Source organism: Meles meles, chromosome 9, assembly GCF_922984935.1.
Source record: "Meles meles chromosome 9, mMelMel3.1 paternal haplotype, whole genome shotgun sequence".
In the NCBI taxonomy this organism is placed as follows: domain Eukaryota; kingdom Metazoa; phylum Chordata; class Mammalia; order Carnivora; family Mustelidae; genus Meles; species Meles meles.
The window spans coordinates 15,099,968-15,388,325 of NC_060074.1; the positions used below are offsets into that span (position 1 = coordinate 15,099,968).

At 39.1% G+C, this 288,358-nt stretch overlaps 2 protein-coding genes, 1 long non-coding RNA gene and 2 pseudogenes across 45 annotated transcripts; 1 reads left to right on the forward strand and 4 right to left on the reverse strand.

Moving 5' to 3' along the window:
• The first annotated feature begins 8,129 nt into the window (after positions 1–8,129).
• On the forward strand, positions 8,130–125,622 carry ABI2 (abl interactor 2). 36 transcript variants are annotated; one of them, XM_046018409.1, is made up of 12 exons: positions 8,130–8,467; positions 73,641–73,808; positions 85,257–85,433; positions 86,883–86,900; positions 94,016–94,113; positions 97,160–97,306; positions 98,070–98,194; positions 99,201–99,383; positions 103,997–104,155; positions 110,477–110,563; positions 114,207–114,380; positions 121,056–125,622. In XM_046018409.1, the coding sequence occupies exons 1-12, from the start codon at positions 8,351–8,353 to the stop codon at positions 121,229–121,231; spliced, it is 1,629 nt and encodes a 542-aa protein (XP_045874365.1). In that variant the 5' UTR covers positions 8,130–8,350; the 3' UTR covers positions 121,232–125,622. The 36 variants fall into 36 exon arrangements, with proteins under 36 accessions (XP_045874365.1, XP_045874366.1, XP_045874369.1 ...); XM_046018410.1 differs by having other exon boundaries at positions 98,073–98,194; XM_046018413.1 differs by lacking the exon at positions 110,477–110,563.
• Positions 108,152–114,212, reverse strand: LOC123950535. Of its 2 annotated transcripts, XR_006820248.1 has the most exons (4): positions 114,088–114,212; positions 113,060–113,219; positions 110,461–111,887; positions 108,152–108,402 (listed from the first exon to the last, which is right to left on the reverse strand). It is a non-coding gene; the product is annotated as an uncharacterized LOC123950535 (long non-coding RNA). The 2 variants fall into 2 exon arrangements; XR_006820247.1 differs by lacking the exon at positions 114,088–114,212 and having other exon boundaries at positions 113,060–114,062.
• Positions 125,069–219,387, reverse strand: RAPH1 (Ras association (RalGDS/AF-6) and pleckstrin homology domains 1). Of its 7 annotated transcripts, none has more exons than XM_046018402.1 (17): positions 219,227–219,387; positions 218,506–218,586; positions 184,523–184,642; positions 179,981–180,086; positions 178,660–179,165; positions 168,780–168,860; positions 163,032–163,106; positions 154,342–154,419; positions 153,739–153,898; positions 151,975–152,096; positions 150,529–150,594; positions 148,786–148,929; positions 147,670–147,780; positions 140,971–141,069; positions 139,774–139,894; positions 135,415–135,557; positions 125,069–132,857 (listed from the first exon to the last, which is right to left on the reverse strand). In XM_046018402.1, the coding sequence occupies exons 3-17, from the start codon at positions 184,640–184,642 to the stop codon at positions 130,824–130,826; spliced, it is 3,966 nt and encodes a 1,321-aa protein (XP_045874358.1). In that variant the 5' UTR covers positions 218,506–218,586; positions 219,227–219,387; the 3' UTR covers positions 125,069–130,823. The 7 variants fall into 7 exon arrangements, with proteins under 7 accessions (XP_045874358.1, XP_045874361.1, XP_045874360.1 ...); XM_046018408.1 differs by having other exon boundaries at positions 132,841–133,516; XM_046018405.1 differs by lacking the exon at positions 168,780–168,860.
• LOC123951311 lies at positions 206,874–206,960 on the reverse strand (annotated as a pseudogene).
• On the reverse strand, positions 214,433–214,925 carry LOC123950382 (annotated as a pseudogene).
• Positions 219,388–288,358: the final 68,971 nt, after the last annotated feature.

A 288,358-nucleotide genomic window follows, 5' to 3' on the forward strand; every position in this document is an offset into this window, starting at 1 on the left:
CCCATTTACAATTGTCCCAAAACAATAAGATACCCAGGAACAAACCTAACCAAAGAGATGAAAGCCCTGTACTCTGAAAAGTATAAAACACTGATTAAAGAAATTGAAGATGACACAAAGAAATGGAAAGACATTCCATGCTTATGGATCAGAAGAACAAACATTTTTGAAATGTCCGTACTCCCCTAACCAATCCACACATTTAATCATGTAATGCTCTCCCTCGCTAAATACCAATAGCATTTTTCACAGAGCCAGAACAAATAGTCCTAAAAGGTATACAGAACTGCAAAACACTCTGAGTAGCCAAAGCTATTTTCTTTCTTTCTAATCTCTCTCTCTTTTTAAAGATCTTATTTATTTGAGAGAGCAGGAGGGGGTGGCGAAAGAGAATGTAGAGCTCCATCCTGGGACCCTGCAAGCATGACTTGAGCTGAAGGCAGATGCTGACCCGTCTGAGCCACCTAGGCGCCCCGCCAAAGCTATTTTCAAACTTTGAAAGTAAAAACAAAGCTGGAGGCATCACAATTCTGGACTTCAAGTTATATTACAAAGCTGTAGTAAAAAGAATATGGTGCTTGTAACAAAAATAGACACGGATGAATGGAACAGAATACCACACACACACACACACACACACACACACTCGCACACTCTCTCTCAAAAAACAAATCGATAGGGACCCTTGGGTGGCTCAGTTAAGTGTTTGCCTTTGGCTCAGGTCATGATCTCAGGTGCTGGGATCAAGCCCCAAATTAGGCTTCCTGCTCAGTGGTGAGTCTGCTTGTCCTCCTCCCTCTGTCCCTCATCCCTGCTTATGCACTCTCTCTCTCTCTTTCGTTCTCTCTCTCTCAAGTAAATAAAATCTTTTAAAAAATAATAAATCAATAAATAACGACACCCCCAAAATGAATAATCCAATTAAAAAATGGGTAGAAGACATGAATAGACATTTTTCCAAAGCACACAGATGGCCAACAGACACATGAAAAGATGCTCACCATCCCTTATCAGGGAAATACAAAACAAAACTACAAAGAGATACCACCTCACACTTGTCAGAATGACTAATAGCAATACGAGAAACAACAGGTGTTGGTAAAGTTGCGAAGAAAAAGGAGCCCTTTGGCACTGTTGGTGGGAATGCAAACTGGTGCAGCCACTCTGGAAAGTATGGAGGTTCCTCCAAAAGTGAAAAATGAAAACTAAAATGATCCAGCAATTGCACTACTGGGTATTTATCCCAAAACGCTTGTTTAAAGAGATACATGTGCCCTGATATTTATAGCAGCATTACTATAATAGCCAAACTAGGGAAACAGCTCAAGTGTCCATCAACTGATGAATGGATAAAAAGATGGTGTGTGTGTGTAATGGAATATATAATGGAATACTACTGTGATTCAATATATGTGGAATATTACTCAGCCATAGAAAAGAATAATATCTTGATATTTGCAATGACATGGATGGAGCCGGAGATAGTATGCTAAGTGAAATAAGTCAGTCTGAGAAGGACAAATACTATACGATTTCACTCCTATGTGGAATTTAAGACACAAAACAAATGAGCAAAGGGAGGAAAAAAGAGGCAAACCAAGAAACAGGCTCTTTTTTTTTTTTAAGATTTTATTTATTTATTGGACAGAGATCACAAGTAAGCAGAGAGGCAGGCAGAGAGAGAGGAGGAAACAGGCTCCCTGCTGAGCAGAGAGCCCAATGCGGGGCTCGATCCCAGAACCCTGGGATCATGACCTGAGCCGAAGGCAGAAGCTTTAACCCACTGAGTCACCCAGGCGCCCCAAGAAACAGACTCTTAACTATAGAGAACAAATTGGTGGTTACCAGAAGTAAGGTGTGTGGGGGGATGGGTGAGATAGGTGATGGGGATTAGAGGGCACTCGATGTGGTGAGCACTGGGTAAGGTATGAAAGTGTGAATCACTATATTGTACACCTGAAATATTACACTGTATGTTAACTAATGAATTTAAATAAAAGCTTTATAAAACCCTCTTCTTGCATTTCTAAGTATTGTGTAAAATCTCTAACAGGAAACATAATTGCACAAAAAGTTATTTTAAATTCCATTGAAATATATATTCCTTCATTGAAATATATATGTGTATATATATACATATATATAGAAAAATATATGTATACATATATACATACATATATATGTACACAATATATCCAACTTGGTATTGTCTGATAAAATAACAGCCAGAAAACTAGTTTTGAAATTTTCAAGGTAAAAAAGTTAAACAACACAAAGTATCCTCATGAAGAAGGAAGACATTAATATTTAATAGTTTTTAAGCATTTAACATAAAATGAGGAAAAGGGATCATATTTCAGGAAATACAGATATGAAACAGCTGGTTTTTATTCTTTAGGTGCCGTGGATGCTACTCTTTAATAGATTTTAAGAATGTATGAGAAAATGCAGTTGCACTACACACTGATTGACACTCTTAATAATGTTAAGGATACTACAGCTGATAGATCGATGCCATTTCAAAGAGAAAATTTGGGGACAAAGAGTTAATAGTGAAAACAATGATTATGGTTAATTAGCATGTCAACGGTGTGCAGAAAGAATCTGAGTGGAAAGTCTGGAGTGAATGGGCATGTCTTTTTTTTTTTTTTTTAAGATTTTATTTATTTGACAGAGAGCGAGCACGAACGGGGGGTGGGGGGAGTGGTGGCAGGCAGTGGGAGAAGGAGAAGCAGGCTTCTCACTGAGTAGGGAGCCTGACTTCAGGCTTGATCCCTGGACCCCGGGATCATGACCTGAGCCAAAGGCAGGCGCTTGATGGACTGAGCCACCCAGGTGTCCCTGAATGGGTATGTCTTATAAGATGCTGTAAGACGTGTGATATAAACAGTTCTGTTAAACAAAATTAATTTCTTTGGAGCCAACAATCAGGCACTGTATTGTGAACTTTTCCTTAATTTATTCACTTAAGGATATAGTTAGTAGAGGGTGCCTGGGTGGCTTTGACTCAGGTCATGATCTTGGGGTCCTGGAATGGAGCCCCATATCAGGCTCTCTGCTCAGCGGCAGGTCTGCTTCTCCTTCTCCCTCTCCCTCGACCCCCTGCTTATGCTCTGTCTCTGTCTCTGTCTCATTCTCAAATAAATAAAATCTTAAAACAAAACAGTGCCTACCTTACACACTTAATAGGTGTCATCTCACATCATCATAAGAAGGATGAGTACAGTAAAATAAAATACATTTTTTAAAAGATTTTATTTATTTATTTGACACAGAGAGAGAGAGAGCAGAGAGCCCGGTGCGGGGCTCGATCCCAGGACCCTGGGATCATGACCTGAGCCGAAGGCAGAGGCTTAACCCACTGAGCCACCCAGGTGCCCCAAAATAATATATTTTAAGAGAGACCACATTCATATAACTTTTATTACAGTATAATTTTTCTGTTGTTTTCTTGTTTAATCTCTTACTGTGCCTAATTTGTAAAGTAAACTTTGTCCTAGTTATGTATGTATAGGAGAAAACAGTACATGTAGGGCTCATTACTAGCCAAGGTTTAAGGCAGCCACTGGGGGTCCTGGAATACATTCCCCAAGGGGAAGGTGGGAGCTACCATATATTGGTAGTGGTCTGAACAACTAAGTGAGATTTAGAAGGGCAAGCCAAGAGGCTCTCTTCTTTGCCTTGACTTATTCAACATAAGACTATGATGAACCCCAAAATCTTGCTTATCAGATCTATAGATTATGTGAAACAAGATTATTTATTTCAAGAGATGGTTATGAGGATTGAAATTTGGGATAAAGCCAAGGTATAACTTATTGGCTATAAAGAATTGCAATTAGGTTTTTATTTTTTTTATTTTATTTATTTTTTTTTTTAAAGATTTTATTTATTTATTTGACAGAGAGAGATCACAAGTAGGCAGAGAGGCAGGCAGAGAGAGAGGAGGAAGCAGGCTCCCTGTGGAGCAGAGAGCCCGACGCGGGGCTCGATCCCAGGACCCCGAGATCACGACCCGAGCCGAAGGCAGCGGCCCAATCCACTGAGCCACCCAGGCGCCCCAAGAATTGCAATTAGGTTTTTAAAAGAGTCAGCTGGGGGTGCCTGGGTGGCTCAGTGGGTGCTTCGGGTCTGGTCATGATACCAGGGTCCTGGGATCGAGCCCCGCATCAGGATCTCCGCTCCACGGGGAGCCTGCTTCCTCCTCTCTCTCTGCCTGCCTCTCTGCCTAGTTGTGATTTCTCTCTGTCAAATAAATAAAATATTAAAAAAAAATGTTACCTTGGGCAGTATTAATATAAAACATTTGCTCTGATTTTGGGAGATAATAGTTTCACTGGACTCTTAGAAAAATCATCCATGTTCGGGGCACCTGGGTGGCTCAGTCGGTTAAGCGTCCAACTTTTGGTTTTGGCTCAGGTCATGACCTCAGGGTCTTGGGATCAAACCCCGCGTAGGGCTTTTCACTCAGCTGGTAGTCTGCTTGAGATTCTCTCCTTCTCCCTCTGTCCCGCCCTCGCTCACATGCACACCCTCTCTCTCTAATTTATCAAGATTTATTTATTTATTTGGGGGATCAAGGGAGTAAGAAACTTAAGCAGACTCTGCTGTGATCCCAAAGCCCAACATGTGGCTCAATCCCACGACCCTGAGATCACCAACCGAAGCTAAAACCAAGAGCTGGATCCCAACTGGCTGCACCACCCAGGTGTCCCAATAAATAAATCTTAAAAAAAAAAAAAAAAAGAAAAAGAAAAAGAATCCACATTCATTTTTGGAAAAAGATGATCAAAACCAAAAAAAAACCCCCCCAACTCCACCGCTCAGATAATATATACACACACATGGTACACGTACTTTTATAGAACTTGTGGTTGTTTTCCTTTTTGCTTAAATTATCTTTGTGGCAGCAGATGCATATCTAAATCCTTGGATCCTGAAATTCTGCTGAGTGGGGTTTTTTTGTTGTTTGTTTGTTTTTTAAGTTTTTATTTTAATTCCAGTTAGTTAACATACAGTGTTATATTAGTTTCAGGTGTAAAATACAGTGACTCAACACTTCCATACAACACGGGGTGCTCATCGCATGTGCCCTCCTTAATCCCCGTCACCTGTTTCACCCATCTACCGCCCCCCGCCCCCCCCCTTACCGCCCACTTCCCCTCTGGTAACCATTGGTTTGTTCTCTATAATTTAAAGAGTCTGTTTCTCGGTTTGTCTCTCTCTCTTTTTTCCCCCCTTTGCTCGTTTGTTTTGTTTCTTAAATTCCACACATGAGTGAAATCATATGGTTCTTGTCTTTCTCTGACTGACTTATTTCACTTAGCCTTATACTCTTAAGATCTATGTCTTTGCAAATGGCAAGATTTCGTTCTTTTTTAAAGGTTTTTTTTTTAAAGATTTTATTTATTTATTTGGCAGAGAGAGATCACAAGTTGGCAGAGAGGCAGGCAGAGAGAGAGAGAGAGAGAGAGAGGGAGAAGCAGACTCCCTGCTGAGCAGAGAGCCCGATGCGGGACTCAATCCCAGGACCCTGAGATCATGACTTGAGCTGAAGGCAGCGGCTTAACCCACTGAGCCACCCAGGCGCCCAAGACTTCGTTCTTTTTTATGGCTGAATAATACCACATTATATATGTATCGTATATATTACATCTTTATCCATTCATCAATTGATAGACACCCGAGCTGCTTCCATACCTTGGCCGTTGCAAGTAATACTGTTATAAACATCAGGGGCCATGTGTCCCCTCAAATCAGTATTTTTGTGTTCTTTGGAGAAATACCCAGTAGTGCTATTGCTGAATCGTGGGGTAGTTCTATTTTTAACTTTTTGAGAAACTTCCATGTTTTCTAGAATGGCTGCATCAGCTTGTATGGCCATTCTCCACAACTTCAACACCTGTTGTTTCTTGTATTGCTGATTTTTGCCATCTAACAAGTGTGAGGCGGTATTTCCTTCTACCTCCCCTGTGTTAAAAGCTCCTTGCTTAGTGGTGATTCTCAGCTGCCAGAAATTATAATCAAAGACCTTCAGAGCCAGAGGCCCAGTTTCATCAGCATTATGTGGGAACTTGGTAGAGCTATAAATTGGGAAAGATCAACCGAATCAGAAGCTGTCGGGGTGGGACCTAGCAATTTTGTGTTTTAATAAGCCCTCCAGGTGACTCCACTCCACACTGAAATTTAAGAACAACTGACCTAGTTAAACCCTTTGTGTCTTTCAGATAGAGAAGCTAAGATCCAAAGAGGTTGTCACAAGTCAATTTAAGAAGGCACCAAAATCGGGGCGCCTGGGTGGCTCAGTGGGTTAAAACTTCTGCCTTAGGCTTCAGAGTCCTGGGATCGAGCCCCTCATTGGGCTCTCTGCTCAGCTGGGAGCCTGCTTCCCCCTTTCTCTCTGCCTGCCTCTCTGCCTGCCTGTGTGAGATCTCTGTCTGTCAAATAAATAAATACAATCTTAAAAAAAAAAAAGAAAGCACCAGAATCTTCAGGCTGTGATTCACTGGATGACCATCATGCCTCAGGGAGATCTGTTTATGGGCTAATTGCTAAAAAGTATTTGAAAGAATGCTAGGTAGAAAAAAGTGTAATGGGGGAAGTCTGTTTACCACTTTACTCACCTGGTGGGCTCGTTACAGTTCGACAGTAGCCTTTTGATTCACTGAAGTTTAGTCTGAAAGAAGAGTTTTATCTAGTTTGTTTTAGTCCCTTGATTATTCATATGCATCTTATTCCCCAAAGTTAAGTTTATATATCCTTGAAACAACTGCCCCATTCTGTCACTACTGCCCTCTAATTACTCCCTACTGTGATCCTACAGCTTTCATTTTTAACAAGCTCCTTAGGCTTAAGTTTGAGGACCACTAATACAGAAGATGTTGGAAGTTGTTAAGGAAAAAAACTACATGGGCTGGACCAACATTTTCAGTATTCTTTAATTTGGGTTTCACACTGAAAATTCCAAATAATTCTCTAATGTGTTTATCATACAGCCAATATAACAACACCAGAGTTTGCTCCAGAAATTTGTAAAGGCATAGATAGCATTCAAATGGTTTTTTTGAAAAAGTGTCATATAGTTTTCTCATTATTTGGGGAAGAAAAAGGTGGAGGGGAGGATCCCTGTAGGAGGGCCAAGACATCACAAAAGCAAGAACAAGAGTTGCAATAATGGATCCTGTTCTGAACTACACATGTAGTCAGTCCTGACTTTGTGCGGCATAAATTAAGGTCACGGACAACTCAGCAGTTGTCTGGAATTTTAGTTAAAGATTACGTTGTGTGGAGCACTCAAGATTGAGGAAAACATGCGTTATCTGGGAACAAGAACAGAGTAACTGCAAGATCAAAATGGTCTACCTTGAATTTTTGCAGCATTTTAACGTTTTTCAAGGTACTTCCACATAAACTTTTACTTTATCCATGTCACAAACCTGGAAGGAAGGAAATTCGCATCAGCAGAACCGGTTCTCGAAACTTTAAATACTGGATCTACGAAGAAAAAAGGCGAGGAAGTTGACAGAAGCAGGGAAATGACAGACAAGGATGTCAGTGAGGAAGCGAGTCACAGACAGGGCCAGTACAAAAGCTGAGGTCCGGCGGAGGGGGCACTGAGAGGACAGAGACGAACCTGGCGCGGCATCGGAGGGCAACAGCTTTCGGGGCCAATAAGTGCAAAAAAGCCTGGATGCAGGACATTTGGGACTAGGAAACTGGAATTTATTTATCCGTACCAAAGAGAATGGATGAGGTCAAAGGAAAAAATGGAAAGCAGGCAGGCACTTAAAGCTGCACGGAAGTTTTGTGGGCTCCGGTGACCACGGGGTTCGGCCTCAGGGTGGGAATAACGCGGGAGGGGCGTCGCGCAGGGCGCGGGCGGGAAGACGGCGGAGCCGGGGAGCGCTTTCCCTGGACCGACAAAGGCGGCCGGGGACACTTCCCGAGTCACGCAACTTGCGGGGGCCGAAGGGTTAACTGCGCGCACGACTCCCGCGCGCTTCCCGGCCCCCACTCCCACCGTCGCTAGGAAACGCCGGGAGTGGGGGAGGGGCAGGCGGCGCTGCCGAGGGTGGGAATCTTTTTCGGGCGCCCGGGGGCGGAGGGAGGGGAGCGCGCGTGCGCGCGCCCGCCGTCCGTCGCCGCGGTGACCGTCCTCAGAGTCCGTCGGCTCGCGCCCCGCCCCCGTTCTGCGGCCCCCTCCCCTCTGGCGCGCGGGGGGTGTTTCTCGCTCCTCCCGAGTTGCCGCGGCCGCCGCCGTCGCCGCGGCTCCTCCTCTCTCAGTCTTGGGTTTCCCAGGCGTTGCTGCCGCCGCTACCTCTGCGGTCTGTATGAGGAGGAGGATGTGAAGATGGCGGAGCTGCAGATGCTGCTGGAGGAGGAAATCCCGGGGGGCCGCCGGGCCCTCTTCGACAGTTACACGAACCTGGAACGGGTGGCAGATTACTGCGAGAACAACTACATCCAGGTGCGAAGCAGGTCCCGGCCTGGGCGCATTGGGCCTCTGGCTGGTGGACGCCGCGTGGGGGATCCCCGGGCCGGGGGCCGCGCGCGCCGGGGGCGTAGGGCGCGCGGGGCCGAGGCCGCGGCGGGGACCCGGCCCAGCCAGGCCCCCGAGGGCGAAGGATTGGGAGAGTCGGGTGGGAGCTGGGGCTGGTGAATTGGTGAGAAACCTGCGACTGGAGGAAACTGAAGCTTTAATACATTTTAAAAAACGGTGAATCAGTCCGCGGTGCGGTGTGTGTGTGTGTGTGTGTGTGTGTGTGTGTGTGTGTTGTGTCCCAGCCTCTTCGCTGCTTCTCCCCTCGGCCGCCCCCGCTCTCGGTACCCGTCAGTGTTCGGGATGGCGGAGGAGGCGGAGAGTGGCTTTTTCTATTTGACAGAATCCTGCTCCCCCATATGGCAGGGGTGTGGGGGGATTGATGGATCACCCCCCTCCCCCAAGCCCTGGAGGATTTTTAAGGGGCTGTGTTGCTGCGAAGTAAAGTGCCTTAGTTTTATATTCATATAAATGTCTCCAGAGACTGGTAATTTTGCTTATTTTCTTAGTTGCTAGCCGGGGATACAGTAGAAGAGCAGTTGTCTCTTGTTGGAAGTTACTGCCATTTTCCTCCCTATGGAGAATGAGAAACTGCACGATAATGAACACCCCCCCCCCCATTCCCGTTAGAATAGTTCATTTTCCTGTGGGAAAAAGAATTGTGTTTTTCAGCAAGGATTAGAAAAGGATCCTCATGGTTTAATTTTTTCCGGAGATGGTTGGTTTGGCACGGAGACTCATAGTGGTAACGTTGTGTGTATGTATGTGGAGGTGGGGTATATTGGGTGAGATGGGATCCAGCTGCGCCCGGACGAAGCCACAGATGCTGTGGATTAAAAAAAAAAAAAATCCTTCTTTAAAAATTATTTGAAAGGATAGGTTAAAACACAGTTTGCAAATTCAGCATCTTTTGTTTTCTCTATGGCTTATCCTGAATCACAGGTTCTACCTCCATTTTTTTCCCCCTTCCCATTTAAATTCTCTTGGGATAAAGGTGGAAATGGAAGAAGTATGTTAAATTGCTCTTTCACTACGGTCTCCCCCCCCCTTTTTTTTTTCTTTCTCCCACTTCCATCTCTCCAGGCATCCTTCTTCTTATCAGCTATGTTGGGAAGCATTCTCCAGTCTTAGTATAAACTAAAAATTAAAAGAAAAAAGGTGTTAGAATTTATAGGTTCATAAATTTTGTAAGGATCGCATAGTTAATCAAGGGTGGTGTTGTGAGATTTTACTTGATTGGCTATATACTGAATTCTCTATTATCTTGTAGGGACTATTTGTATTGGGGAAGGAATATAATCCTTCCAGACATAATCCAAGGCTTTTCCCTCCAAAGGGGCACTTGAAAGTATGGCTAGTAGGAACAGAAAATAAATGTGTCTTAGGTCAGAGTTCATACAAAATATACAGTGGTCCATATTTGGAGGGCGCTTTGCTAATACTGAGCGGGATAGGAAAGAGTCAAATGATTAGTTGCTCAGTTTTCAGCTGAATATTATTCAAAAGTCTTCTGCAGCCTGGCACCGTGTAAAGGGTTGATGATACACACCTAGTGTTTATGGAATTTTGTAGTGTAGTTAATAGGAGAGGCTGATCTGTGAACAGATGAATAATGTAGTGTGTCAGTTTATACTCTGTAAGGGGCAGAAGGACTGGAGGAAGCTATACTATTCTCAGGGAATTCACAGTCTCTTAGGAGTGGCAAATCCAAAGGACTGAAGTGGTAATTCCATTGCCTCCTGCAACATATTATGGGATTATAGGTCTGAAGAGACACTGGGAGTGGAAAAGTGGTTTGGTTTGGTAGCAGTGATTACCAGTAGCAAAAAATAAGAAACAGATTTGTCTCCCTTTGGAAAATAATTTTTATTTTTGAAGGCATAGTTTTTCTTAGATTATAGTTGATACAGAAAGGTAAAGTATACCGGTTAATAAAGCTGAGAGGTTAAAGGGATTAGGGATTGTCCTCTTTTTAAAAATTTTATACATTTCTTCTAGTTGAGAGGAGAAGAATATTTCTGCCACCGTTATGTTTTAGCAGTAGGATTAAAAATTGAGTGGGGTGGTATTTTAAATTCATAGTATAGATATTAATAGAAATGGATTTGAAAATATTTTTTTCAATTTAGCATCGAAAATAGCTTTTACACTTTAGATTTTCCTCCTAGGTTATCATCTGTTTCATGACCCAGTGGGTGTATTATTGGTGTTTTTCTCTTCCCAGCTGACAGCTCTTTGGATGATTTGTTTGTAGTAAAGTTGATAATAGAACATGCTGATTGTATGTTTGTGCTGACCCAGCTGTACATTTGACCCATGTGGCTCTCTTTGTGACCAGAGAACTGACCAGCAGGGGTTTTGATGCTGCCTCTTACCCTGCAAAGTTAATTGGTTATGTATATGATCACGTAGTCAGTTTAGCCTTGTTATAGCAACGTGCCCTAACCACTAGCTCAGGTTAACTAACCTGACACTCATTTTATTTTGTGGAAATAATTTTTGCTGTAAAAGTACAGTAAAGTAGAAAAAGATAAATCTGTTGATTATATATAACAAAGGGTAAGGTTCTTTGTTGCCTATTTTTAAATAGCTGGTTTTAAGCATAGGAATATCCAAACAATTAGGTTAAATAAGAATATCCTAAATGTGGATTGTATTTAGTATGGATATTGAGCAAAGAAAGGAAAAATGATTGTGCTGTCTTTCTGGAAACAACTATACTGTGTTTAAATTGTTGCTAATAAAAACATCCTTCATATATATTACGAGCATTAAGAATGACTAGGTATTGCCTGTGTTAACACACACACGTACACAAAATCTACAGGTACAGCAGTGTTGTAAATAGTAGTTTTTCAGGTTACTAATGCAGCTAATGTTAAAAATTTAAAAATCATCCTTAGTAAAAATTTAGATGGCTTTCTTTTATTATTTCAACCTCTAGAAAAAGTGATAGTAAACATATTTTTTCTAGAATGTGATGATAAAAAGTTGTAACTAACATTTGCTGCTGTTTACCTGATTGATTTTATTTCTTCTCTGTAAAAAAGGGTTTAGTAATTATTTAGGATTTTTTAAGATACATGTAAGACCTGTGTTTCCTTTTTTCATTTATTAATATAAACACTGATACCTAAACTAAGAAGTGTCCAGAAATTTTAAACAGCATTTTGATTCACTTGGAATCTACATTTTTACAAATAGAAGAATTTTATAATAATATGAGTTGTTTTAATGTTTGGGCAGATGAAATAAATTTCTAGTTCCTAGAGTAAATCTGAAAAACTTTTTTTTTTTTTTTTTTTTTCAGATTTTACTTATTTATTTGTCAGAGAGAGAGAACACAAGCAGGGGGATCAGCAGGCAGAGCAGGCAGGTGAAGAAGCAGGCCCCCTGCTGAGCAAGGAGCCAGATGCAGGATCTGATCCCACGGACCCTAGGATCATGACCGGAGCCAAAGGCAGATGCTTAACCGACTAAGCCACCCAGTCATCCTAAAACTAACTTATTCCTAGTTACATTTTAGCTTTTTTTAAAAACGATTTATTTGAGAGAGAGAGAGAGAGAGAGAGAGAGAGAGAGGAGAGAGAGCATACAGGCATGCATATGTGAGTGGTGGGAGGCAGGGAGAAAGGGAGATGTGCAGATTCCTCCCTGAGTGGAGAGCCCCACTTGGGGCTGGATCCTAAGATCCTGAGATTATGACCTGATCTGAGAAGGAGAGTCAGACACTTAACTGACTGAGCCACTGAGGCACCCCTACCTTTTTCCCATTTGTTAGATAAAATAGTTAGTGCCTTTTGTGAGTATTAATTCACATTAGATAAACAGTAAAATCCCATTGTCCATCGTTTGGAGTAAGAGCAAAATCACCCAGTAACATGGATTTGCTTAGAAGAACAGAAATTAAAAATGTTTCTTAAGGGGAGCCTGGCTGCCTCAGTCTGTAAAGCATGCAGCTCTTGATCCCAAGGTCATGAGTTAGAGCCCCATTTGGGCACAGAGCTTCCTTAAAAAATAAGAAAATATACTTTATAAAAATTTTTCAAAAAATAAACCTTAAATTTTAGTAGAAAAAAATATATATTTCTGATATTTATGTAAAATATATTTTTGTATTTTGCTTTTGAATAATAGGAGAGATGTCATTAGTGGCTTCCCTTTTTCGTCTTTATTAACAACTATACTCCCAGAATTCATTAAAAATTGTGTGAAAAGTTTATTATAGGGAGCTAATAGAATCATGACTTGTTACCAGATTCATAAAAAAGCCATTACTGAAACAGTGTAAAGATTTAAAATTCTTATTTAATAAAAGCTATTTGAATACATGCTCTCTGTTAAAAAATTACTAGGAAAAATTACTAAGGAAGAAACTTAAAATTGCCCAGTCATTTTGAATATACATCTGGTATTTATACTTTTAAATCTTTCGCTATACATAACTATATATCAAAAATGGGTTCATGTTGTTTATTACCTCTGTACCTTGCCTTAAGAAGAAACTTTATTACTATTACTTTTATTTTATTTTTAATTTTATTTTTAAAATGTTTCATGTATTCATTTGACACAGAGAGAGAGACTGCGAGAGAGAGAAAACAAGCAGGGGGAATGAGAGGGAGAAGCAAGTCTCCTGCTGAGCAGGGAACCTGATGGGGGCTCCATTCCAGGACCTTGGATCATGACCCGAGCCAAGGGCAGCTGCCTAACGACAGCCGCCCAAGTGCCCCTGCTTTACTATTTTTTTAAAGATTTTATTTTTAAGTAATTTAAGTAATAAATTAAGTAATTTATTTTTAAGTAAACCAGCATGGGTCTCCAATTCACAGCCTGGAGATTAAGAGTCCACTGAGCCAGCCATGTGCCCCTAAAAAGAATCTTTTAATGGTGGTTTGTTTGACTTTGTTTTTTTAGTAGATGTCACAGAGTATACCAAAGAGGTTTGTCTTTATGTGTTTGAGTTCTTTCGTTCTCATAAATAGAGGAATCTTAAAGTACCTGGTGTGAAGAAGGACAAAGCCATTTGAGAGTAGATTCTTGAAGACCAATATTTACATCCTTCTCTGTGACTTTTATCTTTTACCTCCACAGAGAGGAGCGGACTGCCTAAGTGCATATCAGACTGGGAGACTGAATTTCCCTAGATAGAGGTGACTTAATTCATCAGGATTTGACTACGGTTTATTATCTCAGAGAGACTAGTCTTGACTTTCTAGCAGATATTTGGTAATTGGATTTTTAGTGATAACCCAGTCATTATCAAGACCTTTGATAAAAGTGCAAATACAGACTAAATTGTATTCTGAGACCCTTATTCTTTTTTCTAATTAAAATTTTTAAATTTAAATTTTATTTATTTATTCATTTATTTTATTTTATTTTAAAAGATTTTATTTATTTACGTGAGAGAGCGCACAGAGGGAGAGGGAAAGATCACAGAGGGAGAGGAAGAAGCAGACTCATTGCTGAGTGGGGAGCCCAATGCGGGGCTGAATCCCAAGACCCTAAGATCGTGACCTGAGCTGAAGGCAGATGCTTAACCGGCTGGGCCACCAAGACACCCCTAAATTTAATTTTTAAATAACTTTTTAAAATTTTGTCATCTGTGCACTTTCTTCCTCTTCCTCTCCAATGTACTTAATTGGCCTTTTAATTCCCTTTATTGCTCCAAGGACTGAGATTGCATTTAATTTTGCCCTATCCTGAAGAGCTTGTTGGTATGAAATGACCCTTTACTCAAACAATTCATAAACTCTCCTTTACTTCCTCTTCTTACTGTGGGATTATTAGTGTTTGAACATGTGATAGGTTTGCTTTATTCAGGGTCATCTCTCTTCTCCTGGAGAATAGTTAATCACCACATTGATTTACTTACGTGTAGAATATACTGTGGAGATATTTTTGAGCATGGGATCCTTTTGGTGTTATATTCCTTTTAAACTGGGAAGAATTTAAATAGCATGCAATGGCAGTATGTCTAAAGGTAATCTCAGTGGATGAATGGAAATATCCTGAAAATTAGACTATTTGTGGACTTTGACAACTCACAGTTGAATTTTTATGGGACTTTGGGTAGACTGGCTTCATGAAGTAGCATGTGGGAGAACACCTGCTTTGAATTTTTCATTTACTTCGTGTTCCTTCTCCACATAGAAAGCTTCTAGAGGATAGGGTCGTATCTAAAACAATTTTGGCACTTTTAGCCAAAGATCAGTTGAGTATATAGATGTGGGTCAGTTTTGGATTCTGTTTTGTTCCTTTGATCTGTGTACGTATTCTTTGTTCATATCAGGCTATAGCCTTATACTCAGTGTTGAAGTCAAGTAGTGTGACTCTTCTACTTTGTTCTTTGTCAGAATTGTTTTGGCTCTTCTAGGGCACTTGCTTTTTAAAAAATTATTTTAGGGGCGCCTGGGTGGCTCAGTGGATTAAGCCGCTGCCTTCGGCTCGGGTCGTGATCTCAGGGTCCTGGGATCGAGCCCCGCATCGGGCTCTCTGCTCTGCGGGGAGACTGCTTCCTCCTCTCTCTCTGCCTGCCTCTTTGCCTACTTGTGATCTCTCTCTCTGTCAAATAAATAAATAAAATCTTTAAAAAAAAATTATTTTAATTAACATATAATGTATTATTGGGCCCTTGCTTTTTAAATATATGTTTTAGAATTAGCTTTTTAATTTCTGCCACCCTACTTAAGATTTTGAAAGGAATTGCTCTGAATCTGTAGATCATTTTGGGACAAATTGACGTTTTGACATTATATATTGGTCTTTCACAACTGGGAGTGTATGTGCTATGGTGAGTGCTGTGAAGTGTGTAAGCCTAACGATTCACAAACCTGCACACCTGGGGCAAATGATACATTGTTAATAAAAAAAAATTGGGTCTTCCAATCTATGGATTTGGTATTTCTACTTATTTAGGTCATCTTTGATTTCTCTTGTCATTATAGGCCTTAGAATACAAATTTTGCACAGGTAGTATTACATTTATTCCTAGTTCTTTGATGATTTTTGGTGCTATAGTAAATAGTACTGTTTCTAAAAATTTCAGTTTCTGTTCATTCCTAATGTAGAGAAATAGGAGTGGTTTTGTATATGGATCTTTTATCCTATGACCTTGCTAAATTTATATATTAAGCATAGTAGCTTTTGTTGAAGATTTTTTTTTTTTTTATGTAGGCAGTCATGTCATCAGCAAATAAAGGTGATTTTAATTATTCTTTCCTAACCTTTTTTCCTTTTATTTCCCTTTTTTGCCTTACGTTATTGGCTAGGACTTCCAGTATGATGTTGAATAGGAATGGTGAGAGCCCGTGTTCTTCACTTGTTCTCAGACTTTGAGGGAAAACAGCTAATCTTTCACTATTACATGTGAAATTAGCTATAGGTTTTTTTGTGGATACCCTATGTCGGATCTGGGAAGTTCTTTTTATTCTTAGTTAGTGAAAAGATTTTCTTAAAAACCATGAATGGATGTTATATTTTGTCATATGCCTTTTTCCACATCTATTAAGATGTTCATTTTACTTTTAGTCTGTTGATAAGGTGACTCATTTGATTGTGAAATATATTAAAAAATAAGTACAGAAGGTTTGATCAGTGAATAGGCATTTTGAGTTACAGAACATCTTTCTTTTACAAGAAATCGATTTATATTAATGTATAGAAATTTGCTACAATAAACAATATAGTTAAATGGGTGTACATTGTATATTGGCTGCTATGTATGAACTCTGCTAGATGTTATATTTGTGTGTGCAAAAGGACTGTTTATAAAAGCTTACAACTTTATTAAAAAACCTTTTGTTTTCATGTTGAGATCACTAAAATAGTTATGAAAATTTGAGAATATGATATGGGTTAAATAAGTAATTTTATAATTAAATACTCTCATGTGTTAAAGATAATTTTAATTTATTTTAAGATTTTATTTGACTATTTGACAGAGAGGGAGAAGGCACAAGCAGGGGAAGGGGTAGAAGAAGAGGGAGAAGCAGGCTCCTGCCCTGCAGGAGCCCCATGTGGGACTTTATCCCAGGACCCTGAGCCACTCCTCTCCCTGACAATTTTAATTTTAGCAGATGCATGACTCCGAAGCTCTTTAACCCCTCTGTCTCAGTTTTCTTATCTGTAAGAATGGTAGAGTTACAGCAGCTACTTTATAGGGTAGTTTTGAAGATTGAGTTAATATAGCTAAAACAGTGTATGTTTAATCAAAGCTAGGACTATCAATTTTAAGATATGCAGTTATTTTATATGCTACTGAATTGATGAACACTGCCTCTTAAACACTTAAAATACTACCACTTACCTGACACAGTGCATTTTGATTTCAGTTATGTTAAAATAGGAAAAAATGTTCATCGTGCAATCAGTGAAATATGATGTGTGAGAGTTTGCTTTTACTATAATCATTATTAATGATACTGAAAGACTTAGGTATTTTATTTTGTTATCTTTTTACCCTGTTCTTTTGTGGTATGTCTTTGGTTACTTTTTTAATTTCAAGGATTTTGATAGGATGAGATCTGATTGTTTGAGATTCAAAAATGCTAGGTGGTGCTAGTTTCACATGTCCTGTTTATTTATTTTTAACCTTTAAAATTTTCCGGGGTTTTTTTGCTATTTTTTTTTTTTTAAAGATTTTATTTATTTATTTGACAGAAATCACAAGAGAGGCAGGCAGAGAGAGAGGAAGGGAAGCAGGCTCTCCGCTGAGCGGAGAGCCCGATGTGGGACTCGATCCCAGGATCCTGAGATCATGACCTGAGCCAAAGGCAGCGGCCTAACCCACTGAGCCACCCAGGCGCCCTTTTATGCTATTTTTAAAAAGGGATCTCTACATTCAGTGTGAGGCTCAAACTCGTGCCCCCGAGATCAAGAGTTGCACGCTCCACTGACTGAGCCAGTACGGTGTGTCTCACACGTCCTGTTTAACTACAACTGTATGATGGCAGTATTTTTTTAGTTAAACAGAATTTCACAGCTTTTTGCAACTAAAATGTATTCTGTAAAGTTGTAGTTCACATTCATAGACCCACAAAGAGTTGTATTTTAATTTTCAAGATATGGTGATACACTAACTAGGTATGACCTGGGTTCAACAACTTTATCCCAAAACTGAATTGTTTTAGAGTGATATTTCTTTTTATCATGTCCTCGTGTCCTCTTTTGATAAATATACAAATCAACCTACCTTCTTTTATATCCATTTTATGTTTATATACCGACTGAAGGCATAACCATTATAACTCGTAGCTTCTCCAGCATTTTGCCAAGATGGAGGGAGTTAGATGGCCTTCTAGAGGTTACATCAGGGTGACAGATTTGGCAAAGTTCAGAGGTTCAGAGAGGAGTCTTCAGATCATATGTGACCAAATTTTATATTATCATTTAGTTTATGACTATTGTAACTCCCAATTTTGAACTTACATGTATGAGGACATTTATTTAAAATGCTAAGGCATTTATTTAACTTGGCACAGTATCTTTTGAGTATACAACCATATAGGCCTATAGTATTACTTCCAAATTTTGAAGGAGATTTTGTTATAATACAGAAAATCTAATACTACATATAGTTCTTAATTTGTAAATATCTGAACTGTTGTATTTATATTAATTTTCTATTGCTATTACAACAAATTACCACAAATTCAGCAGTTTAAAACAACACACATTTACCATTTTATCATTCTGGAGGTCAGAAGTCTGCAGTGGGCCACAGAATTGCGTTCTTTCTGGAGGCTCTAGGGGAGAATCCATTTCCTTGCCTTTTCCAGATTCTAAAGGATGCCCACGTTCCTTAGCTCATGACTGTCGTTCAAATTCCGAGCCAGAAGTGGCATCACTCCAGCCTCAACTTGTGTTTTCACATCTTTCTGTCTCTGCTTCCATCATCACATCGCCTTTCTCTCTCCCTCCTTCTGTTGTCACATTGCCTTCTCTGACTCTGATTCTCTGCCTTTCTTTATAAAGACTCACCTTGGAACCGCTCTGATAATCTTTCTTTCTCATGGCAGGTACCGTATTCACAGGTTCCAGAGGATTAGGATGTGTTCATCCTGGCGGAGGGGGAGGCACAATTCAGTCACAATATCTGAACATAGCTTTTCCTTCCTTTATCAGTAAATGGCAATTCTAACCCCCTTGATACCTGAGCCCAAAACCTTGGTACCGCCCTTGACCCTTCTCTTTTGCATTGGATGACAGATGACTCTATCTTCACATAGCCATCTCCCCTGCTACCAACCTGGTCCAAGCCACCATTATTCCTCAGATTATAGCAATAGCTAGAGTGAGCTTTTAAAAATCTTTTTTTTTTTTTTTAAAGATTTCATTTATTTATTTGACAGAGAAATAGAGCAGGAACACAAGCAGGGGGAGTAGGAGAGGGAGAAGCAGGCTTCCCGCAAGCAGGGAGCCCAATACAGGGCTTGATTCCAGGACCCTGAGATCATGACCTGAGCTGACGGCAGATGCCCAACCACTGAGCAACGCAGGTGCCTTGTCTTTTAAAAATCTTAGTCAGATCTTGCTCTGTTCAAAACACTCAAGAGACTTCCCTTCTTAGTATAGGAATTAGAATCCTTAACATTGCCTACAAGCCAAATGATCTAGTTTTCTAGTCTTGAATCCTCTCCTAATTTAATTGTTCTTCTCTCCTTTGTTTACTCTATTCAAGCCACTTTGCCTCTTTTTCTTGAACATAACAGGCATACTTCTGCCTCAAGACTTTTTTTTTTTTTTGGAGAGAGAGTGAGCAGGATTGTGCAATTGTGTGCACTTAAATGGGTGGGGAGGGGCAGCAGGAGCGGCAGGGAGAGAGAATCCCAAGAAGGTTCCACGACCAGCACAGATCCCTTTGTAGGGCTCCATCTCACGATCCCAAGATAGAGACCAATGCCAGAATCAAGAGTTAGTCAGTTAACTGACTGAGCCACCCAGTCCCCACCCCACCCCCAATTTTAAAAAAAATAAGTTCTGACCACTTGTAGAAAAAAATTTTGCATGAATTACTTTCACTAGTCTCTTCTGGCATGTTTCTAATGATATCAGAATCACAATGATAGCCAGTATACGTACCCTGTAGTATTTACCACATGCTGTGTCCTACTTATTATTATTATTATTATTATTATTATTAGAAGATGATATGATACTTTATGTGGAAAACCCAAAAGACTCCACTCCAAAACTGCTAGAACTCATACACGAACCACAATGAGATACCACCTCATGCCAGTCAGAATGGCTAAAATTAACAAGTCAGGAAACAACAGGTGTTGGTGAGGATGCGGAGAAAGGGGAACTCTTGTATGCTGTTGGTGGGAATGCAAGCTGGTGCAGTCACTCTGAAAACTATGGAGGTTCCTCAGAAAATTGAAAATAGAGCTACCTTATGACCCAGCAATCACATTACTGGGTATTTACCCTAAAGATACAAATGTAGAGATCCAAAGATGCGCATGCACCCAAATGTTTATAGCAGCAATGTCCACAATAGCCAAACTATGGAAAGAATCTAGCTGTCCATCAACAGATGAATGGATAAAGAAGATGTGGTATACATACAGACAGACACACACACACACACACACACACACACAATGGAATACGATACAGCCATCAAAAGAAACAAAACCTTGCCATTTGCAACAGTATGGGTGGAACTAGAGGGTATTATGCTGAGTGAAATAAGTCAACCAGAGAAAGATTAATTATCATGTGATCTCACTGATGTGAGGAATTTAAGAAACAAGACAGAGGATCATAGGTTAAGAGAGGGAAAAGTGAAACAAGAGGAAACCAGAGAGGGAGACAAATCATAAGAGACTCTTAATCTCAGGAAACAAACTGAGGGTTGCTGGAGGGGAGGGAGGTCCGAGGGATGGGGTGGCTGGGTGATGGACACAGGGGAGGGTATGTGCTATGGGGGGTGCTGTGAATTGTGTACGACTGATGAATCACAGACCTGTACCCCTGAAACAAATAATACATTATATGTTAATAAAAAATAAATATAAAAATATTATTTTTAAAATCTTATGTATTTTAATTTTAAAATCTTATGTATTTATTTGACAGAGAGAGAGACAGTGTGAGAGATAACACAAGCAGGGAGAGGGGGAGAAGCAGGCTTCCCACTGAGCAGGGAACCTGATGTAGGGGTTGATCCCAGGACCCTGGGATTGTGACCTGATCCAAAGGCAGATGCTTAACCACTGAGCGACCCAGGCACACCCCAATTTAATATTGCCACTGTAGTGATTGACAGATTTTGGCCAGCATAGTGTAGTGTTCTATTTCAGATTTCCTCAAGACTGGGCAGTTGTTAGGGAGGATGACCAGTTTACTTTGCCATGTCTGATCATTTTCAGAGTTTGCTTCTACCGCAAATATGCTTTCTATTTTTCATAAGGAATTGGAGCCTAGAATTGATCAATTCCAGCAGAGTTTTCATCTTCTTTGTGGCCACCCTCTTCCTCCCTTAGGTGCAGGATGGTCCCAACCAAGAGCAGCTGCCAAAGTAGCTAGATGTGAGAAAGCTGCCTCAAGATTTTTTACTTTGCATTTACCATGCCCTCCACCGGGAGTACTCATTCCCCAGATAACTGTATCACTGGCTCTTTTACCTTTTTCATGCTTTTGACCAAATGTCAACTTTTTTTTTTTTTTAACTTAAAAAAAAAAAAAAAAACTAGAGGTGCCTGGGTGGCTCAGTTGGTTAAGCAGCTGCCTTCGGCTCAGATCATGATCCCAGCATTCTGGTATCGAGTCCCATATTGGGCTCCTTGCTTGGCTGGGAGCCTGCTTCTCCCCGTGGCTCTGCCTGTCTCTCTGCCTGCCTGTGCATGCTCTCTCCCTCTCTCTATCTGACCTCCCGTACCCCCCGCCCCCTGGCCAATAAATAAATAAATAAATAAAAACTTCTTAAAAGTTAATTTTTAATCTCAGTGTAACATACAGTGTTATATCAGTTTCAGATGTATAATAGTGTTTCAACAATTCTCTATGTTACCTACAGGGATAAGCATCCCAGTAGGTGTTCTTAATCCTCTTCACCTATTTCATGCATCTCCCTACCTACCTCAGCTCTGGTAATGATCAGTTTGTTTTCTGTATTTTTGAGTCTCTTTGTGTCTTTTTTTTCCCCCCTTTCTTCATTTGTTTTGTTTCTTAAATTCAGTTTTAAGGAGTGAACTTCACATACAAGTGAAATCATATATTTGTCTTTCTCTGCCTTATTTTACTTAGTGTTACACCATTTAGCTCCATCCATGTTGCAAATAGCAAGATTTCGTTCTTTTGTTATGGCTGAGTAAAATTCTATTTTGTGTGTATGTGTGTTTACATATATATACACACACAGTTATATATATATATGTATACAGACATATACACACACATATATAATTATATGTATATTTATATAGAAAACATCTTTTTTGTGTGGGGGCTCCAGTATGGGGCTTGAACTCATGACCGTGGGATCAAGTCACATGCTCTACTGACTGAGCCAGCCAGGCTCGCCATACTACATCTTCTTTATCCATTCATCTATCAGTGGACATTTGTGTTGCTTCCATAATTTGGCGATTGTAAATAATGCTGCAATAGATATACAGGTATATATATCTTTCTGCCTTAGTGTTTTCATAGTCTTCGGGTAAATACCCAGTAGTGGAATTACTATATCATATGGTAATTCTATTTTTAATTTTTTGAAGAATCTCCATAGTGTTTTCCACAGTGGCTAGACCAGTGTACAGTTTACAGTCCTACCTAAAATCTACAGGGTTCCCTTTTCTCCACATCCTTGCAACAAACACTTGTTTCTTGTGTTACTGATTTTAGTGTTCTGACAGGTGTGAGGTGATATTTCAGTGTGGTTTTGATTTGCATTTCCCTAATGATTAGTGATGTTGAGCATCTCTTCATGTGTCTGTTGGCCATCTCTATGTTATCTTTGGAGAAATGTCTGGTCACATCAACTGCCCATTTTTCAATTGGATTATTTGGGTTTTTTTGGTGTTTATTTGTAGATGTTCTGTATATATTTTGGATAGTAATCTGTTATTGGATATATCATTTGCAAATATCTTTTCCCTTTTGGTAGGCTTTTAGTTTAGTTGATTGTTTCCTTTGCTGTGCAAAAAGCTTTTTATTTTTATGTAGTCCCAGTAGTTTTTTTGTTTTTTTGTTTGTTTGTTTATTATTGTTGTTTGCTTTTGTTTCCCTTACCTTAGGAGACATATCTAGAAAAATGTTGCTATGGCCAGTGTCAGAGAAATTACTGCTATTTGCTAGGATTTTTATGGTTTCAGGTCCTAGATTTAGGTCTTTAACCCATTTTGAGCTTTTTTTTGGTGTATGGTGTAAGAAAGTGGTCCAGTTTCATTCTTTTGCATGTGGCTGTCCAGTTTCCCCAACACCATTTGTTGGAGATAGTGTCTTTTTCCCATTGCATGTTCTTTCCTCCTTTGTCAAATATTGACTACACAGTTGTGGGTTTATTTTGGGGTTTTCTGTTCTTTCTAAACATTTTTAAAGCTTTATTTATTTTAGAGGAAGAACGCACATGTGCAGGGGGTGGGGAGAGGATGGCAGGGGGAGAGAGAATCTCAGGCAGATTCACTGCTGAGGGTAGAGCCTCACCATGGGCTGCATCTCAAGACCCTGAGATCATGACCTGAGCCAAAAGAGTCAGAAGCCCAAATGACTGAGCCACCCAGGCATCCCTGGGTTTTTTGTTCTGTTGATCTGTGTGTCTGTTTTTGTGCCGATCTCTATTGTTTTGATTACTACAGCTTTGTGTATATCTTGAAATCTGAGATTGTGATACATCCAGTTTTGTTTTTCTTTTTCAAGATTGCTTTGGGTATTTGGGATCTTTTGTGGCACCTAAAATTTAGGATTGTTTGCTCTACTTCTGTGAAAAATGGTATTTTAATAGGGATTGCATTAAATCTGTAGATTGCTTTGGGTAGTATGGACATTTTAACAATATGTTCTCCCAATCTATTCATTTGTGTCATCTTCAGTTTCTTTCATCAGTGTTTTATAGTTTTCAAGTACAGGTGTTTCACCTCCTTGGTTAAGTTTATTTGTAGGTATTTTATTATTTTTGGTGTGACTGTATATGGGATTGTTTTCTTAATTTCTCTTTCTGCTTTATTGGTATATAGTTATACAACAGATTTCTGTATACGAATAAATCATGCAACTTGACTGAATTCATTTATTCTATAGTTATTTGGTGGAGTCTTTAGGGTTTTTTACATATAGTATCAGATGACAAATAGTGAAATCATCTGCAAACAATGAAAGCTTTTACTACTTCTTTACCAATTTGGATGCCTTTTATTTCTTTTTGTTGTCTGGTTCCTGAGGCTAAGACTTTTGGTACTATGTTGAATAAAAGGGGTAAGAGTGGACATCCTTGTCTTGTTCCTGGAAACCTGTCAGTGTTTCACAGTTGAGGATGATTTTAGCTGTGAGTTTTTCATTTAAGGACTTTATCATGTTGAGGTATATTCCCTCAAAACCTACTTTGTTGAGGGTTTTTATTATGATTGGATGTTGTTGTACTTTGTCAACTGCTTTTTTCTGTGTCTATTGTAACTATCATATAGTTTTTATCCTTTCTCTTTTTAAGTGATGTATTTCATTGATTTATTTGCAAATACTGAACCACTCTTACATTACAGGAATTAATCCTTCTTGATTATGGTGAATAATTTTTTAAATGGAATGTTGGATTTGGTTTGCTAATATTTTATTGAGGATTTTTCCATCTCTGCTCTTCAGAGATACTGGCGTAATTCTCTTTTTTTGTTGATGTCTTTATCTGGTTTTGTTATCAGGGTAATGCTGGTTTCATAGAATGAATTTGGAAGTTTTCGTTGATTTTCTGTTTGTTTTTTTTTAACTTGTTTGAAAAGAGTAAGTATTAGGTCTTTTTTTTTTTTTAAGATTTTATTTTTTTATTGGACAAACAGAGATCACAAGTAGGCAGAGAGGCAGGCAGAGAGAGAGGAGGAAGCTGGCTCCCCTCCAAGCAGAGAGCCTTATTTGGGCTTAATTAACCCAAGCTTAAGGCAGAGGCTTTAGCCCACTGAGCCACCCAGGTGCCCCTAAGTCTTCTTTAATTCTTTTTAAGTAGATGGTGTGTCCCAAGTGGGGGTCAAACTCAAAACCCCCAAGATTAAGAATTGGATGCTCCACTGACTGAGCCAGCCAGGTGCTCTGATATCAATTCTTCTTAGCATGTTTGGTGGAATTCACCTTTGGAACCATCTAGTCCAGATGTCACCTTCCTTGATGACCTTTCCTGGTCTATATAAAGTTATAACATACTTTGTTTACTCTCCTTTTTGCTGGTACTCCCCTCCCCCCATGCTTTATTTTTCTTTGTTTTACTTAGCATTTAACATACAATGTATCTTATTTATTTGCTTCTGTCTTCTCTGGCTGGTGAGTTCCATGAGGGAACGGGGTCTCCCGCACCCCCCACCCCCCACCCACCTGAGAGAGGAAGGGGATGGAGAGGGAGAGGGAGAGAGAATCTTAAGCGCTTTCCACCCCAGTGTGGAGCTTGATGCAGGTCTCATGACATTATGACCTGAACTGAAATCAAGAGTTGGGTGCTTAACTGACTGAACCACCCAGGCACCCCAAAGGAAGTGTTTTGCATTGTCAATACCTGGAACAGTGCCTGGGACAAAATAAGCATTCAATAAATATTTGCTAAAAGAATAAATTAGTTTTTTTTTTTCGTGAAAGCAGTAGAAAGCTGAGTAGTGAAAATAGATTAGTTTTCCAAAATGGAAGAGTTTGTATTTATAGGTAAATGAAGTTGGTGAATACTTTTAATTTGTTTAGGATATTTAATAGAGATGTGACCAACAGAATTGCAAGTGGTATTTCACATGTGACTAGTGCTTTGGAGTTAATTCTGTAGTTGGTTTGCTTTCATTTAGTGCATGGCTTATTCAGTAGGGAAACTGAAATGTATGAGTGGCTCTCTCACTTTTTGGGTCGTGATCAAGGGAGATATTCCTATTTTTATTTATTTTTAAAAAGATTTATTTTAGAGAGAGAAAATGAATGGGAGGGGCGGGGTGAGGGCAGAAACCCAAGCCGACTTAGTGCTGAGTATGGACCCCAATGCAGTGCTCGATCCCATGACCCTGAGATCATGTCCTGAGCCAAAACCAAGAGTTGGATGCTCAACTGACTGCCATCCGGGTGCCCCGGGATATTCCTATTTTAAAAAATCAGTTAAGTAAACTCAAGCTTAGTTGTGGCTCTGCTAAACTAAAATTCTGTAAGGATAAAAAGTGTGTTCGTTTTTGGGCTTTTTGCCGTGTCCCTTGTGCTCTGTTGAGTAAAATGATTGAAATCATGACTCGTACCATTTAAAATTTTTATTTATGAGTGTTTTTTTCTTCTTTATTCAAGAAATGCTTATTGAGTATCTGTTCATGCTGGGAAATCATTGGTAACTCATGGAGCTAACAGTCTAATTCTGTTACCATTTTGATGGCTATGAAGAGCCTCTGTTCAGTAAATTCTGAATTAGTGGGGTTTGGACTAAATATAATATGGCACTGCTTTTCGTTTTCTTGCTGTTATTTGGCTTTATCTATTTATCTATTGAAGACTTTGAATAGAGCAAGGAGATGCATTGTTAGGAACTTCCAGAACCTACAAAACAAGATTGAATAGAGGAAGCAACAAGGGATGCCAGCCTTTTTCATTATGTAGTACAAGTCTTCTGGGAGATTACATTTGAATAATGATCCCTTCTCTTCTCCCTTAAAACCATTTATTGTAGAAGAGCAGACCAGGTTCAGAAAAAGAATTTGAATAGCTTAGCTTAATATATAGTACTGTTTTTGAGAGAAGAAATGAAAATTTATTGACATTAAATTCATATTTGGGGGGTTTATCATCTACATGTTTGCTTATAATGTATAATTACATAATATGTATAATTATGAATTTTATTTATGTGCAAATAACAAAACCTCATGTAACATAAATTTAATGTCAGCAGTTTGGTTTGTGGTGTGGATGTACATGTAATGACAGGGCACTGTATCTCACTTTTTTCTTCTTTGAAGTGAATAAAGACTGGATCTCTTGTATTAGTATTATTTTTTGATCTCTTATATTATTAACATAACATTTAAAAAAATTAAAGTCTGATTAATTCAGATAGGTTTAATATTATTTGATGTTATACGTAGACTCTTTTGACACAAGATGTGTAAATTAGATCAGGTCATTTTGGCTGCTGCTTTAATCCTGCCTCTCTGTCTTTCCAAATGTTAACAGTGGTCATCAGTTTGTTAAAAACCCTGTTTAATTGATTTTTTTTTGTTTTACTTTAAACAACATTGACACAACATAAAGCTCACCATTTTAACCATTTTAAAGTGTAAAGTTCAGTGGTTTTTAATGTTTTTGCAGAATTGTGCAACCATTACCAAATCTAATTTCAGAACATTTTCATTGTCCCAGAGAGAAATTGTGCCCATTAAATAGCCACTCCATGTCCCCGTACTCCCTGGCAACTGCAGATCTACTTTCTGTCTCTGTTGATTTGCCTGTTGTGGACATTTCATATAAATAGAAACGTAATATGTGGCCTTTTCTGGGTGACTTTTTTCAGTTAGCATAATAATATTTTCACATTCATCCATGTTGTAACATGTTTCAGTATAGACCTGCCCCAGAGATACTGGAGTTTGGTTCCAGGGCGCTGCAATAAAGCCAATACTGCAATAAAGCAAATCAAATGAATATTTTGGTTTTCTACTACATGTAAAAGTTCTTTTTACACTATAGTCTATTAAATGTATAGTAGCATTATGTCTAAAAAAACATTGTATATACTTTTTGTTTAAAAATGCTTTAATGCTGGAGTGCCTGCCTGGCTCAGTTGGTAGAGCACGTGACTCTTGATCTTAGGGTTGTGAGTTTGGGCCCCACAGACCTAGAGATCACTTTAAATAAAGTACTTCATTGCTGGGAACGTCTGTGTGACTCAGTTGGTTTAGTGCCTGTCCTTAGCTCAGGTCATGATCCGAGGGTCCTGGGGTTGAGTTCTGTGTCAGGCTTCTTCCTTAGCAGGGAGCCTGCTTCTCCCTCTGCCTGCAGCTCCCCCTGCTTGTGCTCTCTTTGTCTCGGTCTTGGTCTCTCTCTGACGAATAAATAAAATCTTAAAAAAAAAATTCCCTGCTAAAAAATGTTAACCATCATCTGAGTTTTCCAGGAGCCATAATCATTGGTCACACGTTATCATAACAAATATAATAAGGAAAAGCTTGAAATTGTGAGAATTACCAAAATGGAGAGAGACATGACGTGACCAGATGCTGTTGGAAAAATGGCACCTATAGACGTGTTAGAAGCAGGGTTGTTACAAAATGTTAGTTTGTAAAAAACAGCATCTGGGAAGCACAGTAGAATGAGGCATGCCTGTACTTCATTCCTTTCTTTCTTTCTTTCTTTCTTTCTTTTTTTTTAATTTTTAAAAAGATTTTACTTATTTATTTGACAGAGAGAGATCATAAGTAGGCAGAGAGTCAGGCACGGGGAGCGGGGAAGCAGGCTCTATGCTGAGCAGAGAGCTGGATGCCGGGCTCGATCCCAGGACCCTGAGACCGTGACCTGCACCGAAGGCAGAGGCTTAATCCAGTGAGCCACCCAGGTGCCCACTTCATTCCTTTCTTTCTATGGGCAAATATTTGATTATATGGATATACCATATTTTATTTATCCATTCATCAGTTAATGGATATTTGGGTTGTTTCCACCTTTTGGTTATTATGAATAATGTTGCTATGAACATTTGCTTATAAGCTTTTGTCTGAACATTATATTTTAAATCCTCCAGGGTATACATAGGAGTGGAATTCCTGGGTTGCACTGTTTACATTTCTACCAGTAGTGTATGAGAGTTCCAGTTTCTCTACATCTTTGACAATATTTGTTATTTTCTGCTTAAAGTTGTAGCCATTGAAGTTGGTGTGAAGTGGTATGCCTTGTGGTTTTGATTTATATTTTTCTTTTTTTTTTTTAAGATTATTTATTTATTTGACAGAGAGAGATCATAAGTAGGCAGAGAGGCAGGCAGAGACAGTGAGAGGGAAGCAGGCTCCCTGCAGAGCAGAGAGCCAGACGCGGGACTCGATCCCAGGACCCTGAGATCATGACCTGAGCCGAAGGCAGCAGCTTAAACCACTGAGCCACCCAGGCGCCCCTTGATTTATATTTTTCTAATCACTGATAATGTTCAGCATCTTTCCGTGTGCTTATTGACCATTTGGGGAGAAATGTCTACTCAAGTTCTTTTCTTTGTTCACTTTTTAGCTACGTTGTTTACTTTTTGTTTCAGTTGTGAGAATTCTTTATGTATTTTGGATAGCATATCCTTATTAGATATACAATTTGCAAATATTTGTTTCTAGTTTGTCAGTTGTCATTGCACTTTCTTGATAATGTCCTTTGATGCACAGAAGTTTTTAGTTTTTGTGAAGTCCAAATTATTTTTTTTGTGTGTGTGCTTTTGATGTAATATTTAAGAAACATTGCTTGAACCAGGGCCATGAAAATTTATACCTCTGTTTGCTTTTAAGAGTTTTTTTTTTTTTTTTAAGATTTTATTTATTTATTTGACAGAGAGAGATCACAAGTAGACAGAGAGGCGGGCAGAGAGAGAGAGAGAGGGAAGCAGGCTCCCCGCCAAGCGGAGAGCCCGACACGGGACTCGATCCCAGGACCCTGAGATCATGACCTGAGCCGAAGGCAGCGGCTTAACCCACTGAGCCACCCAGGTGCCCCGCTTTTAAGAGTTTTATAGTTTTAGCTACAAATAATATGTGGTTTATTGTATCTGACTTCTTTCACTTAGCATACTACTTTCAGAGTTCATCCATGTGGTCTAGCATATATCAGTACTTTATTTTATGGTTGAATAATATTCCATTGTATATAATATTTTAGTGTGTTTTATTTAGATCTCTGATCGATTTTGACTTAATTTTTGTATATTTTTTATAAGGTAAGAATTCAGATTGCCTGAGCCAACCAGGAGCCCCACTGAAGCATCTTTTCATATGTCTGTTGGCCATCTGCATGTCTTTGGAGAGATGTCTATTCATGTTCTCTGCCCATTTTTAAATTGGATTATTTGTTTTTTGGGTGTTGAATTGTCACCTTCTGAGGTTTTGTTTTTTTTTTTAAAGATTTTATTTATTTATTTGACAGAGAGCACAAGCAGAGGGAACAGCAGAGGCAGAGGGAGAAGCTGGCTCTCTGCTGAGCAGGGAGCCCCTTGTGGAACTCTATCCCAGGGATCATGACCTGAGCCGAAGGCAGATGCTTGACAGACTGAGCTACCCAGCCGCCCCTTTTTGAGTTCTTGATACAGATTATTTGTGTATTCTCTCTCTCTCCTTTTTTTCCTGATTAGTTCTGGCTAAAAGTTTGTCATTTGTATTCATCTCAGAGAACTAACTTTTGGTATCATGATTTTCTTAAGTAACTTTCTGTTTCTTTTTATTGACTGTGCTCTCAGGTGTTATTTCCTTCCCTTTGCTTTTCTTTGGTTGGGGGTTACTTTGTACTGTATTTTCTTCTTCTTCTTTTTTTTTTTAAAGATTTGTTTATTTATTTGACAGACAGAGATCACAAGTAGGCAGAGAGGCAGGCAGAGAGAGAGAGGAGGAAGCAGGCTGTCCGCAGAGCAGAGAGCCCGATGCGGGGCTTGATCCCAGAACCCTGGGATCATGACCTGAGCCGAAGGCAGAGGCGTTAACCCACTGAGCCACCCAGGCGCCCCTACTGTATTTTCTTCTTAAAGTATAAACTGATGTCATTGGTTTTCTTCTTTTCTAATATAGACATTTTAGGGCTATACATTTTCCTCTTAAGTACTGCTTTAGTGGCATCCCACAAATCTTAAATCTTAAATCTTAAATTCTACCCCCACTCTCATTTTTCTTTTAATGGCTTTTGTTGAGCAGTAAGTTATTTGGAAGTGTTATTTAATTTCCAAAGATTTGGGAATTTTCCATAGATCTTTCTGATAATTTCTCTCTTTTTTTTCTTAAGATTTTTATTTACTTGAGAGAGAGAAAGAGAGGGAGGGAGAGAGAGAGAGAGAGAGAGCACATGTACACAAGTGGGGAGGAGAGGGAGATGCGGGACTCAATCCCAGGGCCCTGAGATCATGACCTGAGATGAAGGCAGATGCTTAACTGACTGAGCCATCCAGGCGCCTCTCTGATAATGATTTCTTTTCTTTTCTTTTTTTTTTTTTAATATTTTATTTATTTGACAGAGAGAAATCACAACTAGGCAGAGAGGCAGGCAGAGAGAGAGGAGGAAGCAGGCTCCCCGCAGAGCAGAGAGCCGGATGTGGGGCTCGATCCCAGGACTCTGGGATCATGACCTGAGCCGAAGGCAGAGACTTTAACCCACTGAGCCACCCAGGTGCCCCTCTGATAATGATTTCTTTCTTTTTTTTTTTTTTTTTTAAGATTTTATTTATTTATTACACAGAGATCACAAGTAGACAGAGAGGCAGGCAGAGAGACAGAGAGAGAGAGAGAGAGAGAGAGAGGGAAGCAGTCTCCCCGCTGAGCAGAGAGCCTGATGCGGGACTCGATCCCAGGACCCTGAGATCATGACCCGAGCCGAAGGCAGTGGCCTAACCCACTGAGCCACCCAGGCGCCCCTGAGGATTTCTAATATAATTCTTCTATGGTCAAAAAACACTTTGTTTGACTTGAATTCTTTTAAATCGTTCTGAGACTTTTTACTGGCCTATAAAATATGGTTTAATTTGGTTAATGTTTTGTGTGCATTTGAAAAAAATGTGTATTCTGCTCTTGCTTGGAATGTTCCCTAAATGTTAATTAGATTGAAGTGGTTAATGGTTAATGGTGGTATTCAAGTCTGTTATGTTTACTTTCTGTGTATTTTGTCAATTTGAGAGAGGGTTATTGTGATCTTTGACTATACCTATGGATTTGTCTGTTGCAAGGCTATCAAGTTTTGCTTCATGTGTTTTGAAGCTCTGTTATTATAAATAAAAATGTTAATATTTCTTTTCCCTTTATGAGTTGGCATTTTTATCAGAAATTTTAAAAAAATCTGTGGTAGTATTTTTTTCCTTCAGCAATCTACTTTGTACTTATGTAGCTACTCCCATGTTCTTTTGGGTTGCATTGGTATAGTATATCTTTTCTCATTCTTTTTGTTTCTATGTTATCTGTGTCTTTGAAGTGTATTTTTAAAAAAGATTTAATTTGTTCGAGAGAGAGTGCATGTCCTGGTGAGAGAGAGCAGAGGGAGAGGGAAAAGACTCCCTATGGAGCGGGGAACCCGAAATGGGCTTCTATCCCAGGACCCTGAGTTCATGACCTGAGACACCCAAGAACCCCTAAAATGTATTTTTCTAAAGGAGCATATAGATGGGTTGTGCTGTTTTATTTCCTCTGACAATGTCTTTTAGTTGGCATGTTTAGATGTTTAGATTATTTACTTTTTGTGTGATTATAGATATGTTTAGGTTTAACTATATCACCTGTTTATTTTGTTTGTTTCATCCTTTGTTCCCCTTTTTATGGCTTTGTTTGGTTAGAGTAATTCTCATAATTCTAGTGTATCTCCTTTGTTGACTTATTAGATCTCTTTGCTTTCCGATTTTAATTGTTTACTTTTAATTGTTACTTTGTAGTTCTTATCTCAGTCTCCCTTCAGGTGATGTTAGAGCACTTTTTGCACTGCTTGAAAAATATTACTTTTTATACTTCTTTTTCTCCCTTCCCACCTTTTATACTGTTGTCATCATACATTTTACGTTCACATTTGTTATAAACCTTGTAATACATTTTTCTTAATTTTTGTTTAAATCATTACCTTTAAAAAATTTAACTTTAAAAAGTCTTATATTTACCAATGTAATTACAGTTTCTGGTACTTGTTATTCTTTTGTGTAGATCTGTATTTGTTATCTGTTGTTTTTTTTTTCCATCTCTGTCTATCCTATATGACTTCCTTTAACAATTCTTGTGCAGGTCTCTTGGTGGTTATTATTACTACTTTTTTACTTTCGTATGTTTGAAAACATTTTTCCTTTTTATTTTTGAAAGGTAATTTTGTTGGGTATAGGATTCTGTGAGAGAGTGTTTTAAAGATTTTATTTATTTTATAGAGAGGGTGCATGAGTCAGGGGAGGGGCAGAGAGAAAGGGAGGGAGTGAGAGGGAGAGAATCTGAAGCAGATTCTGTTCTGAGCATGGATCCTGATGCAAGGCTCAATCCCATGACCCGTGATCACGACCTGAGCAGAGCCAGAACCAAGAGTTGGACACTTAACCAGTTGGGCTGTGTGGTCAGTATTGTAAAGATGGTACCCACTATGCTCTGGTTTACATTGTTTGAAATGAAAAATTTGCTGTTGTGGTTTGTTCATTTGTAGGGTTATGTCTAATTTTCCCTTGCTGCTTGGAAGATTTGCTCTCTCACTTTTTTAGCAATTTGATTTTGATATGCCTTGGTGTAGTTTTCTTTCTGCTTCTTGTAGTCAAGATTCATTGCACTTCTTTGATCTGTGAATGTAGAAGTTCCATCAGATTTTTAAAATCTTCATGCATATTTTCTGTCAGATATTTTTTTTTCTGTCTACTGCCTTTCCTGGGAACCTTGATAACATATATATTATGCTATTTGAGGTTGTTCCACAGCTCACTGATTCTCTTTTCATTAAGTTTTTTTTTTTTCCCCCTTTGTGCTTTTCTTTTTTCATTTTGGAGAAATTCTTTTTTTATGTCTTCAAGTTCATTAATCTTTTTTTTTTTGTCTTGTTTTTGTTGTAATGTCTTTTGTTATTATTAGATGTATTCTTTATCTTGGACATTATAGTTTTTAATTTCTGTGGGTTCAGTTTGGTTCATTTTATATTGGTCAGGCCTTTGGTTAACTTTTTAAATGCATAGAATACAGCTATAATGATTGTTTTAATATCTTTGTTGTTAATTTTAGCATTTGTGTCCATTCTAGATTGGCTTTAATTGATTTTTCTCCTCATTATCAATATACCAATATACCAATATATATTTTCCTCATTTTTTACGTTTGGTAAACTTTGATTGTCACTCGTAGTGATTATTAATTTACTGGGTGCTTGATCTTTGTTTATCTTCCTATAAATGTTCTTAAGCTTTAGTCTTTTTTTATTTTTTTAAGATTTTATTTATTTATTTTACAGCGAGAGACAGATCACAAGTAGACAGAGCAGCAGGCAAAGAGAGAGGGGGAGACAGGCTCCCTGCTGAGCAGAGAGCCCGATGTGGGACTCGATCCCAGGACCCTGAGATCATGACCCAAGCCGAAGGCAGAGGCTTAACCCCCCCTAAGCCACCCAGGTGCCCTTAAGCTTTATTCTTGAATGCAGTTAAGTTACTTGGAAACTATTTGATCCTTTTGTCCCTTTCATGATTTGTTTGGTGTGAACCGTGGAGTTTTTTAGTCTGGCTAATTATTCCCTGCTACTCTGTGTAGTGTAATCAGTGAATTGGGAGCTTTTCCATTTTGGCTGGTAGGACCATTCACTATTTCCTAAGTTTGGCTATTTTAGATTCCACATTTAAGTGAGATCATAGAGTATTTATCTCTCTCTGTCTAACTTATTTCACTAAGCACAGTGTCCTCCAGGTCCACCCGTATTGTTGCTAATGGTGGAAATTCCTTCTTTCTCATGGCCAAATAGTATTCCTGTGTGTGTATGTATGTCTGTTTGTGTGTATAACATTTTCTTTATTCATCTGTATATTAACATTTAGATTGTTTCCTTATCTTCGCTTCTGTGAATAATGTTTCAGTAAACATGTGAGTGCTGCAGATACTTCTCTGAGATAGTGATTTCATTTTCTTTGGTTATGTATACAGAAGTGGGAATGCTGGATCATTTGGTAGTTCTATTTTGAACTTTTTGAGGAACCTCCATCCTCATTTCCATAGTGGGTGTATTGATTTACATTCCCAGTAACAGTCTGCAAGGGGTCCCTTTCTCCACATCTTTGCCAACACTTGTTATGTATTTTCTTTTTGATAGTAGCCATTCTAGCAGGTGTGAGGTGATCTGTGATTGTGATTTCGATTTGCATTTCCCTGGTGATTAGTGATGTGTTGAGCACTGTTTCTTATGCTCTTTGGTCATTTGTTTCTCTTCTTTGGACAAATGTATATTCAATTTCTCTGCACATTTTTTGTCCAGTTGTATGTTTTTTTTGCTCTTGATTTGTTTGAGTTGCTTTTATACTTTGAATATTAACCCATTATTGGAGGTATGATTTGTAGATGTTTTCTCTCATTTCTCTCATTCTGTCAGTTGCCTTTTCATTTTGTTGGGTTTTTTTTTTTTCTGTCTGTAGAAGCTTGTATATTGATGTAGCCACACCTTTCTTTTTGTTTATTTGTTTTTGTTTTTTGCTTTTGTTGCTCAGCTTTTAGTGTCACATCCAAAAAATAGTTGTGAAGATGCACATCAAGGAACTTTTTCCCTGTGTCTTCTTCTAGGAGTTTTATGGTTTTAGGTCTTATATTTAAATCTTTAATCCATGTTGAGTTTATTTTTGTGAGTGTTATAAGATGGGGGTCTATATGTGATTATCAATATGTGATTATCCAGTTTTCCCAGCACTATTTTTTAAAGAGTATCCTTTAGCCACTGACTATTCTTGGCTTATTTGTCAAAATATTGATTGATTGTAGATGTGAAGATTTATTTCTGGCTCTTGATTCTGCTCCATTGGTGTGTCTATTTTTACATCACTATCATAATGCTTTGATCACTATAGCTTTATAATGTAGTTTATTTTCTTTCTTTCTTTTTTTTTTTTTAAAGATTTTATTTATTTATTTGATAGACAAAGGTCACAAGTAGGCAGAGAGGCAGGCAGAGAGAGAGGAGGAAACAGGATCTCTGCTGAGCAGAGAGCCTGATGCAGGGCTCCATTCCAGGATCCTGGGATCATGACCTGAGCTGAAGGCAGAGACTTTAACCCACTGAGGCATCCAGGCACCCCTATAATGTAGTTTAAAGTAAGAAAGTATGATGTCTTCAGTTTTGATTCTTCTTTCTTAGGTTTGCTTTGAGTATTTGGGTTCTTTCATGATTTCACATGAATTTCAGGGTTGTTTTTTCTATTTCTGTGAAAAATGTGGCACTGTTTCTTATAGCTGAAACCGAGTGCTATATCTCCTACTCCCCAAGGCCTTGCATAATGGTCACTATTTAATTGAATTGTCATCGTGCTTTTTATTTCCCTTGCCTTTGGAAACATTGTCATACTTGGTAGATTAGTATTAAGACATTTGTCAGTAGTCTCTGGGTGTGGAAAGAAACTGTGATGTATTTAAGTTTGTTCTGTGCTACTGCTTATTATTTTTGTTATTGAGGTGTAACTAGCATACAATAGTATATTAGTTTCGGGTGTACAGCATAATCACTTGATATTTGTATATACTGGAAAATTATTACCATAGTAAGTCTAGTTAACATTCATCACCATATGTACTTACAGAATTTTTTTTCTTGTGATGAGAAGTTTTAAGAGCTATCTTAGCAACTTTTAAGTGTATAATACAGTATTATTAACTATGGTTACTATGCTGTACATTCCATTCTTAGGAGTTATTTATGTGCTACTGATTATTGAATGTCTAATCTCCCTCTTGCCTTTGAATTAGAGCAGAGTAGCATCATTTTTTTTTTCTATTTATAAGGTAGAGGTGGAGGATCATGGTTGAAAGGTCTTTGATGACTCACCTAACCTGTTGCGCCTTTCATCTTGAAATTTTTAAGATTTTATCTGTTAGAGCACAGGTTGGGGAGGGGGGTTGGAGAGAGCAGCAGAGGGTGAGGAACAAGCAAATCCCGGCTGAGCAGGGAGCCTGATGTGGGACTCTATCTGAGGACCCCAAGATAATGACCTGAGCCAAAGTCAGATGCTTAACTGACTGAGCCACCCAGGTGTCCCTTCTGTCTTTAATTTTTATTTACATTTATAACCATCTATGCTTTAGTATTTTTCCTTATTATGGACAACTTTTTTTTTGTAGGTAGAAAAGCGTAAATATGAAAAGGGAAATCAATCTGTAAATAATGGCTTCAGTGTTTGTAATTGTAGTTATAAGTTATTCCAGAAATGTGAAGAAAATACACAGATTCTCAAATGGCTTCATTTTGTTAGATTTGAGTTTAGTATTTTTAGGTTTTTGTTAATCCAAGTATAAATAAAGCCAATTAAGAATTTAGATGTATTTGGGGACCCCTGGGTGGCTCAGTCAATTGTGTCTGACTCTTGATTTCTGCTCTCGTCCTGATCTTAGCATTGTGGGATCAAGTTCTGCATCAGGTTCCATGCTGGGTGTGGAATCTGCTTAAGATACTCTCTCTTCCTCTCCACCTGCCCCTCCCCCCTCTAAAACAATAATTTAGATGTATATCTATTTTCCTATGACTTGAAATGCTAAGTGTTACCCTTGATTTGTTATTTTTCACATTCTTTATGTTAATAATAAAGCTTTGTGTTTAATCTTTGTTTAGAAAGAATCTTACCAAGTAGTGTAATGTTACCATCTTGCAATTGGAAGTAGAAGAATGACATTGATATTGCTGCTTGTAGAAAGGGAAGTTAATCTTTAATGATAATTCGAAAAAATTCCAACTGAGCCAACAATTGCTTGCAAGTAGCGACAACATGTTGTGATGAAAATCTGAAGAACCATGTAATTTTTTGTAAATAAGTATTTTCTTTTTTTTAAGCATTGTTACTTATTTTTAAAAGTTTTGTTTTATGGGCGCCTGGGTGGCTCAATGGGTTAAAGCCTCTGCCTTCGGCTCAGGTCATGATCTCGGGGTCCTGGGATCGAGCCCTGCATCGGGCTCTCTGCTTGGCAGGGAGACTGCTTCCTCCTCTTTCTCTGCCTCTCTGCCTGCTTGTGATCTCTGACTGTCAAAAAAAAAAAAAAAAAAAAAGTTTTGTTTTATTTTCATTTTTACTCTTTATACCCAACCTGGGACTCAAACTCATGACCGCAAGATCAAGAGTCACATGCTCTACCAATTGAACCAGTCAGGTGTCCCTATGTATTTTCTTTTTTTATGAGATGAGATTGCTTGCGATAAAAGTTTGCTTATAATGTAACTCTCTGTGGACTTTTTCCCACAGAATAATTCTTTCCCAACTACTTCTATCTTTGAGAAATTTAGTCTTGCAGACACGCACAAACCAGAGAAGTCTGTCAAATGCTTATTTTTTAAATTTTTTTTAAAGATTTATTTATTTATTTATTTATTTGACAGAGAGAGAGAGATCACAAGTAGGAAGAGAGGCAAGCAGAGAGAGGAAGGGAAGCAGGCTCCCTGCTGAGCAGAGAGCCCGATCCTGGGCTTGATCCCAGGTCCCAGGGATCACGACTCAGACCAAAGGCAGACACTTAATGACTGAGCCACCTAGGCGCCCCATAGTATTAGCTTTTAAAATTGACCCTGTTTACTCTGTACCCGGAGCCCTTCCTTGGTTTTGCTACCCACTCATATGCTAGAGTAGCTTTTAAATTAATTCAGCCATTTATTATTTAACTAAACTTCAGTTTGTTTTAATTTTGCTTAGTACTCCTTCACTTAGGTAGCATTTTTTTTCTCGAGTATGAACTGGAGTTTTGCTCTTTAAATTGTAATTGAGAATAGTGATTGCCACAAGGCGTGCATTAGGTACTTTTATTGTTGGTAGTTTGTTTAGAGGCCTTGCAAGTCCCTCAGAGAGTAATGAGTCATCCTGTAAACAGTAAGAAAGTGATGGTTATGTTATGTGGCCAAACCGTGGAGGTGAACTGAGTGAAAAACTTTTTTAGTATGAATATCATGAGATCTAAACTTTAGTTCTACAGTCCTACATTTAATAATTCTTTTTTTCATCTGTAAATGGGAAGGATGATATCCTCTTATTTTTTTAAAGTATTTTAAAAATATTTTTAAAAGTATTTTAAAGTATTTATTTAAAGAGATCACAAGTAGGCAGAGAGGCAGGCGGGGGGTGGGGGGAGCAGACTCCCTGCTGGGCAGGGAGCCCGATGCGGGGCTCCATCCCAGGACCCTGCGATCATGACCTGAGCGGAAGGCAGAGGCTTTACCCCACTGAGCCACCCAGGTATCCCGATATCCTCTTATTTTATTCAAATTTTGTCCGCAGATCAAAGGTGCACTGGTTTTCTTTTTTTTTTTTTTAATATTTTATTTATTTATTTGACAGAGAGAGAGAGGGAACACAAGCAGAGGGAGTGGAAGAGGGAGAAGCAGGCGCCCCGCTGAGTAGGCAGCCCGATGCGGGGCTCGATCCCAGGACCCTGGGATCACGACCCGAGCCGAAGGCAGATGCTTACGACTGAGCCACCCAGGCGCCCCAAGGTGCACTGGTTTTCAACTAATATTCTTTCATGTGAGATTCTGATGGCATAGGGAATTAAAAAGAAATGATTAATAAACAGTGATTCTTGTTCTCAAGATACACTAGTCTAGTCTTGAAATGCCGTAATGGAAATAGGATCCGGTGCATAACCATAGCATTCCTAAGTGGCATGATGAAATTACTTCCCAGGGAAAAGTACAGTGGGAAGTTGGAAGATAGTTCAATCCAGCAGAAATTTATAGACCTCCACCATGTTCTAGCCTTACTGGTCAGCAAAACAAACGTAAGACAGTAGTCCCTGTGTTAGAGCTAAGAATAGAAATTAGATAAGGATTGAAACTGTACTTTTGAAATACTTTAGATTTATTCTGAATGAACTGTATTATATAACATCTACCACTCTTTGGTTTCAAACTGGGTGTTTTAGTTGCTTTTAGTTATTATATGTTGGTAATGAATTTTTGGTTTGGCAGTTTAAGGCCTGATAGTTGTGACAGGAACATTCACATGCAAGAGTTAACATTTCGTAATGTTTTCAGAATTCTACAACTTGGATGCTTTTTAGATACCTAGAATTTGGTATTAACCAGGTGATTATATATTAACATGCAGGAGAAATGATTTGAAAGAGGAAAGGCTAATAACTCCATCCTAAGTAAAAATAATGTCATTAAGGTTCAGTCTAGTACTTTCATGTTTATTCATTCCTGGTGAGTAATAGTCTCCACGTTAAACATGAAAAGTTCTTTAAAACTCAATCATTATTTTAATTGGTCCGAAGCATGCAGGGGATAATTAGTTTAAGACCTAGTGGTAAAAAAATATGCATAATTTAGACTCATGCCTTTTATAGGCTTTAGCGACTATGGAAGATTTTTTTTTTAACATGTTTAATTACAAGCTGTGTGTTGACAGGATAATTAAAAGTTGTGTGTTAGATTTATGAGGCAAAATTTAATGGTGGTGAAACTTTAAGTTACTGGAAAATTTTTCTCAATTTTTTTTAGCTCAACAGTAATTTAATATTATTCCATCAGTTGAAGTAAGGAATTTCTTTTACTTTCAAATTTTTTTTTTAAAGATTTTATTTATTTATTTATTTGAGAGAGAGAGACAGAGACAGAAATAGCGACAGACAGCATGAGTGGGGAGGAGAGGGAGACAGGCTCTCTGCTGAGCAAGGAGCCCGAGGACATGGGGCTCAATTCTAGGACCCTGAGATCATGACCTGAGCCGAAGGCAGATGCTTAGCCCACTAAGCCACCCAGGAGCCCCTTTTAGTTTTAATTTAAAAAGTTAAAATTAGGGCATCTGGGTGGCTTAGTTGTTTGAGTGTCCCACTCTTGATTTTCAGCTCATGTTGTGATCTCTGGGTTGTGAGATCAGGCCTCACGTTAGACTCTGCTCGGTAAGGAGTCTGCTGAGATTCTCTCTCCCCCTCTGGCCCTCCCCACCATGTGTATATTCTCTCTCTCTCTCTTTAAATAAATCTTTTTTAAAAGAAAAGTTTAAATTAAAGAACTTTTTGTTTTCTGGACCATTTGGAAATAACTTACTGACCCAATGTCCTATCACTGCTAAACACTTGAGTGTGTTTTTCCTAGAAACAAGAATATTTTTAAATTTAGTCACAAAATAACCATCAAAATCAGGAAATATGATCTTTTTTCAATATTCTAGTTGAGATTGTTTATTTCTCTATAGTCTTAACTAAAATGTTAAGAACTTAGAGAAATATATCACTTTATGTAGAAGTAACTTTTTTTTTACAAATTACTAATTTACCTTTATGACTAACCAAATTAAAAAACAAAAAATGAAGTCAAAACTTCTTAAGAACCATAGAGCCTTGAAATTGACAGCATCATTGTGCTTGTGTAGTCTAGTATTTCCCAAACCAGCACTGCATAATATGTAAAAATACTTGCATTGTAAATTGGATACTGCAAAATGTGCCTCCTATTGAACCAACAAGGCATAATGTAATTTAAAATTTTCTGGGATGTCTTGTAGTAAAGAAACCTGTTTAACTTACCTAAATGTAGTATTTCATAAAATCTATTAGTCCTTAAAACTATTTTTGCAAGCCCAGCAGCTATGAGTAAATACTATAGCATGGTCTTAGAAATGCTGTCATAATTCTTTTTCTTTTTTTTAATAAATCTTGAAGCTTACGTCCATAGAATTTGAACTTTTTTTTTTTTTAAAGATTTTTCACTATTTTTGAGAGAGAGAGAGCCAGAGAGCGTGTTCATGCATGAGCAGCAGCATCAGAGAGGAGCAGAGGGAGAGGGAGAAACAGACTCCCTGCGAGCTGGAAGCTCCAAGTGGGGCTTAATCCCAGGACCCTGAGATGGTGACTTGAGTCTAAGGCAGACACTCAACCAGCTGTGCCACCATCATTTGTCCTTGGACCACAGTTTTTGGGCTTTCTTCTGTGTTTCCATTCAGAAATTTTAAGCATGGGTGCCTTGGTGGGTGTCTTGGTGGCTCAATTAGCATCTGACTGATGTTATCTTGGGTCAGGATCTCAGGGTATGGATTGAGCCCTGTCTCAGGCTTTGCACTCTGCAGGTAGTTTGCTTGCGATTCTCAGCCTCTTTCTCCCTCAGCCCCTCCCCCTGCTTACACACACTCTTACTCTCTCCAAACTTTAAAAAGTTTTAAACAGAGATGTCTGGGTGGCTCAGTTGTTAAGCGTCTGCCTTCGGTTTGGGTCATGATCCCAGGGTCCTATGTTTGAGCCCTGCATCGGGCTCCCTGGTTGTCAGGAAGCCTGCTTCTCCCTCTTCTTCTCCCCTGCTTGTGTTCCCTCTCTTGCTGTGTCTCTCTCTGTCAAATAAATAAAATCTTAGAAAAAGAAATGTTTTAAACAATGACAGCCCATATGTTTAACCCTTCTCTGCTGCCATAAGTTTGTTTTCCCTCCCTGCCCAGCCCATACTTCCCCATGTTTTAAAACAGAAGTCCATTTCTTGCTCTTAGATGGCCTGCTCTGAATTTCGGCACCTTCTGTGGCTCTCCTGTCCAGTATTGTGGTCACGGGTCATTGTGGCTATCTGACTTTTTTGAATTATGATCTATTTTACATTCCATAAAATCCACCCACTTAACTACAGTTTGGTGGGCTTTAGTATACTCAGAAGATTGCGCAGCCATCACCACTATCTGATCTAGAACATTTTCATCACTCTAAAAAGAAACCCTTTGTTAGTTACTTTCCCACCCCCCCTTCCTCTGTGCCCTGGCAACCTCTAATTTTTCTGTCTCTGTGGGTTTGCTTATTCTAGGCATTTCCTATGAATGGAATCCTACAACATGTGAGCTTTTGTGTCTGGGTTCTTCCATTTAACGTGTTTTTAAGTGTCACCATGTTGTAGTATGTCAGTACATCATTTTGTCTTGTCTTTTTAAATAGCTTTATAGAGGGGCGCCCGGGTGGCTCGGTCATTAAGCATCCGCCTTTGACTCAGGTCATGATCCCAGGACCCTGGCATGGAGCCCCACATTGGGCTCCCTGCTTAGTGGAGAGCCTGCTTCTCCCTCTCCCACTCCCCCTGCTTGTGTTCCCTCTCTCACTGTATCTCTCTGTCAAATAAATAAAGTCTTTTAAAAAAATAGCTTTTTAGATATATAATTCACATACTGTGCTATTACTCATTCAACATATAAAATTCAGGGGCTCTTGGTGTCTTTAAAGATCTATGCAGCCATAACTGTTAATTTTACAGCATTTTTATTACCTCAGAAAGAAACCCTGTACTCTTTAGCTTTCATGTCTTATTCCCTGAGCTGTTCATTCGGGTCTAAGCAACCATTAATATGCTTTTTGTGTTTTTTTTGTTTGCTCTGGACTTCTCGTATAAATGGAATCATATACCATGTAGCTTTTTGTGTTTTTTCATTTAGGATGTTTTCAAGGTTCATCCATGGTATATTATTATGTGTCAGTGCTTCCATTCCTTTCGATGACAGAATGGATATACTATACTTTATTTAGCCATTCATCAGTTGATGGATTTTTGGGTTGTTTTCACATTTTGGCTATTACAAATAAGGCTACCACACATAGAGAACATATAACATTACACATATTCATATATAAGTTTTCCTATGGGCATATGTTTTTATTTCTCTGGAAATGAGAATGGAATTGCCAGATCATATAGCTCTATGTTTAACTATTTGTGGAACTGTCAGGGTAGTTGTATACTATTGTATGAGCGCCATAGTTTGTCCATATCCTCACTGACACCTGTTACTGACAGTCTTGTTGAGGATAGCCATTTTTATGGACGTGAAGTGACCTTTTTGTAGCTTTGGTGTTCATTTCCTTAACAACTAATGATGTTGAGCATCTTTTCATGTGCTTATTGACCATTGGCATATTTTCTTTGGAGAAATGGCTTTTCAAACCTATTGCACATTAAAAATGGGATTATTTGTCTTTTAAAAAGTTTTTTTTAATTGCAGAAGTTTTTCAAATATTTAGGATACAAGTCTTAGGAGGTACATGATTTGCAAATACTGTCTCCCATTCTGTGCATTTTCCTTCTTTCTTTTTCTTTTTTTTTTAAGGTTTTATTTACTTATTTGACAGAGATCACAAGTATGCAGAGAGGCAGGCGGTGGGCGGCGGGCAGGGGGAAGGCTTGCTGAGCAGAGCACCCGATGCGGGGCTTGATCCCAGGACCCTGAGATCATGACCTGAGCCGAAGGCAGATGCTTAATCTACTGAGCCACCCAAATGTCCCTCCTTTCATTTTCTTGATGGTATTCTTTGACCTGCAAGTTTTTAATGTTAATGAAGTCTAAGATATCTATTTTTTACATTTTTGTGAATTTTAGTTGTTATATCTAAGAAACCAAAGCCTATTTCAAGGTCACAAAGATTTATCCTTTTTTTTTTTTTTTTTTAGGATTTTTTTAATTGTTAAAGAGAGACACAGAGAGAGAGGGAACACAAGCAGGGGGAGTGGGAAAGGGAGAAGCAGGCCCCCCGCCGAGCAGGGAGCCCGATGTGGGGCTCAATCCCAGGACCCTAGGATCATGACCTGAGTCAAAGGCAGATACTTAATGACTGAGCTACCCAGGCACCCCATAAAGATTTATTCTTATATTTTCTTCTAGGAGTTTTACAGTTTTAACTTTGACATTTAGGTCTTTGATCCCTTTTGAGTTAATTTTTACGTATGTTGTGAGGTAGAAGTCTATAATATTTATTCCCTTGCATGTGGATATCTAATTGTCTCATCATTTGTTGAAAAGACTTTCCTCATCGAATTATCTTGGCATCTATGTTGAAAATTAACTACCCATAAATGTATGGTCTTATTTCTGGACTCTTAATTCTATAAAGTTGATCCATGTTATCCTCATGTCTGTACTGCAGAGTCTTTTTTGTAGCTTTGAGATTCCGACGAATGTGTTTTATGTCTCTGAAAAGAACTTTGTTCTTTTTCAAGATAATTTTGGGGGCACCTGGGTGGCACAGTTGGTTAAACATCTGATTCTTGAATTCGGCTCAGGTTGTGATCTCAGGGTGGTGAGATTGAGCCCCTGATGGGGCTGTGTTCTCAGCATGGATTTTGCTTGGACTTTTTCTCTCTCCCTCCGTCCCTCCACCCTGTTCTTATTCTCTCTAAAATGGGTAAATAATCTTCTAAAAAAAGATAATTTTGGTTATTCTATCTCTTGAATTCACATATGAATTTTAAGATCACTTGTTAATTTCTACCAGGAAAGCTGCTGGGATTTTGATAGGGATTGTGTTAAATTTGTAGGTGCACTTGAGGAGCCATCTTTAATGATATTAAGCCTTCTGAACCATGGACATGGAATCTCTTTCCATTTAATTAGGTCTTCTTTAGTTTTTGTTTTTTCCCCCTAAAGATTTTATTCATTCAGAGAGAGAGGGGAAGCAGGCTCCCTGTCGAGCAGAGAGCCCCATGTGGGTTTTGAGCCTAGGACCTTGAGATCATGATCTGAGCGGAAGGCAGAGGCTTCAACTCACCGAGCCACCCAGGTGCCCAAGTTTTTTTTTTTTTAAATTAAATTAAATTAAAATTTTTCAGTGTTCCAGGCCTTCTTTAGTTTGCTTTAATGATGTTTTCTAGTTTTCAGTGTGTTACACTTCTTTTTTAAAAGTTGTTTTTGGGGTGTCTGGGTGGCTCAGTTGTTATGTGTCTGCCTTCGGCTCAGGTCATAATCCCAGGGTCCTGGGATCGAGTCCCACATCGGGCTCCCTGCTCAGCAGGAAGCCTGCTTCTCCCTCTCCCATTCCTCCTGCTTGTGTTCCCTCTCTCTCTCTATGTCTCTCTGTCAAATAAATAAATAAAAATCTTTAAAAAAAAAAAGTTGTTTCTAAGTACTTTTTTATTGTGTTGTAAATGAAGTTGATTTTTTAATTTCCTTTTTAGATTGTTTATTGCTATTGGGTAAAAATACAATTGATTTTTGTATGTTGATCTCATATGGTTACTTTAAATTAATTAAATTTAAATTAAAATTTTACATTTCCACTAGCTGCCTTTTAAGTGCACCATAATCACATGTGCCCAGTGACTATCACATTGAGTAGCAGAGATTTGATTATTTCCAGCATTGCAAATCTATTGGGTATACAATTAAAAAAACAGAAAAACCTACCTCTTTGTGTTTGATTTTCCTCTGTCCAGAGGCACTTCGAACTTTTGTTTGTTTCCTCTGATGTTTATCTCTGTATGTCCAAGCTCATATTGTTGTTTTTAATGTTTTGGACTTTCTACTATGAGAAATGGAGACTTTGTTTTCTTACATTTTCTATCTTTTCAATATGAATTTTAGCAATTTTGGATTTATTCATTTTGTCCCTTATATCTATGTAAATATTCACAGTTGAAGCCTAGAATGATCTATGATTATACTTTTTATTCAAATGTTTTCTTTTCCTTGGCACTAATAATTACCTTACTTTTGAGCTGATTCATTCCTTATGCATCTGTTTCTGATTCATCTCTAAACTCTCCCCTGGACGTATAAATCTTAACATATTAAAACATATCCGTAATATTGTCAGTTGTCAAGAACCGTGAAGAGTCTGAAATTTAATTCTGTACTATCAGGTTAGATTGCCACATGCAATGGCAGAACGCAGTGGCAGAAGATATGAAACCCTAGGGTCAGAGACAAAGGACCTTATTACTCGCAGGAATGACATAAGCCAGAGTACCAGCATTTTCTTGCAGTGTGCTAGTTCCCCAAACCCCAGTTCTCAGTGTGATATGAAGAGAGACATGATATCTATGCATGCAGTGGATTGCATTATTGGGAGGGAGCCTGAATGTTTTATATTTGTCAGTAAGCATGCCTGCCCTTTGCTCCAGAGTGAAACAACCTCTCTTCTAAAACTGTTTTCTATACAAACGCTTTGAAAAGTTAGTCTGGAACGAAATGCTTTTGCTCATATGATGTACAGAAATGCAAAAGACCCATGAAGAATTATCTCTCAATTACCACTTTCATTTCTACCCTCAGGAGACCTATTTCTTGGAGTCGTTTGCCATTTTCTCCAATCTGGATTATTTGGGTTATTGTTTTAGTTCTGCACAGCTTTCATTTAAGAAATTTCCTTTGCCTTTTGGATTTACCTTTTTAAAATTTTTAAAAAATTTTTTTGTTTTTTAAAAGATTTGATTTATTTATTTGACAGACAGAGATCACAAGTGGGTAGAGAGGCAGGCAGAGAGAGAGGAGGAAGCAGGCTTCTCGTTGAGCAGAGAGCTCGACTCGGGGCTCCATCCCAGAATCCTGGGATCATGACCTGAGCTGAAGGCAGAAACTTTAACCCACTGAGCCACCCAGGGGCCCCATGGATTTACTTTTTTACCTCTTGTTGTAGATTCTGTTTTCTGGATCCCATGATTCCTTCTTTCTTTCTTTTTTTTTTTTTTTTGTTTTGTTTTGAGGAAGCACTGGAGGGTCCTGAGAAAAGGTGTATATGGAAAGTTTTAAAAAATTTGACACCTTGGGGTGCCTGGGTGGCTTAGTGGGTTAAAGCCTCTGCCTTCAGCTCAGGTCATGATCCCAGGGTCCTGGGATCAAGCCCCGCATGGGGCTCTCTGCTCAGCAGGGAGCCTGCTTCCCCCTCTCTCTCTGCCTACTTGTGATCTCCATCTGTCAAATAAATAAAATCTTAAAAAAAAATCATTTGACATCTTTGTGCTGAAAATCTTACTCAACTTTCCCTAGATGAATGATTTGACTAGGTATAGAATTATAGTTTGGAAATAATTTTTTTTTTTTTTTTTTTAGATTTTATTTATTTACTTGACAGACAGAGATCACAAGTAGGCAGAGAGGCAGGCAGAGAGACAGGAACCCTGTCTCTCTCCAGGCACCCCTGGAAATAATTTTAACTTCCAAGTGATTTAAAAATGATTTGAATTGCGCCACCTGGGTGGCTTAGTTGCTTGGTCATCTGACCCTTGATTTCGACTGCAATCATGATCTCAGGATTATGGGGATGGAGCCCCATGTCAGGCTCTGTGCTGGGCGTGGAGCCTGCTTGAGATTCTCTGCTGGTCCCTCCTCCCTCCCCTGCTCACATGCATGCACTTACACACTCTCTGTCAAATAAATAAATAAAGTAAAAATAAAAATGGTTTGTATTGCCATGTAAAGTCATGAATAACAACGGTTGTGACTAATAAAAGGATAAAGAAGGTGAAGTTTTGAGTGGAGAGGATTATTTGACTTAGAATTTTGAGAGGGTAAAGGGAGAAATGGGATATGATAAGGGGAAGCAAGTTAGTAGTTTAGATTAGAACAGTTGAGGAGATGTACATGTGAGGTGAGAATTAAAACACTGCAGGCAGTGGGGGACAGAGATGGTAAGCATATCCGGGTATGAACAGACCAGAGGAGCAGTTCAGCAAGAGGGGTGTAAGGAAAATATTAAAGATACCAGGAATGACCTAATTCAGAGAAACAAGTGAATTTGCTAGAGATCAATAGAATTGGGGCTCAGGATATCGGCTAGGTAAGAAGCAACAAATGAGGGAGAAGCTCAGCATGCAGAAAAGTAGTTCGCTTGACAATCAGATGGGGCCAGCATTTAAGGGTATGATTTTCCAAGATCAAGAAACTTCTGAGTTGAGGATGTTGACCCAACACAAAGATTAAATAGGACGCTTGTTAGTCTCTTTTGGCTCTTAACATTTTGCTAATATAATTTTTGAAACCAGGAAGGACCAAAATCAAGGTAACTGTTTTCAGTTATGACCTATGCTTTATTATTTAGGGGTAATACATTTTTTAGGAGAAGTGTGACCGTAGAATGAGCACCATATCAAATGGAGTAGCTGGTGGCCGGTAGTCAGCTGTGCTCTCTAATGCATATTCCTTTGAAGAGAGATCAGAGCATGTGTGTCTTTGGCCATCCTGGCAATCCTTGCTAAATAATATTTAGCAATAAATCTGTTAGAAAAGTTGCAGAGAAACTGAGTGGCATGAGTCAGTGCCCCTCTCTAAATCATTCAGTGTCCAAAGGACTGGTGTACTTTTGGTAGGCTTGGGTCATGGATCCATACCTGTGGCATAGGTAAGTGAGGAAGGGGGTGTCCATCCACATGAACTGAATTCCACACATGAGGATTCTGTTTCCAGAAGAATAGTAATGAATACTGAACAAGAACAAAATAATACCTGTAATACTGCTTATGGAATTTATTTTGACTGGAGACTGTATAGAAGAAACTAAAATATGGATGAAAACATAATGAAACCCTAAAGTGAACAGGAAGGCAGAACCCGTTTGGTTTCATGACATTAAAAACATGAGGAGGGGCGCCTGGGTGGCTCAGTGGGTTAAAGCCTCTGCCTTCGGCTCAGGTCATGATCCCAGGGTCCTGGGATCGAGCCCCACATAGGGCTCTCTGCTCCGCGGGGAGCCTGCTTCCTCCTCTCTCTCTGCCTGCCTCTCTGCCTGCTTGTGATTTCTGTCTGTCAAATAAATAAAATATTAAAAAAAAAAAAAAAAACAGATGAGGAATGAACCTAATTTCAACTAGATAGTCCTTTTTGCTACTTAAAAAAATGACTGCAGGGGGCTCCTGGGTGGCTTAGTCAATCGAGTGTCTCACTCTTGGGTTTGGCTTGGGTCATGATCTCATGGGTCGTGAGACTGAGCGCCCGTCATGCTCCTGCTCAGCAGTGAGTCTGCTTGAAGGTCATCTCCCTCTGTCCCTCCCCTAACTTGCGCTCTTTCTCTCTCTCCTTTTCTTTAAAATAGATAAATCTCAGGATTCCTGGGTTGCTCAGTTGGTTAAACATCTGCCTTCAGGTCAGGTCATGATTCCAGGGTTCTGGGATCAAGTCCTACATTGGTCTCCCTGCTCCACAGGGAGCCTGCTTCTCCCTCTGCCTGCCACTCCCCCTGCTTTGTGTTCTCTTTCTCTTTCTCTCTTTGGCAAATAAAATCTTTTTTTTTTTTTTAAGATTTTATTCATTCATCTGACAGAGATCACAAGTAGGCAGAGAGGCAGGCAGAGGGGAGAGGGGAAGCAGGCTCCCCGCTGAACAGAGAGCCAGATGCGGGGCTTGATCCCAGGTCCCTGAGATCATGACCCGAGCCGAAGGCAGAGAGGCTTTAACCCACTGAGGCACCCAGGTGCCCCAAATAAAAAAAAAATCTTAAAAATCTGGAGAAAATGGCTGCTGCATACAAGTACAGAAATTTAAATAAGTTATTAACATAAGACATTCTCCATCCCTTCACTCATTTTGTGTCCTATGCCTTATAATTGGCATTATTTATTGAGCAGGGTAGTACCCTTTTACAAAGCTGTGTCTGCACTAAATTAGTGGGTTTAGAAACTTGGAGTGATTCTACTTTATTATTGAGGAGGCCAGTGAAGAATTGTTTCCTTTGTGTTTCTTCATGTATCCTGTGGAGATGTAGCTAAAAATAATTTGTTTGTTAGAGCAAATGTTTCTAACGGGTTCTGCTGTGTCAGATTGGTTTAGAAAGAGAAGAACTATATAGTTAGTTAATCAGCATATTAATACGTTTCTAGTTTGTATGCTGGACCTTGAATGATACAGTTCCCTGTGACGTTGATTATGGTGGCAGTAGCCCAACTAGTCCAGTTCCATAGTTGTGGCATAGACTTTGGTACTAAAATACGTGAAAATACAGATAACATGGTGTCCAGAATATGCCGTTACTGGTCTTGTTTTCACAGAAGCATGAGAGGTGGTTATTGAAAAAAATATATATATATTTTTTTTAGATTTTATTTATTTATTTATTTGACAGAGAGAGAGATCACAAGTAGGCAGAGAGGCAGGCAGAGAGAGAGGAGGAAGCAGGCTCCCCGCGGAGCAGAGAGCCCGATGCGGGGCTCGATCCCAGGACCCTGAGATCATGACCTGAGCCGAAGGCAGCGGCTCAATCCACTGAGCCACCCAGGCGCCCCGAAAAAAATATTTTTAATTGTAAGAGGAATCCTTAATAGAAGATGACAGAATATAAAGAATAAATAAGGGGCCCTTGGGTGGCTCAGTTGTTAAGCAAGCGTCTGCCTTCAGCTCAGGTCATGATCCCAAGGTCCTGGGATCCAGCACCATGTCGAGCTCCTGCACAGTGGGGAGCCTCCTTCTCCCTTTCTCTCTTCCTGCACCTCCCCTTGCTTGTGCTGTCTCTCTTTTTCTGTGTCAAATAAATAAAATATTAAAAAAAAGAATAAATGAAAATTATCTAGTTTCAATACCAATAAAACTGAACATTTATTTCCCTTTAGTAAGTACTGATATTACATAATTAGTATTTTCCTTCTAATATCTATCAATACATAATTTTGTATACGTATGCATTTGTAACATTTTATGCATACTATTTTACATATTTGAAATACAGTAAATCCCTATCATGATGACTTGAAGTTTAAAAGTTGAAAAAGTTAAACAATAGCATGAAGTTTAAAAATATAAATTTTTATACAGTTGTAAGGTCATGTTGTTTAAAGGTTCTGGAAATAGTTTCATTATATTCAAATTTAGGTTATTGGGGGTGTGTAATTATTTAGGGTTTTAATATATTTAAAATAGTTTTGCATTCTTTATGTCATAAATATTGTTCATATGCAGTTTTTTTTTTAATATTTTAATTATTTGACAGAGAGAAATCACAACTAGGCAGAGAGGCAGGCAGAGAGAGAGGAGGAAGCAGGCTCCCTGCAGAGCAGAGAGCCCGATGCGGGGCTTGATCCCAGGACCCTGGGATCATGACCTGAGTGGAAGGCAGAGGCTTTAACCCACTGAGCCACCCAGGCGCCCCCATATGCAGTTTTTAATACACATTTTTTAATGATATGGTTGTGCTAACTTTGTTTAACCTTTTCTCTGTTGTTTGATGTTTAGATGGTTTCCAGTTATTTGTGTAACAGGATATTAAATGAGGCTTTTCCCATTTTCTTAGACTTACAGTTCAGACTCCAGAGGTGAGGGCAATATCCAACAGTTACCTCCATATTTTAATAAAGGGTGTTAAATTAGACTATATAAGACTTGCTGAAAGATGAAACTACTTTTTAAACCCTTTGTTCTCTGTATATCTGAATATATATATAGATAAATAAACCATTCACTTACATATATGTATGCAAGTGAATGAAGTTTTTTTTTTTTTAAGATTGTATTTTTTAGAGAGAGAGTGCACATATGAATGGGGGAGAAGCAGAGGGAGAGGGAGGGAAGGAGAGAGAATCTTAAGCTGACTCCTCGCTGAGTGTGGAACCCATTGTGGGGCTTCATCCCATGACCCTGAAATTATGACCTGAACTGAAATCAAGATTTGGTCGCTCAACCAACTAGGTCATCCCGGCAACCCCGAATGAAGATTTTTTTTAAGAGGGGGTAGAAATACTCATCTTCAAGTAAGTTAAGAGAGTTTTATGAAAATTAGTCATAGCCATTGGGTTGCCTGTTAAAGGACTGAGATTTCACCCCCAGCTTGAGACTTGCTAATTTGTAAAAGTGCTTGAGGTTTGAAGTACGGGGAGAGCGTTTTGGGTAGATCCTGACCCTAGTTGAATTGAGCATAGCATGGGAGTGGGCATGAAATTGTTGCCTGACTTCCCTGAAAACAGTCTGAAGGTTAGATCCAGCCTGAAGTAGAGCAAGTAAGGGGGCTGTAATGGGAGGACCTAGTACTTCTGGAATTTTGGAGGGGTAAAAATGCTGACTTTTCTCCCCCTGGACAAAATAAGTAGACAGATCAGAAGGACGGTAACTGGAACAGAGCTATAAGAATCTTGCGCAAGAAAACTGACTGCTCTGGGGAGTTAGCACTAACAGAAAGAGGCTATGTGATTTGTGCCTTCTAAGCTAAGTCACATCAGATTGCTGCAAAACAGCCATGTAAATCCTTGCACTCTTACTTTCATTGCTCATCGTGCTTTCTCCTACCTTGCTGCTCCTAATTCTGGAGAAGTGAACTGTAAGCAGTATTGTGACGTGGGGAAGAAGACTGGAGTGCAAGGGCAAGGTAGAGGAATCATGAAAGAACACACATTGCTCTCTGATTCAGGTTTGTGCAGTTTTCAGTTTAGGACTGAGTTGAGGAATTCGAATGAAAATTGAAGTTCTGATTTGGGTTAAAATGGCTTTTTAATGTTTGAAAATGAAACTATTTTGATACCTGCAAATTACTAGAAAAGCAACAAAATTAGCTGATGACATAATCTAGGAGAAGAGACCCCAACATAGCATGGGTAGGAGGAAAGATTTAGTTAATTTGTGCTTCTACCCTGTGGAGTTCATTTTATTACACCCGCTGTTATAGATAACTGCGCAGAGAACATCTGTGAGCAGAGTTTTTATCCACATTTCTCTTTGACTCTTTATCAGTTTCCCAAAAGTCAAACAAAGAGTATGAACATTTTGTTTTATTTTATTTTATTTTTTAAAGATTTTATTTATTTATTTGACAGAGATCACAAGTAGACAGAGAGGCAGGCAGAGAGAGAGGGGGAAGCAGGCTCCCTGCTGAGCAGAGAGAGCCCGATGTGGGGCTCGATCCCAGGATCATGACCTGAGCCGAAGGCAGAGGCTTAACCCACTGAGCCACCCAGGCTCCCTGAGTATGAACATTTCAAAGATATTTGGTACATACTGCCAAATTGCTTTCCAGAAAGATTATACCTCAAATACATTTTCACCAGTTGTGTGGATGATTTACCTTCACCAGACTTGATTGTTGTTTTCAAAATCTGCTCGTTTATTTATTATTATTATTTTAAAGATATTATTTATTTATTTAAGAGAGAGCACAAGCAGGAGGAGGGGCAGGGAGAGGGAGAAGCAGACTCCCCACTGAGCAGGGAGCCCGATGTGGGGCTCCATCCCAGGATTCTGAGAGTCTGAGATCATAGCCTGAGTCCAAGGCAGATGTTTAACCCACTGAACCATGCACGCGCTCCTTTTTGCTAGTTAAAAGTTACAAAGAAATGTGTATCTTTTAATTTACTTTGCTTCAGTTGCTGATATCAAATATTATATAATATCAAATATTATCAGAAGGCAGAGGCTTTAACCCACTGAGCCACCCAGGTGCCCCTAGACTTTGTTTTTTAGGCCAGTCTTAGGTTTACTGAAAAATGAAAGTGTAGATTGTTCTCATATACCGCTAACCCACCCCACCTTCCCCCAGCTGCCCCTATTATTAACATCTGGCATTAGTGTGGTACATGTGTTAAAACTGATGAGCCAATGTCTGTAATTGTTATTAACTCAAGTCCATTAGGGTTCATGGTTGGTGTTACATGTTCTGTGGGTTTTCACGAATCACAGTATCATAAAGAACTGTGTCACTGCCCTAAATTTCCCTGTGCTCTCCCTGTTGAACTCTGCTTCCTTCCCCACAGATGCCTAGCGATCACCGATCTTTTTACTGTCTCCATGGTTTTACTGCTTCTAGAATGTCAGATAACTAAAATCATATAGCACGTAGCCTTTTCAGATTGGTTTCTTTCACTGAGCAATGTACATTTATGGTTCCTCCATGCCTTTTTGTGGTTTAATAGCTCATTTCTTTGTATTGCTGAATAGTATTCCATGTACAGTATACCAAAATTTGTTTATCTGCATTCACCTATTATAGGGCATTTTTGTTGCTTCCAATTTATTATAATTGCAAAACATCCTTGTGCAGGTTTTTGTATAAACCTGTTTTCAGCTCATCTGGGTAAATACCAAGGGGCATGGTTACTGCATGATGTAGTAAAAGTCTGTTTAGTTTTGTAAGAAACTGCCAAACCGCCTTCCATTCACCAGCACTAGGAGACAGTTTTGTTTTGTTTTTTAAATTTCTTTTCAGCATAACAGTGTTCATTGTTTTTGTACCACACCCATGCAACACATGCACTTACTAATACCCACCACCTGCCTCCCCCAACCTCCCACCCCCCGCCCCTTCTAGACCCTCAGGTTGTTTTTCAGAGTCCATAGTCTCTCATGGTTCTCCCCTTCCAATTTCCCTCAACTCCCTTTTCCCCTCCATCTCCCCATATCCTCCATGTTCTTTGTTATGCTCCACAAATAAGTGAGACCATATGATACTTGACTCTCTCTGCTTGACTTATTTCACTCAGCATAATCTCTTCCAGTCCCGTCCATGTTGCTACAAAAGTTGGGTATTCATCCTTTCTGATGGAGGCCTAATACTCCATCATGTATATGGACCACATCTTCCTTATCCATTCATCCGTTGAAGGGCATCTTTCCTTCAGAAAGAACTGTGGTTCTTTCCACAGTTTGGGCATCTTTCCTTCAGAAAGAACTGTGGTTCTTTCCACAGTTTGGCGACCGTGGCCATTGCTGCTATAAACATTGGGGTACAGATGGCCCTTCTTTTCACTACATCTGTATCTTTGGGGTAAATACCCAGTAGTGCAATTGCAGGGTCATAGGGAAGCTCTATTTTTAATTTATTGAGGAATCTCCACACTGTTCTCCAAAGCGGCTGCACCAACTTGCATTCCCACCAACAGTGTAAGAGGGTTCCCATTTCTAGGAGACAGTTCTTGTTCCACATCCTCTTCAGTATTTGGTGCTATTTTAGCCATTCTAATAGGTGTGTAGTGGTGTCTCATTGTTTCAAGTTGCAGTTCCCTTGTGACTGATGTTGAAACTTTTCATATTTGCCATCTGTTTATCTTCACTGGTGAAGTATTTGTTCAGATCTTTTATTTTTTTAAAAGTCTTATTTATTTTATTTTGGGGGGTGCATGAGAGGAGTGTTGGGCAGAGGGAGAGACAGAGCATCTCAAGCAGACCCAGCACTGAGCTCAGAGCCTGACACGGTGCTCACTCCCATGACCTTGAGATCATGACCTGAACTGAAATCAAGAGTCAGACACTAGGGTGCCTGGGTTGCTCAGGTGGTTGAGCAACTGCCTTCAGCTCAGGTCATGATCCTGGAGTCCTGGGATCAAGTCCTGCATTGGGCTCCCTGCTTGGTGGGCAGTCTGCTTCTCCTTCTGACCCTCCCCCTTCTCATGCTCTCTCTCTCTCTCTCTCTCTCTCAAATAAATAAATAAAGTATTAAAAAAAAAAAGAGTCAGACACTCAACCACCTGAGCACCCCAGGTGCCTGTGATCTCTTTTTTAAGTTTGATTGCTTACTTTTTCTTGAGGATTTTGTTTGTTTGTTTTGTAGGCTCTACACCTAGCTGGGGCTTGAACTCATGACCTGAGATCCAGAGTCACATGCTCTACCAACTGAGCCAGCCAGGTGCCCCTACCCATTCGAGTTTTATGAGTTCCCTATATATTTCAGATGCCAGTCTTTTATCAAATACGTGTTTTATAAATTTTTTTTCCCCTCAGATTGTGGCTTATTTCTTTAATGGAACTGTCTTTTACAGAGTTGAAATTTTAAATTTTCTGTCTCAAATTCGTTTTGAAATTTATGTCTTTCACTCTACTATTTGGGTATAGATTTTTGTTTATTTCCCCTTTGAAACTTCACTTTGTAATTTAAAATTTTGTGATACAATACTTTTGGAGATCATGGTTGTCTTTTTGCTTTCTTTATATTTAGCAGACTTCATCCGTCTAAAGATCAGATAACATAAAATGGACTGTCATTTTTTGAGCTCTTCCATTATGCCAAGCTCTGTGCTAAAATTTTTGCATGCATGATCTCATTTAATTTTCCTGTGATAATTCTCTGTGATAATTCTGTCATATCCTCATCTGTCTCTTCTTATATCCAAAGCCTGTCTTCCTGATTTCCCTGCCTCATACTTCAGAGATTAAAACCACTATACTGAATCTCCTTCATCTTTCCACCTTAAAATCTATAAACTTTACACCTGCAGCAACTTTCTCCTTTTTCTCTTCTGTTGAAATAACTGTCCTCCTTCTCTCAAAGACCAGTTGCTCCATTTGAGCTCTTCCTCAAATATTTTGCTTTAACTGTCTTGCCTCTTCAACTGCTCCTGTCCCATTGGAACATTTATATCATTGGGTGCTTTTCTGACCTCATCTTTCTTGATTTCCCAGTAGAATTTACCTTGTCTTCCTTCTTGAAATAGTTTCTCCTCTTGGTTTCTATGACTTTGCAGGCTCCAGTGTTCTACCTCATGCGTCATTTAGAGAGTCTTTCTCATTATCTAGTTTCTGAAGCTTGGTTTCTGAGGGATAGTTCCCAGGCATCTCTTCTCTTTATACTCTACACCTCATTCATTTTCTCATTTTGTTTAACTAGTTTTTTGGCAACTACTTTTTATTGCACACTGTTTCTAGCCAGTGTTGGGGATACAGGAGTGCTCTGCATTTCCATGCTTTTAAATACTGCATATTTTCCATTTTCTTCTAAGTTTCTTGAAATCTGTCCCAAATAGGTTTCCACTTCCTTTTGACTTTATTAGAGACAACTCAGATTCAACATGATTATAGTAATGCGTAAGTGGGGACAGACTTAAGGATATTTAGCCTTACATCCTTAGAAAAGAGACTAGTGGTAAATAGTAATTGTGGAGGTGAGCTCTTACATGTAATTGTAAAATTCCTAGCTTTTGAGATAGCAGAGGCCTCTGTGTCAATTTTGATTTGAGTTCTTATAGATGACGTGTACATGTGTAGTAAGCCATTTGTGTCTTCTTCCGCATTTTCTTGATGTATTGTGGCTAAGTTCAGTGCTCACCCCATAATGGTAAAGCTTCACTAGGAAGTTAAAGTAGTTTTTGCTGATTTTATTATCAGAAATAGAAGAAATCAGTCACTATTTGTTGATATGGGAAGTGTGTTCATACTGGTGAGTTCATTGTTACTAAACACCCTTTCCCTGTAGCTAATGAAAGACCTTAGTACATATTAGATTATACTTGGAATGGCACTGATCCAGAGTTCTGAAAATGACTCTGAAGTTTCCAATTTCAAAGTTTTCAAAAATTGATAAAACCAAATGATATACCATGAATTCACAAACTTCATTCTTAGTTGATCCCTTATCATAACCTAAAAGATATATGTTTAAAAATACATATATAGTACCCTTAAGAGATTATCATTCTATCATCTTTTTGTTTAGTGTTTTTATTGTGATAAATACACATATCAATTAACCATTTTAACCATTTTTAAGTGTGCAAATCAGAGTCATTAAGTACAGTTATAGTATTGTACAACTGTTACCACTTTCCATCTCCAGAACTTTTTCATTATCCCAAATGGAAACTCTGTACCCATTAAACAATAGTTCCCCATTCTCCTCTCTCCTTAGTCCCTGGTACCTCTACTATAATTTATGTGGATGACTATGCCTGTTCTAGGTACTTTATATAAGTGGAATCATAGCATTGATCTTTCATTTCTTGTTTATTTCATTTAGTCTTGTGTTTACAAGGTTCATCTGGTAGCATGTACCAGAATTTCGTTTCTTCTGAGGTTTAATTATATCCCATTGTTTGTATCCACCAGATTTCATTTATCCATTCATCTGTGGAGGGACATTAGGTTGTTTCTATCCTTTCACTATTGTAAATAATGCTGCTATGGACATTGGTGTACAAGTGTCCTTTTCAATACCTGCTTCAAATCTTTTGGGTATATACCTAGAAACGGGATTGCAGGATCATACAGTAATTCTGTGTTTAACTCTGAGAAACTGCCAAACTGTTTTCAGCAGTTTCCACACCATTTTTATTTATTTCTTTTTTGTTTCCGCACCATTTTACATTTCTACCAGCAGTGGATGGGGTTTCAGTTTCTTTAATTCCCTGCTAACATTTGTTATTGTCTGTTAATTTTTTTTTAAGTAATAGCCATTTTAAATGTGTGTGGAGTAGTATCAGGTGGTTTTGATTTGCATTTTTCTAATGATGTGATGTTGAGCATGTTTTCATGTACTTTTTGTCCATTTGTATGTTTTTGGAGAAATCTCTGTCAAGTGTTTTTACTCATTTTTTCATTGGGTTGCTTGTTTTTTGTTGAGTTGTAGGAGTTTGTTTGTTTTTTTAAAGGTTTATTTTTTTGAGGAGAGGGGGAGAGCACAAAGACGGGGGAGGGTCGGAGGGAGAAGCAGACTCCCAGCTGAGCAGGGAGCCCGATGTGGGACTGGATCCTAGGACTCTGGGATAATAGCCTGAGCCAAAGGCAGTTGCTTAGTCAACTGAGCCACCCAGGTGCCCAGGAGTTCTTTATATATTCTGACTGTTGATCCCTTATCAAATCTATGATTTGCAAATATTTTCACCCATTCGGTGAGGTATCTTGATAGGGTCCTTTGCACAAAACTTTTTAATTTTGATGAAGTCCATTTTATCTGCTTTATCTTTAGTTGCCTGTGCTTTTAATGTCATTTGTCACCTTTTAAAATCTCTGTTTGCTTAGCGTATGTTTCAAAAGAAAAAAGTTATTCTTCCATTACCGTAACATTTTAAATGATGTAAATTTTCCCTTTTCCCCATTCTAGCCCTATGCTAGGTTTTAACATAATGGTCTGTTTTCTTTGTAGTCATTTATAGATTTTTTCCGTGATTAAAGAAGATATAATGAATAATATGTAACAATGCAGTAACAAGTATAAATATTACATAAACTTTGACATTTTTAATGATGCATAATAGTCAGGTTTGCTTAATTTATTTTTGCATATATGGGTTGTTTCCCTTTTTTTGGTTTTTTCTAACTAGAGACTTATTTTTTAGTGCTACCGTAAGAATTTAGGACAATATAACATCATAAGAATTTAGCACATTTGATCATAAGTATATACTAACAAGTTCAGTAATTAGCTTTCTTAAGAGTATTTGGCATCCTTGTTATGAGTTCTCTTTCTTCATCTGCCAAAACAAGATAATCACAAAGCAGATTTAAAACAGTTGTCAGTATGTTTTTTAAAACTTTTTTTCTTGTTAATTACTTGATAAAAATGGTGCTTTGATTTGTCATTCTTCCTTCCCCTATCACTTGTGTAGCTGAATTATTTTCCCATGTTCACATCTATCTTGTGTTCTTTTTTTGGTAAATTGTCCATGTTTATCTAATTATATTTTACTGTTTTTCACTATGAAATGTATGATTCATTCTAATTTGAATGCTGTGCTTTTTTTTTTTTTTTAAGGCTGTTTTCTCCATCCGGGGATCTGAAAGCAAGGCATGAATATATTCTTTCATATCATAAAAATTAATAGTTGAATAATTCTAAAGGCATAATAAGTATATATTTCTAATGCTCTGCATGGTCCTTTGGCAAAAACTTTCCATTTGTATGTAATGATTGTCCTATATTTTAGATGTTATTATTGGAATTTCCGTGAAATTTAGTGATGGGGGTCTTTCAAATTTAGTTTAGTTATGAGAGTTGTTGGAATACAGAATTGAAAGCTCAGTAAATAGATATTCTAAGAATACTCCCCTTAGCCACATTATTGAGTCAGATGCTGTGACTCTGCCATGACCTAACTAGATTAATTACATATGCGATAATATTTTAAAAAAATTTTATTTATTTATTTTTAGAGAGAGAGAGCATGAGAAGAGGGGAGAGGCAGAGGATGAGGCCGAGAAGTAGACTATGCACTTGTGAGGGCCTGACACAGGGCTGGATCCCATGACTTGGAGATCATGACCTGAGCTGGAGTCATGAGTCGATGTTTGACTGAGCCTCCCAGGTGTCCCCACATGTGTGATATTTTAATTTCTTAGCAGGGTGATGAGAAGGAAATACCAGGACATTTCAGTCTTAAATTCCAGCACATTTCAGTCTTAATGTGGAAGTGGTAGTGAACTAATGATAGGTTAATAATACTGAAATACATGTTTTCTGAAGCAAGGAATCTTTTTCATGCCTCTTTGTCCTTGTTTAGGATATTTCATCTGCTTAGAATAACTTCTCTCACCCCTGCTTGGCGGTACTAACTCCATTCTTGAGACTCTACCTGGATGATCATCTAAGAATTGTTCTACTTATGTCTCATTCATATTCTTGAACATTTTGCATTGATGTTTTTTGTTTGCCTTTCTCTGTATTGGGATGAAAACTTTTAAAGATTTTATTTGGAGGGGGGGAAGGGAGAGAGAGAGAGAAAGCAAGAGAGTGAGTAAGGGGAAGAGCAGAGGGAGAGGGCCAAGCAGACTCCATGCTGAGTGTGGAGCCTGTCATGGGGCTCAATCCCATGACCCCAAGATCCTGACCTGAATCGAAACCAAGAGTCAGATGTGTAACTGACTGAGCCACCCAGGTGCCCCAGGACTGAAAAATTCTTGAGTGTAGAGAACATGGATTCATTCTGATATCCTACTGCATAGTAGGATTTGTGTCACGTAATATGTTTTCTGAAACAAACTGATAGAATTAAATCATGGAGGGTCTGGGAGGAATTGTTTAATACTTTAGATGGGATAACATTTACTGAGAACTAAGTATCTATACTTTACCAATCTGGTCATAGTCGCAGTCAGAACAAAAATAATTATATATTTTCTAGGTAGTGTAATATACTAGACTGGACTAGACAGGAGATTCAGTACTTGGGAAGAGAAAGAAACAGGCAGTGGATTTCAAGGGTGTTATCTGTAGAGAAGAATTCTCTCCTGCATGTTTGCACTCATGCTCCCTAAATATTGTCATTCTCTTCCTGCCCCCTCCCTATTATCTATACACTTACATATCTGCCAAATATGTGATTCTATTTAGTAGAAGTAGAAAGGAAAGGTAAATAATGGTAGGAACCTAGTGGTAATGATACTACAGTTTTGAGCTGCTCTAGAGGGTATAAAGTTCTTATGCTTTTTATCTCTGGGTACCAATCACAGAACATCAAATTGAGAAGTAAGTTTAGGGGTACCTGGGTGGCTCAGTGGGTTAAGCCTCTGCCTTTGGCTCAGGTCATGCTCCCAGGGTCCTGGGATCGAGCCCCGCATCAGGCTCTCTGCTCAGCAGGGAGCTTGCTCCCCCCCCCCCCCAGCCTGCCTCTCTGCCTACTTGTGATCTCTCTCTCTCTATCTCTCTCTCTCTGTGTCAAATAAATAAATAGTCTTTAAAAAAGAAAAAAAAAGTAAGTTTAAATTTTCTTCTTAGGGGTATACAATAACCTTGAATAGCCTGGATGGTGCTAAACCTTCCGGAAATCCAGGAAATCTCCCTTATATCCACTTCTTCTCTTATTCCACCTCCACTTCCATTGGGTGGTAGAAGTAACCATGATTCTCTGGAACCTTAAGGTAAATACAGTTCAATAAATAATATGTAGCTTCTGTGTGTAATGAGATATGAAGATATGTAACGCATAGTACTAACAGTGTGGGAGTTTGTCAATGAAACATGCACATTTTTATAAGATACATGCTGTAAATCTGATAAAATGCTGTGGGAATTCTCAAAAATGATGAGTATCACAATGAGGGATGGTTTCCTTGAAAAGGCAGGGTTAAGTTGGTGAAGTTGATGGGTTACCAATGAAGTAAATAAGGAAAGACACAACATGGGTAAGAAATTATGATCTGTGTTTTGAGAACCATAAATCTCATTAACCTGTAATCTAAGGTCCTAGTAGGGTTGAATGGGAGATAAATTCTAGGCCATATTAAGGGAGACTAGAAGTGATAATAGAGGGGTTTATATAGAAGTACCTAGGAGATAGCTGTAGGGGCTTCAGAACTGATTTAGGAAGATGAATCTTCAGGACAATCTTCAGATTGTAAGATACCACAGCTGACTCGGGAACTAGTATAAGTAGTACTAGCAAGATATAAGGAGGACCTGGAGTAGAATGTAGGCAGTAGAATTGAAAGAATGTAAGGCACAGTTAGAATATAAGTATCTTGGCAGCTGATAAGGTGTAGGAATTGAGAGTTGGAAAGTAGATGTTGGGGTAATGATGTTATGAACAGAATCAGGAGGAAGAGGTTTTGGGGAAGGTGATGAGTTAGCGATACCTTGGGCTTTACAATGTGCAAGATGAAATGCCATGTAAACAAAAATATGGGTTTGGGAGAGATGTTTACAGCTTACTTTAGCTGTAAATAGATTTTAAAATTCTGTGCTTGGAACTGATAGCTGAGGAAGGAATGAACTTTCTCTTTAAGGAATGAAAGTACAGCAAGAAGAGAAGTAGTTTGAAGACAGAATTTTTGGGAACATCTCCGTGTAGAAAGTAATTGGTATCATGAAGGGAAGTAAAGAGATTAGCAAGGTTGAAAGGTTTAATCACCGCATAATATAGCCCTGCCAGGAAGGTTGCTATTCTGTGTAAGAATCTGTCTTCATGGGACTATTTGTGTTTACCAGAGCATACTTTATGCTTTTCTTTAAATCTATGATAATTTTTTTTCTTATCTAAGTGATTTTTTTTTTCTTTTTTCAGTAACTTAATCTCATTTAAATAGGAGTTTTAAATAGCTGGGTTGAAGTGTCATACTGCCTTTAGTTCGTGACCTATAACCATAACATAGTCAATAGTTAAATTTACAGCAAAAGTTGTACGTCACAAGTATTTACTTATCAGACCTTGCTGCTTAGGAACTGCAGAACAACCTCTGTGAAATTGCCGTTGACTGTTTCTTTTACATGAAATAAGATGTTTTAGCTTCTTTTGTCATTAATAGACTTCTAGGTTAAAGATAAAGTAGAAAATTTTCAGTTTTACTGAAATAGTATCTATCTACATTTATTCCAGTCTATATTGAACACTTTATTGTGGAGGGGGTCTCAAACTTAGTAGATATGCTGCTGAAGCGAGCACAAAAATCTCAAACTTAGAGTATCAGCTCTTGTTATACTAGGTTCTTATAAAACCTTAATATCCTTGGCTTGATTTATCCATAGTGTAGATGTGTAACAACCTCCATCCTTTAAAACTTCATTTTGAGTATAGAAATACCAAGAAAAAAACCTTTGAGCCCAAAATAACTGTTTTAGTAAGCATACAGATGTAAAATACATTTCAGAAACATTTTAAAAAATTGTTCTGGAACCTTGTATGCCTTAAAAATATTCCTTAGCGTTGACTAGGACAGAACTCTTAATTTTCTATACTTTTGTATTAAGACATGTGTTATAGATTTAAAAAACTAATAGCTTTATTTTTTTCTGAAAAGGCAAGTAATAATTCCCTTAGTAAAAAAAAAAAAATTGGACCGTATTAAAAATCTTTATTAAAAGACCTAAATAAATTGTATTGTCAATATTCAGAAAAAACTTGTGATAACATTGTGGGGCTTATTTTTTTCTTTTTTCTTGTGCTCATATTTACTTACACATAGGCACCTACAGAAGTAGGATGATTATGTTCAAGTTGCTTTGTAACCAGCCCTTTTGCACTTAATTATTTTGTAGGTGTATTTCTTTTTTTTTTTTTTTTTTTAAAGATTTATTTATTTGACAGAGATTACAAGTAGGCAGAGAGGCAGGCAGAGAGAGAGAGAGGAGGAAGCAGGCTCCCAGCCAAGCAGAGAGCCCGATGCGGGGCTCGATCCCAGCACCCTGGGATCATGACCTGAGCTGAAGGCAGAGGCTTTAACCCGCTGAGCCACCCAGGCGCCCCTGTAGGTGTATTTCTATTTCAGTAATACATAGCATTATTGTCATTAGTATATGAATGTACTACATAAATGCATTGTTTATCAGTCTTGTGTTTTTTCTCTTGCCATTCACTGTGTCAGTGAACACCCTTGTCTGTGCCTTCTTTCATATTTGATTATTTTTCTAAGATAGATTTAGAACTACAAGTGTAGTGGAATTTATATACGGTTAGATCAAAATAGTGAAACCCTTGGAATAGAGGTATGTTTTTAGGGTAAGTTATGCCTGATGCAGGCGGAGAATATTGGTTCATGGTGTCAGACTCAGGTGTGTCAGCTGACTGTTAGTTGATCATGTGCTAAAGTGCTTCTAGAATTACCGTGTTGACGGATTGAGGAGTAGCTGTGTATTTGAAAATGAATGTTCTTAATATTCAAATTGAGTGATGGAGGATCTGATAGAGAAGATGGTGAGTATGGCTTTGCTCTCAAATAAGCCCGTTGGGAATAGGTTGGGGTAGAATTAATGGCTAAGTAAAAATTACGGGTTTCTAATAAGTTCTGATTCCATTGTTGTAATCTCATGATTTAGAAGCTAAGACAGAATAAGCTTTTTATAGATGAAAAAGAAAAAATATAGATGGTTGTTCATATAGAGAGTTGTATATATATAGGGCGTTTATCCCATGAAAAAAATTAACTCATGTCCCCATTGTGAGCCAGTTTTGATTATTAGTGCAAAGTAATAATGATGTGAAAGTTTCCTGACATTGGTATTTGAAGATTAATAGGAAATAGAGTTCTTTTTACACACTTACTTAAGACTTGGCATCAGATGGTTTACCTTATTAAAAATATACATATAATACAGGTAATCTATGGGGATTATTTTTCTGAATCAGCTGTGTATTTATATTAATACAGTTTTTTTTTTCTTGGTTAAAAATCTGTCTAGGCATTTGACATAATTGACATTGTTTTCAACCTGCCATTTTCCTCATACCATCTATTATATTCTTTTTTTCCTTAAAGCAAGTTGACTTTTTTTTTTAAAGATTTTTATTTATTTGACAGGGAGAGCGCGAGCGAGAGAGGGAACATAAGCAGAGGGAGTGGGAGAGGGAGAAGCAGGCTTCTGTTGGAGCAGGGAGCCCCATGTGGAGCTCGTTCTCAGGACCCTGGGACCATGACCTGAACTGAAGGCAGATGCTTAACGACTGAGCCACCCAGGCGCCTCTATCGTATTATTCTTATTTCACTGTACTTCTTTGTTTTTATTCATCTTGTTTAATTCACTTTAGTAATTTATGTGAATCTTCCCCCATAATAGATCCTTGAGAGCAGATATAATGTTTTAAAATTCCTCAGCTCTGAGCAGAGTGTCTTATATATAGGGTAAATATGTTGCATTGAACTTTTTTTTTGGCCAACAGTGGCCACACAGCTCTCTTTCACTGTAGCATTCATCCTCAGCATTTACTTCTATAGGTCATTTTTTGTTATTTTTGTTTCACAGTTTATGAGAACCAGATTTTTTGCCTCTTCTATTTAAAGATTTATTTATTTATTTGAGAGAAGGAGAAAGCGTGTGAAAGCGAGAGAGCCTGAGTTGCGGGGAGGGCCAGAGGAAGAGAATCTTCAAGCAGACTCCCTGCGGAGTGCAGAGCCGGACAGTGGGTTCAGTCTTATGAGCCCATGAGATCATGAGCTGAGCAGGGACCAGAAGCTGCACGCCCTACTGACTGAGCCACCCGGGTGCCCCAAGATTTTTGCCTCTTCTATTAATGAAAATAGTTGTTAACTTGTCTGTGAATTTTGTATAAGAATGAGTATCACAGATTAATGAATTATTTCTAATAATAATATTCATTGCTCTGTGGGACCAAGAAAAAGTATTTATCTCTCTTACTCTACATGTGTTCTGGAGCTATTACCTTAATGTTTACAGGACTATATTTGCATCCTTTCTTTACATTTACGTATGAACTGACATAGTAATTTTTTTTTTTTTAAGATTTTACCCATTTTAGTGATAGAGAGCACAAACTGGGAGAGGGACATAGGAAGGAAGAGGGAGAGAAAATTCTAAGCTGGCTCCACGCCCAGAGGTGGTGCTTGGTACAGGGCTCCATCTCAGGATCTCGAGTTCATGGCCTGAGCTGAAATTAAGAGTTGGGCATTTAACTGACTGAGCCACCCAGGCACCTCCAAACTGACATCATAATTCTTAGGCTTGAGTAAAGGACAAGTCTGTTTATTTATGGACAGACCTCCCCCACCTTTTTAAAAAGATTTATTTATTTGAGAGAGAGCGTGGTGAGGGAGGAGAGGCCAGGGAAGAGGGAGAGGGACTCTCAAGCAGGTTCTGCAACAAGAGTGCAGCGTGATGGGCTCCATTCCACAACCCTGAGATAGGACCTCAGTGGAAACCAAGAGTGGGAGCCTCAACTGACTGAGAACCTAGGCGCCCCCAAGGACAAATCCTTTTAAATGGAAAGAAAGAAATCTGACTTCTTGTGTTAACTTATTTTGAAAAATACATTTAATTTTTATGCTAATGTTTAATGCTGAAACATAAAATTAGATATAAACCACTTACAATTACAGCTCTCTTGTAACAATTATAAATAGTGGCAGATTTATAAACAAGCAAAACTACTAAACAAATAAAAATAAGTCAGAAATAGTAATGTCCTGGGTGATACTTTGCAAAAACTCCATTGTCCTTGAAATTTAAATATGGTGGTAGGTTTACTGGTTGTTTTGATTATGATGAACTTGCCCTGTGGTGGTTTCTTGGGATGAATTACATCTTCAAATTCTTTAAGCAATTGCAGACTCTATAAAAAAATTTTTTTGGGAGCGCCTGGGTGGCTCAGGAGTTAAGCATCTGCCTTTGGCTCAGGTCATGATTTCAGGGTCCTGGGATTGAGCCCTGCATCATGCTCCCTGTTCAGCGGGAAGCTTGCTCTCTCTCCCCCACTCCCCCTGCTTATGTTCCCTCTCTCACTGTGTCTCTCTCTGTCAAATAAATAACAATCTTAAAAAAAAAAAAACCCACTTTAATTTGTACAGCACAGTGTAATGTATATTTGGTCATCGTTTGGTGTGAGTGCATTATGTATATATTAAGTTTGCCTCTTTTATCTCATTAATTTGCTTTATAATTACACTAGGATAACTTGTGTCTAACATAATTGAATCTCAAAGCAGTGCTGAATTTTCTTTTTTTCTTAGTTATTTGGTAATTTATATAATGTAATGTTAATATGTGAATTTTAAAATTTTGTAAATAGATTATTATGAAAACTAAAGCACTATAAAAATTTATTAAAGAGAATATCCATGAACTTCCATTTGGGAATAGGTGATTTAGTGTCACTCATAATTCTTGAAAAGGTACAATCTGATACATTAAAAATCCTACAGTCTGTGGCTCTTGTTTGAATAATCTGTTTAGGCATAGTGTGAAAAATCTTGGCAAACGTTAGCTAGAATAGAAGAGTTGGAGTTTTGTTATCTTTAACTTATAGGGTATCCTTGTTAAATTCTTAAAAATCAATTTTAGTTTATGGTGTAATTTATAAGCATAATTCTAATTTTAAGTAAATATTGTAAGTTTAATGACAGTAATCTTTACATCTTCAAATAAAGTTTATTTTTAATTTTAGGGGCTCCTAAATTTTAGGGGCTCATTTAGCTAAGCATCTAATTTCAGCTCAGGTCATAATCTCAGGGTCCTGGAATCAAGGCCTGTGTCCACCTCCATACTCAGCAGGGAATCTGCTTCTCTGTCTTCCTCTCCCTCTTCCCCTCCCTCGGCTGCTGTGCTTGCTTGCTTGTTTGCTCTCTCTCAAATAAATAAAATCTTAATAAGGTTTACATTTTAATTCTAGTATAGTTAACATGTAGTGTTGTATTAGTTTCAGGTGTGCTGTGTCAGATTCAGCAGTTCTCTCTCTGCATTGCTCAGTGCTCATCGTAAGTGCACTCTTAATCCCCCTCGCCTCTTTCACCATCCCCCAGGCCGCCTCCACGAGGTAGGCACCAGCTCATTCTCTATAGTTAAGCATCTGTTTCAATTTATACATCTGTTGTTGGCATCGACATTCGTGAAATTTGACATAGATATGCCTGTCTTGAAAGTAGCTGATAACAGAATCCTGGAATGTATGTTTGTATGTTTGCTTTTAAGACTATTTTTTTAGGGGCGCCTGGGATGCTCAGTGGGTTAAGGCCTCTGCCTTCGGCTCGGGTCATGATCCCAGGGTCCTGGATCGGGCCCTGCATTGGGCTGTCTGCTCATCAGGGAGCCTGCTTCCCTTCCTCTTTCTGCCTGCCTTTCTGCCTACTTGTAATCTCTGTCAAATAAATAAATAAAATCTTTTTAAAAAAGTCTATTTTTTTAGAGCAGTTCTAGATCCACAGCAAAATTGAGAGGAAGGTACAGAGATTTCAATGCCATCCCCTCCCACCAGATTGGTACATTTGTTTCAATTGAACCTATGCTGACACATCATTATTACCCAAAGTCCATACTTTACTCTAGGGTTCGCTTGTGTTCTACATTTTGTGGATTTTGACAAATATATAATGACACGTATCCGTTACGGTATCATACAGAGTATTTTCACTGCTCTAAAAATTCCCTGTGTTCCACCTGTTCATCCCTCCCCTCACCAGCTGCTGAAGACCACTGATCTTGTACTATTTTCATAGTCTTGCCTTTTCTAGAATGTCATATTATTGGAATCATACAGTATGTAGCCTTTTCAGATTCATGGTTTTGTTTTGTTTTTTTAAAGATTTATTTATTTGTTAGAGAGATAGAGAGAATACAGGCAGGCAGAGTGGCAGGTAGAGGCAGAGGGAGAAGCAGGCTCCCCGCGGAGCAAGGAGCCTGATGTGGGACTCAATCCCAGTACGCCGGGATCATGACCTGAGCCAAAGGCAGACGCCTAACCAACTGAGCCACCAGGCATCCCCAGATTCATCTTTTTTTCATTTAGTAGTATGCATGTATGGTTCCTCCATGTCTTTTCATGGCTTGGTAACTCATTTCTTTTTAGTTCTTGAGTAGTTTTCCATTGTATGATATACCATAGTTTTTACTCATTTAATCTACTAAAGGATAGACTCGGATCGTGTCCAAGTTTTGGCTGTTATGAATAGAGCTACTGTAAATATTCGTGTATAGGTTTTTATGTACCCAGAAGTTTCCATTTCCTTTGGGTAAATACCAATGAGCTGGATTACTGGATCATTAAGAGTATCTTTAGTTTTGTAGGAAACCACCAACTGTCTTCCGAAGTGGCTATACCATTTTGCATTCCCTGTTGGCATATGACGTGCAGCATCTTTTCATGTGCTTATTTGTGATCTGTATATCTTCTATGATGAGGTGTTTGTGAATGTCTTTGGCTCATATTTTAATGAAATTTTTTTCCTGTTGTTGATTTTTAAGAGTTGCTTATATATTTTGGGTAACGGTACTTTGTCAGATGTGTCGTCTGTAGATATTTTCTTCCAGTCTGTGGCTTGTCTTATTTCTCTTGGATATTTCTCTTGACATTGTCTTTTGTAGAGTAGAAGTTTTTAATTTTAATGAAATCTAGCTTATGAATTATTTCTTTCATGGATCATGGCTTTGAATTTGGATCTAAAAAGTCACTGCCATACCCAAGGTCACCCAGATATGGGTGTTATGTTCTAGGAGTTTCTCCTTTGTTGTGTTCTAGGAGTTTCATAATTTTGCAGTTTACTTTTACGTCTGTAATCCATTTTGAGTTAGTTTTTGTGAAGAGTATAAACTCTGTATCTAGAGTCTTTTCTTTCTTTCTTTCTTTTTTTTTTTTTTTTTTTTTTTTGGTATTTAGATGTCCAGCACAATTTGTTGAAAAGACTATCTTTGCTCTATTGCATTGCCTTTGTTCCTTTGTTAAAGATCAATTGGCTATATTTATGTGGGTCTATTTCTTGGCTCTCTGTTTTGTTCTTTGGAACTTTTTTGTCCATTCTTTCACCAGTACCACACTGTCTTGATTACTATCGCTATAGAGTAAATCTTGAATTTGAGTAGTGTTAGTCTTCCAACTTTGTTGTTCTCTAATATTGTGTTGCCTATTTTGTCTTTTGCTTCCCCTTATACATTTAAGAATCAGTTTGTTGATAAACATAAAATAATTTGCTGGTATTTTGGTTGGGATTGCATTGACTCTATATTTCAGTTTGGGAAGAAAGGACAGCTTGACAATCTTGAATCTTCCAACGCATACATAGACTGTTTTTCCATTTACTGAGTTCTTTGATTCTATTCATCAGAGTTTTGCCATGTTCCTCATATAGATCTTGCATATATTAAAAAAATTTTTTTCTAAAGATTTTATTTATTGAGAGAGAGAGCATGCAAGAGCATGATGGGGCGGGGAGGGAGACGGAGAGGCAGGAGCAGACTTCCTGCTGAGCAAGGAGCCCAGCGTGGGCCTCAATCCTAGTACCCTGGGACCATGACCCAAGCCAGAGGCAAACAACTAACTGAACTACCCAGGTGCCTCAGTCTTTTTTTTTTTTTAAAGACTTTATTTATTTATTTGAGAGAGAGAGCGTGCGCACGCATGAGAGGGGAGAGGTCAGAGGGAGAAGCATACTCCCTGGGAGTATCAGGCTGGGAGACTGATGTGGGGACTCGATCCAGGGTCTCTGGGATCATGACCTGAGCTGAAGGCAGTGGCTTAACCAACTGAGCCACCCAGGCACCCCAAGGTGCCCCAGTGTTGCACATATTTTATTAGATATATACTTACATGTTTTATATTTTTGATTATTAATATAAATTATATTGTGTTTTTAATGTCAAATTCCACTTGTTCACTGCTGGAAAGCAATTGTCTGTTAACCTTGTATCCTGCCATCTTATTGTAATCTCTTACTAGGTCCAGGAGGTTTTTTATCAGTTCTTTTGGATTTCTATAGTGATCATATCACCTGTGTCCTCTCCTCTCAAGGGTTCCAGGAATATTTTTTTTTTCTTTTAATACATTAGAAACTGTATAGTATTATTAAATAAAATATATGAAGTCCACACATAGTCCAAATACAGCACTTCAAAATCCACCTTGTGCTTCCTGGTCAAAGACAGATTATTAGCAATCAAGAAGCATTCTTGTTCTCATATAATGACCAGAGAGTTGTGCTTTCTTTGGTTTTCTAGACTGAGGCAAGTTATTTAGTAAACGTGGATGTAAAATAAATGTATACCCTTTTAGGAAAGAGTTAGCTATACTTTGATATCTGAAGTTTTTTTGTTTGTTTGTTTCAATCTCATCAGCTGATATTCATGACTTCTATATATTCATGACGTTGTGACATAATTGCCATTAGGAAGATGCATCAGGATTTTAATGGATTGCCAACTTTTTTTCCTAAAGAGTGATATGTTTATAGCAATAAGTTTATAAAATTCAGAGTGTTCCTTTGTGTTACTTCAATGATGCCCTGAATACATACTTTATGTTGATTTACATCAGTGTTATGTCAGCCACAAACAGCATCTCTATTTAGGTTTTTTTCATACATTTTACATTTCAGGGTCCTCAATCTTCCAAAGAAAAGTAGATACACACAAAGCCTATTTAATATAAAAGGGTCTTTCATATCTTTGATGCAGATCAGTCAGCTCCGTGATTTCACACATAGACTAGGAGCAAGAGTGGAGCATGAAGTGATAATATTTGCTTTTCAGAAAATCTCAGATACCATGAATATAAAAAAGGGTGCATTGGAAATGATTATATCTACTCAAATATCTGTCTTCTTGATCCTTTGAAGAAGTATATTGTCAAATAAATTGTTTCAATTCTGAATTATTCTCTGTAGTGAATACTTTGATTTAGAGTAATATCTGAAAAGTGTTAATGACTTGCTGCTTTTACTATGAATTCAAGAAGTCATTGATTTTGTCGTTGTGTTGAGCTTTTCACTTGTTAGGATGGAATGGTGACTTCTAAGCTCCTTAAATGCACAATCAGAATCTAGAAGTCTTTATAGTGTTTTCTAAGAAGTGTTTATTTTCAGCCAAATTTGGTTTCAACTCTGTTGTTAATTCAAATATCGAAGAGAGTGAAATTACTAAGGATTAGAAAAGAATAGAAAAGACAAAAAAAGCTAATATAGTTATCCTCTTTGCATGTTAAACTGGGTATCATTTGATTATTTTGTTGACTGCTGCTTCTTCAAAAGAATTTTGCTCTCCCTGGAAAAACATATATGTTTTTGTTAATTTTGGTTGTTAATTTTGATTCCTATGTTGTATAGGAGAGAAGAGTGGAACATGGTGGACTTTGAACAGTTAATGACCACTCAAAGAGATAATGACAGTTGTTACATAGAATGATTTGTAGTTTTAGAAAGTGGTTTTACATTCATTATCTTATTTGGTGTTCACACTACTTACAATGGTTGATATGGAGATTTATTTCCTCTGCTTTGTAAGTGAGGAAGTTGAGAAACTGTTACTCTTGTCCAAACTGGTATGTTGTAGTAAATAGTAGAGCCTACGTGAAGATAAAAGATTTCTGGTTCAGAGGCTTGTGTACTTTCTACTGAACCACAGTCCTTATCCAGAACTAGGACAATAAGATGGTGTCCTGCATTTAGCAGCATAGAATATGTATCTCTACCAGTGTTTTGCCTTGGGACCTTGGAAATGATGAATTAACCACTTTTTACCATGCATTCTGTTTTGATACTTAGCAATTTATGTCTTACAGAGTTGTGACACTTAAAATGCTTGAGAAGAAAGATTTCTTTATTTTATTTTTTAAAAAGATTTATTTTATATATTAGCATTGGGGAAGAGGGTTGAGGTGGGGAGAGAGAGGATCTCAAGGAGACTGTGCACTGAGTATGGCGCCCAATGTGGGGCTTGACCCCATGACCCTGAGACCACGATCCAAGCCAAAATCAAGAGTAGGATGCCCAACTGACTGAGCCACCCTGGTGCCCCTTTAATTATTTTATTAATTTTATTTTTATTAAATTAAATAAATTTATTAAATTTATTTTTATTATTTTAATAATTTTATTTTAGTTTCTCATTATTTACCAGCATTTTACCCATTTTTATTTACTTTGTTATTTTTACTTCTCATTATCATAATTGTTTTGTCATTATTATTACCTTAATGAGATATTACATTATAGACACATTTCATACTTAGAGGGGAGGGAAAGAACAAATTCAGGAAAGTAGGAAAACGGATGCCAGAATTTATACATTCAGAGCAGTGCTACCTTTCCAAACAGTAATCTTGAGAAGCTATATACTGCTGCCATTGCTCAAAATATCCAGGGGATCTCATTTTTTAAATAATGGGTATAGGATTTTATTTGCATCTATACAAAGAGGTACATATTCAGCATGAAAATGTTAGTCATCTCATTCAGTGCTTGTTGGGTTTACATGATAATGATAAATTAACATTCAGAACCTTTTCAACTAGGGTGTGTAGATTTGGAAACAATGGTTTTGATGAGTATTTTTGTAGAGTAGATTGATAGAGTGGATTATCTTTAAATTAATGATTTTTTTTCCCCCTTTAGTCAGCAGATAAGCAGCGAGCTCTAGAAGAAACCAAAGCCTACACCACCCAGTCCTTAGCAAGTGTTGCCTATCTGATAAATACCTTGGCCAACAATGTCCTACAGATGCTGGATATTCAGGCATCCCAGCTGCGAAGGATGGAATCTTCAATCAATCATATTTCGCAAGTGAGACGACACTGTTTCTATTTTGCCTATGAGGAACACTTGTTAAACATAAGCTATCTGTATCATGCTGGCAGACTTTACTGTGTGATTTTACTCACACGTATGATTTGGAAAATACAAATTCAGTATCAGGTTGTTTTTTATTCTTTTTGTGGAGTGATGATCTTCTCTGTGATTTTGACAGGGAAGGAGATTTTAATGGTTTCTATTAAAATTCAGTAGTCATATGAAAATAATCAGCATTGAGGTAAAAATTTGTCTGGTTTCTTCCAACTTTTACCAGATTTCATGTTTCTTTATCTTTCTTAAAAGATATTAATTAATATGATAGCCTTATCACCTTTTTTTTTTGCCTTATCACTTCTTTATTTATTTATTTTTTCTCTTGGAACCTAGGTGAACTTACGAAATTATCCTCATATAAGACTTAAAAAAATTAATGTTATACTTCTTGCATTTTAAAATCTGTTCTCATAATATATAGAACAATAAAATGGGAAAAAAACCCTTTTTCTACTGTTTAAACTTTTCACCTTTACTAGTTTGCTTTACTTTGTTCCAATACTTTTTTCTTATAAATAGTTTTTAAAATGTAGCTGTGATTGTATTATGTATAGAATTTTGGATTTTACTCTTTTAACTTACTATAACAGACATCTTCCCATGATGATCAGACATCTTCCCATGATGTTATAAGCCCTTCATAAATATTTTCAATGGCTGCATAATGTTGCATGTATATGTCATTACTTTCATATCCATTTTTGTATTTTGGAACCATTTACTTCATTGAAAAGCGAATTTGTAATTGCAAAATGAATTTTAAAAAACATTAAAAAGATAAAGGTTTTGATCTGCCTGCTTCTCTTTGATGAGATCTTTGGAACTTTTCTAGTTCAGCACTGTTCTTTGAGTGACTTGAGGTAGTCTTCATTTTTTTTGAAGATTACTTATTTGTCAGAGAGAGAGAGTACAAACAGGGGGCGTGGTAGGCAGAGGGAGAAGCAGGCTCGCTGCTGAGCAAAGAGCCAGATGGGGTGCTTGATTCCAGGCCCCTGGGATCATGACCTGAGCCAAAGGCAGCCACTTAACCAACTGAGCCATCCAGGAACCCCTAAACATTTTTTTTTTTTTTTAAGATTTTATTTATTTGAGAGAGAGAGGGAGAGAAAGCACGGGAGTGGAGTCAGAGGGAGAAGCAGATTCCCGGCTGAGCAGAGAGCCTGTGGGGCTCAATCCTAGGATCCTGAAGCTGAAGGCAGACACTTAACAGCCTGAGTCACCAGGTGCCCCTAAACTTTTTTTTTTTTAAGTAGGCTTCTTGCCCAGTGTGGAGCCCAGTGCAGGGCTTTGAACTCATGAACCTGATCAAGAGCTGAGCTGAGATCAAGAGTTAGAGGTTTAAGTGACTGAGCCACCCAGATGCACCCACATATAAACTTCTGTAGACTGTATAATTTGCTGCTTGTTGTATTGCTGTGTCTCTCTTAAAGTAAAAAACAAACAAAACCCCAAAAGAATTGATGAAGTTTTTGTTTTTGTTTTGTTTTTTTGAATTGATGAGTTTTAATGAATGAGATGTACATTTTATTTTGAAGAGACCGCTTGGAGGAAACAATGATGATGAAATAGATGAACTTAGTTTTCTATAGGAGGAATGTTGACAAATTGCTAATCTGATAGAGAATTTTGAAGTTTACACTTGAAAGTCTTAAAATTTTTGCATGTTTGAAGTCTTAGCAAAGGACCTAAAAAAGAAGAAAAGTGCGAATACAGAAGAAAAGTTAATATATTAGAGTTTCTAAAGAGGATGAACAGCTTGTTATTAGTTTGTAAGAGAAAGTGATTGTGAAAAGAGGAGTGATTGTGAAGGTAGTAGAGTAAACAAATGACAGTGAAAGATAATCATCTATTTTTTAAAGTAATCTCCATATGCAGTGTGTGGCATGATCCAACTCATGACCCTGAGGTCAAGAGTCAGATGCTCTACTGGCTGAGCCAACCAGGCTCCCCAATAATCATCTGTTTTTTGATAATTCTGTACCCCTTTGGTAGAGAAAGTAGCAGTCTTGAGGAGAAAGGTGAGTAGTCTACCTTAAGTTGTAATTATTATGTATTCATTAATGAGAACATTTTATTTTTGAGTAGCACATAAATCTGCATATAATTAGTAGGTCTAATTAGTATGGTCTTTTAAAATATTTTAATGGAATAAATGAAAAATGGGAAAGATAAGTGGATAGAGATTTAGAAGATCAGAAATAACAGGGGCCTGAGTCAGAGCCCTGAATATGTTGAATCTTCTTTTTTACAATTATTTATTTATTTATATATATTTTTATTTGTTTTGAATCATCTTCATTTGGAGTTGAACAGTCCCTGGATGGGTGAGATTATCTGCAGCTGTCCCACACCTGTTAAGTCTATGCAAAATAGTATGTTGAGTGGGAGTTTGAATAAGAGAAATGGGGTGATGGAGGCTATATCTAAGAAATCAGTAAATTTTTAAAAATTACAAATTTTTTATTATTTGCTTTAAGGATTGAAATATCTTTCAGCTATGTTTTATGTATAGGTAGAGTCCTTTGTTTTAAAAGTTAAATGAGGGGCACCTGGGTGCCTCAGTGGGCTAAGCCTCTGCCTTCTGCTCAGGTCATGATCTCGGGGTCTTGGGATCGAGCCCCATGTCTGGCTCTCTGCTTAGCGGGGAGCCTGCTTCCCCCTCTTTCTCTGCCTGCCTCTCTGCCTACTTGTGATCTCTCTCTCTCGGTCAAATAAATAAATAAAATCTTTTTTAAAAAGTCAAATGAATTTATTTATTTAGTTAGTTTTTTAAAGATTTTATTTATTTATTTGTCAGACAGACATCACAAGCAGTCAGAGGGGCAGGCAGAGAGAGAGAAACGGAAGCAGGCTCCCTGCTGAGCAGAGAGCCCGACACGGGGCTCGATCCCAGGACTCTGGGATCATGACCTGAGCCGGAGGCAGAGGCTTTAACCCACTGAGCTACCCAGGCGCCCCAAAAAAGTCAAATGAATTTAAACTGAAAAATTATTTTATAGTATGAGAAAACATTTTCTGTTTACAAAGCAAATACTTAGTAAATACTCTAAGTACAAGGATTGGCAAGCTTTTTCTGTGAAGTGCCAGATAGTCAATATTTTAGGTTTTGTGGGCCAAATATGTAGTATCAGTCTCATATTCTTTCTGTGTGTGTGTGTGTGTGTGTGTGTGTGTGTGTTTTTTGAAGATTCTATTTATTTATTTGACAGAGACCTCGAGAGTGGGAACACAAGGAGGGGGAATGGGAGAGGGAGAAGCAGGCCTCCTGCCAAGCAGGGAGCCTGATGTGGGGCTCGATCCCAGGACCCTGGGATCATGACCTGAGCCGAAGGCAGCTGCTTAACAACTGTACCACCCAGGCGCCCTGTGTGTATGTTTTTAAACAACTATTTAAAAATGTAAAAAACTATTTTTAGCTGATGATATAAAAGCAGTCAGGGCAGATTTGGCATGTAAGCTGTAGCTTGCAAGCCCTTGTTCTAAAATACTTTTTTCCCCCAAATGTTTGATACTTACATTTTTTATTATTCTTAAGCTTTATTAAAAATATTATGTTTTTAGAGGGAGCCAGGAAATTCTTACAATATCTTGAGACTAGATTTTTTTTTTCAATTTGAGCAAAAATGTTAGGTTTTGAGAATTTGGAGAGACGATTTGGAGAAGCAAAGAAAGAGAGGTTCAGTCAGGTCAAAGACAAGATGACATGTTTATTAGATTGGTTGTGGTATATCAAGAGTTATTCTGTAAGGGTTGTCTTGGTAGGCTGGTTAACAACTAGGAGATAACAGATCTCTGAGGTATTTGATTTCTCTCCTTATTAGTATTTAGTATCTTTTTCCTAGGTCCTGGGTAAGAACCTTCTCACCTTTTTTTTAAGATTTTATTTATTTATTTGACAGAGAGAAATCACAAGAGAGGCAGGCAGAGAGAGAGGAAGGGAAACAGGCTCTCCGCTCGGACTCGATCCCAGGACCCTGAGATAATGACCTGAGCTGAAGGCAGTGGCTTAACCCACTGAGCCACCCAGGCGCCTAGAACCTTCTCACTTTTTAGCCTCCTGTGCTCTAGCTCTTTTCTCCATAGGTTTGGGAATGGGGAGGGTCAGGGATCGAGGTTTTGCTTTGGTTCTTCTGCTGACTTGCCTGACATATGACCAACTTGAACTTCAGTTTTCTCATCTGTAAAATGGTAGGACTGATTAGATGATTTCTGAGCTATCTTCTATTTTGAATCTTTTTTCTTTTGAGATTCTCACAAATGAATTTTTGTTTTTTTTCTTTCTATTCTGCCGACTTTGCTGTGTACCTCAATCTGTGCCCCACTGACCTCAACCTTCTATTACTCTGATGTAACAATTATTTCCTAAATTATTCTGAATTAGTAATCCGAGGATGGGAATTCCATTGACTCTACCAATTATGTATCCTGAACATGTGTTAGGAACATACATAGTTGTGTTGTTTTCAACAAAACAGAGTAATAACTCCTTCTCTAAATATCAAACAGGATAGAATACAGCTATTTAGTGTCAGATTTTTTTTTGTAGTAAATGGATAGTGTAGCATTAAGTAGTGTATTAACTTACACCACACTCACCTTCAGAAGTATTAGGATAGGTTCTTGATGTGGATTACCTTAGGTATTTTAAGGATGGCAACTTTATTATTTTTATTATTATTATTTTAATTTTTAAGTTCTCTTACACCCATTGTGGGGGTCGCACTTACAACCCTGAGATCATGCTCCACTGAGTGAGCCAGCCAGCTGCCTCAAGAATGGCAGATTTTTCTTAAAGATTTATTTTTTTACTTTAATTTTTATTATTTTTATTTTTTTAAAAGATTTTATTTATTTGACAGACAGAGATCACAAGTAGGCAGAGAGAGAGAGAGAAGGGGAAGCAGGCTCCCCACTGAGAGAGCCCAGTGTGGGGCTCGATCCTAGGATCCTGGGATCAGGGCCTGAGCTGAAGGCAGACACTTAACTGACTGAGCCACCCAGGCACCCCCAAAATTCAATTTTAAATTAAGGAAATTGTACTAAAGTTTATCAATATGTAATTATGCATAAAAAATATGATTTATACAGTTCTTAAATTAACTTTTTTTTTTTAAAGATTTTTATTTATTTGACAAACAAAGATCACAAGTAGGCAGAGAGGCAGGCAGAGAGAGAGGAGGAAGCAGGCTCCCCGCTGAGCAGAGAGCCTGATGCAGGGCTCGATCCCAGGACCCTGGAATCATGACCTGGGCCGAAGGCAGAGGCTTTAACCCACTGAGCCACCCAGGCGCCCCTTAAATTAACTTCTTATGTATAGTTTATATCGTTTTATTAAAAAATGAATAACTGAAAATTACCATTTAGTAGTAGCTAATTTGTTTTATGGGACATGAATAATTTAAAGCATATTTGTCATTTAAATAATTAAATACTTATTTGAAACAGTAACTTACTAATAAAAAATGGAAACATTTGAGAACACTCAACTTAGTTGAGTTCAGCCGCTGCAGCTGTTTGCAGATGTTTTCCGACACTGATGGTCTGTGGTCTGAGGCACTTGCAGTACAGTCTCCTCTTGATTATCTGTGTTCATGGGACACAACAGTGCTTAGATAATCCTAAAACAAAGTACTCAATAGAGTACCTTCTGGATATCTGTTGTGGCCTGTATGTGTTTGGATCCATGAAGGAGATGTGAGAATGGGTCTCAGGCTTACAAGGGAGTTGGGAGCCAGTATGACTATCTCAAGGTGATAAGAGGTGTTTTCGAGGCCTTGGGTTTAGCACCACAGAGCTGAGATGTCATGAGGAGGCCCACAGCATGTGAAATCAGACTCTGCAGTTGCGATGAGAAGGATAGAGACACACATTGATAAGGATCTTTCAGTAAGAATAGTCCACACAGTTACAGTGATATTACTTGGTGTGTTTTTGGTTAACAGGTAGCAGAAAACAGTAGTGTTTATTAGAAGTGTACTTGCAGTAGTTTTGGTCATCTTTGTGTGTTAACACATATTTTACTTGCCACAGGTAAGAGCTGTTACTGAGATCTCTACTAAGTAAGAATAAATTTATTGTCATTAACTAGTTATTTCAGAAATCCAGGACAAATTTGGAATACTTTTTCTTACTATTAAAATTCTTCCTAAATATCAATGTTGAACTAGTTCTTCCAAAATTTAAATTTAATGCATTCTAGTTTTGTAATGTCAAAGAATATTATGAAGGCAAATGCAGTGGTGATTAGTGAAAGTTATGAATTTGATTTAGGAAAAACAGAGAAGCCGTATTTTTAATTAAAAATATCATAGCTTTACAAAAATTCTTTTAAAACTTACAGTCGGCTGTGAGTTGATGAGTGCTGAAGCTGGATGGTAGGTATATATATAGAGAGGAGTGTTCATTCTGTTACTCTAATTTGAATATGATTTTCCCCAAGAGAAAGCTTTGAAAAATTTGAAGCAGGTGATTGCTGAAAATTTCAGAATGTTATGGACCAAACTTTCTCCACGTTCCTTATGGATTAGATTTATTGTTCTCTGTTATTCAGACTCCAAATAAAACCATAGCTATTTTCTGAATATATATTTGATTTTGTTCACAAGAACTTCTACAGTTCAGCCTAGTGTGGTAGTAAGATGGCAAGAATACAAATTATGCTCTTTGGTTATCTTAACCATTTGTTACTTTTATTATGTAGGTGTTTTTAAAAAGCGAATGAAACCGAATATCTGTACGTAGCCAGACACTAGAGACATTAATCTTTTTTTTTAATTAATTTATTTTTTCAGCAAAACAGTATTCATTGTTTTTACACAACACCCAGTGCTCCATGCAATACGTGCCCTCCCTATTACCCACCACCTGGTTCCCCAAACTTCCACCCCCCACCCCGCCCCTTCATAACCCTCTGGTTGTTTTTCAGAGTCCATAGTCTTTCATGGTTCATCTCCCCTTCCAATTTCCCTCAATTCCCTCTCCTCTCCATCTCCCAATGTCCTCCAGAGACATTAATCTCTTAAGTCAACTCTTGTAACAAGTTTGGAAACAATTGATATTTGAGAGGGCTGGTTCTCGAGTAGGGAGTTTTACCCCCACGGGGACATTTGGGACAGTTTCGGTTCTCACAGCTTGGTTCTGGGGAGTGCCGCAGGTCTGCTGGGATGCTTGTTCACATCACCCAATACTCGGGACAGCCTCCCACGACAACAAAATTATCAAACTGTTAAGAGTGTCGCTGTTGAGAAACCCTGCTCTCACTTTCTAAGATGTAGGAATTACTGTAGAGTAGACAGCTAGGAATATTATATAACCAAACTAAATTCTTTTGATTTTCCATGGATATGTATGCTGTCAAGAATTATGTTTTAAACATGCCTTCGGTTTTTACTTAGAATTAATATAAGAAGCAACATTTTGCTCTTCAAAATTCCTCCAACCAATTCTTTTTAAAGTTTAGTGCTGGGAAAATTATCTTTCTTGATGAAGGGATGTGTTTTCTTGAAACTCATTGTTTGCACTTTGCCTTCCCTCCCAGGAAGCTGGAAGAGCCCAGATTAGGCTTACAGTTCTGAGATCTTTTCCTTTGCTATATTGGTTTTTGTTTTATCCTTAGTGTAGTGATCTGTGGGTTTGGGCTGTGTGTTTGTGTGTGTATAAAGTGAACACAGAAGTAGTATGTAAGTGCCTTTAGGCCCCAGGCATGGTCAGATGTTTTCAGTGCTTTTTTTTTTAAAAAAGTCTCAGTTTTTTCAAACAGTTAAAAAATATGTGCTTAGAAACTCATTTTAGACGCGAAGACACCTCCAGATTTAAAGTGAGGGGATGGAAAACAATTTACCATGCTAATGGGCATCAGAAGAGAGCTGGGGTGGCAATCCTTATATCAGATCAATTAGATTTTAAGCCAAAGACTATAATAAGAGATGAGGAAGGACACTATATCCTACTCAAAGGGTCTGTCCAACAAGAAGATCTAACAATTTTAAATATCTATGCCCCTAACGTGGGAGCAGCCAACTATATCAACCAATTAATAACAAAATCAAAGAAACACATCAATAATAATACAATAATAGTAGGGGACTTTAACACTCCCCTCACTGAAATGGACAGATCATCCAAGCAAAAGATCAACAAGGAAATAAAGGCCTTAAATGACACACTGGACCAGATGGACATCACAGATATATTCAGAACATTTCATCCCAAAGCAACAGAATACACATTCTTCTCTAGGGCACATGGAACCTTCTCCAGAATAGATCACATCCTGGGTCACAAATCAGGTCTCAACCGGTATCAAAAGATTGGGATCATTCCCTGCATCTTTTCAGACCACAGTGCTCTGAAGCTAGAACTCAATCACAAGAGGAAATCTGGAAAGAACCCAAATACATTGGGAGGGAGACAAACCATAAATGACTCTTAATCTCACAAAACAAACTGGGGGTTGCTGGGGGGAGGTGGGATTGGGAGAGGGGGAGGGGGCTATGGACATTGGGGAGGGGAGGCGAACCATAAGAGACTATGGACTCTGAAAAACAACCTGAGGGTTTGAAGGGTCAGGGGTGGGAGGTTGGGGGAACAGGTGGTGGGTAATAGGGAGGGCACGTTTTGCATGGAGCACTGGGTGTTGTGCAAAAACAATGAATACTGTTATGCTGAAAAAAATAAAATGGGAAAAAAAATAACATTTGAATTTGAACATTAAAAAAAAACAAAACTGTCAAAACTTAAATGAAGACACCATGTATATATACCAACTCTTGAAAAATACTAGTCTGAATCAGTGTGGTAAATCCTGTGAATATTCTGGACATGTGTATACATATATATATATGTGTATTTATAAGTACAATGCTTCAATCTAGCCTATCCTATGCTACTAATTTGTGCTTGGATTATTAATAGCCTAGTGTTTTCTCATGTCATAGCTGAGTTTTTTAAAAATGATTTTATTTTGCACTTTGGTTATTTCCAATTATATTGGAAATAATTGGTTATTTACAATTATTTGGGTTTTTGTATCCATCTACTCCTTTCTTTTTTTTCCTTCCTTTTTCCTTCCTTCCTTCCTTCCTTCCTTTTGTTTCTTTCTTTCTGTTTTATTTCTGCATGTCCACAGAATTATTTGTCTTATTTTTGCTAGCCTAAATATAATAATTTCAATTTAATTTAAAAAAAAATATGTACTTAGTATAAAATGTAATTGTGTATTAATGCAGATATGGAAAGTCGCTTTCCCATTTTTATTCTCCGGAAACTTGTTAATATTTTCACCACAAAACTTGAAGGTTCAATTTGCAGTAAACTTAGAATTCTACTCTGGACAGTTGGGTTTGCATTCTTATGGATTTTTTTTTTTTTAAGATTTTATTTATTTATTTGTCAGAGAGAGAGAGCACAGGCGGGGGAATGGCCGGCAAAGGAAAAAGTAGACTCTCCACTGAGCAGGGACTCCGATGTGGGACTCCACCCCAGGACCTTGGGATCATGACCTGAGACTAAGGCAGACACTTAATCTCCTGAGCCACTCAGGTGCCCCACTTTCAAATGTCTTTTTCTTTTTTTTTTCTTTCTTTTTTTTTTTTTTTTTTAAGATTTTATTTATTTGAGAGAGCACAGAGGGAGAGTGAAAGGGAGAAGCAGACTCTCCACCCAGCAGAGAGCCCAGAGTGGGACTCCATCCCAGGATCCTGAGATCATGACCTGAGCCAAAGGCAGATGCTTAACCTCCCGAGCCACCCAGGCACCCCCGTTTTCAGATCTCCTAAAGTGATAGTTAATACTGTCATAATGGTTATCATCTTTTCATTTCTATGTTATTACCAGGTTCTATTTTAGGAGATGGGAAAGTGAAGTAGGGCCAGGTAGGAAGTAATGTCTGTTAATTGCTGCTTGAGCCAGGAGTGGTGTGAGAGATAGGAACAATTTTAGTGAGGTTTTTTCCAACTTTTTTGACTGCAACGCACGGTAAAAAATATATTTTACATTGCATCCAATACACAATTTCTGTATATATTCTGTGTATCTGTATTTCTATATCTATCTATATATATATATTTAGTTATATACATAAATGTTTCAGGAAAAAATAATATGTGTACATACAGTCTAGTATTTCTGTTTTTTTTTTTTAATTTAAAATCATTGCTCTTCACATTCCACTAAATTACAACCTGCTGTTTGAAAAATGCTGTTTAAGAGTATTAGTTATCCAAATAACATGGAGGACATGGGGAGATGGAGAGGAGAGGGAGTTGAGGGAAACTGGAAGGGGAGATGAACCATGAGAGACTATGGACTCTGAAAAACAACCAGAGGGTTATGAAGGGGCGGCCGGGGGGTGGGGGGGGGGGGTGGGAGATTGAGGAACCAGGTGGTGGGTAATAGGGAGGGCACGTACTGCATGGAGCACTGGGTGTGATGCCAAAACAATGAACACTGTTATGCTGTAAATAAACAAATAAAAATAAATATAAAAAAAAATTAAAAAAAAAGTATTAGTTATCTGTGTTTGTGCAGAAAGTCACCATCTATTAGCAAATAGAAGACTAAGTAAAAAAACACATTTATCCTATGTGAACATTTAATAATAGGATGAATTAATGAAATGTTTTATAAATATTTGTCATGATAAAATCTAAGCAAACTTATGTGTTTTGTTTTGGTAAAAAAATGTCTGTTAACATTGTATGTATATTTTAAGCCTCTCTCTCTTTTTTTGGTAAATAAAAAAGCATTTGAACACCAATGGAAATTATACTAATAGGTCATTTTAAAATGTAACCAAATTAATACTTGGGTCTTTCTTTATCATTATGTTAGTTTAAATATTAGTGGAGTTTGGGGAAAAGTTAGCATGCTTTAACCCAAGGGTTGGCACACTTTTTCTGTGAAGGCCAGCTAATAAATATTTTAGGCTCTGCAGACCATGCAGTCTTCGTTTTAACTTCTCATCTCTGCCTTACTGTGAAAATATGTATGCAAGTAGAATAGCTATGGACCAATAAAATTTTATTTATGAGAACAGAAATTTGAATTCTGTATAATTTTCATGTTATGACATTAACTTTGACTTTTAAAAACCACTAAAACATGTAAACATTACTCCTGGGTTGTTAAAACCAAACAAAACAAAAACTTCAGGTTGTAAAAAAACAGGTTGTGGGCCAGATTGGGTCTGCCAGCCATGATCTGCAACCCTTGCTTTAGCGTAAGAATGGAGAAAGCCAGTAGGTCCAAAAAGGACAAAATTACAAAATTTAGCAGTGGAGTTTAAGTATATGAATAATGATGTTAAATCTCTGAGCATTTATATTTTTATTTTTGTGAGTAATAGAGCTATACATTTTTGTGTTGTGTTTATATTATGTTTTGCAGACTGTTGATATTCATAAAGAGAAAGTTGCAAGAAGAGAGATCGGTATTTTGACTACTAATAAAAACACTTCAAGGACACATAAAATTATTGCTCCAGCCAATCTTGAACGACCAGTTCGTTATATTAGAAAACCTATTGACTATACAATTCTAGATGATATTGGACATGGAGTAAAGGTAAGTATAATTTTTGTCAACCTTTTAAAAACAATAGTCCATAATGGAACTAACTCTTTAGAAAATTAAGCTTTTGTCTTTTCTTTCTTAGAAGCCCAAGTTTTGGCCCAGTTGTGGTTCTGAAGATTCCTTACTACTATAACTATTTTATCCTTCTTGCTGCTTCTTAGTGCTGTGTTTTCAAGTTTTAAATAGTCATCTTTAAGTAAATTGCATATACTTAATCGGTTATGAGACTACCTCATATAGATCGGGCAAATAAGTATGGCATAATTTTTCTAATCTTTTAATGATTTAATAATACTAATTAAACATTTCTTCAGCATGTTTTAAAAGTACCTTATCTCAAACATTTATCAGCAAAGCTTTGGCATTAGTGTTCAGAAGGAACATGTATAAACAACCATGTACTTTGAATCTTTCTAAAATAATTTTACCTAAGTATTTTGGGTGAGAATAGTGTAGATGAAAGTAACATGTGAATTAATATTTCCACTGCTTTTGAATATGCAGCCATTATATATATTGGCTATTTTTAAAAATGTTTTGGAGTGTCTGCTCTATAGTGCCACAATCAAAGCTGAGGTGCATATAAATTTCATTTAAATTGGTATTTATACTTAAGTAACTATTTGGAGCTTCCACTAAGTATTAAGTTACTTAAAGCTTTCATCTTAATCAGTGATTTGAAAGGCATTGACTTATCAAATGTGACTTTGAATACATATTTACATTCGTGTGACTGTATGGTTTATACAGTTGATTTATGTCTACATAAGCAAATTGAAACTGAAAAAATACCCTACTGTTATGGCTAGAAATTGGTTAAATGTAAATTTGATGTAGATCTAGGTGAAAGAAAACATACAATGTAAATTTTAAAAAGTATTTTTCTTAGAATTTTGATATAAACATTATTTGGAGTTTGATATTTAATTTTATAAAATATTTAAAATTTTATAATTTGTGATTTATTCAAGGCTAGTAACTGCTGATAGAAAACTTTAGGGTAATGCCAGAATCTGATCACAATAGGCACTTAGAAGGTAAAGCATCGTATTTGTGCTTGTCCACTTCCATAATAAACACATGATTTCCTTCCTACTCCAGTTCTTACTTACTTCAAGTAAAATGTTATTCTTTTGGGACTCTGTACTCTTTTTTATTATTGGACTTTTCAGTGTTTAGGGGTCACTAATTTGAAGAACTCTTTAATAAAGTTTTTGAATAAAACAATGTCATATAATTTCATCAGAAAACCCTCCTGTTCATGACACATTCTGCTTTGACCACTCTTTCTATGATCTACTGAAACATTATTTTTTAATGCTGAATGCTTAACTTGTTTTTTCTTTGTTTTTTTCCTTTCTCTTCACATCCTGAAGTTCCAACTAACCTTTCAATGCTTTTTTTCCTTACCTCTTTTATTTGCTCCATTTATGCATTAAGTGGTTGCTTAGATTTAAGGTAAGAGATTCCAGGGCTGGATTTCCATTCTTTGTTCTTATGTAGAATATTACATACGGGGAGTGAAGAGATATTTGGCACTTGGCCTTCTAAAATCAACAAATCCTCTTAATTTTTAAAAATTTTTGTCATGCAGCTTTGTGGTGTGTCTTCATGTTCTGTGAGGGCAGATTTTTTTTGTCTGTTTTGTTCACCACCCGGTCTTGTGTGCCTAAAACAGTACCTGATGCAGACATTAGGTGCTCAGTAAATATTTTTGAATAAATGCTTATATTGCAATGTTAATATATTTTGTGAGACTAAAATCTGTTACCCTATCATAAAATGTCATTGTAAGCAAAATTAGGCGGACTTCTGTAAACGTAGAATCTATGTTACGGATTGGAGGGCCAACCAATGTGCTTCATTTAACCCTCCCCCTGTGTAATAGCCTTTTTATTCTATAAATGGTGTGCTTTACTATACACCTTGTGGCCAGTATGTCGTTATCTCTTGACTCTTAGTCAATGTAAAGAAATTGAGAAGTGGAAAATATTCAGTATTATGGGTTTTTTTTTAAGTTGCAGTATCATGTATTTTGCAAGAAGCAAAATTAGTTTCTCTTTTTCAAATTGCTATATAAGATATATATTTCAATACAAACTCACTTTAAGAGTTTTACTAGCTGAGTTTTAATTATATCAAAACATCAAAAGGTCATGAGTGTTTAACAAAATACACATTAAGAATTATAAATATTTATTTTAGTAACACTTTACGGTTTGTTTGTTTATTCACATTTTAGTATTTTGGAGAATTAATGGTAAAAAACATTTAAGTGTATTCAAGAAGCATTTAAATAGAATGTTACTAAAACTATTTTCATCGAACTTAGCATGTATTTCCTTTTTGTTCTTATTTTCTTAGCTAAACTTTATAACTTCTTTTCAAATACATTTTCTTTCAAAACCCTGTTATTTGCCTTGTCTTCAGTATAGAAAGTGATAACAAGATGATAACTGGATCTGAATCATTAGCTACTAATACCAACCATGACCACAGACATTTGAACAGATCCTGGTAGAGAGATGAGACTGGAGGAGTCAAGCAAATAAACTTCTTGTGTTACTGAGTAGAATTTGGGTCCAAGCCCTTAGTCTTGGTGAGTGGGGCATGTGGAATTTGTGAGGATACTCCTTCTGTGTTATATACAAAGAACTGACCCAAAGCAGTGCGTGACTACCTTAGCTCTTTTCCTGTAAATATTGTATTTAAATTTTAGCTATTGATGTGCTCTTTTCCAAAGTGATAAAAGTGCACAGAAAGATTACCTGAAGGAAAAACACAGAAATGGACCAGTTCTTTCCCCCTCTAAGTTTAGACCAGCTTGCTTATCCTACTCTGCCATGCTCATGTCCTCCAAACCCAACTACGAGTCCTTCTTGACCTTCCTGGGTTCAGAATCTGTTCCATGTGGGAGATAGATCAAAATGAGTAGGAAATGAGAGAAGCCCCTGGACAGGAAGGCAGTATCACGCTTGTATCCTTCATGTGTTTGCTGTTCGTACCAACCATAAGGCTTCACTCCTGAGTACTGTGGCTTTATGTAGGTGCTCCTGCAATATGGGTAGAGTTGCCTGGTGAAAAGAGTACCCTGAATTCATTCTAGAAGCTAGGATGCACCCGTGTTCTGTCTTTTCTTTCTCTCTGCTTTGTGAATGTCTGTCTTCTCTGTTAATTTGTAGCAAGCACATGGTTAATAACTTTAGGTGAACCAAAACAAAGCAGAGTGAAAAAGATGTTCAGTATATAACAAATCATTTCTCTTTTTATTCTGGTATTAAAAAATGGAGTGGTTTTGGAAGGGTGATTAATGGAGTAATTTAATACATTAAGGTAGAAAATAGAATTAAAGAGAAAATGTTATAGTTGGAAGGGGCTGCAGTGGTTCAGTGGTTTAAGTGGTTTCCAACTGATCTTGGGGACCTGTGGATTATATCAAGTGCCCTAAAGGTCCCCTGATGTTTGTTGATAGAATTATCTGCTACTTTGATTTCCTCAGTTCCTCATGAACTCTGTGTTTGCTCTTGTTGCTGTCAGACTTTTGATCCTTTTCAGACAGACTCTAAACAAAGATCACACTTTTAGGCCAGACACATGGGATTTGACTCAGAAGAATTCTCCATACTAAAAGCTGAATTTTTTAACATATAGCATGTTCTCCGCAGTCAACTAAAGAAAAAAATAACATAAATTTCAGATGGAAAGGACCACGAACCACCGTGAGAACACGCTATGGTCAAACTCCTGATTACAGCTTTGATTTCCCTCAAAGGATCTCCTAGTCCTTTTCTTTTTTTCTTTCTTTCTTTTTTTTTAATAAGTTGAACTTATTTATTTGACAGACAGAGATCACAAGTAGACCGAGAGGCAGGCAGAGAGAGGAGGAAGCAGACTCCCTGCAGAGCAGAGAGCCCGATGTGGGGCTCGATCCCAGGACCCTGAGATCATGACCTGAGCCGAAGGCAGAGGCCTCAGCCCACTGAGCCACCCAGGTGCCCCTCTCCTAGTCCTTTTCTTGCTAGCCCTGGGAATTGAAGTAGGAACATGTATCTACTCTGAGGAGAGGGATAGAGATCTATAGGAAGACAAAAAATTATGTATTGGGTGAGACTGTGGGGAATAATATTGGACAGTGAATGAAGGGCCCAGAAGTGCTTGACCACAGCTTCTGCCCATCCTCACTATTCCACATCCAGATACAGCTATCCATAGTACTCCTCTTCTCTCTGTATATTTATTTACTTATGTATTTATTTAAAGATTTTATTTATTTGACAGAGAGAGAGATCACAAGTAGGCAGAGAGGCAGGCGGGTGGGGGGGGGGGAAGGGGAAGCAGGCTCCCTGCTAAGCAGAGAGCCCGATGTGGGGCTCGATCCCAGGACCCTGAGATCATGACCTGAGTTGAAAACGGAGGCTTAACCCACTGAGCCACCCAGGCACCCCCTCTTGTATATTTAAAACCTGCTCTTTTTTTTTTAAAACAGTCCAGCTTAGACTTTTCTCTGAACCTTTCTATAGTTTTTCCTTCTCATATTGATATTTCTTTTTAAGAGATTTCTGTATAATTTATAGACATTCCTTTTTGTTTAAAACATAGCTGTCATATTTTATTCTTTTTTTTTTCCATTTTATTTATTTTCTCAGCGTAACAGTATTCATTGTTTTTGCACAACACTGTCATATTTTATTCTAAAGTACTTTAAATTCCTTAAAAGCAGAGGCATCATTTTATGGGCCTTTGTGTCCCATTCCACCTCCCCCCGCCCCCAGCTCCAAATGTCCCCCTTAGTTTTCATATTCCTTACGCTTGTACCTAGTAATCTGGTAGGTGATAAGTGGTTGATAAATGAGGGATACACTCCAGATATCATTTTAGAATGAGTCTGCCACTATTCTATCACAGCAGGACATATGTTGGGGGAGAGTTCTTCATAGCAGAAGTGATGTCCTTGTGAACTAGAGATACTGGCGAGCCCGCTTTATAAAAACACTGAAGTTCCCAGGGTACCGGAGAGCACTGAGGTTTATAGAGAACATTATATTATGATGTATCAAGGTTCAAGGAGATATTGAATGTCCCAAAAAGGCATAGAGCAGGAAAGGTAGGAGCATTATAGAAAAAATATTAAGGCATGAGAATGGGCCTGATGCTTGGTGCTAGTCGTAGAGCTCTCCAAAGCCTGGGAAAGAGGACCATTCTTTGAACGTCAAGGACTTTTCTACCTCCAGTTTTATCTGCGTTCCTTAGTCACAGTCCAGTTGCAAAGTATTTGAGCCTCATCACTTAAATGAAATATTTCTTCTGCTTTGAGGGTTTGGTTTTTTTGTTTTTTGGTTTTTTTTTTTTTTTTTTGGTAGGGAAATAAGGGGGATGTTTCCTACTCTTCCTCCTTATACTTAATACCTGCTGTACTTCGCTTTCAATGACTTTCCCCTTTAAGGCATTAAAAAATACCCACGTAATTGAGTGATTTGTTGAAGTCAGCCACCAGACTACATTCTGATTGCCAAATAAAACTTGAAAAGTATAATGAGCAATCCCACTCATGCTTCAGGATCACTGACTATATGTTTATATGCCAAGTGGTAGTTCTGTTATGTTTACAATTTGCTTTAAAGTTTCATGTGGAATTGCTTTTATAAAGTGGGGGCAGTTTTGCTGTGCTTTCTTTGTCCCGAGTTGAGGGTGTGTTGTTCTCTTTCTCTGTCTCTGTCTTTTAATCTCTCTCCCTGGAGGTCCCCTTCACCATACACACAATTTAGTCTGTGTTTTGCTGCTTGTGAGATATTGTCTCCCCACAAACTTCCCTCAAAATAGCGTTTAGAACCGTGATCGCTCTCCAGTAAATTTTTTTATCAAATGATTTTATATTTGAAATATACTTTCTTTAATTATAATACAGAGCCCACCTGTGATAAATTAAGTTTTATCTGGCAGTTATTCCTGTTCTTTCCCCTTTTCCTTAAATTAGATGGCAGTATTTATATTTCTTTAAAGATTTCTTTCTTTCTTTATTTGAGAGAGCACAAGTGCGAGTGGGAACAGAGGGAAAGGGACGGGTGCGGGGAGAGAAGTGGACTCCCCACCGAGCGCAGAGTCCCACAAGCCCACAACCCTGAGATGTCGTGACCTGAGCTGAAATCAAGAGTGGGTGCTCAACTGACTGTGCCACCTGGGTGCCCCCGGTATTTATATTCTGCATAGCAGAGTCATGGTTTTACTTAGCATGGAAGCATTTTCCACAAAGGAAGACCACCTTGAAGAAATATTGAAAAATTCTTTTAGCTTTATGTAAGAGTACAGTATCCGTGACATATAAAATTGCAGTTTTTTTGGACATTCGGCAGGGCCTTTTTTTGTTTCTTCAGTGATTTAAGTTACGTATCCAGACCCCATTAACCAAGCAGATACAATCATTTGATGATCCTACAGATCATAAAATGTGTCAAGTTTCGTTTATGGAACTGTCCATCAGATTTTAATTTATTATAGAATGTTTATTTTATATTTTTTAATTGATTAGAAGATACTGCAATTTAAATAAAAACACTTTAGATACCAAAACCTTGAATCAAAGTTGGAAAACTGTTTTCAAGTATTTTAGCTATTCCATGTATAGAATAAAATTCTCTTTTACTTTTTCTGTCCCTGCTCCTTTTCCTTCCCGTTTCTAGCAAATTGATGTAGTTTAGTGTGGCTCACCTACTTCTCCCTCGTCACTTAAAGTAACTTTGGGTTTTATGTTGTTTAAGGTTGAGCTTAAAGGACTTTGGTTATACTATAAAAAATCTTCTGGTATCATAAATGGAGATTACAGTTTGAAAAGCTACTGGTTTTTTTGTCATATTACTCCTAAAATTTTCCCCAAATGTGGACTGATTTCTTTGCAAAAATTTTCTGGCATTTTCATTTTAAGATATGATTAGCATACCCTCTGTTATTAATGAGGGGAAGAACAAGGATAAGTTAATCTTTATTCTTACTTAATAACCGGTTTGTTTTGTATTTGTTTAAAAGTAACAAAAGGATTATAGATGAATGTTTCACATTAAAAATACTGACATCTCAAAGGTATCATTTGTCATTAAAGATTATTTTAACATCACACACAACTTGTTCACTGGGCTATTCATTTGAAGAGTTTGTTTCTTGATACATTATTTCTTGTCTATTGAGATAACAACTAGTCTTGAGTTTTACAAATTGCATTTAAGCCAGAATTAATTTTGACAGCCTCAGTACTCAGTATACAATTATGAGTTTTAAAATTTATATTTTGAAATACAATTATAAATGTATCCTGATTTCAGTGGTATAATGTCTTACAGTTTCATTTTATTTTTTTTTCCCATTTTATTTATTTTTTCAGCGTAACAGTATTCATTCTTTTTGCACAACACCCAGTGCTCCATGCAAAACGTGCCCTCCCCATTACCCACCACCTGTTCCCCCAACCTCCCACTTGAATACTCCAGATATATTCTTATTAGAAAAGGTTTTTTTTTTTTTTTAAGTATTTGGCAATCCAGAATATTAGGGGCTTCAAATAGGGTCAGGTATGAACCTATCTGTTGAACATTTACTCTGACCCATTGGTAATTTCAAACAGTTTGAGACTGTATTTGTGAATGACTTCTCTTACCGCTTTAAGACATGCAGATTTCTAGAGCTTTGGGTGTAAGTGCTGATCTACTTCTTTGTGGCATCAGTTTTTCCCTCAACAAACATGAGTTTTTCCCAGATGACACTAGTCTCCTACCCTTGCATTTTCAGTTAGATATAGAATAGTGAGGAGTCATGGCCCAGCTCTGACTTAGGACTCTGTTACATCTTTCCCAGAATCTTTATTTTGGGTCTGAGTGGGTCTAATTCCCAGTGGAACTAGGGTCTTGTCTGTGACCCCTGTATTGCTTATAATTGAATGGGATACCTCAGCCCTGACTTTCTAGTTCTGAGGATTAGGAGCGTGCCTTAACTTTGGGCAGTTTTCAGGTGGGTGATTCCTTCATAAGAGAACCAATTAAAGAAATCTGAATTGTAAGGCTGATCCACTATTTTAAAAACTGGAAATTTTTTCATACCTTTTCCATATCATACCTTTTAATTATTTTATATTCTCTAGTTACAAGGGATCAAAACTGTAGTGCATATTTTATTGGGAAACATATTTTTTTAATAATATACTTGCTATCTTAAAAGAGTTATTTAAAGGCATTGTTTTTGAGTTTCTCTTTATTAAAACTAAAGTTTTTATAGTTATCCTATTGAATTTCAATTAAATATAGTATCGAGTAATCTAACCAGTGATCTGTTGGTGTGATGGCTAATGGCAAATACAGTCTTTGCATATAAGTTTACAATCATTTGAAAATCTCATGTTAGGAAGAGTCCTTTGAGTACAACTGTAGAATAATAGTAGAGTAGAAATTGCATATGAAATGCATGGCCTCTAATTTTTTTTTCCTCTTTAAACCTTACCCTCCTTTGTTAAATAGCATAACGTTATTTCCCACAAGTGACACTTTGTTTCACTACCTACAAGTTTTGATTGTTCCTCAAAATTTTTTTAGGTGAGTACCCAGAATATGAAGATGGGTGGGCTGCCGCGTACGACACCTCCAACTCAGAAACCCCCCAGTCCCCCCATGTCAGGGAAGGGAACACTTGGGTAAGTATGTAACTAAATAATAATTGAAAACCATTTCATGTAGTGTTGTTGAAAACCATACACTACATATATTTAAACTGTTTTTTAATATTTGAAACAAGAACATTTTCTTCCTAACATTAACTTTTGTGTGTGTAAGTTTCCCTTTTTCTGGGAAACATGTTTATACTTTAAAAAGATTTTGTTTAAAAGTTATTTTTCTACTGAATTTTGAATTTGAGGTAAAATCCTAGCCCAAGTTCATGGTTTATTATAAATTGCATTCTGATTTCTGGAAAATTTTAGAGTTGTTTCATATTACATTTGACATAAGAATAATTAGACTATTCTTGTGAAGAACACTGTGAGGATTTACAAAATTCTGAATATCTTGTGTTGTTATGAGAATATCAAGCTTAATCTAGTCCCGCAGAAGCGAGCTCTGGATTTAACTTCTGGCAGAAATGGCCAATTAATGTAAAAGCTTCTAACATTTTTCTTCTGTAGCATCATAGTGTAAAAATCGGATTTATTGGCGCGCATGGCTGGCTCCATCAGAAGAGCATGTAGCTCTTGATCTCAGGGTTGGGATTTCCAGCCCCACAATGGGTATAGTGATTACTTGAATAAATCAGTCTTAAAAAAATTTTATCATGGAGATTTGTGATCAGATGGACACAATATATGCCAGAAGCCAGATGAGTAAGACTGTGGGCCAGCTCTGCTCTTGCTCGTCTGTCTTGCGTAGTCAGCCTCTTTGCAATTCAGTTTTTTCATCTGTAAAAGGGGGTAATATTTGTCCTCTCTCAGCTTTTCAGAGTCATTGTGCCACAAATTGGATTTTTAAAAAATGTATAAGACAAAGACAAAATGCTTTGACAACCATTGGCTTTATGATATATTCTTAAAATTTTTTTAATTGGAAATGTTGTTTTTGGCCCCCTCACCAAAAAAAAAGAAAGAAAAAAAAGAGAAAGAAAATGACAAAAAACCTAATTAAGCACCGTGGGTCAGGACAGTACAAAGATGAGTTAAAATGTAAAGGAGGATAATTCTGGAAGAGGAGTTACAGTTAGGACAGTGGGACATAAAGGAATAAAAATGAATTCCAGCTAGAAATAAGATCATTTTATTTGGGATCAGCAAAACAAATTCTACTTAGATTAGAAAGAAAATTAGTAGATCAGATAAGATTTAAACTTTAGGGTAGCATGTTGATGAGATGATAGGGTGTAATTGTGCAGAGGCAAGAGTAGAGAGATGAAGAGGAAGTATTTATTTTCCTATGGAATGTCTACATTTTTATCATTTGTAGTGCCTAATAGCTTTTGTTAGGTGTTTTTTTTTTTTTCTTTTTCAGATTTTGTTAGGTTTTAAGTCAAGATTGTTCGCAGGGTAACCCACTGTCATCTCTAGTAAAATAAAACTTTGTGTTGCTCTCAAATTTTGAAGATTTATTCATATACCAGAATTTGTTTTCCCTGTGTATTAGCAAGGGTTCTGCAGGATCTTGGAGACCAGAGTTGCTGAACACCACAAGCCAGTTGATAGTCACAACCTGGCGTTTTTGCATAGTCTTTGCCTAGCCATCATACTTTGTTCTTTTGCCCCGAATTTTTTACTTTGTTTTTTATCATTGCCTTCACTGTTTTGTTCTCAGTCAGGAAAAGTTTTTTTCTTCCATTGAAACAGAACATTTTTATTGTATGGGAAAATTGTCTAGAAATCAGATGTTTGGAAATAATCAGTTTCCTGTCTTAGGTTTTGTTTTTTTTTTAATATTTAATTATAATTTCAGAGATGCCTAAACTTTTTAGTATTTTAAATCCAAGCTCCTGACATTCCTTTTTTCTTCCTTGGACCCAGTATCTCATTTATTGCCCTTTACTTATATTTAATTATTAATGTATACATGTAATTATGGAGGATTTTGAGGAGTGAACAGGGTGAGTGCAAAGTGATCAGTGAACCATAATGAATCAAAATCAATGAACCATGACTTGAGTAGTACAGGAGAGCGGTATTTAAAGGAACCCTGGGACTTTGCGGGGAGTGAATTATTGAGAATTTTACGAGCGAGCAACATCATTTCAGGAAAAGAAAGCTTTTTAATTTTCACATCTTGAGATTCCAGTTTTTATTCTTTTAGAAACCAGAATCTTACCCGCAAAATGCCGTTTCATGTCAGTTGAGTATTTTTCATTGTCATAAAGAGTTCAGGAACTTAGTGATGAGAACTAACTTAGTAATCACTAATGTGCCATGGTGCATCCTATTTCCGATCAGACTGCCTTGCTTACTTTCCTCATTCTCTTCCTTTTAAAGGAAATTTTGAGAAGAAGGGAATGTTTTCATAAAATCCAGGCCTTTTTGTGCTTTACAGTCCAAATAAGGTAGAAAGACTTAGATGGTCTTTTCTTTTTCTCTCCTTTTAAAATGTTGAGCTCTGAGGAAGGTAGGAGGTAACGGAGAGCAAGGTGAAAAGAGAAGGAGATGAGATGAACTTGGTGTGTTTCTGTGTATGGATATAGTTCAGTTTCTGTGTATTTACTACATAGAAAGGGAAGTAGCTTGTTATAGTTGTTATTGGTCTTCAGTGCGGGGGTTGTGGAGCCCAATTCTGGATTGATTTATCCGATCTTTGAGTATCTTTGGTTAGGGAGAGAGGGGTGAGGAAGATAATTAGTGCATTCATGCAGTGCAGTTGGGAAACTTTGACATGGTACTAAAATAATTTGAACTCTTCCCCCCGCCTCCCCCCCCAAAAAAAAGGGAGAAGAGAGTTTGGGAAGCACTGACTTACTTGGTGGGAGAATCTTTGTGCTCTCCGAGAATGAGCGAACAAAATTGCATCAGTACAGGGAAATGAGGTTTGGGACTGAAGAACAGCAATAGTCATCAGAACCCTCATGGCAGAGAAGTGATGCTCGAGACTGAAATCGGTAGCGGGGTTATGTTAAAACATTTTCCTGTCTCTGAATACAAATTGTATTTCACTACTGGCAATTCTGAATTTATTGTGCCGAAATTTGCTAATCACAGAATACATACGCTCTTCTTTTTGTAGGCGGCACTCCCCCTATCGCACACTGGAGCCAGTGCGTCCTCCAGTGGTACCAAATGATTACGTACCTAGCCCAACCCGTAATATGGCTCCCTCGCAGCAGAGCCCTGTGAGGACAGCTTCTGTGAATCAAAGAAATCGAACTTACAGGTATTTTCTCTACCTCAGTGCAAATGTGATGGTCCCAGCACCATAATTTGTGTAGACTACTTCCGTTAAATCTCTCTCATCTTCCAAGCACTAAGTTCTTTTCCTCACTCTACTCCCCCAAACCTCATCTGAATCCACCTCTCTCTCCTCATGTTCTGATGCAGCTTTGAGGTCAGGAAATGGAAAAAAAACAAAAACAAAAAACCAAAACAACAACAACAAGAACCAGAAAAAAACCAGACATCTTAAAATATAAACTTCTCTACAAAATTAATAGTTACAGTTGGCCTGAAAAAAAAAGTTATGGACCAGACGTGGGAAATTGCAAGTTGTTTTTTGGTGGAACTTTACAGATGAAAAACTATACCTGACAAAACCGTAATCCAGGATGGCACATCAAGATGTCATTACAAATAGAATCAACCGGGTTAGGAAAGCGGTGTTTTTATTATAAAACAATTTTCTTCGGAGAGTAAAGCTAATACGATGTTCGTGTGTTGAGCCCTATCACTTACCTCTTGTATTTCTACAGAAGCCTTCCTTCTTTCTCAATTTCCGTTTCTGTCATAGATGCTTATTAAAAGGCGGTCAGAACAAGTTTCTTGAACTCAGTGTTTTTCCTGTTTGGCTCGAATTAATACACGAAGTGGAGGGTTTTTGAATCATCTTGATTTAGCTGTGTTCATCTCAGAAACTTTGGGGACGTGCTGGTGGCATCTTAGTGTGTATGAATGCTCATGTTCGGTGGCTCTCCTTTCTCCAGCAGCAGTGGGAGCAGTGGAGGAAGCCACCCGAGCAGTCGGAGCAGCAGTCGGGAGAACAGCGGCAGCGGGAGCGTGGGCGTGCCCATCGCTGTTCCCACTCCCTCTCCTCCCAGTGTCTTTCCAGGTAACACACGAATGGTGCCTCGTCTTTGTCTTTTTTGAATTTGAATTCACTTTCTGGTTTAATTACAATGGGTTTTCTTCAGAATCTGGATTTTTTTCCCCTTTAGGACTCCATAAATGTTGGGAAAGCTTTAAGCATTTGTTATTTTTAACAAGCGATTTCTGAGTTCATGCTCTCAGACTTCTCTGTTACTTGGTTTTGTGTCTTTGGTGCAGTGGCTCAGTTGGTGCTTTGAGGTTTCAGGTACCCCCTGGGTCCCTGGTCCCTTATATGTTTGGTGCCAGCTGGGTGTTACGACATTGCACGTGCTTGGACACAGTGTGCGAATCACGTTGGTAACAACGGAGTGGACAAATAGAAAAGTTTTGGGAGTTAAATTTACTGCACTTTGGAACTTAATACTCTTTGAAATGCTACCCTTTTTTTTCCCCGAAACATAAAAATGTCCTTGTTTAATGTGAAGACATTAGAGCTAAACTTTAGGTTTAAAAGCATGACACGGAAGACCTAGGGATAGAATTTTTTTGTATTTAACTTACTTACCCTGATACCAAATAGATAATATCTTTTTAAAAATGATGAAAAGATTTGTGTTTTTCTAAAATTTTTTTTTAACTTAATAAGATGTTTTTGTCTGGAATATGTCAAAATGGAATACTGTTTCCTAATGTATTATGTTTAGTTTTATATACTGTTTACAAAATACTATGCTAAAAATTATAAAGGGAACATCTTTCTTCCAGAGTAGTAGGTTTCAGGTAGAATAGAATGCTGTTTTTAATGAATTAAAAAATCTGTACATTACCCTGAGCATTTTGAATTATCTGCTGCAAACCTAATGATCCTTTAATATAAGCTTCATTCTTTTTTTTTTTTTACCATTCCCTTCTATTCTTGGGTTAGTATTAAGCACTGAATATTTAACGTTAGCTTCTCTAATGCCTTTTCTAATCCTGCCTACTGGGTCTGCCTCATTAATGCTGCCTCTCACTCCTCTTTCCCTCAGCCCCTGCCGGCTCTGCTGGTCCTCCTCCCCTTCCCGCCACTTCTGCACCCGCCCCTGCCCCTCTTGTTCCTGCTACTGTCCCTTCCTCCACCGCCCCAGAGGCTGCTGCTGGGGGGGGCCAGACCCTTGCTGATGGCTTCACTTCTCCAACTCCCCCTGTTGTTTCTTCCACTCCCCCGACAGGTGAGTATGGCTTGTTCCTGGGCAGGCGCATCCAGGCATCCGGCTCTTCTTCCTGGAACTCCAGCTTTATGACTTTTGTTTGTGCTGTGTGTGTGTGTGTGTGTGTGTGTGTGTGTGTGTAAACTCTGAAGATTAATGGACTGACTAGAAAAATGGCATGTGACCAAAGAGTAGAATTTCCTGAGGAAATCAGGGTAAAGTTCACATACATTTTTCATGCGTAGAGTAACACAAATACACATTTTTTTAATTACTTGAATTTTATTTACTGGAGATTTGTGAATTTAGTATGGAGTGATCTTTGAGAAGTTGTGAGAAGTACTGTTACAGATTAAGTCTTTAAGTAGAGAAAAGTCTATGGAAATAATTCTAAGATATAATTTTATAGGAAACATTTGATGTAATAGTTGGGAAGTCTCTGTAAGTCTATCAGACAGCACTGGAAACACATAGACAATGGACTTTTTAAGAATTTCAGGTTTACATAAGTGTTACTTAAGGTTGAATGGTGTTTTAGTGTTTTAAAACTGCAACCTAAAATCTTTTTTTTTTGTAAAGATTTTATTTATTTATTTGACAAAGACAGCGAGAAAGGGAACACAAACGGGGGAGTGGGAGAGGGAGAAGCAGGCTTCCCACCGAGCAGGGAGCCCGATGTGGGGCTCGATCCTAGGACACTGGGATCATGACCTGAGCTGAAGGCAGACACTTAACAACTGAGCCACCCAGCTGCCCCCTAGAATCTGTCTCGATGGGGAAGGGGAAAAAGGTTCAGTTGCTACAAAATATATTTGCAGTGTTAATAGTGATGCTGATTAGCAAACAAATTCTTTTATCTATTATAAAAATGTATGTGTTTGGACACATACACATCATCTTAGCTTGTTAAATACTTCATAGATTATATATTTAGCTCTGCAGCTATAACCAGATGTTTAAATGTGTTAAAAGACAGTTTTAGCTAAAACGGATTTTGGATGGTGTCTCATGGGATAGCTTCTGTAATAGAACTTTGTAAGAAAAGCTCTCCATGTAAATGTAAGCGTGGGCTAGTCTTTGATCTACGCACATCTCTGTTGGGCCCGACCGTCCAGTTAAATGTGGGAATTCTGTTAGCTCTGGCACCGGCGGAGTAAAAATTACAGCCTGAAGTTGGTTGTAGGCCCAGAGGGAGCAAGTCACTTCCACCCAGGAGTCAACATTTTAGTCATAAAGTCAGAATTTAATACGCACTGCTTCATAGTCTGCACTGAATAAACATTTGTTAGAGGAGTGGGTAAGTGTAGTTTTTCTTAACAAAAAGCAAGGTGTAAATGCCTTAATAATTTATATCAGTATAATCTCTTTTATACAGTCTTCAACTTACCAAGTACCTTTTTCTTTTCTTCTTAAGGTATAATTTACATACAGTAAAATTCACCCTTTTTCACGTGTACGTTTGTGACAAATGTATACAGTGGTGTAACTGCAGCCCACCAGCTTGAAGAAAATCTAGACAATCTAAACAGGAGATGCGTACATGTATTAGTACTCTAAGAGCATATAAACTTAAACACAGCTGTAGAATAGTCCGATCACCTGCAGATTTCCTCTGTTCTTTGTAGTCCGTTGCTCCTTCTCACTCCTACCCCTGGCAGCCCTTTGATCTGGCTTTTTTGGTTTTGTTTTTTCTCTCTAAAGTTTTGCCTTTGTAAGAATATCACATAAACAGGGGCGCCTGGGTGGCTCAGTGGGTTAAGCCGCTGCCTTCGGCTCAGGTCATGATCTCAGGGTCCTGGGATCGAGCCCCACGTTGGGCTCTCTGCTCAGCGGAGAGCCTGCTTCCCTTCCTCTCTCTCTGCCTGCCTCTCTTGTGATTTCTCTCTGGTCAAATAAATAAAATCTTTAAAAAAAAAAAAAAAGCTCTATGCTTCTGTAGGGCAGAGATAATGTAAAAAAAAAAAAAAAAAGAATATCACATAAACAGAAGCAAATGGTCTTTTGGGGCTGGCTTTTTGGCCCTGGCGCACTTGAGATTCATTCAGGTGTTTCACGGTTCCTTGCTTTGCTCCCTTTTATTACCGACTCGTGTTCTGTCATGTGGGGGCGCCACAGCGTGTTGAGCCCGTCCCCGCGGAGGGACGTTGGGATCATTTCCATTTTGGGGTTATTATGAATAAAATTGACGTAGCGTACACATGCAGACTTCGTGTGAGTGTAGGTTTTCAGTTCGTTTGGGTAAACACCTAGGGAGTAGGCTTGCTGGGTTGTGTGGTGGGTGAGTGATTTTAGGAGAGGCTGTGGGCTGTGTCCCAAAGGGGCTGAGCAGCCTTACCCCACCGCGGGGGGCGGGGGGCGGGGGGGGTAGGGGTCGGGGCTCTATTGCTCTGGGCACTTGTTAGCACTTGCTGTTGTCAGTTTGCTTTTTTGTTTTTTTTTTCAACTTTAGCCATTCTAATAGGTATATAATAGTTTCTTTGTGGTTTCGATTTTTCCATTTCCCTTATGACTAATGATGAACCTCTTTTCTCTCTTTTTTTTTTTAATTAAAGATTTTATTTATTTGACAGAGAGAGATACAAGTAGGCAGAGAGGCAGGCAGAGAGAGTGAGAGGGAAGCAGGCTCCCTGCCGAGCAGAGAGCCCGATGCGGGACTCGATCCCAGGACCCTGAGATCATGACCTGAGCCGAAGGCAGCGGCTTAAACCACTGAGCCACCCAGGCGCCCCTAGAACCTCTTTTCGTGTGCTTCTTTGCCATCTGTTTATCTTCTTTGATGAAATGTCTCTTTGTTTTGTCCCCCCCCCCACATACCTTTTGAATTGGGTTGTTTTACCAAATTCCTTTATTTCTGAATGTAAGTCCTTATTGGTTATACAATTTGGAAATATTTTCTTCCATTTGTGACGTATCTTTTTGTTCTCTTAATGATAGCTTTTAGAAGGGGCGTTTTTCCTTTTGGTTGCGTCTATTTCTTTTATGGATTGTGCTTTCAGTGTCATACCTTTAAACTTGTCATCTTTCACGAGGTCACAGATTTTGTTCTGGGTTTGTTTTTCCCTAGAACTTTTTATTTAAAGAATTTTTTTTTTAAGATTTTATTTATTTGAGAGAGCGAGCGAGAGAGAACATTAGTGGGATAGTTAGGTGTTAATTAAACTATAGTTTTGTTTGCTTTTTAACCCAAAGCAAAGTAAATGCCTTATTAGTGGAATGAATAGACAGTCTTTTGTGTTTGTCTTTGAATTACGGAGGACTCACGTGCGATTTTAGACTGGATCTAACTATATAAAACTCATACTGATTTAATTATCCGATGCTTTTAACTTGAAGATAGTTGGTTTGTATTAGTTTGTTACCGATTGATTACTAAAATGCCAATAATGTATTCTATCTGGTGATTCAGATGACAAAATGTACCTTTCAAACAACCATTTACATATTTTTATCATTGTTGCAGAGACTTGACAGTAGATTATGTTCAAGCTTGAGTACTCCAGATTTTTTATACAACAGAATTGATTTTTAGGTCTTGACGCTATCATATATATGTGAAATCAAATGATACAGAAGATCTTGAGTACTTTTATAATGTTCTTTACATGAATTCACATGAATCCAAGTTTGATAAAGTTACAGAGTTCCTGAAGACCAATTTTGCTCATGTAAACCCTTTTTACAATCATAGATAAGACTAAAAATTACCAGAAGTGTTTTTTTTCTTTTCTCCTTTCCTCCTCCCTTTCTTCCTCCCTGCACTTTCTCCTCCTCTTTCCTCTTCCCTTTATCTCTCCTCTCCTCTCCTCCCCTGGTTCTTCCTCTCTGACTTCTGCTCCCTCCCCTTCCTTTTTCTCTCTTCCCCTTCTTTCTTGCGGGCTGTGTCTCTTAAGCATGCTCCAGTACTCTGTCTGATCTGTCTGTAAGAGTAGGCCTTCAGCTGAATGACTTTAAGTGGAAGTGGAGTCAAGATAAAATTTAGGAACTGGATTGCATTAGGGAATTGGATAGATAAAGAAAAAAATGTCTTTAGTTGGCATTAGCTGTTTAAGTACTCAGCAAAACTGAGTGAAATTGCTAATAAATATTATAGGTTTAGAGATGGTATTACAAGTAAGATACATTTTGATTCCCTTTTTTTAACCTTAGCTTTTTTCTTAATTGTAAATTTCTTAAGCTCTAATTTTAAGACAAAATAATCTAGCGTTGGAGATGGAGATTTTTGATTGAATAAAGATGTGGTTGATTTGGAATTGTGTCACTTGATTGCTGAAATACTTTGTTTTCCTTTAAACTGACTGCTTTGCCACCTTGAATTTACTGCTCTTATAATTATTATTTTGAATAAGACTGTGTGAAACATTTTTTTCTTTTGCTGTCCCAAGTGTCATTCTTGTTAAGTTTTTTTTAAGGATTTATTTATTTATTTTATAGAGAGAGTTTCCTGCTTTTGCACTTTGATATGTTAGCTGACCAATAACTCTGACCTTGCATGATGTTTAACAGATAGCAATTAAATTAGCCAAATACTGTAATTTTTAATAATCTTATTATGATTCAGGCAGTGTACCTAAAGCATTTCATTGCCTGAGATAATTATCTTTTAATGACAAATTTATGCTCTGTCCCTTTTCCAGGTCATCCTGTTCAGTTCTACAGCATGAACAGACCTGCCTCTCGTCATACTCCCCCAACAATAGGGGGCTCATTGCCCTATAGACGCCCTCCTTCCATAACTTCACAGACAAGCCTTCAGAATCAGATGAATGGAGGACCTTTTTATAGCCAGAATCCAGGTTAGATTTTCTTTTTCATTCTGTAGAATACATCCAATTAAAATTTTCAGTTACAGGGGAAAAGCCTTTAATTAAAAATTACTAGCACATAATAGGTGTTAAATACTATTTGTTGAATGAATAGAAGAATGACTACAAGGTTTGCTAATGCTGTGTCATCCAGTTTTGTTTTTTTTAATCAGTACACGGTTTCTGTGTAAAGTGTAGAACTTAATTTTTCTGAGCAGAATCTTTGATTGTGTTGGTGATTATTTGCTTTTAAGAATAATATTGTGGTGAACAGTATTTCCTTCTTATTTAATCGGATATCCTTGCTCTGTGAATACCAAATAATGAAAATTGAGTGTTCGTGAACAGAGTCTGTAAGTGTAGTGAAAGAGAAGGGATATTTTTGAAGCTGTTTTGTGCTCGGCAGTTACACTGTCGTACTCAGCTGTCATACCAGACCCGTGGCGGGAAGGCTAGGGCTTGGACCGACTGATGTGGATACTGTAGTCATCTTCCAGTTGCAGCATGCATCTGGAAAAAACTAATCTGGCACACATTTAATACCACAGGTGGTCATTATTTTTGCTTCTTCCCCAGAGAGGATAAGAGCAAATATTAGACTCTCTGACTATTGTGGACATGGTGTATCAACTTACTGTGCTTTTCTGTATTTTTGCCCATAGGCCACTAAGCCTGGGTATCTTTAATATTAGGGGACAATCTTTGATTGTCGTTCCATCTTTGATAAGCAGTGAACCAGTCTACTGTGGCTCCTACCTTTTGGTGAAATCTTATTCCTTTGGAGTCATGCAGAAGAAACTTGATTCTACCTCTGCATAAATGCAGTTTAAAGAATGCTTTTGTATGTATTATCTCATTTGAGCCTCATAATCATGGGATCATTTTCATCTGTATTTTGTAGGATGAGAAACTGAGGCTGAAGTGATGTCCCATTAGGATTTGAGCTTGGGTCGTGCGCCTCTAAGTTCTGTGTTCTTCTTCGTCCTAGCCTCCTTACCTTCAGATTTAAAAGAAAAATCTCTCTGAATCTCCTAGTCTTCTCTTTGGTGGGGGTGAGGGGTGGTGAAGAAGATGTCCGCATCATGATAGAAAATGCGTGAGAGCCAGAGACCTTGTCGGTCTTTATACAGTGTTATGCTGGGATAGTGCTCAGGAAATTCACTGTGGTTCTCTGCGAGATGGCAATCTGGCGGGACTGTTACGATATTTGGTTGAGTTTGAAAGGGCATTATAACATAGGAATTAAAAGATGGAACACCCAGTGTCTAGCGCCAAGTCCTCCGAGCACAGTAACTGTTTTCTAATGATCCTAAGGGTGCAATAGTTGTTTTCTAATGAGATTATTTCAGAAGCAAGTTAATGAAAGGAACACTTTGATCAGGGCATAACTGAAACCACTTTGGTTCTCATTGTTTCTTAATAATCTAACCAAAGAAATAGGAACACAAATTTACCATTCATCATGTCAGCAGCAAAGAGGATAACTGAAATAAATAGAGCTAAACGTAAGTTAACAGTTTTTACCTTAAATATGAGTGTGAAGGGCTTTGGTGGTGAAGTATGTGTGTACACACACAGACACACACGTGTATTTGTACATTTACATATCTAAACCTAGTTTGGTAAATGTCTTAGTTCAGGCTGCTGTCATAAAGTGCCATAGGACAGGTGACTTATAAATAACAGAAATTTATGTCTCACAGTTCTGGAGGTGGAAAGTCAGATCAGGGTGCTAACATGGTCAAGTTATGGGGTTCTCTTCTAGGTAGCTGACTTCCATCTTCTTGTATCCCCACATGGTGGAAAAAGAGGGAGTTTTCTAGGTCTCCTTTATAAGGGCATGAATTCCATTCTAGAGCGGTCAACCCTCATGACCTAATTGCCTCCTAAAGACCCCACCTCCTAATATCATCACATTAGAATTTCAACATATGAATTTAGGGTTGCATAAATATTCAGTCCATCACATTAAAGAATCGGTAATGTGGTGTTTAAGTACCAACGTCTTTCGTAATAGATAATCCTATATTTTATTGCTCACAGTTCCTTACAGCAAAGACTAAAAAACCTAATTCATAAAGTGAAACGTTTCCAAGAAATGTGACTGTATATAGTTGTATGAGAGAGGAATTTGTGAACGAGTATGGTGTTTTACACAGGGAAAATGTCAAGGTTTACTCATTGAATGTTATGAAAACAACTACAAAGGAACTGAAAAAATAACATTGGGTTGGTGGTATTGAGAAGAAGGCCAATAACATATATCCTCTAAATGAAAGTTAAGTTACAGCATTACCATAAATTTCCAGAAGAATACAGATGTGGTAAGGCTTTATTAGCAAAGTATGAATAAAGGGCAGTAGCAAGAAGCATTTTTCAAATCCTTATATTAGGCAGTCTTTAGGGTTTGTTAGAGAATCCTTACTCTTTTATTATTATTATTATTATTATTATTATTTTAAGAATGCTTACTGTAATGAGAGCAAAAAAGCCAGAAAACAAACTGAAAAGTGTAATATTCTCAAATGACCAAGTAAGCCAGATAGACCCTTAACACTGTTATTAACACAAGCTGTGTTTTTAAACTTTGTGTTAATTTGCTGCTTTTTCTTAGCATAACGTCTTGTGATTTTTTTTGCTTGGAAAGGAATAACAACAATGATCCAATTCTTTTAACCCTTCTGAAACTACAGAACTGATAATTATTTGGTAACCGTATTCTTTTCCATCAAAAAAGCCTCCTTACTCAGTACGATGAGTTAAGTTCACTTTTAAATACTCCCTGCTGTTCATGTTTAGGAAATGTTTCACTCTTAAAATGAATTGCTCAAATATTTTCCTTTACTGTAATGTAAAATATAAGCACCTAAATTTGAATGCACTCTCAGATGTCTATAACCTCCGAAGGTAGTATTCTTTTCTTTAAAAAAGATTTATTTATTTATTTGTTTTAGGGGCTGGGTGGGGGAGAGGGGGAAAAGGGGAGAGAAACTTAAGCAGACTCTGCACTCAGTGCAACCCTGAGATCGTGACGAGCTGAAACCCAGAGTCGGACACTTAACTGACTGCATGGCCGAGGTGCCCCCCTGGTATCCTTTAATGGTTTTAGAAGTAGTATTCATTTAGAACATTTAGAGTCTTCCTTTTGTCTGATTTTCTCGGAGTATTTATAGATCTGTAGAAATAAGCTATAAAATTTTTATATTTTGTTACTTTTCAAAACGTTTTGAAGTAGACGTTTTAAAACAGTAAGCCTCAAAGATTATGCTCCACGGGATTTCATAAATAGCCAGGAAGGTCATGTTCAGAACGTCTGTGTATCTCATCAGCGCAGACTCATCCTCTACGTGTGGTTTGCTCGCAGAGCCTTACTTTGTACATACCACCTTGTTACTGTGTGTAGAACTGAAGATCTCTCTAAAACGCCAGTCACCTGGTGAGGCCACGTCTTCACATTAACATCGTTAGTATGTATTGTGAACATAAAACTCCCGAATCTAGTTTGGAGATCTTTTGGTGGCTATAGGGAAAGGGTCTTGTCATAGGAAGAATCATCTGAACTAAGTGGAGTGGAAACAAGTGTCTGGTTCCTTCTCTTCCCTGCTCATGAGATGTTAGGACTAGAACCAAATAGTGCAGACGATTCTTCTCATCAAAATCCTGCTTCCGTCTTCTAGAATGGTTTGCTTTCAGCTCAGCTCTAAGGAAAATAAATCTAGTCTAAAGTAGGATGTTGTGGTTCACAGGAGTTCTGGTCAGATAGAATCTTAATGCGGTCCAGAAAGAAAATGCTGTGGTACCGAAATTAATTTGGATCCTCACATTAAATTTTTGCCCTGGGGTGACCTTTGTAAACTCCATTTGGAACTGAATTTTTTTTCTTTTTAAGATTTTATTTATTTATTTATTTATTTATTTATTTGACAGAGAGAGAGAGAGATCACAAGTCGGCAGAGAGAGAGCAGGAAGCAGGCTCCCTGCTGAGCAGAGAGCCTGATGTGGGGCTCGATCCCAGGACCCTGAGATCATGAACTGAGCCGAAGGCAGAGGCTTAACCCACTGAGCCACCCAGGTGCCCCTGGAGCTAAATTTTTTAAACATGATCTAGCTTCGAGAAAAATCCAACTTGTTTTGTAACAAAGTAAATGTTTTTTAGGAAGATTTGGGATTGGATTTTACCTGGGCTGTTGTTGGTGGACTTCTTAAAACCATATGATTTCAGATTTTCACTTTCAGAACTAGAAAAGAAATAGAACATACTCATCTTAAAAAATAATAATACACTTGATCTACCTATAAACAGACTCTTCTGAGTTAAACACCTAATCATTCCGGTTTAGCTGAGCACCAGAAGGTCATTAAAAAAAAAAAAATAAAATGGATGAGAAATAGGACTGAAGTGGGGAATTCCCTACTTTTCTGTTATGGGACTGTTGGTAACAGAAGAGGAACATTTTCATCTTATTTGATGGGAACATACACCCAGTAAATACTTTGCTGGAATTCCAGTTGCTGTCTCCTTCTTTTATCAGCTTTGTCTCTGCTACTTCTGTGTTTATCATGTCCTCTTCTTCCTCCAAGTTTGGAAACACAGGGTATTGGGAACATACCAGCAATTGTTCCAAGCCTCTGTGAGGGGGAGACAAGGCACCGAAGGGTTTACTACCAAGAAGTACAACCTTAGGGAAAAACCTAATCAAAAGGTACCTTTTAAGAAAGGTACTTGTTTCTAGGGTTATTCTACTCTGTCCCTTACAGCTAGATACTCTTCAGTGTTAACCAGTAGCTGAACTCTTGTCTATGTATCACGTATGTTTCTTAGTTACCAAGTAGTACTTTTTTCATACTATTACTAAGTTTTCTTCTTTTCTCTGTGTTTGTGCTGCATCGTTTTTTTTTTTCTTTTTCTTTTTTTGGTGACAGGTCCTAGGTTAGGCATTCTGCATGCATTAGTTTTTGGTTTTTGTTCTTTTTAAATCTTTGCAACTGCTCTGTGAAGCAAACCACTTTTTTTCATCACATTTATGGATTAGGTCCAAAGAAATGATTACTAGGTGTTTAGCAACAAGGGAATGGCGAATCAGGTGTTCGGTGCTGGGTGACTTTGAAGTCCAGTCTTTCACCACTGAGCACTCTTCCCCCTAAGGCACTTGCCTAGTTCCTGTCCACCTGCTTACTTTTCCAGGTGTGCACTGGTCACTGGTCATGCTGCTCTAGACCTGTCTGTCAGCCTCTGCCCTCACTTGGTTCTCGTCTTGTCGTTCTCTACTCTTCTCTGCTTGTTGAACTCCTTTCCTTCTAGTGCCTGCCCAGAGAGCGTTTCTGGGTGGCCTTCCTTACAAATAGCGCCGACTCTCCCAGCACAGCCCCCCCCACCCAGTGGATTGCTACAAACAATTTCTGGGCTCAGGTTATGTTCTTTTGCATCTCCGGTTCGAATGTGAGACCTTTGAGGGCAGTGACTCATCTTTTCAGTTGTATTAGTCTTAACGTAACTTGGAGTTAATACAGGTGTTCTCTTTTCATAAGAAGATACATACTGTGCTTGACACTCATTCTGAAGGAAAAGTGTACCTGTAGAATTAATCTTGGGCTATTGTTTGGCACGTACCAGGTTTATTTATTTACATACGTTAAACATTCGTTGCAGGCTGACTACGTGCCTGCACTGTACCAGGTGTTTGCGATAGAGGGAAAGACGCGTTGGGGAGGAGAGAGTGATTTGAATGAGTCCAGTGTTTTTTGGTATGAATTGGATTATGAAAAATTGTAATGACACAGACCTAACTCTCAGAATGGTTTGATACTGGCTTCCTTGCAGAGTGCTTGCCATTACTAGAAAGTCGGTAAATATTTAATTAATGAATGAAGAACCAATTAATTTGCCTGTTAATTAAGTAATGGAAAGTGTCAATTTAGGATGTTGGGATACAATTTTTTTTCTGGTATTGAACATTTAAACTCGTAACCTTTAAAATCCTGAAAACCAAATTATTCATGATAATCTGCAGAAATTCTTTGAGAAAATATGTTGTTAATGATACGACAAGATCGGTTTGGTATTACATGTTAGAATAGATCTGTATATAAGAAATGCTTCCTCTTACAATTTTTAGAACTTTCTTTAAACTCCCCCTAATACTTTGTTTTTTGTGTTAATGTATTATCCCTCAAAAGAGGGTCTTTAAGATAGCTTAAAAATATTTGTACCTAGGGGTTTCCCTCCTTATATGTTTGTTTTATTGTATTAGCTTTTCCTTTTAATGTGACTCGCCCTTACCCCTTACCCTCCGCACCTTTTTGTTTTCGCAGTATCTCTTGCTCCTCCTCCTCCCTCCATCCTACAGGTAACTCCTCAGTTACCTTTAATGGGATTTGTGGCCAGAGTCCAAGAAAATAGTAAGTTTATGTCTTCTTTATGCTGTAGATCAGATTATAGGCATAAAATGTCATTTATATATGATTTGGCTGAATAGTCCTTCGTTCACTGAGAGTTCACATATTTGCATATCATGGACAAGTTCCTCGGTGCGCAGCTAGTGTGATAAAATCATTAAGATGAAGTTCTTTGCTTCCAGATAAGTTAAAATCTGGTAGTGAAGATGAGACAAGAATAAAATAAAGCCCATGTAAGAAAAGAAAGACCACATCTAACCAAGGAGATGCTACTTAGTTCCCCAGACAGCCCGTCTCTTTCTCTGCGTTGCTCAGACAGCTAGAAGCCTCATTTGCTGTCACTGGAGTCGCAGGGTCTGGTGGCCGGCCTTGAGAATCTTCCTCCGGTCTTGTGATTCCAGGTGTACAAATGGCCTTGCCGTGGCAGGTCTCAGGGGACCAAATTGCCAGTCTGTCTCTCCCAGGAGGCCTCGTAGATTGGCAATGAATTTCCATTGGCCTGTAGTCTGGGGTTGAGACATGCAGGACCAGATAACTAATTTTACTGGCCCATTCAGTCTTCTCCTAGGAAAGCATTAAGGAAGCTCAGGAGACTGATGTCTCCGAAGCAGGAGGCCTGTGTCACATTCAGCGAGGAACTGCTGTTACAGAGACTAGTGAACATAGGCCATAAGATGAATTCTTTTCGGGGGAGAGGTCTATGCAAGGAGCCCGCATCACAGTCACACAGTTGCATGACGGGCGTGGAATCTGAGCGAGGGGTTTCCATTAATGAAAAGTTTAATGCCATCAGTATGATGAAGCCCGATGTATGCATCTCATAACAGGGGCGGCCTGACCAGAGGGGTAGAAATATTTGCAGTGTCTTGCTTAGGACTCCTGGTTCTTCGATGGGCGTTGCTGATACCAGAATGGGAGCTCTTAGGAGAGCGGGAATTTTCGGTGGTTCTGTTGGCTGGCAATGTTTCCCCTGCACTTAAGAGAAGCTTCCGACACAAAGCAGACACTTGAGTCCCTGGTTTGTTGTTATTGTTGTTTTGTTTTGGGGGTGGTTGATTTTTTGTTTGTTTTTTGTGCTTTTGTATCTAACCAAATGTCCCCTTTTTATGGACACATTTCTTTGTTGCATTTTAACTGGTTGGAATCCTGTCCCGCTTGCCTGAGGGCTCACGGTCTCTTCAGGTGCCTTTGCATCTCTGTTCGCTTCTGAAAATAGTCTGACTTCCGCTTATGGGAAGGTAAACCGGGAGCACCTCCAGGGTCCGGCAGTGTGATTGCCTTTTGGGACGGTCTTTTCTTTCTTCCCATAGTCACATGTATTTCTCACCTACAAAATGTAGAAGAATAAGAAAACTTTGTGTATGAGGTGAGCTGTGGCTGATTGTACGGACATAGCAGGACTTCTGCATTCAAATGAATGTTCGCTTCAAAACATTCACCTTGGAAAGACATGTACTTGTCTTTTAGAATTATCTTCTTAGTTTTCAGGTATATTACTTTGAAGATACTCTGGTAGCAGATAGTCTGTAATAAGATTGATATTTGGAAACAGTCTGGAATTACTTGGAACCAGGTATACTGGGCTGAGTAGTGCAGCTATGATTCTGTTATTCTTAAAATCCTTCTATGGCTCCCCATTGCTCTTTGGATAGAATTCAAACTGTTGGAAGGCCCTTCCTGCCTAGTCCTCTTCAGCTTCCTTATGCCTCTTTCTACTAAACTTTGGCCAGTTCATTGAAGGGTTCCTACTTTCTTACCTTTGTATTTTTTTTTCTCCCTTCACATCTGACATGAAACATCCCCCCTCACTCTGTCCTGCCCTCTGGCCATTAACTCTTACTTATTCTTCAGGTTCAGGAAGCCTTTCCTGACCTATGTAAGAGTTCTGGTCTGTTGCTGTGTTTTTCATAGTGACTTAAAGCACTTACTGCATGTAATTACAAGTGAAAATTTGGTTGTCCCTGTCTCTATGACTTTGGCCGACTGCTCTGTCTCAGTGCTGAACATAGTGGCTAGCCGAAGTAGGCTCTCAGTTGATGTTTGTTGAATGAGTAATCATGAAATACGACTTTAAAGTTACTGATCTTGTCCCATAATAGTGTGTCTTTTAAGATAACAGGCATTGAAGTTCAAATTCCTGCTTTTCCACTTACTTAGTGTAGGACTACTTAATCCTGGAAAGCCAGTTTCCACATAAAATGAGGATTAAAATGGTATGTCAGTCTCATTAACTCTGAGGCATTATAAGAGATAGTAAAAATGAGCAATGGCAGAATCTTTGAGTAATTTTATAATGTAGTTTCTCAAGGTGATTGTTTTGAAAGACAGCGTTCCTTTGGATCTTTGTTTTTACGTAATTGTTTAAAATCAGCCTCTTTACCGTATAAATGCAAATAGGTTATATTGACTCCCAACCTTATGTAATTTGTCATAAAATATATGCTAAATCACATATCTGTAGTTTTTACTTTAAAAACCCACTAGGAGTAAAAGAATCACTTTTAATGAGTAAAGTCTGGAAGTGCGTCAAGCAGGCAGGTCAGGAAGTCGAGTGGCCGCACACGGGAGAACCCTGGAACTGGACAGAGGATGACACGGACGTCCCGGGCCTCACCAGACGCCAGCCGGCTTCTCACGTCCACTTGCTTGAATCAGTAGGCTCCGATGAAAGAGAGAAAATAAACAGGATTGCTCAGAGAGTTTCACAGAAACAGTACTGGCACCTCACGAATAAGAATACATAATAAATAAAATTGGGCAGCTGATCAATGCAGCTTTACTCAGTTTATTTTGTTGAGCTGGGTCCAGTTATGTACCAACCATTTTGAAAAGCTTTGAATTGCCTGAGTTTGGATATATGCTGATACCTGAGCTGTGGAAGCAGATTTTTAAGTCACTCTTGCATATTTAGCTTGAGGAAATTCTGGATAATAAATCAGTCTGAACTAGGTGAAATTCTCTCTATTAAAAAATAGCAAACACAAACATCTTCATGGATGAAGTTACCCAAAGTCTTGTGATTTCCATTCCACTAATTTGGTAAAATGCTATGAAAAAAAAATTCATTGAAAGAAATGTACTAATATTTGACTATTTACAAGTGCATTCTAGTTTATTAAAAATTAAGTATGTTTGTAAATGCCCAAATTATTAATATTTTTGATAACCACTGCTCCTTGGATATAATATAAAAACCAAACTATATTGTACTTACTCTTTCTTTGAAAAAGAGGATTGTGTATTAGCATAAACAGGTTCCAAGAGGCTCATTTAATAAATACTGTTTTGGTTAAGCTTTATTTAACACCCATCAGCCCTGACCCAGAGGGAGAAGAAAGTCATGCTTGGAGATTTGAAACATTGTAGTTGGTGGGGAGCCTTCTCTTGCTCACTTATTTTTTGAAAAGATCATTTTTAAAGTTAGCTTATAATGGATAATTTGTTTCGGGGTACAAGTCTGTGATTCGTCAGTCTTACACACTTCACAGCACTAAATCATAGCACATGCCCTCCCCAGGGTCCATTACCCAGCGAAAGATCATTATTTTCAAGTCTAGATGGATATTCCATGTATGCAGAGGCTTGGATAGAAAATACGGAACTTTGCACGACAGGTGGTTTTGTTATCAGCTTGATACACTCTCAGTTTCAGATACACCACCTCCACCGCCACCTGTGGAAGAGCCGGTCTTTGATGAGTCCCCTCCCCCACCGCCTCCCCCAGAAGACTATGAAGAGGAGGAAGCCGCTGTGGTTGAGTATAGCGATCCTTACGCTGAAGAGGACCCACCGTGGGCTCCAAGGTCTTACTTGGAAAAGGGTAAGTTTCAGAGGGATATCTCGAGGGATGGGAAGAAGTGGAATTTACTCACACTGAAAACCTGACTTATTTCTTTACTGATAGGTAAAGTTTTGCTCGCCTAATCTATGCAACATTTTATTAATTTAGCTTACAAGATTCATAATTTTTGAAACTCACACTCGTAAAATTCTGTGACTCTCTGATTTTATACTGATGGTTATTTATTGTCCCTACTGCACATGCTTTTTTATGAGTGGTTTCTATAAGACAGAAATCTTAAAAATAGACTTTTTCTGCAATGCCTCTGGAAGAGGATGACATTTCCAAATTATTAGTTATTTTTGTGGTATCTTCTTTCAGATATTTTAGGTTAAGCATCTGCATATGAGATTTTCTTCCAAACAATAATGGTTTCTCAGTTCCTTTGCAAAGTACTGTTGGGCATTTTTTTAAGTGAAAAGTTTCTCTGAATGAAACTTTTCTGACATGACACTTTTGGGACACAGTCTTCCAAATCTCACCAAGACTAGCTCAGAAAAAATGTATGCTATCTTCAAATTTTCTGTTAAGGGAATCGAAGCTACTAACTTAGTGGTTTTAAAAATTGACCACATTAGAATCAGCTGGGGAGCTTCCTCTAACAAATAGGGTAAAGGTAAAGTACCAGTGACAGATTTACCCTTCCTCTTAAAGCAGGAATGAATCCAGAGAAAAAATACAAAAATAATGATTTTCAGACACTGGATAACAGGCAATGGTAGACTGTGACCCCATGGAGAAGGAAGTCAAACAAGGTAAACCTTTGATCGTCTGAGTTTGCCAAGTAGGGGAAATTTCTGGGCCACAGTGCAAGGAGGTGGAACCCAAACAGAGCCTGGAGATCTCACTGCATAGACAAGGTCTCTCAGTATGCAGAGATCAGAGTCTTAGGAGGCCACAGAGAAGAAGTAGTTACACAAAGACAGAGGACAGCGCTCTGGAGATCTGCAGAAGCGTCCCCTTATGTCTTTGAGTGAATAGTCCTCTATGCAAGTGTGTGAAAAAACCACCTGAGATTGGAGAGAGAACAACCAGAAAGAAATACGCAAAAAAAAATTACTGGAAATAACAAGTCTGGGAATGGTTCATGCTCCTGAACCAGCCAGAACAGAAAGACCTTGCAATGCACAGGGTATAGAGAAGAGGCCTCAAAACTGTGCCTTTAGTGATGGGGCCAAATTAGCCATACACTAAAGGTTACTCCAGACTCCCTAACAAATGCTTAAATACAAACCCTGAAAGCATCCAACTGATTTCACATAACTTAGTTGATCTCTAGAACAAAATCCAACATTGCTCAAAAAAGTAAAGAAAAAAAAATCCAGAGCACCAAAAGGTAAGATCCACAGTGTCTGAAATCCAATCAAAAATTCCAAGGCATGTAAAAAAGCAGGAAAATATAACTAAAAGAAGTCAGTGAAAAGAAACAGAAATGATTGAGATGGGGGAATTACCAGACAAGGGTGTTTATATTACAAATGCCCCATGGGTCCAAGACGGTAAAAGCAAACATAAACACAAAAGAGGAGCAGAATGTCTTAAAAAGAGAGAGAGAGAGAGACCCACACAGAATTTCTAGAGATGAAAAATAACAGTATCTGAAGTGACCGTTGAGAAGAAAAGATCAGCAACCTGGATGATATGACAATAAAAACTATCCAGAATGAGACGTGGAGAAACCAAAAACGGCAACAGATATGTGGGACAATATCAAATAGTTTTCATTTGCAGAAGATACGATTTTTTTTTTTTTAAATTATTTGAGAGAGTGCAAAAGCAGGGGGAGTAGCGGAGGGAGAGGGAGAAGCAGATTCTCTTGCCGAGCAGAATGCCTGATGGGCTGAATCCCAGGACCCTGAGATCATGTCCTGAGCCGAAGGCAGACACTTTACTGACTGAGCCACTCAGGTGCCCCAGAAGATATGATTTTATATGTAGAAAATCCTACAAGGAATCCACAAGGAAGCTGATAGAGCTAAAAAGCGAGCTCAGCAAGATTGTAAGCCCAAAGCCAACGTGCAGAATTAATTGGATTTTATTTTTTACTTTATTTTTAAAAAGACTTTATTAGAGAGCGACAGAGATAGTGAGAGAGAGCATGATGGGGAGGAGAGGGAGAAGCAGGCTCCCCACTGAGCAGGGAGCCCGATGCAGGGCTTGATTCCAGGATCCTGGGATTGTGACCTGAGCTGAAGGCAGATGCTTAATGGACTGAGCCACCTGGGTGCCCCAAATTAATTGAATTTTTACATACGAGCAACAAATACTTGGTGATTGAAATTTATTCAATTATACCTTTTGTAGTACCATCGAAAATATGAAATACTTAAGGATAAACTTAATAAAACATATGTAAGACCTATATGAGAACTGTAAAACATTAGGAAAAATTAATAAAGGCCTTAAATAAATCAAGAGATATTATTATGCTCTTTGATCATTATTGTTCAATAATTGGTCTTACCCAAATTGATCTGTAAATTGAATGCAATTTCAGTACAAATTCTGGGAGCCATTCTTACAGAGATTGACAGGGGGATTCTGATAGTTACATGGAAATATAAAAGATCTAGTGGAATCAAAACAGTCAACTAATGTTGGAAGACTTAAACTAAGGCTACAGTATTTGGGACAGTGTGATCTGATATAAGTATAGAAATATAAGTCAGTAGAATATAGAATCTAGAAAAAGATCCACACATGTTGTTTAACAAAGGTGTCAAGGTGATTCAGTGGGGAAAGGGTAGTGTTTTCAACAAATGTGCTACAACAATTGGAGATCCATCATTTGGGGAGCTTGTATTAACGAATAGTGGACTTCCATTTCTGGCCAAGGTAGAGGTAAAAAATTAATGTTCATGTAATTTCTACCCTTACTTTACCATATACAAAAATTACCTTGAAATGTATTTTAGACCTAATGTACAACCTACACTATACAACTTCTGGAGAAAAATATAGGGCAAAAATCTCTGTGTTCTGGGATTAGGAAAAAAAATTATAGAGAGCACATAAAAATTCATAGACTGAATTTCATTAAATTTTTCTTCTTCAACGATGCTATAAATAACAAGGCAAGCCTAGACTGGGAAGAATTTTTAGCAAAATCACTCAGTAAGAAGGCAAAAAACTTGTAGAAAAAAAATTTGAACATACTTCATTTAGGTGCATGAATTACAGATAAGCTCACGAGAAGATGCTTAACATTATTAGTCATTAGGGAAATGCAGATTAAAGCCACAGTGAACCAGACCAAATCCCACTGCACACCCTCTAGAATAACTACAGTCCGAAAACCGGACGATACCAAGTATTGGAGGGAGTGTGGTGAAGCTGGCGCGCTTAGGCTTTGCCGGTGAGAGTGCAGCACGTTCCAGCTACTTTGTCAGTTGTTTTTGTTTTTTTTTAAGATTTTATTTATTTATTTGACAGATAGAGATCACAAGTAGGCAGAGAGGCTGGCAGAGAGAGAGGGGGAAGCAGGCTCCCCACTGAGCAGAGAGCCCGATGTGGGGCTCGATCCCAGGACCCTGAGATCATGACCTGAGCTGAAGGCAGAGGCTTTAACCCACTGAGCCACCCAGGTGCCCCCAGCTGTCAGTTTCTTAAGAAATTAGACATACACTTGCCAAGCTCATCTGGCAGTCCTTTCCTACATATTACTTAAGAGGAATGAAGACCTATGTTCACACACAGACTTGAACTCAAACGTTCATAGCTGCTTTATTCATAATAGCTAAAACCTGGAAACAGCCCACATGCCTTTCAGCTAGTGAATGGATAAACTAGTTGCAGGATATCCATCCATTCAATGGAATACTGTGCAGTGAAGAAAAAGGAACAGTCTTACTGATACAAGCAACAGTATGGATGGATTTCAGGCATTCTACTGATGAGAGAATCCGGACACTAAGGACTCATACTTCATGGTCCCATTTAAATGAAATCTAGAAGATCAGTGGTTTTCAGGGACCAATGCTGGTGGGTGAGGGAATTTACGTAGGGGCAAAAGGAAACTTTGCGGTGGTGGCATGTTCTATATGATGATTGTGGTGGCGGCGGTGATGTATGTGTCATGTATCCGGTGCATACATTTGGCAAAACTCATTGAACTCTACATGTAAGTGGTTATATTTTATGTCTAAATTACACCTTAATAAAGCTGTTTTTTTCAGGAAAATAGCCTGAAGTCCTACAGTAGTAGGGTATGACTTTGGGCATTGACATGTTTTACAAACTCCCTACCTGATTTTCACACTGTCCAGATAAAGTGATGACAGTTTTCAGCTCTGAAAAACCAGGTCAGTTATTCCTTAAGAGAACAGCACAATGAAAGAACGGTTTTGCTTTCTAACAATGTACTCTTCATTGAATATGTTAAAAATCTGGAGAAATTGGTAAGAGAAGATAGCGAGTTACTTTCAGTCCAAGTTACTCTTTGGAGTTTAAGAGTATGTCTGAATTGTTCTCTAAGATGTTTTTCAAAGTTTGATTTGTCCTTAAGTTCAGATCTTTTAAAACATGAAAATCAAGTAAGTGCTTTCTTACTCTTTCTGGCAAAACAAAAAGAATCAACCATGCTTTGCCTATGGTGGCTTTTTCGTTTGAGTGTACATCAGTGTTAAGCCTGCTGCCTAATGACTCATTTTGTCAGCTGAGACTGTAGGGCCTGCCTGCATTTGAGTAGCATTTCGTATGTTTGCACCTCCCGACCTAAGAAACCAGAATCCCATGGGCATGCATCCCAGCATCAGAATTTTTTAAAGTTCTTCCCATAATTCCAAGGTTGAGAACCATTGCCATTGGAGGTGGTTTATCTTAACTTTTGATTACTGCCAATACTAGCCAAATGGAGATAAGGTGTATATGTAAGTATTTTGATTTAAAAGAACACATATTTTTATGTATTTATTATGTGCTTGGTATAATGCTAGAGTTACTATGTATGTAAGGCAATTAGTCTCTCCATTTTGCAAACTAGGAAATTGAGGTTCAAAATAATTTATATAACAGGAAATGTTAGTGTTACAAAAAAGATAGTATCATAATAGCTATTAATGATAATAAAATATGCTAACAGTTATATAGATGTTTACGTATCATAAACAAGGCCCAGGGCTATATCTTGTATATTCATTGCTTCATTTGATGCAACTATATTGTTTTGAGGGTTAGGACCATGCAATTCCCATTATACAGATGAGTAAAAAGAAGCTTAGGAAAGTTAAGTATATTCTGTAAACTCACAAGTGTAGAGCTGGGATTTGAACTAGGTGGTATAACCCTAGAGCCCACATTGGTTTTTTTCCCCCCTTTCTCCTAGAGCCCGAGTTCTTAACCACTGTACTCAGCTTGATTTCAGATCTGGCACTGAGTCTTAGCTGTACTTTTTATTAGCGTTAAATTCTTCCTGGCAAACTTCAACTTGTCAGTGCCCATTTTATAGCCTTCCTTCTATCAGGCCTTCTGTCCATCTGTCCATCTGTTCTTGTGTTCTTCCCGCTCAATGAGGCAGCCTCTTGGCACAAGCATAAACAATGTATGGTGACTTACCAGATACATCTCTGTCCTCACAAGACTATGACAGTCCCTCGGCTTATTCACCTATCTCTAAAAATCAGCATGGATGTTCCATGAACGATGGTCAGAAAGTGAATAGTGCCATTATTCTATCTGGGGATTCCAGAAAGCTCTTCAGAGGACATGGCATTTGTGGTGTGTCTTGCAGGATGAGTACGAGTTTCTCAGACAAATTAACTGGGGCAAGTCACCCTAAGTCATAAGTCTCTGTTGTAGTTCTGTTTTATTTGAGGATTACGTTTGCGTGAGAAGCTAGCAGTCAGTCTGCACATACCAGAATGAGAGCTAGATGGAGATTTTGAGGGAAGTTCTGAGTGGTGTAATGAAGGTACAGAAGGACCCTTTTATAAAAATAAATCTTCATGTGGAGTGGAGCAGGTCGTAAGGCAGCCCGAGTTAACTGAGCCGCCGAGATCTAATGACGAGCGAGCCGAGACTGGCTCAGATACTGTTACCAAGTCATTCAAGCAGTGAGGATGACAGGAGAGCTGCCAGGTGTCTTTGTTCTCCTAAAACTACCGGCCCCATTGCGGCTGTGGTTCGGAAGAATGTGTTGCCGACTCCGCTGCGGCCACGCCACTCTCGGGAACTCAGCTACTCCTGCTTCATGAGGAGGTGTAGGCTCTAGACAGTCGGAGATGCGAATCTGCCATTGCCTTACTCTCGTTCTCTCACTCGGCCTTCATGGCGCGTGTCACCGCACGAGAATGAGTCACTGGTGTAGAGAGACCCGTCCGGGCACGGTGCGGTGCTCCGGCGCCAGCCCAGCTGAAGTTAGCCGCCGTCCTGCCCGGTTCTGGGACTGCGCCTCTCTCTGCAGGAAGGTAGTTCCCCTCGGCTCCTGAACGGTAAGTCTGACTAAATGCAATTTTTTTCTCCTTTATACTGTTCTGAACCTAACGTCTCCGAGAGGGGATTCCGTCGCACGGAACGGCGTGTCAAAAAGCGTCTTGTGGTCCGTGTTGAGAAAGTCACTGCGGTGCTGCGGCGGTTGGGAAAGGACGGATATTCATTTACTTGTTTGTCGTTCTGGGGATGTTGTTCTTTTCACATCCTATTTTTTCCCCCCTCTAGTTGTGGCAATTTATGATTATACAAAAGACAAGGAAGATGAGCTGTCCTTTCAGGAGGGGGCCATCATTTACGTCATCAAGAAGAACGATGATGGTTGGTATGAGGGCGTTATGAACGGCGTGACTGGGCTCTTCCCGGGCAACTACGTGGAGTCTATCATGCATTATTCTGAGTAAAGCTCAGCGGGGCTGTGTGTCCCTCACAGGAACAGTCAGGTCGTCCCAGATTATCTGAAGGCCCTGGGGACTCCCCTCCAGTGAAATGAAGGAAGGATACAAATGACACAAACTGCTTACGTTTTTTTGGTTTATTCCCCAGTATTAAAAAAGCAAGCTGAATCTGAACCAACGGATCTTTCTGCCATTATCTGTACTATATGCTGAGCTGTTTGCATTAAAGTAAAGTGACCGTTTCTAAATATGTCCGAGGCACAACGGCGTATGACTCATAAAACACATCAGGTTAAGACTGATTCGGAAAATCTGGGATCTTCCTCAGGAATACGTACACCCTTGGGATTTCTCCTTCTGCAGAACCGGGGGCACTCGACGTTCTCCAGGCCTGCGCTGGAGGGGCGGCGGCTGGCCTCGTGCTGTGCCCGGCCCCGCTGCTGCCACTTGGATGAGGAGGAGTGGACTAGGATTTAGCTATCATACTTCACCATTTTTCTAACCGTTTCGATGGCTTCTTTCCTCGTAACACTGTAAACCCTGCATCCTCTCGGCCCTGGAGCGCGCTCCTGAGTTCATGCTGCTGACTTGCTTCCCTTCATGTTTTTTTCAGTTCGTAGACTGAGGACGATGACGTGAGTCCCCAGCCGTTCTGAGGGTGGTTACTCGCTGCTGGTTCGATTTTGCTGCGCTGCCGCTGCTGCATGAGTCCGCACGGCCGCCGATGCTTGTGGGCCCACACGGGGGCCGTGTGGGCGCCTGCGCATCCCCGAGCGGCCGGTGACGCTAGACGGGAGGCTCCCGAGAGACTGACCTGGAGGGAGTTCTGTTCCTAGACACCCTCGACGCTTGCCTTGGGCACTGTTTCCGGAGTAGAATCTTGGGAGGTCAGGCCCGCGCTTTCTTCTTTCACTATTTAGGAAAACATTCTTTTTTGGAAAATAGCAGTTATTTCCAAGTCTCTTGACCCTCACTGGGACTCGGAGGCTCGCACTGTGCTCCCTGAATGTCCTTAACGGCCACTGCCAGCTGCTGCTGAGTTGACTCCGTTCGGAGAAAGGGAAATACTCTCCCCGCCTTGTGATTGGCTTTTGAAGTCGCTGCTCTTGGTAAAATTTGAACCTTCGGTCTTGGACTGAGACTAGTGGGATAAAAGGTATAAGGCCAAATATAATAAAAATTAAGATAATTTGGAGCAAAATAGTATTTTTTTCTGTCTGTACAAGTTACAGCTTCACGTTCAGTGGAGTTTGTGACGCAGATGGCTTTAATCATCACTTCTTTAATCACGTAAGAAATACTGAAAAGGTCCAAGAGGGCTCGCTGCTCACCCGCATCAGGACCCTGCAGCTCACGGGCCCAGCGCTGCCATGGGTTTGCCCCCGTCCCAGGAACTTTGCCAGGTCATTTCCCAGGGCTGGGGGAGAAGGGGAAAGGCAAAGACCACATTTATTTCAAATGAAGGCCTTGGGCAGGACAGTGCAGGTAGAGGAATTTGATTTAAAAAGGAACAAGAGCACTCGTGGGGGAGGGAATTCAGATGGTATAAGCAGAAGTTAATATTCCACTTGTAGGTGTTTTCTGAGCACAAAACTTCATCACCGTTTAACAGGCCCAGATACAGAGTTCCCTATCAAGACTTTTGTTTCAAAGTCGCAGGGGTTTCCCCCCACACATGGCAAGTTAGCGATTTTGCTTTTAGGTTTCTCCAACACTTGGAATTGGGAATTTCACGTTCATTAACTTGCCTCCACTTCAGGCTTTTGTTAGGTCTTGACATTCTTTATGTCCTGTTTTCCTTTAAAGTAGTGGCCCCGAGTGTCCTCTGAGCCTTCAGGTTCATTATGGACCAAGACTATCTACCTGGATAGGTGAAGCTCTTCTTAGTGTTGGTGTATAACTAGGGAAACTGCTTTGAAATTTAGATGTGTTCCAGTTTTTACTTAAATAGCTTTGTGCTGAGAAAGCTTAGTGGATATTTAAGGCAAGAAGGTATTCTGAAATCCGGTATAGTATTCACGGCTCACACCTACAGAGGCAGAGAAGATAACTGTGCAGAAAAGTTGGTGGCGGTCAGCTCGCCTGTTGGGCCCCGGCCGGACCGTGGCGCGTGGAAGACAGTGGCACAGTCCTTCATACCGGAGACCTGCAGCAGGGGGGCTTCCGGGGTCAGCTGACTTCTGCGTATCATGTAGTACTGATGGATGCAGTTGTTTTAAAAACACCTGTTGAGTTTTCTGCACATTTTAAATTCCTGTACAGTTTTGAGTTCTATATATTGTCTTGGAAGGATGCTATGTAATGATGATGGGCCAGGCCTACAGTAATTGGAGACTTTTAATGTATGTAATATTTCATAGATTGCATGCTATTAATAGTCTGTGAAGGTACTATTTCTTGATTTATCGTAGGTTCCCCCTATTTGTCTTTTTATGAACTACAGGATGGTTGGTAGAATTCCAAATGGATGCAGAAATCTTACAGGATGCATAGTATTGTGGCAGAGATGATCCACGTCTAGACTCTGCTGACTTGTAAGCAACCATTTTAACAGGATAGAGGGAATCTAATAGGAGAGGGGATTTTTTCCTTCTGAAGTGCTTTTCCTTTAAAAAAAAAAAAAAAAGTGACTTAAGAGTCCCTGTTCTCTCCTCCCCACACCACACCTTTTTGGTACTACTGTTTGAAAGGCCACGGGGAAATGAATGAAAATACACTTTATTGTTGACCTTATGGCAAGGCAATCAATCAAAAACCAAAATAGTGTCAAGATCTAGACCTGAGAGATTCAGCCTGCTGTATTGGGAGTAAATATTAATCTTTTAAGATGACTTGTTCAGTATTCTCCATTTTTTTGGCTACTTGCTTTCTGCTTTCTCCCTCCCTCAGGGGCAACTGCCGTTCCCATCTTAGGGTTGGCCAGGGCCTGCTAGTTTTGCTGTGTTCCTTGCAGTCACTAGGTGAGACCCTCTTATCCCTCCCTTTCTTTCCCCCGTCCTGCTTCCCAGCCAGCCAAGGTGCATGCATCTTGACCGTGACATCTCTGCTGGAGCTGTGCTCCCCAGCAGTCTGAAGTTGATGATTACTTAGGATTTTTCTGCTTTAGCGGCATCAAAATGATGGTGGTTTGCGTTCATCTTTCTGTGTTCATTTTCTTTTAGCAGGTACCTTTCTGCGTTAAGAACTGTTCCTCTATTTTTTTATTACCTTTTCTCCTTGGTGGAGAAGCATGACATGTCCTGAAGGCTACCTTTCCCCTGGAACAGGGTTTGTTGGAGGAATTGGCAGGTGACTGCCAAGTCTTTGAAGAGAATGGGGATCGGAATCACTTTCCATCTGTTCACTTCGGAACTTCTTTGGCCAGGAACTCCTGACTGGTGTTATGGTGATTTCCCCTCACATGATTTACTTAGAATCATAGAATTTTAGAGCTACATGAGATTTAAAAAATTTTAGTTCATTTTCATTTTGACTGAGGAAGTTAGATGTTTCATGTCAGGTAACAGCTAGTTAACAACAGTAGAGTGTTCCTGACTCGATCAATGCCTGTACTCTTTCTACAGCTGTCTTAATTGAATATGCTGTATTTTTTTTGAAATTATGAGTGCTACTTGATGTCTTCAGAAAGATACTTGAAAAGATATGCTGTTTTGATAAATACTATCAGTATTCAAACTGTTTAAAGAGTGTACTAAGCACAACTTAGTGAAAATAATGTTCATGTTAACCCTTCTACTGCTCCACTCAGTACTATGTAGCAAAAATAGGCTCCCTGACTTCAGCACCGGCAGGAGCACAGCAAACAGCTTACTTGAGAGAGTCTTACAAAAATAGTTTGTTTTGTTTTTACAAAAATAGTTCTTAAATGGAGACATTGTGCTCATAACCTTACATTTTCTTCATGCTGATCTTTATTCCCATTTCTTACTGAGAATTTCATAATTCTTTAAAAGAAATTAACAAATGAAATGATAGGGCCTAGCTGTACACAAATGATCCTTGCTCAGTATTTTGTAAAAAACACAAAAACAAAAAGTTTATTTTCACATTACAATGAACGTGTCTTTTGCAACTTTAGAATTCTATGGAAAGGCAGTTTTTCATATTTTGTGTCCATGCATCTTTTTTCTTAAGATGGTTTTCAAAAAAGAATGTTAAAGCAACATGTGATTTGGCCAGTTGTATTTTAAAGCTCCTCCCGGAGGGTTGGCGTCCTGAGCAGAGCGGAAATCATGCAGGAAGACTTGAGGGTGCAGTCTGTTGCCAGTGATGTTTCTTGTGTGCGCCATTAACCACCTCCAGCTGAGTGGGGGAATCTTCACTTTTTAATTTTGAAATTGTATTTGAAATTGTTGCTGTGTACTAAGAACTTGACTTAAATAAAATTCTACAAAGTATGTCCAAGTGTCTTGTGAATGTTTTTATGCAAGTAACCAAAGAGGTTACGAAGGTGGTAAATGGAAGTGTAAATGGAAGTGTACTGCGGAGGAGCCTTCCCTGTTGCTCTAACTTAACCTGAGGGTTTTCAATACAATTCTTTTACTACAAAAAGGAGAGCTTTTTTTTCTGTTTGACAAACAGTAGTGATTTGTTAATACATTGTACGCATTTATACATACCTTGACAGGGGAGGCCAACATGTAATTGTTGTGATACCAAAGCTTTGAAACAAGACGCATCCCTTTTTTAAAGAAGAAAATCTCAAATGCCCAAAGCTTGCTTGCTTCTCTGCTGGTACAAACTAAAGGGTAACCAGTTGAACACACCAAACTGCACAGCTTCTTTAGGGGCCCCCCCAACATAATCAGCAAAACCAATTTCTTAATGATGCCAATCCACAAACAGTCGAGTCCCCAGGTTTAAATGAAATCTATGTATTCCTTTTATTAAGGATTGGGTAAGCTGACATAATGAAAACACAAAGAAAACAAATTTACACTGACCGTATGACGACTGTCCTAAGCCATTACAATAGTTCACCGACAGTAACTCGTAATTTGGAAAATAACTTAATCCAGCAGTAGAACAAAAACATCAGTAGTACTGAATATATCTCTCTCATATATATATATCTATATATATATATCTATATATAGGTTTGCACAATCAGGGAGCAAGGCACATAATGAAATGAGAGCATACATTTAAGCAGAAGAAAATAGCAACAAAGCTGAAAGAAAAATGGTAACTTCACCTTTACCGAGCTGTGCATAATCATCTTGAATAATGTTTTCTATCAGGTACGTTATAATGCGGTTCTTTTGCCTTCTTTTTCATGCTTTAAAAAACTATATTCCTACATTGTATCTATTTATGGCAAAGCTCCCACAGCCTAGATATCAGTGTAAGCCTTGACTCCATTTTTTTCAAGAAATGGGAAAAGGATCAATCCCAGTTAAATATGTGCAAGTTTTCTTTAAAACAGTAAACAATGTTTTACAACATTTAGCACAAGCTAATGATATTGTAAATGTATATTTCTATAAAAGGAGTTCACTGGTGGCTAATGATAAAATTAAGCAAAATCATTTGAAACATTCCAGTTAATGCTTATTTTCTAGGAGGGATTATTTACAAGTAGGAAAAAAAAATATATAGGAAGTAGGAATCATGAAAAATGGCAGTTTTTGGTATTAGGTTATAATAAATCTGACAAACAATGGACAGTTCCCCAAATGCAAAGACTTTCTGTAAGTGCTGCAAGCATGTTCTGCCTAAGGAGAGGTTGAGGCTTCGACAGTTAAGAGCGTGGTATTCGCGGCCATCTGTGATGAACGTGGTCACTTCTGAACTTCGCCGTCTTTTAGTATGTAGTATTCGCCATCACCCTGACTCGACTCACTTCTCTAAATGTCTTTGGTAGAAAGCGGCCAGACCCCATTCAGGTAGATGAAGCCATCTCTTGTGAGACAGACACTTTCTCTATTTCTGCGCAAACTACAAGTACTCATCTTCCTTTTCTTTCATTAGCACCTCAAAGTTTACTTGTTGGATTTTTTTTTAAATGCTATTCCTCCAAGAGAGTTCAAGGCACTGGGGATTATAGCAGATAGTGTCTTCTCTTCAACAAAGACCAAACAAATTGGAGGTTTTTTTCCCTTATGTGTTTATCAAGTACATTGTTTTTCTTTAGCAAATTTATTCTACAGCTAAATTTCAGGTTTGTTTTCCATACAGACCTTCCAAGGGCACAGTAAGAATAGAGCACTTGTTTAGTTGGAGGGACAGGCTGGCAAAAGTATAGAAATGTTCTACTGAATTTTTAAAGGAAAATAAATCTTAAAAGATAGTGGGGTATTTCACTGTACTCGCATCTCTCTGTGCATCAAATCTCAGTCTGGTGAGTGAGCGCATGTTCTTATAGGACTAGGGATAACCCTATATAAATGCTGTAACGTGTATAAAAGCAAGAGTGCCAAAAGGAACCGGCCACCTCAAAGGGAGTTTTAGAAAAACAGACACCACCTCATCAAGTGTGTAAGTCCAAATCAGCACGCCTACTTTACCTAAAGCAAGTCACTGCACCCAGAATCCTACAGGGCCCTACAGGTTTAACGAGTCTAAACCTGAATAAAATCTGAGGCACTGCATCAGTTATCATGTTAGCTCTGAAAGTATATGAAAACAAAACAAACGAGGGAAAAAGTTTTTTGTTTAAATTCACCTCGTGTTTGTAAGAAATTGTTTTTAGCTGAGGAAGAAAAGGCGACAAAGGGTTCTCTGCTGGCGGCTTGAGAGTCAAATAAAACTGGTCCCTACCATTTCCTGAACTTTTTTCCCAGGCTCTTTTGTCCCCTTACATCCTTGACGCCAGCTCAGCGACGATGGCATTCTCTCCCAGAAGGGCAGCTGGATGCACAGCTCCGATTGATCTTGGTCTCAGAGTTGTCACTGTATTGGATCATGATCTCTCACTTTTGTTCGAACTTTGATACACTCAGCATTGGTTTTAGTGGCAAGTCAACATTCAGAGAGAGGACTTCCATGATCGTTCCCAGCCCTCAGAGGATGCCGCTGGAGGGCAGGAGCTGTCAAACAGCATCACGTCTACACGACTTTGACATTTTCTGATGAAAGCTGTTTCCCGTAATGTTTAAGTCACCAATCTTTCTCATCTTAAAAAGTCCCAGAAATTCAAAGAATCCAATTTACAGTTAAGTGGGTACCTATACAAACCATAAGAATACCTTTCCTAAGGGGAAATCAGAGCAGCTTAAAGAAATAATGTATTTTAGTAAAATCCAAGCTGAATAAAATTTCAGTACAGAAAAATCTAGCTTTTATATTCTTACCTAGAACCTGTGATATCTGTTAACAAAACAGGCTCTGCTGCCCTTCAGTCGGTACCCAAACTAAGCACTGGGCGATCACCAATTCTGAAACGATCTGTGGTGGAAGTTAGGGGTGTCACTAATTGACCAAGTCACTAGCTGAAACAGGCACCTGTTCGCACTGCCCTCAACACGCTGTTCATTTCTCAAAGCTGCAGGCAGAACCGTGGGCAATGACTTCACTCGGGAGTCATGGCAGAGCTTGGCCACCGGCACGGAACCACTACCGAGAGCGCCGTGCACGCTGAAATTAAGGGTGCAGATGTGCGAAAGGTCACTTCCTAAGCCTATCGAGCAGACACGACTATGAGAACAGGTGAAAAGATCCAAAAAGTATCTTCTAAAGAAGTAGGGCTTTAAAAAACGTGCAATGGTACATATTCTTACTGCTCCATAAGCACGCGAGCTGCTGAACAGCGTCCTAGAGATCTAGCAGTGGAGAGGTGCGCTTCGAGTTCTCTGTGGTGCAGTCCTTTTTGGAGGTGCGTTTACAGGAGTGTCTTGTGTATGTGGTACAACTTCTGCTTATTCTTAAATTCTTTACTAACTCTGCCCCACTGCACTGATGTCACCTTTTCCTCCCGGGACAAAGTCAAAGATTTTTGCAGTTCGCACTGGAAATCCTTATTCACGACAGGTAGAGCGTGTCATTACAAGATGTGCTCACGCGTCACTGCTGGGATGGCTAGTTGTTGCTGAAGAGCAGCTCTGAGATCGCAGCTTATTTGTAATGGTCACTTCATCATCGTAAACTGATGAGACTACACATTTCTCTCGTATACCAAGGAAAATTCACAGGACCAAAAAAAAGGCAGTAAGCGTAGTGTGAAGCATACAGGATTGTAGTGTGTCATTAGAGTAATGATTTCACTTCATACCAAACTGCACATGCATAGTATGTAACGTCGCTCACTGTACTCGGACTACACTCCGTCAGAAGCCCTGGGAACCTGGACGGATCTCCACAACCAGGCCACAGCAAGCAAGAGTCCTAGTGCGCGCCAGCGGCTAAGGATGAAACGGTCCAAAGCTTCCCTGCTTCCCCTCGCTCTGGGATAGTCCCATACTTCAGTGAATTCTTTGTTACACATCACAGTCCACACACAACCTAATGATACCTGCACGGGGGGCAGTTCTGTTCTTTCCCCATCACCCACCCTAGAGCAACACACACGAAAGACTTACTTCAGAAGCTAATTTTGTTGTCATGATGCACTGTATTGGACATGGGATATACATATCTGAAATAGCCACTGTCTACAGATCTCTACTATCCACGTCTACCTAAAGCACACACGACATAACTGGGGGCCGCAGACAGACGGGGACGGAGCATTCCAGGGGGACTGCGTCAGATACTCTCAAAACAAAAGATCACGAAGCCAAACTCGAGGCTTCGCAAAAGCTCAGGAAAGAGAGTCCAACAGTATAAAAAGAACTACCGGGGATGACAGTACTAAATTATCCACGTATTGTAGACGAAGAGCTTACCTGGGACAGAACACATCCTAGACACAGGTGGGATCAGGGCGGCACTGCCCCGACTAGAGGGGCTCGGTCGCACACGTTTTACTCCCCACGCGCGAGCGCGGACGGACGCGGCAGCTGTGCAAACCGCCTGCACGCGCCAGCGACCCACCCAGGCTGCCGACTGCTTCCCGACTTAGAGCGCCCTTCGCGTGTGTGTAAGTGAGCAAGTGCCAGCCAAGCAGTTCGAACTTCAGCCGACTGGGGAGAAGCAGACACAAAAGCCCCATCGATACACCGAACATTCTCTTGTCTTCTCAACTGATCAACAGCACGTAGTACACCGATTCCTTAATACAGAACACACGACATGCACAGACAAGCTGCACATGGACACTTACAAATGCCTTCTAAGTCAGTCACTGGGAGTTTTTGGTCCAATCCACATGATACAGAACAGAAACCGTTAAGGGACAGGACACACATCCCCTTCCATGTCTCTTCCACCCGAAATACACAAGCCATTTTCAGATGAGGAGAGAAAGGAATAAATACTCACTCTGAGCTATATATATACATATACACATACATATATGTATACATATACATACACACACACACTACCTATATATGCAGAGCTATTGTGTCCACGCACACGTACGCACACGTACAGCTGGGTTCTACCTGAATAACCACATCATCATACTAGGAGGCTCTGAACACCAGGCCCACAGGTGATCAGGTGAGCTGATTGTAGAACTGGTTACAGATACCATGAAAATAAAGTCCAACGGTAGCTACTACCAGTCTCTCGAGAGCTTGGTGTTCTGGTCTCTCTTGGGGGGAGCGGGAGGGGGTCCTCTCCGCAACGTTGCATAGCCCGATATGTGACTACCTCCGAAACCCGCTTTCTGTTGATCCGAAAGCAGTTCCGGCGGGGGCGGCGGCAACGCCATATCATCCATGGTGGCCGTGGGTTCTGCTCTGGACACGCGGGAGGAGGAGAGCGAGCCATGCCGGGTGATGGACTTGCGTTGCAGGGTCCTGTTGAGGTCGGCGAGGAATCCGGGCTGGACACTAAGGCTGGACTTGGGGGAGGTGGGCACTTGTGGCACAACGCTGGCCATGGCCGGCTGCTCCGCGAGCTCTGCTTGCGTGAGGCGGGTGCTGTCGTTCCGTTTGGGTCGTGTGGGCGGAGGCGCTTTCTTCGTCGACGTTCTGGACCACGGCTGTGGCTGAGGATTGACGACCGCCACTTTCGGAGAGGTGTTTCCCGAGAACACAGCTGGAATCTCTATGGGGGGCAGAGGAAGCTCTATTTCAGGCGGAGGGGGGGGGAAGTCCGAATCGGACGGAGGAGAAGGAAATTCTACCACTGAGTCCTTGCCACGCCCACTCAGGACAGATGCTTTTGCCGACACACACCCTTGTTGGAGAATTCCGGGAAGGTTCACTCCAGAAAGATTCAGTTTGCCGGGTTTGGGGGGCGCTGCCGGAGGCGACTGGGTCTCTTTGCTGGGAGACCCGGAGGGCTCTGCTGGCGATGCAAACTTGCTCACTAGACTGTCCACTGAGGGCCTCTTAGGCTCAGCGTGCTCTGCGCAACTGCTGGACTTAATGCTGGAGTTTCGCTGTGGGGTCGGGGGAGGTTTCTTTGCCCCAGGGCTGGATGTCTTACTGGTCTTTTTCCCTGGAGATCCACTTTTGTCAGAGGCAGAAGCTGTGGGTGTAGGGGTCACAGGCAGCGGGGCCGGGGCTGGAGGGGGCGGGGGCGGGGGCGGAGGAGGGGGCGGTGGGGGAGGAGGAGGGGGAGGAGGAAACACCAGGCTGCTCTCAGGTGGAGGAGGGGGGAAATCCGGAGAGGGGACAGGGATAGAGCTGGGCTGCCACTTGGGTTTTGCTTTCACAGCAGGAGGGGACTGTGGGGCCACATTTGCGGAGGGAGGCTTGAAGGGCTGCTCCGCGGGAGGAGGGGCTGGCGGGGGCGGGAACTGGCTGGCCATCTGCTTCACCACCGAGGGCACCGGCGACAGCGGAGACGGAGGCGGCTTTACACAGAAGCTCTGCTGCTTAGGCAGTGTTGGGGGGGGCACCGGAGCCGGAGGAGCAGGGGACGGCGGTGGAACGTGGGGGACAGGGAAAGCGGGCTGCTTCTTTGCTGGGGGAGCTGGAGGAGTAGGCGTGGGTGGCACGGCTTGTGTCATAACAGGTGGCACGGTCTTGGTGCCGGTTGGTAGGGGCATTGTCACAAGGGGCTTGGGGGGCGCCTGGGGGGGGAGGGGCGCCGGGACAGGCGGGGGTGGCGGCGGTGTCGGAGGGGCCGCCTGGGCGGCGTGCTGAACGTGGTGAATCTTCAGTGGAGGCGGTGGAGGACTGAACTGCGGGAGGGACGGGGCGCAGGGTGCGGGTTTGAGCTGCGCCATGGCTGAGCCTGGGGTGGGGGGCGGGGGCGGAGGAGGGGGTGGCGGGACGACTCCACTGGGGGGCACCAGGATCTGAGGCTTTCCTGACGGGGAGGTGGAGGTCAGAGACTGCGTCACTGAGGGTGCCGGAGGCTTGAACAGGGGTCCTGAGTGCTGAGAAGCGTTCTGCAGCCTGGTTATTGTGCTGTACTTGACGAACATGGTGGCTGCCGAGCCAGCAGAAGGTGCGGACTGGCTGGGCAGGGGAGGGGGAGGGGGAGGAGGCGGGGGAGGGGGAGGGGGAGGGGGAGGAGGCGGGGGCGGCAGAGGCGGGGAAGGCTGTGAGGCCGTGTAGGGGGTGACCAGCTTGGGCTGTGGGGATAAAGGGGGCATAAGTGAGGTGTAGGGTCGGTTCATAGACTCCACTCTGGCCTAAAAGGAGCATAGGGGGCGGGGTGGGGGGAGAGAGAAAACACAACAAACACAAGAGTTACAGAGGTTCGCTTTGACTGAGTCAAACGAAACAGCAGGGAATCTGGGACATGCGAGAAAGGCTTCAGCAGTGGAACAATGTCAGGAAGGTGAAAATCGGATCCCCTGGGCAACAAAGGCACAGGGAATTTGTTCACCCAGCAATACTGTCAAGGGGCAAGACTGCCTAACAATCTAGGGAAAACGTCCTGCTGATCAGTGATGGGCTGTCTGACTTTCGAGCCGTTTCACACAGCTGCCACGAACAGGAGCTCCCGTGGGAGGACCTCTGTGCACTGACCCCCCCCCCCCCCCCGGACTGTGGCAAGCGGAGATGTGACGGCTCGAGTTCACCTTTCAGTCCATGGCTGCACCCACATCAAGCAGCTGCCATAACTGGCTTTAGGAGTGCTGGTGGAGGGCCTCCTGAGGAATGAGGATGGCTTTGTGATGCTAGCTGACACGTGAGAAATACGAGAATGTTCAGCAGGGCGTGCACAGTCACACAGGAATGAATGAGCTTGACACACACACTCGTGTTCGTGTGAGACACTTGCATCCAACATGCACAGAAGTCCAGCAATGCGGGTAAAGGGGGGGCATTCTTTACATTTGTTTTACTGGAAAATACATAAAGAAATCCTTATAAACATTACAGCAAAAGATCATAAAAATATCATACAGAAAAAGGCAGGAGAAAATGAGAGGAGACCTTAGAAAACTAAAGGAAATGTATCCAGAAATGGCAGCTAGAGTTTGCCAACAACCTGCTGCCCAGCCCGTCGGGGTACCTCAGGCACTGCCCGGATTACCACATCTGGCCGTCTGTGTCATGGAGCCACGCATGCACGAATGTGGTTCAAGTGCTTTTGAAAAGAGTGAAGGAAGGTGCCTTGGTTTAATGAAGTCTGGGCAAGTGTTTCAGGTTCTCTGAACAGACTGAGGATCCAAGAGAAACCATTTGTTTCCAAATTACAAATGACATCCATCTATTAGCATCAAGAACGCTCAGGTTAGTAGACTAGAAGGCTCAGGATGGGGTGAATTCTAAGGCCCACCAGGACACTCAGGTTTCTTTAAAAACTGCATGAATTAAAAGCATTAGTCTGCGAGACTTGGTTACAGGAGTCACCCAGGTTAATGTGTTTCCAAAGAACAGCCCCTGACCTTAACTTGACCCTGTCTTGGCTGCTGCAGGGGTGCAGACCTTAGCCGTGCTGGCCTTCTCATTTGGCACCTGAGGCTGAGGTAACAGAAGAAACACAGGTGGGGTCAAGACAGACAGACTACTGCTTCTGCTCGGCACAGCGAGCTCCAGAAACTACCCCGACCAACTCTGCTGCTTCAGCACGGAGCATTCGGACCTTTTATTATTCTTTTTTCTCTTGGCCTTTCATTTAATATATACATGGTCAACACTATTAAAAATTCAGTAAGGCAGAGGACTTTTCTTTAGATACCTGAAATGTGTAAATCTGCTTCTCTAACTGGGTAAACAGTTACTAGCACCAGAGAGGGCTGTTTCATCCCAACTGATTAAGTAGGGAAAGGGAGATGGAGTTACTTCTTAAAATCTGAGCCCCTGATAAGGGAGTTAAACAAACTGTTTTGAGACTTCATGTCATTACAGCCAATTTTCAAATATTTCTTTCTAAGACAAAAGTGTTCCACCCCTACACTGGGCTACAAACGCCTCCTGCTGAGGGGCAGTTAATGTACCACATGTGCAAATGAAGGAATAAATTAAGGGAAATTATCCACTTAATTCTCACTGATGAGCATTCCTGCATAAGTGATTCAGGCCAAAACAACAAAAAAATCACAACCGTTACTGGGTAAAAACACAACGCTCAGGCCAGCTGTGCCACTGGTCCCTCAGTGATGGTATGAGCTCCTCCTGCTCAGAGGGCAAGTACGGCCAGGACACCAAGCTGCCCACAGAACCTCAGAGGCAGGCCTCTATGCTGTCTTTCACCCGGGCTGAAGAACCTACATATTTCTAAACAGTCCTGCAATTATCACTCGTCCTTCAGTGTCACTGAACAAGATACCATACAAAGCCCAGGGATCCAAAATTTTAAGGGGAGTAATCTAAATTTAGTCTTCTGCATGTACTAAAATTCGAGAAAATTCATCAATGTGCAGAGAAATGCCAAAAAGCATGAAAGAACAGAAGACAAAGGAACGAGTCTGAATAAATTAAATAATGAATTAGCAGCTTCTCTGAAACAAAGTTAGGGCACTGGCATTAAACGGCATTGGTTCATCCCAACTGATTAAGGGTGAAAAGGAAGAAGTCATTATTCCTTAAAGTCTGAGCCACCGGTAAGTTGTTAAATTGCCAGTTCGAGATCTTAGGTCAATAGAGCCAATTCACAGATACTCATTTCTGAAGAGAAGTCAAAGAATACCGAAATAGGGCCCCGAAAGAGTTCTAATTAAGGAATAAAAGAGCAACAGACTAACCCACGGAACAGCAGAGATGTTTTAAGTAAGATGAACAGCAGCTGCCACCCACCTTGCCGGACTCTTCCAGCTGAGTACCGCGCTTCCAGGCTTCAGAGAAGATGGAGCTCACAGCACTCTGAGAGCGGACGTGTCCTGCTGGCTGAGTATCAGACACTCCACTGTCAGACTGATTAGAGTGATTTGACTGAGACTCTGTTTAAAACATTAAAAAAACAGGATTAAATAAGTTGTTATTCCGAATACGGACTCGCAGCAAACTCTTTCACACAAGATCAGATGCAGCCCTGCAACAAGTTACTTTTACTAAATTCACTCCATATGAACACAGTCTGAACTTCCCTCTAGAAAACTTCCCTTAGCTTAGGGCTAATAGGAAATCTTGATTCTTTTTAAGCAGTTCAATACGGGGCGCCTGGGTGGCTCAGTGGGTCAAGCCTCTGCCTTCGACTCAGGTCATGATCCCAGAGTCCTGGGATCGAGCCCCGCATCAGGCTCTCTGCTTGGCAGGGAGCCTGCTTCCGCCTCTCTCTCCCTGCCTGCCTCTCTGCCTACTTGTGATCTGTCAAATAAATAAATAAAATCTTTAAAAAAAAAATGAACAGTTCACCATGACAGACTGCACATTATAATGAAAGGTTCGTGTACCATTACTGGTATCCTGACAACCCCGAAAAGGTTTTCTTGCCTTGCCTGGAGGTCAGGCTATAGTGTTAACTGCTGCCTGGTGGTGCCAGTACCTGAATCCCACTTCTCACTTGAGCTCAGGGTTGCTGGGAATGGTGGAAGATACACTGGATGTCTGTCTGACATCCAGGGTGAGGGACCTGGGGAGATTATGTCACTGGACCCCACGTCAGGTAAAATATGGAAGCACCTAGCCTAATGGCCGACATCTGGTGGAGATTCAGGTGTTCAAGCTCATCCTATCCAAGGACTCTGTGGAGGGGGGTATTATTAGATTGCTTTACTAATCAAGTCCGCCAAGTCAGCTGAAGCAGTACAGAGACAACAGTCACAAGGTCCTTCGGATAAAGTTAAGACATATCCTAGGCAAAAATAGAGGATAAAACCTACTGTTTTCTTCCTTCTTCATCATTCAATTGCTGAGTCTTTTTAAAGTTTTTGATTGTAATTCCAGTATAATAACATACAGTGTTAGTTTCAGGTTTACAAAATAGTGATTCAACAATTCTTTTTTTTAAGAATTTATTTACTTATTTGACAGAGAGAGAGAGAGATCACAAGTAGGCAGAGAGGCAGGCAGAGAGAGGGGGGGAAGCAAAGCTCCCTGCTGAGCAGAGAGCCCGATGTGGGGCTCGATCCCAGGACCCTGGGATCAGGACCTGAGCTGAAGGCAGGGGCTTAACCCACTGAGCCACCCAGGTGCCCCCGTGATTCAACAATTCTACACATTACTTGGTGCTCATCACAGTGAGTGCCCTCCCTCATCCCCACCACCTATCTCACCCATGCCCCGACCCACCACTCCTCTGGTGGATGGAACGAACCATCAGTTCGTTCTCTATAGTTAACAGTCTTGGTTTACCTCTCTCTGTGTTTGGGTGAAATCATTTGGTATTTGTCCTTCTCTGACTTACTTCACTTAGCATAACATTCCCTAGCTCCATCCATGTTGTTGCAAACGGCCAAGATTTCATTTTTTACAGCTGAATAATTTTCCTGTGTACACACACACACACACACACACACACACACACACACACGCACATACCCACCCATCACATCTTCTTTATCCATTCATCCATCTACAGACATCTGGACTCTTTCATAGTTCCATAGCTTATTAGCATTATTGTAAATAATGCTGCCGTAAACACAGGGGTGTGTATATCCTTTTGAACTAATGTCTTTGTATTCTTTGAGTAAATACCCCGGGGTGTGATTCCGGGATCGTAGGGTACTTCCGTTTTTAACTTTTTGAGGAACCTTCATACTGTTTTCCACAGTGACCACACCAATTTGCGTTCCCACCAAAGTGCATAAAAGGATAAGTGTTCCTTTTTCTCTACATCCTCGCCAACACTGTTTCTTGCATAACTGCTGAGTGTTTTTTTAAAAAGTTGCAACCTCATTAGCCTCCTATATCCTTATTTAATTACCAACCAGAACAAGAGCCTATAAGAAAGGAGGCTGGAACATGTGAATCCTTGAGCTCTCTTCATCATCAATGTATACGATTTTGCAATTTATATTTAAAAGTCTGCATTATACTTAACACTGTGTAAGGAGGGATGATGCTGGCCTAGGAAAAGGCACCACATCACTTCAAAAATGTGGATTAATGCACCTGCATTAATGATATATGAATTAAAAAAAATATTATGGCATCTTTTCCCCCAATCTTTCCCTTAATTTTTCAAAAATCTTAACTTGTGACATACTTTTACCTTGCCTTTCTCAATTCGTTATCTCAAGTGTCTTCTTCCCTTTTAATAAACATTTTCAGAGTAGTTTTAGATTTGTGGAAAAGTTGCAAAGCTAGAAGGAGTTCCTACATGCCTAGCACCCAACTGACCTCATTATTAACTTGCTACATTCCTACGCACATTTGTCACAACTAAGGAACCAACACGGATATATCACTATTAACTACACTCCAAACTTTATTTGGATTTCCCTAGTTTTTCCATAATGTCTTTTTTTTTTTTTTTTTTTTGGATCCAGGATACAACATTATGGTCAACTGTCGTGTCTCCTATGACAGTTTCTCAGGCTTTCCTTGTTTTTGATGACCTTGACAGTTCTGAGGAGTACTGGATCAGGTATTTTACCGAATGTCTCTCAATTTTGATTTGTCTGATGTTTTCCTCTTGATTAGACTGAGTTACGAAATTTGGAGAGGAGGACCAAGAGGAAGGGAAGTGGCCATCTCATCACATTATGTAAAGGGTACATGCTACCAGCAGAATATATTACTGAAGGTACTGACCTTGATCACTCGGCTGGGGTACTGTTTGTCAGATTTTTCCACTGTAAAGTTACTCCCCTTTCCCCCAACCTAACTAGCCTCTTTGGAAACAAGTCACTCTGCATGACCCACACTTAAGGAGGGGGGAATTAAGCTCCAACTCCCTGAGGGCAGAGTATCTGCATAAACCATTTAGAAAGTATTCCATACAGAAGATCTGTCTCTTCCCCGTTTATTTATTTATTTAATAATGTTTATCAGTATGGACTGATGGCTATTTATAATTTGGATTATTCTGTTATTCTGTGTTATTCTGTTGCTCAAACTGTTTCAGCTTTGGCCCCTGGACACTCTCTCAGGTTGGCTCCTGTGTCCCTTTGCACAGCCCCACCACCGTGTTTTTTGAGCACTTCATCGTAAGCTGCTTCAGGCTCATCTTATTCTTTGCCATAGCCCTAGTTCCTTTGTTCTGGAAAATGGTATCAGAAGACCAAGGTCAAGATACCCTGTATTTTCACTGCTCTTGGGATGTCACTGCTCCTACTTTTCTTAGTGGACGGCACTAGGAAATACATGTATACTAGCTCATGTTTATACACATTCTCATTTTCTTTCTACTTACTTAGAGATGAAATAATTATACAACTTTTTAGTCAAATACTTTTTTAAAAAAAAGTCCATAGTTTTATTTTATCCTAAAGTAAAATAGATTCTGAATGTATAATTTCCTTAGAGTGTACATACGTAGCCAGGTAAAAGCATACACTGAAAGATTAATTTACATGTTGTACTAGTAAATAAAATGAAAAGGTTTTTTTTTTTAGTTAAGTATTTCCTGAAGTTGTTATTTCATGTGATGTCATAACAAAAATATTTTGCTTTTAGAGGACACGGTTATCATTCATGGAATATTCTGAAGGGAAAGAAGCATTCATTTTAAGATGTGTTCATAGCATACTTTGAAGAATGTAGGAATCTGAATCAGAATACTGAAATCAGTATCACTGATTTCTTTTGAAAACTTTATTAGTTTGATGATTTAAACAGCCTCCTTAACTGTGATACTGAACTAGTTCCAGTTATTTCCACTCTGCTGAAATGTTAGGAAACCTATGGGGAAGGAAGGCAATTTCATCATGGATTCTGTACACGGAGACTTTCTCCAAGCAATTTTTCTATCCCCAGGGGGGCATTAACAGTTGCTGTTCAGCAGTATGATTGAGTTCGAACTTTATAAATATATTTAACAACACTCTTGGATTTAAAAGTCTATATACTGGTGCTCCATATCAAATACATTTGTGAACTAGCCCATGATACTGTCCCCTCTAAACACCAAATGTTTGGTGGTTTTATAATAAAGACATTGTAATTTAGACATCAGGTACAGCTCTGGTTTTAAGCACCTCGCTGAAAGAACCAGGCCTGCCATCAGTCCATAGAGACGTCTTTATATTTGCTGTCAGGATTTCAAACTACCTGGGATGCTCGAAGAACTGGATCCTGATTTAATGCTGGAGCTGGATAAGGAAGTCCAATCGTAAGCTGACTCTGTCCTCTTCAAGGCTTCTTGATAGTTCATGTAGAGCTGTTTCCCGTACTAAACAGAAGGCAGTAAATGATGACATCTGAACATTACTGGGTATGATACAGATGGATGACGTCAGAAAGGGGGATACTTTTTTGTTTACTGATTCATAGTTTGCATTCAAATACCTATAATACTTCAAAAATCATTTTTAATACCAGTAAATTACCATCAACTCTTATTTATACTCATTTTAAGAAAGGTAGCAAGAAGTTAACATTTGATTTGTTCATTATCAATATAAAGACTTTTTTTGTTATTCCTAAAGCAATTTTGATTTTACAGCTATCATAAATTTTATTTTCACTTAATGCACATAAATATTCCTTCATGTTTTATGTGTAATCATCTTCAAGATGTCCTTAAAATTTTTTTCAAAGACTCTTTTTTTTTTTTTTTTTAGAGCAGTATTAGGTTCACAACAAAACCGAGAGGAAGGTAGAAAACTCCCCATGTGCCCTGAGCCACTATCCATGCCCAATCTCTCATTTATCAATATTCTCCACCAGAGGGTGCATTTGTTTCAATCAATGAACCTACATTAACACACATAATAATCAAAGCCCACAGTTTCCCGTAGGTTCACTCTTGATGTTGTACATTGGATGGGTTTGGAGAAATGTATAATGACATGTATTTACCAATATAGTATCACACAGAGTAAGAATATTTCCACGGCCCTAAAAATCCTGTGTTCTGCTTATTTGCTTCCTCCCCTTCTTCCTTTCCTTTCCCTCCCCTGCTTCTTTCCTTCCTTTCTTCCTTCCTTCATTCCCCTATTCCCACCCTGAGGCAATTTAATTCTCCAAAAATTTCTTTTGCTTAGGCTAAGCTCTGCTATATAAGAATCATATACCGTGTTCTTCAGAGCCAAAATAAATCTACACAAGCTTTTACCAGCAGTATTATTCCATGGATACCAACTGTTAAATGTTTATTCCCTAAGACATTTAAAACAAAAAACTTAGGCCTCAGGAAACACTGAAAAAATAATAAATATGAATGATTAGAATAACTGTCATGACAATCAAAACCATATCATAAAATACCTAATTCTCCTACCATCAAACCAAAAAAGAACACCCTACCTTTGCAATGCGGATACCATTGACCCACTGATGCAGGGTCCTCATGTCATCACAACAAAGGTACTTGATATACTGAGATTTCTTCTGGATCTGTGGGTGCTACGAGATTAAAGGCAAAGTCCAATTCAGTACCCTAAGAACTAAAGAAAAACCTATCAAAGCTTAAACAGACCCTGACAAGTTTATAGGCCATCACAGTCATGGCCAAAAATAATTTGTACCTCTTATATGGCCATAAGGCCAAATAAAATGGCCCATAAGTATTTTTACAAAATAAACTACAAAGCAGGGTGCCTGGGTGGCTCAGGTGGTTTAGCAGCTGACTTGATTTTGGCTCAGGTCATGATCTCAAGGCTGTGAGATCAAGCACCTGCTTAGAATTCTCTTTTCCTTTCCCTCTGTCCCTACCGCTTGCTCTCTTCCTAATGAATAAATAAAAATAAATTTTAAAAATTAAAAAAAAACACTACAAAGAAACTGGTTAAATTTTAGCTCAAGATATGCAAATTAAAAAATACCTTTATAGCATGGCAAATCCCCAAATACTCCTTCTATATTTCAGAGAAACACAGTCCATCAAGGTTAACAAACTCAAGAGAACTCTTCATCTACAAGACGATGAAAAGGGAAGACTTTGATTTCACTTTGAACCCACTGGAACCAGGAATTGAGAGGGTGTTTGGTAAAACTTCTAGCGCTTCTGTGGGGGTGAACCAGTAGGTGGGGGGGGGTGACGGCACAGCACCCGGGACATGAGTGGGCGCTCACACTGGTGCAGTGGTGCCCCCTGTTGTGGACTAACCGCTGCTCTGCACACTATCTGCCCACAGCGCATGTCCTCCAGGGAAGGAGCAGCTTTTCAGCTGCATCATCGGATTCGGTTGTCACTTTCCAGCCCCAGTTTGGAATGGGAGGTGACTGACCAGACCAGCTATACAAAGCAACTGCTAGAAGAGACTTAAGGTATTTTAACTCTACTGGGCCACAACCACTAGTTCCCTGGAAAGAAAAACCCTAAATCATACCAAAACCAATTTAGTTATTAAAGGCTAGAGTGAAAGTTTTAAACAATAAATCATCAACAAAAAGAGGTTGGCAAATGATGTGGATGGAACTAGAGGGTATTATGCTAAGCAAAACGGAGAATGACAAATACCATATAATTTCACTAATACATGGAATTAAAGAAACGAAACACATGAACACAGGGAAGGGAAGGAAAAATAAAACAAGATGATAACAGAGAGGAAGGCAAACCATAAGAGACTTTAGCTATAAGAAACAAACTGAGGGCTGCTGGAGGGGAGGTGGGTCAGGGGAAGAGGCACTTGGGCAATGGGCATTAAGGGGGACACCTGATGTAATGAGCACTGGGTATTACATGCAGCTGATGAATCACTAAACTCTATCCCAAAACTTAAAAAAAAAGAGGTAAGCCAAACATACTTCTGTCTTATTAGTAGTGAAATCATTTTTCTAACGTGCTGCCTCTCTCTTTCCTCCACAATATCACACAAGAGGGGCACTTGGGTGGCTCAAGTGGGTTAAGTATCTGCCTCTGGTTCAGGTCATGATCCCAGGGTCCTGGGACAGAGCCCAAGTCGAGTCAGGCTCCCTGCTCAGTGGGGAGTCTGCTTGTCCCTCTCCCTACCCCTTCCCCTCATTTGCGGTCTAATAAATAAATAAAATCTTTAAAAAAAATTAAAATTCACACAAGAGCTAAGAGCAAGTATGAAGGAGACATTCTTTGCCAAAAATGAGAAGCTTAACATTTAGATTCTTAAAGATTTCAAAGAGAATATATAATCAAACTGTTCGCCCCTTAACAAATTAACAGCTATTAAGAAAGAAAGGTCATTACTTCATTTTTAAAATGACGTGGATTTGGAAAGTCTGCATTCTCCGATAAAAGATAAAAAACTTGAGAATTAAAAAAACTTCAAGAATACAGTAGGAAATTCCAAATTACTATTGTGCTATCAGATTACTTTTTTCTATTTAGGCCAAAAGTTAGATTGAGACAGGTAATTCTTAAAACTCTAACTAAAAGCAATACTCTAAAATCACAGTCCAAGTGCCAAAGGAAGACCTCTGAATATATACTACCCACTTATTGCTTTGAGAACACAAATAGGCTCGAAAGTTAATTCTCTCACTAACATCCAAAAAGTTAAAAAACAAAATACGTAACACTCCAACCTATTCTACCATTATCATATACAACATCTTTCTTTTAATAACACTGTTTGAGGGGCACCTGGGTGGCTCAGTGGGTTAAGCCTCTGCCTTTGGCCCAGGGTCCTGGGATCGAGCCCCACATTGGGCTCTCTGCTCAGCATGGAGCCTGCTTCCCCCCCTCTCTCTTCCTGTCTCTCTGCCTACCTGTGATCTCTGTCAAATAAATTTAAAAAAATAATAATAATAACACTGTCTGAAAAATTCATGTTCATATTCTACCTCTAATCTCTAATCACTTTTTCCTTCTTACCTAACATACTAAAATAAATTACTTTGTTTCATTTCTTCAGGAATGAAAATCTAGACATGGCTAAGGTAAGCTGTATTCCAACAATTACTGTGGTATATGTATTTTAAAAACACAGGTTTCCTTTAAGAAGCTTACATGCATACAGATGTGTGCAACGAGCACGCACCTCTTTCAAATAATAGATAACATATACCCTATTTATTCCCTCATTGTCGTATTTCATGAAGAGCGTCTATTTCCTGTATCCTGCATGTTACTGGAAGAACTCAGACTCAGTTGGTATAGCCCAAAACTGATAAATAGGATCAAACCCTATAAACATTTACATTTGCACAGATCTTGTGTGGTAGCATTTTTTGGTTTGTTAGAACTCATATGCACAAGAATAAAAATACTTACATAGGCAAAATCTAGTAAAGACTTTTCAGGAAAAAGGAAATACCAATACTTGTGTGGCATCAGGAATATTAATCTCTCTGAGCCTCAGTTTCCACATCTGAAAAATAGGGACTCTAGAACAGATCTGCACTGATGTGCCTAGTGCTTCTAGTACAGTGTCTGCCACCCTAGACTTCTTCAATAAATGATAGCCATTATTTTTACTACTATTTGTGCCTAGTGGCATGGTTTATTTCAATACCTTGAATATTTCTAAACATGAGTAAGTAGGCAATATGAATATACGAATTTAGCTTAACCTACTTCACTAAAAGCAAATAAGAAATCCATAAATTATTATATAAGCCAACAAACAAAACCCGTTAGAATAAAAATATTCTTAACCTAAGAATTCTGTGAGTTGCAAAAGGCATTAAATAACAGTCAGTGGTCATAATTAATTTTGGCTGTAAAACACACTGCTGGTTGCCTTCCCCACACCTATCCCCTCTTCCCTACTTTTCTTAGAAGAGCCCAATTTTGTTTGGATGTCCATCTATCCTATATGTCAGGGTGTGAATTCTAACTAGGCTAAGCCAAAAACAGTTGAATAAACTTAACCAAGGAGGTGGAAGACCCAAGAACACTAATGAAAAAATGGAATATGACACAAAGAAATGGAAAGACATCCCCTGCTCATGGACCAGGAGAACAGATATTAAAATGCCCGTACTAGTCAAAGCAATCTACAGCTTTAATGCAATCCCTATCAAAATACTAATAGCATTTTCATACAACTACGACAAGTACTACTAAAATTTGTTATGAAACCACAGAAGATCCCAAATAGCCAAAGCAGTCTTAAAAAAGAAGAACAAAGCTGGAGGTATCATAATCCCAGATTTGAAGATATACTACAAAGCTGTAACCATCAAAACAGCATGGTACAGGCACAAAAAAAGACATAGAGATCAACAGAACACAATAGAGAGTTCAGAAATAAACCCATGCTTGTATGGTCAATTAATCTATGCCCCAAAAAGGCAAGAATATATCATGGGGAAAAGACAGTCTCTTCAACAAATGATGCTTCCTGGAAGAATTGGACAGCTACATGTAAAGAATGAAACCACCCACAACAATAAACTCAAAATGGATTAAAGACTTAAATGTGAGACATAAAACCATAAAACTCCTAAAACAGGCAATAATCTCTTGGACATCAACCCTAACAACATATTTTTGAATATGTCTTCTCAGGCAAGGAAAAATAAAAAATAAATTAGTGGGATTGCATCTATATAAAAAGATGCATAGCAAAAGAAATCATCAACAAAACATAAAGGCAACCTACTAAATGGAAGAAGATATTTGCCAATGATGTGTCCATTAAGGGGTTAATATCCAAAATATATAAAGAACTTATAAAACTCAACCCCCCCAAAATAATCTGATCAAAAAATGAGCAGAGGATCAGCAGAGAATTTTTCCATAGAAGACATACAGATGGCCAACAGACACACGAGAGGATGCTCAACATCATTTATCATCAGGGAAATGCAAATGAAAACCACAATGAGATATCACTTTACACTTGTCAGAATGGCTAAAATGAAAAACAAAAGTAATAAAAAGTGTGGGCGAAGACACAGAGAAAAAGGAACCCTTGTGCCCTGCTGATAGGAATGCAAGCTGGTGCAGCCACTATGCTAAACAGTATGGAAGTTTCCCCCAAATTAAAAATTACCATATGATCCAGTAATTCACTACTGGGTATTTACCCAAAGAAAACAAAAACAGTAATTCAAAAAGATATACGCACCCTTATGTTTACTGCAGCATTATTTACATAGCCAAATTATGGAGACAACCCAAATGTCCACTGATAGATGAATGGATAAAGATGTGATACACACACACATACACACACGAGTATTACTCAGCCATTAAAAAAAAAGGGATCGGGCCCCTGGGTGGCTCAGTGGGTTAAGCCACTGCCTTCAGCTTGGGTCATGATCCCAGGGTCCTGGGATCGAGTCCCGCATTGGGCTCTCTGCTCAGCAGGGAGCCTGCTTCCCCCACCACCACCACCCTGCCTCTCTGCCTACTTGTGATCTCTGTCAAATAAATAAATAAAATCTTAAAAAAAAAAAAAAGGGATCTTGCCATCTGCAACAACACAGATGAACTTCGAATATATAATGCTAAGTAAAATAAGTCAGTCAGACAAGTATCGTATGATTTCACTCATCTGTGAAATTTAAGGAACAAAGCAAATGAACAAAGGGGGAAAAAGACAAAAAAACTACACTCTTATGCTGTGAAGTGTGTAAACCTGGCAATTCACAGACCTGTACCCCTGGGGATAAAAATACATTATATGTTTATAAAAAAAGCAAGAAATAAATAAAAAAATTTTTAAAAAAACAACCTACACTCTTAAATACAAAGAACTGGTGATTAGCCAGGACAGGGTGGTAGGGTGTGGGGGTGTGGGGAGGGTGGATGAAAGGATGAAATAAATGAGATGAAGGGTACACATTTATCTTGATGAGCACTGAGAAATGTAAAAATTGTTGAATCAATTACATTATACACCTGAACCTACTACAAGACTGTTAATTATGCTTCAATTTAAAAAATAATTTTAAAAAAAGGTGGGCATGTACTCAGGCCAATGACTCTCAAGAGGAGGACTCAAGAGGTAGCCCCTGGGAAATACTTCCTCCCTCTTGAGAGAGACAAGTATGGGGAGAACCAGTTCCTCTTCTTCTGCTGGACAGAGACAAATATAGGGAGAAATAGTCCCTCCTCTTCTGCTGGATTTTGCTAGATCCATCGCATGGATCCATCATCCATGTGATGCCTAGAATTGCAGTGGTCATCTGCAAGTGTGAGGTGAGCCAGTATGAGGACAAGCTGATGTAAAGAAGATGGAACAGGGAAAGAAGGAAAGAATTTAGTTTCTTAATGACAACCCTGAACCACTGAAATAACCGACTTGCTATCTTCAGGTTATAAGGATACCCCACACCAAGTAACTTTCACATATATGGTTTATATCTACTATGTCTACTGATATTTACCATTGAAGAAGATTACAACTATGAAAAATTTAAAATACGAGAATATACAAGTATTTGTTGCACTACCCAAAACAGCAAAGATATCATCATCATACATGTAATCTCCCAGAAAACTCCACTATACAATTTTGAGAGAATGAGTATAAAAGGCAAGTAACATCTCAGCATTACTAGAATAATGATTTTGGTATCACAGACCCTTTGACAAAGTCTGGGATTCCCAGGGGAGCTTGGACTTAATTTTCAAAACTGCCAGATTAAGCTACTTTGTAATGACTTTTAGAAAATTATTTGCTGCTGTAACCTAAATGATACAGTGGTATTCTCTAAAAAAGGATTATTTAATAAAGGGGTACCATTACAATGGTATTTTTATCAAAGCAATCAAAAACTCCACCCCAAAACCCCAAACCCAACTGACATGATACAAACATGGAGACCTAAGTAGTTACCAAAAGGTGACAAGAACAGAGCCAATGAGAAAAATATAATCATCTCCATAATTATCTTGAATTTTAAAATGTTGTCTTTATCAGTAGCATAAATCTAATTAGGGCTATTTAGCTAGAGGTCAGCTGTGGTGTGAGCATATACTTCTTTTCCTTACCATTCTTCACCATTCCTTTAAAAGCCTATAGAAAAAGCAAAAACAGTATACTTGACAGAGCTACAAACTATTCTAAAATGTGCAATAGCTCACTCTATGTCTAACATCAATTAAAATTCCTAAAAAGGAAATGTGTTTACCTTCAGCACCAGACAATGATCTGTAGGTGCTTTGTATTTGTTCCTGTAATCCTGTCCATAATAAACATTGACATGATCCAGCTGGAGAAAGCACACCAGTTCCCGAGAGACCTAAGATAAAAACACCCATAAGACTGAATTAACAATAATGTATAAACAAGCAAGTATCATACCTGGTAACAGTTGCTAGTGGCAGATGACAAGACAGTGAGATTCTCTAAAAATGTTCCTTCTTTAACCCAGGATACAACAAAAAAGCAGTCCATCTCACTTACTGTCTGCCATTCACAATGAACACAGACTTGCTTGGAAAGGGTGGCATTTAAGGAGACTAAATATAATGTAGTATATTAAATACAATATAGTAGAACTCTGGAAAAAAATAAGAAAATATCATATAGTTCAGTGTTCATAAAGTCAGGGTTTCCTCACCTTAAAGATGCAACAAAATATGCCTCTTGGGAAGGTGGTAAAGCCTGGATGAGAGGACGCTGTAAGGAGTTTAAAACAATGCAGGTCCCGCTAAGCACAGAAATGGCCTCTATCAAGGGGGCCCTCAGCAGGAGCTATTATCCAAGAAAGGCGGAAATGCCTGTAATCCCAGAAAGCTATCCTCCCCAAAGTAACAAGCAAAACTACTCTGACAGAAGTTCTGAAAATAATAAGTAAAAGTATGATTTCAAATGTGCCAAGAACTGAAATGGGCCCAATGAATGACCAGAGAGCAAACACTTCCAGGTTTCTTCTTCTTTATAATAGATCAATAAACAAAGCAAAGCAATACTCTGTGTGTCCTACGAGAGTTGAAACAAGGGACAGCTGCATAGCTCAGTTGGTTAAGTATCTGCCTTCGGCTCAGGTGATGATCCCAAGGTCCTTGGATGGAATCTCACATCAGGCTCCTGCTTGCAGGGAGCCTGCTTCTCCCTCTGCCTGCCACTCCCCCTGCTTGTGCTCTCTCTCTTACTCTATGACAAATAAATAAATAAAATCTTTAAAAAACAAAAAAAGAACTGAAATAAATCAGAGCCTGGATTCATCTTGTCAGCATACTTAACTACAAATTAAAATCAACTGTCATAATAAGGAAGCTCAAAAGTCAGCAGAGGGACACACCTTTGCTTTTCCTTTAGGGACATAGTAGATACCAGATGCTCGCAAGAGAAAATAACGCTTTTTCCAGGACTTTTTGCCATCATCTTTCAACCACAGGACTCCTTCAATTTCTGGCACAGTTACAGAACTTCCACAAAAACATTCCTAAAGTAAGAAGAAGATTTGGAAAAACATGCGATCTTTGGATTCTCAGAAAAAAATTGTGTTTATTCCTGTGAAGTTCGTATTATAATTAAACCACAGAAGTGGCTTTGGTAATAAGGTTACACTGCAACTATTACCTCAATCAGAACTTTGTTTTCTAAACATCATATAGATCCATTTTCAAACCACTATGGCAGTCCTTATGAACTTTTCCCTAACATTGTTTTGAAGAATCTGAGTGGTCAGCTGAGCTGCATACAACAGGATCTAAATGCATCTGTAGAGCACAGTAACACTAAATTTAGTAAGTGTCAGAGTTAACAAAAGCATCGACTAATTCTCCAAATTAACACATTTAGATTAGCTGTCAAACTAAATTTTTTTTAAAAAAGCAACATGCTAAATGAGTAAACGTTCACAATTTAAAACTATCAATTTACATGATTCTAAAACAAGGAGGACATTTATTTTTTAAGTATTTAAAACTAATTTGAAAGGGGGCACCTGGGTGACTCAGTGGGTTAAGCCACTGCCTTTGGCTCAGGTCATGATCCCAGGATCCTGGAATAGAGCCCCGCAACGGGATCTCTGCTGTGGCAGGGAGCCTGGTTCCCTACCCTCTCTCTCTGCCTGCCTCTCTGCCTACTAGTGCTCTCTGTTAAATAAATAAAAAAAAAAACCTTAAAAAAAAAAACTAATTTGAAAGGAATGTAAACAAACTCAAAATTATGAATTCTAATGTCTAAAATAAAAATATAATTGAAAATAGCCATGTAGTTGGTAAAAGAAAAACAGAAATCCTCACTAAATATTAACATAGAATCTTAAAAAAAAAAAAAATTAACATAGGACATTTTGAGCCTAAATTCACTTATCTCTTCCCAAAGTGCAGAGAAACCAGGAATTATAAAGAGGATATTTAATTGTAGCTATTATCACTATGCAAAGTTGAGTGCTGATCTTCATCTTCCTAATTGCCTTGTTGCTAAGAATTTATTCTGGTTTTCTTTTTCTTTTTTTTTTTTTTAATTTTCTTATTTTTTCAGCGTAACAGTATTCATTGTTTTTGTATTCTGGTTTTCAAACATACTAACTTCTTTGATTTTAGTTCTCTAAAATCGGCAAAGGCCAAAAAGCTAAAAACTGAATTATATTTGAATTTGGTTTATTAAAATAAGGGGATGTCGTATGTATTTAAATGATTATGATTTTTTTAAACTGAGTTAAATTAAAGCTTGAAATACTTTGTAAATTACTAGTATATTCAAACTTCTCTTGGGTGAGCAAATAAAGCACCACAATCATGTCCTTCATTGACTAGCCCTTTCCCCCACGTGTCTGCCCCTAACAGCTCATGACTCTTTTTAGTCCCCTAACATATTACTCGGCAAAATAACAGTTTTTAAGAGGTTCTTCAGTGGTCTAACATGCACACAGCTGAACTCTTCCCCCCAAGCTATGGAGGAATGTAGGCTTCTCTAGTTATTAAGTGTAATTATGAATATGTAGCATTGACATACTTGACTTCAAAAAAGGTACTTAATATTTTAATATGTAATGTGCAGGAAAAAAGGGGGTGGGGGGACTGAAGAGTCATACCTCCAACAGCACTTCTTTGTTTCTATCTGCCATCTCAGCAGTTTCCTTTTTCCCCAGAAGATAATTCTGGAAAAATAAATAAATGAAAGTTAAACCTACCCTATTATTCCCTTGGCACAGGTGCATATATGATTTCTTCTAGAGACACAGCAACTGTGTCTGCCTTTACAGAATGACAGGATTACTACTCTGAATATTAACTTGTGCCTGAGCATCATTCTAAAATGCTTAATGCTGGCTTCTCCTTACTTTAGCCATTATCTTGAGTTATTCCATAAACTGACCTCTCCCAAATCCTGAGATGATACTACATCCAACAGCTGACAAATGTTATGTACAACTAATGAAGGGACCTGAAAAGTTTACAAATGAAGTACAATGAGTAAGGTAAATTTCCTTAAAATATACTAAGCTTAACTGACCCAGATGCAGAACACTTAATTTATGTCCTGGCTTTGAAAAAAGAAATCCCTAATTCTCTGAGACTATCATAATATTACTTGCTTGCCTTGACTAAAATCTGAATTCTAACTATTAGCTTTATAAAATACTTTTTTCCAATCACCTAGAAGAAAATCTATTGGTAGGGGTGCCTAGGTGGCTCAGTTGGTTAAGCAACTGCCTTTGGCTTGGGTCACGATCCTGGAATACGGGAACTGAGTCCCACATCGGGCTCTCTGCTCGGCAGGGAGACTGCTTCTCCCTCTGATCTTTCCCCTCTCATGCTCTCTCTCTCTAATAAATAAATAAAATCTTAAAAAAAAAGTCTATTGGTAGTCCCAAATGTGTATTACTCAACTAAAATTATTCAGTAAAGATGTGTCATGATTAAGCTGTCTGAAGGATATTTAGTAGTTTTAAAACTGCTATTATCTTTCATTACTACTTTTTAATATTACTTCTCTCCCCTACTGAATTTTTAGAAAATATTTGTGTATTACTAATTTTTAACTCAACATTATTCTGGAATAAGCAGATGCCAAATAAATCAAGGTAACATATATTAAAAGTGGAAACATTTATAATCAAGGTTATTGAGATTAAAAAAAGATATTAAAATAAGGTGTCAACTGGATAAATGGAGGAAGTAGAGAACTTAAACATGTAAGTACTTTTCTTTGATGGATGAGAAGCTTACCCAGTAAATAGCTGGGTTCAACAGGCTGGATTACAAAAAGCAAAAACCTGATAACTCCCTGGAGTCACTTCTGCTGCCCCAAGGGCTCACCCCACCTGGCTCTGGGTGGCGGGTAATCTCTTTTGAGGTCTGACACCTGGGGTCCAGCAGACCTTCCACCTCAGCAGTAGTAAATGTTCCCACGGGGTTTGCAACCACAACACTCCAACCAGGAGGTTGCCAGTTTTTTAGCTCTATTAATTAAAAGTAATAGAATAATATAAGATGAATATTTAGAAATTATGACCTCTGTAAGATATTGGCCTCACCTGTGGGTTCTTGAAAAGTGCATATTTTTCTATACGTTCCATAAATATAAGCTTGTTCTGGCTATCTCTCGTCCAATTAAGAAGATTTTCAACCAAGTTTTCATGGTCTTCAAAGATTCTCTCTGTCCCAAGATAAAATATCAATATTTTGTTAGTATTCATCAGAGCTGCATCAAAGACCTGAAACCTTGTGAAGTAATTCCAAGCAGAATCACAGAATTTTACTCAACATTATGGCTCTTAGTCCTTAGAAATGATCCAGTCTTCCCTCTATTTACAAATATGGAAACATGCCCACCGTGTTAATGGATTTCAGCAAAGTCACATAACTGCTACATGGAAGAATTAGGACTAAAATCTAGGTTTTCTGTTAGGTCTTCCTCAGCCTTCAGCTTTTTCCCATCCAACCCTGAAAAAAACCAAAAACCAGGGGTGCCTGGATTGCTCAGCAAGTTAAGCAGATAAATCAGGAGTGCCTGGATTGCTCAGCAAGTTAAGCATCTGCCTTCAACTTAGGTCATGATCTCAGGCTCCTGGGATTGAGCCCCTTCCTCCGGCTCCTTGCTCAGCAGAGCTCTGATTCCTCTTCTCCCCCTTCCCCAGCCCGTGCTCTCTCTCTTCCTCTAAAATAAAAAAATAAAAATCTTAAGGAAAGAAAAAAGACACTGTAGCCAATTACATAAAAGGTAGTAGAGAAATATTATATATATGGGTCTTTAACCTACAGCCATAGACATATTCCGAAAATTAGTATCCATTTTCTGTGTATGATGATGCCACATCTCTGAACTGAAACCTTTCTAATTCTCTAAGAATAGTTTTGAGTATTATTAGAATACATTTTATATGTGTTAATAAACTAATAACATGTTTTAGGTTCTGGGGGCTATGTATGTGTGTTCTGAGACAAAAGGGTTATTAAATTTTTATTTCTCTGGAAACCACTGTGAAATATTTAAATATATAGGTACTAAGAGCAACGCAAATACTTTTTAAAATAAAATATAAAGTTGACACTGATTACGGAATCAATACCTAATAAAATAACAATTGCCATAATCACACATTATAATAAGGAAACTTTTTTTTTTTTTAAAGATTTTATTTATTTATTTGACAGCGAGAGAGAGAGATCACAAGTAGGCAGAGAGGCAGGCAGACTGAGAGAGAGAGGGAAGCAGGCTCCCCGCCAAGCAGAGAGCCCGATGCGGGACTCGATCCCAGGACCCTGAGATCATGACCTGAGCCGAAGGCAGCAGCTCAACCCACTGAGCCACCCAGGCGCCCAATAAGGAAACTTTTAAGAGTCAATTATGGCATTAAAAATGGGGAATTTTTAAAACTAGAGAACACCACGCTAAACTACAAATCATAGGAAATTAAGATTTAGTACATCTAGCTAAAAATAAAAAACATGGGCTTTATGTTTTCTTTGAAAGTCAAATGCTGGTTAAAGAAATTCAGAACAAATCTGAATAAACAGAATGGTCTTAGTAAATGTGTCTATCTATGCAGTAATTTGAAGGGAAAAAGTATTTTGTTTCTTTAAAAAAAAAACTGTGTTAGCCATAAGAAGATCTGAAGTGAACTGGAAATGATCTTGTATCCAAAGAAATCTCAAAATACTTGGAGGAGAAAAAGATAATGTAAAAATCTAAGGCTATATAGGGGGGAAAAGAGAGGACTCAAAGTGCTTTAGTTAATATGAAAACTGTTAGGATTGCATAGAAATTAAAAAGTAAAGGAAGCAATTAGATTACTAACCCATTTGTAATTCAGAGATGGTTTCTACCAGCGACCAGTCTAAACTATAACCGCAGTGGGATTTGTCCATTAGGTTATCCAGCACTTGTCTCACTGTCTGCCTCTCATCCACCATCATTGTTTTAGAACTATCGTCAGACATGTGGACTCTAATCACCAACTGTAACAGGTAAAAAGGAAATTAAATACAAACCAAAAACTAGGCATTCTAGAAATTTCTTCCAATATCAAGTAACATTGAGTAATGTTCTTAGTTAAATATAAATTAAAACACAAATGATTTTATTATGCAAGAAAGATGCTCTAAATGTAGGTATCAAATAACACATCTAAATAAATGGAAAGCATTTTTGAAATTATAATAACAGGTTTAAGATTATAATAAGACAATTTTGTTTTACTTTTTTAGGAGAATTTAAAACAAAGTTATTTCTTTTTAAACATTTCATCTACAAAAAACATAAGTGAAAAATATATTAGGAAGAAATATCCCTCTACCTTTCTGTATCTTCAAGGTATATTACGTAAACAAGGCAATTCTTTATAAATCTGATAAAAACTGATAAAAAAAAATCCCAAACGAGGAAAAAGCCCAAATATCACCTTTTTCACTTGTGCCTCTTTAATCTTCTCCAGGGCAACTCTGATCTTCTCAGCTTTCAATTTTGCAGCCTGTTCTTCCTGTGAACACAAAGCACTGCAGATAAACTAATGCTAAAACAATGAGAATTTCTGGTAAGTCTTTTTATCTTAAGGATGTTGCCAGTATTGAATTTCAGGAAGAATATAACTTCAGATACGTATAGAGAGAGCACATTTAAAAAATAACCCTATTCACAAAGTGAGAACAGACATAGTGCAAAGGAACATTTCTAAGATGCAGACTTGAGGATCTCTTATAGTAAGACTAGATTCCATCTTCTAGAGAAAAAGAAATCTGTGACATAGCAAATTAATGAGTTTGAGTCTGTCAATCTGAAGCAGATGAATTTCAGACAGGAGAAAAAGGAGTGTATAATGGGCTATGTGCTGGCCTGCCAGTTTGCCATACCTGCACAGTCCTTCGACTCTGAATTTATACCCACCTTTAAAGCATGGGCAATCTTTTGCATACTAATGTTTTGTTTTATTATACTGAAAATGTATTATCATCATCAAACAGCAGAAAAAAGGTCAATTTATTTCTTTGCAACCACATAAAAATCCGTAATAAAAAATACACGTATGTTCTTATCAATATACTAATACAAAGAGAGAAGTTTGCATTATACTCTAGGTTTCATTCTGCTTTGAAAAGTATACAACATAATCAATGTCTCATGTTAGTAAACTCAAATTTGTTTGTACTAATACACTGATGAATTTTTAAATGCTAAATATAATTTTCCAAATATTTACTTCTAGTAACTTCTTTATAAAATTTAGATTATAAATAGTAATAAAATTATCAAGAACTATAATTATACCATTTATTTTTTCCTAAAATAACATACAGTATTGTAACACCAGTACTTACTTGTACTTTCCAGCAATAGGCCATTATACACTGTAGTCTTAATCTCCAGTTGAGAAAAACTCATATAAGTAAATTTTCACTTTGTATGAAGGATTACTTTCCAACTCTAAGCTTTTGATCACTCTTGAAAACATCTAAGGAAAATATACACTGCATTCTTACATATGCCTATATTTAATATAAGACTTAAAACAGAAGAAAGATCTAGTTATATCAGCTACTTTTATCTGCTCTGGATTATGATTAAAAGCCATCCATTTCATACTCTAGACTATCTTCCCTCATTTCAAGCTTAGTAGTTACTACTAGGTAGAACAGAGAAAACAGTAGTTAGACAGTGGAGCTTATTTGCCAGAAATCGGATCCTTTTCAATGAGAGGAGTCAGTGAATTAACATAATAACCAAGGTGTGGAAATACTATCTGTAAACCCAATTAGAGAACAAAGAACTTTATTTTAACAATGGAGGGGGTACGGTAAGACTTGATTCTTAAGACTGTTACAGATATATTCATTTGATTAAAAGATCAAGTCGTTGTATTGCCTTTATGCAAATAAACAAATAACGTAATTATAAAATATGTTGCCTGTGTATTGTAAAATAATTTTTTTTCTTTTTAATGCAGGCTATACAATGAGATCACTACGCTACTGTCATTAAAACTCTCAGTTTCTGGAATAATGCATTTTAAATAAACAAATCATTGTTAGTTAAATTACCAAACCCTGTGTTTCTGATGAGTATAGCACTACTCTAGAAAGGAATTTTGAATACTATCATTTCCCAGTGGTTTCATGAAACCAGTTAACATTTTGTTTTTGTTTTTTTTTTTTTTTTTTTTTTAAGAGAAAAAGGGAAGCAGGAGCTTTAGGAGTTGTTTTCTCAATAGGATAATGATCATCTGTTTCTCATGGCTCATTTGACACATCTTTGTATTAGTATGAATGGCTGTTACAGAGAGGAAAAATTTACCAACGCCTATTTTCAAGTTTTACTTCATGTCTCTGAAAAGCAAATTTAAATCTCAAAGTCTGATAAGGAAAGACTAATACATAAAATCAATGCTTTGTGTATGTGGAATATAAACATGAACTAAAAGGCTAAATTCTTTGATAACCTTGTAATTATTCTGTCAAAGTTAAAAAAAAAATCCCCAAGCCAAGAATATTTTTAAGAGAAAAATATTCAAAAGAGTAAGACAAGAATTTTGAAAAGCTATAGACTAGGAGAAAATATTTGCAATTTATCAAACTTATCTGATAAAAGACTATCTAAAATATTCAAAGAAACTTAAAATTTAAGAAAATGAACAATCCAATTAAAAAATGGGTAAAAGTCATGAACAAACAACTCACCAAAGAAGGTACACAGATAGCAAATAAGCCCAAGAAAAGATGCTCAATATCATATGTCTTTAGGGAACACCCACCAAATTAAAACGAGGTATCACTGTACAACCTATTAAAATGGCCCAAATCCGAATCACTGAAAATATCAAACACTGGTGAAGTAGAGGAATTCACACACATTGCTGGTGGGAATGAAAAAATGATAAAGCCACACTGGAAGATAGTTTGGTGGTTTCTAATAAAACAAACATGCTCTTACAATATGATCCAGTAATCACGCTCCTTAAGATCTACCCAAAGGCGGTGAAAACTTACCTCCACCCAAAAATCTGCACACAGATGCTTCTAGCAGCATTACTCCTAATTGCTAAAACTTAAAAGCATCGCAGAGAGCCTTCAGGAGCTGAATGGGTAAACTGTGCTACATCCAGACAATGGAATATTACTCAGTGCTAAAAGGAAATGATCAAGCCATGGAAAGACACTGAGGAAACTTAAATGCATATTACTGAGTGAATGAAGCCAATCTGAAAAGGCTGCATACTGTATGATTCCAACAATATGACATTCTGAAAAAGGCAAAACTATGGAGATGGTAAAAAGATCAGTGGTTGCTAGGGGCTGGGGAGAAGGAGGGATGAATAGGTGGAACATAGCACTTCTGTCCGAGTGAAGCTATACTGCATGACGCTGTGCAGGACACGTCATTACACATTTGTGCAGATCCACAGAATGAACAACATGAAGAGGGAACCCTAATGTAAACTGTGGACTCTGGGTGATAATGATGTGTCTAGAAAGGTTCATCAGGTGTATCAAATATACCACTCTGGGGGCGCCTGGGTGGCCCAGTGGGTTAAGCCTCTGCCTTCGGCTCAGGTCATGATCCCAGGGTCCTGGGATCGAGCCCCGCATCGGGCTCTCTGCTCAGCAGGGAGCCTGCCTCCCCCCCTCTCTCTGCCTGCCTCTCTGCCTGCTTGTGATCTCTGTCTGTCAAATAAATAAATCTTAAAATATATATATATATATATATCACTCTGGTGTGGGATGTTGATTACAGGGAGGCTATGCACATGTGGGGGCAGGTAGTGTATGGAGAATCTCTGTACCTTCCCCTCCAATTTACTGTGAATCTAAAACTGCTCTAAAAGAATTCAGTTTATTTTAAAAAGACATATACAAATTTAAATATTACATTCTGATATTGGTTATAAATATAAAAATAATACTTTCATGCTCCCATTTTATTGTAGTATTATTTGCCAAATACAACAGAACACAACCAGTGCTATCTTCTGAAGGACTGATATAAAAAGTCATTTAATTTTAAGATTAGTTTAAACTAAGTTTCTGTTCTACAGGCTAACAGGAAAAATGCTGACATGGTGGAAGAAAGGATTAAAGAAACAAGAGATTCAGTGCAACTATTTAACACACATTAAACAAACTGGATTTCCTAGCCATCAATAAGAAACCATCTTTGTGGAAAGCACCTAGGTGGGGCTATTGTAACATCCAAATTTATCTCTTTCATTTGCTCAAAAAATACTCTTTAATAACTACATAAATTGATCTGTTTTAAAACTGTATCAAATTCAAATTTAGGAGTTATGTGCTTAATTTCAGCATAGGCGAATTTTAGTTTATTCTTCTCCAGTTTATCAACAAGGATGATCCTTGCTAGAAGCTTTTTGAAGAAACAACTGATCAAGATTCTTCTTACTTTTAGAGTCTGAATATCACCGGAGCAAAACTGAAAATATAAATACTTATATCAAATTGCAAGAGTCCTACTGTTTTATGCTTCCCATGGATAATATCTGTTTCTCAGAAAGTCTGACCTTTACCTACATTACCATGGTAGATAAATTCATACCTTTACTTTTAACCATTACAACCTAGGAGAGGAAGAAATTGTTTTAAGCTCAGAAAGCGTGCAAGATCAATAAATCTTTGCTGATGTGATTGGACTGTACAGGAAGAAGATATTTGATAGTTTACTTATAAAGGCAATGTAAGTCTATGTTCAATGTCTGCATCCTAATTTCAATACAAAGAACAAAGCTTTATTCATCTCATGTTCTCCTCTTCTTGCTAATGCAGACAACCTCAAGGTCTTAAGTCTTCTGCCCCCTTATCTTCTGACTATCCCTTTCTTCACATTGTCTATTCCTCAGCCATCCTCAACATAAGTAAAAGATATCTCACACATATAACAACTTTCTCTTCTACCCTGTCTCTTAAAAGAGCAAAAGACAACCCATTTTCTACCTGAAAAACTTCCTGTGCAGCTATCACTAACCATCAAATGCCAAGCCTCCTCAAATTTACATAAAGAACAAAAACTCAGTGAAGATCTTATGATTAAATGAAAGCCAATGCTGTGGTTACAAAGTGTTAAAGCACTCTCTTGAGTGTAAAAATTAGAATACTGATAGAAAGAGTGAGAGTTGCTAAGAGACGGCCAGTGAATTCCTTCAACCAAAAAATTATTAAGGCTTTGTTGGTTCAGAACAAATCCAGCTGAAATTAAGGGGCTCAAAATGAATTAACAGTTTCTGTAGGATGTAGTTTATTTCGCATTTTACAACAATAAAAAGTTCTATCAATTTAAAAAGGTTCAAAGAAAACTTGGAGTGGTAATTAGTTCACTGCCAATGAAATGCTCTACTCTATAAAATTACTTAGAGCCAAAATAATAAGTACTTTACTTCCCTGACACTGAAAAAGAACAAACATCAACTAAACATCTAAAGCTTACCACACACAATGAGGTGTGTTACACATGGTATCTCATTTCATTCCCAATAATGCAAGGCCAATGTCACTATTATATACATTGTACTGATGAACTAAGGCTCAGAAAGACTAAACTTTCTAAGATCACACAGGCAGTTACCAACTGACTGGTATAGCATAAACTAATGGGATAGCAGTAAATTAAAACCATTTGTCAAAAAATGAAAGACTTACAGTAACATAATAGCACTTTTATAACTTCTCTGAAGCAAAGAAAATGGTGGTTAACATTACCACAGTTCTTGAAGGTTACTAAAGGACCATTCTGTGACAGATGTGTGTTGAGACTGAAGGCTTGGGTCTGACTGCAGGAGCTTACATTTCATAAGAGACGAAACAATAAAGAAATGGATGTGTGGTATTCAGTCAGGGATAAATCCTATAGATAAAAAATAACGCAGAGGAGTGAAGGTGACAAAAAATGCACTGTGAGATGAAGAGGTTAGGAAAGGCATTTAGAAGAGTAACCAGAGATTTAAGGTTACCAATCAACAGTATGCCCTTTGCCCACTGTACCCATTTATAGTACTAATGCCATTCCTAGAAGGAACTGGTTGGCACTGTTTTTAGAGGTTCCCAGCTCAGAGCTGTATGTGGGATAGTTATTTCATTAACAGTGACAACTGGATTTATGATGGGGAAAAAACCAAAAACCCATAAACAAAGAACATTCTTTTGCTGCTCTGGCCTAAGCGCACTGCTACTATGTTCATTCCACTGTGTACTAACTACTGGGTGTTACAATGTCTTAGTCTGGAAAAGTGTGTATCAGAGGTGGGTAACTGGGGTACCATGCTTTCTGGGAAAGGGGAGCCAGACTGCCACACAGATGGCATGCAAGACGCGTAAACCCATTTTAGTTTCAAAACAGCCAAGTGCCCTGGTATTGAGGGCACTGACGTTGGCAGGCTCCTCCAGTTTGGGTTAGCTAGGGATTTCTGCTACCTCCTTGGCTCCATGCCCCATTCTAGCCTAAATATTTAGGTTCTATGCTAGTGAATCACATTCCTGCTCAAATTTCATGTATGTAAGCACGGTAGTATGTAGGAGGAAGCTGGAGCCAGATGTTGGCTACACACACCAGCAATTCCAACACTTGGGTAATGGGAGAAGAGTGGATCCAAGCAGGGATGGCTGGTGCTGCAGTTGGTATTACTGTCTCTTGGGCACGGGGAGATGAGAAATTACTGACTGCATTTATCCATACCTTGCAAAGAAAAACTCTCCCTGGGGTAGGAACTTTGTATTGTTCACTGCTATATTTCCAGGGTTGTGAACATAGTAGGTATTGAGGAAGTATCTGTTGAATGGATGAAGTTATTCTCTTCAACAGTCTGTCACTGCATTTAGAAAAAAATACAAAGTCCTTAGCGTACCTTGAATAATCTGGTTCCTGCCTACCTCTCCAACCTCAAATCAAGACACTCACTCCTATCTTCATTCAACTACCATGGCTCCAGCAACATAGCCTTGTCTCAGCTTCTCAAACCTGCCAAGCTCTTCTCCCTGGGCTTATCTACATGTAACGTTAAGCTTCACCTTCAAGCTGGCTTTTCACCCCCCAATCTTTTTTTTTTAAAGAAGATTTTATTCATCTATTTGACAGACAGAGATCACAAGTGAGCAGAGAGGCAGGCAGAGAGAGAGGAGGAAGCAGGCTCCCCGCTGAGCAGACAGCTGGATGTGGGGCTCCATCCCAGAACCCTGCGATCATGACCTGAGCTGAAGGCAGAGGCTTTAACCCACTGAACCACCCAGGCGCCCCTCACCCCCCAATCTTTAGGTTAAATAGCGCCCCCTTAGAAGGGCCTTTTCTGATTTTATCATTTAAAGGAAATGTACCCCTACTACTCTCCCCAGTATTCTCTAATGAACCTTTGCATCCTCCATAGCTCTTAACATTATTTAAATTTGTTTACACTTGCCCATTAATATTTTTTATCTATCTTCCTAAGCAGACTGTGAGTTCCTGAGGGAGGTGGATATGTCCATTTTATACAAAGTTATATCCCGCCCCAGGATAATACATGACTCAGCAAACATTTGTTCAATAAATAAACAATGGAAATGGTAAAACTATTACATCTGAGAGCAGTGTACAAAATGGGCTGGAGGAAGGGGAGGTAAGAATGAAGAGACCGGTGTGGTTGCTCTGATAAGAGGTTAGGAGCCTATTTTAGGGTGGTGGCAATGGGAACTAAATGGATGAGTGAACTTAATCCTGCAAATTCTTCACTAGAGCTTTAAGATAATAACTGAGAAGAAAAAAGGCACCATGGATGGTAGAGGGCTTGCACCTTGGTAACCGGGAGAGTGGCAGCATTGTGAACAGAAACAGCAATGTCACAAGAAGGATATAAATTGTGAGGCAGCAAGGTGAATGTAGGTAAGGAAGCTAGAGATCTGTGGGACTGGAGGTGCTGGTAAAATCCTGGTAATCTTCCAAGAAGTCCCTGAGTGACCAGGAAATACACTGCTCTTGGGTAGAGAGATCTGATCTAGAACAGAGATCCTACTTGAAATCATCAGTGCAAATTGCAGGGAAAGAGAGAGTAAACAGAGGAGGAGCTGAGGAAAAGGAAAGAACTTGGCTATGGTTATAAAGTATAATACGGCTATTATTCACTTGGACTTCTACATTTCCCTAATCTTAAGCTGTTTCTACCCCATTTCTAGATCTACTTTAAAGAGAAACTCAAGCAAGAGAAAGCAAGATGACTCTTGGGTCTTCTCTTTGAGCTGCTTCTCAGGGAGATTTTTGTCATAGCCTTAATACCCCCTTTCAAAAATTTATAAGCTTAATAAATTAAAAAAAAACTTAGACACAATAACAACTTATAGACATTACCCATAATTACCATATTCCAAAGAAAATATCTATAACTAAGTCCAATATTCTTGAATTTAACATTTAAATAAGATAATGAAATAAAAACATGACATGAAAAGAGGTCAGAATCTATTTAGCTTCCCTACTTTGTTACTGCTTAGTTAATAATGACAATGGCTAAACAGTTTTAAATTGATATAAAATATTAGCCCAATGAAAAATCCCGTTGGACTGACTGAAACCATTCTGAGGGCGGATAACTGAGAAATTAAAATTGCAGTCTTCTCTTCCAATCTGATTAAGCTAATGTAAAGTAAGATTCTGTTTATATAAATAAATGTTTTAATTTATAACACAAGCACGAATTAGAAAACAAAATTTGCTAAAGAAACTTACAGCATGTGCTCGCTTCGGCAGCACATATACTAAAATTGGAAGAAACTTACAGCATGGATAGATAACCACTAGTAATAAAAGTTTAAATCAGAGCAATGTTTTTAGACTTTAAAATGAAGTGTTAAACTAGAAAAAGTGCAACATACTTGGGAAGATGCCCAGGTATTTACAATATTTACAGTATTTTCTGATATTGAGAGTAGAATATTAAGTCATTATATCTTAAGTCATTAAGATCAATAAATAATTACTTCAGTAAGAGAAAAAAATAACTATAACAACAAAGATGCTGAAATACGAAAGCATAATCTGGGAAATCTAAGAACACAATCAAAACCAGAAATTATATTCTACCTGAAAGACAATAAATATTCACATGCAGGTGGAAAGAAGTAGTATCACCTTGGTCAGCAAATGAGAAGGTTTTCCTGCAATGTTTCTCAGAAGAAGGGAGGTTTCCCTGTCCAGATAGGAGTGCTTGTGCAGAAAAAGAGAGAGAAAAACAAAAAAGGCAAAAGAAGTCAGTGGAGGTTTTATGTGTTTAAAATATAAAGTAGACAAAGAATGTTTCTCTATCATTAATCTCATGTCTTTTTTCCTACAGTGAAATGTGTCCATAAGAAAACTTTAAAAAGAAAAAAAAAAAAAGAAAGAAAAGGATGGGGAGACAGACACCATCGATGCCAATAGGCATGTCCTAGCCAATTCGTGCCAGTCCCTCACTGTGGAAGTGGACCGTGCGCTGCCTAGATCACAGAGCCAGCTTGTCTTCTAGGGAGGCCTTTGTGAGTGCTGTGCACACAGCAGATAACAGGTGTTGAGGCCAATGACTAAACAGATGCCTTCCTCTTATTAATGCCGATAAAGACCTGTATAGCTTTAAGTAGTAGATTCTTGTGAAAACAGAGTAAGATTTTTAAAAACTTTTTTAAAACTCTACAAGTATTTCTGATCAATTCAATGACAGCTTTTTTCCAAGAGAAAAAAATGTCCATAAATATTTTGCCTAATGGGTATCACCTGTTTTCAGTAAAATCTTAATTCACTCATTACATAAGAATACTAATAAGACTATACTGCACAGTAAAGGACTTACACAGCAAACAAATGACATAAACAAAATATTAAGTAGAGCTCCTTTAAATTGTTAAATTAATTCAAGCAATTAATATATTTTCATAAAAATGATCTGTGAATAACAAAGGCTTTAACTGCCGTTTTCCCCCTTGGTAACCTTTTAGTAACATGTTTAAGGTAAGTTTATGCAATTGTATTTAAACTCAAGAGTATAAATTAGAGTCGTTTCCATATAAACGTAATTCAGACTTGCCTGTCCCTAAATAATTCTGAATTAGGAACTATTTTTTAATGTGATGTAGTTACTAACCACCATTTAAAATAATACACTGGCACATTCAGTTGAGTATCCCACTCTTGGTTTTGGCTGGGGTCCTGACCCTGGGTCAAGGGACTGAGCCTCCATACAGGCTCTGCACTCAGTGTGGAGTCTGCTTGGGACTCTCTCTCCCTATCCTCTCTATCCCTCCCCCAAACCTGAAATAAATAAATCTATCTTAAAAAAAAAATACAATGGTGCAGCTGGGTGACGTTTAGAAAATATTCTATGATGTTGTATTTTATAAATCTAATGATGTATCAAGTTATTCTTAAGAAAAATGTTCTTTGGAAAGAAGTATTAGAGCAGTACCCACTCTTAAGACAGTTCACTGTCACAGATAACAAAACACATTACTTCAAGATTAGAAACACTGTTAAAGAATATTATCTTTGGGGCACCTGGGTGGCTCAGTTGTTAAGCGTCTGTCTTTAGCCCAGGTCATGATCCCAGAGTCCTAGGATCGAGACCTGAAGGGGGCTCCCTGCTCAGTGGGAGGCCTGCTTCTCCCTCTCCCACTCTCCCTGCTTGTGTTCCCTCTCTCGCTGTCTCTGTTAAATAAATAAATAAGATCTTAAAAAAATATATTAATCTTTGCTCTTATCTACACTACGATGAGTTTGCTATATAGAATGTTATTGCCTATGCATTTTTTTTTGCTTTTTTTTTTTAAATATAAGATGAACCTTATAAGCATACCTGCCCTTTCACCCACTCCTGCAAAAAGAACAACAAAGGGAAAAAAAAAACCCTAAGGTTAAAAAAAAATTGGACATATTCATCAAGATCAGCACTAACGGGGTCAAATAATAACAAGAACAGAGACAATTATCTCTAGGTCCTCATTTACCTAAATGGTATAATCCTCCTGAAGGTAAAGATTAGTTGGCTTATCCAAAAGACACGAGGCAAGAGAAATTTCTAAAAATTCAATTTAATTTTAGGTTAACAATCAGCTAAGAACAGGGAGAAAACTGGGAAGGACAATTAAAAAGAGCAACTTTAACTTTTATTGCTCTTATTCCCATTCATTTTTTGCTATTATATGTAGTGGGACAAGTGTATTCTTACACAAATATGTAAAAAGTAATTTATGAAAAACCTACTCCTATTTCCTTTATCTTACTCAAACATTAATTCCTCAGAAAAAGATCCCCCAAATAAGTAAAATATATTCAGATACTTCTATTTTAAATTCTAAAAAATAAATATGCTTCAGGCCATGAAAACAAAATTTTTTTTGGTAAATATAATTCCAGACATTCAGTTCAAGTTTAAACTTAAAATCTTTTAAGATTTACTCAATTAGTCCTAAACTCCGATCACCTCAAGACTTCAAATCACTAAAACAAAACGAAACAAAACCCAAAAAGCAATTGTTTTCTGATCAGTAAGAAACAATGATATCTAACTGTATTTGTTTAAAGACTCAAAAGTGGAAGTTATCCATTTAAAAATATTAAAAGGTTTAAACAGCCTAAAATAAAAAGGAGATGATCATTATATTATTATAGCTAGTGTACCAAAAATAATCCACATGACAATAAATTGGTGTGGGACAGCCAGGTAGCTGCTCACAGCTTACTCACTAGCAGGGAGGGAAGCCAGGCCTGCATGTTTCCTCTATTTAAGCTATAAGTATTTGTAGCAGAAAAAACAAAAACCTAGAAACCACAAGAAGCAAACTCCTTCCTTCAAAAAATCCTTCCTTTATCTATCTTCCTCTAATGGTGCTAATCATACGTTGCTCTAGAATTCCTCAGAAAGGGGGTCAAGGGGTCGGGAGAATTTGTTACTGGAGAAGGATGTAAGAGAGATGAGAAGAGCGGTGTACAGTTGGAGGACTGAGAAAAGCAAAGGACACAGTGATCTGGGCATTCTGTCTTGTAACATTTTGCTGATAAAAAAAATACACACCACTTCATTTAAATAAGGGCCTTCTTACATTTTCTTTCATTCACCACTAACAACACAAAGTCAGTGGCTTATTTTTAATCCATTTCACTGGTTTATTAGCTTATTTTCTTTCTCTCTTCCACTTTCCACCTTAATATTTATTTAATTATTTATTAGGTTGCAACCTTGACCCTGGAACCATGCAAGGATTGGAGATGCAAAAGTGACCAGGAGAGGCATTCCTTGCTCTCACAAAGTTTAGAGTCTAATGGGGAAATTAAATGACAATTACAGTACATTGTGTTACATGGTATGGAAGCAAGTAGGAGGTACAGTACTTAACAACGCAAAATCAGGGGCTCAGAGAAAGTATTTTTGAAACAGCTTAGAGTCCTGGAAGATGTGTAAGCAGCAGGTAGGAGTGCAGTGAGAGGTAGAGACAGAGCAACTAGGGGTATCAGAGGATCTAAAAGGGGGTAGTACTGCCTTCAAGGTGACATTTCAGAAAATGGGTTATTTTGGGCTGTCACAATTAAGAGGAGGGGGGCCTCACAGGTATTTTTAGGAGAGAATGAGAATGCTGGATGCCCTGCAGCATAGAACAATGTCACATAATAGCAAGTAAAGTCCCACATCACACAGAAACTTTTGTCTTTATATGGAAAAATCACATAGATGGGAAATGCTGTTCATAACACAATCTGAGCTTAGAACCTAAGTCTATTTAAATGTACAGTGTATTTTAAATACGATTTATTTCTGTATGAATTAATATTCATTGACTTTTCTAGGAATGCTATTTATCCTGTAAAACAAATTGAGGGAAGCCAGCATTCTTTTGTCCAGAATTTACCAAAAGTTATTATATTGGAAAATCATTTCACCAAAGGAAACCCAGCTTGAAAAGCTGCCAGTACCAAAACTGGCAGCATTGATACGCATTCTGTCACATGCAAGTACATGACAGGAGACATCTCAAATTCTTTTTCACAGAATAACTAAATATTATTAATGAAAAGACATGCAATGCGAGAATTCCTGAGGTTTATTAATAAAGGAGGTTTAAAAATATTCCACATTAGTGTCTTATTTAAAACAGTTACAACACAATGAGAAATCTAAACTGTAAAAATAAATATCAAAATCATTTTATCACTGCCTCATTCCAATAGGGAATGGTTTTATCACAATTATACCAAAGACTTGGGTGCCTGGGTGGCTCAGTCGGTTAAGTGTCTGCTGTCTGCTCAGGTCATGAACTCAGGGTCCTGGGATAGAGTCCTGCATCAGGCTCCCTGCTCAGAGCGGACTCTTGCTTCTCCACTCATGCTCTCTCTTTCTCTAAACAAAATCTTTTAAAAAAAAAATTATACATAAGGCTCATTTATAAAAATTTTATACTTTCCATTTCTTTTGTTGGAGTCTATAAATTGTCTCAGCACATTATCCCTATTTTGTTTAAAGCTATTTTCTTTTTCTGCTATTACAGGTCTGTTTTGTCTGCTATTACTTGTCACATGTTTTAGTTCCAGGTCCACCCAATTTCTGCTTTCTCTATCCTGTAAAAAATGACTTCTGATCTTTTCACCTGTCTTAAACCCAAATTATAAGTGGGTGTATGATTATGTCATTGTGTCTTTTACTACAGTGGTGGCCAAACATTTAAAAACTGAAATACATTATTATATTATAAGTAACTTGTTGGTTATTCTCCTCCATTATGGGTATTAGAGCATTAAATTCCTTTTAAGAAGTGGGTATGTGGGTAGGATAGATTATTTATGAATTTCTTTGAGGCAAAGATAGTGATTTAAATTTTTTGTTAAAAAATGGGGGTTCCAGGACTGAAAGGACTGGGAAGTGAAACAAGCAGATGGCAATGAGAGTGCTGCAGCAAGCATGGCTGATGCTGAAGAATGGAAGGAGGGGCTGAAGGGGTTGAAGGTGAGGTGAGGAAAGCGGTTTTCACAATGCTGGATATAAGCCATTAGTAGACTGTGAAATCAACTCACTGGGTTACTGGGTTATTACCAGACAAGGAAAGGAAGGGGGGTTAAAGAGAATCTGATTCAGCTGGGTGGGGGTCAGGAACCTGGGGGTTTTTTACGCTTCACAGATGATTCTGAAGCAGCACTGTCCAACTGAATACAATATAAGCCATAAATACAAAATTTTCCAATAACCACATTGAAAAGAAAAGAAAAAGCAAATTAAACATTAGTATCTTTTATTTACCTGAAAATATCCAAAGTAGTACAATTTTACAAAGTAATCAATAAAAAATACTAATGAGATATTTACATTTTTAAATACTAAATCTTTGAAATTCACACTGTATTTTATCTTTATAGCACATCTTAATTTGGATTAGCCACATTTCAAATGCTTAACAGCCACATGTGGCTAGTGGCTACCATAAGGAACAGCACAGATGTGAAGCATCCAGACTTGTCAACCACTGACCAGAGGATACATTTTTGAAGAAAGAAATGAGGTTTTCAGTGAAGCATCAGTGGAGAAAAGTCATTCTACTCGATAACGCCATTCTGAAGAACAGCTACATTTACAAAAGCCCTTAGCTTCAGAATAGAAAAGAAAGCATGTGGTTTTAGGCTCCAATGCACAATTTTTCTGTATCAGATATGCTACCACCTATAGAATCTGACCATAGTAGTAATATTCAATGGTATCGTATCATACAGTTGTTCATTTGTTCTCTGCTCATTTATTTTTAAACTTGGTTTAATTTTTACTAAAAAAACCCAAGGTTTATGACCAGATTTCACCATCAGGAGTTCTAAAGAATGTATTCTGCACTGCTATGTAAGTAGCCCCACGGACACATTTACAGAACTTACAGGTGTCAGCTCAGCCTGTTCTTCTGTGAAGTCAATATGATGCTTGGCCTGCTTGCTCGAACATCTCAGAGAAATAGCATGCTGTGAAAATGCAGGAAGGAAGAAAATGATAGGTAAAGGAGGTGGAAAAGGGCCAGTCTCATTATCATGCAGGAAGAGAAAAAGATCACTGAAATGAATTGTTGAAACAAAACCGTAATGAAAAGTTGCATGCATCCTTCATTATATTTTGCAAAAATAAAAAAAACCCAGATGGTCCTAACCCTTGATAACTTCAGGATAACCTCACTTCTGGACAGGAGAGCTCTATGGGAGAATACCAAGTCCAGTACCAATTCCTGGCTTAACTGGGCCTTGACTGCTGTTCAGCAGTACTCTTACTCCTCCTTTCCCCTCACTCCCTAAGTCATTCCCTCTAAGATCATTCTAAATAGTTTCCAAGTTGGTCAAGCTTCTAGTTTCACCCTTTTATCGCTTCATATGACCTCATCCCCCCTGCCCCCCATCCCGTTACTAAGAACATCACATCCCTTAAGAGGATTTTCATCACTAAAATGAATCCTGTAACTGCAACCCTATTCTTATCCTTCTCTCCATTTCTATATGAATAAATATGTATTTCCCTCTAAAGTTAAACATGTCCTAGATCCCACTCATTGTCCCTTTTTCTCACGTCTCTGATACTCAACTACTAGAGCTTATTGGGAGTGTGAAAGACAGAAAAATATTCAATACTTCTGGGTACACACCTCTTATTAAACTAATGTTTTCTCCTTTTCACTGCCAAATTTCCTGAATTCAGCTACCCTCCACATACCACTCAAATTCCCACAATCTAGCATCCATCCTTCTCTAAAGTCTGAATACTCTGGGTTGTAATGCATTCTGTAATTCATTCTCAAAGTCATCAGTGACCTTTTAACTGAGGTTTTCTGTCTTTCCTATCATAGCACTTATCACACTGTACTGAAATTGAAATTGTTTCGTTGTCTGTATCGACACCCTTTTCTCACACTATAAATCATAAACTTGTAAGCACATTGTGTATTACATTCACATTTCATCCCTCACAGCCCAGTGTACTGCAGAGGTACTCAAATATTTAGGGCATGTGTGAATAACTATTTCTTCTTGAACTTCATGCCAGAAGCTTGGCCAGATCAAGACTGTTTTTGCTTTTCCTTCTCTACATTATCGCCTTAAACATATTCAACAGGACTGTGTAAATCACTATTATCAATGGCAGGCCTATCAAATCAATATTGTCAACATCCTCATTCTTGGAAAAAAAATAAATAAATATAGACCGGACTATTAAAGGCTAAAAAACAACAAATGCAACTGACTCTAAAATGGTTCAGGAAAACAAATGTATATATAAAAGAACAATAAAGCAAATGTTGCAAAATGCTAAAAATCAGTGAATCTGAGTAATGAGTTTCATGAATTCTTTGTGCTATTCTTCCAATTTTTTGAGTTTCATATTATCTTAAAACAGAAAGCTTTAAAAAAAAATCTATTCTCCGTAGACTCAATCTCACACAAACTCCCCATATTTCCAAATGCTTATTGGTTAATTAAAAAAAAAAAGAATCTAAATCTGAAGTGTTCAAAAAAGAGATGATTGCCTATATACCATATTATTAAAAAGTATGATGGAACATTAGTTCTTAAAATTCAACACATCCTCACCAAAAATGAACGTAGGCAAGGTGACAAAAACAGTAGAAATAGTACATGTGTGAAGATTAAATGTTGTTACATTAATAAAGATAGAAAGGAATTATGGGATGATATAAACAGTTTATTTAATATTAGTTTTCATTTCCACAAAATATTTAAACACTTTTTTATAAAAATAAACAAACAAAACAAACACAAATAAACCTCCCCCAAACCCAATTTTTACCTCAAAATGAATCTGAGGATCAATTCTACACATCATTTTTGCTCTAAACATGTTCAGTTCTCAAGACTTTTGTTTGTTATCAAGCTATCAAATTCTCCAACAATCCCTCAAAAACTCCAAAAGTCTCTGCAAAATTAGTTATGGATTACCATTTTCTTTTTCTACATTTCTACAGAATTGAATCTGTAACATGTTAGAGAAGTACCATTTACAAGTCAGAATCTTGTGCTGATGTGGGGCGGTGGGGGACGGCAGGTGTATAGAAAAGCATGGATCTCACATAGGAGCCAAACCATAATCAAGAAATGGCCTTATACCAAAGAACACAATAAAAAACACTTCCTTTTGATAACACCTTAGATTAATGGGAAAAAAGAAGTGGAGATCTGTGAACACGCATTAGTGCTTCAATAAAACAGATTTACGTTCATCCTTTGCTGACATGTGTGCTTTTCACAAACATTAAAAATGAGCAAAGCACTGATGGTAACGAATGCAGACCTTAGGGCTGGAGTAACTAGGTTAGAGCTTCAGCTTAGCTATTTAATGACAATGTGACTCTAGGCTTACTGTTTAACCTGTTTTCTCACGGCTAAAATAGAGGGATAACAGCATTTTCTCCAAAAGTTGCCATAAGAATCAAGTGAAGAACAATACTATTATTATGAAAGTCAGAAACCACCAGCCCTCATCTGAACTTCATTTAAGCCTCAATTCATTTAAGTTAGAGCTAGTTTAGAGTTGTTAAATTTTAACAATACATGCAGGAATATACTAAAACACCACAAGATGGGGATGTTACTGCATCAACATAAATCTCTTTGCCCTTTTCCTTCCGCCCTTACAGCTCTATCTCTAGGTCTGGGTCTAAGAGCACTGGCCAGTCTAGCCTTGTCTTGATTGTTCTTCAATTCTGTGATGAAGCAGCAAGGTACTGCAGTGAGAGTTCTACAATCAGACTGCCTGGGTTCAGATCCTGGGGAACTCAGTCACTCTCTGCCTCAGTTCCTTCCACTGTGAAAATGGAGGTAATGGTATCTATTCCACAAGACACCATGCAGATTCAGCTTGTTGTTAAGCACAATGCCCAACACAGAATAAGCACTCAGTATAGCAGGGGATATTATTTTTCTATTTTAGTCCCTCTTTTTTTCCTTCTCTCCTTTGACTAGCCATTATATAGCCAGTATATGTCTGAATTCTTTCTAAAATTATTTCTTTTACGGAGTCTGGGTGGCTCAGTTGGTTAAGCATCTGCCTTCAGTTCAGGTCACGATCCTGGGAGACCCGGGCTCCCTGCTCAGCAGGGAGTCTGCTTCTCCCTCTAATCATGTTCTCTCTCTCACTCTCTTTCTCTCAAATAAATAAAATCTTTTAAAAAAATAAAAATTATTTATATTCTATAGTCCTCATCCATTTTAAAAAACAGATGATACATTTCTATTCTTGTTCCAAAAAAAGGTCTTTCACCAGCCCTCCACAACACAAAATGATGACAAAACAGATCTAAAATCAAATAATGATGATGTTTTATTTCTTCAGAGATGAAAAATTACACAGATTACTAGGAAATACACCAAACGAAAATCCCGGCATCTATGGCCATTGTCAACTGGAGTAGCGTGTTTGAAAAGTATGAGTGAGAACTAGACTTTCACCATGCTTTTCACTAAATCTTCACCTCTTCTTTCATCTGAAACCTATTCTTTTTGCTATTTATTAACCTCACTAGGCCAGGGAAATCTGGAATTAAACACCAGATGGATACATGTGAATAAATTTCAGTGAAATGTAGCAACACAGCCATTAGAATTTTAAGAATAATGTAGCTGCAATAATTGAGAAGTCAATTAATAATCCCAATCTTTTTAGATGTGTAGGCCTCTAAAAGTTTGAGAAAACCCTGTGCTTTCATCCAGTTAATACTTCAGACCAAAGGTTGCTTGGTAAGAATAATTTAGGACTTAAATGCCGGTGGGGCTCTCCATCCCAGTGCTACAATAAACACGATTGCTATTTTCTTTCCACTACCTCAAAATTTCTGCACACATTAATTCTTGAAATAGTTCTAAAAAGTGAAGGAAATGGAAAAATTTATTGCACTGAACCTATGATATGCTGTTGGCATATCACAAGTTATAATGGTATATCCATGGAGGATTTCACTTAGGAGAAAACTATAAATATGAGGGAAACAATTATAACATTCAGAAGTTTTAGTAGCTCAGATACTAAGGACTTTTTTCCTATAATATTTATAGAACAATCATCAAGTATTAGATTCAACAAAACCTTTGGACTCTGCCATGAACTACAATAAAACCTTTAAGATTTTTTAAATTTACTTGAGAGAAATAGCACAAGAGAGCACAAGCAGGGGGAGTGGGAGAGGGAGAGGGAGAAGCAGGCTCCCTATTGAGTAGGGACCCTGGGATCATGACCTGAGCAAAATGCAGATGCTCAACCAACTCTGCCATCCAGGTGCCCTACAATAATAGCTTTTAAAAGCATTTTCATTTTAGAAGTACATTTTCATGTATAAAATTCCAAATTTAGAAGCATCATTAAGGTTTAAATCTCACCAGAAAATACAGGAATGTGCTAGTGAACTTTATTTTATGTAAAATTTATAACATGCAATTACCATTTATATTTGCAAACTTCTATCTAACTGAAAACTGTTGTTTTATCAGCTAACATGAATAAATGTACCATAACAATGCCAGGAAATCAGCTGCAACATTTATTTCGCATTGGTTAAGATACAAACAGACCTCACTAGAATTTATTTCAACCACACTGAATTCCAATTTAAAAACGTAGTAGATGAGGGGTGCCTGGGTGGCTCAGTGGGTTAAAAACTTAGTAGATGAACATTACTGATGGATTTCAAAAGAACACTGACTGAAATTATTCTATAATCCATTTTTATGCTTATCCAAAGAAAATATTTTATACGACAACATTTTTTAACACTAAGACATCATTTTTTAACAATCAGCTTCACTTTATTTTTAAGATACCGATTAAAAACTGGGAGGCAAGTGTAGTTTCATAATTCAAATCCAGGTTTCTCAGTTACCTGACCTACTTAAAATCTCTTCTTTGGAATAAATGCCCCTACCAAAGGGATAACGGGAGGCTTAAATGAGACAGTATATGTGAAGTGCCTGAAAACACAGTATTTCAACACAAGTCAGAAAAGAGAAAGGCAGGGAAAAAAGACTTACTCTTTGTGATGTGAAATTGTACTGTGCTTATCCCTGTTCACTTTCAGAGAGCAACAAGACAAAAAGGTAAGTCACAGTATTATTTCATTTTCAGATGGGCGGTTTAACTACCCATGTCCTAAAGATGGAACACTACCAACTTCAAACTGACTTTTCTAACTAGGCTCAGATGTCTGGCAAGGAACTAGGAGGCAGTATGACTGGCCAAGTAAGAAGAAGAGGAAAGAAAGGAAAACAGAGGCAGAGGTAAGGGGAAAGCAAATCCCATAAGGACCTGCAGGCCACTGCAGGGATTTCGGTTTTAGAGTAGGATACAAAGTCTTTGGGTTTGAGAAGAGGAGGGGCAAGATCTGACTAACTTTTAATAGGACCACTCTGGCTTCACTATGGATGGTAGACTATTAAGGAGAAGGTAAATTATAGGATGCCCAAGTGGGAGGCTATTGCAAAAATTTACATCAAGATGAAGTCGGCTCGGTGGCAGTGAAGGTGGTGAGAAGTGATCAAATTCTGGATATACTCAGAAGGTAAACGCAACAGAATCTGCTGCTGGACGAGAAGGATGGAAGAGTCATTAACTAAAATGGAGAAGACTTTGGAGGAGTTAGTTTCGGAGAAACCAGGGCTTTGGTTTTAGACCAGTTAAATTTGAGCTACCTATTAGACATCCAAACAGAGATACTGATTAGAGATAGGATATATGCACCTGGAGTTCAGGGGAGAGGCACTGGCAAAAGATACCTGTATTTCTTCGACTCTAAGAGGACTTAATACTGGTACTTTCTTGATCTTTATCAGGAACTGTCGAAAGAAAACTTCACACAGAATTGCCACTTTGCTAACAGTGACAGATGCCACCTACTTGTAAAACACGGTCTCTCACCTTTGGCCCAATTTTGGGTCAGATAATTCTTTGTTGTGGTGGCTGTCCTGTGCATTGTAGGGTTTTAGCAGTACCCTTAGCCTCTACCCACTAGATGTCAGTAGCATCCTTTTATCAGTGACAACTAAGAATGTTTTCAGATACTGCAGAATGTCCCCTGGGGGACAAAATAACTCCCAGTTGAGAACCATTGTTTTAGGGGCATTAAAATGTGGGGAAAAGGTGTGTCTTAGATAAATCAAATAGGGTATTAAAATGTGGGAGTTGTCAGGGCTTAAGCTCCCAAGAAGAGTGGATATAGACAGAAAAGGAGTCAGGATTGTACCTTGGGGCACACCAAAGTCAAGAGACTGCAGACAGGAAAAGGAGATTATGTTAGATATGGCGAGTGGTAACCATCTCAAGCCCAAGAAAAGCTGAATGTTAAGACAACACTAGAGAAAAGCAGAAGGGCATCTCAATGTACATCATGTAACCTCAAAAGTCTCCAGAAGCAATAGAAGTGGTGGTGGGAATGAAAGCAGAAGGATTGATTGAAAGCACACTTAAGCAAGCAGTTCACTCACAGATTCCTTCCTTTACTCGAAGACCAACAGGGGTCTCAGGTTCAGACTGATAGTCACTCACAGGACCCAAAAGGCCATAGCTTGGCACCAAGTTCACTTAGTTCTACAGAAAGATAAAGCATGCTAGCATGAGACATGCTATCTTTAAAAAGAATCTATATAGGCCACCAGGAGCCTTTTCTGGGCTTTGGGAAACTTCATACTCCACAGGAACCAGCAGTATATTTTAACAGCCAGTGAGTGCAGGTTCCAGGAACCCTCAAGGGATGTATTTATGTTCACTTAAAAACTGATAAATTTCACACCAGGAAACTAAGGTCTGTGTCTTTTCATAGGCTTCTTTTAAGTTCACTCACAGTCTTTCTGGTCCATATGCACTCACTAATCAGGAGTCAGTTTATAGTGTACAATATTACCTGGAAACCATCTATATTAGTCAAGTTTATAGTAAAAAAAAAAAAAAAAAACAAAAAAAAAAAAAACAACCAAAAACGCCAGGAGAAGGAAAACACCCAAGATCATTTTCCATGAAGAAAACGGTTTCAGACTTGCTAATAATCTTTTCTACTTAAAGCAGTGATTCTCAGGAGACTTTTGCCATTTGGGGAACACGTAGCGATGTCCACAGACATTTCTAGTTGTCACAACTGAAGGAGGTGTGTATGCTACTGGCAACTAGTGGACAAGAGAGATGCTGCCAATGATGCTTCTAACGTCTTACAAGGCACAAGATAGCTCCCACAACAAAGAATTATCTAGCCCAAAATGTTAGTAGTCAATGCTGAGAAATCCTGACCTAAAAGGATTAGATGGAAGTTCACATACTGAACACTGAGGACCACCTTACACTACAAGCCTTCTTTCCCCAGTGGGCTGCGAAAGCACTGAACAGCTGACATAAGCCCTCTATGCAGGAGGATGGAGGAATCATATTCTCTGGAGAAGCTCACACACCTGAGAGAAAAGACCTAAGAATGATAATAGAGCAAAGACTATATAAGACAGCCAAGAACTTTAAGATGATATTAACAGAACACTAATTTTGTTTGAACTAAGAGACTTAATCAGCTAGGGAAAGTCTGGAGTCGAAACAGTGATAAACATACCAAAAACCTACACATTTTAAAATCTCAAGGCAATTATTAATTCCAGGTAAGTAAAATGTAATGTTGCAGCAAGGAAATATAATAAAAGCATATAGTTTAGCACCAAACTGCATGTACATCGTCATGATAATATAAAAACTGAATAGTAAACCAACCAAATATATTGGGAGGCCAGGGGAGCATAAGGGTAGAAGGGAGAGGAACTGTCTAAAGAAGAGTTGTCTATACCCTAATCTTCCAGAGTGAGAAGTCAGTAGATAACACATACAACTGAAAAATAACAAGAAATACCAATATAAATACAGTTTAATGACACAGAGTTAAAAACCCTGAGAGTAGAAAGTTCTGACCTCTGAGAGGATATGGCATGTGTGTGCACATGTAGAACAAAGTTTTCTGTAACAAGTCTCACAGAACTATTTTGACTCTTTAAACTCCACACATGCAAAAGTAATTAAAATATTTCTTAGAGATTATATTCGAGTGTAGGGACAACTGGATACATGGGTTTGGGATCTAGTAAGCCTCAACTGGTTTTGTTGATTTGAAGAACAGACCAGATCCATAAAAAAGTACACTAAAGCAAGCTTCAGGTTTGCTAACCCACTTTCCTACTCATCCAAACAAGAAAAAAGAATAGGACGGATAGAAAAGAGTTCAACTCCTTTCCTGCTTTATTCCTGGTTTACTCACTGAACTTTATTTTGAACATTATAATACTGCTATCTTTGTCCATGAATACCACCAGGTCTCAACTGAAGAGTTTGCTGGGAAAGGACCCTGACCTCATGCGTCTTGACCCAACTCAAAATAATCTGATTAGAAAGAAGGAATATCAACATACAAAACAAAGAATAACCAAGAAAGCACACCCCTAGAAAAATACTGCTCATATCCCAACAAGTAAATCTAAAAGACCTAAATGACACATACTATATAGCTGGTGTTAAATATAATCCCTCGGTATCATATGAGAGAAAAAAATTAAGTTCTCTACAGAATATATACCACTTAGATGACCTTCATATTAAATAAGTGAAAAATTTTTTTTAGATTGATACACTTTTTCTTCACAAGCAGTTAAACTCATATTTATCTCCAAACCACCATGATTCATGCTTCTTTTATGTTTCACAGTGCCCAGAACAAAATGAGTACATTAATGGGTGCAGAGTTACTAACTGATGGAAATTAATCTAATGATATTAAATCCAAGGGGGGAAAATTAATAATGTTGAGTAATAGGTGTAAATTTTAAATTTCTCGATAATTCTTTAAACTATGTTTTACAAGATTTTACCTTAGTATTGATCATTCATAAATAGATTACTTTACCGTGTGGTAGACAGGATTGTAAACATAACCTGAACGAAGGCTGGCTTTATTTTACCCACATTGATCTTCTTTCTTGCTGCTACCCTGTAACAATATTGCTTTCTTCTTCACAAAAATATTCGATAAAGAATCCACCTACACCAAACTCAGCTTCTGCTAAAGTTATTTTAACACAAATTCATTCCCTTGCCCTCACCCCATCACATCCAGAAGAACTCTGTCCTTTAAAAACCTGTTCACATAATATATTACCACTTTTGATAACCTGAACCACCTTATGAGGATTAGACCACGTACTATTAGACCCATTTTACTTATGAGAAATTGATGTTTGCAGAGGCTGAATCACTCATTTAAGGTCCGGTGGGTAGTGAGTGGCAAAGGGAACACCTGGAACCCAGTTTTCTGATTCCAAGCCCAGTGGCTCTTTCCACTACAGTATCCTGAATCTTTGATAATAAAATAGAATCCTGGTGGACTATAGCGGTGGTAGGCATTTTTTTCTTAAGTTGTTGTCTTATAATAAACGTAACACTGAACAGGAGTTATTATTATAACAACTACAACAGCTTTGCAAATGTTATCAAGTATAAACCACATTTCAAGTTTTAATCATATGAAACAACTGATATTAATGTAAGGGCTTTGAATAGCCTAAGAATAAAATGAAGAAACTCTTAATCATTGACATTGCTGTATCTGGTAATATATTTCTTCTGCAGTGTCTTTAAAACTTAGTTCAGAAGGATCCTGACAAATTTTAAATGTAGAAAAAAAGAAGTTAATTAAGAACACCATTCCTTCCTTTTTAAAGTACTAAAATAGCAGGAAAAAAAGTTTCATATACCTACCTCGGTAACTGGCTGCCCCTGATGTGTCAAATTCAGTTCTTGAGGGCGCGTTACTTTATCGATATCCAAAGAGTCCATGCTGGAGGTCGCAGAGGTGATGCTGGAGCGAGAGGAGTTGCTAACAGAGCGCACTTCGGCGTCGCTCACCGTGCCTGCTGACGCTGTTCTTCTGTGCTGATTAGTTACTGACGGCTTAGCATCTTCTAGTCCAGACTGCTGAGCAGCCTCATCCATGCTCAAGGAAGCCTGTTCTAACTGTGCAGTGATGTCATCCAGGGAGTAGTTGGCATGTGATGGTTTCGTTATCCTGTTAGATGAAGAAGACAATCCTTTCAAAGTGCCATGTTTTGGTGTATGTCGGCTAGCAGGTAGTTTCTGAGTGGCTTTTGTTTCTGTGATTTGACGCTTACTATTTCCTGCACCAATACTGCTGAGCTCCTGCTCTATGGAGCAAAGATCGGCCATCAGGGCATCCAGATCCACAGTTTCTCCCTGATTCAGAGCTTCTGCAATGAACAATATGTACATGATGTTTCCAGAATACACTGAATCAGAATTCATACATTCTCTTATAAATCTGTCAATGAATGCAAGTGAAGAAGCAAGAAAATTTATCTTACTGGGCCTAAAGCCTATCAAATACACTATTTCTAAGACGTTTTTTGTTTTAAATTCAACAGAGAAATTTTTAAAAGCAAGTAAGTCCATCTTTTAAGATTTGTAGTAATCAGTGGAGGATAACATTATGAGCTGAAAGATTAAAAATAATGCAAAGATCATATACTGTCCTATGGGGTTTTAGCCACATCCCCCATGCAACTTTTTATCACAGGCTTTCTGTTGTTAATATGATCAGTGCCCTGGTAGAGCTGTTAATACTTGAAGAGCTGGGAGCATAGAGAGAAAAATGTAAAGCCTAAAAAATTACAGATTTTTATGTCAATTCCAAATATTAAAAAGTTAGGCAGAATACATTAAATAAAGGCCAGAGGGGACGATTTAAAACTTACTAACAAGTAATTTCACTGGACTTTATTCCAATGAAAATACAACAGTGAAAGTTAAGTTTGTCACGGGGTACCACTTGAGTATGTACTTTGTCAGTTATTAGTAACTAGAAAACTATTTCAGTTATGTTCCAGTTTGGTATTTTTCTGTGATCATTTGAATTAGTAAAAAATGCACAAACTTAGAAATGTAAGAACTCACTCAAGTTACGCATGTAGTTTTTATATTGAGCTACTTGGAACTGTAGCTGTGTTGCTTCTGCATTACATAATCTAGTATACTATTTTACATTTTATTTCCAGTTACATCTTACCATTCAAGTTGTATATGGAGAATCGATAAGAAAAATTGGCCATATTTGTTTCCTGACGAAGAGGAGATCTTTTTACTGGTTCCATGGGCTTATCAGAATCCAAACTCTAAAGAAAGTTTAATAAGTCATAATATTATATACAGGTTTCAATTATAAAAAAGAGAAACAAAGCTTGTTATTTGATTAGGTGAACTGTCATATAATAGTTAATAAAACCAAAGTTTAGATTCTAGTTTTAAGGACAAGTATAATTGTTTTTCATGTTATTTTGGTTATAGTTGCTTCAATTTTTAGATAAATGCTTAAGGCAATCAAGACCATCCTAGTTTGGAGGGGACGTCTTTCCAAATACATCAAGTATAGAGACTGAGCTTATTTTACATAAATTCACTATAAGCTAAATATATGAATATAGACATGGTAAGATACAAAATAGAAAGGAACAATGCAGAGAATTCTGTTATCTTTTTCCTCAAGGGGATTTGATTTTGGTCAGTCTCATTCTTGGCAGGAAGTACCCTGAAGATAAGGCACAATTCTGAATTCAAGATGAGTAAGGTCCAAGATCAGTTTTTCCTTTGTATTTACGTATTTATTTTATTATTTTTTTTAATTTATTTTTTAAAATATTTTATTTATTCATTTGACAGAGAGAGACCACAAGTAGGCAGAGCAACACACAGAGAGAGAGGGGGAAGCAGGCTCTCTGCTGAGCAGAGAGCCTGATGTGGGGCTCGATCCCAGGACCCTGGGATCATGACCTGAGCCGAAGGCAGAGGCTTTAACCCACTGAGCCACCCAGGCGTCCCTACGTATTTATTTTTATTAAAAATTTTTTTCATCTTAATTCTAGTTAACCTACACTACTATATTAGTTTCAGGTGTACAATACAGTGATTCCACAATTCTATATGTTACTTAGTGCTCATTATAGCGTCCCTCCTCCCCTCTGTTAACCATCAATTTGTTTTCTATAGTTTGGAGTCGGTTTTTTGGTGGTTTGTTTGTTTGTTTTTGGCTTTCTTTAATGATTACTTGGATCCCTTTCTCTCTCTCTCTTTTTTTTTTTTTTTTTTTTAAGATTTTACTTATTTGACAGAGAGAAGAGAGAACACAAGTAGGGGAGCTGCAAGCAGAGGGAGAGGGAGCCTGATGGGGAGCTTGATCCGAGGACCCTGGGATCATGACCTGAGCTGAAGGCAGATGCTGAATCAACTGAGCCACCCAGGTGCCCCGGATCCTTTTCTCTTTGCCTATCTATTACTGGTTTTTGATTTGTGTATTAGGTTTGTATATAACATCCGCATATAATAGTCTATATTAAGCTGATGGTCACTTAAGTTTAAACCCATTCTTTACTCCTCTGCCCCTCACAATTTAGGTATATGGTATCATACTTTACATCCTTTTATTTTGTGAGTCCCTTGACTGATTTTTAGAAATATACTTATTTTACTGCTTTTGTGCTTCCTACTTTCCTTATTCCTATTTATGGTTTTCCACTCAAAGGGTCCCCTTTAGTATTTCTCATAGACCTGCTTAATGGTCATGAATTCCTTTAAATTTCATTTGTCTGGGCAACTCTCTCTTATTCTGAACAATAGCCTTGCTGGATAGAATATTCTTGGTTGCACTTTTTTTTCCTTTCAGCACTTTGAACATATCATGCTATTCCCTTCTGGCCTACAAAGTTTCCATTGAAAAATCAGCTGATAGCCTTATGGGGTTTCCCTTGCTTGGAACTCTTTTCTCTTCCTACTTTTAAAATTGTCTTTATCACTACTTTTGACCATTTTAAGTACTATGTATCTTGGTGTGGACCTCCCTGGATTGATTTTGTTGGGGGCTTTTTGTGCCTCTGGATCTGGATTCTTGTTTCCTTCCCCAGATTTGAGAAGTTTTTCAGCTATTATTTCTTCAAGTAAGTTTTCTGCCCCTTTCTTGCTCTTCTTCTTGGATCCCTAAAATGCAAATGTTATTACACTTGATGGTGTCACTGAGTTCCCAAAGTCTACTTTCATTTTTTATCATTATTTTTTTCTCTCTTCTATTCAGCTTGATTAATTTCCATTATTCTGTCCTCCATGTCACTGATATGTTGTACTCCTTCTAGTTCTACTATTTATTCCATCTACTGTATCTTAAATTTCAGTTATTGGATTCTTCATCTCTGATTGGTTTTTATTTTTTCTATCTCTTTGTTGAGGGTCACACTGAGATCCTCCATTCTTTTCTCAAGTCCAGTGAGTATCTCTATGACCATTACTTTAAATTGTCTATTGGGCATATTATTTACCTCTGTTTTATTTAGCTCTCTTGCTGTGACTGTGTCCAGTTCCAACCCCACTGATTTTTAAAGTTCCAGGTACTGAGTCTCACTGATTGTAAGAAGATAAGGAAAATTTGGTCCAGCTAGTTTTCAAAGCCAAATGTTAGGGGGATACATCTTCCCCATGCAGGCTCCCTTGTCTGAGTCTGTTCCTCTTTCCTCTGTATGCCCAGGATGCCCTTCCCTCGTGTCTTTGCCCTTCTTCCTTCTCGACATTTAGCTGTGGAAAGTTTGTTCTTCCAGTCTTTAGGTCATTTTCTGGGTCATTACACTGAGGTGGGGGTTATCTAGTTGTATTCATGAGATACAATGTGAGGTAAGAATCTTCCTACTCTCCTGTCTTCCCTGGAAGTCCCAAGACCCAAGATCTTAACAGAGAGTGGCTACAACTTCAGACAATGATGGAATATTCTTGTTCTTCTCAAGCTCTATTAAGATGAGGACAAACTGTAACCCAGCTATGATACTGCCTATGATAAGTCTAGAATTATACTGTATTTCAGGACAGAGTATCTTCTAAGTTATCTTGCCACCTTTTTAAATGACACTTTTCCTCTTCCTCTCTATAATAAAGAATATAAGCTGCTTATAACAGAGAAATTCAGGAAAAAGGTCAGTAGTTAGTGTATATTTAAATAAATTTGCAAATATTAAAAGCAGCCTTTTAAAACTTTAACTTCTATTTATAATTATCAAATAGATTTCAAATAAAAAAGAATGCTAGACAGTCTGTAGAATCATGGAATTATATTTGTGCCTTCTTTATTCATTTGTCTCAAGATAAAAGGAATCCATTCAGTTTTCAAAGCTATCATATGAAGAGTATCCACAATCATTCACTGCCTTATTTCAATGTTTCACAAAATAGGAAATTCTTCAACCTCAAACCCTGTTCTTCTGCTGTAATTTAATTCCCAATGCTTCTCCCAGTGGAAATGAAAAATAATAGGTAGGTTTAATATTTTCTGTTAAATAACTTGAATATAATTGAGGACATACTAAGATTCAGTCTATTTACCAGTTCAAATAAACATACTTGTTATAATTACCTGCTGTGCCCACAGTGCTGAGAGAACAAAAGAAATACTCCTTGACACCAAGAAATGGTAACGTAGTAGGTAGTATTTAAACTTCGTGTGTGGGGGTGGGGTGGGGTAGAGAGTGTGGGGCGAGTATCATGAGAATTTGGTAAAAGCTCTGAACCTTCTTCCAAGAAAATGCAAACACACAAAAACTTTACAAACAATTTTAAAAGATTCATTAACCACTTAAAACATAAACTTGATATAATATAAAGCTGAAAATCCCATTAACAAGGTATGTGTGATATGAGTGGGTACACAGATGACACTTTGTAGTAAACAAAAATAATGAAACAAACTTTATTAGCCACTAATAAAGTACATAAAACATTTTTTTGGAAACATCTTAAGTGTAAAAAGCAACTTGTTAGCAGTGAGCCACCATTACACAGTGGTTAATATATTTTGTTTCTAAAGACAGATTTATACAAAAACAAAAACAAAACAAAAATAGTCACAGTATTAGTTTACAAGCCAACTTTTTTGGTGAGTGGCTCTTCACATTATATGGCAAGGAATTTAAAATACTGGGAAGAATAAAAGTACCAAACCAGCAGAAGAGCCATCTGCAGTGAAATAGCATAGAGTTACTATTCTACCTTTTATAAAAACACAAGATCCAGTAAAACAAAATAAAAAAGCTTTGCCATGGTTTTAAAATGCAGCCAGAAATGAAATTTTGCCAGTATTCTAGAATTATAGAATAGAAATACTTGCATGTGAGGCTATTACTTGCATCGTAAAATGTAGTAAATATTCACATATATTAAGTTATGAAATAAGAAATAAGAGTCGCTAAAATTTAGACTTTTAGATTTTGGGTTTTAAACCTTTTAGTCAGCAATCTCAGTTTACCAACCAGATTTTAAATAATCCCTCCAGAGGAACAGAACCTCTGTCTTAAGTTTGTTTTGTTTTGCTTTTTTGTTTTGAGACTCCTTTAAATAACCATATAATACTTCGTGTTCTAGAGTTAACATTTATTTACTTGTTAAAGGTTTGGACATTTTCCCTTTAGCAGTATTTAAAAATGGAACCTATTATCCATATCCCTATGTCTACACAGTAAATTTTTAAGCACACAGTGATGGCTTGAAATCCTCGAACAATTTTTCAAGCACTATTTCTAACCTGAGTGAGTTTGTCCAGCTCCCCTAGCCAGGCTCCAAACATTTTGTCCAGGTCCTGATCTTCCTTATCACTGTCTTCTTCAGCTCCATGGTCAATTTCTTCATCTGATAGCTGATCCATCTGAAATACAGACATTTAGGTAGAATGAAGTTTAACAGGTTAAACTTGAAAAATTATGCAGCACATGCTCTGATATAAATTGTAACTCTCTGGCGTCAAATCTTCCAAACCAGAGATTATTTTATACAAGGAAATTAGAAGTCATTAATGGAGACAGGTTGACAAGCGATTAGGAATGAGTAACTAGGTCTCAAATTTTTAGGAAATTGTGAAAGAAAAGATTGTATCAGATTACGACCAGAATCACAAGTAACAATAATTTTAAAATTGCAGAGCCCTCTCAATAACCGGAGGATATTATAGTAGTGTGGTTTCCTCCACTAACACATTCTGTAACACCCCAAAACCACAGAGAAATAATTTTAAGACTTCAATCCAGCACATTATTATCTCACTTATTCTGTGAGATCTATTTAATACAAGTAAGTATGTACCTTGCAAAACCTTAGTTCGAGAATCACTTCAGAGAAAAGAAAAAATTGTTAATCCAGTTTAGTCTGTTGAATTAGTTCCTCCTCTCATAGCATTCTTTCTACCTTACTTTCTCATCAGTTCTGACAAAATCCAAGGAACCAGAACTAAAATTTCCTGTATGTAACTATTCTTCAAGTATAAGTCTTGAAAAGAAGAGATAATTTTCTTTCTTCTCATTAATTATGTGATATCTGACATGGAATCTGCATATTGTTTTGTGAAGGGAAGAAAAGATTACACAAAACAAAGTAGGATCAATGACTGACCAGATACTTAAAGTTCTTAAAGATTAATCTGATTAATATATTTCAATATTAAAGGCGCTGAGAATCTTTTTTTAAAATTCCAATATAGTTAACATACAGTATTATATTAGTTTCAGATATATATATAGTGATCCAACCATTCCATACATTACTCAGTGCTCATCACACGGGCACTCCTCAATCCCCATCACTTATTTCACCCATCCCTTCACCCACCTCCCCTCTGTTAACTATCCCCTCTGGAAACTATCAGTTTGTTCTCTATAGCTAAGAGTCTGTTTCTTGGTTTGTCTCTCTATGAGAAATCTTTAGTAAAGCCTACATTTGCTTAAACCAAGATATTCCAAATTAATTTGACCACAAATCCTTTCCCTTCAATTTGGAATAATATCCATTATCTTTCCCAGGGATACAATGAATATTATCATTCTACATTCCATTCTTGACTCACATTTCTGAAATATAAATTTTGTTCCAGTGGATCTAGGCACTATTTGAAATACTACCTGCCTATTTGTTTAAAGAATTCCTCAGAGATTAAAGTTATCCTTAATCTCAAATAAGAATTCATACACATATTACACCTCAAAGCAACAATCAACAGAAGTAATTGTGATCCTTAAAATGTGGTTATGAGCTATGTGAGGAATTTAATTATCTAATGGGATGTCATGAAGCTAAATGTTAAACCTTATTTTACTATATAAAATTCTGCAGAAAGGGTCAAACAGTGTCACAAAATCCATCTGAACTGGGTGGCTCGGTCAGTCAAATTGGCTCAGGTCATGATCCCAGGGCCCTCTACCTGCCACTCCCCCTGCTTGTGCTCTCTTTCCTTCTCTTTCTCTCTGAAAAATAAATAAAATCCTAAAAGAAACAAAAAAACAAACTGAACTTAGTTCTAAAGATATGAAAAATCAGATCATATCCCATTTAATCACTTAACAGAAATAATTTTCTTAAGTTTAATACTACAAAGGATCACAGCTTATCAATATCTCTAATGTAAACTGGTAATTCTCCTTAATTTCACTACTCAAAGCATGTATAAATCAGGGAATTCTTCTCACAAATGGAAAATATATCCACCAATTCCCCAAATCACAATTTGACTCTTAAAGAGATTTGGTTTTTATAATTCATTTGTGTTGTACTAGTTCTAGGATTTTTATTCATTAATGAACTATTTACAGAACTATCTCAATAGAAACCTGATATCGTTATTTCATTGTTCTATCCAGGAAATATGTTAGTACAAAGAAAAACCTCATCTGACTAGGTAACTTAATTACTCATATAATAGTTGCTAGTTTGAGAACATCTAAGAGTAAGAATATCCAGTCTTCATAGTGAAGGCCAACAAGCAACAGAACTGGAAATTTTAAAAGTCAACTTCCTCTTTCTCCCTAATCTTTAAAACTAAACATACTGGAATAACCCAGAAGCTAAAATATTCTAGGAGGAATTCTGCTTTGAGACAATGATACTTATGCTGCACATCCTTCTGAGCACACATTATAAATGTCCATAAGGAAGAAGCTATACTGCAAAGAATGAAATAGGAGTATGATTTTGCATATAGTTTTGCAGAGCATATACAAAATAGTTCAAAATGAATGTATTTTGAATTATTACGGTGCTAAATGAACTACAGAGTCCATACCAAAGACTGGTGCATTTTTTGAGTTTTTTCCTATTATTCAAACCCAGTAATTATTTGGATTTTTAAATATCTCTTTAAATATTTTCATTAATAGTTTTATTTGATCTAGACTACTGCACATCAAAGTAGATGAAAATATGGCTAGGGAGTAATAACAGAGAATCATAAATGGAAATTCTGAAGCAATTCAAAATATTAAAATATCAAAATAATATTTTGAATAAAACAATAAAATTTGACTTTTACTATTTATGTAACCTTTGCCAACTTTTTCCATTCTTGAATTTGTCACCATGTCGGTTATTTTATAAAAATTAAGACACTTATTCAGAGACTTTTCCAATAAAAATTTAGGTCCTACAACATTTCTTAACAGATCTGCACCCTAAAATAGCAGCCTCCCTTCTCTAGAAGCTGAAGTTGATCCTTATTTAAATGACATAATTTCTGATTACTACACACACCAAATGAGAGCATCCCCAAAAGTTTTCTTACACACTGTGTACTGTTAAAATCAGCAAAACTGGTACAGAGATTTATCCTCTATTACATATTGATACCTGCTTCCAATTAGATGGCAATTCTAAATCTGAAATGCCCCGACTAGAAATGACGACAGCAGAAACTACAAATAAAATAATAAAATAGTCAACTGTCCCTCCAAAGGGAAAGAAAAAATTAAGGAAAAGAAAATAGAACATATCTTATTTTTAAAATAATTTGGATTTAAAAGAATAGCTTCTAATGTGATGCTTTTCCATAATGATGTTGAAATAGGCCCAAAGAAACCATAATACATACTAGACCAAATATTATTAAATTATCCTATGACTATTAGATTAGGTACTTGGTGGTGGTGGTGGTGGGGAATATATTAAAGTTTCACTTTAATTCCCTTCTCCATTACATCTGAGGGAAACTATGTCCTGAAAGAATGAATGTACCCTAACACAAATGAAAAGGTTTATTTCCCAAAGGGTGCACTTAATGAATACAGAATAAAATCCACAGTCAATGGCAGATCAAGAACACCCTGGATGGTCCTGGCCTTCAGGGACCTCTCTGATCTTTCATCCCATCTCCCTTCCAGCCACTGTCCTGCCTGCTGTTCCTTGGAGCAGCCTGGGGGTTGAGAGGATGTGAATTCTGTTTTGAAGATAGACTGAGAGATGCCAGTAAATATCCAACTGGAAAAAAAAATGAGGAAGGGTTATTAGGACTCAGGTAATGAAAAGGGTTAGTTAACCTGATTATTTCAAAATCCTATGTTTATTACAGAATAATCACAGATTGCAGGGAACTAATATTTTAAAGTAATTTACATTTATTTTTTTCATAAAGTAAAGACAAATAATGGTGCAATGATCCACCACTGTTTATATGCCGACTGGATTCATTTCACACATAAGAGTTAATAATTGTGCTTCAATTATTACAGGTTAAAGGTTACATATGACAAGCTCCACTACATGTAACAAAACTATCCATTTAGTATGCCTTAGTATAAAACAATATTTTTTCCACAATATTTTCTATGAAGCTAATTATTCAGCATATTTTCCCTATTAGCCTTCCTCCCGGGAGATATTTTGGTTTACTACTCAGTTTCCTCACTGTGAGATAGAATGGTGATCTTTATAAAGAAGGCTGGGCTTATAGTAGGGCTTAGTAATTTGAATAAATATATTCCAGGTAGGGGAAATTATAAAGAGCAAAGGAGAAAGTCTGTGTTTGTAAACTATCATGAGATTGGCTCAAATAAGAGAAGAGGAAAAAGAGAGCTTTTAAAAGTCAAGGACGAAGGCCAGAGAGATAACCTTGAGAGCCAAGTCTATTCTTTCCTCCAGGAGGCAACCATATTCTTAAACACAGAAGTGAAGGGGTAGGGAGAGAAATGGTATTTTAGTCAGAGGACACAATGCCTGTGTAAGAGTTATTAGAGAAGGGAAAGGCCAACAGAAGGCTACTGTAAATATTATGTAGAGATAATTATAGAAATGCAAACTGAAGTCCTCAGGAAATACAACTTACACAAACCAAATAGTTAGACAGTGGCAAGAAAAATACATGGTATTGAATGAGGGTGCCTTATTTATTACTGACCTCTTTTTGTCCTCTTAACAATTCAAAAATAACTACTTCTTGTAAAAATAAGTATACTTAAAGCCACATGAACACTCTCAGAATGCAGGAGGAGTGCAAAGCTGCTACTAGGGCATTTCTCTGGGTCTAATATGCTCAATATTCCAAAGAAGCAAGAAAAGATTTGGTATTTGCTGTACATCTACTGTATACCAGATGCTGGGGGAATAGAGTTGGACATGATAACCTCTGTCTTTTAGGAATATATAATCTAGGGACACCTGGGTGGCTCAGGTCATGATCCCAGGATCCTGGGATCGAGTCCCCCATCTGGCTCCTTGCTCAGTGGGGAGCCCACTTCTCCCCCTGCTTGCCACTCCCCCTGCTTGTGCACTCTCTAACAAAAAAAATCTTAAAAAAATGAATATATAATCTAGTAGAGGACAGCCAAGGGGACCAACAATGCGCCTGGGTGGCTCAGTGGGTTGGGCCGCTGCCTTCGGCTCGGGTCGTGATCTCGGGGTCCTGGGATCGAGTCCCGCATCGGGCTCTCTGCTCAGTGGGGAGCCTGCTTCCCTCTCTCTCTCTCTCTCTCTCTCTCTGCCTGCCTCTCTGTCTACTTGTGATCTCTCTGTCAAATAAATAAATAAATCTTTAAAAAAAAATTAAAAAAAGTGTTAAGTGCAATGACAGAGGTATGTTATATGACTATAGTTTAACAGTTTGAGGACAGAAGAAAGGGATGATGCTTCAGTTCAGACCTGAAGAATGAATGTGCAAAAGCAGAGAAGAAGGGTGTTTTAGGCAGAGGGACCAGTATGTGGGAGGGTATAAAGCTGTGACAAAGTAAGACATGTTGAGAACTCTGACTTAACATTTCCAATGCAAAAGATGTGTGGTATAGACCCAAGGGAGAATGGGGGCTAGAGAGGAATTAGGGGCAAAATTAGAAGCCATATGAAATGGAGTCTGGACTTGATGCTGTATGGCAAAGTATTTCCAATTGTGGTCTGCTGATGACCTACATCAAAATTATCTGGGGTGGGGTGCCTGGGTGGCTCGGTAGGTTAAGCTGCTGCCCTCGGCTCAGGTCATGATTTCAGGGTCCTGGGACAGAGTCCGCACCAGGCTCTCTGCTCAGCAGGGAGCCTGCTTCCCTCTCTCTTTCTCTGCCTGCCTCTCTGCCTACTTGTGATCTCTGTCAAATAAATAAATAAAATCTTAAAAAAAATTATCTGGGGTGCTTCTTGTAAAGTCAGTTTTAAAAAGGCCTAAGATCTACCAAATACTAATTTCCAGGATCCTGGGACATTTTTAACAAGCCACCCCAGGTATTCCTTATGCCTACTGAAGTCTGACAACCGCTGCAGTGTGTTGTGTTCTAATTACCAAGAGAACTTGCAAGACAAAATTAACACAGTTTCACACAACCACAACTTGGTTAAAGGCAAAGTAAGACATGTACACCCAAAGCCCATTAAGAAATTAGGCAGTGACAAGTTCCCTCTATTAACATACCCTCATTACCACAGTTCCATGATTCTTCTGAGAGTTATTCATTTAGTTGTAATTTTTAGTTCTTTATGCCCAGTTACATTTCAGTAATTCTATCACAAAATTTTGGAAAAACTCCTAAGCTGATAAATAATTCCAAAGATAAATAATTCCAAATAATTCCAAAGAAAAACAGGCACTAGAGAAGGGAGGCTATAAAGACTTCCAGGTTCAAGGAGTGCCCCCCAACTGTGCAAGATAGAACTCTTGCAAAATAAAGCAGGAGGAAGGAAACCTAGATCAGACAAAAGAAACAGTAAGAAAAAAAACTCTGTTAAAATTAGTACCGCACAAAGAGAGGAAGAAGACTCATCAAAAGGCGGAGGGAGGAAGTCAGAGCAGAGAAGGAAAAGGAGAGAAATAGGACACAATATAATATAAAATGAAGTGAGAACTGTGGGGGGCGGGGGGCCATTAGCTGCTCATCTGACTAGGGCACCCAGAGAGAGGTGTGCTTGATTTACTTTTCTCTTGACCTACAACTCTTCAACACAGAACACAGTTCTGCCGTGAACTAAATGGCATCATTTGTAAACTGCCCACATGAAAATTGGGAATTGAATGAACTAACTGAATTTCCACGAGTTCTTCACAGAATCAAGATATTAAGTGTGTTGTATGTATAGCAACATTTTCCTCAGGTTTTATTTTTAATTTTGGATGGTCTTATTTTCTTTCTTTCTTTCCTTTTTTTAAAGATACTGCTAAAAGTTTTATTTTTTAAGTTATCAAATGTGTAAATTCTTTTCTGGGAGAAGTCTTGCACTGTTTTGGTCAGTAAATTCTTTTCAACCAAGAACTCTGATGTTTATGTAAATCTTTAGTTTTATTTTATTATTCATTCTTTTCTGTAGTTATTACATTTAACATAGGTAGCTTAGTTTAGCATTACAGAACCTTAAACTGATTTTTCCCAAAATTTAATTCTTTTGAATTTATATATTATTTTCTATATATACAGTAGGTTCTTTTTCTGAGGATCCTTTTCCATTGTGTGCCTACTTTTCAGTAAACATCACTTTGTATTTTATCAATTTATGGAGCAGATAAGTTAAAATGTCAAAAGTTGCTTTTTGTAAATCGATCACTGAAGTTTTCTCTGTTAAGGTTAGTGGTCCTCCACAGAAATGGCCCAAGTTTGACTTAGAGTTCAACACTTCCAATACTTTGCCCACAAACAGTATTATGCCAGGTACTGTGCAGGATACAAAGGCGGCAAAAAATACACCCTATGATTTCAAAGAACATTAATCCTAACTGTGGCAGAGATGGTAAACATTGAAGCATCTTGATTAAAAAAGTCTCTAAGAACAAAGTTCCTTCTGTAGGTCTGTGCATGAAGGAAACTATGGTCTCTGAAGGGTTGAAAGGGGACTGAGAAGGAAGAAATGTACTTGTCATTCCAAGGCTTCACAGGAGCAATCCGAGTAAACTGGCCACCAGGAAACTTGCATGGCCTAGTCTTCTGGGAGTGAACTGGTATGGAACTAACTTTTGTAGTTTCTACATAGAACGAAACCTCCCTAATAAACAAGAAAGGTATACTGTGTGTGGGTTGGCCATCTTTCCTTACCAAGAGGAAAGAGAAAAACTAGGGGAGGTGATTCTCACTCCTTATAATAAATCTTTTATTGGTATTTCAGTTTCTGACAACCCAAGATGTAACTAACACATCCTCTTCATTATCATATACATTAACTCTAAAGTAACTAAAGATCACATAAAGAAGCATAAAAAAAAACCCAAGAACTGTTTTTAATAGTTGACATAAGTTATTATGTCTAAAGAAAGCTATAAATCAAATCAAAGCTGATTTGTTAATTTAATGTTTCATTTAACAAGCACGTAAATGCACCCCGGCAAAGGAATTCCCTTCACAGAATAATGAACCATATTTGTTTCTTAATTTACATTGGATTTTTCATAATAGTGGATATTGTTTATGTATTAAATCCCAAACAGGAACTCAAGTGAAGTGAAAAAACCAATCTAAGTTCAATGGTTTACAAAGAAACTCCTAACATTCTTAATAAATAAGAAGTTCTAATGACCAATCTTAAAATTACTAGTTATACAGTATACCATAAACCATAATCTGAAATCAGAGAACTAAAATAAATAAATAAACCAATAAACAAAAAGTAATAGTAAGTGTAATATTCTTTTGTTATATTCTACCTTTCCAAGTTTAAGAACTGTGAGAGAATAAATTTCTGTTGTTTTAAACCACCCAGTGTGTGGTAAGTTGTTACAGTAGTCCTAGGAAACACAGTCACTACAAGTTACCTTAGAAATGGGGCTTCCATGACTGCTTCCAGAGATGTTCATGTTGCTTATTCTGCTCCACACTTAGGACCTTTCCTGCTATACTACCTACATACCAGTTATCTTTGGAGACAGCTGATATTATACATGCACTTTCCAGCTTTAACTGGAGGGAGAGTGTAGACAGTAGTAGCCTGTGGCTTAGGAGCCATCTGGACTACATTTTGTAGATTATTTATTTATTTATTTGACAGTCAGAGATCACAAGTAGGCAGAGAGGCAGGCAGAGGCGGGGAGGGGAAGCAAGCTCCCTGCTGAGCAGAGAGCCTGATTCGGGGCTCAATCCCAGGACCCTGAGATCATGACCTGAGCGGAAGGCAGAGGCTTTAACCCACTGAGCCACCCAGGTGCCCCGACTATATTTTGAATCATCATTATGAACTCAAGGTTTCAAAGAGACAGAGGAAATACAGAAGGGGTAGGAATAAAGATAGATACACATTTAAGTGTTTGTAGGTAGGTCCACTCAAAGGGCGTAGAAGCGATGACATTCCAGTAGCAATGACATTCCAATTACCATACCTAGCACCCAGTTTTTGGTTTCTAAATACATATCCTACCCAAAAAGTAACCAAGAACCTTGGAGTAATGATTCAAGGGTTGGGGTTGGTGAAAAGTAAGATGAGATCCTAGAATATCTTCCTGTGCCAGAAAGTGCTCAATAAAGATGGGGACATGTCAAAAGGATACAGAAGCCAGTCAGAAGGGGATCCACAGAACCCAATATGGGGCAATTTAGGCATCAAAAATCAATTATGACAGGAAGAACGATAACCTGTTGAATAAAATAAGAATCCACGAACCCATACTGATATAAATACATACATGGGAAAAGAAAGCTCTTCCTCACAAAATGCCAATTAAATGATGCAGATGAACTGACAGAAGATCACCATACGCGACCACTGTAATAACTGATTCGGGTAAGAACCATTGACAGATGCTAAATCATGGGTGAAAATCTGCTAAGACTATTTACATATCGTTAAAATATCTCCCCACAAAATTACTGGGTGACACTGCCTTAACCAAGTGATAAAATTTAACATCACTAACATTGGGGCAAACCCACATCATATATTTTTTGAGAAATAATGCAGAGAAGATACATTATCATTTTGCGGTATTCTTTTTTTTTTTAAGATTTTATTTACTTATTTATTTGAGAGAGACAGTGAAAAAGAGAGAGCACAAGCAGGGGGAACCGCAGAAGGAGAGGGAGAAGCAGGCTCTCCACTGAGCAGGGAGCCCAACGCTGGGATCCCAGGACCCTGGGATCATGACCTGAGCCAAAGGCGGATGCTTAATGACTGAGCCACCCAGGCGCCACTTTTTTGTGGTATTCCTGACGATATGCATTACCTGAATCAAATCACAAGACATTTTACAAAATAACTGGCCTATGGTTAAAAAACATGAAGGCCAAAAACACAAAGGCTGAGGATGTGTTCTAATTTAAAAGAAACCTAAATGGGGCGCCTGGGTGGCTCAGTCATTGGGCGTCTGACTTCGGCTCAGGTCATGACCCCAGAGTCCTGGGATTGGGCCCCACATCGGGCTCCCTGCTCAGTGGAAGCCTGCTTCTGCCTCTCTCACTCCCTCCGTTTGTGTTCCATCTCTGGCTGTGTCTCTCTCTGTCAAATGGATAGGTAAAATCTTAAAAAAAAAAAAAAAAAAAAAAGGAAACTAAAGAGACCTGACAACTCAATGCAATGCTTGATCCTGGACTGAATCCTGGACCCGAAGAAAATATGTAAACGTATAAATATAGCTATAAAGGACATTACTGGGATAACTGCCAATATCTGACTATGGACTGCAGATTAGATCACAGTATTGTATTGATGTTACATTTCCTGATTTTGATAATACTACTGAAGTTTTGATAATTACTACTGAAGTAATGTAAGACAGTATCTTTGCCCTTAGGAAACACATACTGAACAATTTAGTCATAAAGGGGCACAATGTCTACAGTTCATTTTCAAATGGCTCAGAAAAAAATGTATGTATTTGAGTGTGTGTAAATACATAAAAAGGGAGAGAGGAATAACTAGGCAAAAAGTAAACAATAAGTGAATCTAGGTAAAGGGAATGTGGGAGTTGTTTGCACTCTTACAAATTTCTTAAGTTCCAAACTGCATCAAAATAAATTCAGAAAGAGAGGGAGGGTGGGAGGGGAGATAAAGAAAGTGTCTCAGGAAATTATAGTTTAGTTAGGAAAACACTGTGTATCAACTAATGGATCATTTAAAATTCAGAAATAAAGGAAAAAAAAACATATAGGTCGAAAAACATTTTTACCAAATAAAATAATGCAGGCAAGGTCCCTGAAGAACAACTGTGTATTTCTCCAACACATGATTTTTATTATTATATGCATGTATTACCATTCCTAAATTGCATTTGCCTGGTTTACTGCTAATGTTTTTGGTTTATTTTTGGTCATCATAAAATTAGTTTTAATGCAAATAAAAGGTTATCACTTTGAAAAATAATTACTCATCAGATAATTCTTTCACAGAGGCAAAGACAATCATTTCTAACCTTCAGATGAAAAAAACAAGTAAATGAGTTAAAAAAAAATTGGTTAATGTCACAGCAGGTCAGGAAGAAATCAGAATTCATTCTAAATCAAAGACTCATACACTTGACTCATGAACAACACAGGCTGAACTGAGTGGGTCCATTTTTATACAGATTTTTAAGATAAATACAGTACAGTATTATAAATGTATTTTTTCTTCTGTATGATTTTCTTAGTAACATTTTCTCGTCTCTAGCTTATCTTATTGTAAGAATATAGTATATAATACATACAATATACAAAATATATGCTAATCAACTGTTTACATTGGTGATAAGGCTTCTAGTCAACAGTGGGCCATTAGTTATGTTCTGGGGAATCAAAAGTTATACTCAGACTTTTCACTGCATGGGGCTGGGACCCCTAGTCCCTGCATTATTCAAAGGTCAACTGTATTTAATCAAATAAGAAGGCTTAAGCTAAATAAAGACGTCAAGATGGTTTTTTAAGTTACTTTAATAATTTTGTTATTAAATATGAGAACAAATGGAGTAAAACACCTGTACCTTGCATTATTCATTAGCATATTCCCTGACCTCTTGCCCAACATCCAAATGGCACGTGCACAATATCCCCTTATCCAACAAAACTGAAATGTCTGCTTTGTTTCTTCTATCTCATAAACCTATAAATCCTAGGAAAGATACTCTTAACACATTGCTGATAGAAGATACATTCAGTACAGTCCCTCATACAATCAACCAATCCATCTAAATAAAAGTCACATCACTAAACTGTAATTATCACAGAGCAATTCATCAGTGTCAGCACCAGGAGGCTCTGTGCCTTTGCTCTCTTTCTTATTTTGATGACTACTACTATCTTGGTTCAGATGTATACTGTAATGTCCTTAGATTATTCTAGCAACTTCCTAATTTACCTCTCTTTTTGTAATCCATCACTGTCAAACTAATCTTCCTTAAAAACTTTTTTTCATGCCATGATTCTGCTAAAACACCCAGAAGGGTTTCCCCATGACATTCTGAATTAAGTACAAACTATCAAATGATTTCACACCCTCTCTTACATGGCCTCAACCTAAATTTTCAACCTTATTTTCTACCCTTCAAACAACCTAAACTACTCAGTATTCTTAAAAAAAAAAAAAAAAAAAACAACAACCTATGCTTTCTTAACTTGGTCTTTGTTCATGTTTTCAACCTGACTGGAATATCTCAACCTGTCAAAAGAATGAGAGAATACATTTCTCTCTCTCCCTAAAATCCCACTAAAATGACAGTACACAGTTATAAGAGGGAATAAACTCGGGACACCTGGGTGGCTCAGTTGGTTAAGTGGCTGCCTTCGGCTCAGGTCATGATCCCAGCATACTGGGATCGAGTCCCACATCGGGCTCTTTGCTCGGCAGGGAGCCTGCTTCTCCTTCTGCCTCTGCCTACCACTCTGCCTGCCTGTGCTCGTGCTCTCTCTCTCTCTAACAAATAAATAAATAAATAAATAAATAAAAATCTTAAAAAAAAAAAAAGAGGGAATAAACTCAAAGGCAATGGAAGCTAGAAATGGCAAAAGCATCCAAAGATCAGAGATTCTGGCAAATTTCTGGAAGACAGGGACAGGTAGAAACAGGGAGATGAACCAGAGCAGAAGCCATCAAAGCAAGTATTTTCACTCAATATTTATTCAGCAAATATTAAGCACATACTATGTGCCAAACACTGTTCTAGAAACACTGTAACAAAGGTGATCAACTAGGGACCTGCCAACAATAAACTCAGATTCTAGTCAAGGTAGAGAAATAGTAAACAAAAACAAACAAACAAATAAGACCCATGACAAGTGTGGTGGTAATTAAATTAGGGTTGTATGAAAAGTGACAGAGTAGCTGTTTTAGACTGGACGTACAGAGAAGGCCTCTCTTTTTTTTTTTTTTTTTAAGATTTTATTTATTTGACAGCGAGAGAGAGAGAGATCACAAGTAGGCAGAGAGGCAGGCAGAGAGAAAGAGAGAGGGAAGCAGGCTCCTGCCAAGTAGAGAGCAGAGAGCCTGATGTGGGACTCGATCCCAGGACCCTGAGATCATGACCTGAGCCGAAGGCAGCGGCCTAACCCACTGAGCCACCCAGGCGCCCCAGAGAAGGCCTCTTTAAGTAGTGATATTTAAACTGAGATATGAGTTACAAGAAGGAATCAGATATGTACATATCAGAGAGAATAACATTCCAAGTAGAAGGTACAAGTCTAGTGTGTCAGGGAACAGAGTCTGATAGGAAGAGAGGGCCAGGTCATTCAAGGATTTGTAAACCAAGAAATAGAGTTTGGTTTTTATTCTAAGGAAGCCCTCTCGAGGGCAAGGAGAAGTCATCCCTCACAAAAGGCTGCCACAGAAGTGGGGAGCATACTTGGAGTGAGAACATAGAATGGGCAAAGGAACAGAATGAGGAAAAAGAATGCAAGACAAGAGCCAGTATATCCCACACTGGCACTCCTAGGGAAATTTTGACATTTGCTTCAGGGTTAATGAAAATAGAAAAAAACAATTCTTTCGCATAAACTTAAATGCTTTCAGGGGTCAGGAGATCAATACAAATCCAGCAGCAGCCAGATGTAAAACAATAGGGAGCTGTAGGGCCTGAAAAGGGCATAATATCAGCTAAAAACACTCAAAGTTTTAAAAAGTTTATTCTAGAATTAGATAGTGAAGTTGTACAACCTTGTAAATAAGTTTTTAAAAAACTTAGTTATATATGTGTATTATATCTTAACTAAAAAAATATAACTAAGAAAGTTTAAGCATATCTGCTAAACAAAAGTTAGATGTTACTTCCTCCAGGAGGCCCATGAACTTTGTACCTCTCTAAGGCACTTACAGCAAATCAACTTTATATTATATGGTTGTTATTTGTACACTTGCCTTATCACCCTCCACACCCAACTAGGTTGCAGAATCAGGAGAGAGACCATACGGTTTTCATTTGTCACCCCAGAGCAACTACCAAAGAGACATATTCTTTCTTCGCCTGAATTTCAATTTTTTTCTGCTAAACACTTCTAAGATGAGTCTGAACTTAAGATGATATCTTAATTTCAGAGAACTCAAAGCAAAAAAAAAAAAAAAAGTGCACTTCTTAAAAAAAAAAAGACAGATGGATGGACGAGTTTATCCAATTCACAATAAATACTAATTTCAACGAACCAACCCATTTAAAATTAATTTCTCTATCAACAGAGGAATGGATTTTTAAAAATATCAAAGAAATTTCTACAATGTACTTTGGTTTGGGCAGAATTTTTGATAATATTTCTATAAGACTATCTGTTTCTAGGGACAGGATTTGATTCAACAGCTATATTAATAATATGATTCTCCTAGAAAGTAACAAGTAATAGTAAGGGTTCCTGTACAGAATAGAAAAAACTTAACTCTAATTTTAAACAAAGAATCTAATCAAAATCAAAGTATAAGGAAATTTATCAATGTTTATCACATTGTATCTCTTCTTTCAACTTTCTTCACCTCCCTTTCTCTCCCTTCTAAGGTTTCATTCCAAAATGCTGTACTGCAAGTTGCTTCATTATCTCCATTTCTTTAGGTTCTTCTCTTCTCATTCTGTCCATTTTTTTCTCCCAATATCTGTGAAAGAAGCTACTCTCAATTCCTAAGTTTCAACACAATTGCTAAAATAGACTTAGAATTAGCCAGAACTCTGAATTTACACAACTGCTAAAACAGATTTTTAGAATCAGCCAGAACTCTGAATAGAAACTCAAGGTTAGGGAGAAATCACTTTACTAATAAATCCTACATACAGTTGTAGTTCTTCCTCCATCTTTGTATATCAGTATTTTATTCTGGCAGGAGTCAGAAATCCAACCAGAGATGGCTCATTATTTCTGACATTAACCAGCCACAAACAGAAATGGATAATATTTAATGGTCAAGAATTGCTTAGGGTGAAAAGATAGGGTGAATATTTACTAAAATTTTCAGAATGACTTTGTAGGGTGTTTAAACAACAAATGCTAAAACATCCTCTAAAATTTTATACAAACTGGTTAACAAGAAAACTCAAGTTGGGGCGTCTGGGTGGCTTAGTCGGTTAAGCCTGCCTCTTGATCCCAGCTCAGGTCTTGATCTCAGGGTTGTGAGTTCAAGTCCTGCGTTGGGCTCCATGCTGGGCGTGGCACCTACTTAAGAAGAAGAAGAAGAAAAAAACCTCAAGTAAATAAATCTTTTTTAAAAAAATGCCCTGTCTTTGAATTAGGAAAGACAGAACCTTCGTTATCTTATACCACTGAAAGGATTCATTTAAAGACAGTCTGTAAGATCTTCCTAGCCCTGCCATCTAGGACTAAATAAGGAGTCAGGAAAGACTGGAAATTCTTATTCTACCACTAATTAACTACAACTTCAGGCTAAATCATTTAAATCCTTAGTTCTCATTTTCTTAATATATAAAAGAAAAGATGGACTAGCAAATCGAAAGGTCTCCCCCAATCTCTTCCAACCCATTTTTGTCTGAAGTTCTATTTCTTAATTACTGACTTCAGTCTAAATAAACTTAGGGAACTCAGTGACTCCTTCAAGCACAGTAACATTCACATTATAGGGATCTCAGAAGAAGACAAAAAGGGGACAGGAAACTTATTTGAAGAAATAATAGCTGAAAACTTCCCACATCTGGAAAAAGAAACAGATATCCAGATCCAGGAAGCACAAGATTCCTCCCAAAATTCAACCCAAGGAAGTCCACAGCAAGACCTCTAGTAACTAAAACAGCAAAAAGTAGTGATTAAGAAAGAATTTTAAAAGCAGCAAGAGAAAAGCAGACAGTTACATACAGGGCAAAAGCCCATAAGGCCACCAGCTGATTTTTTTCAGCAGAAATTTTGCAAGCCAGAAGAGAGCGGCATGATATATTCAAAGTGCCAAAAGCAAAAAATATGCAACCATAAATACTCTATCCAGCAAGGCTATTGTTCAGAACAGAAGAGACAGAGTTGCCCAGAAAAACAAAAGTTAAAGGAATCTACCACCAGTAAGCAGCCCTACAAGAAATGTTAAAGGGGACCCTTTGAGTGGGAAGACCATAAATAGGAGTAAGAAAAGTAGGAAACACAAAAGCAGTAAAATAAGTATATTCCAAAAACCAGCGAAGGGATTCACAAATAAAAGATGTAAAGTATAACACCATATACCTAAATTGTCAGGGGGAGAGGAGTAAAGAATGGGTTCAAACTTAAATTACCATCAACTTAATATAGACTGCTATATGCAGAAGATGTTATATACAAACCTAATACACAAATCAAAAACAAGTAATAAAGAATAAAGAGAAAGGGATCCAAGCATATCACTAAAGAAAGCCAACAAACCATGAAAGAGAGCAAGAGAAGGAGCAGAGAAAATCTACAGAAACAACTACAACACAAGTAACAAAATAGCAATAAATACATATCTAAAATTACCTTGAGTGTAAATGGACTAATTGTTCCAATCAAAAGAGACAGGGTGAGTAAAACACAAGACTCATCTATATGCTGCCTATAAGAGACTCATTTCAGACCAAAAGACACCTGCATTTTGAAAGTGAGGGGATAGAGAAACATTTATTGTGCGAATAGGTGTTAAAAGAAAGCTGGGGTAGCAATACTTACATCAGAAAAATAGACTTTAAAACAAAGACTAAGGGCGCCTGGGTGGCTCAGTGGGTTAAAGCCCCCGCCTTCAGCTCAGGTCATGATCTCAGGGTCCTGGGATCGAGCCCCACATAGGCTCCCTGCTCAGCAGGGAGCCTGCTTCCTCTCTCTCTGCCTTCCCTTCCTCTCTCTCTGCCTGCCTCTCTGCCTACCTGTGATCTCTGTCTGTCAAACAAATAAATAAAATCTTAAAAAAAAAAATTAAAACAAAGTCTAACAAGATCAAAAAGGACACTATATAAAAAGGACAATCTAACAAGAGGATATAACTGTGAATATTTACACACCCAATATGGAAGTATACAAATACAAAAAACAGTTAATAACAAACATAAAGGAAATAACAGTAATAATATAACACCCCACTTACATCAATGCACAAATCATCAGAAAATCAACAAGGAAACAGTGGCTTTGAATGACAGACTGAAGCAGACGGATTTAACAGACATATTTAGAACATTCCATCCTAAAACAGCAGAATATACATTCTTTTCAAGGGCACATGGAATAGTCTCCAGAACAGATCACCTATTAGGCCATAAAACGAGTCTTAACAATTTTTTAAAAAACTGCAGTCACATCATGTATCTTTTCTCACTACAACACTATAAACCAGAAATCAAACACAATGAAAAAATCTGGAAAGAACACAAATATATGGAGATTAAATAACATACTACTGGGGCACCTGGGTGGCTCAGTAGGTTAAAGCCTCTGCCTTTCGCTCAGGTCATGATCCCGGGGTCCTGGGATCAAGCCCTGCATCAGCCTCTCTGCTCAGCGGGGAGCCTGCTTCCTCCTCTCTCTCTCTCTGCCTGCTTCTCTGCCTACTTGTGATCTCTGTCTGTCAAATAAATAAATAAAATCTTCAAAAAATAATAATAAATAAATAATGTACTACTAAACAATAAATGGGTTAACCAAGAAGTCTAAACTCCAAAATTACATGGAAACAAATGAAAATGAAAACACAATGGTCCAAAATCTTTGAGATGCAGCAAAAGTGGTTCTAAGTGGGAAGATTATGGCAATACAGTCCCACCTCAAGAAAAAAGAAAAATTTCAAACAATTTGTTACATTTTAAAGAGCTAGAAAAAGAACAAACAAAACCCAAATCCAGTAAAAGGAAAGAAATAATAAAGATCAGACCAGAAATAAATGATACAGAAACTAAAGAAACAACAGAACAGAGCAGTGAAACCAGGAGCTGGTTTTTTGAAAAGATCGACAAAATTGATAAACCTCTAGCCACACTCATCAAAAAAACAAAAGGAAGAGAGGGGACCCAAATAAACAAAATCACTAAGAGGAGAAATAACAACACCAATTGTACAAACAACTGTATGAGAATATTATGAAAATATATATGCCAATAAATTATACAACTCAGAAGAAATGGATCAATTCTTAGAAACTAAAAACTATAAAACTAGAAAGTATAAAAAACTAGAAACTATAAAAACTAAAGCAGGAAAAAATAGAAAATCTCAACAGACCCATTATGAGACTGAAATTCATTCAGTAATCAAAAAGCTCTCAACAACCAAAGTCTAGGACCAGACACCTTCACAGGCAAATTCTAGCAAACATTTAAAGAAGAGTTAATACTATTCTTCTCAGACTATTCCAAAATATAAAAGAGAAAAGAAAACTTCCAAATTCATTCTATAAGGCCAGTTTCATCCTGATACCAAAACCAGATAAAGACACTACCAAAAAAAAAAAAAGAGAGAGAGAGAGAGAGAGAACTACAGACCAGTATCTCTCATGAACACAGATACAAAAATCCTCAAGAAAATACTAGGAGACCGAATCCAACAATACATTAAAAAAAAAAAAAAATCACCTGCCATGATCAAGTGGGACTTATTCCCAGGATGCAAGTGTGGTTCAATATTTGCAGAAACAATCAAAGTGATACATGAATACGAAAAAGGATAAAAACCATATGATCATTTCAACAGACGCAGAAAAGCATGACGAAGTACAACATTCCTTTATAATAAAAAAACCTCTGCAAAGTAGGTCTAGAGAGAACACACCTCAACATAATATAGGCCTTATGTGAAAAACCCGTGGCCAACATCATACTCAATGGTGAAAACTGAGAACTTTCCCCCTAAGGTCAGGAACAAGACAAGGATGTACAATTTCACCACTTTTATTCAACACAGAACTAGATTCCTAGCTGCAGCAATCAGACAACATAAAAAGAAACTTTTTTTAAAAAGGCATCCAAACTGGTAAGGAAGAAGTAAAACTCTCAGTATTTGCAGATGACATTTAATATTGACAGAAAATCTAGACTCCACCAAGTAACTACTAGAACTGATAAATGAATTCAGTAAAGTTGCAGGATACAAAGTCAATATACAGAAATCTGTTGCATTTTTATTTACTTATTTAATTTTTTAAAAGATTTTATTTATTTATTTGACAGACAGAGATCACAAGTAGACAGAGATCACAAGTAGACAGAGGCAGGCAGAGAGAGAGAGAGGAGGAAGCAGGCTTCTTGCTGAGCAGAGAGCCCGATGTGGGGCTCAATTCCAGGACCCCGGGATCATGACCTGAGCTGAAGACAGAGGCTTTAACCCACTGAGCCACCCAGGCGCCCCTCTGTTGCATTTTTATACACTAGTAATGAAGCAGTGGAAAGTAAAACTAAGAAAATATCCCATTTATAACTGCCCAAAGCAATCTTTTTTCTTTTTTTAAAGATTTTATTTATGTATTTGACAGAGAGAGATACAGTAAGAGAGGGAACACAAGCCGGAGGAGTGGGAGAGGGGGGAGCAGACTCCCCACTAAGCAGGGAGCCCAACGCAGGGCTCAACCCCAGGACCCTAGGACCACACCTGAGCCAAAGGCAGACACTTAATTACTGAGCCACCCAGGTCACCCTCGCCAAAGCAATCATGAAAAAGAAAAAACCTGGAGGTATCACAATCCCGGACTTCAAATTATATTACCAAGCGGTAGTAATTAAAGCAGTATGGTACTGGCATAAAAAAACATAGATCAATGGAATAAAACAAAAAACCCGGAAAGAAGCCTAAAATTATATGGTCAATTACTCTTCGACAAAGCAGGAAAGAATATCCAATAGGAAAATGACTATCTCTTCAGCAAGTTGTGTTGGGAATACTGAACAGCTACATGCAAAAGAATGAAACTGGACCACTTTCCTATAACATACACAAAAATAAACTCAAAATGGATTAAAGACCTAAATGTGAGGCCTGACACCTGAAAGGAGAGCACAGGCAGTAATTTTTCTGACATCAGCTGTAGCAACTTATTTCTAGGTATGTCTCCTGAGGCAAGGGAAATAAAAGCAAAAATAAACTATTGGAAATCAATAAAATGCAAAACTTCTACATATTGAAGGAAACAATCAACAAAACTAAAAAGCAGCCTATGGAATGGGAGAAGATATTTGCAAATGATATCTAATAAAGGGCTAGTATCCAAAATGCATAAGGAACTGAAACAACTCAAACACCCAAAAAACAGAAACCCAATTAAAAAATGGGCAGAAGAAATGAACAGACATTTCTCCAAAAACAACATCGAGACAGCCAACATATGCATGAAAAGATGCCCAACACCACTCATCATCAGGGTATCACCTCACACCTGTCAGTATAGCTAAAATCAAAAACGTAAGAAACAAGTGTTGGTGAGGATGTGGATAAAAAGGAACCTCTTGCACTACTGGTGGGAATTCAAACTGGTACAGGCACTGTGGAAAACAGTATGGAGGTTCCTCAAAAAATTAAAACTAGAATGACCTTACAAGCCAGTAATCACACTCCTGGGTATATACCCCCAAAACACAAAAACACTAATTCAAAGGAATACATGTACCCCTATATTTATTGCAGCATCATTTATGATAGCCAAACTATGGAAGCAGTCTAAATGCCCATCAAATGATGAATGGATAAAGAAGAATGATGAATGGTATATACACACAATGGGATATTATACAGCCATAAAAAAGAATGAAACATTGCCATTTGCAACAACATGGATGGAGCTAGTGAGTATACTGTTAAGCAAAATAAGTCAGTCAGAGAAAGTAAAATATCATATGACCTCACTCAAATGTGGACTTTAAGCAACAAAACAAAAAAGGTGTTCTAAGTAAATTCTTAGGTTAAAAAGATAACTTTCCTTTTCAGTTAAAAATAAAGTCAGATTTGGGTTTCTCTGTAATAAAAAACAAAACAAAACCAACAATTTAGGATAGCTACTACCTGCAGGTTTTGCTCTCAGAGGACCAGAAAGAAGAAAGCTTAATTATTATTTGAGAATATTAACCATTCTAGGTTCAAGCAGAATTAACTATTTATTTGTACTAAAAAAAAAAGGCATTTTCACCTAAGAAGATTACTACTTTTTAACAAGAAATAATCCTGTTCATTCAACAAATGCTTAATGAAATACTATCATGAGCTGGGCACTGTGCTGATTAGTTACAGGTAATACAGCTATTCAAAGGGTTAAATATGGTCCCTGCCCTCAGGCAATTTCATTAAAATCTCCAACAATAGAACAGAACTTTTTTGCCATTTATGTATTTTATTTTAAAATTAATGTACCTACATGCTACAGTACTATAAATGAGGTGTTTTCATTTTACAAACACATAAACACACATACGGTGGCAGGGTTGGGGGTTAAAGAAGACAAATTTTGTAAGAAGGATACATTCAACATCTCCAGAATAAATAATTTCTACTTTTTTGTCATAAAAATTCATCAAATAGCTGTTACAGCTGGTGTTATATTTTTACTTGACCATACATGATTACAAAAAATTTAAGTATGTCCTCCCAAAAAGCTTACTGGAAGTAAAATTAGTCATGGGTTCTATTAGCAAATAATCATCTAAATTATCTACACAGATGTCGTAACATAGAAGTTAAAATAGTTTAGGCAATTCTCCAGTATGACACGGTTTTACAACTAAGACAGCTAATATATCTTTAGAGAAAATATTTCTACATCACTGTCAATAAACACAAGTAACAATGCTGTTATTCAAAACTCTTTAAAAGCTTTAGTAAATGTTGAAAATAGAACTACCCTACGACCCAGCAATTGCACTAATGGGTATGTGCCCCAAAGATACAAATATGAACCTACTGATCCAAAGGGGCACCTGCACCCCAATATTTATAGCAGCAATGTCCACTGTAGCCAAACTATGGAAAGAGCCCAGATATCCATCTACAGATGAATGGATAAAGAAGATGTGGTGCATATATATAAACACACACACATATATACAACAGAATATTACACAGCCATCAAAAAATGCAATCTTGCCATCTGCAACAACGTAGATGGAATTATGTTAAATGAAATAAGTTAATCAGAGAAAGACAATTATCCTATGGCATCACTGATATGCGGAATTTAAGAAACAAAACAGAGCATCATAGGGGAAGGGAGGGGAAAATAAAACAAGATGAAATCTGAGATGGGAGACAAATCATAAGAGACTCTTAATCATAAGACAGAAACTGAGGGTTGCTGGAGGGGAGGAGGAGTGGGGGCATAGGGTAACTGGGTGATGGACAATAAGGAGGGCACGTGATGTAATGGGCACTGGGTGTTATGTGAGACTGATGAATCACTGTAACTGAAAAGAGCAGATTCTACACTTGATCTTAGCCAAAAGGCTGAGAAGTGATAAAAAATAATTTTAAAATGAAATTCAAAACATGAACAAAGACTGTGAACAAATATGTTCATCAAAAAAATATTTTTTAAAAAACAAAATGGGGGAAAAACAGAAGGAGGGGGCGGGCAACTAAATATCTTACAAGAATTAAAAACAGTAAATTGGGGGTGTGTTTTATGTCTGATCTGGGTTATAATGCAGGTGTAAATTATTCATAAAGCATTTAATGCATGGGAAAATGCCAGTGATGTAACTTTAAACAAAAGAAGCAAAACTAAACTGTGCATACAATAATGAGCTATATAAATACACACACACATATTTGAGAAAATATACCAAAAACTTAAACTGTGGTCATTTCTGGGTGGTAGGACTGTGTTTTATTTTCTTCTTTTTACATCTCTAAGTGTTGCAGATTTCCATTATCATTATTATTATTGTTATTGAAAGGAGGGGGGAAAAAGAGAAGGGAAAACTGCAAACTCAAAATCCTCTGGTAAAAACTTATGCCCCAATTAAACTGGTAAGATTCTGCTTTACTTCGGATTCCAAAATACTGGACTATGTTAACAAAGATAAGCCTCTTTAAATATTAATATTTGTAACCATACAAGCCAAAAGAATTATTCCAATAACTCTACAGCTGTAAATTTCTAGTTTAATATTTCTAAAGTTATGTTTAATCTCTTCTATTTCTAGTACTGTCACATCAAAATATGAGCTCTTCATCTATGCATTAAAGTTATCATGGTATGGAAAAATCTCCATACCAAATTTTAATTTATATCACAAAATAAGCATGTGTAAATAACAATTTAGCTGTAAGAAATGACACAAACAGGGCAGCAGGCAATGTTCACATAACATATTCCATGGCAACTGAAAAACAGGAAATATTGTTGAGAGAAATGAAAGACCTAAATAAATGGGCAGATACACGTTAGTGGACTGGCAAATGCAATACTGTTATATGTCAATTGTCCCCATATTGAACTAAGTATTCACTAAGTAAGTATTCACGAAGTAATTACAACCTATATCTGATTCTAAAATTTACACAGCAAGGCAAATGAACTAGAACAGCCAAAAACAATCTGGTAAAAGACCTTGGGGTAAAACCTGCCTTCAAGACTCACTATAAGGCTAAGTAATCAAGACAATGTAGTAATGGCAAAAGAACCGAGAATTATGTCAAGGTAAGAGAACGTACAGTCCAGAAATAGACTCATTTTTATATTGTCAAATGATATTCCACAAGGATGTCAAAGTAGGTAAGAAGGAAAGATTTTGTTTTGTTTTACAGATTTTATTTATTTATTTGAGAGTGAGAGAGAGCATGAGAGGGGAGGTCAGAGGGAGAAGACTCCCAGGAGAGCCAGAAGCCCAACAAGGGACTTGATTCTGGGACTCCGGGATCATGACCTGAGTGGAAGGCTGTCACTTAACCAACTGAGCCACCCAGCCACCGTTTTGCTTTTCTAGCTTTACTGAGATACAGTTGACAAATTAAAGTACAAAGCGGTTTTTTGTTTTGTTTTGTTTTTAATTTAACAGACAGAGATCACAAGTGGGCAGAGAGGCAGGCAGAGACAGAGACAGAGACAGAGGCAGGCAGAGACAGAGACAGGGGGAAGCAGGCTCTCCACTCAGCAGGGAGCCCGATGCAGGGCTTGATCCCAGGACCCTGGGATCATGACCTGAGCTGAAGGCAGAGGCTTTATTTATTTATTTATTTTTTTTTTTTAAGATTTTATTTATTTGACAGACAGAGATCACAGGTAGGCAGAGAGGCAAGCAGAGAGAGAGGAGGAAGCAGGCTCCCTGCTGAGCAGAGAGCCTGATGTGGGGCTCGATCCCAGGACCCTGAGATCATGACCTGAGCCGAAGGCAGAGGCTTTAACCCACTGAGCCACCCAGGTGCCCCAAGGCAGAGGCTTTAACCTAGTGAGCCACCCAGGCACCCTTACAAAGCGTTATTTAACAAATGATGCTGAACAGATATAAATATTGGGGGCAAGGGATCCTTGACTTCTTCATCACACCATAAACAAAGGTTAATTCAAAATGGATCAGGCTAAAATTATAAAGCTCCTAGGAAAAAACGTGAGAAGATACCTTCTGCAAATTTAGTGTAGGCAAAGATTTATTAGGACAGAAAACACTAAACCGAAAAAAAAAAAAAGAAAACACTAAACCGTAAAAGTAAAAATACTTTGATGAAGTCCAATATAAAAACTTCTGCTCTTTTAAAGGCACCATAAAAAAAAAAGGCAAGTCACAGACTAAAACACTCACAAATATATCTGATAAAGGACTTGCATTGACAATATATGAAGACTTGCTACCAATAAATAATAAAAAAGGTAACCCAATGTTTGAAAAGACTTATAGTCACTTCCCAAATGGCTAATATGAACCTGGAAAATTGCTCAACATTATTAGCAATCAGGAAAATGTAAATTAAAACTACAATGAGATACTACTATATATGCATTACAGTGGCAAGTACTGTTGTTGAATATATAAAGTGATATGACTTTGGGTAAGTTTGCCAGTTTCTTAAAAAATTAAAAATACACCTACCCTATATAACCCAGCATTTCCTCACAGGTATTTTATCCAAGAGAAATAAAAACATATATCCATGATAAGACTTCTACACAAGTCAGCACAGCTCTATTTGTTAGAGCTAGAAATGGAAGCAGCCCAAATACCTATCAAGAAGTAAATGGATAAATAAGCAATAATATGGACAATCTAAAAATCATTATTCTGCTTGAAAATAAGTCAGATTACAGGCAGAGGGAGAGATGGGAAGGAATACTGAATGATTTCATATATAAAGTTCCAGTGATACAATCAACATACAAAGTTATAGAAAAGACAAAATTTACCTGTGGTTACAGTTGCTTCTGGGATGGGAAGAAGTAGAGAGAGTGGAGAAAGGTAAAGGGTAGTGTCATGGGAAATGTTCTCTATGTTCTAGAAATATTAGGGAAAAAATGTTCACTATGGACATGAAAAAATTATGTCTATCAAACTAGTGCATAACTAAATGTTTAATGAGTGCCTGTAACTGACCTTGAATAATTCCCAAAAGCATACTGCAAAATCCAAATTTAAGCTTCTGAAAAAAGCCAAAATTTCAATTGTGGTGAAGAATAAATTTTATTTAGGTCTCACTTTGCTGAAATTTATCTATTTTCCTTCCACAAACATCACTTTACGATTAGTAAGAGAATGAGAATGTCTTGCTCCGAGTGCTTTATTTTTAAGATGGCTTCATATAGTATTATACACTATGAAATGGAACTTAATGTGAAAGACTCATTAACAAAAGTAAAACTGTACAGTGGTTTCCAAAATGAAGGTGACTGAATCCCACGAGGTATGAGTGATGATCTACAGGATATAAGAGCATATTAGTTATTTTTAGATTTAATTGTATTATAATATACATATTTACTTTAAGTATAACATAATGTAATAGAATACACAGGTTTCCTTAACACACAAAATGACACTGGTATCTTCCCTATGGCCACCTGTCAGACAATCACACATCACATAAAGTTACCAAAGTACTCTAAGCAATTCTAAGTATTCTGAGGAGAAAGTGACAGTATTTGCTAGGTTCTTTTTCAATAATGAAATAAAGAACCCACCTTTTTTGGAAGTTGCTGGAAGAGATAGGCGTTCCAGAGTAATGATTTCCTTATTAGAAAAAATACTTTATGGGGGCCCCTGGATGGCTCAGTCGGTTAAACGCTGGACTCCTGATTTTGACTCAGGTCATGAAATCAGCGTTGTGAGATCAAGCCCCACGTCAAGCTCCATGCTGCGTGTGGAGCCTGCTTGAGATTCTCTCTCCCTCTGCAACCACCCTCCCCTTAAAAAAAAAAAAAACACAAAACAATATTGTATGGAAAAAGCATATTATATAATCCTTCATAAACAGCTATTTTGACCTCAACAAAACAAAGTTGGGGGCGGGGAAATAAGGTTTAATTTCAAAAGCTACTACAGAAGCAAAAGAGAAGCTGAAGAAAGAAGACTATCAAGTGTTATTTTATTGATGTAGTTGAGGAGTGACCATAGATAGCATCTTGTACCAAACAGGTTTACTGGTTGTTTCATGGCAAAGTATTTAAAAAGAGGTGTCAAAAAGTTAAGCATTTATCTTTTACAAAAAGAAGTCTAAATTTGCTTACTTTCTGTGGTGACCATTAGTAGTATGCTACCTAGCCATTGTTCTTATTTATTTATTTTTTAAAAGATTTTATTTATTTAACAGAGAGAGCGAGAGATCACAAGTAGGCAGAGAGGCAGGCAGAGAGAGAGGGGGAAGCAGGCTCCCCGCTAAGCAGAGAGCCCGATGTGGGGGTCCATCCCAGGACCCTGGGATCATGACCTGAGCTGAAGGCAGAGGCTTAACCCACTGAGCCACCCAGGCGCCCCATAGCCACTGTTTTTAAAAACAAAAACAAAAAAGTGGTTAATCTGTACCTTAAAAATATATGAGGCATTTTAAAACTTGGTAAGAAAATAACTGTATTCCAAAAGAAAACCATGTGTGTCATCTTGAAATACTGTACCTAACACTCTAAAAACAGAGAAAACATTTTCTAACTCTTTAAATGCTTCCCAAACACAGTTTTCTATGGATTTTGAATGCATTTATTAAAAATACATAAATACGTGGCTCAGTTGGTTAAGTGGCTTGCCTTGGGCTCAGGTCATGATCCCAGTGTCCTGGGATGGAGCCAAGCATCGGGTTCCCTGCTCAGCGGGAGCCTGCTTCTCCCTCTGCCTGCTGCTCCCCCCTCTGCCTGCTGCTCCCCTGCTTATGCTCTCTCTGTCAAATAAATAAAATCTTTATATATATGTATGTGTGTATATATATTTATATTACAAATTTATAATTTATGTTAATATGCTTAATTATACATATATGTATACTTTTATACACACACACACACACACACACACACACACACACACACACACACACACATATATATGCAAATCCTTGCATTGGTCTGCACAGTTAAAGAAAACCTTACTAGCCAAATCTTTAAAACTGATGGATAGAGGGGCGCCTGGGTGGCTCAGTGGGTTGGGCCTCTGCCTTCGGCTCAGGTCATGATCTCAGGGTCCTGGGATGGAGCCCCACATCGGGCTCCCCGCTCAGTGGGGAGCCTGCTTCCCCCCCTCCCTCTGCCTGCCTCTCTGCCTTCTTGTGATCTCTCTGTCAAATAAATAAAATCTTTAAAAAACAAACAAACAAAAAACTGATGGATGGAAATTGAACAGTGAGTGTCTCCATTAACAAAGCATAGCCAAATATGTACTTACTCTTTTTGGGTGTATGTCCCTATATGAGCTGCCTTTTAGTTAAGACAAACATTAAAACCGAGTACCAAATTCAACAGATATAAGATCCAGACTTTGGAATTTCTGCATTGCCAAGTAGTAAACCCAAGATTTTCCAAACATAATGCTGCATATTCATTGCTCCTGCTTTAAAAGGTATTTTTTTTTAATTTAGAGTAAACAAAAAGGTTTTTGAGCCATTAATAGCATTTATAAAGTACTCTATTCACAAATAAGGGGATCACTGATTCCCCTCACTGGTCTCTAAAGTCATTTGTTAAAATATAAAGTAAGCCAAATAAGCCAAGAAATAATTATTCTTTATAAATAAAATTAACATTATTAGATATTAATGAATACCTTCAGGAGATGTAATGCCAACTGTAAATAATTTTTCAAATAACAGTTTTCATTAAAACCTTTTTATTGAATTTCTATTCTATTTAAGGGGCTGAGAGATATTTCAGATGAAGAAAGGTCCAATACTCCCAAAATTCAGGGGGATTTGAGACAGTACACAATTATCTATAACACAAGGCAAATCGGGTAAGGTCTAGAGAAATGAAGAAAAAAACAATTAATTCTGCTTAGTGTCTAACAGCTTCACAAAGGACCCACTTGGGTCTCAAAGGGCAAGTGGGATTTTGACTGGAAAAATTAGAAGAACAAAGCATGACTGAAAACCACGAATAGAGGCATGTACAAGCTTGGATACATAAAGAATACACTGTATTTTCAAGTCATATTATTAGTTGTTTTGTTGTCCTGACTTAGCTAACCCTTTTCTTCACATATCAAACCTAGCGAGATCCTTTTAAAGGTGTTAAAAAGCATCTAATTCTTAAGTATAGTTACAAAACCGATTTATTGCAATTCTACAATATTTGGGCCCAGTTCTTTCTCCAGATTCACTAGGGGACTTAAATTGTGTCACATGAGGATGAGACATCAATTATGAACCTCCCAAACTTGCTTTTCTCCTCATGTAAAGGGATGGCTTGCTTATTTCTTCTTCTCCGAACTTATCTCTTCACATTGTTTTGAAATCCCAATACGTTGTGCTTCTTCTTGGATTTGGCTCCCTCGATTATATTCTCTACTGATTCCTTCTATCCTGCACTTAAACTGGCATTTGGAGGGCAGAATAACTAGCTGTTTGACTTCTCCATTACATCGAGCTCTGTCTAAAGCAGAGAAATACTATGTTTATATATATATATATTTTAAAGATTTTATTTATTTGACAGAGAGAAAGCGAGAGAGGGAACACAAGCAGGGGGAGTGGGAGAGGGAGAAGCAGGCTTCCTGCTGAGCAGGCAGCCTGCTACAGGGATTGATCCCAGGACTCTGGGATCAGACCTGAGCTGAAAGTAGACGCCCAACTGATTGAGCCACCCAGGGGTCCCTGTTTTAATATTTATTAATATTCTATTAATAGAAAAATATACACTGTTTTAAAAGATAATCTATAAATCAAGAGTCATGTATTTCAAGACATCTGCCCTAACATGAGGTAAATTGTATCTTAAAGGAACAGCATGAGATAAAGCTTCAGAGATGACATAACCTGGAAGTTTTCTAACATTTCCCGACAAAATTTTCCCAGATGAAATCTTTATACAGTATATCAAATATGTAAAACTGACAAAAGTGCTGCTAATACTAGTCTATCTTCAAATACATTAATGTATTACCAACTCAGACAAATTAAGGATTAAGTATGTCAGTTACAATCTTGTAACAACCTAAGCAACCCATTTATTACTATAAAGTTTTGTTTTGATTTCACCTAGATAAGTAGTTCCAAGTAGGTAGTAGCTTTTGTTTGTTTTGGTAGCAGCTTCTGTGGTCTCCGGATAAGCTTTAATTAAATTTATTCAAAAAAATTTTTAAATAAGATTTTTTTTTCAAAATTGGCCTTGAATGTGTTATGGTTTTCAATGTGTGTGTACCATGCCAATAAAATCTTTATTAACATTTTGAATAGCTATCGAAAAAACCACGGATTCAGCTATTACTGAAACTGTAATTTCTAGGCTTAAATTGGGACAAATGGCTAGAGTGCAAAGTAATGCCATCATAGGGCACTACGAATTCAGGACTAAAGAATTAACAGCCACCCCTCAGATGGGGAACCAGATGCAGAGTTGACCTTTTCTGGATGTTGTAATCAGAGTGAAGCCATCTTCCAGCTGCTTGCCTGCAAAGATGAGCCTCTGCTGGTCAGGGGGGATGCCTTCTTTATCTTGGATCTTAGCCATCACATCCTTGATGGTGCTACTGAGTTCCACCTCCAGAGTGATAGTTTTGCTCGTCAGGATCTTCAAAAAGATCTGCACACCACCCCTCCGATGCAGGACCAGGTGCAAGGCTGATCTTTCCCAATACTGAAATCAGAAAGAGTATGGCAGCCATCTTCCAGATGCTTGCCTGCAAAGATGAGCCTTTGGTGTTTTGTGTGGCAGAGGGTAATGCCCTCTCTATCTTGGATCCTGGCCCTCACATTTTTGATGGTGTCACTAGGTTCCATCTCCAGGACGATAGTCTTGCCAGTCAAGGTCTTTATGAAGATTTGCATTTTAACCTGCTAGCGAATGCAAGGACACTGAATCCAATCATGGAAAGTCACTTTCACACCAACACAGACACTCATCAATGCCAAATGCTTCTGAACTAAAATTTTTTATATCTGTACATAAGAGTGTGAAGACCATTCACTGCAGAAAGAAGAGTCCATTCAACAAATGTTGCTAATAAACTGAATATGCACATGTGAAAGGATGAAGCTGGACCCTTACCTACCACCATATGTAATATTAACTCAAAACGGGTTAAAGACCTAAACATAAGAGATAAAACTGTTAGAAAAAAACAACAAGGGAAAAGCTTCATGACATTGGATTTGGCAATGATTTCTTAGACATGGCACTGAAAGCATAAGCAGTTAAAGAAAAAATAAAGTCGACTTCATTAAAATGAAAAAATTCTGTACATCAAAAGATACCATCAACAGAATAAAAGGCGACCCACGGAAATGAGAGACAATATTTATATAACATGGATCTGATATGAACTTAATATCCAGAATATATAAGGAATTCCTACAACTCAACAACAAAAACAACCCAATTTTAAAAATGGGCAAGGGACCTAGATAGACATTTCTATCAAAACAACACCACCAACAAAAACTAAAAACCAGATGGTCAATAAGTACTTGAAAAGATGCTCAAAAAAAAAAAAAAGAAAAGATGCTCAAATCACTAATCATTAGAAAAGTGTAAATCAAAACCACAATGAGATACCACTTTACACTCATTAGAATGACTGTTATAAAACAAAACAAAAGAAAACTGAGAAAATAACAAGTGTTGCTGAAGATGTGGAGAAACTGGAATGCTTGTGCACTGCTACTAGAGTGTAAAATGCTGCAGCTGCTAAGGAAAACAGTATGGCAGTTCCTCAGAAATCAAAGAGAATTACCATATGATCCAGCAAATCCGCTTCTGGGTATATATCCAAAAGAACTGAACATGGGGACTCAAAGAGGTATGTGTATGACAATGTTCAGAGCAGCAATTATTTACAACAGCCAAAAGGTGGAAATAGCAAACATCTATTCACAGATGAATAAATAAACTGTGGTATACACAAACAATAGAATATTACTCAGCCTTAAAAAAGGAAAGAAATTCTGATTCATGCTACAACAGGGATGAACTTTGAAGACATATGCTAAGAGAAATAAGCCAAACACCACAGAACAAATACTGCATGATTCCACTTACATGAAGTCTAGATGAGTCAAATTCATAAAAACAGGAAGTAGAAAAGTGATTACCAGGGGCTAGAGGGGGAGGTGGTGCAGAGTTATTTAATGAGTAATTTCAGTTTGGGATGATGAAAAAGTTCTGAAGATAGTGCTGGATGCACAACTTTGTGAATGTACGTAATACCACTGAAATGTACATTTAAAAATGATTAAAATGGTAAATTTCATGTTGTATGTTACAATTAAAAAAACTTGTGTGTGCTATTTATTATGGCGGCAGTATAAAATGCGGTTAAGAACACAGGCTTAAGAATTATTCTGCCTGGTTTCAAACCCAGCTCTGTCACTTTACAGCTCTGTAGTCTGTGCTTGTCTGCTCAGACAGTAACACAACCTACTTCACAGAATTATGGCAAGAGTTAAATAAACTTTACATGTAAAACATTTAAGATAGGACATGTCACGTAGAGACACTTTTATTAATTGTAAGTTTAAAATACATTTTTAATGAGATTTGAGTGAAACATCTACAGAACCTTGACGATCCTCCTCAAAATTGCAGAGTTCAGTAAAACCCACACTGAAAACCAGTGACCTAATCCAAATTTCTCATTTTACAGGTAAAGGAACTGAGAATCCAAGATAAGAGATTTGTCTGAGGTCACATATCTTGTTTTGCTAATATTAATCTTCCTAAGAGTTTGGGATTAACAATACTGTGCTGATACTGAACTACTTCAGAACCATGGCAAAGCCACGAGATTCTACAGAATCTAGAGTGTGAAATCATCCACCACACTAATCTTTATTTTTTGCTAATTTTCTTTTTTAGAGAGGGGGTAGGGAGAGGGGGGAGAGAATCTTAAGCAGGTTTCATGCCCAGTGGGAAGACCGATCTCAAGACCCTACGATCACCACCTGAGCCAAAATTAAGAGTCTAACACTTAACTGACTGAGCCACCCAGGTGCCTCCCCAAAATGCTAATCTAAAAAATGCAGTAATTATGTAAGGGGTGAAAACCAAAAGAAAGCAAAACCAAAAGAAAAGTCATTCTAATCATCCTCAAAGACATGGCTAAAAACAGCTCTTCAGAGAACAGTGTTAAAATATTAGTGAAAACAAATTACATTGACTCACACACTACTCCACTCCTTTTAATTACTATATAATCTTAATGAGACCGCTCAATCTAAAAAATCAGCTGCTTTTTTCTACCAAATAAAGCTAATATTCACCATGAGGAGACATCTACAAATAATTCTTTATTAAATTCAAACAGAAGAGAGCAGCAGTCCAAATAGCACAAAATGTCTAACCCAAAAAGTCATGTATTAAAGCTTTGTGGACATTTCGTACTTACTTGAATAGGGCTAGATCTGGTCTCCGGGAAATTCACAACACAAAAAGCAAAATAACAGAGACGATCTTTGAAGGTCAGACTCAACAAGAGCTAAAAAGCTTTTGAGATTCTCTATTTTGCCCTTCCCCCATTGGTCTTACTCTTCAATTGGGCTCTCAAAGGACAGTACCACCTCTGCTTGGAATGTCTTCGCCATCTACATCAGTTGAAATCCTACCCCTTCTTCTTCTTTTTTTAATCCTACCCATTCTTAAAGGTTCCACTGAAATCCCACAGCTTCCATGAATTTCCCCCCAGTGCTCCCCATCTGGAATTTATCTCTCCTCTTTGCCTCCCCTATTTTGTGACTTGACTTCAACATCTTAGCGTTGCATTACGATTACCTACCTTAACTTCTTCCCGCTCCTTCCCCTCAGGAAAATCCCAAAAGCAGTAGGCTCGGGAAGAAAGGAATCAGCATTTGCCAACACCTCAGAACCCTGAAAAGTGCTAGGCATTTTGCATACATTATCTCATTTAATCTGTTTGACAACACCCGGGAAGGTAAACAGGTGGTGTCATTCCCATGCCTCGGATAGGAAAGTACTGCTGAGAGTTAATACCGTAGCGGTCTTACTGCTAGAGTTCCAGGGTTCCTGCAGCCTCTGGTTTGCCCGGCTTCCAAGAGCTCTTTCCACCACGCCGAGCTGCAGGTCTTATCCACTTTGTGCCCCCCCCCCCCACGCTACCAGACAGCAGGTATTCCGTCAAGATCCGCCGAACTGAATTTTCCTATGAGCTCACTACCACCCTTTTAATAAGCTGTTCACGCCCTAGCCCCAGCCCGTTACCTTCACGGTTCCTCCACGGCAGCGCTGACATACACACGGGCAGCTCTCCCCATCTCCGGGAGAAATGCTGCAGACACATCAACCCTCACTGGGCGGGGAAAACTCTCAATTCTCCCAGATCTTTCCCACCGCTCTTCCCACAGAATATAAGAAACCCCCACACCCGAGGCGACATGTGACGCGACGCCTATACCCTCCTGAAAAGCTCTTATTTCATACCCAGCAACGTCTTCGTGCTCACGAGCACTCAAGGCTGATGCGGTTCCGGGCTCGCACGGCGGGGACCCCCTAAGACGCCGCCTGCGGCACAACGCCCCACCGTTCAGGCATCCCAACGCTCTCCCACGGCCCCTCCCCCGCCCCGACCCGCAGTTTGGATTTCCGGCGGGAATGCACACGGTCACGGCCACAGGAGAGGGGGCTCAAAAGCCGGGGAGCAATTACTCAGCCCGCTGCATCAGAAGACGCGAAGGCGCCCCGCGTTTCCAGATCTCCGCACTGAATTCGCTTAGGAAAGGCGGGGGGCACCGAAGCCCGAGGAACCCCCGACTCCGAATCACCGCTTTCTGCGGCTAACCGGGGAGAGTCCTTTCCTCCTCGCGGCCCCGGGCCACCAGCACCCGGTGCCAGGTCCAAGCCCAACCGCACCCTCCCCCGGCGGTCCTGTATCTCATTGTCTCCCTCCGTCGCAGCCCTCTGGGCGGCTGGAGGCAGCCCTGACCCCACCGACCCCCACCTAGCCGCCGCCGCCGCGCTGGGCGTGGTTCAACGAGGCCGGCCCCGGCCCGGCAGCGACCCCGCCCCAGGCTCTGCCGCCCGCACCGCGCCCGGACTGCCCGGCCCGGCGCCGGGAAAATGGAGGCGGGAGCCGCGGCAGCGCCTCACAGTCCGCGCCCCGCCGGCCTCTCCGCCCGCCTCGAGGGCAAGGCTGAGCACTCACCGCGGCAGCTGCACGATCCTCCAGCGGCCCGGAGCCGGGCAGCCGTCGCTCCCGCCGCCGCCGCCTCAGGCGCGGCGCTCCTTCCCCGCACACGCCGTGAGCGCCCGCAGCTCCCGCGCCGCGCGCACCGTGACTGACTGACTGACTGACCGACCGGCCGGGCGGCGGCGGCGGCGGAGGCGGGGCGGGAGCGCGCAGCGGGCGGGGCGGCCGCAACGCCCAGCCGTGGCCGATCCGATTGCGGCCGCGTCCGGCCGAGGCGCAGAAGGCGGAGCCGAGGGTCGGGCGGCGGACGGGCGGACCGACTCGCGCCCGACCGCTCGCAGCCCCCGCCCGCCGCCAACCACCCACTTCCGGCGCAGGCGGCCGCGCACGCCCCTCCCGGGCGTCCGCCCCCCGCCCGCGCCCCTGTGCCCGCGCCCTGTGCCCGCCCCGCTCACCGTCCCCGCAGGCGCCGGACCGCACCCAGACGCGGCTCCCCGCGGTGCTCCGCCTTTCCTCGGCGCGCGCCTGTGAACCGCCTCCAGGAACCAGTGAATCAGAATGAATGAGCGAGGAAGGAAAATCCCGGTGCCGTTCCACCCCTGCTCGCCTTTCGTTGGAGGCAGGCCCAGTGGCCTCTGTCCCGGGGCCGTGGGACTCACCGAAGCGTCGAGCAGATCTGTCAGGGAGCTGTCAGCACGCACCTCTCTGTGGTCCCCAGCAACACGCCACATGTCTCTGGACCATTGTCGTTGCAGTCTGTGAGGGGTTTTTTGGTTTGTTTGTTTTTTTTAGGAAAACCCATTTTTGGCCGACAACTCTCTGTATTTTCATGCGCTGTATTGAGAAGCTTTTAGAAACTGGGCATTTCCATTATCTTTAATTAGTTTTTACTTTTGAAATTTGCTTGTTTTGCGTTCTTGATTTCTGTCACGCTCTTACTGACATTGTTTAGGAATAAGGTTTTGGCATTTTTCTTGGTCATCAAACTCTAAATTCCTCAGATACTGCTTATTTTGATGCAGGCTTGACTTAGACTTCTAAGTTTTAATCTTGAGTTTTTTAAAAAATATATTGTATTGGGGCGCCTGCGTGGCTCAGTGGGTTAAAGCCTCTGCCTTCGGCTCAGGTCATGATCCCAGGATTCTGGGATCGAGCCCCACATCAGGCTCTCTGCTCGGTGGGGAGTCTGCTTCCTCCTCTCTGCCTGCCTCTCTTTCTAGTTGTGATTTCTCTCTGTCAAATAAATAAAATATTAAAATAAATAAATATTTAATTTATTTATTTGACAGAGAGATCACAAGTAGACAGAGAGGCAGGCAGAGGGAGAGGGGGGAAGCAGCCCCGGGAAAGCACCCCCCCCCCCCTGCAGCCCTGGGGAAGCACCCCCCCCCCAGCAGCCCCGCCCCCCACTGAGCGGAGAGCCCGATGTAGGGCTCCATCCCAGGACCCTGAGATCAGGACCTGAACTGAAGGCAGAGGCTTTAACCCACTGAGCCACCCGGGTGCCCCTAATCTTAAGTTTTTATATCTTTATTTTGACCTCCTAGAGTTGATCAAAGAGAAAAATAGAATTAAATCATTTTTGCCTGGCTCCGTGCAAAACAAGTTTGTTGACAGCACTAAAGCAGCTGACCAGCCATACATGTGACCTGGAATTAGTTGCAGTGAACATTCCGTTATCATGTCTTCCCATTTGCTTGCTAAGTAAGAGTATCTGCAGCTTGAATTTTCACAGATAAAAAATTGACTGTACATTTCTGACACCTGGGCTCCCTTTCTAAGAACCAGAGTGTTCATTTTTCTGTGCTGGGGCCCTATCTTGTTTTGGTTAATTACATCTCCTCTTTTCAGATATTCTTGAAGATTTTCAAATGGTTCCAATCTGTTCCAAACTGGTACACAATCTGTTTCAAACTGGTATTTAGAACCATATGATACAGTGACAACCGCATTTCACTCTTGAGGTATTTGTACTTTGGAAACGTAACTGCACTTTTGTATTTTAAGTTTTGTAGGTCCTTTAATATTCTTGGGTAGAATACTGTAATCTCATAAATGAAGAAGGTGCTGCTGACCAGTTCCTTGCCTTCTGTTCCTTTCTTGTGGGATTCATCGTTTATTACCTCTAATTATAAGTATTTTAGTAAGTTATGACCTTTCCTAATGAATGTAATACAGCAGTTTGCTTTTTCTTATATCTTCCATAATACTAGCTTCGTAGCCTGCACAATAAATATTTTTAAATTAGCAAATGCAAACATTTTGATAAGTGATCATTCATACATATCTGTCTATAGCCTTTCATCCCATTTCCCTCATGACCAGGTTTATTGAGATTATACACACCTGAGTGCCAGACCTAATAAATCTCTATCGTCATCAAATGCTATTACCAGACTGAGTTATACTATACAAGGAAGATACTCCTCTCATTGAACGTCCTTTAAAAAAGTAGATCATTGAGCACTTTTTAGATAACTCTTAGTCAACTATCTTTCCTCCCAGGGCTTAGGTTGGTCAGGGTTAATAAGAAAGAAAAACAAAATAAAACAAAAGTCACTTTCAGCCATTGAGGAAAGTAAGCAAGTTCTCATCATTTCCATTAAACCATGAAACCATTCATTCATTCACCAAGGGTTTATTGAGTTTTAACTAAAGCCTAGGAATACAAGGGCAAGAAAGATAAGAAAGGGCAAGAAAGGTGGTTCCTGCCCTCAAAAAGTACGTAGTCTAGTGGGTAAAGGATGCAAGGAAGTCATTATTGCAGAATTCATTCCCTGCTCAGGAAAGCATTCCAGGGAACTTCTTCTTCTTTTTTTTTTTTTTTTTTTTTTAGATTTTGTTTATTTAGAGAGAGAGAGTGTGTGGGTGGGGGGAGCAGAAGGAGGGGGAGAAAGAGAATTGCAAGCAGACTACCTGCAGAGGGCAAAGCCTGCTCTGGGGCTCCATTTCATGAGACTGAGATCATGACCTGGCCTGAAATCGAGAGTCCATCGCTTAACCAAGTGCCACTGGAGGGGATTCTTGAACTGGATGTTCAGTGACAGGGAGGAGCTAACCTGATGAGGAAGGAGGGAACTGGTGTTTCAGACAAAGGTAATAATACCTACGCAGGAATGGAGGTACCAAACAGCACAACGCTCCGCAGGCTGTTCCATTTTGTCAGGACAGGCACAGAAAAGGGTCAAAGAGACGGGAGGAAAAGCTCAGCAGGCCTTCTTTAAAAAAGAGGGTGGTGGATGGGGCTCATGTGTTAAGCCAAGGAGTTTGAACTTGATATTCTAGGAAATATTAATGGAGATTTTCAGCCCCAGAACAACTGAGTTTGCACTTTGGAAACCAGGGAGACCAGACTAAATTAGGAGGTGGTACCAACAACTGGGATAAGGTATGCTACAAGGGAAGTGGGCAGGAGGGACTAGATGAGAGAAATATGAAGGAGGTGGACTCCCTAGGGTTTGATGTGTAATTGGATCTGAGGGAGTGGAGAAGGAGAGAGCGCGGGCGACCCTCAGGAGTTTGGTTTGGGAGACAGACTGGAATGTCAATGGTTATCTCTGTGAAGCAGAGATCCTGGAAGGAGGAGCAGATTTCAGGGGACAGGCTGAATACCTGTAGGAGAAATAGTAGTACGATAAATCAAGGCATACCAAAGGATCTTAGTCCATTATTTCCCCAAAGTGTGTTATTTGGACCTCTTGTTGATATGATCCCCAAACAAAATTTTCCTTTAATCGAATAAGTGAAAAAAGCTAGGCTAACCAAAATTTAGTGGGTTTCTAAACTAGAGTGATTTTCAGTGGTTTTACTATGTTAATGTTCACTGAATTTCTAAGAGACACATGTTATATGCAGTATTTCCCAAATGTATTCAACCTTGAACTGCTTTTTTTTCAGTGGAACAGCTCATAAAACATGCATTCCCCAGAACACACTTAGGGAAATGCTGACCTAAGCCAGATTTTTGGTTATAGCAAAGAAAACTATAGCCCCAAGAGAAGTGACTTGCCTGAAGTTCAATAACTATTATTAGAAGACATTGGACTAGAATCCACATCTGCTGACCCCACTCACATGCTCTTTCTACCACATAATGCTTTATGAACTACAAACTCATTCTAGTACCTTCAGCAAATCATAGAAAAATGTTATAAAAGGATTATGGGATATAGTCTTTTAATTGAGGTTTCAAATCAGTAATTTCTAAAGCTATGCTAATTTTTAATGATTACCACTTCACATAAGGTGGAAAGAATTGTACATTGGAAAGGTGGGACCAATTATTACCTTAGTATGGTCTTTCTGGTAATTTAGCAAGAGTCTTGTAAAATTAAATCACCTAACTAAATAGGACATCCATCTAGCCTCCCTAGCCCTGAGGTATCTTTAAATAAAACAAATTTCAGGAATGAGTAGAAACATAAAAACTGTCCCCAGAAATTTTAGTGCTGATTCCACCCCTTCATATTAAAAGAAGAACAGGTTCTAAAATGTATTGATACTATGAAAATCCACACCAGATCTTGGCTTCCTCTCTGACACAATTGCCCTGATTCTGAAGGCTGTAATAGCTAATGAATGGGAAGATTTTCATATCCTAAATTCATAGCCCGTTTCCCCAGAGGAGAAGTTTTAGTACTTCCTATTCTTAGAAAAATGAGACAAATTGTTTGTTCTCAAGAGACTTCTTGGACAATAGGACACTTTCTTTTTAAGAGTGGCTTTTATACATATTACCTTTGAAACTAGTCACCACTGTCTTATGTTTCAGTAATTCAAACAAAGTATTTATTTCATTTCTAGATACCATATTCATTTTTAGGAGGCACACCAAGGACAATCCCATGTAGTATAAATATGCTGAGTGAATGAATAATTATTTACTTAAAAAAATCAGTAGTCATAAGTAGTGAAAAGAACACTACTTACCAATTTATCAAAACTATCTTTAGTGTCCACTGTGTCTCCGGCTCTGTTGAATCACTTTAAGGAGTACTGGAAAAGTACAAGATATAGTCTCTGATTTTAAAAAATGATCTCACCCCCCCCAAAAATGATCTCACCCATTCTTGAATGGGAAAAAACCTACTCTTATATCCTGTTGTCGACAATGTAAATTGTTACAACCTTATTCTGGAGGGCAGTTTAGCAACAGATATTAGAATACCTTAAACTGTGTATCTCTTTGATCAAACAATTTCTCTTCTGTGAATGTATTCTAAGAAGTAAGAACAAAACATTAGCTAAGATATTGTGGGATGATGGCAAGTAACTGGAAATTCCCTAAATGTCCAACAATGAGATTAAGAAAATGATGATTTCTAGGAAAATAGTTTTTGATTGAAAATACATGCACAGGGGCGCCTGGGTGGCTCAGTGGTTTAGGCCACTGCCTTCGGCTCAGGTCATGATCTCAGGGTCCTGGGATCGAGTCCCGCATCGGGCTCTCTGCTCGGCAGGGAGCCTGCTTCCCTCTCACTCTCTCTGCTTGCCTCTCTGCCTGCTTGTGATCTCTCTCTGTCAAATAAATAAATAAAATCTTAAAAAAAAAATAAAATATTTAATAAAAAAAAGAAAGAAAATACATGCACAATATGTTGATCAGTACAAAATTACAAACATGTACAATATGAATTCATGAAAAAAACACATTACATAGGAAAAAATCTAGAAGAGAATCCACCAAAAGGCAAAAATGTTTATTGCAGAGTGGTATGATTATGGTACTTTCTTTTATTTCTTTGTCTTTTGATGAATTTGTATACTTTAATTGGCAATCAAAATGAATGAACCAAGTTAATATTTATGAAGAGAAATGAAATTATATTTAATTTTTTTAGAATTTATTTAAAAATAAAATCTAAAAATGTTGAGGAAAATAACACACAGCACATATATTATTTAATAGAGAGTAAAGCTAATTTTAATTTAAAAAGGGATCTCTGCATTCAAGAGACTATTAGTGAGATAAGAATGTATAAAAAAAACAGAACATACTCAGTTCTAACACAGACTGTAAATATAACAGGAGTTAAGAGAAGAGAGAAATTAAGTGGGGTTGAACCAGGTTAAGATGACTTCATGGAAGAAGTAAGACTTAGGTGGCACTTAGAATCTGAATGCCAAGGGGAGAAACAGGGTCTGGGGCAGTAATATAAAGTGAGGCAGGGGCCTCCCGTGGTCCATACTAGACATATCTGACCCCTCCTAGTTGAACATTAACAACAGCAAAACACTTGCTCTTTTCCTGAAAGTATGTCCGTTTCTTTCCCACAAGTAGGATATACATGTCCTATGTAGTATAAATATGTAGTAAATAGTGTATTACATATCCTTTGTAATTTTTTAAAGATTATATTATTTTTTTAATGAGTAGTCCTTTGGGGGGCATATTATCTGCAAAATCGGTAGAACTAGACATTTCCAGATATTTATTTAAAAACAGCAGCTATTATGCAAGAGCAGTGATCACAGCCTGCACTCTTATGAATGTCCTGACGTCCGCAATCAGACCACGTATGAATTCAGCCAATTAGAACTCAGCAATCCTCTGATTAAGCACATGTTACAGAGTGCTACTTTGGAGCCAGCTTTCTAGCTCAATAACTAAATTAGTGGTAGTAATGTAATATTAGCTACACACCCTAATTGAAAGATTGAGTGACTTTGGTGTTTAGTGCTTAATAATAAACTATGAAGGCTATACCCATCTCAAAAATGTCTGCAATGGGAAAGCACAGAGCAGAACATGGACCTTCTTCATCAAGTATCCCTTTAGTGTGGTTTATTGCCAGGTCTAGAGTTGCCACTGTAAACAGGGAAAAACATTCCAATGGGGGGATGGTAAAGACAGGAGGAGGATGCAGTTCAGTCCATGACTGCTGGTCAGTAAATATTTGTTGAGTTGAAGGGACTCCATCCAAGGGGAGAAATCGAGGCTGAAGAAGTAAATAAAGACAAACACACCTGGTGGCCACAATGACTGGAAACATAGTAATTAAAGACTAGGGATGGGAGTGCCTGGGTGGCTCAGTCTGCTAAGTGTCTGCCTTTGGCTCAGGTCATGATCCCCAGGGCCTGGGATTGAGACCCACATCAGGCTCCCTGCTCAGTGGGGAGTCTGTTTCTCCCTCTGCCCCTACCCCTGCTTGTGCTCCCTCCCCCACTTAAATAAATAAAATCTTAAAAAAAAAAAAGACTGGGTGAAGGAAAGATTGGAAACACACACATACACATATATATTTTATATATATAATAAATGGTTTATGGATATTATCACACATGATGTGTTCAACTATACTGCACAATATGTTCAATATATTGTTCCTTATCGGCAATGTATATTTCAACTCAACGTGCAAAGTTGCAATGAACATAGTACATTAAGTTAGTCTTTCCATTGACTCTTGCACACCCATCTGTGATTCTTGTCTTCAGATGATTTTGTGTCTCACATTTTCTTTGAATAAATGTACATCTTCAGCACACCCTAGAAGAAATAATCGAGAGTGTTCAATCTGTAAAAAAATAAAATATTATCTAGGTTTCCAAACTTTATGGTCAAAATGTAAGTGTGCAATATAGAGACAAAAATGTGCTTTTTTGAAACAGAAGTTTTATTTTACCAGAAACAATTTTAGATTCCTCTATTATATATTTATCACTTAACACTTTTTTCCTTTATAAATCCTCTAGGGGATTGATGATGTGTTAAGAAATGGCTTTCTCTCTTTGTTGCCTCATGGTTATATTTGCCTGATTCTTTGAACTGCTTGAGAAAAATCATTTGAAAAATACGTCATGGAAAAACAAAGTAAACAGATGAATAGCTGATCACTGGAACTTTTGTTCAGTTATGTGCTTTGAGGCAAGTCTATGCCAAAGAACATGACGTCACCTAAAGTGTTGTCACCGGGTGAGTCCCATCGGTCATGCTCTTCCAATGTCCCTAATTGTCCTAATTGTCCCTTCTTCATCTTCTCTCTGCTACTACACCTCTCAAGATCTTCAGCATCTCAAACCAGCATTTTGCAAGAGTCTGAGCGCTTGTTCCCACTAGCCTCCCCCTTCTCCCTTTGAAACACCCTGCATAATACTTCTAACCAAACTCAGGTAATATCAGGACCACTTTCACTGGGTCATTTTTTCTGCTAAAAACAAACAACAAAAAAAATTACAATCTTTATTTTGAAAAACTGTACATCACAAAATGTCAGGTACAGTATGATCCTGACTTTGTTGAAAACAAAAACCCCAACCCTCCATATACATACATATATATGTATCCATTGTTTAATTTTCTTTCTTTCTTACTTTTTTTTTTCTTTCTTTTGAGAGAGAGAGGGAGCATGTGATGGGGGAGGGGGAGCAGAGGAAGAGGCAGAGAGAGAATCCCAAGCAGGCTCCAGCCCCAGCATGGAGCCTGACTTGGGACCAACTCAACCCTGAGATCATGACCTGAGCCAAAATCAAGAGTCCGACCCTTAACCTACTGAGCCGTCCGAGCGCCCCCATTGTTTAGTTTTTCTACTGCAGCTATAACAAATTCTCATAAACTCAGTTGCCTAAAACAACCAGAGTAATAGTTATTATCTTTCAGTTCTGGAGGTCAGAAGTCCAAAATCAGTCTCATCTGGCTAAAATTGAGGTGTTGACAGAGCTGCATTCCTTCTGGAAGCTCGGTGAAGAATCTGTTTCTTGGCTTTTTCTAGCTTCTGGAGGCTGCCTGTATTCCTTGGCTCATGGCCCCATTCTCTACCTTCAAAGCCACAGCATAGCGTCTTCCAATGTCTCTCTCTGACTTTGATCCACCTGTAGAAAATTATATAGAATATATATTCTTATAGAATAGAATAGAATAATCTTTCCATCTCAAAATCCTTAATTTTATTTATTTGAGTCTTCTCTCTTTTTTTCTTGGTGAGCCTGGCTAAGGGTTTATCAATTTTGTTTACCTTTTCAAAGAACTAGCTCCTGGTTTCATTGCAATTTTCCCTTTTTTTAAGCCTCTAATTTATTTATTTATACTCTAATCTTTGTTTTTTCCTTCCTTCTACTAGGTTTAGTGCTTGTTCTTCTTTTTCTAGCTCTTTTAGGTATAAAGTTAGGTTGTTTATTTCAAGAGCCCTAATTACATCTACAAATTCCCTTTTGCTTGTAAGATAACAGGTTCTAGGAATTAGGACCCAGATATCTTTTGAGGGGAGGAGGATTATCCTGTCTACCACACCTGCACATAGATACACACAAATTTGCATGAAAAACTGAAACAAAGTATACCAAAATACTAACAGGTTCATTAACTCCAGATTAAGAACTTCAGGTGATTTTAATTTTTACTTCTTCATGTTTAATCAATATTTCCAGTTTTCAAAATGATCTTGCATTACTTTTTTTATTCATAGACTGACAATGAAAAAATTAGTATCATTATAGAGGACATTTGTGATTTTCTCTGCCCTGTCCTCTTCTATTTTTCTGGAGACAATATGTTTCTTTTGGAACTGCTCCTCCTAACCCAGCCTCCACCTCAACCGTGTGATTTTAAGGACAACTGGAAATCATGGTACCTCTTTACTGGTTACAGAGGAGAGCATGTGATCCACACTGGGGTAACCAGGGACCTTCCCAAGCATTACTTTCTTTCTTTTAATTAGAATTGGGGGAGGGGGATCAATTCTTCTCTGATGGGGCACTGAGGAAAAGGCAAACTAGAAAACATTGGTGACTATGGTTCTAATATCATAGAAAACATGAGAGTAAAGCAGAGATGAGGAAAACAGGGAGAATCCCCGTGGTATTTGCAAGGATGGTTAGAGTTGTCTAAGGAACTTTTAGCTCTTCCCTAGGTTTGGATATATAAACCAATAGATTCCTCTTTCTGCCCAAACAGGCTATTACTATCATTTGCAACAAAAGATTCCGGTTAAAATAGCTATGTTTTTAAGCCCATAACTAATCCCTGTTGCTTGTTGCTGTCTCAAAATAGCTCCTCTGGCTGTCTTCAAAGCTATTCACCACCTTCTCCTTCCCTGGCTCCACTTCTCAACATTGTTACACTCTAGCAGTCCTTCTCATCTTTCCACTCTCACTTAATGGCTTTTGCTTTTAGGGCTTGGCTCTCATTCTCTGGTCTGGGCTGTCCTCACCTCCCTGCCCTGCCCATCCAAATCCTGTCCAACCTTCCCAGCCACCTCTAGGACATTCCATGAAATACCCACCAAGACAGCCAGAGAAATCTTCCTTCTCTAAATGTTTATAATATGCAAGATCTGTACCATCCATTCAATACCTACATCCACTTTTTATGGTTTGATAAACCCCACGAGGTTGAGAACCATACCACGTTTTACAAATCGCATTCATAGAACTCATTCTCCATGTTGATTAAGTTGTATGTTAAGTCTAAGCTCTGAAATATTAAGTTTTAGTTTCTCTTGGATGAAAGCAGAGGCCATTGTGAAGTTATAAGTTTTACATGGCCTGGTACACTGGTACACTGGAAAGATAGTTTCATTGTCATCCTTTATATTGTTGCATGTTTTCTCATCATTTCCACAGAGATAATTTAAGAATGGGAAGTAAGACCTGATGGGAAAAGATGAAGAAGCCAGAAATATTTAGCTGTGAGGAGAAGAAAATGGAAGTGAACCTAACAATAATCTTAATGTTTGTGAAAATTTGCTATACAGAAGAAGGGTTCTTGGAATTGAGATTGAGGTAGGGAATGAACATACAACAACACAAAATTTAGGTGTGCCTAGATAGATATATCACCATAAAAGTATGAAACAAGTAAATTCTTTCTGAACTTCATGTAATGTATTTCTATGGTAGTTCTGAAAAAAAAAAATTGGAGGGGGGAATGGCTTAAGGGATATCTTGTCTAAAGGCAAAAAGTCGGGGCGCCTGGGTGGCTCAATGGTTTATGCCTCTGCCTTCGGCTCAGGTCATGATCTCAGGGTCCTCAGCTCGAGCCCCACATTGGGCTCTCTGCTCAGTGGGGAGCCTGTTTCTCCCTCTCTCTGCCTGCCTCTCTGCCTACTTGTGACCTCTCTCTCTGTCAAATAAATAAATAAAATATTTTTAAAAAGTAATAAAATAAAGGCAAAAAGTTGAGTAAAATGACCACAGAAAAATTCTTACTATCTATAAGGATCTAGTTTATAAAACTTTAATCTTATGCAGAGGAGGGAAAAACTTTGAATGACATTGAAATGTTATAGCTAGGTATGCAGATGCTTTTGTTGTTTTCTCCATGAAAAGAGAATGTCTTATTGCAAATACATGCAAGGATAAGTTAAAAACTTTGCCTCATCTATCCATCTACTTTCTTCCAAAGGAAAACTCAATTATGTGGGATATCACCCAATTTCTGCCTTTGAAATTATTTCTGCCTTTTTGCCTCAAGTATAAGTGTAAATTTTAAGTCCAAGTCAGGTATTTAAAAAAACCTTTGACAGTATTTTCTTTCTTTTTTGAAAATATTTTATTTATTCATTTGAGAGAGAGAGAGAGAGAGTGAGAGTGAGAGAGTGCATGTCCAGGCGCATGAGTAGGGGGAGGGGCAAAGGGAGCAGACTCCCTGCTGAGCAGAGAGCCCAGGGTGGGGCTCAATTCTAGGACCCCAGGATCATGACCTGAGGCCAAGGCAGATGTTTAACCGACTGAGCCACCCAGGTGTCCCTGGAAAGTATTTTCTACCTGGACCATGACACCCTTCTCACAATAATTCTAACATAATCACAAAATAGCCCAATTCTATACAGCACTGTTTTAAGGAACAGTAGAACACCAATGATATACCCATTACCAGGCTGAGAAGTGATTCCAGGGGAGGGAGAATTGAGTAGATGGAAGACCGGGCATTTTTAGGGCAGTAAAACTATTCTGTATGATACTATAATGGTGGATGGGTGTCATTATACATTTGCCAAAACCATGGGATGTTTACAAAGAGTGATCCCTAATGGAAACTATGGACTTTAGTTAACAATAATGTATCAAGATTGCCTCATCAGTTGTAACAAACATACTACACTAATGCAAGATGTTTATCATAGTGAGACTTGGGAGGAGAAAAAGTCATGGACGGTGGTAAAGGGAAATGTTTGGGAATTTTGTAGATCCTTCCAAATTCTCTGTAAACATAAAACTGCTCTTAAAGAAATAGCCTAATTTTGTGTCTGGGTGGCACAGTCGGTTAGGCATCCAACTCTTCGTTTCAGTTGGAGTTGTAATCTCAGCCTCATGAGATTAAACCCGGCATTGGGCTCTGCCCTTAACCCTGAGACAGCTTGAGATTCTCTTTCTCTCTTCCTCTGACCCATCACCCACACTCATGCTCTCTCACCCTCTGCCCCTCCCCCACCCACACTCATGCTCCTCTCTCTCTCTCAAGTAAATAAATAAATCTTTTTAAAAAGCCTAATTTTTAAAAAGAGTCCAAACACCTGAATTAGTCCTTAATTAGGGAAAGAAAGGAAGCATAAAATAGCTATATTCTATCTTTTGTTAAAAATATTATATATAACCATTATCTATCTGTAATAAATTGCCTTCCCAATCTTTTAAACACCCAGGAAAATCCTGTTGCTCTAATGATCAACGTCTCATTGAAAATAAGTTAAATTTGAAGCTATGAACATTGTGTGTGTGTGTGTGTGTGGTTTTGCTTACTACGAACTGAAATTAGGAAGAAAGCCTGATTGTCCTCCATAAGAAACTTGAAGTACTTGTGACAAAATTTCCTTTCTTCTTTTCTACCTCAACAATAATCCAGTATCCATTCCAGCTTTAATTTTGGAGGTGTAGGGGGACAAAGCCATATCAGCATCAATGCTGGCCCATCGTGGATCAAAAGTAGTAAATATTCCCATTCACTGTTCTTGTCATTACACTATATTTTAAAACTTGAACAAATAATGGGGATTCCAGTCCTCTAGAAAGAACGATTCCTTTCAAAGCTCTTTCCCTTATGGGCTTTACAGATGAGTGCAGAATTTGGCCACTATTATCGAAGGCAAGTAAAAGTTCCTATGGGAGCACGTAAGAGGGCATATGCTCAGGGAATGAATGAAGAAGAATGGAATGACCGAATGAAACAATGGGGAGGTTTGAGCAATGATGTAGGGCTGTATATTCAAATGCACGCTGGTCCACTAAATGCTTCATATGTATTTCAAGATCACATTCTCAAATGGACACAGCTACTTCCTGTGTGTGACTGGCTCACCACAGTGTCTGAAGACTATCAGTTGTTGGTGAAAGGGACCACTACCCTTTCTTAGTAGGAGAAAGAGGTATGTTTTCCGTTTTATTTATTTTTTTAAGCATCTGTATTCAGTTGTTCTGTCCTCAAACTCTATGTGCAAAAAAATACCACATTTCTTTGTTTTCTTGAATTACTTTTGACTCGGAGTTTCCCCTTCCACAGTGTAGGCAAGAAATTCAACCTCAGTCATTCCTGGCGCTCTCCTACCTTATTGCTCCCCATCCCTTGCCAAGGACCTCCGGAGGCTTCACCTAACCTCAAAGCACAGGGGAGGTCCCTTCTGTCATCCCACCACTGTGTCCACACTGCCTTCCTTAGTTCTCAGAGCCTCAGATCTGTGACTCTAGCTGCTTTCATTCAATCTTTGGGTACAGGCATCTCTGATGAGCTAGAAATATTTGGTCACTTCTTTAGGCTACTACCAGGGAAGAGAGGGCAGGAAAACAAGGGTGCACAGAAATCTCTAATTTTCCTCAAGGCACAACCTTTTCCCTCCCAGGCAGGCTCAGTTCTCTTTTCCCTCCAGGGAATCTCGCATAGATTTCTGGAGGAGGTAGGAGGGGCATTTTAGGCATTTGAAAATAAACCCAAGTAGGGAAGTATCTTGCAGGCAACTTCTGCTTTCCTCCTTGTGACATATTTAATACTCCCCCGAGGCAAAGAAGCATGTGGCCTGCTACCTTCCTGAATTTAGGATGAGAAAGAGGAAAATACACGAAGAAGCCATAAATACATATTTTAAAAGCCTCATCCTCCCACACAGTTAGATTGCCCAAGCTTGCTTAGCTCAATGAGAATCTTTTGTCGGAAGCCTTAATGCAAAAGGATCAACTCCTAGTAAGCTACATGATAGCTCCCCTCTTTCACAAATTCAGTGGAAATTCTGACAGAAAGAGAAGTCAAAGATCGGAGATGCGAGAAAAATGGGTGCATGGGATTATCTCCACAGCTGATGTTTATTAATATAAGATTAATTCCAGTATGTAAAATGTTCAAAGTAGGAACACCAATAATATGGATTAATGATAAAGTTAGAAAATTTCAGCAGAGGGGCGCCTGGGTGGCTCAGAGGGTTAAAGCCTCTGCCTTCGGCTCAGGTCATGGTCTCAGGGTCCTGGAATCGAGCCCCGCATGGGGCTCTCTGTTCAGCAGGGAGCCTGCTTCCTCCTCTCTCTCTGCCTGCCTCTCTGCCTACTGTGATCTCTGCCTGTCAAATAAATAAATAAAATCTTAAAAAGAAAAGAAAATTTCAGCAGAGACTTCGTCCTTTGAGAGCCTGATTCTCCCATTAAAAAATGTTGATGCGAGGGGCACCTGCCTGGTTCAGTCCATGGAACGTGGAACTCTTTTTTTTTTTTTTTTAATTTATTTGACAGAGAGAGAGGTCACAAGTAGGCAGAGAGGCAGGCAGAGAGAGAGGAGGAAGCAGGATCCCCGCGGAGCAGAGAGCCAGATGTGGGGCTCGATCCCAGGACCCTGAGATCACAACCCGAGCCAAAGGCGGGGGCTTAATCCACTGAGCCACCCAGGTGCCCCTGGAATGAGGAACTCTTGATCTCAGGGTTGTGAGTTTGAGCTCCACATTTGGTATAGAGATTATAGAAACATAAAATCGTTAAAAAAAAAAACCCAAAAAAACAAAACCAAACTGTTGATGCGAATGTAATCCAGACAGTTACCCATTATACCATAAGAAGAATCAGGTGATTTGTAGCAAATCCTCCCCCACTATTGAATGTTGAAATGAATGTTGAACTCATTCATTGATTTTTTTTTTCTCCTAAAATAATTTGGTAAAGAGTAAGGCAAGTCGCTACCAGTAGTTTCTTCTATGATATATTTGCAATCTCTGTAATAATCTTTGCTGTGTAATTATTGTTTTTCTTCTTACTAGAAGTGTAGAAATTAACAAAGAGAAACACAGGAGTTTCCATTTTGTCTGGAGATTTCCTATTCTCTGTTCCTCTGTTCCAATTTTGGATACACTTATGCATGTGATTGCAATGCTAAGTAAAAGTTATAATTAGAATATCATGGTAATGTAGGATGAGATACATCTTTGCTGTTCTTTGCTGTTACCACAACAAATAATGGGAAACCACAAAGGCCTCTTATGTATTTTTTTTTTTATTGAGGGGATGCCCCTTTAGAATATTTGTCAGACTTGAAGTGAAAGATCTTTTTTGCCCTAAATATTTTTACCATATTTCCTATTTATGTTTTATGCTTCTATTTGTATAACCAAAACCTTCTTTTCTTTAAGTATTATTCAAGGGGAACGTAACCTTTAATTAAATATCAGTGCTTATTTGAACTGTTCCTCAATTAGGTCATATTTCCATAAACTTATTCTAGAGAAGATATGATGTCTGCCGCCAATTACCCATGTCTATATATCATGGTTCACAGAATCAGGGACGTTAAAACTGCATGTAGGGGAGGCCAACAACAAAAAAGTTACAAGCTCTTGGTGTAATTTGAGGATGTGTGCTTGATTCTTTCCTTAAGGCTCCAGAAAGGAGGAGAAAAATCTTTCTCCTCCAGCCCTTCTTAAGCAGCATAGCAATTGAAGAACAAATCACCTGCACGTAATTTTTTTTTTAAGATTTTATTTATTTATTTGACAGAGAGAGAGAGATCACAAGTAGGCAGAGAGGCAGGCAGAGAGAGAGGAGGAAGCAGGCTCCCCGCTGAGCAGAGAGCCCGACTCGGGGCTCAATCCCAGGACCCTGAGATCATGACCCGAGCCGAAGGCAGAGGCTTAACCCACTGAGCCACCCAGGTGCCCCGTGCATGTAAATGTTTTATCACATAGAAATGTGTACTCCTAGAGTGTCATATAAAACAAAGAATTAACGTAGATGATTGATTCCTCCCAGTTTTTTGGCTTGGCTAACTTCTCATTCTAATCCATGTCTTAGGTAGACCTGGGCTTTCATTCCTTCAGAAAAGCTTTTGTTAGGGCTTACCATGTGTCAGCTATACTCCTAGAAACATAAGCTCAAAGGCCATGTAGGACTGAAAAGCTAAATTATCTCAGAGGATCAGTATTGGAGCTCAGAGTCAGGGTCGGGGGCTCAGTGTCTGCCCAGGCACTGGACATAGAGTATGTGCTTTGAGGATGAGGTCAGCCAAGGCTTATAAAATGGATGAGGCCTCTCTCCACCTCATCGCCCATGTCAAGGACCCAGAAGCTTGTCCCAAATCAGTCATGTAAGCTTATTGATTAACTGACTTATTACCTTGGTATGAATGAGTTTCAGTCAATGTATGTCTTCGACTAGGCCTTTGTCTTTTATTCTACCTGTCCCTGAAAGGAGTTGTCAAGGAAAGGAATGCCAACCATAATCAAGCAAGTAGAGGTCTTTGCGGGATCAGGGAGACTCTGGAATCGCCTATGCCCACTCTGAATGAAGAATTAGGTTTTTTCCACTGTATGTTAAATGTGGAAGGATCCCGGTTGGGCTGAATCCTTCTTCCTGGCTGAAGAAATAGGAGTTTTCAGCTGAGAAGAATTCCCTTGATTGGAGGACAGAGCTCGTGAACCAACTTATTCAATCTCTCTGAGAAAGGAGATCACATTTATGCAGCTTCAAATCAGGTGTGAAGCTGAGACATCCTGGTTTATTCATGTTCCTGGTCAGATTTCTCAGAAAGGTCAACCATTTGGTCAGTGGGCTGAAAAGCTATTAGAGACCCAGTCTGAGGAATCAAGTCTGACATTGAAAGTAAGAGCTTTTGAAGAGCAAAAGGGCTCTGCATGGGTACAGAGCCAATAATGAGGTCAGGCTTTCTAGGACTGAGACCTCAGTAGGACCTTACACTTTGGAGAGACAATTCACACCTCAGGATCTATCCAGTGGATCAAATTCCTTCTGGATGAAGGGTTGTGTAACCCAGCAGATGAGAGCTTTCTTTGAGCGGGCCTGGAAATTTGATACCTGAAATACAGAAAGCCTGGGGGAAAGACATTTGGGCCAACAAAGTTAAACTCCAAGACCACCAGCGTATCCAACCTGTACCCGGCCTGACCTCAAGTAACCTGCTTCCTGCTACCTCACCCCATGCCTGGCCTCACCTTAGATGCTACTGCTCTGTTCCCACCTGCAAAACCACGTCTGGTACAATTCCCTAGCCACTTTGTTCCCAGTGAGAGGATAGAGAAATGTCAACAATGACTACCTTCTTCCCCCCGAAATAAATGGTTTTCTGCTCTCCTAGGAAAGGATGCTGGACTCTGCCTCCCAGAGTTCTATTCCCAGAAAAAGAATCTCCCGAAGCAAGAATCTCATTTTCATCACTGATGTCTAGGGTTGGAGCCCGGTCTGTCCTCAAGGCCCCTCTGTCTCCTAGAACTTTCTACTCTGTCCAACACAGTGATGTCCTCACCTCTTAACCCTAAGTTTACCCCTTCCCTTCTTTTTTCCCAAATATAGATCATGTTTTCTTTAATTCCAGATAGAATTAAATTATCCGCTCAGATGACAAGACTTTCTTCCGTACATCTTATACCTTCTATATTGCTTCTACTTTTTAATAATAAAGGTTTCGCCCTATTTAAATGTGGTATTTTATTTGCTAATATAAAACTACATTTATATTATTGTTTTACTTTCTCAGACTGAGAAAAGGTATTCTCATAGGACTTAGTAGAGAAAAGGTATTCTCGTAAGGCATAGGACTTACCTTCACAGGTATTAGTCCTGTAAGATCTCTTGACTCTTGTTTTTGTAATTGAGATCAATTTGTCTTTAATAGACATTTTAATCAACTCATTAGTGGAGAAAAAAAAACCTTTGTGATGTTCCATGAACTCCAGAAAAACAGTGTTTACTTTTTTGGTTTATGTGATGCAAGACATTATTTTGATCATTTTAAACAATGGGATGAAATTTTAAGAAGACTTTGATAATGAAAGACAAGACTTTAATACTTCTCTGTCCTCTCTGCCCCCAAAACACTGTATGCCCTAACCTAGACCCCTTGTCCTGTCTTGGGTTCTGGGTCCAGTCTGGTTTTGGCACAGGGGATTTAAAAAGCCTGAAAACCAGCCTTCTACTGGTTGGATCCATTTCCTTGTTCTAGTCACTGAGGATCTAGCTCCCCGTAAGCTATCTCCCATCTCTTACTCCCATCAACAGCTAAATCACGACCTCTACCCCTTATTTTCCATGGAGTTTCTGCCTTCCATTTCAGTTAAGATGTGTTTGACGGTAAGCAACAGAATTCCCAACAGTGGCTTAACCAAACAAGTGGGGCTTGTTTTTTTTTTGTTGTTGTTTTGTTTTTTTGTTTTTTTTATTACAAGAAGCCTGGAGGTCTGGCATCCGGGGCTAGGATTGTGGCTGCACAGTATCAGAGATGTAGCTTTGGGACTCTGGGTGGCTCAGTCGGTAGAACCTCTGCCTTTGGCTCAGGTCAGGATCCCAGGGTTCTGGGATGGAGGCCCTGCTCAGCGGGGAGTTTGCTTCTCCCCTCCCTCTGCCACTCCCCCTGCTTGTATGCTCACTCGCATGCACGCTCTCTCTCTCCCTAACAAGTAAATAAATAAAATCTTTAAAAAAAAAAAAGACTTAGACTTACTCTCTTGTTGAATATTTCTTTTTCTTTTCTTTTATTATATTTTAATTAAGTTTTTAATTTTAATTCCAGTATAGTAACAGTGTTATACTAATTTCAGGTAGACAATAATTCTATACATTACTCAGTGCTCATCAAGAAAAGTGTGCTCTTGCAATGTCCACAATAGCCAAACTATGGAAAGAACCTGGATGTCCATCAACAGATGAATGGATAAAGAAGACATGGTATATATATGCAATGGAATACTATGCAGCCATCAAAAGAAATGAAATCTTGCCATTTGTGACGATGTGGATGGAACTAGAGGGTATCATGCTTAGTGAAATAAGTCAGTCAGAGAAAGACAATTATCATATGATCTCCCTGATATGAGGAAGTTGAGAGGCAGAGTGGGAGATTTGGGGGGTTGGAAAGGAATAAATGAAACAAGATGGGATTGGGAGGGAGACACACCATAAGAGACTCTTAATCTCAAAAAACAAACTGAGGATTGCCAGGGGTGGGGGGGGGGCGATTGTTTTTTTTTATTGTGGTAAAAAACACATAACGTGAATTTACCCTCTGAAGAAATTGTAAGGGGACATTATAGTACTGTTAACTATGTGTACATTGTTATATATCAGATATCGAGAACTTTCTCATCTTGCGTGATTGAAACTTTATACCCATTGAACAACAAGTAGGGATGTTTTTAAACTCTTCAATAACTGCTTATGTTCTCAAGGAGGTAAACTATTTTCTAGAAGTCTTAATTTCAGCACAAACAGAATACAACATTTAACACTGTATAGCAATTTATGTGCCAGGCACTTTTCTGAGTGCCTTTTATACATTATTCCAATCTAACAAAAAATGATATATATCTAAAATGATATAATTTTATAAAAAATTAATACATATACAAAATTTTATACAAAATATAACATATACAAAATTAAATATAGATATAGATATGACTTCAATTGCAGGAAAAATTAAACTGTACTGAGAGGCCGAACTCCCTTTTAAATAACAAACCTGGATTATTACATATTTTAAATTAATGAATCCTAAATAATGAAATTTAGTATAAAGGAGGATATTTAAAATAATTGCCAGACGATTTATCGATTTATTGTAAATATAAAATGTTCATTAAAATAGATACACAAACAAGACATGTTTCTGATATTTCTGATTATTTTACTGCTTGTGGCATAACTGCATTGGTTTTTCTTACTAAGATGGTTTTCTTAGCCTGGACTGCCAAGGTACATGAAAATTTCTGCCCTGGACTTAGGCATCTATTAAAAGAGCTGGTGAACAGAGTGATTATAACCCAGGATCAATCTTCATCCAGAAAGCAAACTAAAGGGTTGCTAATGGAGCTTTGGCTAGAATAGGTGTTCTATCCTCTGCCACGTTGACTGCAGCCCTACTTTCTAGAGTTGTAAATAAACACAAAAATACCAGGCTTGCCCTTACCTACAAGAAGTAAATCGTTACATTCAGAGCACACTCCAAATCACACAGAAGTGCTTCCTCTAAATGCACCATGAGGTGCCAATCAACTTGGTCACAATTTCCAAATCAGTTGTGTGGGGTGGGGATATTTAACTCCCCAGTTTAAATTTAGATCAAGCTCCCATATCAAATTCCCACACTCACTCTTTCTTTTAACCTCCCAGAGTAATGCTTTCTTTAATCCTTTGCTGTCCTTCCTGCTTATCTGCTTTCATTTTTTTTTTCTTCTATCCTAATCCACTTTATAAGACCTGCTTGGGCTCTATCAAAGCTAATGCTTTAGTCTCTTCCTGGCATTTTGCAATCGCCTTTTGTTTGGCCGCAACAGCTGGGATCCGGAAGCCCTCACTCGCAGGTTCTGTCCTGCACTTGAGTTTGGGAACAACTCTTAGTCAGATCTGAGGCAATTTAAAGAGCCCCAGGCCAGTATCTGGACAAGTCAGCCTCCAGTCCTCCCTTCTGCTGATACCGTTTGAATGTATTGTATTTATTCAAAATGGATCCCCCCATCATTCATTCCCTACCACGTGTCAGGCACAGTGTAACACAATGAAGACCCAACAAATACAGAGACACAGTCCCTATTTTGAGGACCTTGCAGTTTAGAAGTGTAGACAGATAGGGTGAATGGAGGACTTCCAAATTTTAGCAGGGATGCCCCCTTGTTCATTATATCTATAGTAGAATATGATATACATGTAATATAAATATATGTAATATAATACAACATATACTACAATATAATAAAATACAATATAATACAATATAGGTGCATGATACTTATAGTCATTAGCCCTAACTTGTTCCTTTTCATCAACATTCTTGACTTGGGACTTGACCGTCTCTGGGGTTGGAGTCCTACCTTACTCAATATGGCAATTAGACTTAAATTTCTGGCCCTTGGCCTAGTCCCCTACGAAAATTGGTGCTTTGTAAGACCTCTCTGTTCCTGATGGCCATCAACCTCCATCTCTGCTTCCAGTCCACTCCTGAATGCCTCGGATGCTTGGGGCCTTATTTTTTGACTCTCACCTGTGTCTCCATGGAATCTTCCTAACGCTAATCTATTCCTTACCCAGGCTTCTGTCCAACGTCTAACCTAGAGCAGTCCCAGAGCTCCAGGCCCACTTGTCTGATGGGACACTGCAGCCTAGATTCTCTGGCACTTCTTGATCTGGTCCACCTCACACCAGCCGACCTTCAGTTATGTTGTTCCACTCCTGTCCCCTCAATTTTTGAAAATATTGCCCCCATGCCTAGAATACCTTTTTCCTCTTTTGTGATATCTTTCTGCCACTATTAGCTTTTGGGATTTTAAGTGTTCCTTTTTGAAACCATATTCCATAGAACATTGGTGTGTGAAGGGAAGTTAAAATAATTCTGTAAAAAGAAAGAAGAGTGATCTCTGTGGGCAAATGTTTGGGAAGTACTTTGATAAATAAAATTAGATTCCTTACCACAGGATCTCTCAGAATGCTTAGTAAGCTAATATGCATAGAAAATTCTCTCTGACGGTCTGTAGAACGTTCCAGTAGAGCCCACTTTTATAGTACACTTCTTAACATCTTTTGAGACTTTTGAGTAGCACATCTTGGAAGTCGCTGTTTTAGAGGTTCAAAAGGGCTCTATTGAATTATAAATCACGTATTCATTTAATTATTTCTTATTCATTGAATCAAGATTTATTGAGAGCTTCCAGTGTTATATACTGGAGACACTATGGTGATTAAGCTTTGAGGAACTCACAAACAGATATGAGCATGGTCATGTTCTCTGGAACTCATAATCACTAATCTCCTTAGTGATAACTCTTCTTAAATATGTTTCACCACTGACTGACCTCATACAAAATTACTATTTCTAACAGTTTTGAAGCAGTTGGTATAGTCAACTTAGATTTGAAGGTCTGCTTTAAGTGGCCCTTACCTTCTTGGGCTTAGTTCTCCCATCTGTAAAATGGGGATGATAATGGCGTATTTAAGGTGGGGCTGTGGTTAGGCTTAAATCAGATAATATATATGGACCAGAAAAATATAATTTATTTTTTCAGAAGGGATAACTTGTTGAAGAAGAGAATTATGGAATAAAGCCAGGATGACAGCATTAATAGATACTTGAAGCATTATAGTCAGATGTTCAATTTATTTTTCATGTTTTATTTTTTTATTATTTTTTTTAAAGGTTTTATTTATTTATTTGACACAGAGAGAGCGGTCACAAGTAGGCAGAGAGGCAGGCAGAGAGGGAGTAGGAAGCAGGCTTGCTGCCGAATGGAGAGCCAGATGTGGGGCTGGATCCCAGGACCCTGAGACCATGACCTGAGCCGAAGGCAGGTCACAGATTAAGCTGAAGGCTTAACCCTCTGAGCCACCCAGGCGCCCCTATTTTTCATGTTTTAGGTATTACGCCTTCTCGGGCAGAAAACAATAACGTTGATCCAAATTCAAAGAACAAAACAATTTTACCTTTTTCAAATTTAACTTTTAAAAAAAATTTACTTATTTATTTGAGTGGGGAAAGGTATGGGGAGAGGGAGAGAACCTCAAGCAAACTCCCTGCTGAGTGTGGAGCCCGATGAGTTCCATCCCATGACCCATAAGATCTTGACCTGAGCTGAAACCAAGTGTTGGAGGCTTAATCGACTGAGCCATCCAGACGCCCCTCAAGTTTAACTTTTTGAGAAGCTATAGGGCACTACTGAGTTTCTGTTCTCTCCCCAAATTACTGTTATAATCATACTTGTAATCCAAACTTTGTTGTTGGGGAGGAGTGGTAAACTTCTCTCCAATTAGGATATGTATTTAATTGGGTGGGAAGTATATTGAACAAAAACTTTTCAATGTTTATTTTAAGAAAAGGCTATTTGTGGGGCGCCTGGGTGGCTCAGTGGGTTAAAGCCTCTGCCTTCAGCTCAGGTCATGATCCCAAGGTCTTGGGACCGAGCCCCGCCTCGGGCTCCCTGCTCAGCGGGGAGCCTGTTTCCTCCTCTCTCTCTGCCTGCCTCTCTGCCTACTTGTGATCTCTGTCAAATAAATAAATAAAATCTTAAAAAAAAAAAAGAAAAGAAAAGGCTATTTGTAAGAATCAGATTGTTTTTATGTGTATTGGGCACTAAAATGTTTAGTGGAATCAATTTAATTGCTCTATGTAAATCCTAATTTGAAAGTCAAGTGTGATAGAAAGAAAAAGAGGAAAATGGTCAGAAGAATATAACTATCTGAATTAAGGAATCTGTTTTTTCATGGGAAGGGAATTCATACATTGTTTTGGAAAGGCAGTATTCTCACCAAACATGCTGTTCTGTGTTCTTAACCCCAGGGGAACTTCTAGGAGATCTACCCTATGACAGTGATCTATTTGAATTATTAGTCAACAAGTTTCAACACAATAGAAACTGTAAAAAGAATATAAAAAGACCTAGAAAGTTTCTTAGCTATTCTACTTCTGAGACAAATGGCTTATTATAAGGAAAGTATCTTGTTCTGATTTCTTAAGTTACAAATTAAGCCATGTGTGTTTTTACTTAAGTCCAGGGACTTTATTAATGTGGAAAGACATGGAAGAATGGTCCAAGGTGAAAGTCACATTGCTACTGAGTCTTTGTAATTAGCTGATTTGACTAACTCTTTTTCCATGGAAGGAAGAGGAATTCCCTCTGAGGTGTAGGAGAACCCTAGAGATCATCTTTTTACTGGTGAAGAATCTTGGGTAACTTTTGCTAATTCAGAATCATGGGGACTGCACGTCTGTAATACCTGACTTGCAGTCATCCTTTCTTATTATACATGTGGAAAGACAGTTGCTTTAGGTATGCTTTGTCTGATGTGTGGAGAGTCAATCATTTTGTGTATATATAATTGTAACTACAGTAAAGAACAATGTCAATATGTAGTCTTTGGGGTGCCTGGGTGGCTCAGTGTGTTAAACCTCTGCCTTCAGCTCAGGTCATGATCTCAGGGTCCTGGGATAGAGCCCTGCGTTGGGCTCTCGGCTCAGCGGGGGGGCCTGCTTCCCCCTCCCCCTCTGCCCGTGATCTCTCTCTCTCTGTCAAATAAATAAATAAAATCTCTTGTGATCTCTCTCTCTCTGTCAAATAAATAAATAAAATCTTTTTTTAAAAAATGTAGTCTTCATTTGCAAGTAAAAGAACTCTTTATCCTTTGTTGGAAAAAAAAATGGCTTTCCCTTGCACTGCTTGTTTCTTTTCTATTTTGCAGTTGTTTCTTATGACTTTTCCTAAACATCTGAATTGAAAATTATATCTTTGGGAGTGAAAATACTTCTTTTACCTACTTTCCAAATAAAGAAATTGACTCAGAAAAATAGCACTGACAGGGGTTGGAAACACAACTAGTTATAAAATCATACATAATTTGTCTAACCTTGAAGTTTGGATCTGCTTAAGGAAACTCATGCCATGAAACCCTCCAACTCAATCAAATTCAGCTTTGTTAACATCACTGCTGGTTGTGTAGCGCTCGCCATACAGGCAAGAAATAAAAACAAACACGAGTAACACACAGCAGTGCTCCCTAGAATGCCCATCATTTGAGATTTACTCCTTTGAAATAAGATATTTTATTCTAGGAGTGGTGGAAAAAAATTCAGAAGCCTCTGGAAGAGTTGCAAAGTTGGACCATTGTCTTCAATGAGCCCCTGGGGGAATGAGCAATTCACTCATTTTGGGGGAAACATTGGGAGACCTAAGAACTGCAGGTCACTGATATAGTCACACTGGCCAGACGACTAAGGGCATCAAAACTCTAATTACAGCTCTGCTCATACCCCGCTGTATGAGTTTGAGCACATGACTCCCCAGCTCTCCACCCCCCAGCCCTTAACCTCTTTTTCCATATCGGTAGAATGAAGGAATTGCCCAGCTCTAAATTTCTACAACTGTTCTAAGGAAAGGGAGGCAGAGTGAGATGGAACCGGGTTTTCGAAACAATGAGCCTTGTTGTCCCTGACATTCTTGTCTCTGCAAAGTGAGGGAACATGAAGTTTTCAAGCCCCAGTTTTCCAATACTTCCTCAGCTCTGTACTCCTACCTGGAGTTGTCTCAGGTGAATGGTGGTTCCCAATCAGGGCCTGTGTATATTTTTCTCTCTTTCTCTCCCTTTCCTTCCTTCTTTCTCTTTTCTTTCCTTTTTCCTTTTCTTTTCTCTCTTTCCTCTTTTTTTTTAAATGTAAATGAGCTCATACTATTCATCTACTTCTGTCCCCACCCTCCACCTCTCCCCCTCAACACCCCCCCCCCATAAAACGTTTCATTGTTTGGGTATGCTGTAACTTACTGAACCGCCCCCAACTGATAAACATTTTAATTCTATGTTTTGATGTGTTAGTTAGATTAGTCAGGAAGCATAGATAAAGAACTCAGACTTTTTTAGAAAGTCAGCTTTGTAAGATTAACCTCGGATAGAAAACACATCTTCGCAGCAGACACCTCTTTTTGTGTTTCTTGGTAAGTGGTAGGCACAATCTCTGTAGGCAAAGCTTTCCTACATTGTGAAATCTACATACTGGGTACAGTCGCTTGAATTACCCATGCTTGGCATTTGTTAATTGGTGATAATTACAGAGTCTTGTTTTAGAGGAAAGAAGTAAGTTACTGAGAGATCAAGCTGCAGGATGATGGGAGTGGGCCTACAGCCAACCCTTAGCTGTTGAACTGGCTCTTTATTCATTAACTACCTCTCATTGTTGCAAGGACAGTTACCCTCACCATTAAAACAGCTGGTTCTGGGCTAGAAGGTATAAATACAGACTGGAAAATTGATATATCTGAAGACACAAGAAGCGTAAAACACAAGGGATGGAAAGAGGTCCATGTCAGAAAGCAAAAAAAATGAATTAGTAGTAGGAGTGGTATTGTGATGCCCCAACTGAAATGAAATGATAAAAATCGCATCGTCATTAATTTACATACTGAGAATAATTAAAAACAGGGCCTCACAGCATTGTTCCCCAGGATGAGCAAAAACTACAGTTGTTTGCAAGATAATTCTCTATTCTTAAGTGTCTCTTCTGTGATTCCAGGAAGATGGGATCTGCGGTGCAGTGAGCAAAACCAATTACCACATTTCTCTCGTGGGCTGCAGCTAACGCTCAGCCTCACCTTCCTCCTCACTAAGACGCGCAGCAGACATCAATCATCATTACGGCACAGCCTGTCTGCATCCCTAATTAGGAAATACCACGCAGTAGAGCTTAGCGGCAGAGTCTGCAATATTATGCATTTTTAAAAATTGTGGTAAGAAGCAGTCCTAAATAAATTGCACAATAGCTTGTGTACTGTGAGCCCAGGACACCACAAGGTCTTAGGAAGCCAAAACCATTTGTTGGTCAAATTTCAGGAACCTAATTGAACATAACTCTGCTTGCCTAAGCATTTTGTAATTATGTTCTTGAGTACAAATAAGGATATTTTGAGGACTATTTCTCATGTTTTTATGGGAGCTTTCCAGGTTAATTTACCTTGCCATGGTTGCCTCATGCTGTATCCTTGGCTGCTTACTTGGCATTGGATGCAAATTGCTGTAGATGGTTCCAGCACAATGAGAGATTGTTACTGGATGGGAAAACATCATGATTTGTGTCTTACCGTTGATTTGCGGCTTTGTTGTTTCATCCCATTGTCACGATTCATCTTGGCTATTTCTGGGCAAGCGAATAGAGGAAATTATTCTGACTTAAGGAAAATAAGGCATTTGAAACTTCAGCAGAGAAGGGAAAGGGGGCTAACATTTACTGAGGACCCACTGGCTTCTAGGCAGTATTCCAGGAACATTTTCCGCTTTTATCCTCCAAACACACCTGTTAGATCTTTATTATTATGTCTACTTTACAAATGAAAAAACTGTCATTCAAATTACATGATTGCTTAACGTCACACAACTCACACAGTGGGGCCATGACTGCAAACCCAGTTTGTCTAACCCCTATCATTCTGCTGCTTCAAATAATAATAGCGCCTTGCATTTATACAGAGCTCTATCATTTGCAAAGCACCTTCCCCTATGTTATCACCTTAATTTTCCCAACAGCTCCATGAGGTATATGCCATTATAAGATTTTACAGATGTGAAAGATGAAGCTCAAGGAAGCTATGACTTGCCCAAGGTCAAACACATAATAGATAACACGGCTAGGACCTGGAGACTTATAAATGAAAGGTCATCACTTTCTCCATGACTGAAGGCTTGGAGCAAGCCAATTCCTGTTTAGAAGAACGCAGATGGTTTTGTGCCAAGTTCTGTGTTCATCTGTTACTCTATATTTCTATAACCCATACACTTGGAAAAATAACTTGTGAGAAGCACAGTTTAAGACATAGTTGTTGTTACACAATTAAAGCCAAGGTAAAAAGACCAAGTAGTGTATTAATGAATTAGAAAACCTAGGCCAAGAATATGCATTTGGGGTTGTGCATAAAAGTGGCAGAAGTTAGATCTGAGGTCACTACAAACTTGGGTATCTTGTTGGAGTGTTGATGATGTAAGTAGGTGCTTTTCAGCCATGCTTAATAAAGGACCCTCTTGCCTGAGAAGACTACTCATTAAAAAGTTGGAATGGAGGGGGGAAGAAACTGGGGGGAGAAAGAGGGATCTTTCTCTACTTTTTCTTTTCTTCCTTTTTGTTCCCAGGTTTTTAAAAAAAAAGATTTCATCTATTTATTTGTCAGAGAAAGAGCATAAGCAGGGGGAGCAGGAGAGGGAGAAGCAAGCTCCCTGCTGAACAAGGAGCTGGATGAGGGACCCGAAGGCTGACGCTTAGCCAACTGAGTCACCCAGGCATCCCTCTATTTTTTCTTAATTATGTTCTCTGACTCCCTACTCCCTTCTCTTTGACTTCCCCTTCCCCTCCTAAAGATGTTTACCTAATAAGAGCATTGGCACCAAGATGTTAGTGACTGCTAAGCTTACCTTTTCTTTTCTTTTTTTAAGATTTATTTTAGAGAGAGAGAGAGAGTGGGCACGCAGGGGTGGGGAGAGGAGCAGAGGGAGAGGGAGAGAGTGTCTCAAGCAGACTCCGTGCTGAGCATGGAGCCCAATGTGGGGCTTGATCTCAAGGCCCTGAGATCATGAGCTGAGCTGAAACCAAGAGTGAGATGTTCAACCAAGAGTCAGATGCTCAAACCAAGAGTCAGATGCTCAAGCCATATGCCACCCATATGTGGGCCCCTATGCTTACCTTTTCAAAAAGAAACCTATGAACAGGGTGCCTGGGTGGCTCAGTGGGTTAAGCCTCTGCCTTCGCCTCAGGTCATGATCTCAGGGTCCTGGGATCGAGCCCCACATCGGGCTCTCTGCTCAGTGGGGAGCCTGCTTCCCCCTCTCTCTCTGCCTGCCTCTCTGCCTACTTGTGATCTCTCTCTGTCAAATAAATAAATAAAATCTTAAAAAAGAAAAGAAACTTATGAACACAATTGGACTTCCAAGTGCCGGAATGTCCCCTGAGAATTTTGTTTTTAAAGTAGGAACAGTTCCTGCTGTTCTGTGATTACTTCCAGCAGCCACATCCCTAAACTTGAGACTATTTCTTTCCAAATACTCCTCGAACACACTTTCAATGACACATATTTATTGTGGCAGGCCTGATATCAAATGCTGGGGATGTGTGAGTGAGAAAGCAGACATACTGTCTTACAGAATAGAAGCTCCAGGAAGGCAGGGTCTGCAGTGTATGGCGTCGGCATTGTTTTCTCTGCTAACCACAGCCTTGTTCTCACGTTAGCGAGTGACCGGTGTATTCCCTTGGGCTCAGAAACAACAGGGAACGAATGGAATATGTATAGGTTATGGGTTCGCAGACGGACTGAAGTCACGAGTAGAGTACCAGCATGGATACCTATGTTGGTGTGTTTCTTTCTCTTTCCTCCCTTCCTTCCTCCCTCCATCCCTTCCTTCTTTCTTTCTTTCCTTCTTTCTCTTATTACCACTCAAATTATTCCTAAAATCTGAAATTGGTTTACAGAAATCAGGCTCTAGGGATGACCATTTTGGGTCTAGCCCCACAGCATAGACCTTGCATATTTTCTAGCTGTGTGCTTCAGGTTCATATCTCTACCTGCTAAGTGAGGACACTTAATAGCTCCCTTAAAGTAGGTACTACCTGTGCATAGTAGGTGCTCAGTAAATGGAGCTGTTATAATCACTACTAGTTACATTTAGAACTCTTCATTAAGTCATTCATGACCTTTATCATAATGGAGATATTTTCTTTATAATAGTGGAGGCACTATTTGTGGAAAGATGATATTTATAGTAATAATTCTGCACATTTTCAATTGTAATGTATTACTTGCTGGACTTCTATTTAGCATACTCGTAGCTTAGATGGTTTTGATCATTCTAGGTGGGTCCTTTTTTTTTTTTTTTTTTTTTTAAGATTTTATGTATTGGGGAGCCTGGGTGGCTCAGTGGGTTAAAGCCTCTGCCTTCGGCTCAGGTCATGATCCCAGAGTCCTGGGATCGAGCCCTGCATCGGGCTTTCTGCTCCGCAGGGAGCCTGCTTCCTCCTCTCTCTCTGCCTACTTGTGATTTCTCTCTGTCAACTAAATAAAATATTTTAAAGAAAAAAAAAAGAAGATTTTATGTATTTATTTGACAGAGAAAGAGTGAGAGAGCACAAGCAGGGGGAGCAGCAGAGGGAGAGGGAGAAGCAGGCTTCCTGCTGAGCAGGGAGTCAGATTCGGATTCGGGGTTCCATCCCAGGACCCTGGGACCATGACCTGAGCTGAAGGCAAGTGCTTAGCCGTCTGAGCCACCCAGATTCTTTATACCACTAGAACAGCTAAGCATTCAAAAAGTCAACAGGTATTTGTAACACATATGATACTTATATCAAGTATAAATAAATATTTATTTATATAAATAAATAAACATTTATATGACATGGGAATCTGGGTCTATCCCCCTTTATTCTTTGGTAAGTCTTTTCCTCTCATGACATGACGCAGAATAATGTGACCAAGTGGTATGGCTCAGCTATGCTCCCTCAAGGACGCTGTGGAGTCTATTGTGTCATCTTAATACCTCAAGTTCAAGTGCAGCTAAGGTTCCAGTGCTTAAGTATCAGCACTGATATTGCCTACAGAGATGCAAAACACCCATGCTGGAGGCCCTGATTCATTAAACTTTCGGCATAATTTAGAAAAACAGAGCGATCCTATAATACCCAAACCAAATTAAATAGTATTGTGTCATAAGAAACAACTAAAATTTGTGAACCGTTCTCCAGCAACTACATAGCCCTGTGGTGCGTTTGAAGGTTTTGCTCAATCTATTCAGCCTTCAGATCCAATGTTTTGGCTCCCACTGAAGCTAATTTTCATTAAAAGGATGTGTTCTTATTAATTGGGTGTTTTCTTTAAACAACAATATGCATAAATGCAAGGAAAATAAAACTCCAAGTGGTTTTTCTATTTGCCTTTTATCGTTTTTTTTTTTTTTGGAAACATGCTGAGTATGACTATATAGTAAATATGTCTAAACACAAACATTCTAAGATTTTTCCCCTTCCCAGTGAGATGATACATTTACTGCAATAATGGTGCTGTTGTTCAAAATATGTTCAGAACAGCCTTCAGGGCCTCTAGCATTTTCTTTGGAATATCCTCAGTTGCGGAAAATCACATCTTTTGAAGATGGATGTGAGTTTCAAAAAATAAATCAAAACAAAACACAGAAAACCCAAATCACCCGTGGTCATTTGGAGCCAGGGCTGGGCAATCAAGTTGGATGATTCCAGCTGAAGCTAAAAGAAAACAAAAAGCGATAAATGTGATAAAATCTCATAAAAGATTATGATAAATGTGGCACATAAACGGACTTTAAAAATGATTCAAAAGAGTTCTGGGGGCGCCTGGGTGGCTCAGTGGGTTAAAGCCTCTGCCTTCGGCTCAGGTCACGATCCCAGGGTTCTGGGATCGAGCCCCGCATCCGGCTCTCTGCTCTGCGGACAGCCTGCTTCCTCCTCTCTCTCTCTCTGCCTGCCTCTCTGCCTACTTGTGATCTGTCTGTCAAATAAATAAATAAAATCTTTAAAAAAAAAAAGAGTTCTGAAACAACTTCAGGCAATGCTAACATTATTGGAATTACGTTGCCTTCCAAGGTGCCTGTGTTAAAAATCTAACTTTTGATTATTTTGTGAAAATTTAGCCTTATAACTTGCTGGCAAGACTTCATGCTATTGTGGCCTGACTGAATGAAATTCCAAGAACCCAGGGACTGTGCTTTCAACGATTGAGGTACATTTTTACTCAAGTGCTTGGTATGATGCCAAGCATTTTGTGGCAACTAAATCAATAGTAGATGATATCGGTGACTGGCTTTGATGCCAATGGAGTTGATAATATAAGAAGACTTGGCAAGACATTAGTGACAGTGTATGCCCTCAATATACAAGAAAAGAATTCTCTCTAGATTTTTTCCTAAGGGAGTTTACATGGTAGCCGAGGAAATCAGGTTAGGCAGAAATAATAATTTAAAAAATGCACAGTAGAAAGTGATGATAATTATCTGGGAAGTGCAGGTAAAGCAAAATGAGGTTGGAAGAAGGAGAATCGAGAAATGTTCTATGGAGGAAGAAAGGTTTGATCTGAGATTTGAGAATGAGATCAGAGAACAGCACATTAAATATGTAGAAGCAAAAATCCATGAGATGGTAGGGGAATGAGTGAGTTGTTGAGCAGGCTGAAATGTGAGAGAGTGAGAGGAGGGGCTGGAAGTAGGTGGAAGTAGATGAGCTTTAGATTGTGGGGAGTGGGGAAGAGTAAACAGATGAGTGATACCATTTGAACTTTGCTTCATTAAAAACAATCTGGTGGTGATGTGGGGAGAGATCTGTTTCACCTAAAGTTCAATAATTAGCTAATACTGGAACATTAGCTTGAGATGTGGTCAACCATATTAGATGTGAACCAAACATGAGTTGTAAATGCATCTCTAATTCTGTGGTTGTAACATTCCTGATTGACTTACTAAATTAAACTTTTCTCGGTGTAAATGTGTTAGTTTTATACTGTCCACTAGTAGGACATAAAAAAAAAATTGCTGGTGAAGTGCACTCAAAAAAATGCAGGTTCAGGCTTGAATTGGCTATTTTTTTTTCTATAAAATGATGAATCTAGAAAAATCCTTAGGGCAGAGGTAGTACTCTATTCATTTACCTGTTTACAACCTTTTAAGTAGGAGGAGGAATGACTTGTTCAAATTTTCTTAAACCTCTGTCTGCATCAGAGTGCAGGTTGGTGCAAGCTTCTTTCTAGTTCCCCAGGCTACAATAAACCCAACATCTGCTCTCTTCTTATTGGTGGATATAAAGCCAATGTATCTGGCATTGGAATGCAGTTCCGGATATCAGACAGCTTGACCATGTTACCTTCCATGATGCTGCTTATTCTATTTTCAAACAAAACCAAAACCAGTCCCTACACTTAAAACTTGTTACCTGTGCTCAGTTAACAACAAACCAGGAGTCAGTGAAGCGATCAAAAGTAGGAGCGTGGGCACCATTCCAATGCTGAGTCACTCTCAGAGGTTCGTGCTTTCACTGAATTAAAGTTTTGAGCGTAGCTTTTAACAATACAGACCTCTCATAACCAAGTGTGGGAGTAATAACAGAACAAGCAAATTACAGGGAACTGAAAAAGGGATTCCACTACTGAGGAAGCAAACCAAGGGAATAGCTTTTATATGACATGTGAATTTGGTTCCCCACACATTCCATTGTCCCTTCCAAATACAGATTTTTTTTTAATGTGGAGCCAAGGACTGAAAATGTGAGCTGCACACACAATAAATTCCGTGCATGAAGAACTTTGTATTTTAGGGTATTACTTAGAGGTTTTTTTTTTTTTTTTGATATGTTTCCTCAGGGTACTGAAATTAAGTATAATTTTAGCTCAGCGTTGTTGACTATCGATGACGAAGAACAGTGGGAGATGTAGATAAGTTGTATCAATGAATGCCCAATTTTACTTTTTTCAGTGAGAGATCCCTACTTTGTGCCAGACTCTGCTAGAGTCTGCAGGGGTACAAAGTTGAGGAGAGCACATAGTCTTTTTCTCAGGGGATTATATCTAATAGGGGAACAAAACATAAAGGTACAATTACCTAAATTACAAGGGAGAAAATGTTAAGTGCCGTAAGTGAGCTTACAACCAAGATGCCACAGTAGCTTGGAGCGGAAGAACATCCAGGAAAAGTTAAATGCAGGCAATAGGTGTGACTCTCCAAGAATCTGGGTGTCCAGGAAGATGGTGGCCCCATTCATGGAAATACAGAAGTGCAGAGGAAAAGTAGGTTTGCCTGTGAATGTGTTGAGTTTGAGAAAGCAGTGAAACATGGATATCCCAGGGTAGTTGGAAGCCCGTCTGGACAGAATCTGAGGATAGGGACGTGTATAGACATGCGGGTATGAGAGTGGAAGTTGTGGAGGAGATAAGATCAAGAAAAGCCATAGAGAGCAAAATAAATAAATAAATAGGAAAAGACCGCTGGAAACTTTTAGGGAAAACCTGTTTTTTTTTTTTTTAATTTTTTAATTTTTTTATAAACATAATGTGTTTTTATCCCCAGGGGTACAGGTCTGTGAATCGCCAGGTTTACACACTTCACAGCACTCACCATAGCACATACCCTCCCCAATGTCCATAACCCCACCACCCTCTCCCTACCCACCCCCCACTCCGCAACCCTCAGTTTGTGAGATTAAGTCTCTTATGGTTTGTCTCCCTCCCAATCCCATCTTGTTTCATTTATTCTTTTCCTACTCCCCAAACCCCCCACGTTGCATCTCCACTTCCTCATATCAGGGAGATCATATGATAGTTGTCTTTCTCCGATTGACTTGTTTCTCTAAGCACAATACCCTCTAGTTCCATCCACGTCATCACAAATAGCAAGATTTCATTTCTTTTGATGGCTGCATAGTATTCCATTGTGTGTGTGTGTGTGTGTTGTGTGTGTATACCATTGTGTATATATATATATACATATATATATATATATATATATATATATATATATATACCACGTCTTCTGTATCCATTCATATGTTGATGGACATCTAGGTTCTTTCCATAGTTTGGCTATTGTGGATGTTGCTGCTATAAACATTCGGGTGCACGTGCCCCTTCGGATCACTATGTTTGTATCTTTAGGGTAAATACCCAGTAGTGCAATTGCTGGGTCATAGGGTAGCTCTATTTTCAACTTTTTGAGGAAACTCCATGCTGGGAAAACCTGTTTTTAAAGGACAGGAGAAAGAAGGGGGAGTGGCACTGAAGGAATGGTCTGAGCAGTGGGAGAGCTTCATTCAACAGAATGGAGTTTATTGAAAATTAAGAGTAGGTTTCAGGAAGCAATAGAGAAACACTCAGGATTGCTGAGGGCTCTAGGTGGAGGCCGACCCAAAGGGTGTTTAGTGATTACAAGGTGATGGATGCCTTTTAAGAGAGGTTTCAGCAGAATGGCAGGGGTAGAAGCCAGATTAATTATTAAATGTATGTGGAAGTATACAAAACAAATTATACAAGGATCACACATTTTCCTGTTTGGGCAACTACTCTGCTCTTAATGTCAGGAAAATAATGCAATAGCTAGAGGAAATTATTTTACAATTGATTAAGCATTCAAAAAATCGCATTTGGTGAGGTTATCTGAGTCTTTCTCACGCATGTTAATGTAAACCTTTTGTTGAGATAATTGAGTGGCTTGTCTTCCCTGCTATTCATACTTGCTAATACCATGAATGAAAATTACATGTAGATAGCTAGGCACTGAAGAGGCAGACGTCTGGGATAAGTGATGGAAAATAGCAGAGAAGATGTCACTTGAAAGAGCTTGGCATGTGGCACTCCTTTAGTCATTGATTTTTCTCTGTCTTGGAGTGCTGATTTCTCCTCCTGATTTCTGTGCTTCTCTTTGGATCCCAGGCTTTTTTCCTTTAATGGTGTCTTAAGTGCTTGCAGACTAAGCAATGGGACTATGGTTACAAAATTATACTGCAAGCATCTCTTTTGCTGTCTTCAGTAGGATTAAACAGCTGGTGATTATGGAAACAACAATAAGATTACAACAACAGTATCTTTTATTTCTATATTGCCTCTCACTTCTCACATCCTATTTGCATATGGCTTCCTTTTGACCTCAAACCAGTTCTATGGGGATAAACGTAGCTCTTTGGGATGGAAGTGAAAATATATGATTTATTTATTGATTTTTTCAGCACTTCTGTAAACTCCATCTCTCTTTTTTTTAATGCTATTTTTCTTCTCTGGTTAAATTGAAGGCATGTAGATAGCCAATATTAGTATATTATTATTTTTAACAAGCCTATGTGCTCATAAAGACTGGGTAATTATATATAGTCCCTGGCATCTGTGAGAGTTCAAACATCCCACATTAATACTCTGTGTAAAGAATAAACAATGGAAACATTGAAATAAAATTAGGTAATTATTTCTATTTTTTAAAAGATTTTATTTATTTATTTGAAAGAGAGAGAGACAGAGAGAGAGAGAGAGACTGAGTGAGAGAGAGAGAGTACAACCAGGGCAGAAGGAGAGAGACAGCTCTCAGAGGGCTGTTGAGTGGGGAGCCTGTCTCAGGGCTTGATTGTCCAGGACCCTGGGATCATGACTTGAGGGGAAGGCAGACACTTAACCCACTGAGCTACTGAGGCGCATGGGTAATTATTTTTATTTTTTGAAATTCATACTGAAAGTGGAATGGCCTCACAGTGTAAGGGAAGAGACTGAGGCAATTTGACTTTACCTCAATTCGGAAGAAATTTTCCTCCTTTCAGTTGGATAATCCTTCTGTAAAAGACATTATGGTTAATGGATAATAGTTAAAGGTATTTAGAGTTAAATAAGGAGTGTGTGTGTTGGGGGGGGTTAGATATAAGCGAGGTAAAGTTACAGAGGAAGAAAATCACGAGTTCATTTATCTAACATTTACTGATCTTACTATGTGCCATGTGTTAGGTGACGTCTGGGGTATACAATTCCTTGGGTGAAGGGCAGGTATTTTAAAAAATATTTATTTATTTATTTTCAGGGTGGGGGGCATGAGAGGGGGGAAGGGGAGAGGGAGAGGAAGAGAGAGAATCCCAAGCAGACTCCCCACTGGGCTCAGAGCCCTGTGTGGCTCAGTCTCACGACCTTGAGATCATGACCTGAGCTGAAACCAAGAGTCTGAGGGTTAACTGACTGAGCCACCCGGGTACGACAGGACAAAATATTCTTTTGAGGGGACACCCTGCCAAAAGAGTGGAGAAGGAATGGGAAAGCCAGCAGTGAAACTGCTGAAAGATGTGAGGAGTGGGCTGCTACTGTCAACTTCTCCTTCCATCAGGAATCTTGCTAAGCCTCAGGAAGAAAAGCGGGTTGCAGGTGAGGACTGGAGAACCCTCAGGTAGAGCACTGAGTTGAAATACTCCTGGACTTCAGTAAATGGTTGGGGAACTGTGCTGGGTACCAATAAGACTTTATGATAGCTTCGAAGAGAGAAAAGTTAAGAGCAGCTCCTAACTTGAAACCTTGAGAAACCTTGAGAATTGATCAAAATATCATATTCCTTTAGTGAGCACTGGTGTATTTTCAAAAAAAAAAAAAAAAAAATTGAACTATCCAAGACTAGAGGGTCATGTTTCAGCTAGTGTTTTGATTTAATTCTTACTCAAGAGAGAAAATTGCCACTTGGATCATCAACCCCAGTTTTTGTAGAATCAGATTTTTTGCCCCCTCTCTGAAATTCTTATATAAGAATTGTCCAGAGTTAAATGAGAGGTGCCAAGTTCATAGCCCGGAAGGAACATTGTGTCTCTGGGCTATCAAAATATCAATCATCCATCCAGCCATTTAACAGGGATTCCCTGGAAAAATCTCTGGTTTCTAGTGAATAGTCAAAATATGTGAATCGAAAGACTGGATTCAGAAAGCTGCCTGAGAAGAAAATACACCGATGACAGAACACAATGTGTATTCTGAGAGTTGGCAGAAATGTGGTTATGTTGACTGTGTTGACAGTTGACAGAGTCTAGGATAGAATGTCTTTGAGCAACTGCTCAAGTTGGGTATAATTTTTTTTACTGGTAGAGGGAGAGTTATTGGTGGTGGTGGCAAGGGCCTATTCTATACTGATTGACACAGTCCTGATAAAGTTCACCAGGTTGGCTGGCTCTACTCATGGCTGATAAAGCAAACTAGAATGGCAAGTTCCATTGGTGGTTGTCTGAGCCAGTCTGCACAGGTCTCTGATTGCTGTGAATCAGATTGTGTGAGGTTCCCTGCGCAGCGGAACCAGAAATACTGGTTTCTACCAACCGCTAAACTCTGGAGGACTAGTGTAACTGACTGTAACAGCAACTTCAAATTCTTTCTTGGAGGAGGCAGGGTTCACAAGTAAATAGAAAACAAATACAACTGACTCAAACTGAAATCTGTGGCTTTGGTTTGATGTGGTGGATGGAATTAGCCTGGTCGAAGAGAGAAAGCTAGAGATTCTACACATATTCAATCACTGTTCAACATCGTCTAAAAGAATCATAAACAGTGTTGAAACTTGTAATCATGTGACTAATACAATGATAATTATAGTGCTCTGCAAATGAGAATGTGAAATGATAGTAGAGAAGAGTATTCGGCATTTTAATAAAACAAAATAACATGCTAATACTTGTTGGAGTATGGAGTACTCATTGTACATGCTTCCAAAGTGCTTTAGTTGTAAACAATCTAGCATTTATTATAAAGTTACTCCTTCATTTTCCCTCCCATGCTCAAAACTAAAATTCACTAAAAAAAAAAAAAAAAAAAATCCAAGGCTCTTCACAATTCATCTCCCTTGTTTAAGAAAAAATAGAAGTAGTAACAGCTGAGTAACGTGATTTTTTTTTTTTTACATTTCAAGCAATTCTCATTTAAAAGATATATCCAGAGGCTTATGTATTTGTCTTTCACCCCCTTTTGGGATTATAAACAGATGAATCACTCTGGGGCCTGGAGTTTGTGCCATTTATTGGCCAGGCTGCTACAGCAGACTTTGTGGTTCCATGCATGGTCCCTGATTCCCGGGATTAGGAATACAAAAGTGGATCTGTGGGGAGAAGGAGAGTTTTCTGGAGGCACGTGCAGCTGCTGCGGGCGCATGCCAGCTCATTAGCCAGTCTGACAGCAGGACTGACGTTTACTCTCAGCTTTTCACTTCAGGGCAAAGAGAAGCAGATGCTGCCAAAGGGCCTTCCCGTTCTTCACTGCACACAGAGAAGGGGAAAGCTAGAGAGTCTGCTGATTGTTTCCCTCCAGCCTCCTTTTTTCTGGGTGATTAGTTGCCAGGATCTTGGGTAGTGATGCATTTGCCCCTGTAAGGCACATGGATCCTACTTTATTTTAAACACAAGTTAAGTAATCCTGTCTTAAAGGTCTCTGCTCCCTGCCCCCTGCTACCTTCTTATGATGCAGGAAGATGGAAATTTAAGTAGGTGATTTTTCTGTGTACTGAATTCCATTTCTAGAATAGATTCCATATAAATAAGAATTAAACGTTGTTTTGCTATTCCCAGTACATTTAGTACTGTCTATTAATTGCTCTAGTCATTTCAGAATTTAAAACTGAATGTTCAATTAAGCTTGCATAAGGGTTGTTTTACTCTTGGGAAACTGGAAAAAAGAGAACATTTAAGTCCATTTAGATTCATTCATACCACCAACATACATAAATGATGATAGACATGCCATAATCCTTACACTTGGCTTATCTGATGTTTCATGAAGCTCTCAGCTAATCTACACATATTTTTTTATTAACATATAATTTATTATTTGTCCCAGGGGTACAGGTCTGTGAATCATCAGGCTTACACACTTCACAGCACTCACCATATCACATACCCTCCCCAATGTCCATAATGCAACCACCTTCTCCATAACCCTCCTCCTTCCAGCAACCCTCAGTTTCTTTTGTGAGATTAGGAGTCTTTTATGGTTTGTCTCCCTCCTGATCCCATCTTGTTTCATTTTTTCCTTCTCTACCCCCTAAACCTCCCAAATTGCCTCATTTGCCTCATATCAGGGAGATCATATGACAACTGTCTTTCTCTGATTGACTTATTTTGCTAAGCGTAATACCCTCTAGTTCCATCTACATTGTTGCAAATGGCAGGATTTCATTTCTTTGGATGACTGCATAGTATTCCATTGTATATATATATACCACGTCTTCTTTATCCATTCATCTGTTGATGGACATCTAGGTTCTTTCCATAGTTTGGCTATTGTGGACATTGCTGCTATAAACATTCAGGTGCACGTGCCCCTTCAGATCACTACATCTGTATCTTTGGGGTAAATACCCAGTAGTGCGATTGCTGGGTCTAGGATAGCTCTATTTTCAACTTTCTGAGGAACCTCCATACTATTTTCCAGAGTGGCTGCACCAGCTTGCATTCCCACCAATAGTGTAGGGGGGTTCCCCTTTCTCTGCATCCTCTACAACATCTGTCGTTTCCTGACTTGTTAATTTTAGCCATTCTGATGGTGTGAGATGGTATCTCACTGTGGTTTTGATTTGTATTTCCCTGATGCTGAGTGATGTGGAGCACTTTTTCATGTGTCTATTGGCCATCTGGATGTCTTCTTTGAAGAAAAGTATATTCATGTCCTCTGCCCCTTTCTTGATTGGATTATTTGTCCTTTGGGTTTTGAGTTTGATACATTCTTTATAAATTTTGGATACTAGCCCTTTATCTGATATGTCATTTGTGAATATCTTCTCCCATTCTGTCAGTTGTCTTTTGGTTTTCTTGACTATCTCCTTTGCTGTGCAAAAGCTTTTGGTCTTGACGAAGTAGCTAATCTGCATATTATCCAGATGTTTTGGTTTCACCAAATTTCAGGCTTGGACTGTGAATATTTGCAAATTAAAAAAAAAGATTTTATTCATTATTTGAGAGAGAGAGAGAGACAGAGAGAGCACAGGGAGGGAGAGGGACAGAGGAAGAGGGACAAGCAGACTGCCTGCTGAGTGGGAAGCCTGTTTTGGGCTCGATCCCAGGACCCTGAGATCATGACCTGAGCTGAAGGCGGACGCTTAACCGACTGAGCCACCCAGGTGCCCCACAAATATATATGTATTTTAAATGAGCTTATATTACTGATTGTCTCCAAGTATTTTGGTAATCATGTAATAGCCCTTAATTATAAGTAGAAAGCTAGAATAATCCAGCTATGGAAGCCAAGATAGGAAAAAACTCAACCAAGCTTCTTTCTCTGTCTTGCCAGTTTCAGTCCAGAGGAACACAGACAGATTATGACTTTCTTCTGGGTAGTGTCACAGAAAAATGGAGAATTTGCAAGCTGGGCCAGGAGGTGTTATTAAGTGGAGATAACAAACATGGTCCCTGATTAAGTAATGATGATAAAAATGTGCTTTTAGGGAACAATTAAATCTTTATAGACTCCAGTAGGACATTCAATATGTTTCCCAACTTGTGCATTCTCCATTTGAAGAGGGCTGGATCTCTGGCTGGGATGGCCTCCTCCCTGAATGTCAGAAGTGCTAAAACAACAAGCAGTGTCTGGCTGGGTGATTTTCCACATTCGCCCTGCTTGAAGGAAGAAGCTTGTTCTACCGTAAACAGTTATGGGAACTGTTTGCTTTGGATGGGCTTGTTCCTCACCGGCTGAGGAAGGCTTTCTTAGTCTGGTTTCTTGCCAAGGTGGAAATTTAATGCCAAAGGCTTCTTAGTAATGTAGAGGCATCCTCTGATTTGAGTAAGTCTGCTCTGAAGAAAGTGTGTCAGGGAGTCTAGAGATAGTAGTAGTGGCTTGAAAAAACGGTTGCTTGAAATAAGAGCTTCTGTTAACACAGCATGGAGCGGAACCCGTTGCCATATCTTGGACTGAATATTTCTTGAAACTGTTTTTGCCCCACCAATGGTTAGGAAAGGCTGTACCCTGAGACTATAATGTACATCTATGGACACCTCTGGGATTCTTACAGTCCCTTCTATCTATTAAACCTAGGGGATAAGCATTCTGGGTGACTTTGTCCAATCAGGAGCATATATGCAGCCCATGGGCTGGTCCAGGTGAGTAGACAAAGGAAAGCTGGGTGTAGCTGCTAGAAAGAAGCCAGTTTTACATTCTAGTCATTCCATTACTTGCTGTACTCAGTGGAGGATCTGTTAAGAGTTGTGATTCTAAACCCAGGCTCTAGAGATAAGCTGCCTTGAGTTCCTGTCCTGTCTCTCCCAATTATTTGATAGGTGACCTTGGACAAATTGTCTAAGTTCACTGGGCTTCTTTCTTCACCTCTGTAAAAGGAGGATTGTCATAGGTTCTCAATAACCTCAATAAGTTAATGTATGTGGAGCCCTTAAGATAAAAACCAGCTACCTTTATTTTCTCTTTCTCTTGACATTGTAAGTGATGCCAGTTGATGACTGACTCATTGTCTAGTGTGATGGTTCTGGTTGGAGAGGGAATTAACAAGAGTGAGAAATCTGTAGATGGGCCATCTGGTCTACCTTAATACCTATATGTACCCATATCAGTGCACAGAAGCAAAATAGGGCCCGCTGTATGCTCAAACGTGTATCAAGACTTGTCTCAGAAGTCACTTTTCTGGCTTTTATGTTTTATTAGGCAGACCAGTTCTGTTTTTAATTTTGTTCTGTTTAATTTAGTTCTGTCCTTTTGATAGTATAAGCCATGCTTATTGTAGCTTAACCTTATCCAGAAGTTACTGTGTGCCAGTCCTATAAGGCTACTAACAATGACCTATGGGAGCGGCCCGTTTCACATACAAACAGGGGTTGACCAAATCTATATATTCTCTCAGATGTGGGTGGAACCTCTAAAATACCACATCGCCAGTGGGAGGTGGGGCATTTACAAGTAGCAGATCATTGTATAATCATTTCCTGTGCCCTGGCCTGCTCTGACTTCAGCTGCTTTTTAAAGCCACTGATCTACAGCTTTTGTTATGAACCATAACCCCAGCACCTCCCCTGCGCAACTCCACTAGCCACTCCCTGTCTCGGATCCTGGCTGCCTTCTGTCACAGTCGAACCGATCACGTTATCTGCAGTCAAATGCTCTACCACGGAGCTCTACCCCTCCCAGATCATGTTATCTGAATCCGGTATTCCCCTGTTGTCCCCTCTGTCAAGGACACTGCAGTCCCTGGTGTTTGTGTGTTTCCTATACCAGGTGCATGTTCATTTGCTCATTCATCCATTCACCACCTATCAGGCATTCATTAAAGCCTCCTATATATACTACAGGCACTGCAGTAGGCCCTGGAGATACAAAGGCTTCCCAAGCTCTGGGTGGCAGGGGCTACATCCTAGACTCTAGAGGGGAAGAGACACACAGACAGATCGTGACAAAGGTAAGAAAATGGGAGGTGGGGCAATTGGTAAAAACAGTGACTTAGGAACTGGAGTAACCGGGTTCAAATTCTTGCTCTGCCACTTCCTATCTGTGTGAACTTGGACAAGTTTCCTACCATTTCTATGCCTAGTTTCCATATTTGTAAGACGGGGAGCATCATTGGACCTCCCTCATAGGATTGTGGTGGGAGTTAATATTTATGAAATAGATAGAAGAATGCCTGAAATACATAGTAAATGCTGTGTAGGTGTTTGTTAAATAAATAATGGCAAATGACAGTAATAAGTGATAGTAATATACACAGGGTATTATAGGAACAACTGGTCCCATTAGCGAGATCAAAATTTTGTCTCCACTTAGTTCTGTCCCAGGTTTGAGGAACTCTTCCTACTCAGGAGAACAGAGAAAAGAAACCAAAAGTTGGGGAGCCTGGGTGGCTCAGTGGTTTAAGCCACTGACTTCCGCTCAGGTCATCTCAGGATCCTGGGATCGAGTCCCGAATCGGGCTCTCTGCTCAGCAGGGAGCCTGCTTCCCTCTCACTCTCTCTTCCTGCCTCTCTGCCTACTTGTGATCTCTGTCAAATAAAATCTTAAAAAAAAAAAAAAAAAGAAAAGAAAACAAAAGTCAGGGGTGCCTGGGTGGCTCAGTCATTAAGCATCTGCCTTTAGTTCAGATCATGTTGCCAGGGTTCTGGGATCAAGGCCCATGAGCAGGGAGCCTGTTTCTCCCTCTCCCTCTGCCCTCCCCACCTACTCCGCCTTCCCTCCCCGACCTGTTGCCGCTCACTCTTCTCTATCTCACTCTCTTGCTCTCAAATAAATAAGTAAAATCTTTAAGCAAGCAAGCAAGCAAGCAAGCAAGCAAGCAAGCAAGCAAGCTATTCAGGCCAGAGTTTGGCTGTTGAGCCTCAGGACCACTATTAGTGCAGGTCAGTGTGTCCTGATCTTTTGCTGTTATTTCCAAAAATGAACCTTTTGCCCTGATCCTTGGATCAAACTTCTAATTGTATCTTTTTTTTTAAAATTTAAGTTTTAATTTGAATTTCAGTTCCCCGTATCTTTATTGCAGTGACTGAGTCTTTTTTTTTTTTTAAAAAGATTTTACTTATTTATTTGACAGAGAGAGAGAGCGAGAGAGCACAAGCAGGCAGAGTGAGAGACAGAAGCAGGCTTCCTATAAGCAAGAAGCCCAATGCAGGACTCAACCCAGGACCCTGGGATCATGACCTGAGCCAAAGGTACCCGCCTAACCAACTGAGCCACCCAGGCATCCCACAGTGGCTGAATCTTTGTCTTACTTTCCTGCATCCTTAGTCTCGGCCTTAGTTTCTGGTCAAGACTTCAGTTGTTCTGGAGCAGAGGTTCTGCCTTGATCTTGTCAGTCTGTCTGTCCTTGAACTCCATTCTCCAGGTAGGGTTCTAGCTACCAGCTGCCAGACCTCCTGCTGCTTGGATCTCTAACTGTTACTTGTTCTAGGAGTCTCCATTGCTTTTTTTCTTCCACTTGCTCAGACACTTACCTATTAATTTACTCTCCTGACACTACGCCATGCCTACATGGGGGTCCCTTCTTAGTGCCCGTTTCCCAAACATTAGCCTGACCTCACAAGCAGGTGCTTAGTGTCTGGTCTTCTCTCACTTAAGGGCTGTTCTATCTCCACTTAATTTTCCCTAGGAATAGAAAGAAGGTAGGAAGGAAGAAGGGCTGAGTCAGACATTCTCTGTATTGCTCATGAAGTGACTTACACAGTTTACTTGCTAGTTCAAAGGGATTTTTGGAGTGTGTCTTAGGAGGTATCTGTAATGAAAGCGCATTGGCATCGGTATACTTAAGAGTAGGAATGCTGTATATAAAGTCTGCTACTTGGAACGAACTTTCCTTGATGCCCAAGTTAGGGAAATTTCTTTGCTAATTTATCTCCCTGAATAGCCAGTCTTGCTCAATACCAGTCATGTATATTGTCCCACTACTCATCATCGATTAATGAAGTCGTAATATTGCAGTTCTGATTTTTTACTTCTGGTCTTGCTACATAGCTTTCATTCTTCGTGTTTACATGGGCTTTCAATTATTTCAGGAAGCCATGGGTTTCGTCTGTGTTTTCCTCCATTCCCATTTTTGCTTCCTCAGACTTTTCTTTCTTTTTTTTTTTAAAAAGATTTTATTTATTTATTTGACAGATAGAGATCACAAGTAGGGAGAGAGGCAGGCAGAGAGAGAGAGAGAGGAGGAAGCAGGCTCCCTGCCAAGCAGAGAGCCCGATGCGGGGCTCCATCCCAGGACCCTGGGATCATGACCTGAGCGAAAGGCAGAGGCTTTAACCCACTGAGCCACCCAGGTGCCCCTTCCTCAGACTTTTCTAAATCTCAGATATAGTTTAAATGTCAGCCCAAAGAATTTCTCTTTCCATGGACTTACTTCTGTCAAACATGGCCACATTCCTCTTGAATAAGACAATCTAATCATCTCCATTAAGTTAATAACCTCAGAGCTCCATGACTGACGAGGGTGGTGTGAAAGTGAAACAATAGTGAAAGGGAAATAGAGGGCATAGTATAATCCCCTGCTTTTAGCAACATAACCTAATTTTCATTAGGCCCCATGTAGCTGCCTAATTTCCATTAGGCACCTGCTGATTCCTTACAGCCCCCCCCCCCCCACACTGAGGACAATCTCATTTTCCCCTCAATTCTATTTGGTACTTAGATTTAATTGAAAACTTAATTATAAGTGCTAGAAGTCATCTGCAGAGTATTTCTCATTTGTGAATTATTTTGTTATAATAATCCCCCCTCCCCCCCCTTTTTTAAAATGACGTGCATTTATTTTCTTGGTGGAAATAATTTTCATTTGAAATAGCATCTGACATTTGCAAGGGTTTTCAAGCACATCCACATATGTTATCTCATTAATTCTCACAGCAGCCCTGTGAGGTAGGTGGGACACATTGTTCCAATTCTACAGATGAGGAAATAACGGCACAGACAAAGATTGCAGGGGGGTAAAATGGAAGGGGCATTTGGAAAGCAGTGCCCTGGAGGGGGACCTGAGGATATAGTCCCGCTTGCAGCTCTGGCATGTTGATTCCTAACTGTGTGCCTCTGGGGAACTCACCTAATCTCTCCACCCCTCAGGTTCTTTGTCTGAAATCGAAGGACTTCCATGCTCCATAGGCTTTCTTCCAATTCCAAGTCTGGATAACATTTGTTTAAACAGACACATTCACATTTACCTCCCCTACTCAAACTCTGATGAGTGAGGAACATGAACACACAGACAAACGTGCACCCATGCACGTGGACACACACAAACATCAGTGTACTCCTTTGGACCTAGAGTTGAGGCTCACCAGTCCCAAAGGGAAGGGTGTTACTGGTTGGGAGAATAAGGGAACTGGGAATGTAGGCAGAGATGATTTGTTCTTGAAAAGGTGTAATGTTCATTCTAGGTAGATTTGAGGTGGCAAGTCCTGGCTGGGACAATGTTTGATCCAGTTCGATGCAAACGTGGAGGAATTAGAAGATTGGGGAAGGTTGGAAAGTATGTCTTTGTAGGGGAGAAACAAACTGACATTAATTACAAAGTTTCACTGCATGATGGTTAATAGAAATGTGGTAACTATCAGAATTGTTTTAAAGAATATATATATATTTTAAAGAGTAGTTTTAGGTTCATAGCAACATTGAGGGGAAGCTACAAAGATTTACCATAGACCTGCTGCTCCTGCATATAGACTCCCTCAGTAACAATGTCCCCTATCATAATTTTGGAAATCTTGACATAGAGCTACCTCGATAAGTGCAAAACGGTGAAATGCCTTTTGAAAAAACAATGGATTTATTTATTAATCATTGAGCAAGAATCTTGCGGTAACATTTTGGGAAGAGGAAGCCTTTCTCTTCCTCTCCTTGTGTTAGTTACAATGTTATGGCACTAACACTTAGTCAATAAAGGATGTGACCACAGGAGTATCGGTTTTGTAACATAAATAATAATCTCGAAGGCTTTCAATTGTAATGCTTTAAAACAGTGGTGTTTGTTTTGTGTGTCTATGTGTTTTTATATTTTTTAAGAGCTTAGATGCTTTTACTGATCATATGAGATGAGCCATCGGCATCTGCTAGAGCCATTCTCTTCTCGTGATCAGTTGTAATTGCTGACAGAGGCATTTCATGGAAGCATAGTTGGAATACTTCACTGAATCCAAAGTGAGGTAAGCTCAGTGTGGGCAAGGAGGTTGCCAATGTTATTCACCCATGGCCCCTGCGTGCCCAGCGACGGCAGACATCATAAAATTGTGGATGAGTAAAGCATATTCCTCCTAAAACTGTAACAATGTTTGTAATGATCCATGGTGGAAATAGTTGCATGAGGCTACAAGAGGAGTGAATTAAGAAACAACCTCACTGTGTGAGGTAACTACCAGGGCTCTGTGCTGTATCTTCAATCATGATATTCAGTGAATATCATTCCTTTACTTCTGTGGTCACAAAGGAGTGAAGTGTCCCTGGTTTTTGAATAGATGGTGATAGATTCTGTAGCTGTGTAATCAGGGATTTTGACTTCTACTGAGAATATTGCAAAGCAAAGAGCCCAGGCAGAAGATGGTGAAGATGCTATATGCATCTTGGTTACTCTTAGGGCCGGAATTAGAACCCAGGGTAAAATGGCTGGATGGATTTTGCTGTGGTCTCAGGTTGAGACCCCAGTGTAGAGCTCAGTAGGGGCCAAGTGCCTCTACTTTCTATCGAGAGGAGCTAGACCAGCATAAGTGCTTGCTAAGAGATGCCCTAAACCATTTTTATTGTCCCTTGTCCAACTCTAACAAAGTTATTGGGAGAATTTTTTTTCCCCACCTGTGAAGTATTTATTTATTTATTTAATATTTTATTTATTTGACAGGCAGAAATCACAAGCAGGCAGAGAGGCAGGCAGAGAGAGAGGAGGAAACAGGCTCCCTGCGGAGCAGAGAGCCCGATGTGGGGCTCGATCCCAGGACCCTGAGATCATGACCTGAGCCGAAGGCAGAGGCTTTAACCCACTGAGCCACCCAGGCGCCCCTGTGAAGTATTTATTTTAAAAATACCTAAAATGATATAATTTCTGGAATAAATCTTACAGTTGAAAGTGTAGAAGTGCTCCCATTTCATTCTATTTCTCTGATACCAAAATAAGGTTATTATAAGAAGCAAACCCATTTTTTTCATTTTATTTTATTTTATTTCTTTTCAGTATTCTGGAATTCATTGTTTATGGAAAAAGCATTTTAATATACACAAATATCACTCATAACCATAGATGCAAAAATCCTTAATATCATTTTAGCAACTAGACTACAACAAGAAATATAAAGGATAATATTTAATGATAAAGTCTTGGGAGAATTTTTAAAAAGAAAATCTTTATTGAGATATAATTCATGCTCCATCAAATTCACCATTTAAAGTATACCATTCAATGGTTTTTAGCATATTTATAGAGCTGTGTAGCCACTGTAGCTATTTAGTTTGAGAACACTTTTTATCACCTGTGATAAAATCTCAAATCTCAAGTCTAGTTTGAGAACACTTTTATCACCTGTCTTCACAGTGGCCAGTCTCCATAGCTCCTTCTTGTGGGCCTTGGCAATCATGAGTCTGCTTTTTGTCTCTATTGATTTGCCTATTCTGGACATCTCATTTAAATGGATTCATATAACATGTGGTCCTTTGTTTCTGGCTTCTTTTACTCATCATTGTTTTCAAGCTTCATCCGTGTTGTAGCATGTTTCAGAATACCACTTTTTTATGACTGAATAATAGTCCATTGTATGTATCTACCACATTTTGTCCATTGATCTGCTGATGGATATTGGGTTGTTTCCACTTTAGGACTGTTATGAATAATGCTACTGTGATCATTCATGTCCACATTTTTGTGTGGTCGTGGGAGCATAGAACCTCTGTCCCCCAGAGTTTGTGAGCACAGAGTGTGCAGTTGGATCCTTGAGGAGACATAAAGCTGGCTGGAGCTGCCCTTTATATCAAAGAGAAGAGAGGTGGTTGTAGTGGGAGTAAGCTGCAAGTCCATAGTAAGCAGAGTAAAGGTTGTGTTTTATAGGGAGTAGAGTGACACCATGGAAAGTGCAACCATCTTAAAAAGACCGTGACCAAGAATACTTTTCTGTGTATGGAGTTATTGCCTGAGCAAGAGATAAGGGAGAATCATTAGTGGTCAGCAATGTAATCTGTTCTCCACTTGAGGGAACAGGAAAGTATTGGAGATCCCCAGTGGGGAGTGAGCATTTTTCTAAAGAACACGCATAAATTCCCCACAGGAGAGTCAGAAGAGTCACAGAGCACACCAATAGCCAAACAAGGTAGTACCAGCTAAATAATGAAGACATTTTTGTTTCGTTACTTCTCCTTTCTCCTCCACTCCTCAACCAGGGAGGAACAAAAACAAACCTTATTCCAAGGACTGCGTTTCACTTCCCTGTTGCAGGTTACTGGAACCCATTAGGACCTGACCTAGAATTTAAAGGAGGAAGATATAAAGAAGAGGAAAGAGAGAAGTTTGGATATAAGAGAAGTTTGAAACTAGATGATACCTTGAAATATGACTGTTAGAAAAATAAAAAAGGGCCTAGAAAAATCATACATTTTCCTCAAAGTACTGTCTGGGGTTAGGAAAGAGATCTGACAGAGCAGATTTGGTACACAAGAATAGGGAAAAAATAAACTATACCTGTTTTTTTTTGTTTGCACTCTAAAGAGTCTAGCCCAATGAATATACAAGTCTTCGTTAGAGTAATGTTATTTCTGGACTTCATTCAGACTGCTTAGGACTTCTTTGGATCCCAGAATTGTGCTAGAGATGCTTTGCTGTAGTTGCTGGTCATATCCAGTACAAGGGGTTGTCAATCAAAGGACATTGCTACCCCTGCGACAAAGGTAGGTGCCTGATTTTGGAAGTCTTTCTCCTCCTGAGGCCATGAACTGTAAACATCACACTAACCCACTGCTTCTAAATCATTTTCCCTCCATGTGGAGAGAGCTTGCTGGAGAATGAATCCAATACAGAGAGGTGAGCTAAGAGACAGAGACTATCTGATTCATGATACAGTGTTTGATGAAAAATGTTAAAAAAAATTCTTACACCACTGGGATATGGAGTTGAATTAATCATACCCCTCAATTCTTGCATATATCACCAACAGTCACCACTTCTCATTTTATTTTATTTCATTTTAAAATTATTTTTTTGCGGGGGGGAACGGAGAGGGAGAGAGAGAATCTTAAGCAGGCTCCATGCCCAGTATGGAGCCCAACATGGAGCTTGATCTTAAGACTGTGAGATCAATGTTTGAGCCAAAATGAAGAGTTGGACACTTAACCAACTGAGCCAACGAGGTGCCCCCCAACCACCTTTCAGTTTAGAAATGATTGCCTTTACTTAACCGCCATCTCCTCTCACATTCTCCTCCCATCACGTGCCCCTACTTAAATGTGTTTCAAGTTTTTCAAAGGTACATGCATATTGGCGAATATATAAACATTGTTTTGTATGTGTTTTTAATATAAATAAATGGCCTTGTATGATAGACTTCACTAAGTTCACCTCCCCCCCCTTTTTTTCAACTCAATACTGTGTTTTTAAGTTCTAACAGCATTACTGGATGTTGCTCATTGACCTGATTGTGGGTGGGGCTCCTAGGTTGACAGTACAGCCCTTGACATTTCATATATGCCAGGGATACTCCTAGAAGTGGAATTTCTGGACATTTCAGTTACCACATAAACTATGAATTTATCTTTTTTGCTTAAGTCACTTGGCAATGGATTTGTGTCACTTGTAACCAAAGGACTCCTGCCTAATCTTTGTCTGTTGGAGGCTAGGGGCATCTTGTCCCCTCTGCCTGGCCTCCTCTAATCCCCTTTGGTGAGGTCAATGAGAAAGCAGCATTTTTGATGTCCATCTATGCTTTCAGAACAGTAACTGGCTTTTCCTTTGGGAAAAGTCTCATCACCCCTGGTTCACACGGTGGATAATGAGAATCTGTAGGTGTTGTTTTACTGAAAAAGTATTTTAATTTAAAAAATCCATATTAAATGCTCTGAACATAGAGAAATGTTTCCAAACTTTGGAACTGCAATTATGTTTGGGACTCTCTAGAAAAGGAAATGTCTATTAATGCTAAAAATACTTCACTAGATCAATCATCTTAACAATAAAATCTTATTAAAGCAATGTTTTCTCACCACAGGAATGTAAGTTATGAGACCTTGGTTAGGGAGATTTCCTTCTGTGGTACATAGATCTTTCTCCAAATGTTTTTGTTTACTGAACTTTTTGGGACTTCTCAGAAGTCTTCCTGTCACACACTGCTGCAGAAACTCCCATTCATGACCCAAAAGTCAGTTGAAGTAGCTGAAGAATAATGAAATAGCATTCTATTCCTTGACAATGAGCGTAATAACATGAAGTTCAATCGGGATAAATTCAAGGGATATAAATCTAGAGCTATTCATTGATGTTAACCCTAACATTGAAAGGGTTCAGGAAAATATAGTCCTGGTTTGACAGCAATTCATTTGAAAAGGAGGGTAAGTGACCTTAACTAAACGAGTAACAACAGTTGGAAGAAGCTGTTGGAAGCCCCAGTGCAACTGGAGGCAGCAGGAATTGAAGGGGAGGGCTGTGTTCAGCCTGGGAGGCAGGGGAGGAATCAGTCCCTTCTCTTTTGCTAGTTTTACCATCTCTGGGGAATTTTTCTGAGCACCAAGCTTAAAAGAGACAATGACAAGTGGGAAGCTTTGTAGTGAGGACAACTGGCATGGAAAGGAAATCTAGAAACTGTCATGTCAGCAAACACCAAGATAATACTAGCTGTTTTTAAACATTTGGAAGGCTTGCGTGTGAACAACGGTAACACCTTCCATTATATGCAGCATCTCACAATCTTCAGAGCTCTTTCATTTTTATTGTTTGACCTGATTCTTCCATTGACCTTGTGAGGCAGACCACGTAGCTATTGCTCTCATTTTAAAAATGAGGACTCTGAAAAGACAACTATCATATGATCTCCCTGATATGAGGACGTGGAGATGCAACGTGGGGGGGCTAGGGGGGTAGGAGAAGAATAAAGGAAACAAGATGGGATCGGGAGGGAGACAAACCATAAGGGACTCTCAATCTCACAAAACAAACTGAGGTTGCTGGGGGGAGGAGGGGTTGGGGGGGTTATGGACATTGGGGAGGGGAGGTGCTATGGTGAGTGCTGTGAACTGTGTAAACCTGGCGATTCACAGACCTGTACCCCTGGGGATAAAAATACATAATATGTTTATAAAAAAATAAAAAAATCAACAAACAAACAAACAAAAATGAGGACTCTGAGACTCTAAGAGGTTGTTAACTTCATTTTGCTCAAAGTAGTCTGTCAGCTGAATAGGGATGCTAGAACAGAGGTCTCCTGACCTGTGTTTAATGCTCTTCAGTTGCCCAAACTTAAGGTTCCATGTTCTGTGCTCTTGTGGAAGTAAACCCAGGACCAATGGTGTTAGTAAACCAGAAAGCAATAAATCAATGTGAAGAAGACCAAACACACACACACACACACACACACACACACACACACACACACCCCCAGCAAGTGCTCTCCAATAATGGAAGGGGTGGCCCCCAAAGCTGTGGTGAACTTTGTTATGGATATTCTTCCAGTGGAGATTTGATAATAGCCCCTCAGGGATACTGTAGAAAGGATTCCTCTATGGAAAAAGACATTGGACAATCTTCTTTGTTTTCATAACTGTTATTTTATGTATTGGACCGGGCAGAAAATAATCATATAAATATTCTGGCAACCTGCTATGTTTTCATCTGTCAGTTTGCTAACTAGAGTTAAGATCTGAAAATAAAATTCCATTTGGAAAAATATTATTCTGGCTGGTGGCAGATAAATGACTCACTGATATATTTATGTCAGTCTTATTTCTGCTTATTCCCTGATCAGAAGTACATTGGTGTCAATGTGTCTTGCACTTCAGCCATTTTCTTTAACACCGGTTGGACACAGACAAAAGAATAAGAGAATAATCATGACAAACCGGGCTCTGGGAACAGATTTGCCTGGGCTGAGGACTAAGTCCTAGTCACCTCAGAGGCTCATCAAGTCTGATGTTTATGCAGCCTCAAGTGTCTTTTTTACCGTGTGTCTGAAGCTCATGACGTGATTGAGGTTAGTAACTATGGAGACTGGAGTGATTTATTTACCGCCGAGGAGGTTTAGCACTGACACAATCAGAACAGGCTTCCTCATGCAAACAGGGTCTGCTTACCCTTTATTTATTTATTTATTTTTTAAGATTTTATTTTTTTTGACAGACAGAGATCACAAGTAGGCAGAGAGGCAGGCAGAGAGAGAGGGGGAAGCAGGCTCCCTGCTGAGCAGGGAGCCCGATGCGGGACTCGATCCCAGGACTCTGAGATCATGACCTGAGCCGAAGGCAGAGGCTTTAACCCACTGAGCCACCCAGGCGCCCCCTGCTTACCCTTTATTAAGGGAATCTGTGGGGAAGCTGGATGAATGGAACTGAGGAATCTGAGGAGATATTTTAAACGAAGGCACATGAGTGCAAAAGGGAGAAAGAAAGGGCTTGGAGAAGTATGGGGACTGATGTTTCTTCTCACCTCCATGGTTCTGCTTGTCCAGTCTTCTCCTTTTGGAATGCCCTTCTCCGTCTGGAATGGTGACTTTCTCCTAGCCTCCCCCACCTTCTACACAAAGCCTTCCATTTATTTCTCCCTTTTGTGACTGGCCATGTCAGATGGCTTCTGTACCATGCCTCTCTGTGGTGGATTACATTAGACTGAACATTTTTATTATCGTTCCCAGGGTTGCCCCACAGGCATTTTGTGTTCCGTTCAAGAGTGTCTGGCCAACAGGGTGAGTAGGGACTGAAATCCAGCCATGTTCCTTTCTCCGTGCCAAGAGCCCAAGTAGAGGATAGAGTGCCTTTTCAGATTCTCACAGAACATCAAGTGGATTAGTGGTGGCCCTGGTTGTCCCCTAAGTATTTCCCTTGTGTTTGCCAAATCTCCTCAGTGAGTTTGGCTACCCCTTTAGGGCAGGGGGCCTATCAGATCTACTTCTGCGTTCCCCGTAGGGCCTGGCCTTAGGTAAATGTTCTTTCATGTGGCTTGAACAGAGACAAGGAATAGAAGGAGGACTTCACTCCGGAAGTAAAGCTAGGGAAGATGTTCTACAATGGATTGAGAAGGGAGAAGTCCCAGGGAAAGAAAGGTGAAGCAAAAGAGTTTGTAAATGCAGAGACCATTTCTTGATCTTGCTTTTTTCTTGTGTTTCAAGGGCACCTTGGTTTTCCATGGCATTTCTGGCTTCTGACCTCTAGTTCTGGCCAACAGCAATTGAGCACACAAGCAAGGGCTCTTCACGGTCTAAGAAGCTGAGCCTCTTGGGTCTCTGTTAGCCATGTCTGGCTCCGGCTGGATGACAGGGCCGGGCTGGAGGTCTGAGTGATGAGGCCAGGGCTCAGCATAGTTTTGGAGTTGTGAAGGGAAAACAACAGAGATCTGTGGGAGATGGCCTGACATACTGCACTGGATCCTACAGGAAAACCCCCAAGAAAATTCTTCCCATCCCCAGTGACATCCCTCTTTATGTTTCAGAATGAAGTTATCCTTTGTCATCACTCAGGCACAGCTGTGATTTCAAACTAGGATTTCAGGGGCCACCTACCTCAGACTCCTGTGTCAGAGTCAAGCTTGGCTGACCTCCTTACATTTTTTCACTCTTTTCAGAGTCAATGTAACTTGTGTACGTGACTTAAGAAGCAGGTTGCTTCGTTGTTTCCTCCCTGAAACGTCTACCTCAAACCCCAAACCAAAAATGCCATCAACTTACCACTCTTGAGGAAGCCACAGGAAGAGCATGGGCATGCTTAAGGCATGATTGCAGCCAAATACCCATTGCAAAAAGAAAGAAAAAAAAACTCATAGACAGTATGGAGCGCTGAGAGTTGCTTTATTTTTAGGCAGTAAGAAACTAGAACCACTTATGATAGGCAAGCCTCATCAGCTGGGATGGGTTTTGGACGATCAGAGGAAGCAGAAAGAGCTGCTGTTACTCTCAGGAGAAACGGAGTCCCCTCCCTCTCTGACAGAAGCCCAGACCTTGTTAGCTAATGTCTTTCCCATCTGGGTAGAAGTAACACAAATACAACTGTGGTATGATGTAGCATGAGCAGACTAAACAGTAAAGGAAGGCGTGGCGCGAAAACGCTATATCCCCAAATAGACCCATTTTGTTTAAATAAGCCCTGATACCCATAAATAGCAAAATGAAGAGCCCTTGAAGTCGATGTTGCGAAAACTGCCTACTGTCCACTCATGAGCAACAACCCAACGCTTTTGCTTTGCTCTGTGGGAAGGCAAAGAAGTTTTTTCAGTTTAGTACTTTTCCTCTTCGTAGACCGGAACAAAATAACCTCTGAGGCTTTGGACAAATCATCACTCCGTGTCTCCAAACTCCAGTTAACCGCTCTGTGACATGGGGATTAAAGTGATACCTTATGGGGTCACTGCGAGGATCCAATGACACATTCCATGCAAAACGCAGTGCTTGGGAGATCGGGCTCGATAGACTTTTGTCGTCACGATGGTTCAGCACAAGGGCCAAGTCCAAAGATTCTAGTACCGCACGTCTGTCTTTGGACCCTGCCTTGACTGCTCGCTGGTGATGCAACCTTTGGCAAGTGACTCAACTTCCCTGCTCCTCTGTTTCCTTAACTGTAAACTGGGGGAAAGATGACCACCTACCTTGTAAGGTTATTGTGACCACCGCCAGGCGCAAGGTGAGGTTGGTATAATGCGGCAATTACTTTCATTATTCTGTAAAGAGAGTTTTGGTTCTCCTCCTTGCTCTCTACTCCCTGAGCCCAATGTTGAAATTCTCTCTCTTTTTTAAAAGTTTGAGCTACTAGAAATACCTCAATGCACAAAACCTGTGGGACACTGTTCTCTCTCTCCTGTGGCCCCGAGCAGGAACACATCCAGTGGTGAGAAAGTGGTAGAACCAGAAACTTGAGCTGTGCAAGGGCCCTGATAGCTTCTGCCTGCCCTTCCCCTTTCCCAGATTAACCCTGGGGGCTCAGGGGTGGCCTCGAGGATCTGGGGCGACCTGTTGGAGCTCTAGTGCTTCAGATGAGACCAGGTTCTTGAGGAACATACCCAGAGGCTCAGAGAGGATTCCAGACTGTAGAGCAAGAGCAGAAGTCCCAGATCCATTTTCCCTTCCTTCCTTCCTCCCTTCCTCCCTATGTCCCTCCTTCCAAAAAAGATTTGATTTATCTGACAGAGAGAGAAAGAGGGAGAGAGAGCACAAGCAGGGGGAGTGGCAGGCAGAAGGAGAGGGAGAAGCAGGCTCCCTGCTCAGCAGGGAGCCCACTCAATCCCAGGACTCTGGGATCATGACCTGAGCCGAAGGCAGACGCTTAACCAACTGAGCCACCCAGGTGCCCGTGAATTCCACAGTCTGGGGGAGATCCAAGGCTTGGAAGGTCACCCATGGCTGTATAATCTGGAGAAAACTTCCAGACCAGAATTTCATCGAGGGGTAGAGACATTAGCTTTTTTTCAGCGATGGTAGCAGGGTGAGTGCAGGAAAGGAAATCGCTCCTTCATGAGAACTGGCTATGTGTCAGCCGAAGTGTTTTATATGCGATCTCTCTTTGAACCCTTATGAGAGCCCAGGAGGTAAGTGCAAGAATTATCCCCATTTTATAAGTGACAATACTGAGATTCAGAGGGGTTAAAAAGTGCCACAGTGACAGTGGTGAGACAGGAGTCTGGGATCAAACCCCATTGTGTGTGATTTCAAAGCCTGTGCCCTGGGCTGAATATTTCCAGTTGTCTCTCTCTGACCCTCTCCTTTTGCAGATTTCTTCGATTCCTTATTCTGTCCTTTTCAAAACCTCCACCAGAAAAGGCATTTACCATAGACATTTGAGTCTTTTTGTGAATTTAAATCGATGTGTCCCAATTCCAGGAAGAGAGTCTCATTTTACCATCCTTTACCAATTCAGACGAAAGGTTTTATTTCACTGAAGGGGTTTGGGGCATTATTCAGGAGGTAGGGATGTATTTTCAGAACACTATTCATAAAATAATGTAATTCTTGCTTGAGGACTAGCCTTGCTAATAACAATAGCAACAAGAACAACGATTATAATCGCAATGATTCCACCAACCATCGGAATGGCTTGTGCTAGGGTTGAGTGTGCTGTGCCCTTTGTGTAAATCATTGCATTCAGTCCTCACCACAACCCTTGTAGGTGGGCCTTATTTATCCTTATTATCCTTCTCAATTTATAGATGAGGAAACTGAGGCTCAGAGAGGTTAAGGAACTTGTTAGGATCGTATGGCAGGTAACTGTTAAAGAGCTGGGATTTGACCCTGGGTGGGTGTGTTTTCAGAGGTGGTATGAACTCACCCTCCATCCCATACTGGAGAAAACTAACCTATTGGGGGGACCCTTTTGAAGTAGGCCAGAAGTTCTCTTTACCTTCTTTCTTTCTGCAGGTTTCCCTGCCCTTTTGGCACACATTGCCATACAACATGAGGTTAGGTAGAAGTGAAGCCTTGACTAAGTCTCCATTTTATAGAAGCAGCAATGGAATGATTCTGTTTCTCACATCCCAGCAAAAGGACTGCCGAGTCCCATGATCGCTGGGAGCATTAGCTTAGCCACATTCTGTACCTTATTTCAGTGGGGTGAGAGTCCCAGGCTCTTTTTCTATCTACATGGGGGTTTATAGTAAATAAATATTCCAAGGAGAATTGGGCTAAGGGCTGTCTTTTGTGTATGTTCAACTCAAGGACCCCATGTTGGAGTTGAAGTGGTCTGTGATCCAGGGATTTCATAGGATCATCAGTTTTCTCTGTTTTAGGTCAAGCCCCCGAGACTAATACTCAAAATTCACTTGACACAGTTATTTATGCTTTCTTGGAAGGAATCAGTTTGTAAAATATAAGAGAAAGCCTGAAGACCATGCTAAGTGTTAGACTGCCTCTTGTGATATTCCCTGTGGGTCCTGTTGAAAGGCGCAAGAAAAGTTCAAGGGTAGTGTACATTTGCTATACCACTTGTACACTCTATATTTGGTTTTGTCTGTTTGATTCTGTATATTTGATTCTTCTGTGGAAGACAAGAAAGCAAATAGGAAGGTTAAGCTCACAAGAAACGTTGATTGTACATAGAATGTGAGCCAGCAGCTTTTGAGAGATGGGTGAAACTCCTAGGATGTTATCTTAGAATCGCAAGTGTAGATAAGGTATAAGGACATCGCTTGTGAGACAGGCAGAAGTCATGAGATGTATTCCATATAGACAGTAGGTGAGCAGTCTATAAAACATGTTCAAGAAAGAATAAATGAATTATATGATGGGAAGAGATACAAATGTTACTTATAGATAGAACGGGATGGAGAGATCAAGTCAGGATCATGCCACCTCTAGGCCAACAGCTGTGTCGTTCCTGGATGACTACTCATTGGTGACTCCCATTTTGGTCCCACATGTCTTCTTCCCAAGAAATGAACACAAAAGCCAGAGCTGCTGTAGGCTAATTGGGAAGCTATAGCAAAATTGCCCCTGGATCTTTGAGAGAAAAATTGTGTGTCATTATTCCAGGGCACCCTCTGTCTGTTGACCCCTTTGCTGCAACCTCGTCTCTGGTCCTCAAAATCACACTGATAGGCTGATGTGGGAGAGAGAGGGAGAGGGAGAGAGAGAGAGAGAGGAGATATGAGTGTGGTCCTTCTGCTGACTTGTACTTTATTCTAAGTGTCTTCAATTCTTCCCCTCTGTTTCTCACGGTGTATTTTATTTTATTTTTTAAAGATTTATTTATTTATTTGACACAGAGAGAGAGGGGAGGGTGAGGGAAGGAGATCACAAGAAGGGGGAGTGAAAGAAGGAGAAGCAGTCTCCTGACTGAGTAGGGATCCTGATGTGGGGCTTGATCCCAGGATCCTGGGATCATGAACTGGCTGAGTCAAAGGCGGATGATTAACTGACTGAGCCACCCAGGTGCCCAGGGAGAGAGTTTTTTTTTTTTTCTTTTTAATTAACATACAATGTATTATTTGCCCCAGGGTATAGGTCTGTGAATCTTCAGTCTTACACAATTCACAGCACTCACTATAGCACATGCCCTCCCCAATGTCCATCACCCAGCCACCCTCTCCCCCCACCCAGCAACCCTCAGTTTGTTTCGTGAGATTAAGTCTCTCTCTCTCTTTTTTTAAAGATTATTTATTTATTTATTTATTTGACAGATAGAGATCACAAGTAGGCAGAGAGGCAGGCAGACAGAGAGAGAGAGAGGAGGAAGCAGGATCCCCCCCTGAGCAGAGAACACGATGTGGGGCTCAATCCCAGGACCCTGGGATCATGACCTGAGCTGAAGGCAGAGGCTTAACCCACTGAGCTACCCAGGCGCCCTGAGATTGAGAGTCACTTATGGTTTGTCTCAGGGAGAGAGTCTTAAGCAGACTCTGTGCTGTGCACAGAGCTGGCTATCACGACACTGATAACAGGATCTGAGTGGAAACCAAGAAAGAGTCCGGTGCTTAATTGGCTGTACCATCCACGTGCCCCTCTCATGGTGTATTTTATTTTTTAAAGTTTTTTATATATTTTATTTTTTTGTTTTAAAGCTTTTATTTATTTATTTGACAAAGCAAGAGATAGAGAGAACACAAGCAGGGGGAGAGGGAGAAGCAGGCTTCCCACTGAACAGGGGGCCCAATGCGGGGCTCGAGTCCAGGACCCTGGGACCATGACCCGAACCAAAGGCTTAACGACTGAGCCATCCAGGTGCCCCATTCTCATGGTGTATTTTAAACAAATTTACTAAACCATGCAATTTTGAGCATATTCAATTTTGAGGCTTTGAGTCTTTCTGTCTTGTAGCCTTGGGGATGATTTACTTGGTAGAGTTCTCAGAGGTAAATTACCACATGACATCCGTATTAGATTGTCACCATTTGGATATTTTCACTCACATCATCTGTTTCCTTGCATAAGACTCCAATGGTGGATACTTTTACTCCATCAGAGGACCTAGGAAAGAACTGTGCCAAGAGAGTTTGGAATAGGGGCAAAACCAATTTTAGAGAGCTCCAATGTGTATTGAAAAAGAAAGCAATTGCATAAATGTGTTGTATCACATCCTGAATATGATCTTAGGCCCTCTGCCAAGGTAGTCAGTGAACATTTTTTGTGAATTTGATTTTTTTTTTAATTAGGAAAATTACCGAACCTCCAGAATAGCAAAAGAAGTACAGTATGGGCCCTCTGTCATTCATTCAGAGCACACTGGGGAGGAAAGAAGAGTGGTGGTTTGCAAAAATGAATCCCTAAATAACAAATGATTTTAATGACTCTGGGTGACTTAGCAGCTTCCATTGAGTGACCACCTCAATATATTATTTATGCCTTTTGTGTTTTTTCTCACATAGCATCTTTTTAAAATCCCCTCTGCTTATAGCATTCTGTTGTTCATGTATTGTGTTTTAACCACAAATTTTTTGCCACTATCAGTCACATGGTTCTAAAATGAAATACAGATTATAAAAGGAAACACTTCCCACGCATTGAAGAAATGTTTTCCAGCTGGTCTTAAAATTGTCTCCAATTCCCCCTGGATGTAAGCGTTTATCTGCTAATGCTTAGTGCTTGGGACTTCCCCTGCTCAGTGTCCAAAGTGGGAACATGCAGATAAAGCCAATATTTTAAGAGATGAGTCTCTGAGAAACATAAAATTGGATGAAATAAATATCGCACATGTATAAGAAGAAAGTTTTAAGCACCATGTAGTGAAATTATGCCTGCCCTCAAAAACAAAAACAAAAACAAACAACAAACAGACAGCAACGACAGCAACAAACTCCCTGTGTCAGAGAATACAAGGCTTGGTCGCTTTGTGATCAGGAGGCATGAAGTGTGTTCAGAAGGGTTAAGATTATAGTGCGGTGATGCTGTTCCAAGTGATCTGTCAATTCTGCCAGAGGACCCTAGGTCCTCAGATGGAATCCCTATGGAAAATTGTCTGTTCGGAAAAATAAAAAGGATCTATCTATCAGTTACCCTGGGTCCCCTCCAGGCACTCTGCTGTGTTGGTGGCTCTGAGGGTTTTTCATACTGTCACAGGTATTCAGGCCTTGGAGATGACTCCTTGGTGGTTGCTAACAGGAAAGGAATTAGGGAGTCATCACTTCCAGGCAACTTTGAGGATCAGGAAGGTCCCTGTGCCTGAATTTATAGATTTAGATAAATGTTCATTTCCCTTTTCATTACACAACTTGCCCTTCCTGCCTGTGGTAATAGGTTTTTATCAGTTATAGGGCTCATTTAAGTCAATCCAGCTTTGGACGTCAACAAGATAAATGGTGGCATCTTCCAGGAATATTGTGGAGAAATCACTTAAAAAAAATAAAGCATTGAAGTGCAAAGTAATAAAGCCCAGAAGAATGCTCCAAGCAGTACCTTTGTTTCTGAAGTCCTCTGACCTTTGCATCCACCAATCATGGACTGTTTTTCCTTCGTTTTAGCTGTCTCTGGCTCAAATGGGTGGGGTGAGTCTCTTTGGACAACAATAGGTAGTTTCTCCCCCAGTTAATGGGCACAGTAGTAAGATTTATGTCAGGAAGACTTGCTGGAAAGAACAATGTGGCCTCCCAAAGCCACCTGCTTCCTTAGCAATCACTTTCTGCTGAATTCAGAGTGGCACTTCTCAAACAGGATTCCCTCAGAACACTAGGGGTTGTTTCAACCGCTACCGGATTTGATTGCTTTTTAACCATTGCGTATGGTCCAAAAAAAAAAAAAAAAAAAAAGTGAAAAATTCTAGGTTGAACAAATCTCAAGGCATTACTTTCCTGAAAGGCATTAACAAATATTTAGTGTGCTGACCTGAATCACATGACTTGGAATGAATGGTTTGCAGAACACAGTTTGTAGACATGGAGCAAGGGGGAGGACCCGTAGAGAAGTGGTCCATACTGGCTTACATGACCGTGGGTGTCACTGACCTTTTTTTTTTTTTTTTTTTTGTCACTGACCTTTTGACTACCAGGTCAAAAGCAGGATAAAACAGAAATGGCAAGGTGATAGAGATGCTCAGTGACTTAGATTTCTGACTCTTGTGTGTCTGGGTTTGGAGACCCTTTTGGGTAAGAAGCATTCCTTCCACTCTTGCTGTGGAGCAAAACTGACTTGACCTCACCAGGGGAGGATGGCGTTGATGGCATTGGATGACGTAGCTCTCTGTGTTTTAATCGGGGTTGGCTTCCTTTTCCAAGATGGCTTCTCTTTTCTCAGTTATGTGTATAAAAATGTGTATATTGTAGAATTACCATCTTTTCTTTTGGCCATGAACTTGAGTTTTCTCCTGGATCGTACATTGAGTCATGGATATTTGGGTGTAAATCCATAGCAAAAGTTCACTGACAAAAGAGACAAGGGGAATAAAGATATTCTGATGTCAAGAAGATAGGGTATGAGGTGGGCAAAGTGAGAGGAGGCTTTAGAAGGCAGAAATGGGGAAGAAAAGGCCACAGCAGAAAGGGGAGAAGGGATTGAATAGCGTGGGAAGACCAAGAGAGAAATTCATTCAAGACTTTCTGGAGGTAGAATCCAGCAAAACAGCTTGCATCAAGTAATATCAGAGAATGGACCCCAGAACCAGTTCATTGTCATTATGAATGACTGGAAAAAGACAAAAGAGTACAGAGCAGAAAATAAAAATTCCTCCTTCATACCTCCAGAGATAGCTATTGCGAACTTATATTTTCCGTATATATATTCATTATTCAACTATACGTATTTTATGTGACAAAAATCATACCACATATATAATTTAATATTCCACATTTAAATTTAAGACTTAATATGTTTACTTTATTTATTTTTAAAAAGATTTTATTTATTTATTTTTAGAGAGAGAGCACAGGGGGAAGGGGCAAGGAGGGAGAGGAAGAAGGAGAGAATCTCAAGCAGATTCTCTGCTGAGCGCCCATGTGGGGCTCAATCCCATGCCCCTGGGATCATGACCTGAGCCAAAACCAAGAGTCAGATGCTTAATCCATTGAGCCACCTGGTTGCCTCTCAAAATTTTGACTTTAAAGAATTTATTCAGTGAGGGAAAGTATTCCTCTGACCCGGAATGAAAACTTGGGGTAGCTCCATGACTTTGCTAATTACAGTGGCCTACCATTGCCTTAAATCTCCTGATCTCCATTCAGAAATTTAAAAATCCGGTCTGAAATAAGAAGCCACACTCCAGTCTTTGTGTAAAAGCCAGCCCCCTCCCATCGCAGGTAGGCCAGTGGCAGGTTGTGATCAGTTTTTTCTTGTTGACCTTCCTTCCTCAATAGCTTCTGTTTCTGATCCAGGGTGGGGGAAGAATAAGGGGTCAGGGCGGGCGTGGGAAGGTTCCTACTGTCTTATGATGAACTGGCTTTTGATCTTGATGAAGTCCCAAAAGTTCATTTTGGTTTTGTTTCCTTTGCCTTTGGAGACACGTCTTGGAAGAAGTTGCTGTGGCTGACAGATGAATGGATAAAGAAGATATGCTCCATATATACAATGGAGTATTATGCCTCCATCAGAAAGGATGAACACCCAACTTTTGTATCAACATGGATGGGACTGGAAGAGATTATGCTGAGTGAAGTAAGCCAAGCAGAGAGAGTCAGTTATCATATGGTTTCACCTACTTGTGGAGAATAAGGAATAACATGGAGGACACGGGGAGAAGGAGAGGAGAAGTGAGTTGGGGGAAATTGGCAGGGGACATGAAGCATGAGACTGTGGACTCTGAGAGACAAACTGAGGGTTTTGGAGGGGAGGGGTCTAGGGGATGGGTGAGCCTGGTGGTGGGTATCAAGGAGGGCACGTATTGCATGGAGCACTGGGTGTGGTGCATAAACAATGAATCTTGGAACACTGAAAAAAAAATTAAATTAAATAATAAAAAAAAAAAGATGAACTGGCAGTTTACAGCTGACTCCTTCCCAGGGATGCTCTGCCTTGGTGGAGAGGTGATTCCCCTGGGCTGGCAACTCTCCCCGTGGCCCCTTGTTTTCCAGCTACCCACTCTGCACAGACTTTCTCTGTTGGGGTTCCGTCATGAGCACCCAGGTGGTCTTGCATAGCATTCCTATTAACATGACCTCTTGTAAACAGTCTTTCTAGGAGTTTCACATCTTGTTCCAGGGCACAATTGCTCTCAAGATACTCTCTTCAAAAACCCTCCTTCTCCTCACTCTCTCTCTGCCATTTATTATCTCCACTGTGAGCCAGGAATGTAAGAGACACATACAACCAATTTGCAGCTAAATCCTTGAGAAATTTTGCATTTGGACTCACACCTCCTTTGGAATCTTTGTGCTTCAGGTGAAGCCTCAGTTTTAATTCCTGCTACAAAGATGTTTGTATCTATACCTCTGAATTTCTCTTAGGATGGCAGTTTACCTAAGATGGCTTTCCAGAAGGGGAATCATCGGCTGGACGGACTTGGAACAAGTATTTTCATTCTAAATGCCTGGTTGTTTTCTTCAACTGTCAGACTGAAGGGGGAACGGCTGGGCTAACTCAGGGATGAAACAGGTTGTTATGGGCAAGCTAGACCCTGTGTTAAGTGGTACCAGGGTGGGTATTGGAATTTTTCTATGTACCTATAATTTGCTTATCTGTTTAGTGCCAATAGTTTGAGGTTTTTTACACTGTAGTTCTTCTAAGCAACTCGCAGTGCAGGAACAGTTACAAAGGGGCCAGGCCCACAGTTTGCAATGGAAATAGGAGACTCTTGGATACGGGTATCCGTAGAGATTTAAATAACAATAAGTAACATTTACATAGCACTGAGCACTGGGGGAGGGCCCTTTTTAAACTATATTAACATATGCTCCTTGCTTTAGACCTCACACCAACTCTATGAAGAGGAGCTTTTATTATTCCCATTTTACAGATGAGGAGGCTGAGGCACAGGGAGGTTAAGTAACTGAGGGAGCTCCTAAGTGGCACAGAGGAACGTTGACTCCAAGCTGTTGGGCTGCACAGAGTGCGTCTATCCATGGCACGGAGCTGCCTCTGACACCAAACAAAGCACTCTTTCTTGGGATTAAACTCGGAGGTTTTGTTACCTCCGCATGAAAAAGACTGGAAACAATCTCAGAACGCATCTGGTTTCCAGGGGTGACAAGTCTGCAAAACCCACCCAGCCGGCGGGGGGGGGGGGGGGGGGTACCTGCTTCAGCTTGGTGGTCTGGCTTGGTTTCTCTTCCCCTTGACCTGGAAGTTGGGACCCACTGTGTTTGTGGTTGTGCTTGGAGCAAAGGGGACACTCACTAAAGGGTTGTTGTGTGGCTGAAAGAATGGCGGAGTCTTACCTAGACAAGGACCCAAATACCTGCTCTCTGATTTTGTTTTCTATCTCCTTTTCTCCGAATGCTCTTTAATCATCATGGCAACAGTATAAACCATCAGGATTGCCCCTGGGTCACCAGAAGAAGGTGAATGTAGAATAAGCAAGGGCTTTCGCCTCTCGAGGGCTGTGCACCTAGTTTCCAGACCACATTGGTCATGCTCCTCTGTTCATCTCGTATCTGGCACGTAAGTCCTATGATCTGTCGCAAGAGTAACACTATTTGCTTACGTGTGTTCTCTTAAAATAGTCCCCTCAGGAGATGCAACAAGTTTATCCCCACTTAGATGCCTCACACTCAGTCTTGCCATTAAAATACTTCCTCATGTCTCCAAGTTGATTGTTCACATCCTCCTCATTAAAATTAAACCAGGGTACTTTCTACATAACTTAGAACACTACTGGCTTTGTTAGAAAATCCCTGTACTTGCATCTTCCTTACATGGCACATTTTTAAATTAATTATCCCATTCTGTTAGATCATCTTTCTGCCTACGAGCCTGGCAGCTCAGGGAGACGTGTCCTGCTTCCAGCATTGCAAGAATGGATGCCTTGACCTAGAGTCGGAGGACCTGAGTCCTAGTGCTATCCTGCTACCAGAAGGGGAGAGTATTTTAGCTGCTCCTGAATATAATTTTCTTCTACATCGAATAAAGAAGTGTGACAGGTCAAGGAAGGTGTTAGTTGTGCCCATCACTAATCTGTCTAGGAATTTCTCCCCACTGGCTCTCAAAACAGTTCTCAAGCAGGCTCAATGGATGCATTGCAGCCGGCAGCCATGGGGAAAGCTAGTCACTGTCTTGGTAGATACGGACACTCAGCCCCTGCATGGGTCTATGCCTAACATTTGTGGTCTGGGATAAGAGTGCACATGGAGGCCACATACTTTATGTCTAAATATTTAAAAGTTATAGGTCAAGCTAGCAAACTATTAAATAATAAATGTTTTCCTTTTCTACCTTAAAAAAATACAGCTTCATCGCTAACCTGGAATTCTCTTACTCCTCAGCGTTCCATGTTGGAATATGGCAGCAGGGGGGAGATCAGCCACTGGCCATGGCTTATCACCTTCCTTCCAATACCTGCAGTCAAATTATGAAGCACCTTGTGTGCAAGTGTTGGTCACCCCAGTCTATGCGTCTAAGTTCATCTCACACTGCAGTAGACAGCTGTCCCCCCTCCATCCCTCAGGGTTAGTTCTGAGCACCCTGGGGGTGGGCAAGGATTTGGGCAAGAGGATTGTCCGTGCCTTGGGAGGCTACTTGGGCAAGTATTCTAGGATCCTGATCTTGGGTCTTGAAGACTCCTCACCCTGAGAGAAGGGGCATCACGGAAAGAGGGCCAGAGTAGTTTCTCTAGAATGCAAGGTTGCTCTGACCTGATTGTTTTTCTCCTATAGCTACCACTAAGGGTGAGTTCATTCTTCTCATTTAGTGATCATTTATGACCATAAAAGCTGATCACCCCCAAATTTATATTTCCACAGAAACTGAAGGAGTAGAGAGTTTCACAGAGGCAGAGTGGTCAACAGCATCAAATGCAGCAGAAAATTCCAGTAAGCCAAGGCTTGAAAGTGTCCACTGGGAGTGGGAATACGGAGGCCGTTGGTGGCATCAGATCGAACAGGTTCCTATTTAAGAAAGTTGAAAGGTGTTGAGAGATTAAGTGGAGGTACAGAGTGAGGCATATAATGAATTTTTCCAAGGAAGGGCTATTTATTAAGGCTCCGTGTTAGAAATTTCACATATTTTTAGTTAATTCTCATGATAATCCTGCAAAAGCAGCAGCATTATCCTTATTTTATAAATGGTACGTCTACATGTCTGGGACATGATGTGAATTTCTATATGAATGCAGACTTCCTCCCTGAATTCTAAAACCAGCTAACGCATAATAGAAAGTCAAGTAATACAGAGAAATAAAAAGGCAAGTCAATAAGCAATACAGCCTTCATAGCTGCCTTTAGTTTCTAGGCAATATTTTATTAGACCTTGCCTGTCTCCTTTGTGTAATCTTGGCTCATGGCCTATCTGTTTTATTGTTTGACAGGATTCAAAGTGCTATTTCTAATCTTCAGCAGTAAAAATATTCAAATCACATGTTTTAAAGAATAATTCACTTCATGGCACTGAGAATTGGAAGCACAAATTTCGGTTCTGGTTCTTGCTATTGACAAACTATTGGATTTAGACGAGACAAAACACCCAGTCCCTTGAGTTTCCTCAAGGGGAATTCAGAGCCACCTTCTCATGTCAGGCCTCAGGCAATGTGGACTTGAAACAGGTTTATAGACCTTTATCTGACACCTTTGTAGCCGAACACGTTTTAGAAGGGAGTAGAGTTTTTTCTGATTTTAGAAAGGAAAATAGCATCCTTTAATCTCACACGTGAATATTTCTTTGGCAAGATGCAACCATTCCCATTATGAGAGGAGAGAGCCTTGTTTTCACGTAGGTCAGTATAGTGGGCTGAGCAATGGCCACCCAAAGATATCAGGTCCTAATCCTCGGAACCTGCAAATACCACCTTATAAGGGAAATGGATCTTTGTAGATATCTTTGAGAGAGGGATTGTGACAGGTGAGGTTACCGGATCATCTGGGTGGGCCCTAAATACCACCAAATGTGTAAGAGGAAGGCACAGGGAGATTTGATACCCATGGAAGAGGGGAAGGCATCTCGGCTGCAGAGGCAGAGATCAGAGCCATGCAGTCACAAGTCAGGGGTTGATGGCAGTCACGGGAAGCAGGAAGAGGCAAGAAACAGATTCTTCTCGAGAGGCGCAGGAGGGAGTGCAGCCTTGTTCACACCTCGATTTTGGCTCAGTGAAGTGGATTTTGTACTCTGGCCTCCAGAACTGTGAGAGAATAAATTTCCCTTGCCTTTTTTTTTTTTTTTTTTAAAGATTTTATTTATTTGAGAGAGAGAGAGAGTGAGAGGGCACAAGCAGGGGGAGCAGCAGGGAGCCTGACTCAGGGCTCCATCCCAGGACCTCGGGATCATGACCTGAGCCAAAGGCAGACGCTTAACCCACCTAGCCACCCAGGCGCCCCTTAATTTCTCTTGTTTTACGTCACCAGGTTTGCGGTAATCTGTCTAGCAGCCCCAGGAAACTAATACAGTCAGGTTTTGCTGCAAAAGGAGTTACGAAATAAAAGACGAAGTTTTCAGTTTTTTGCAAGTGGGATTAGAAATAGATTGTGGATCTGTATCTAGGACTGGTACCTGAATATCTTTCAAAGCGACTCTTATGTCTGAAACTGTTTGCCACTGTATGTTAACTATACCGGAATTAAAAAAAAAGGGGGTTGTTGTGCTCCCTTCATATTCACAGGCAGTCAGAATGGGGGGGCGGGGGGCACTCTCACTGTGACAGCGACACTGGGCGACACTGACGGACACTGAGTTGTGTTGGGGGAGGAGGGCAGGCTGGGCCCCTCCAATAACAAACTCGGAGCTGTTTCGCCTAAAATGCACGGCAATTTTTGCCATCATCAGGCAAATAAATGGCAGGCTTCGGGGATTCAAGAAGGGGCTGTGTGTCTCCACAGGTAGCTGATTCTCAGCAGCCCAGGTTAAGAAGCACAGATGAGAAGGTCTGAGTCTCAGGTATCGGGGGAGGTCAAGAGGAGGGCTAGGGCATCAAGGGACATTGGTAGCAAATAGATGACTCTAGCAGAAACTTGAAAAAATAGCAATGGATGCAGAACTCAGTTGTATCCATGTGTGGGCGCGCGCGCATGCGCGCAGGTATCTGCTGGCTCCTAGCTTGATGTCATAGGTGAGCACTGGAGCACTCGTCCTGGACCAGAACGACGCGGAGACTTCATCAGTCCTCAGCCCACGGAGAGCGGTGCTCAGGCCCCAGAGGACCCATACCAAACTGGACCAGG

What these genes read in the sequence shown, in the direction of transcription:
- RAPH1 (XM_046018402.1), bottom strand. Translation starts at nt 184,642, where the DNA reads ATGGATCAGCTATCAGATGAAGAAATTGACCATGGAGCTGAAGAAGAC. An exon ending in AAGAGGCACAAGTGAAAAAG is followed by an intron (nt 153,899 to 154,341) that starts GTGATATTTGGG and finishes TACCTGTTACAG; the next exon opens with TTGGTGATTAGAGTCCACAT. An exon ending in CAGTTCTTCGAGCATCCCAG is followed by an intron (nt 135,558 to 139,773) that starts GTAGTTTGAAAT and finishes TGTTTTAAACAG; the next exon opens with AGTCTCAGTCAAATCACTCT.
- ABI2 (XM_046018409.1), top strand. Translation starts at nt 8,351, where the DNA reads ATGGCGGAGCTGCAGATGCTGCTGGAGGAGGAAATCCCGGGGGGCCGC. An exon ending in TCCTCCCAGTGTCTTTCCAG is followed by an intron (nt 98,195 to 99,200) that starts GTAACACACGAA and finishes TCTTTCCCTCAG; the next exon opens with CCCCTGCCGGCTCTGCTGGT. An exon ending in TTCTTCCACTCCCCCGACAG is followed by an intron (nt 99,384 to 103,996) that starts GTGAGTATGGCT and finishes TCCCTTTTCCAG; the next exon opens with GTCATCCTGTTCAGTTCTAC.